The sequence below is a fragment of the Rhinopithecus roxellana genome, chromosome 11 (genome assembly GCF_007565055.1).
Source record: "Rhinopithecus roxellana isolate Shanxi Qingling chromosome 11, ASM756505v1, whole genome shotgun sequence".
NCBI classification, from domain to species: Eukaryota; Metazoa; Chordata; class Mammalia; order Primates; family Cercopithecidae; genus Rhinopithecus; species Rhinopithecus roxellana.
Window position 1 is genome coordinate 30,918,085 of NC_044559.1, and position 272,443 is coordinate 31,190,527.

Below are 272,443 nucleotides of genomic sequence, written 5' to 3' on the forward strand. Positions count from 1 at the left end.
TCACTTTGTGTTTCTGTGTCAGCATTGTTTAGCAATAAAATATTTTTAAATTAAGATATGTGTATTTTTATACATCATACTACATTTAACAGACTACAGTATAGTGTAAACATAACTTTTATATGCACTGGGAAAACAAAAAATTCATGTGACTAGCTTTATTGTAACATTCACTTTATTGTGGTGATCTGGAGCCGAACCTGCAATATATTCAGGGTATGCCTGTACTTGTAACCAAAACATCCTCAGTGATAGAACTAGTAGTAGATCCTCAATAACTATTTGTTGAATTGAACCAACTTGCAAAAACGCATTAATTATACATTGTCCTTCAAGTGATCCAACGCCTTGGTCCCATTAAACTACACACATCTCATTAAGAAGCACTTCGGTGGCAGAGACTTATTTATTTATTTATTTATTTATTTATTTATTTATTTATTATTTTAGAGGTTTAGAGTAATAGTAGGCCTCACGGGGTATCTCAGATCACACTATGGAGGCAGCTAGACATGCTGCCTGCACGTGAGCCCAATTCTCTCTCCATTTCAATTTCCTTGTCTCTAAATCCAGGTGATAAAACCTGCGCTTCCTTCTACCACCCCAGGGTCAAGAAAAAGTTAGGAAACCAAACGTATTACATTTTATAAGGTTTGTTTTCCACTGCAAGAAATGTGGATGCTATCTATATAAAGTGGGACTCCTCACGTTTGGAGGAGCAATTTCTCTCCCGGGAAACTTGTGAGAAGAGCTCCTAGGTTGGCTTCTTACACTGATGAAACCTCTAATCAGGTGTCAAAACCACAAACAAAACTGTAACTCATTATGTCCAAAACAAACTTATTAAATGCTGATAAAATCATTCAGATGAGCAGGTTGAATTGGATCAGAGGTTTTTGACCATATTGTGCTAACACACTGGTGACTCACAGCCCCACGTGCCACATGTGTTATAAGTACTTGCTCACTAATAATTTGCCAAGTTTTTTATCTGCTGTAGTGAACATCTGTTGGTTTTGCCCACTCTGCTTCCATTCTCCCATTTTCTAGTAATGCCCCTCAGTCTTCCTTTGGGGAATATCCCCATAGCCCCTCTTAGTTCATGTGGGTTCAAATGAGGCTGATGCCACCTCCATCCACACTTCCATCCTGGAGAGAAAGGAAGAGAGAGAGGATGTAGTCCTAGGCAGTCTGCATATCCCACTGCCCTAGAAACAGTGGCTGATTGAAGGACAGAGACAGTGACTCCAAGTCAGTCCAATGAGTCTTAATCCTAGAACTTAACACTGAAACTACTGGGAGAAGAAAGCTGTCTTTTCACAGGGGTGCTAAGCTTTGAGGATACAAACCGAAGCCTGCCAACAGCCATTTATCACTCATGAAAAGACTCTGTCTGACAGTGTCGATACAAAGAAAAGCAGAACCTAGAGATGAATAAATAGTCTAAGTTCTGACGAAACCATTTGATCCCCTGGATCTAGCCAGGACTAAAGCATCTACTGCTGGATATTCTTTTATTTCACAAGTCAATAAATACCAACTCTTGCTTAAGTCGGTTTGGGTCAGGGTTTTGTTCCATGTAAGAATCCTGAGTTTGCATTTTTGAAAAATAAATTAGAGTGAAATCAAGGTTACTCTTATAATAACCTCTTTCACTAGCATTCTGGTATGCTTTCTTGAGCGAGTGAGAGAGAGGGGTGGAGAAGGGGCCAATGCCAGCAATGGCATTTTGCTTACAGTTTAGGTGCCTCTTAAAGCGAGAGACCAAAAATCTGAGCCACCAAAGTAATGTGTTCTGCTCCTGCCCATGCTTCATCTGTGCATCTTCACGAGATAAAATACTGAAACCTCTTTACTATTATTTCTGAAGTTCCTTCCAGCTCTACGACTTCCAGAGTGTCTAAATGACTTTTATCATCACAGTGCATTTCTGTCTATGGCTTTTTGTATTGCTTTAAGCATTCGCCGCCCAACCCACAGCAGCATTTGCACTTACACAACCCTAAGCAGTCAACAGCCCTTATAATACCACTTCACAGATGGAGAAACTGAACCTGAGAATGGTGAAGTGACTTGCTTGGCCACAGAGCACGGAAAACTGAAGTTTGCTTCCTAACCAGCTCTCTTTCTTCCTCCTGCAAGGGCAAAATGAGATCATAAATAGGAAAGCACTTTGAAAAGAAAGAATCTCTATTGATGCCAGATGTATTATTATAAAGCCAAACCAAAGTATAGGGTGACCTTGTTATCACCCCCAGAGGTGGAGATGCTTACAGATCTGGCCGGCTGAATCTCCAGGTACCCTGGGGAGAGTATCTAGGGCTTTCTCCAGCAGGGTTAAATTTTGCATGTTCCTGACATCACTTTCTCCAGAGGGGACCCATCAGAAAGAAAAGAGTGACATCCCCTAATTCCTTAAAAACATCATCCCCTCAGTTTTGCACAACTCAGGACAATCCACACGTCAAAGGGTAATAGTGTTGATGTCAGGATTCAAAATTTATAGACAGTGTGGACATATGTGATGGTTTGTTTGGGGAAATGGATTTGTCATGTGCAGGATATATGGCACCAGATAAAACATCCTGACAATACTACACGATCGGGGGGGGGGGGGGCACAAGGATATTATTTTGAAAGTACACTGTTATGACATTTAAAACATTCCAGAGTGAATGCTGAGAAGATCCAGAGGTTAATGTGATGCTGGGACATGCAGCTGTGCAGGACCATAAAGAATCATCCATTTTGTATCACAAAGTACATTTTTCATCTTCTTCTCCCTCAAATCATGGAATTGGGGGCAGCGGCATTTTAAGCAAATTTGATTTAAGTACATTTAAAAGAGACTAATACACAAGTAATAATAAAGGTTCATCGTTTTGAAATTTTGAAAATAATCCAAACCGGGAGTGGTGGCTCACGCCTGTAATCCCAGCACTTTGGGAGGCTGAGACGGGCGGATCACGAGGTCAGGAGATCGAGACCATCCTGGCTAACAGGGTGAAACCCCCTCTCTACTAAAAATACAAAAAAAAAAAAAAATTAAATGGGCAAGGTGGTGGGCACCTGTAGTTCTAGCTACTGGGAGGCTGAGGCAGGAGAGGCGTAAACCCGGGAGGCGGAGCTTGCAATGAGCCGAGATAGTGCCACTGCACTCTAGCCTGGGTGACAGAGCGAGACTCTATCTCAAAAAAGGAAAAAAAGAAAAGAAAAGAAAAGAATCCAATCCAAATAATCTAAAAATGAAAATTTGTCCAAAATTGCAAGATTTTTGACCTGCAATCCCAGCGAACTATAAACACTATAAACTCTGTTTCTTCTCTTGCCAGCTGGCCAACATAAATGGTTGCCCTCCTTTGCCAAGAGGAATCTTATATCATAAGATTTGTTTGTTTGTTTGTTTGTTTGTTTGTTTTGAGACAGAGTCTTGCTCTGTCGCCCAGGCTGATTTTCTACTCATCTGAGGTCTCATAAAGTGCAACCCTAACAAAATGCAGCTTCCTTATACTTAGATGCAGTAAAGTTTTTCACAGGGCTTATTATATATAGGCTTTCACACGTCTGCTTTTTTAAACCTCACAATAGCGTAGATAATGCCATTCTCATTTCACAGAGGAGAAAATGGAGGCTTAAAGGATTTGAGTAGCTTGCCCATGGTTATGTAGCGAGGAAGCTGCAGAGCCAGAACTCACATTCAGAGCTTCTGTCTCCTCTCCACCACAACCACTCAAGCCAAAAGAGATGAATTTGACTGCATTTGTGCATGTAGTCATTGTTCTCCAGGCATGTGTCAGACACTGTGCTAGGCACTAGGTCAGTGAGGACAGGAAGATTCCAGAACCAAGATTTCATAGGGGCAGGCAGTGCTACAAGGCCTAGGGTCGGAAGTTCCAGGTCAGTTCCAGCAGGTATCAGTATCTGGAGATTTGCATGGCAGTGAGAGCTGGACAGAGGTGGGGTGGGTCCCCTTCACCTGGATAGTGTGTTGAACAGCACAAACAGAGCTAAGAGTGCTTCCCTTCTAGGTCAGGTTAACTTCACACCAGAAATTATGGAGATTCATTTTAAGGATAGAAATAGAAATGAGAAAGGTCAGTCAAGTTGGTAGGACTCTTGTGTGAACCAAGCTAAATCACTGGACTGCACAGAAAGAAAAAGAACCATGGCCCAGCCTAGGGAGTTTGGAAGTCTTAGGGAGTTTTGTTCTTGGTTTGGAGTCTGGAAGCTGGGAGTCTAATCAGCAGGTTATCTCATGGACTTTCAGATCTGGTGCTCACTGGTCCCTGGCATCCTACCATCACCATGCTTCCGCTGTTTCCTTTCTCTCTCCTTCTACTTCAGCTGCTCCTGTTGCAACTGACCAAGTCCTTTCCACCCTTCTTCCCTCCCCATAGAGCTGCTTGTTCAGCACTTCTACAACTTCATGAATTCTATTTACTGTTTTATTCTCTCTATGTGTCTTTTGGCTTTTGTTCTTCCTACCAACTGATTCTCTCACTCTTTCTTACTAATTATTCTCTTACTCTCTTACTCCTGACAGAGAACCATTCACTTAAACACTATTTCCCTTTGGTGCAAAGGTCTTGCACCAGGCTACTTTTTAGACTGTGGGCCAACCTATGCACTAGCTGACCTTGGGTCAAGTACTCACTCCTGATCCAATTAGCTATGATGTTGGGTATGGGGTACGGGTGGGGTCCTATGGGACACAGCGTGACCACCTACCTGTGCATAAAGAGCTTAAGGCCATTTCCTCAGCAAGGAACTGTAGGTGTAGGGTTGCGAGATAAATGCCATCTATGGGACATGCTTCTATTAGGAAATTATTCACTGTTTATCTGAAATTCAGATTTAATTGTGTATCCTGTTTTTTATCTGGCAACCAGGATACACAATTAAATCTGAATTTCAGATAAACAGTGAATAATTTCCTAACAGAAGTATGTCCCATAGATGGCATGGGACATGCAAATATTATTTCTTGCTAAGCTGAAATGTAAATTTGTTGCTAAGCTGAAATGTAAATTTAACAAGGTGTCCTGCATTCTTTTTTTTTTTTTTTTTTTTTTTTGAGACGGAGTCTCACTCTGTCGCCCAGGCTGGAGTGCAGTGGCGTGATCTCAGCTCACTAAAAGCTCCGCCTCCCAGGTTTACGCCATTCTCCTGCCTCAGCCTCTCCCGCAGCTGGGACTACAGGTGCCCGCCACCTTGCCCAGCTAGTTTTTTTTATGTATTTTTTAGTAGAGACGGGGTTTCACTGTATTAGCCAGGATGGTCTCGATCTCCTGACCTCGTGATCTACCCGTCTTGGCCTCCCAAAGTGCTGGGATTACAGGCTTGAGCCACCGCACCCGGCCTATATTCTTATTTGTTAAATCTAGCAACCCTATATAAGGGGAATTATTAGAAGAACTTGTAGATGTCCCTCGAAGGCTTGGCCAGTTCAAAAGAGAAAGGAGGTAGGAAAGCTAAGGCCATGGATGCAGAGACGGACATCCAAACTAGTCGCCAAAATCAAGGGACAGGAAGCAGGTATAGGAAGCCAGAGACAATAAACCTACAGATCCAGAGAAGGAATCCATGGGTGGGAGAAGTAGGTGGAAGGTGGTCCTATGTACATGCCTGATGCAAAAAACTGTTGTTCCCAGCTAGCTTGTAGGTGATCTCCATGGGCAACATGTGGGAGGGAGTCCTGGAAGACAGGCAGGCAGCAGGATTCTACTCATGGGTTCATCCAGACAAGGGACATAACCTGTGCCTATCAATTGGAAGAGGGAGATGTTAACGACATTGTCCAGTCTCCAGGACAACTTGGCTTACAAAACCATAGCACAGAGAATACAGAGCAGAAAATTTAAGCAAAACTCAATTGTTTCAATTAGGCAAAGGTAGCCACAGGCTGTAGTTCAGGAAGCAAGCAAGTCTCTGGGACATACCCCATGCCACTGGGATACTGGGCTCAAATGAGTACAACTAAATTGAGGTCCTACTTCTGCAGGCTGGAGACTCCAACCAACCATCTGCCAAGATAAGGGTGGGCTCAGGAACCAAAGAAGGGTTTGATTTCCTAGCAAGGAAATAAGGCAAGATCACAGGAGTAGTGAGGGAGACAAGGCCTAGAAAGATCCTCTCAGATAAATGTCCCTAGGGCGCCTGCATCAAACCTGTGGGCAGGCAGAGAGGAGTGAAATGGTTTGGGCTTTGGTTTGGTTTTTGATCATGTTGCACAACAATCCACACTTTATATACTAGTTTAACTTTACTAGGTGGGTTGCATGCTAATATTTCCTAATCTCTAATCTCCTTTATTTCATTTCTATGTTGTTTAGAAATTGATTCACTACATTGATATCATAGCCCATTAATGGGTCATACCTCATAGTTTGAAAAACATCAGCTTAGATTATATTCGACATACCTCTGGACTATTCATTTTTCTTATCATTGGCCCTTGGTAATGCCATGTTTTGAGATGTCTGCACTTCTCATACAACCCCTTCTCTGAGAACAGTTTCCCACTTCCCCCAGATGGACTCCCCAAAGGCATTGAGGCTCTGGACCTCTGTGCCTACAACATGATGTTTCCAATCTGAGCATATCTGATTGGAGAAGAGTGGACAGCTGGCCCAAAATGGACCACCAAATGTTTTCTTCCAGAAATCTGGAATTCGGCCATTGAGTTTAATAGTTAGTTGGATGGTGGGTGGTCCTTGGGACAGGACTATACAAGATACAGTTGTACAGGTTGTGGACCACACAACTCTAGAAATTACCAGTAACATAGACTATAGGTAAAAGGTGCTCCCTACGGAGGCTTAGTGTACAACCTGTACGACTGTACATGACAACCCTGCTGGAGTTGAAAGTTAATTTAGTTCCAGGGCTAAAATGACTGAATTCTATCAAGTACATATGAAACAAGGTTTAAAAAAAAAGCTTTTATGATATTACCAGCTAGAACCTAAATTTATTTTAGGGAAAGAATCATCTTTGTATGGGAAAGTAACATGATAAGCTGCTCAGGAAATCCTTCAATAACAAACAGAAGTTGGTACCAAGACATCAGAGAAGGACAAAAGACACTCCACTGGACATAAAGAAGAAATCTTCTTGGTTTTTCTCCTAAAATGTAGAGAAAGAGTTGAGCAATCCTATATTAGGAGGAAGCTGGCAGACCTATCAGCAGTAGTGAAACCTCACTAGGATAATTTAAATGTCAATAAAAATGCAAAGAAAATTGCCAATTTTTTTTTTTTTTTTGAGACGGAGTCTCGGCTCTATCCCCCAGGCTGGAGTGAGTGGTGCGATCTCGGCTCACTGCAAGCTCTGCCTCCCGGGTTCCCGCCCGCCATTCTCTTGCCTCAACCTCCGGAGTAGCTGGGACTACAGGTGCCCGCCACCTCGCCCAGCTAGTTTTTTGTATTTTTAGTAAAGACGGAGTTTCACCGTGTTAGCCAGGATGGTCTCAATCTCCTGACCTCGTGGTCTCGGCCTCCCAAAGTGCTGGGATTACAGGCTTGAGCCACCACGCCCGGCCAGAAAATTGACAAATTTAGGCTAACAAAACTCAGAAAGAGAAAGATACATTTTTAATGAACACTTTGATAAGCCACATGGGGTTGGGGTGAGTCTCCAGGGACACGATTGTATAAAAACAGACAGTTGTCTTTTTAAAAATAATAATAATAATAATAACACTTCTAAAAAGGATGGGTTGAGCAAAATCCATTTATTCTATTTTATTCTATACATTTCTTCTATTTTAGTAAGTTGTGCATATTGGGGCAGAGCTGAATTGCTCAGGATGACAGAGTAGAGGCTGAGTGTGGTCCTCCTACTTTGCTTTGTACCCCAGGCACGATTCTGCCTCCCCTCCAAGTAGCGATTTGAAAAATCATCCAATTGTTAGATTTCCCATCTACCAATTTCTTCGTCTTTCCAGAGCATCCAAGGGCTTTTTGTCTGGCTCTTGGTACAAGTAAAGGGAAAAAAGACAAATAGAGGGAGAGAGAAGAACGAAAACATAGAGACAAGTTGGGGCCAGGTAACGTGAAGGGCCAGGGATACTCACCAGTGGTGGGTGACTTAAGGGTGGTGACATGTCTGTTTCATTTGAGGTTTGCACCCCTGTGTGTGTAAGCCCTTCCTCTACTTATTCGTCACCAATTTCTCACTACAACCTCTTACACTCATAAATAATTTGTGTGAGTGAGAAGTATATATGTATGTGTATGTAACTCAAAAAAAAAAAAAAAAGGATAAAGGGTGGAACGGAACAGAGACCAGCCAGCTATGGTGGCTTACACCTGTAATCCCAGCATTTTGAGAGGCCAAGGCAGGAGGATTGCTTGAGTCCAGGAGTTCCAGGCTGCAGTGAGCTATAATTGTGCCACTGCACTCCAACCCAGGCAATAAAGAATAACTCTGTCTCTAAAAAAAGAACGAAAGAAAAAAAGGGAGAGAGCGAGAGAGACCATTTGAGCTAAAGACTTCAAAAGGGGGCCGGGCGCGGTGGCTCAAGCCTGTAATCCCAGCACTTTGGGAGGCCGAGACGGGCGGATCACGAGGTCAGGAGATCGAGACCATCCTGGCTAACACGGTGAAACCCCGTCTCTACTAAAAAATACAAAAAACTAGCCGGGCGACGAGGCGGGCGCCTGTAGTCCCAACTACTCGGGAGGCTGAGACAGGAGAATGGCGTGAACCCGGCAGGCGGAGCTTGCAGTGAGCTGAGAGCCGGCCACTGCACTCCAGCCTTGGTGGCAGAGCAAGACTCCGTCTCAAAAAAAAAAAAAAAAAAAAAAAAATACAAAAAAAAAAAAAAAAAAAACTAGCCGGGCGAGGTGGCGGGCGCCTGTAGTCCCAGCTACTCGGGAGGCTGAGGCAGGAGAATGGCGTAAACCTGGGAGGCGGAGCTTGCAGTGAGCCGAGATCCAGCCACTGCACTCCAGCCAGGGCGACAGAGCGAGACTCCGTCTCAAAAAAAAAAAAAAAAAAAAAAAAAGAAGACTTCAAAAGGGAAAGGAATCTTTAAAAACAGAAAACAGAAGCTCCACTGGGAATTCAGAAATATCTTGGGAAAGCTTTAGATACCCATATGATAAGGCGATCTTTCCAATTTGCTCCAGCTAACAACTGAGTTACATGCAGAATTGCAACAAAAGCCAGTCTGCAGAGAGAGAATGTGTCAAGCACACACAGAGAAAAAGAGATCATGTTGCTTCTTATATTAATTAAATAAACTAAGTTGTGGTAATGAGCATACAAAATCTTGTAATTGCTCAAAAACAATAGGAGTTTATTTTTCACTCACCCAGTATCCAACTGAAGACAGCTCTCCCAGTTGAAGACAGCTCCCCTCCATGTGATGATTCAGAAACCCAGGCTCCTTCCAACTCCTGGCTGCACTGTTCCTTAGGGTCTTGGGCCTCATCCCTGTCTGTATTCAACCAGCAGGAAGGAAATGAGAGCAAGGAGAGGGCACACCGGCTTCTTGGCCTGGAAACGACCCACACCACTTCCACTCATATTCTGTTGGCTAGAACTCAATCATGTAGCCACACCTAACTGCTTGTACAGCCAGGAACATGTGGTGTAGCTGTGTTCAGGATGAAAAGAAAATGGATTTTTAGTAAACAGTTATCAGTCTATCACAGTCCACCCTCCTGTAGGCCAACTGTCCATTTGCATCCTTCTTCCCTCATGGAGACTACACCCATGCCCTCCTCAAGAAAGAAAACTCAAAGTCCCATTCAGCCACTACATCCACCTCAAAGTCCAGGATGATTGAGGACACAATGTCTCCTTAATCAGGTCTATATGCGGTTCCTCCTGGTCCAGCAACTGATGAACTCAAAGACCAGTTACCTGTCCCTCTAACACATGTCTACTATATTGTGGTGGACCCAAGACCTGATAACTGCAAAAAGACTCCCATTCAAAAAAAAAAAAAGAAAAATGAGAACACAGTACTTAGCTGATAGCATGATGGAATTCTGCTGGACCACCAGTGTAAAGACCCTCTGCCTGGCAGGGGAGATAAATTCCTTGCTTAGTCCTTAATCTGCTCTCTGGGAAGAATTTTTTGTCTATTTTTGTTTAGGGCCCCTTACTCTACCTTGGGTATCCTTCCATGTCCATTATTATTTTTAGCCACTTCTAGAGTGCCCTCCTTGAAAACTGTACCCTCTTTATGGAGCTGTCAAAATACAAAATAACCATCAATTTAATGTAAAGGTGTTAATTGGCTTTATTTGCAATTCTAGAATCGGGCAACACTTGAACCCATAAAATAGAGTGAGTATTCTGATGAGCCAACAGAGGAGGTTGGTTTTATAGACAGAAAAGGGCCAAGGAAAACAGACACAGGAAACAAAATGTGGATTGGTTGTATCAAACTTACATTTCTGGTAAAGGGTAAAGATAAAAGCAAAGGAGGCTTTGTTTTTCTTTTTCTTCTCTTTTCTTTTCTTTTTTCTCTTTTTTTGAGACAGGGTTTTACTCCATTGCCCAAGCTGGAGTGCTTTGGCGCGATCACAGCTCACTGCAACCTCCAACTCCTGGGCACAGGCGATCCACCCACCTCAGCCTCACAAGTAGCTGGGACTGCAAATGTGCACCACCATGCCTGGCTAATTTTTTATTTTTTCTAGAGACAGGGTCCTCACTTTGTTGCCCAGGCTGGTGCAGAGGGGACTTTCTTACATTGGCTAAAACTGGCCTGCTTGGGGATTTAACTGTTATCCCTTTCTCACTCCTGGTTTTTTGGAAGTTCACATAAACAACTTAATTTCAGTTTGGTGATGTGGAACTTTAGCATGAGTGACTCCATTTAGATTTAATCTGCTGGGCCCAGTGCAGGAGCTCAGTCCAAGTCAACAGCCTCCTGTAAATTTTTTTTTTTTTTTTTTTTTTTTTTTTTGAGACGGAGTCTTGCTCTGCTGCCCAGGCTGGAGTGCAGTGGCCGGCTCTCAGCTCACTGCAAGCTCCACCTCCCGGGTTTACGCCATTCTCCTGTCTCAGCCTCCCGAGTAGCTGGGACTACAGGCGCCCGCCTCGTCGCCCGGCTAGTTTTTTGTATTTTTTAGTAGAGACGGGGTTTCACCGTATTAGCCAGGATGGTCTCGATCTCCTGACCTCATGATCCGCCCGTCTCGGCCTCCCAAAGTGCTGGGATTACAGGCTTGAGCCACCGCGCCCGGCGCCTCCTGTAAATTTTATTTAACACAGCTCACTTTCTGCTCATACAAATTTAGGACGGAAGGGTAAAGCTTAACCAATCAAAGATTATTTCATCCAAGCTTGTGATTTTTTTTTTTTTTTTTTTTTGGTAATACAATTCCCTCAGAAATAGAAAGTTTCTCATTTATTTGTTTCCAGTAAATTCCAAGTGCCAGTAACCACACCCAAAGTTCTTTCCTAGACCTAGTTCTGAAGCTCAAATTATTTTCTTCCTTGTCTCCATAGATTTCTCTCAATTTAATGGCAGCCACTTTGAGACCATCTGAACAATAGGTTTGGGTGGAAAGGAGCCCTTTGCTGCACAATTGAGTTGTTATATTTAACTGAGATTTCTTAATGGGCTTTTCTCCCCTCAAATTTTCTTTTTTTTTTTTTTTTTTTTTTTTTTTTTTTTTTTTTTTAGAGGAGGGCAATTGGGTTTGTGTTTTACGGTTATGGTGGGGTTTTTTTGTCTTTTTTGTTTTGTTTTGTTTTCTGATTCAGTCTTATCTCCAGTTGGGTGTCCAGAATCAATAGGCTTTTCCAAATTTGGGGACACTTTATTCTCTTTTGTTTCTGCTTATGAACTGGCCAATTAATGCCAGGGAATGTATTTTTCTACTAATAACGTGCAATAAGCAGCAAATAACTCAACTGTAACACACACTAATGTTCTATCTCTTTACAATGACTTTCCCTAGAGTTACAGGGACAGCATATATTTGCTTGGTCTTCCAAATAGTTTTAAGAACTATTTTGCCACGGCATAACACAAGTCACCATTTTTGCAGCCTATTCTGTTTTCTTGCTTCCCATAGCACAACTACTGAGTGCCACATATTATGATTATTTCATACATCAGCACTCTTTCTGACACTGACTTCTTTACTACTTAAGGCAAGTAAAATGCTGTTGAAAATAAATAAAAAATGTATAATGACTCAAACACAATAGAAATGTATTTCCTTCCCACGTAACAGTCTGAGGCAGTTGTTCTTGGTCATTAAATGGATCCACTCCACACAGTGATTCAGGAACCAGACTCCCTTATCTTGTGGCTCTGCCACTCTGAAAATTTCTTCATCATCTGCATTCAGCTGCAGAAGGTAAATAATGCAATGGGCATACCTGTTTATTACAAGTTTTGACCTAGAAAGGGTCCACATAACTTCCACCTAGGTTCTTTCAGCAAGAACTCAGTCATATGGCCATACCCAATTACAGGAGAAGCCAGAAGGTACATCCCCAGCTGAGCAGCCATTTTCCAACAACAACTCTGCATAGTTAACAGGGGTAGGCAAGCTACAGTTGGCAGACTGAATCCTGCCCACTGTCTGTTTTTGTAAATAAAGTTTTATTGAAACACAGCCATGCTCATTCATTTATGTATTATCTATGGCTGTTTTCACACTATAATAGCAGAGCTGAGCAGCTGCAACAGAAACCACATAGTCCACAAAGCCTAAAATCTTTCCTATCTGGCAGCCTTGATGGAAAAAAATGTGTTTTTTTTTGAGAGGGAGTTTCGCTGTGTCGCCCAGGCTGGAGTGCAGTGGTGCGATGTCGGCTCACTGCAAGCTCCGCCTCCCGGGTTCCGGCCATTCTCCCGCCTCAGCCTCCGAGTAGCTGGGACTACAGGCGCCCGCCACCTCGCGCCCGGCTAGTTTTTTGTATTTTTAGTAGAGACGGGGTTTCACCGTGTTAGCCAGGAGGGTCTCGATCTCCTGACCTCGTGAGTCCACCCGCCTCGGCCTCCCAAAGTGCTGGGATTACAGGCTTGAGCCACCGCGCCCGGCGAAAAAAATGTGTTGACCCCTGCTTTCTACTACAGAGGCTGGAACTGTTGCTGCCATCTTGCCACCACAAGGGGGAGTTTGGAACTACTGAAGCCCACCACATGGAGGCTTAAAATGAAGCCAATCAAACAGAAGGCAGAGCCTAGAGATGGAGAGAGACCAAGGCCTGATGACCTCATTTGAGCCTTGAAGCCAGCCACTCCTGAAACGAGCTAGACCTGGGCTTTTTCGTTGATTGATTCAATACAGTTCATTCTCCAACTAAACCAATTTGAATTGGGTTTCCTGTCCCAACAGAAAGGGCCCTAATTGATAACCTCTCCTACTCTAGCAATAGCAGGCAATGTGAGAGGGAGTGATATTTGTCTTATACTCAAAGCATAGTGATGAAACTTCAGTCTGATTTAGTACACCGATGGGTCGGACACGGACCATGCGCAAGTGCTACTGAGGCGTAAAACCAACATGTGACATTTCCCCAGTTTAGCCCTGCAAGCTCTTGAGACACTACTCACTGGGAACTTCTTATGAATATTTCATGTTTCTGTCTGAGTCGATCAAATTTCTGAAAGCAGGTGAGGTGAGAGTGAAAGGCAGGGGTTCAATGAGGCAGCTGCTTAATGATCCCCTAAGTCTTGGGAGACCCTGGATAAAATTTGGCCAAGAAACAAAGGCAGAGATGTTTTGAGTCCAGCCTGTCTTGGAAAGGCACTGTGTCATCTCATGCAATGAAACATAATAACTAGTCTCTCTTCCAGGCCGAGCTCTCGGAGCTCTCTGCAGGTGCACTGGCAGAGCCTGGAGAGGTTGGCAAAGGCCAGGTGGCTTTGTTCCCCCTGCTGCCTCCTCCTTAGAAGTTGCTCATTACAGGGTGGGACGGTGGTGTTATATAACACAAGCTCAGCCTGATTCCACTAGAGTACAAGGGAGAGGAAAATGTCTAAATGTCTTAAACACACTGCAGACTGAGACCATATATAGGACTCTTTAGACATTGACAGACAGGCAATGCACTGAAGTCATAATACACCCTAGACTTCCTGTACAGTGCCCCTTATAAATGCAAGCACTTGTTTATGATAAGAGTCTTCTAGAGTAGAGCCAACAACAGCAAAGTCTGCATTTCTAATAATTCTTGGGGTTGGCCAAGCAACCTCTTTCCATGGATCGTCAAGAGCTTTGCGAACATTTGCTGTGAAGAAACCTCACACACACACACACACACACACACCCCTGTATTTTTAAAAATCACCCTTGTGAATAAGGGTGATTATACACACTCCCATTTAATTAACAAACATGTCCTTTTGTAACCACATGTCTCCTGTGACATGAATAAGAAATTCAACACCCAGGAGGTAGAAATGAGTCCTGCTGTTTTTTAACCCTTTGTAAAAGTATAGGAACGCTGTATAGAGGAAGTGGTTTCTGAGCAGAGGTATATAGGACAAGAATGTTGTAAGCCATGGAAGCACCGAAACGCAGAAGCCCTGGAGGCTGTGAGCATGTAAACAGTCATGCCCGCACCAAGCTGAGCTCAATCATACTCAGTCATACCTATCCAGGTCCCTCTGGGTCGACCTGTGAAGTCTCGGAGTTGGAGGAAGATCAGAGGAAGTTTTATTCAGGGAAATAAATGGTAGCCAAGGCCAAAAAGAAAGTTTAAATAATGGTCATCTAGGTGAAAACCACAAGGTTGAAGCTAGAAATATAGAGCTGAGGGGTGAGGCAAACACAGAAAATTAAGCCAGAACATGAGAAAGTCAGGTAGGGAGGTCAAGTGCAAGGTGATCAGGGCAAATGGCTGTAGCAGAGAGAAAAAGAGATTTATTTTATTTTATTTTGAGATGGAGTCTCGCTCTGTCGCCTAGGCTGGAGTGCAGTGGCCGGATCTCAGCTCACTGCAAGCTCCACCTCCCGGGTTTATGCCATTCTCCTGCCTCAGCCTCCCGAGTAGCAGGGACTACAGGCGCCCGCCACCTCGCCCGGCTAGTTTTTTGTATTTTTTTTTAGTAGAGACGGGGTTTCACGGGGCTTAGCCAGGATGATCTTGATCTCCTGACCTTGTGATCCGCCGTCTTGGCCTCCCAAAGTGCTGGGATTACAGGCTTGAGCCACTGCACCCGGCCGATGTATTTTTTTTTAAATTGGCTCCTACAATTGTGGAGGCTGGCAAGTCTGAAATCCATAAAGCATGCTAGCAGACTGGAAATTCAAATGAGAGTGGTATTGCAGGCTTCTGCCTAAAATTTTAGAGCATGCCAACAGAATTTCAACACAGGCAGGATTTCTATGTTGCAGCCTAGAGGCAGAATTTCTTCTTCCCCAGGATCCCTCAGTTGTTACTCTGAAAGCCTTCAACTGGATTGGGTGAGGCTCACCTGCATTATGGAAGGTCATCCACTTTACTTTACTTACAGTCAACTGATTATGAATGTTAACCACATCTACAAAACACCTTTACAGCAATATCTAGAGTAGCAATAGCTGACCAAACAACTGAGACCATAGCCTAGACAGCTGAAACATAAAATTAACCATTGTGGGGTGTTTAAAGATGCCCAACAGACCGAAGTGTTTACAAAATTCCTTACTCATAGAGATGTAGGGCTAGGAGATACTCTATAGGTAAGGAATCTAAGAACTGGTCCTTAGATTCCTTATCTATAGAGTATAGATGAAAAGAGTATGGTGAAAAGTGATACCCGAATCACCCAAAAGACGGCAAGGACTTAGGCCTCCTAAACCCAGTCCTGTGCTTTTTCAAACTCTGGATCTAGATATCCTAAGCCCCAGTGTGCCAACTCCCACGCAGTTTCTTTTTTGATCAAACTTGGTTGGGTGCAAAAACAGCCATGTGTCTTTAAATCTGTGCCAGCTAGATCACATTCTAGTCATCCAAATATCTATTTCTTCAATAACCTTGGGAGGAAGTTAGGGATAGCAGGAGGCTCAGGACAACAACAAAATGCAAAAGTTTCCAAGAGACTGGAAAACATATGTGGAGTTGGAGCCTTGCCCTTGTGGGTTTTATTTCGGAGCCATCTACATCTAGCCAGCAGTTACTTTGGGAATTCTCATTTGCACCTATGTTCATCTATTTGCAAAACTGAGTTACATCAAGATGGGCCTGCCTATCAAGAAAGGGCTGTTCACTTTTCCGTTCGTTAGGCCTAAAATGGTGAAATCAGCTTGTTTTTGACTTTTTTGTGAATGAAATAACAGTGTTTGCTGTGTGGAACCATCTGGCCCATGCACAGCATGGATTGTTTGCATCAAACCCCGCCTGGCATCCCCCTCTGAGGTCAGAATCCTCCTATGGCTGGGGTGGCTCCAGGAAGTGCTTAGAGCAACAAAAAACTTGGCAAAAATAATCCACAAGAGCATCATGAATGCAAAAACTCTTCCCATAACAGAACAATCACCAGAGGAGCCAGACGCTGTTCTGTGGGAACCAGGGTGTACTTGAGAAACTCACCCAGAGACCAAGGCAGAGAGGAACGATCTGTTACCATCCTACCAATTTGGCCTGCTTTTATTTCTCTAAAATCATGGTTTGCAATATGTGGGTGTTACTGTGCTGTTTTTTTCCTCTAGTAGAATGACAACCAGGAAAACCTCCACACTTCAACTGAGCAAGTATTTGTCGATTTGAGTGGGATATAGTGAATCATAACAATAGCTAATTAAGCACTTACTATGTTCCAAGGAATGTTCTGAGCATTTTACATGAACTGACTCTTGAATCCTCACAACAACCCTGAGGTAGGTACATTATTGTTCCCTTTTTTGTTTTTTGGTTTTTTTTTGAGACCGAGTCTTGCTCTGTGGCCCAGGCTGGAGTGCAGTGGTGCCATCTTGGCTCACTGCAAGCTCCGCCTCCCGGGTTCACGCCATTCTCCTGCCTCAGCCTCCTGAGTAGCTGAGACTACAGGCGCCAGCCACAACGCCCAGCTAATTTTTTGTATTTTTAGTAGAAACGGGGTTTCACCGTGTTAGCCAGGATGGTCTCGATCTCCTGACCTTGTGACCTGCCCGCCTTGGCCTCCCAAAGTGCTGGGATTACAGGCGTGAGCCACCACATCCTGTGCTTATTATTCCTATGTTTTAAATGAAAAGATGAAATAGAGAGATGTTAAGTTAGGGAAAGATTAAATTTCCTAAACAAATACCATAGTGCATCAATTCTAAAATAATTTTTGTCACATTTTAACATCATTGAAACTAGAATGTGTCCTACAATTGATGGCATGTTAGCATTGTGTCATAATTTAATTAACCACATTTTTTCTTTTTTGATGATGCTTAAAATAATATTTCATCTTACAGCAACAGTATCTTAAATTGATGAGAAATGGCAGGGAGAGAGAGCCAGGGTAAAACCTAGGCAGTTTGACTGTGGAGTCTGTATTCTCAGGCCATGCAATGAGAGATTCCCAGCTGCCCAGGGAGAAGGCGAGGGGAAAAAAAAATAGACTTTGATTTCAAGTAGGAGTTCAGAAAATGCTATAAGTAGGATTTCTGAGAAGACCTCACCATTCACCTAGTTCTTAAATTAGTCATCAAAAAACAAAACAAAACAAAACAAAAACTGTAGTTGGTTTTGAAAGGATAAAAGCTAAGGCAGCCTAAGAGTTTCCCAGTCTTTTAAAAAAGAAATCTTAATTGCTTTTTGATCAACAAAGACCTCATACTGGCCCCCTCCCTATGACACCCCCAGGAATTCTGATACTATATGCTGACCCTACCACCACCCCACTCTGTGAGAATATTTGGCCTAAAAAATATTCAAAAACTGTCTTGTTCTGTGTACAATTCTGCATGGGATTTGATCCACCTTTCTCTTTTCTTATCTTCTCAAGCATGATAGTATTTAGATAGGAATAAACTTAATTTTTTTTTTTAAAGAGTGAGGGTGAGTGAAAGGGTAAAGAGGGAAGGAGTGTGTGTGTGTGTGTGCTTGTGTGTTTGTGTGTTGGAATTGTTTTGTTTTGTTCTATATTTGGGTTGGTAAGGAAGAAGTCTGTATTTTTTTTTTTTAAAAAAAACGAAATCTGTAATTTTAACCAATTTATTATTCCCAGTTTTTCTAGCAACAACACATTGATTTTGTTGCCCAGGAAACTGGTGGGAGTTTCTGGAGAATTAATTACCTCATTCCAAACCAGGAGGTCACCAACCACTCTCTTTTCAACTCTGTTTTTATACGAAACAAAGGCCTTTCCTTGTAGCTCACCTGAGTCTCTCTAGAGTCTGAAACCTGAGTCTCTACTCATTCCTGGGATTTCACACTTCCTGCTGCAAACCATATGTCAGGTTATGACGGGAAAACCCTATAGTTACATTTGGGGAGGGTGGGGGAGGAAGGATGAGGTCACAAATCCCTGCAGGAGGCAATCACAGCTCCAACTCAAAGCTGCTAGAAAAACATGTTCCGATAAATTAGATAGATTGTTTTCATAGCCCTTTAACAACATTTTGCTTTTTATAGTTTTAAGTGTCTTTCCCTCTACTCTGTGCCATAAGTGGGCTCCTTCTAGACTTTTGCAAAAGCTAGTGGGTAGCCTGCCCTGAGCAGTAATCTGCCTGGATTTTGTTCCCTCCACCTGGAAAGTTATTTTAATTAGATGGGTTTTTTATTCCCTTCCTTTCTTTGGTGGAGACACCAAACACAGAGGGCCTGGGGGAAAATGGGGCCTCTCAAGTCACGAAGAGACTGCAGTGACTTAGGGGGCTTTGGTGGTACTGAGGACTCACCTAGCAGTCCAGTAAAAGATGCCTAGGGATCTAGGAGGCATGCCTTAGGGGAGAATTTGCCCTCCTAAGGACAAGAGGATGAAAAAGAAGGCTTGCTGACATGCCCCGCTATTGATAGGAAACCCTGAGTACCCAGGAGTAATCTGGTTACCAATCTGAACCACAAGAAATCTGTCACTGGGGGTGAGAACATAGTCCTTGTCCCTTAAGCGGAGGACAAGAAGAATGTTTCTTTAAAGGTGACTGGCAGAAAACTGGCTCATGTCAGGGTGGTGAAGGAGAGAAGGAACAGGATCTGAAATCTGGCAGACCTAAATTTGAATCCTGGCTCTGCCACTTGCTAGCTGGGTGACCAACAGTGAACGAACCGCTCTCTGAGCCTCTGTTTCCATTTTTACAAAGTAAGGATAACAATACAAAATATGAGTACTATGAGAATTAAATTATATCAAGTATTTACAGTGCCTAACACATAAAGGCATGGAATGGCTGCTCTATCCATGCAATGCATTATGCAGATCTCTCTGACTTCACATCTCCACGTGAGACAATTAGGGCAGCACCTTGACAGCAGGTATGTCCCATTTTATTTTCTCTAACAAAGCTCTGACTTATCCTATTCCTCAGCACACCTCAACTGCTTCTCCCTGGGGCCTGGTGGGTTTCAGAAGTTAAATCTGTGCTTATTCCACTTCTGCTAACAAGAGACCAGGAATGATGAAGCCTCTAGCCTTGTAGCAACTGTGTTGCTTGGGCCAATTTAGGTTAATGTCACGGACAACTCATCGTCTTATGCACTCTTTTTTTTTCTTTGAGATGGATTTTCTTTTGAGACAGAGTTTCGCTCTTGTTTCCCAGGCTGGAGTGCAATGGCATGATCTCGGCTCACTGCAATCTGCGCCTCCTGGGTTCAAGTGATTCTCCTGCCTCAGCCTCCCGAGTAGCTAGAATTACAGGCAGGCATCACCACGCCAGGCTAATTTTGTATTTTTAGTAGAGATGGGGTTTCTCCATTTTGGTCAGACTGGTCTTGAACTCCCGACCTCAGGTAATCCGCTTGTCTTGGCCTCCCAAAGTTCTGAGATTACAGGCGTGTGCCACTGCACGCAGCCAAGATGGATTTTCAATCTTGTTGCCTAGGCTGGAGTGCAATGGCACGATCTCGGCTCACTGCAATCTCTGCCTCCCGGGTTCAAGCAATTCTTCTGCCTCAGCCTCCCAAGTAGCTGAGATTACAGGCATGCACCACCATGACCAGCTAATTATTTTTTTCTTTTTCCCGTAGAGATGAGGCTTCACCACGTTGGTCAGGCTGCTCTCGAACTTCTGACCTCAGGTGATCCACCCTCCTCGAACTCCCAAAGTGCTAGGATTACAGGCCTGGCCTTATGTACTTTCAATACCAACTTACATCAAAGCAAGACCCAGATGTTAAAACAAAACAAAACAAAACAAAACAAAAAACCGGCCGGGCGCGGTGGCTCAAGCCTGTAATCCCAGCACTTTGGGAGGCCGAGACGGGTGGATCACGAGGTCAGGAGATCGAGACCATCCTGGCTAACACGGTGAAACCCCGTCTCTACTAAAAATACAAAGAAAAAAAAAACAAAAAACTAGCCGGGCGAGGTGGCGGGCGCCTGTAGTCCCAGCTACTTGGAGGCTGAGGCAGGAGAATGGCGTAAACCCGGGAGGCGGAGCTTGCAGTGAGCTGAGATCCGGCCACTGCACTCTAGCCCGGGCAACAGAGCAAAACTCCGTCTCAAAAAAAAAAAACCACTTATGGGGTATCATCCCTTTCTTTCAGCTTTGTTCCTATGAATTTATTTCCATAATAAGCACATTTTAAAAATCACTTAGTCTGGCCGGGCGCGGTGGCTCAAGCCTGTAATCCCAGCACTTTGGGAGGCCGAGACGGGTGGATCACGAGGTCAGGAGATCGAGACCATCCTGGCTAAAATGGTGAAACTCCGTCTCTACTAAAAATACAAAAAACTAGCCGGGCGAGGTGGCGGGCGCCTGTAGTCCCAGCTACTCGGGAGGCTGAGGCAGGAGAATGGTGTGAACCCGGGAGGCGGAGCTTGCAGTGAGCCGAGATTGAGCCACTGCACTCCAGTCTGGGCGACAGAGCGAGACTCCGTCTCAAAAAAAAAAAAAAAAATCACTCAGTCTATTGCTGTTTCCACTAACCCTTTCTATAGCCCAGAAACCTTTAAAATCCCACTCTACTAGACTGGGAATCCCACCTCCTTTATGAAGCCTTCTCTGGTTGCCCAGTTCGCATTGTGCCCTCCCTTCTCAGAAATCCTGCAACACTGCTAATCAGCACCATATGGCTTAGCAGGGAACGTTGTTCTTGCTCCATAGTGCTGTGCTCATCTCTCTTGATTGCTATTAAGATTCTCGACGATGGTTGCCAGATAAAATACAGGATGCCCAGTTAACACTGAATTTCAGATAAACAACAAAAAAAATTAGTATAAGTACATCTCAAGTATTGCATCCTATATTTTTATTTGCCAAATCTGGCAGCAGTAAGGCCAGATTCTTATGCTTCTGCAACTGCAACAGTATTGTGGAGGTGAGACTGTCCTGGGCCACACCACAAATAATTACTGATATCAACAACAACAACAACAATGGCCAACATTTATCAAGCACCAAGCACTTACTGCCAGACACTAGGCTAAATACCTTATGTCTACCATGTCAAAGAGAGGGTCCAAAAACATGTACATAAATATGTCACCGACGATGCAAGGTCGAATATTTTTTTTTTTTTTTTTTTTTTTTGAGACGGAGTCTTGCTCTGTCGCCCGAACTGGAGTGCAGTGGCCGGATCTCAGCTCACTGCAAGCTCCCCCTCCCGGGTTCACGCCATTCTCCTGCCTCAGCCTCCGGAGTAGCTGGGACTACAGGCGCCCGCCACCTCGCCCGGCTAGTTTTTTGTATTTTTTTAGTAGAGACGGGGTTTCACCGTGTTAGCCAGGATGGTCTCGATCTCCTGACCTCGTGATCCGCCTGTCTCGGCCTCCCAAAGTGCTGGGATTACAGGCTTGAGCCACCGCGCCCGGCCGGTCGAATATTTTTTTAAGGCAATGTAGCTTCAAGATTGAGGGGAGACACTCTAAGCCACATAGCCCAGCACTGTCATTTACTGTCCTTACCACCCTGGGTGTTTACCTAATCTCTCCTTATTCTCCTCATTTATAAAATAATGGTGCTAGTAGCGCTTTCCTCCCGGAACTGTGGTAAGGATTAAAGTAGGTAATACACGGCTGGGCGTGGTGGCTCATGCCTATAATTCCAGCACTTTGGGAGACTGAGGCAGCTGGATCTCTTGAGCTCAGGAGTTCGAAACCAGCCTGGGCAACATGGTGAAACCCCATCTCAACAACAACAACAACAACAAAAATACAAAAATTAGCCAGGCACGGTGGGATGCGCGTGTAGTCCCAGCTGCTTGGGAGATGGATGTGGGAGGATCACTTGAGCCCAGGAGGTCAAGGCTGCAGTGAGCTGAAATCACACCACTGCATTCCAGCCTGGGCAACAGAGTGAAACCTGTCGCCAAAAATTAAAAAAAAAAGTAGGTTATATGTTAAGGGAGTGGCAAGGTGCCCAGCACATGGTAAGTTCTCAGGAAATGGTAGACATTGTTGTGGTGGTAGTGGAGGTTGTATCGTTCTGATGGAACTTAGAGGGGGAGCTCTTTGGCCTGAGTGTTCAGTAGGCCTTCAAGGACTGATAAATGTGACCAGTCAGGGAAGATTCCCAGGACAGCAAGAAAGTGGAAGGCCTTTTTGGGATGTGGTAGGTAGACTTACCTAGCTGCTTCAGTTTGCTTGCGATTAATGCAAAACGTTGGTTACAATAAAAATGCTCTGTTAATCTAAATTAACTTGTCATCCTCATAGCTTAAACATTTGGTCTTGTGGCTAGAGCAACTGACAGGTCTTGGGATACAAGTTGAATATTTGGTGACATGATTCTTTTTTTTTAATTTATTTTATTTTGTGTGTGTGTGTGTGTGTGTGTGAGACGGAGCCTCGCTCTGTCGCCAGGCTGGAGTGCAGCGGCGCGATCTCAGCTCACTGCAACCTCTGCCTCCCAGGTTCAAGTGATTCTCCTGCCTCAGCCTCCGGAGCAGCTGGGACTACAAGCACCCGCCACCACGCCGGCTAATTTTTGTATTTTTAGTAGAGTCGGGGTTTCACCATGTTGTCCAGGATAGTCTTGATCTCTTGACCTCATGATCCACCTGCCTCGGCCTCCCAAAGTGCTGGGATTACAGGCATGAGCCACCGCGCCCGGCCTGACATGATTCTTTTTTAAGGGAAACAGCAGGGATAGTTCTGACAATTGATATCCATCATTGCACCTCATTTCTAAGCTTATCACAACGAGATAACATTCACCAAGTCACTAAGATATTTATTGACTATGTATCGATCGGCAATAAAGAGAGTTGTACTCTCTTGATAATGAACCTTGAGGATCCCCTCCAAAAGTTCCCTTTGCCCCTTCTCTCCTGCAGGAGGACTTGGGCACAGAAGCCTGGACCCAGCGCTCAGGACCTTTTGCTGGATCTGTTTCTGCTGAGGCTTCTGCTCGGAGCTGAGGCTGTGGGAATGAAACCAGAGAGGGTGCCAGATGGCAGGGTGTGGGAAGTCTCAGGCTGGAAAGGGATGGCCAAAATAAACAAGCGACTGGAGGTCTGAAAAATGAATGGATAAACATCCAGACCAAAGTCAACAGTGCTGGAGAGTCCAACCCAGTCTCCGCAGCCGGGGAGGTTTCGACACGTGAGTTCAGTCTCAAGTCCTTGAAAGAACTTTTGTGCATCTGATTCTTAAGCATCCCTGCCTTGGTGGGGGTTGTGGGGGAGAGATCACACAGTTCCTGTAGCAATTCAGGAATCCTTAGATTTTCATCAACATGCTTTTCTGTAAGGTTTCTGCTTAAAAATCAGTAGATGACTGGATACTTGTTGATATTAAAGAAGTAATGTTACTTTTTTTAGTATAAGAATAGTATTGTGTATATATTTTTTAAATAATTTTTTTTGAGATGGAGTCTTGCTCTTTTGCCCAGGCTAGAGTGCAGTGGCACCATCTCAGCTCACTGCAACCTCCGCCTCCTGGATTCAAGCGATTCTCCTGCATCAGCCTCCCAAGTGGCTGGGATTACAGGCATGCACCACCACGCCCAGCTAATTTTTTTTATTTTTAGTAGAGAAGAGGTTTCACCATGTTAGCCAGGCTGGTCTGAAACTCCTGGCCTCAAGTGATCCACCCACTTCAGCCTCCCAAAGTGCTGGGATGACAGGCTTGAGCCACCGCAGCCAGCCTTTAAAAGAATCTTTATCGGCCAGGCGCGGTGGCTCAAGCCTGTCATCCCAGCACTTTGGGAGACCGAGACGGGCGGATCACGAGGTCAGGAGATCGAGACCATCCTGGCTAACACGGTGAAACCCCGTCTCTACTAAAAATACAAAAACTAGCCGGGCGAGGTGGCAGGCACCTGTAGTCCCAGCTACTCGGGAGGCTGAGGCAGGAGAATGGCGTAAACCTGGGAGGCGGAGCTTGCAGTGAGCTGAGATCTGGCCACTGCACTGCACTCCAGTCCGGGCGACAGAGCGAGACTCTGCCTCAAAAAAAAAAAAAAAAAAAAAAAAAAAAAAAAAAAAAGAATCTTTATCTTTTAGAGCTACATATTGAACATTTACAGATGAAGTGATACGATACTGTGCATTTTCTTAAAAATAATCTGGGAATGGAGGCTGGGGATTGGCCAAAAAATTGGCAACTTTGAGCTTGGAGAGCATTATAATATTTCCTGTACTTTCATATATGATGCTTAAAATTTTTCATAGTACAAAGGCTTAAATAAAAGTTGTCAAAGATGTATTTATTTTTATCTCATAGAAAGAACCAAAGTCGGATCTAACCGAATATTAAGGCGTTTTTTTAAAGTATAAAAGATCCCTGTTTTAGGTCTACATAAAATACAATGAAATGGAAAAGAAGCAGAATTAAGCCATTTGGAGATAAAGCATAAATAAGCGTTTTACACATGTGAATATTTTATGACAGAATATCTGTGCTTTCCTATAAAGTCACAGATAATATGTGTATAGCACATTTGGTATTCTTACTTCTCCAGATAACTGGATTGTGTTCACCTCATTTTGGAAACAGTAAATTCAGAGAGTTGAATTTATGATGTACGTCTAAGAGATGGTTCAGAGTAGCAGTTATTACTTTGCTGGTTGGGGGCCCATTTGCAGTTCAGTGGGGTCTTGACTTAGACTGGGGCAAAAAGAGGAAACAACTCCATGAAAGAAAGGAGTCTAGCACGCTGACCAAAAAGTCCCTGCTGGAATTCTTCTCTGACTCAATTCATTTCCTCCCAGCCTTCTGGTATGATGGGTTTTTTGTTTATTTGGTTTGTCTGTTCAATCCCTGATAAATTTGAATTACAGTCACTCTATGATGTGTGCTACGGAGAAGAGCAAAAAAGCAAACTGTTTAGAATCCTTGTTTACACTGGAATCACTGATTCAGCTTTGAAATTAATACATGATCATTTCCTGGCCAGCAAAAGACCCCAAATCCTGTGTGACCAGTATGTATTTATGCAACTAAAATGTCTCCAGTTTGTTTGCTGTTGTTGGGGGCTGGGTAGAAATGTCCTGCTGTTTCTCTAAAGTATGGTTGGCACAGGCATTGACTCTATAATCTTACTGAGTTTGCAAATGTTGTTAGGAGACCAGCACATGTCATATCACATTGTTTTTAATGCAGTAAAGAGTCAGATGACACCGCACAGCCTGCTCAGTGCGGGAAGGTGCCTGGCTGCTCTGCTAGCGGAGTCCAAATCAATTATGCTCTAATCAGGACTGTTTCCGGAACTGCTCAGAGTGAGACTCAGAGTGAAAAGGAAAAATTGCTATTTCTCTCCAGATCCTGTTTGCATCAGCGGACTCCATCTGAGACACATCCTGTTTGACCTCTGGTGTGGCGGGGGGAGGGGAAATGGTCTGTTTGACTTTTGACTGTCACTGATCTGAGGGCCTCTTTTTCTCCAGGAAATTCTAAGATTAGTATTAAAACTTAGTCATCATCCTCAGTCTAACAGGATATACAGCCCGAGCTATTCAGGTTTCTCAGAATAGTCTGTGGGACACTTGTTCAAAATGCAGAGTTTGACACAGTCTCTAGGAAGATGCTATTTAAACAAACTACCAGGTGATTCTGAAGCACAGCCAAGCTCAAGAACTTGCATTGGGATGAGAACTGCTCAAATCCAGGCCACTGACTCCAGCCAGGCCCAAGTCTTCTATTTATACTCTAATACTGGGAAACTTGTTTAGTGTTTTGGGTACCTAGAAGGGACCACAAAAAGAGATGCCTCTGTTTATGCGCACAGGAATGCTTTAGGACACCACCTTCATATATTCTTAGGGGGCAGATAGTGAGAACCTGGCCTAACGCAGGGTCAGCCTGCAGGCTACAGTCAGGCCCTGACCAGCTTCCCACCAAAGCATGTCAAATGGGAAAAACAAGGATAAAGTTAATTCACTCAAATGATTTTGTGATTATTTTAGCCATATATTCCTTGAGGTCCTAAAATAGCTCTTCTTTTAGAGATTTATTCCCAATTTATGTGTTTATTTTTTGAATTGTTAGTACCTGATACCCCTTGCACAAAATTTAGAATGTTCAAAAGCCTCCTACCTTGACTATGTGGGAAGCCTTCTTCCCATCCCAAAACAGTTACTGATTTCTTTTTCTTCAAAAAATGCTTATTCAAGGAGATAAATCTGTAGAACTCATTTCTAATTAAGCAGGTAGCATCTTCCTTAACAATATATTGTGGAGGTACTTCTATATCAGTCCATTTGGGGAATTTTATAAAATTAAATGACAGTGATTATATATTATAGTTGAGTATTTTTTTAAATGCCTTAACGACTGCACACACACACACCGCCCCCACAAAATCACACACATACACGCATATTTGGCAGCCCCAAACCAGAGCCCCAAAAATGTTTTTACTTTTTTTTCTAGTCCATGAAATCTGAAAGCTAAAGCCAGTGTCATAATACCAATGAATAATTTTAAAATTATATTATTGTAATATAATGTAGTATCATAATAATACATAATTACTTATAAAAAATAGTAAAAGGGTTTCGGACTCAAGTGGGTTTGAACTTAAGTTCTAGTTCTGTTATTTTCTAGTTCCAAGAATTCAGATAAGTTGCTGGTTTCTCTGAGCCAGTTTCCTCATTTAGCAAAACTGAAGGTGGCGTGAGAAATAAAATCTCCTTCCTGAAGTTGTGAGGAGCGAATAAATAATGAATAGAAAGCACCTGGAACCTTGAACTTGATGGATTATCAGTACGTGGGGCGCGGCTAAGATAGCTGGCAACAGAAAAGAGCTGCAGAGAGGTGAGTTTAGATAAGGACTGGAAGTGCTCATTGACTTTGGCAGTAGGAAGATTCAGCCACAGAGCTCAGCGGAGTGTTATGGGCAGAGATCAGAGCTGAACACGTGCATCCTTGTTGAACCTCTGCACTGTGTGCTTCAGTCTCGGAGCTGGCAGGCGTTCTTAGTCAAAGAAATACTGTCTGGCAAGCAAAAAGAAGATCTTTCTGTTCCTTTATCTGCATTTTCTGAACACCATGAAGGGATTCTACCGGGAAGAGGGATATTTCTTTAAGCCTCACTTCTTTCTCAAGGACTCCACTCATATTCTGCGGCTGTTCTTGTGCTTCTCTCACGAAAGCAGCCGCCCACCAATCTTCTCCAAAGACTCTTTCTCACTAGTTCGTTCACGTCTTCCTCCTCTCCCCACTTCCTCTCTGATTCTATCCCAAGAAAGCCCAAAGAACCATTGGTCTAGAAGACAGAATCCTTCTCAGAGGGCAGAAACAATTCACAAATACACAATCCTCTTTGGCTGTCAACAGCGGGGTGGAAAGGGTGGGAACCCTGCTGGGTAATAATTTTTGTCCCTTTACAAATGAATGAATAATGAGTTAAAGTGAGCCAAACCCCAGGTGGGCTGCAGAGACACATGGAATGTGCTAAGGGTGTATCTGAGCAAAACTTTGAGGAACTTTGAATCCAGACTGTGTGCCCGTGACAAACGGTGTGCTGCATTTAACACAAATTAGGTGATCACAGGAGCCTTGCTGCACCAGCAGGATAGAGAGCGTTCCAGGACCTCTTCAATCAAGGGATCCAGCTCTCTTTCTGCATAAAGAATTGGCTGTCTTGACCCTGAACCACGCACTGTGCTGTAGCATGCTACCTTTTTCCATTTCTGAGTAAGCCATCTACGGCCAAAGCCCAACTGGAAAGTTCTGGGAGAATCCTGGGCATCAGGCCCAGCATCCCAACACATGATGGGCAAAATAAGAGAAGCCAAGGGGAAAGGGCCAGTTGCTTAGCTCTGAGAGCATTCCTTGGAAGAGAGGTCTCTCCCCGCCCCCTCCTTCTGGAGAACTGAGGCCCAATTTAACAAAGCAGAAATGTGAGGGATTTGCCCTTCTATTACGCTTCATTATTTCAAAATAATGCTGCGGTTTACTTAAAGGTATAGTGCAAACAATTGGGTTCACATGTTTCACCAATTCAGAAGAAAGATGAGAGCCAATCTGCATAAGTGATGACTCTTTCTTACAGAGAAACTCAAGCTAGAAGAGGCAAGACAGTGTAGCTGTGGAACTGCTGAGAGCCCAGGCTTTAGGGTTAGACAGGCCTTGTCACATCCTAACTCTATCGATTAATTAGTATCTGTGTGTCTTTGGGCACTTTATCGCTGTGAGCTATAGTTTCCTTATCTGCAAATTGAAGATAATAACCTTCCCGGCCAGGAGCGGTGGCTCACGTCTGTAATCCCAGCACTTTGGGAGGCCGAGGCGGGAGAATCACTTGAGGTCAGGAGTTTGAGACCAGCCTGGCCAACATGGTGAAACCCCGTCTCTACTAAAAATACAAAAATTAGCTGGGCGTGGTGGCGCATGCCTTTAATTCCAGCTACTCACGAGGCTGAGGAAGGAAAATTGCTTGAACCTGGATGGCGGAGGTTGCGGTGACCTGAGATTGCGCCACTGCACTCCAGCCTGGGCAAAGAACCAGACTCCATCTCAAAAAAAAACCATACATACCTACTTCATAATGTTGTTGTGAACAAATGTATAAGGCACTTGGCATTGTGCCAAGTAGGGTATCTTTCACTAAATAGTTTCTATTGTTGTTAGTAGGGATTGTTGGAGATTCACATTTTATGAATGTGTAAGAATTTTTAATAAACTTTTAAATTTTGGAATAATTTTTAATAAACTTTTAAATTTTGGAATAATTTTACAGCTACAGAAAATTTGCATAGCTAGCCCAGAGAGTTAGCATATACTTTTCACCCAGATTTTTTTTTTAATGTTAGCATCTTAATATTACCATGGTACGTTTGCCAAAACTCAGAAGCCAACTTTGGTACATTACTACAGACTAAACTCCACATTTTATTTTTATCCATATTTCAGTTTCCTGTTCCAGGATGCAATCTGGAATATCACATTACATTTAGAAGAATGTTTTTTAATTAGCGCAACAATCAATATTATTAATCAATCAACTAGTGTCTCTGTTCTCAAAACCTAAATGTGGGGCCAAATACGGTGGCTCATTCCTGTAATCTCAGAATGGGGGTCATGCTTTGTTGCCCAGGTTGGTCTTGAACTAGCCTCAAGGAAACCTCCTGCCTCAGCCTCCCAAGGGCCAGGATTAAAAAACAAAAATAACAAAAAACCCTAAATGTACCTTTCAAGACCACTTGAGAGGTCTTGAAAATCATTTATTCTCTTAAGTAGTTTTTTTTTTTTTTTTTTTGAGACAGAGTCTCGCTCGTTGCCCAGGCTGGAGTGCAGTGGTGCGATCGTGGCTCATTGCAAGCTCCGCCTCCCGGGTTCACACCATTCTCCTGCCTCAGCCTCCCAAGTAGCTGGGACTACAGGCGCCCACCACCACACCCGGCTAATTCTTTGTATCTTTATAGAGACGGGGTTTCACAGTGTTAGCTAGGATGGTCTCAATCTCCTGACCTCGTGATCCAACCGCCTTGGCCTCCCAGAGTGCTGGGATTACAGGCATGAGCCACCGCGCTCAGTTCTCTTAAGTAGTTTTTTGCAACTTGTTGACCTATTGATTGGCATGGTAAATCTTTTTTGCATGATTAGTGAAATAGTCAAATACAGGTCAGCATCTGCCTGAATTATCACAATATTCAGTTTATTTACATTTGAAATTAATAACATTTTACTTTTTACATAATCATGTCCTACAAAGAGATGTAGTATCTGGCACTTAGTTTGTGTTCAAAAATCGTATGTTGGTCAGCTAAACGTAAAAGGGAATTCAGATCTCCCGACAGCTTGATTTGCTTACAAGCACAGGTAGGTGGAGTTTGCCATGAACTGGGTCTTATTTTGAATGATCCCTTGGAGTTTAACTTTGCCTTTGCACATAGAGCCTGTTTGTACAAGACTATACAGAATCTGAGCAAATACAGCTTACTATTTGGCAAGCCATGAATTTCTCTCCCGCCTTTCACTCAGCAAGGATTGTCCCTCAGGGGCAATCGATTCTGATGTTGAAAATAATCAGTTTTGCTTTCACCTCTGAAGAAAAAAATACCTGTGTGTGTGAATTCAATTCTAGGAAGTTAGATATGGTAGTTGCTGTTTTTAATAAACAGTATTAACTGAAAATGATGAGAATCACCAGGGTGGCTGTGCCAATGAGAAAAGCAAAGATACAGGTGTCCAAGCAGCTGTGAACTTTATGGTGTGACCAGGTGGGTCTGCTGCAGCCTTGTTGTGGACCTCAGGGGTAAGTTATTACAAGATAGGTGTGGCATGAAGGTGTGGCTTCCTTGAATGCAGCATTGCATCGAAGGCATTCATTTAGCCATTCTTTAATTCAACTTAAAACACCTGTCCAGTGACAACTAGAGACCATCTACTAGATCACTGTTACCAAAAGTGTGACCTATGGAGCATCCATTAACCTGGGAGCTTGTTAGAAATGTAGAATTTCAGATCCCACCCCAGTCCTCTGAATAAGAATCTGGATATTAACAAGATCTGTAAGTGATTCTCATGTCCATTAATATTTGAGAAGCACTTGGCCAGATGACAAGTGTTAAAAGCCAGGATCCTGTCAGGAGACAAATGATACATTTATTGAAGAGACTATTAATAAAAGTTCAGGCCGGGCGCGGTGGCTCAAGCCTGTAATCCCAGCACTTTGGGAGGCCGAGACAGGCGGATCACGAGGTCAGGAGATCGAGACCATCCTGGCTAACATGGTGAAACCCCGTCTCTACTAAAAAATACAAAAAACTAGCCGGGCGTGGTGGCGGGCGCCTGTAGTCCCAGCTACTTGGGAGGCTGAGGCAGGAGAATGGCGTAAACCCGGGAGGCGGAGCTTGCAGTGAGCTGAGATCTGGCCACTGCACTCCAGGCTGGGTGACAGAGCGAGACTCCGTCTCAAAAAAATAAAATAAAATAAAATAAAAGTTCAGTTAGACTTACAGGAGGACACCAATAAGGAATAGTGAAGTGCCCTGGAACTAGTACCAGCAGGAAGTTGTTTCCATACCAGCAAGAGCTATAGCTGTAGGAGAGGGCTATGCAGTAGAACCAATGGTCTTAGGTAGAAGAAAGCATTACCAAACTGTGCCTTGGCAAAGAGTGAGCTCCAGGAATAAATAGTCCAACCTTTCTCTCATTCTCCAGCCAGTGCCTCCCAACCCAATGCAAAGCCAGAAAGCAAGAAAGTCCAGTTGATGCAGTTGGTAAAGGTCAGGTGCCCAGGGCAGAGGGCATAGTGGGGAAGGGTGGAAAGTGTCTCTGGGTTGGGACGGGGTAGGGGATGCCAACAGAAAATACCCATCACACCACCAAACATGGCCTTTAACATCAATGAATTTGTTCCATAGAAGAACTTATATATGTGTGGTTTAGAGGTGAAGATAGCCCCTTTCATTCCAACTTATACAAAACTAGATTTTTAAAAGTGGCCTTGAATTTGGTATTCTAGGATTCTCCCAGATCACTCTTTCACAAGCTGAGCATATTTCTAAGCAACTGTTATGTGAAACATACTCAAGTAGGTACTAAGAGAGAGATGGAAGTATTAAAGATGGTCTCTGCCTTCAAGAAATTTGCAATTTTAGGTAATCAATGCTTCCTGCATAAAACTTTGCAGACAGGTTCACACAATCAGCCAGAATCCAGTAAAGCAGTATTCTGAGTTGAGACTCTAGAACTAGGCTGCAGGGTTTGAAACTCAGTCCTTACTTATACTAGCTGTGGGACTGTGGATATGCTGCCTAACTTCTCTGTATCTTTGTTTCCTCCTCTGTGAAGCTGTGATGATAAAAATAATTACCTGCTTCGAAGGTTTGCTGTGATGTTTGTGAAGATTAAACGAGTTAGTACACAAAAAGTATTTTTAGTGGTCATCAGCTAGCATACTGACAACCCTATACGTGTTAATTATTGAAAACTAAGAGAGAACTATGCCCCTAGAGGCAGAGGGTCTAAAAAGCAGAGTATCAGACCAATGATATAAAGTTCCCTCTCTAAATGTATTAAAACATGTCAATTAAAGGAGAAAAACAATGAGCAAATAATCACAGAGTTGGCACAAGGATAGGCAGGCATTGAAACACACAAGCTTGAGAAACCCTGAGCCCAGGTTACTTCCAGCCCCTAGACACCATGCAATCCCTGTTTGAATCTCCTTAGAAGATTAAGAGTCTTTCAAAGGGGACAGGTTCTTATAGAGCTTTCTGGTTTAGAGGAAAATGAAATGTAAATATAAAAATAGGAATGCTGTTTTTGTTTTTTTTTTTTTTTGAGACGGAGTCTTGCTCTGTCTCCCGGGCTGGAGTGCAGTGGCCGGATCTCAGCTCACTGCAAGCTCCGCCTCCCGGGTTCACGCCATTCTCCTGCCTCAGCCTCCGGAGTAGCTGGGACTACAGGTGCCCGCCACCTCGCCGGGCTAGTTTTTTTTTTTTTTTTTTTTTTTTTTGTATTTTTAGTAGAGATGGGGTTTCACCGTGTTAGCCAGGATGGTCTCGATCTCCTGACCTCGTGATCCGCCCGTCTCGGCCTCCCAAAGTGCTGGGATTACACGCTTGAGCCATCGCGCCCGGCCAAAAAATAGGAATGCTTTTAAGAAATAGAAGTTGGTTGTGTATTCAAAACTAAAGGAGTTCTAAATATGTACGGGGGAACAGCTACTCTGAGTATCAAATGTGCTATGCACAGGTGTCAATGGAAGTCATGTGCATAAATCTGAGGGCAGAAGTCAGCTCTTGAGGCTTCGTTTAGTTACCTCTTTGTCAGGATTTCCAAATTTTCAGGCTTCTTTTGTAAGATCCAGCACTGGTTCTCTTTGCTTTTTGATGAACTTTTGACCTATATTGCATTTCCAATCTCCAGTCTTTTCGTGGAAGGCCATTAGTGACTGGTTAAACACAGCGTGCACACACACACACGCGCACGTTTATATATTACATTTCCAGACCAATTGAATTACAGAAGGAACCAATTTGAAAAGTTATTGAATTAAAACCCTAGAAGACAGAGATGGGTTTTATTGTTAGGGGTTGGCATGACAACTTGATATGCTAGAGAGTAGTATGTGCTGAGTTCACGTCGTTGGAGACTCTGACAAGTTCAAGGCCAGGGCTTTGCCTCTAAATCTTGTTGCCAAGGTAATGCAGCATAAGGCCACAGTCCACTGAAATGAATACTTCTGACGGCTCATGCCAGCAGGAGCTATCTGATTAAAAGGGATTTTTTTTTCTTTTAAAGAAGAAGAAGAAAAGAAAAAGAAAGAAACAGTATTTTAACAAGAGCAGGAGGAGAATGCAAAGGCAGGATATTGAAATATGGGCAACAGAAAGTCTGAAAGGGAAGCAGCCAGTGGATGCCAAGAAGTAACTAAATAATGGGGTCTGTTTTATTAGCAAGAAGTTGGTGATGTGTGAAGGTCTGCAGGCAGGGATTCCAGCCTGCTGGGCCATCTTGCATGCAAAATGATACTGCCCCAATTTGGTTCCCTGGCTCAAGTTCAGCAGAATGATTTCACTTGATTGGTGGCCACCCTCCTCCCCACGACAGACTTTAACAGATTTTCTTCTCTGATGATACATTAAGGAAAATGGCTTCTGAGGGACTTCATAGGTTGCACATATTTCCCAAGATGAGAAGGGAATCCACAAAAATCTCAACCCAGTGTAGAGGCCACCAAAATGCCACTGCCTTCAGCCACTAGAATGGCTTTTTTGATATTCGTGTGATTCATGCCCCAGTCATTTATGAGTCAGTAATTTATAAGATAATATTCTTAGATTCATGATCTTATGCAATCCTCATTTTCCTGGATTTATGTACTAATTTATCTCAGATTTGATCATGATGAAGCTGTGGTCCTTATGCTACAAGAATGGGGAAGAACAATCCTTAAGCACATGATCTTGTTTCCCACAGGAATTTGATCCAAGCACTGCATGAGCCATCTCTCCTTTACACTTCCAGGGATTTAATGGAGATAATCAGTAAATGGGGATATGTGGCTAAGAGGGTAAGAGGTAGAATCTGAAAGGAATTCAGAATCCCAGATCAGCAGTTCTGAAGTTTCTACATACTCAGATCAGAATATTATTTCATAAGCAAATGAGGGAGTAAAAATTTACTATGCTTAACCTACCCTATACAAAGAGCTTATACTGTATAAGCCATAACGGAAAGTACTAATATAGTGGCCCCTGGAATTACTGACAAAAATCCAACTCCTGCCGCTGCAAATGATGTGCTGAATGACATTGGGGCAAAGTATTTAACATGTTTTGTCTCTGTTTCTTCCGTTTTCAAGCAAGGTACATTATCCCAGCTTTCACCTGTAATGGTAGTTCTCTACCTGGAATGTACAGTCAAATCATGGAGAGAGCTTTTTAGAAATTCACATTCCCTAGGCCCCACCCCAGTCTCTACTGAGTCAAAATTTGTTCTTTCCAAAAGCTCTACACACGATTCTGATTTGCATCTTTCAGAAGCACCCAATATTATGGATAACTTATAAAGATGAGCAAGCTGAGATATGTGAGTTGTCATAAGCTCCTTAATCAAAGAAAAGGGGTACTGCTAAGTTCAGCTTGCATATTTGTTCAGCTTATATTTTTAATATGTAAAACAGGGCAAAGAAATGTGGAATGTAGGAAACTTGGCGTACATAAAGTGGCTACGTTTCCCTCTACCATTTGAAGTATTTAGAGATGTCCAAGCTTTCAATGAAAAGCCCTTTGAAGTATCTTTCTTTGTTCATGGTTTGCAATATTCTCTTCAGTCTTTATTGATCTGGACAGAATAATAATGATGTTTATCTAATGCTTACCGGCAGTTACTCTGAGTGCTTTGTAAGTGTTAGCTCATTTGATCCTACTTCCTCTTACATACATGCTGTGAAGAGATTAAGTAACCTGTCTAAAGCCTCATGGATAATAAAAGGTATATGTGGACTTTGAACTCAGGAACCCCACTCCAGAGCCCCACTGTTAATCACTGTGTTACTCAACCACTTGATAGGTCAGATGTTTCCAATGAATTAATTTTTCAACTATTTCAAGTGAAAACAAAAGCCTAGATGGTATATGAATTTTTCCAGGCCTCAGATCATCATATTTTAAAGTATGAGCCTTAGACCTCCTGCATCAGAATCACCGGAGGTGCTTTTCTAAAATGGAATTTCCAGAAACTTCTCCCAGGCTTATTACACTAGAATCTCAGAGTGCAAGTGAAGACTGGGAACTGACATTTAGAAAATACACTCCTTAGGTGATTCCTGAACCCAGTGAAGTTTAAGAACCACCAGCCTGTATCAACATTTGTAGGCTACCATCATAGGGAATGAGGGTAGGTAGAACATCTTGGGAGCTGTGGGAACCAAAGCTGTTTTCCAGAATCAGATATTGGGCACTGCCTGGGGCAGAACATTCAGTCAAGTGGTTAATAAATGATCTGTGCAAAGCACAGCTTCTGCCCAGGAACCGTGGTTGTTGTCCTTCACGGAGGAGAGCCAGCAAACTGACAGTAGGAATTTGCCTTCAGGGCCCAGATCTCATTTCTCCTCAAGGGGCTTGTGCTTGTTGGTGGCAGGGCTAGCACTGGCCTGGAACTTTGATATTTTCCTTTTCAGTATCCAAACGCTACAGAGACTGTGTCACTGCATAAGCCCGTCTCTGGTATAATGGCAGAGGCGGGGAGCAGACTGTTTGGAATGCAGTCTGGCCCCATTGGGACTTTGAATTGGGCTGGAACTTGCAGATTCTAAGAGTTCAATCGTGGCGTCTTTTTCAGATAGGCAAAGAAAAGGAAGCCAGCCCAGAGGGGTTGGTGTTTAGCACTCTGGAAGAAATCTATGACAATTTTTTAAGGAATTGAAAGTTTTTATGAGGCTTACTGAGGTATCATTTACATACAGTGAATTTTACCCTTTTTCAGTGCACAATTCAATGAGTTTTGGAAAGCAGCTATATTCATCATCATACCACTATTGCCAGTTTGATAAGTTCTGACTAATGTATGTAGTCACCAACATCAAGTAAGATAAAGAACATTTCCATCTCCCCGAAAAGTTTCCTAATACCCCTTTGCAACCAATCCCCCCATATTTTCCCCGCCCTGTGGCTGCTGCTGATCTGATATCTATCTGATTCCAAAATGTCACATAAGTAGAACCTTATGATTTACAACCTTTTGTTGCTGCATATCAGTTAGTTCTTTCCCTTTTATTACTAAGTAGTATTCTATTGTATGGATGTGCCACAATTTGTTCATTGATTCCCCAGTGGGGTACCTGGGCTATTTTCACTTTTTGGGAGAAATTGACATTTAAATGAGCTCAAATTCAGCAAGCATTTATCAAGCATGCACAGAAACAGACTGTGGAAAATGAGAGAGTTTATGTTTACAGCTTCTAATAAAAAATTATAATCACACTGGAGATTCAAACTAACACCGAAAGAAGAAAGAAGTCTATTTGTGACCCTAGAAACAAACTTGGAGGAAAAGGACTCCGTTCAATAGCATTGGTCTAATGATTAGAAGAGTGTCTCTTGCGCTTGGAAAGCCCTAAAATGACACTACCATGCTGAGACACATGAGGGCGCTGTAACCAACCAGCATTACCAAACACTTAATTCTAACAAAAGTTGTTTGTGTTTTTAATTTATTGGAATGCTTTGTTGAAAACGCTAGTGAATTCTGACTCCCACCTTTGGTCTCCTTGGCCACTCTTGAATGATAGAAAAAAACATTGGCATCGAGTGAATCTGTCTTTGACTAGTCATCGGGGGATTACTGTACCCGACCACAACTGTATGGTGAGGCTCCCGTCGGCTTTCCTACTTAAACTCACAAAGAAAGGCTCTCAAAGGAACTCTAGATTAGAATACCTCATGATCACAACGAAAGCTGGGATTGTCCCTACAGTTCCACTTTTATTATTGTTTTCAGGCCTTCCCGGAACATAACACACAAATATTAAAACATAATTGCTGGATAACATTTTAGAAAGACTTGTAAAGTACTCCTTTCACATCTCAGCAATTTGGCTGGTTGAAAGTTGTTCATTCTTCAATGAGAACACGTGGACACAGGGAGGGGAACAACACACACTGGGGCCTGTAGCAGGAGAGCATCAGGATAAATAGCTAACACATGCAGGGCTTAATACCTAGGTGATGGGCTGATAGGTACAGCAAACCACCATGGCACACGTTTACCTATGTAACAAACCTGCATGTACTGCACGTGTATCCTGGAACTTAAAATAAAATATAATAAAATTTTTTAAAATAAGAAAGTGGTTCGTTCTTCTCAAAGCAACCACTACGATCAATTCAGAGGAAAGCTATCTTTACAGCAAAGCAGCTAGAAGAACTTAGGGTTACTGGTTTTGGCTTCTGAATGGCTGTTCAAAACAAAAACGGGAAAAAAAAACCCTCTGGATACGTTTAAAATTTTTTGAAAATCAATGACTCATTTGTTACAGAGTAAGCAAGTACAAAATAAAAGACACTTCATAAAAATTGCATTAGAATGTTCTGGTGGGATTCTAAATGAATTTAGCTGTGGGATGGTATATGATTTTTGTGCAAGATCCAGTAAGGCTTAGGGATTCTAGAGAAAGGGTTTGATTCTGTTATTTGAAAGGATGTCTTTCCAAGCCCTTTCTATAATTAATAAAATGCTCACTTGAAGAAAGATTTACTCAGTCAAACCTATCCAACCTAAAATATGACTAATTGTTTCAAGCAGAAAATTGTCTCTGGCTGTCATAACCGACTTATATAACAACATGGCCTTAAAATTGGGTGGAAAATAGTGAAGAGATGATTCCAAAGGCAGGGTGTGGCTCTGGTCCGGATTCTTTAAGCAGTTTCACCCCATCTCTCACCCAAAGGGACCAACCTGATGTTTTCTTTCTTCCTATTTGAGTCAAACTCTGAACCACGCGATCAAACCTGGGCCCTTCACACAATCCCACTGTGGCCCTTTCAATTATCCCCTTCAAAAGGCATTTTCCCATTCTCTCCTCACCTTATTCCTTGCATCCAAAGCTCACTGGTTCTGTGAGTGTGCTGGTAAAAGCATGGACCAATGAGTTGTTGCTGGCTACGTGATCTTGACCTGGCTACGTGATTTAACCTCTATAAGCCTCAGTTACTTCCACTGTAAAATAGAGATTATAATAATATCTACTTCAGGTATTATTATTCGATCTAAAGTTGCTAAGAAGACTAAATAAGATAATGAATATAAAGTAATATAATCCAGCATCTGACACACAGTAAGCCTTCAGTAGAGACTGATATTATTATCATCATCCACAACATTATTATTATTAATTTCCAGTATGGTCCCTCTCTCTATGATCTGACCTCCCCATCCTGGTAATCCATCCTCAGAGCTCCCTGGAAAGAACTCTCTTAGTCAAACAAGCCCTTTACCACTCCTATCTCTGCATCTCCCCTGAGGGTTTTCCTCCCCTCCCACCAGGGTTCACAAACAAAATGCAGTCAATGCTAACAATCTTGTCCCATCACATATTAAGTTGTGCTAAGACTACCAGGAATGGCCATCCCTTTAGGTAACCATCAATTCGTGTGGCTTTACCTTGAAGGTGGCACACACCTCATCCTATTATAAATCTCTGCCCTATTCATGTTTCTCTCCCACGGGGAGAAACGTCACTTCAGTAGCATATTCTGCCTATCAACAATCTTCTTCTTATAAATGAGATGCAGAAAGAGTATGATGGGAGTGGACAGGTGTTCTGTTTAAGGAGGGGAAATGCTGTTTTACATCATTTCAATTATGTCCCCAGCAAGCAATAGAGACAAGGCACAAGTTGACAATTATAGCTTCAAATTTTGCAAAAGAAATGGAACAGAGGAAAAGGAAATCCAAAGAGACTATCATCCCAGTTTTTTGAAACTGTCTCTGGTGATAATGTCCTGTAAATATGGATGAAGAGAAACAAAGTGCCTCAAAATAGATTTGTTAATATTTCCTTTGAATAATGGGGGAGAGGTGTCCTACAGACAATTCAGAATAACTTAAAGACAAGTTGTATTTTAAATCAGTTTTCTTGATTAGCTTCTGTGGTGTTTAGGAGTGTGGATTCTGGATCTGTCTGGTTAGTTTGATATTCTGCTTCTTTAGCCTCCTTAAGCCTCAGTTTCTCCATATGTAAAATGGGGATGACAGCATTGTCTACATTGTCTACTCCAGTGTTGTCATTAGAATTAAATAAGATAGTCCATTTATACCACAAGCACAGCACCTGGAAGTGGGAAAGGGGATGGGAGATGAAGGAGAAGAAAATAATATAGTAAAATTAGGCCAGGTCCGGTGTAAAATTAGGCCAGGTCAGCACTTTGGGAGGCCAAGGTGGATGGATCATGAGGTCAGGAGTTGGAGACAAGCCTGGCCAATAGAGTGAAACCCCATCTCTACTAAAAATACAAAAATTAGCTGGGCATGGTAGCGCACACCCATAATCTCATCTACTCAGGAGGCTGAGGCAGGAGAATTGCTTGAACCCAGGAGGCAGAGGTTGCAATGAGCTGAGATTGTGCCATTGCACTCCAGCCTGGGCAACATAGTGAGACTCTGTTCCCCCCGCAAAAGAAAAAGAAAAGAAAAGAAAAGAATATAGTAAAATTAAACAGAGAGAGGCCTTAATCCAGCCTAATGATGAAAGGATGCATGAACCCACAAGTATGATTTACTCAACCCCATGCTCCTGAGGTCGAATAAAAGCAATAAGGAGAAGGAGCTTTAGCACGTGGACTTTGCTATTGTGTTTGTCCATTAGCACATCTTGGCTTATTTCCTCCTCCACTGTGTCTGATGTGGTGATTTTGCTCAGTAGCCAAGTTCTAGAGAAAATGAGTAATAAACAAAAAGGAGCCAAAACAATTATATACCCATAGAAGTAAACCCACATACTAATGAGACTTTAGAGGCTCTTTTTTTTTTTTTTTTTTTTTTTTTTTTGAGACGGAGTCTCGCTGTGTCGCCCAGGCTGGAGTGCAGTGGCGCGATCTCGGCTCACTGCAAGCTCCGCCTCCCGGGTTCCCGCCATTCTCCTGCCTCAGGCTCCGAGTAGCTGGGACTACAGGCGCCCGCCACCGCGCCCGGCTAGTTTTTTGTATTTTTAGTAGAGACGGGGTTTCACCGTGTTAGCCAGGAGGGTCTCGATCTCCTGACCTCGTGATCCACCCGCCTCGGCCTCCCAAAGTGCTGGGATTACAGGCTTGAGCCACCGCGCCCGGCCTTAGAGGCTCTTTAGATCAATCCTCTGAGACTGCAGAGGTTGAGTGGCCTGTCAAAGTCATGTAGCTAAGGAGTAGTCAAGTCAGGACCAGGCTCTAAAGGTGTCCTAGGGTCCCCCTCAGTCCATCAGGCAGCAGGAGGAATGGAGATAATAATAATAATGTTACCTTATATCATATTTTACGTCCAATGCAACATGAAAGAGAAACTTTTATACAAGTATCTTTTAAAGTTCAACTCACAATAGGCTTTATACTTTAATTGGGTCACTCTTCATCACCATGGTGATTCTTCCAAGTTTTCCTGGAATTATCAGCTGTTTTCTAACAAGGACACTCCCCAGAACTTGCAACTGCATCAAACAGATAAATATTTCCCAGTAGAAAATACTTAGCTCCTCACTCAGCTTAGTCAGCAATTGCTTTTTCTTCTCCACTTCCCAGGAAAACAGCCTAAAGCATGCTCCTACATTTGCTTTAGATATCAGAGTTCTTTAAAAATCTCTTGATTCTACTGATGACAAGCTTACTTCCTTGGGTTTTATGTGATTTATATATTGAGAAACAGCCACCTTCTTGCTTTCTATCTTTCTAACTGAGCAATGAGTAGATCGCAATTTAAAAACATTGGAATAGTATGGCAGCTCTTCAAAAAATTAAAAAAGAATTACCATATGATTCAGCAATCCTGTTTTTGGGTATTTATCCAAAAGAATTGAAAGCAGGATCTTGACGATATATTTGTACAGCAATGTTCATAGCAGCATTATTCACAACAGCAACCCAAATGTCCTTTGACAGATGAATGGATAAACAAAATGTGCATATTATTCAGCTTGAAAAAGAAAGGAAATTCTGACACGTTATAACATGGATGAACCTTGAGGACATTAAGCTGAGTGAAATAAACCAGTTACAAAAAGAGAGAAATATTGTATTACCATACTCACATGAGGTATCTAGACAAGCCAAATTCATAGAAATAGAAAGTACAATGGTTGTTGCCAGGGGTTGGAGGGAGAGGGAAATGGCGAGTTGGTGTTTAAGGAGAGTAGAATTTCAGGTTTGCAAGATAATAAAGCTCTGGAGATTGGTTGCACAACAGTGTGAATATCCTTAGTAATATTGAACTCTACACTTAAAAAATAGGGTAAGATGATAAATTTTATGTTATGTCTATTTTACCACAGTTAAACATTTAAACTTTTTTTTTTTTTTTTTTGAGACGGAGTCTCGCTCTGTGGCCCGGGCTGGAGTGCAGTGGCCCGATCTCAGCTCACTGCAAGCTCCGCCTCCCGGGTTCACGCCATTCTCCTGCCTCAGCCTCCTGAGTAACTGGGACTACAGGCGCCCGCCACCTCGCCCGGCTAGTTTTTTGTATTTTTTAGTAGAGACGGGGTTTCACCGTGTTAGCCAGGATGGTCTCGATCTCCTGACCTCGTGATCCGCCCGCCTCGGCCTCCCAAAGTGCTGGGATTACAGGCTTGAGCCACCGCGCCCGGCTATTCCCCCAATTTTTTTTTAACCTACCTTTATGAGTTAAACTGTGTTCCTCTCCTAAAAAAAATTTACATGTTGAAGCCCTAATCCCCATAACTCAGAATGTGACCTTATTTGAAAACAGAGTAATTGCAGATTTAAGTTACGATGAAGTCATAGTGGAGTAGGGTGAGCCTCCAGTTCCCCTGTCCTTACAAACAGGGGAAATTTGGACACAGTCACATACACAGAGAGAATGCCATGAAGGCAGAGATCTACAAGCCAAGGAATACCAAAGATGGGCAGCAATCCCGCAGAAGCTAGGGGAGAAGCATAGAACAGATTCTTCCCTACAGCCCTGAGAAGAAACCAACCCTGCCCACACCTTGATCTCAGATTTCCAGCTTTCAGAACTGTGAAACAATACATTTCTATTGTTTAAGCCAAAAATAAATAAAAATCATTGCCTTGATATGAGCTTCATTAACACCACCATTTCCCTTTCTCGATTCCTTTGCCTCTTAGCGCTTTCTGCTTTTTTTCAACTTAGAAGTAGGCAGCTCTCTTCCCTCCAAACTTTCCCTGCCCCTCTAGGCTCCCACCCCATGCACCATGGTGGATTTTTTGTTTGTTTGTTTGTTTGTTTGTTTGTTTGAGACAGAATTTTGCTCTGTTGCCCAGGCTGGAGTGCAGTGGCGCCATCTTGGCTCACTGCTACCTCCACCTGCTGGGGTCAAGTGATTCTCCTACCTCAGCCCCCTGAGTAGCTGGGATTACAGGTATGCACCACCATGCCTGGCTAATTTTTGTGTTTTTAGCAGAGACGCGGTTTCGCTGGGTTGGTGAGGCTGGACTTGTACTCCTGATCTTGAGTGATCTGCCTGCCTCAGCCTCCCAAAATGCTGGAATTACAGGCATAAGCCACCGTGCCTGGCCCCATGGTGTGTTAAAATATGTGCAAGCTTTATTTTCTTTCTTTCTTTTTTAAATTTTTTATTTCCAAAGATTTTGGGAACAGGTGATATTTGGTTACACGAGTAAGTTCTTTAGTGGTGATTTGTGAGATTTTGGTGCGCCCATCACCCAAGCAGTATACACCGAACTCGATTCATAGTATTTTATCCCTCAGTCCCTTCCCAGCCTTTCCCCCTGAGTCCCCAAAGTCTACTGTGTCATTCTTATGCTTTTGCAGCCTCATAGTTTAGCTCCCACTTATGAGTGAGAACATACGATGTTCGGTTTTTCATTCCTGAGTCACTTCACTTAGAAAAATAGTCTCAGATCCCATCCAGGTTGCTTTGAAAGTCATTCATTCCTTTTTATGGCTGACTAGTATTCCATCATATATCTATGATATTGATATATGATATGTATGTGATATATGATATATAGGATATATGTGATATATGATATATAGGAGATGTAGGATACATATTATATATGATATATAGGATATATATCATATATCATATATATGATATATATATCACAATTTATATATCTTTGATATATATACCAAAGTTCTTTATCCACTCATTGATTGATGGGTATTTGAATTGGTTCCATGATTTTGCAATTGTGAATTGTGCTGCTATAAACATGCATGTGCAAGTATCTTTTTCGTATAATGACTTCTTTTCTCTGTTAGATATCCAGTAGTGGGATTGCTGGATCAAATGGTAGTTCTACTTTTAGTTTTTTAAGGAATCTCCACTGTTTTTCATAGTGGTTATTCTAGTTTACATTCCCACTAGCAGTGTAGAAGTGTAGATTTTTTTATTATGGCCATTCTTGCAGAAGTAAGGTAGTATCACGTTGTGGTTTTGATTTGCATTTCCCTGATCATGAGTGATGTTGAGCATTTTTTCAAATGCTTGTTGGTCATTTGTATATCTTCTTTTGTGAATTGTCTATTCATGTCCTTAGCCCACATTTTGATGGGATTGTTTTTCTTTTTTTCTCTTGTTAATTTGTTTGAGTTCATCATAGATTCCGGATATTTGTTCTTTGTCAGATGTATAGATTGCAAAGATTTTCTCCCACTCGGTGGGTTGTCTGTTTACTCTGTTGACTGCTCCTTTTGCCATGCAAAGCTCCTTAGTTTAATTAAGTCCCAGCTATTTATCTTTGTTTTTATTGCATTTGCTTTTGGGTTCTTGGTCATGAAATCCTTGCCTAAGCCAATGTCTAGAAAGTTTTTTCTGATGTTATCTTCTAGAATTTGTATAGTTTCAGGCAACAGCAACCAAGCTGAGAAATCAAGATCTCACCTCCTTTTACAATAGCTGCAAAAAATTAAATACTTAGGAATATACCTAACCAAGGAGGTGAAAGACCTATACAAGGAAAACTACAAAATACTGCTGAAAGAAATCATAGATGACACAAACAAATGGATCAACATCTCATGCTCATGGATGGGTAAAATCAATATTGTGATAATGACCATACTGCCAAAAGCAATCTACAAATTCAGTGCAATTCTCATCAAAATACCACTATCATTCTTCACAGAACTAGAAAAAAAGAATCTCAAAATTAATATGGAACCAAAAAAGAGCCCGCATAGCCAAAGCAAAACTAAGCAAAAAGAACAATCTGGAGGCATCACATTACCTGATTTCAAACTATATGATAAGGCCATAGTCACCAAAAACAGCATGGTACTGGTATAAAAATAAGCACATAGACCAATGGAACAGAATAGAGAACCAAGAAATAAAGTCAAATACCTACAGCCAACTGATCTTTGACAAAGCAAACAAAAACATAAAGTGGGGAAAGGACACGCTATTCAACAAATGATGCTGGGATAATTGGCAAGCCACCTGTAGGAGAATGAAACTGGATCCTTATCTCTTACCTTATATAAAAATCAACTCAAGATAGATCAAAGACTTAAATCTAAGTGCAGGCTTCATTTTCATTTAATTTTAGTAACTTGTTTGCTTTTTATTATAAAGGTAATACATACTCACGTTTAAGTTTACTTTGGCTGGGAGTGGTGGCTCACCCCTGTAATCCCAGCACTTTGGGAGGCCAAATTGGGTGGATCACTTGAGGTCAGGCATTCGAGACAAGGCTGGTCAACATGGTGAAACCCGTCACTACTAAGAACACAAAAATTAGCTGGGCGTGGTGGCACAATTAGCAATTAGCACCAAAATGAGCATCCTTGTGTTTGTATCTTTAACCCTTATTTGATTGTATTTAGAGGATAAAGTCCTAGAACTACTGGGTCAAAAGAGACATGCATTTGACATTTCTATAGATATTCTCCATGGACCTGAGTACCAGAAAAGCTGGGATTGAATCTGTACTCTGATACTAGTTGTGTTGCTTCAAATATGTTACTTTATTCATTCTCAACCTGAGTTTCCTTGGCTGTAAAATGGATATAAATTATATCTCAGAGTTGTTCAAGGATTAAACAATATGTTTAGTTCATAATAGTTGGCAGTTCACGTATATTCATATCTTTCTCTCCTCTTTATTGACACTCTCCTAATTCCTCTCTGAGTTTTTGCAAAGATTTGGCAAATATCCCATTTCATTTTATGTCAACAAATATTTATAAAACATTTCACATGTGCAAGTTTTGACAAATGTTGTAGGGATTCTAAATGTTTTCTTTTAAGGCAGAGTCCTTTCTGGAGCTTACAGTATTGTACAGGAGAAAACTGTCTCCCAGGTCCTACAATAGGGCAGGCCCTTACTTAACATGTTTGGAATGAGTGAGTAAAGAAAGGAAGGAATGTTGCTAAATGAGTAACATGACAGTCTGGAAAAGAGCTCAGTGTAGGTCCTAGCAGCATAGAGTGGAGCATGGAGTCAAAAGTGACAGAGAGGAGATTTTGCAAAAGTTTTCTTCTGGATTTTACCTAATCGCAAGGGAGGCATTGCGGCTGAAGGCCAAAAAAAGCATTTGCTAGAAATATACTTAAAGTCTTATGTTTTATCTTAAAACTTCACATGAAGTTTGCAATCTACTCCATAACATATTGTTTGTTTCCGTATAAATGGAATCTTTCTCCTTAGTCTTAGGATGAAATGAACATTCCAACAAAATGTACTATATTATTGGGTGGCTCTAGTTCCTCCTGACACGCTTTCAGAGATATGTACACTCAAGTTTGAGAAGTGTGAGATTAAGATAGATGCAGAATGAATTCTCACTTCATGCTTCACCAGCCATCTCCCCTCTGTCTGTACTGCGCACCCACTCACAGCTTCATCCCTCTCAACTCTCTGCTAAAACTCTTCCCTACCCCTGTTTTCTCTTCAATCCTGGTTTTGTTTTCCTTACTAATCTAAAATTTTTTTTTTTGAGACGGAGTCTCGCTCTGTCGCCCAGGCTGGAGCGCAGTGGCCGGATCTCAGCTCACTGCAAGCTCCGCCTCCCGGGTTTACGCCATTCTCCTGCCTCAGCCTCCCGAGTAGCTGGGACTACAGGCGCCCACCACCTTGCCCAGCTAGTTTTCTTGTATTTTTTTAGTAGAGACGGGGTTTCACCGTGTTAGCCAGGATGGTCTCGATCTCCTGACCTCGTGATCCGCCCGTCTCGGCCTCCCAAAGTGCTAGGATTACAGGCTTGAGCCACGGCGCCCGGCTACTAATCTAAATTTTATGTTGAAACTCTGCTACTCAAAATATATGTAAGAAAAAGAAATCAGCTGCAAAACTCTTCCAACAACATTTGAGGTCATTAAAGTCTCAAGGGACACCATCATTCATCCACATTGTGTTAGCTTCTTCTGTCACATCCCTGTCATCTATGACAATAGACTCTCAGAAGGATGTAGCTTGTTTCATTTAAATCTTGAAAAGCACCCAAACTAATGCCATGGTCAATTAATGTTGCTTGGGTTCTGAGCATTCAGCTGAGTGTTCTCCTCTGTGTCTGAAGGACACTGTAAATGGAACACATGTTTTGAATTGCTTCTCCAGAGCTCTGATCTGTCCACCCCTTCTCTACTCCTACTGCTTGGGCTCTGGTTCAGTCCTCATCATCTCTTGTGTGGATTATTTCTCTAACTCCTTCCATGGGTCTTCTTGTCTTTCTATTCTACCCTCCTCAAAGCTGCTAAAGGGGCTTTTCTAACCCAGAGGTCAGCCCATGCTACTCCCTTGCTTAAAACTTAGGTGGTAACAATCTATAACCACAGGCAAGGACATTACATTTCACTTATAAATATGAGTAAAAGAAGCCAGACACAAAAAAAAGTACACACATTAAAGCTGTAAAATGGATATAAATTCCATCTCAGAGTTGTTCAAGGATTAAACAGTATGTTTAGTTCCTAATGGTTAGAAAAGCAGTCTATGGGGTTAGAAATCAGGATACTGATTCCACTTGGCAGGGATGTGGAGCAGTAGTGATTGGCGGGGAGCACGAAAGGGGTTTCTGATAGGTTGTTAATGTCCCATTTTATGATCTGAGTACTAGAAAAATAGATAGGTTCAGTTTATGCAAATCCATCCAGCTGTACTCTTATGTTTGGGTCACTCTTCTGTATACCTATGTCAATAAAAAAGTATAGACAAACAAAAAGCAATGGCCAATTTCCCTTAGCATAATGCACAGTTATTCTCATATCTCCCACCCATTCCCCCCAGCAATTATCTGCCCTATGAACCAGCCACACCGGATCACCTGATGTTCTCCAAACACAGCATGCTTCCCATTTTCTCCTAATGCTGCTCACTTTGCCAGCAAGCTCTTCAACTGAAAGTTGACTTATTCTTTGAGGCTCCACTCAAATATCACCTACTCCACAAGATTTCTTCCTGACTCCTCTTACTTTGTATTTCCTTTCCTATTTTTCCTACATATATAACAAGATGCATGCTCTGAAAAGTATGAGTTATATTTAATGGGGCAATAGGATTAGAATACAGGGATCAGGAATGGCCTGGAAAATCCAGGCTGTGTAAAACACATTGTATTATAGTAATTTCTCTGGATTTATCTCTCTATCTGGATCAGAAGTTCTTAATCATTTCCGTGCCATGAACCCCTTTGGCAGACTCGGGAAGTCTATAGATCTCCTTTTTTTTTTTTTTTTTGACACAGAGTTTCACTCTTGTTACCCCGGCTGGAGTGCAGTGGCCCGGTCTTGGCTCACTGCAACCTCCTCCTCCTGGGTTCAAGTGATTCTCCTGTCTCAGCCTCCCAAGTAGCTGGGAATACAGGCGCCCGCCACCACACCCAGCTAATTTTTGTATTTTTGGTAGAGACAGGGTTTCACCATGTTGGCCAGGCTAGTATCAAGCTCCTGACCTCAGGCAGTCAGCCTGCTTCGGCCTCCCAAAGTGCTGGGATTACAGGCGGGAGCCAATGCACCCGGCTTGGATCTCCTTTTAAAAGTAAGTTATTTGTTTGTTTGTTATTGTTGTTTTGAGATGGAGTCTCACTCTCTCCCCAGGCTGGAGTGCAGTGGCGCAATCTCGGCTCACTGAAACCGTTTTCTCCCAGGTTCAAGTGATTCTCCTGCCCCAGCCTCCCAAGTCGCTGGGACTACAGGCACCTGCAACCACGCCCAGCTAATTTTTTTTTAGTAGAGACGGGGTTTCACCATGTTGGCCAGGATAGTCTCGATCTCTTGACCTCGTGATTCACCCGCCTCAGCCTCCCAAAGTGCTGGGATTACAGGCATGAGCCACCGTGCCTGATTTATTTGTTGCTTTTTGAGATAGAGTCTCACTCTGTCACCCAGGCTGGAGTGCAGTGTTACAATCTTGGCTCACTGCAACCTCCACCTCCCAGGTTCAAGTGATTCTCTAAAGTAAGTTTTTACAACTGTAAGTACATAAATCATGTACAGCTCAGTGAACTTATACAAACTGAATATATTTATATTACTGGCATTTGAATCAATAATTAGCTAACCCCAAAGCTCCCTTCTCCCAGCCACCACCCCACAAAAAAGTAAACTATTTTGAAATTAGTCTGTTTTCAAACTTTATGTAAATGGAAAAATATAGTATGTTCTCTTCTGTGTCTAGTTTCTTTTGCTTAAGCCTATGTTTGTGAGATTCATCCATGTTGCTGAATGTAGCAATTGTTTATTCATTCTCATCTCTGGGTGGTATTTCATTGCATGATTATACCACTGGTGATTTATTCATTCTTCTATTGATGGACATTTACTTTGTTTTCAGTTTTTTATCTAATGAATAGTGCTATTATAAACATCCTCATACATGTAATACAGTACATATATGTACTTATTTCAGAACACTTTAAAATAAATACATAGGAGCACAAAAGAAATATACAGCTTTCAAAATACAAAAATATTACAGATATAATTACATACGTGCTTCATTAACACAATTTCTACATCTAGCAGTGAGTCTAATAACTACTATAATTTCAAAGTTATGATGTGCATAAATGACATTTTAAAATTTCTGCCAAACTACCATATGCTATGAAAATATCTATGATTTCACGGGCCAGGCGCAGTGGCTCACGCCTGTAATCCTAGCACTTTGGGAGGCCGAAGTCGGCGGATCACAAGGTCAGGAGTTTGAGACCAGCCTGGCGAATATGGTGAAACCCTGTCTCTACTAAAAATATAAAAAATTAGCCAGGTGTGGTGGCACGTGCCTATAATCCTAGCTACTCAGGAGGCTGAGGCAGGAGAATCACTTGAACTCAGGAGGTGGAGGTTGCAGTGAGCCGAGATCACGCCCCTGCACTCCAGCCTGGGTGACAGAGTGAGACTCCACCTCAAAAAAAAAAAAAAAAGAAAATGTCTATAATTTCTCTTGGTAACAAAGTCACACATATTGTGAGTACTTCTGTGCTTTGGTGAATACATTTACAATAGAAGGAAATGTAAAATTTTAGTTAGAGGTTAGTGGAAATAGACATGTGATTTTTTTCCCCATCCAAATTCAAGAAGCCTCTGAATTCTATTAGGTTAATAACCTCTCACCTAGACTTAACCCCCTTAAAAGCAAGGATCATGTCTTAACTATATTAAAAATTTAGAATTTGGCACAAAACTTGGCACAGAGTAGGTGCTCAAATATTTTTTGAATGACAAACTCATGAATGACAATAGCTAACTTTTACCGAGCATGTAGTATGTTCCAGGTTCTATGCTAGGTACGTTAAATGTTCTTAAATCCTCATGACAGCCTTTTGATTACTGCCTCCATTTTATTGATGAGAAAATAAAGACTCGGATAGGTTACATAGATTGCCATGATTTTATAGCCAGTAAGTGTCAGGGCAGAAATTTAAACTCAAATGTTTCTGACCCCTAAGCCCCCAGCTGACTGCTAACTTCTATTTTTACTGCTGACAATTGAATGAAGAGATAAATGAATAAATGAATGAACAAATGGATAAACTTAACCAACTACACGCTCTACTCCACTAATTTTTACAACTAGTGGAACAATTTCAAGAAGCAACTGACTGGAATTAGCGATGCAGGGAGGTTGTTGAATATTTCTTTGCATGAGGCAATCTGGCTCCTTGAAAAAAATTAAGCTCAAGTGCTCATTAACACTGTTCTTTAATCAAATTAACTGGCATCTGGCAAATGTTAGATGATAGATGTTTGCAGTGCCCAGCTTTAGCAGGCAAGCTCCTGGGCCACAGAGCTTTATTCACTGTAACCAGTACTAACCTCCAACTGCACACATCAGGTTTTTTGTGGGAAAGTATGCGATGACCAAGTCTCACTTCCTTTCAAGAAAAACACTCACAATGGTCATATGCCAGTTAGGGCATTTTGCCCTATCTGAGATCCAAAGGAAGATGTGGAGGGATATAAAGGAACCCTAGATGTCAGGGATTCCAGATTCCTTCCTTGTCTTGAGGGCTTAGATAGGTGAGGGTCTTTCTAGGGTATAAAACCAGATGGTCTTTCAGTTCTGACTTTTATCCAAAGGAAACATATTAACTTATTTATTTCCTTTAAAAAGGTATTCTCCAAGTGAGGACTCCTGAACTTTGTGAAAAAAGGTAACCACGTGCTTAAACACATGTTTGTGAATTTAACTATTCTTATTTTACTGTTTTTTGAAATTATAAAAATAATATTTGCACATGTAAAAGCACTCAAATATCCAAACATTTAAAGCAAAAAATGAAAATCTCTCTTTCTCCTAATCCCACCCCTCAGAATTAACTACTGTTAACAGTTTTACGCATAGATTTCCAAACTTTTTTCTAAATACATACACCATATATTTATATCTATATGCTCACATAAATGTATGCACATGCCCATGCATACATAGATACATGGTTACAAATATAGCTCATCGTATAGTGGTCTACAACCTACTTTTTTCCTCAACAATATATCATGGACATCATACCAGGTTAACATCATGTTTCATCAAGGCTGTATAGTATTCCATTTTATGGATCCATTATCATTGTTTTTACTATTCTCCTATTGAAAGCTTTAGATTGTTGTTGTCAGTGTTGTTTTGTTTGTTTGACATTGGAAACCACCCGGCAGTGAACATCCTTGTAACTATCTTGTTTAAATGTTCATACAAAAATTTCTGCACAGTAATTTCATTACCATGGAATTTTTTAGTCAAAGTGTCACACGTTTTAATTTTTGATACTTACGGCCAAGTTCAAAAAGAGATGTTTGAAGCTTCTGTTCCTACGGAAACTTTCTGTGAAGTTTCAAATGACTGTGAGGTCCGCAGCTCTGGGTTATCTCACTCCTAAACTCATGGAATTCCTTTCACTTTAGTAAAGTTAGCATGTTTCCCGCATTACGACAATCTCTTATCCCAGAGCACATCTGAACTCCTTTCCAAACTATCCTTTATTTCAGAAGCCTCTCATGCTGCAAAGTAAAGATTAAATTCTACCTCAACTATGGATTTTTTTCTGACTAGTTAGCATATACTTGCATACACCTTCATTAAGTCCCTGTTTAAGCTTCCTTCTCAAAAGAACAGGTGGTTTTATTGAGAAGGAAAATCCAAGGCAATATACAGAAAGTAGTTATTTATTTGAAACAGGAACAAGGGAAAAGTTGAGAACATTTCACAACAAATCATCATAACAGGAACCTGAAATCATGCCATAAACACCTCAGGCCCCAAGAAATACTGACTTTAATCTATTCTAAGAAAAGAATTCTTTTTTTTTTTTTTTTTTTTTTTTTGTGACGGAGTTTCGCTCTGTCACCTAGGCTGGAGTGCAGTGGTGCAATTTCGGCGTGTTCACGCCATTCTCTTGCCTCAGCCTCCCCAGTAGCTGGGACTACAGGCATGCGCCACCATGCTTGGCTAATTTTTTTGTATTTTTAATAGAGATGGGGTTTCACTGTGTTAGCCAGGATGGTCTTGATCTCCTGACCTCGTGATCTGCCCGCCTTGGCCTCCCAAAGCACTAGGATTACAGGCGTGAGCCACGCCGCCTGGGCAGAAAAGAATTTTTTGTTGTTGTTGTTGTTGTTGAGACGGAGTCTCACTCTGTCGCCCAGGCTGGAGTGCAGTGGCCGGATCTCAGCTCACTGCAAGCTCCGCCTCCCGGGTTTACGCCATTCTCCTGTCTCAGCCTCCCGAGTAGCTGGGACTACAGGCGCCCACCACCTCACCCGGCTAGTTTTTTGTATTTTTTAGTGGAGACGGGGTTTCACCGGGTTAGCCAGGATGGTGTCGATCTCCTGACCTCGTGATCCGCCTGCCTCGGCCTCCCAAAGTGCTGGGATTACAGGCTTGAGCCACCGCGCCCGGCCCAGAAAAGAATTCTTAATTGTAATTTTACCAAGCACTCTCTATGTGAAGGCATTTTATAGACTTTATTTATTTATTTATTTAGAAACAGAGTCTTGCTCTGTCGCCCAGGCTGGAGCGCAGTGGCGCGATCTCGGCTCACTGCAAGCTCCGCCTCCTGGGTTCACGCCATTCTCCTGCCTCAGCCTCCCGAGTAGCTGGTACTACAGGCACCTGCCACCATGCCCGGCTAATGTTTTGTATTTTTTAGTAGAGACGGGGTTTCCCCGTGTTAGCCAGGATGGTCTTGATCTCCTGACGTCGTGATCCGCCCGCCCTGGCCTCTCAAAGTGCTGGAATTACAGGCTGAGCCACCACGCCTGGCCTAGAAATTACTTCTAATCCTCCTAATAAACTTGTTGGGTAAGTTGCAGTATCTCCATCAGATAGATGCCTTACAGAACTGATGCAACTTGGTCAAGATTTCAAATCCAGTAAAGTGCTTAAGATGGGGTCCAGACTCAGATTCACCTGATTTTCTTTCCATTGTATTCTGTTGTTTCTCTTGCCATCCAAGTTGCCAACTCAGAACTTCATGGAAAAGAATCAAGATCAATGAATGGAGGTGCTGAGATGCAGAACTTAGCTCAGCGTAAGGAACATAAGAAGATGAGTCACTTTTCTTTTCTTTTTTTTTTTTTTTTTTTTTTGAGACGGAGTCTCGCTCTGTCGCCCAGGCTGGAGTGCAGTGGCCAGATCTCAGCTCACTGCAAGCTCCGCCTCCCAGGTTTACGCCATTCTCCTGCCTCAGCCTCCCGAGTAGCTGGGACTACAGGCGCCCGCCACCTCGCACGGCTAGTTTTTTGTATTTTTTAGTAGAGACGGGGTTTCACCGTGTTAGCCAGGATGGTCTTGATCTCCTGACCTCGTGATCCGCCCGCCTCGGCCTCCCAAAGTGCTGGGATTACAGGCTTGAGCCACCGCGCCCGGCCAAGAAGATGAGTCACTTTTCGTGGGAGATTGGATAATGGGTTATCTGTCAGGAATAATGTAGATTATATTTCTGCAGTGGATCAGAGGCTAGATCAGTCCTCTTCCAAGTCTACATATGTATACTTTGACTCCTACATCCATTTCACAGATAGGGAAACAGAAGTTTAGAATCATTAAGTAATTTGTTCAAGTCCACAACTAATTAGTGCAGACCCCAAGCTTAGTGGTGACTCTTCTACTGACCTTTCATAAGAAAACACCTACTTCTAAGTTTTTAGACTTTCTTCCATCTTGTCTGTATTATCTTGAATCCCTTTAGTCACTTGTTTGTTCTTGTAGGTTCTGCCTTGATATCTTAAACAAATACAGGATTGGGGCAGAGAGTGTCATGCTTTTATTTTCTCCTCCTATCTCTTCCAAGAACAAAGGCACAAGGAGCAGTCTAGTGCAGGACCATTTGGCGTCACCCTACATCACCCTACATTTTTTAATGCTTTGAATTCCTCATCTAGTAATAAAAGTACTGGTGCTATATAGAAAGAAAGCAATAGCATGGAGAAAGAGCACTAAAATACTCCTCAAAAATACAAAAGCCATCCCAACCACAGGTACGTCCAGTAAAAACTCTGGCAATCTTTTTAAAAGCAGTCAGGGTTACCGGGTGTGGTGGCTCACGCCTGTAATCCCAGCACTTTGGGAGGCCGAGGCAGGCGGATCACGAGGTCAGGGGATCGAGACCATCCTGGCTAACATGGTGAAACCTCGTCTCTACCAAAAATACAAAAAATAATTAGCCAGATGTGGTGGCGGGTGCCTGTGGTCCCAGCTACTTGGGAGGCTGAGGCAGGAGAATGGCGTGAACCCGGGAGGCAGAGCTTGCAGTGACCCGAGATCGTGCCACTGCACTCCAGCCTGGGCGTCAGTGCTAGACTCCATCTCAAAAAAAAAAAAAAAAAAAAAAAAAAAAAGGCAGTCAGGGTTGTATGAATTCTATCGTCCCATTTCATGGAAAAGAAAAAAAATGAAGGGTCTTCCAGAAACTACCTACCACCTTCTGGACTGAAGCACGTTGGGTCATGGCCAGACTTCAGGGAGACTGGCTCAGAAAATTTGAAGAACGCCTGAATGCTGAAGAGTAGGCTGTTTGATATATGTGCCACCCACACTCCATGCCAGGTCGCAGATACAAGTCCTGGTCTGGTTTCTCAGTTACTTCCCTGGCAGAGAAGTGAAACCACCTATCAGAAAAATAACTCACCTTTCTGAGAGAGAATGCCATCCACCTCCTCATCCCAAATTCACTGTAACAAAGTATAAACTGCTTTTGAAAACTGAATGCCTTGCTCATGCATTTAGAGACTTTGATTAGATCCCTAAATCCTTACTATTTAACTTAATGTAAGGTCTAGATAAGTAAATTTTTGTAAAGGCTGTTAGAAAGACTTATCATTGAGTTAACAATTAACATCCAAGCATTTTGACTCCTGGAAAACCTTTTAACTTTGATTACCTGGTTCAGGTAGTTTTCAAAATGTAATTTTTAAACATTCAAAGTGAGGATTAGAAGGGCCTCAAGTACAGGCAGAAGCAAAGACCGGGTGCTGTTTCACTAATTGGCCAAGCAATGTTGGAACGCGGTAAAGAGAAGGGGCTGATAGCCGAGACTCAAGCCGTTTTGTTGCCAGGTGTGCTGAACTACTATAGACTGCAATGGGGATGGCACAATGTTCAAGAGGCCAAAGAAGAGACTCAGAACCAGAACATGAGACATGGGGTTTTACAGAGGAGAGAGGCCAGTGGCAGTGGACTGGGTATGAGAACCGCTTGAAAAAAAAGCATGCAGTTTATATAGCATTTTCGCTTAACTCCCTGCACCTAAAATCTCCACTTGGCAACCTTCATTTAACCGAAAACAAAGGACCTCTATCCCCTGTACAGCCTTCATTCCACTGGACAGGATGGGGGCTCAGATGGTCCTTATAAGGAATAGATCCCTGATTTGGCCACTCTTGGATTTCTTAGCTCAGAATTCTGAACCCACATTCGGGTGCATCTGCCATGTAGGATCATTCTCAGGGTATGCACAAGTCAAGTTATCACTGTCAGGTATGTCTAACATTACCTGGATTCAAAACCCAACCACTGCTATTTACCTGCTCTTTGATCTTGGGCAAATTACTTACCCACTCAGTGCCTTAGTTCCACTGTTTCTAAATAGGTATATTAGGGCAATACCTCATGGAGGTGTATTAAATGAAACAATCTACATTAAAAAGCACTTAACATAGTACCTGGCACATAGTGAGTGTTCAGCAAATGTTAGTAATACTATTATGTTTTAATAAGAAGAATGGTGATTTTTCTCCACCCCCATTGGAAATGAAAATGATTGGCCATGCAGAATCAATATTGTTTTATATCCAAATTTTGTTATGTTTAATTTTCACAAATACCAACCACTATTAAAAATAAAAAATATTAACTAGACTGGTTTTTACAACTTGATCTCTATTTATACTGTATATAATCTGCAAATGATTAGATTTCATTTTTATTACTCTTGTTAAACTATAACATGCTTATTATCTCTCCCTGGGTGTGGCTTACACCCAGAACTCCTGCTGGCTTTGTTCAGTATGCTTTCTGTTGTGACTTTAGTTTCAGTAATCATTGTGAATGAGACTGTGAGAAACTTGTTCAGAAGATATTGTGCATAAGACATGAGGTAAGTCATTAATTTCTTAGTGTTGTAAAGAGTTGTAAGTCTTTTTAAAAATGGGGGAAAGGCCGGGCATGGTGGCTCATGCCTGTAGTCCCAGCACTTTGGGAGGCTGAGGTGGGTGGATCACCTGAGGTTGGGCGTTCAAGACCAGCCAGACCAACATGAAGAAACCCCGTCTCTACTAAAAATACAAAATTAGCTGGTCGTGGTGGCACATGCCTGTAATCCCAGCTACTAGGGAGGCTGAGGCAGGAGATTCACTTGAACCTGGGAGGTGGAGGTTGTGGTGAGCTGAGATCGTGCCGTTGCACTCCAGCCTGGGCAACAAGAGCAAAACTCCATCTCAAAAAAAAAAAAAAAAAAAAAAAAAAAAAAAAAAATGGGGGAAGGAGGAAGGTCAACAAATGGCTAGGATTTAACTCAAATGATTAAAAGGACAGGATGTTCCTCTTTTTCCCCTGGGGCCAGAGAAGGAAATGAGAACTAAATTTAATGTTATGAATTCTCATGTTCATAAATTAATGTCTTAGGTTTATGTGTCCTAGTAATTATGCCCTGCTTTGGAAAGCCTTGCTCTGAAAGTTTAGTCTGAAGGTAGAAATGCAGTTCTGGGAGGGCTTAGTAGAAACTATGAAATAAAAGTGTAGAGAGTTTGCAGCAAGGTATTTAAATCATGTGTAAACTTTCCTTCCTACCTCAGTGGTGGGACTGATGTCAAGCCATGGAACTCTTCACTCTCTTCTGCCTCGATGAATTGTGCTGTTCGGGCTCTGCTATCATACATTTACACTGTAGTGAGAATTTAGGTTAATGTGTTACTACTCCCAGGAAGGATTTGTTTTGAAAGCTTTGCCTCTAATTGTAGATCACAAGGTTTTTATTGCTATGCCATAGATTGTATTTCAAACAACTGAGGTCACTCTAACTTAAGCAAAGCAGGAATTTATTGGAAGAATAAGGCACAGAGCTCACAGAATTGAAGAGAAAGCTGAAGAATCAGGTCTTGTAAAGACGGGAGCTAAGTGGGTTTTATGAGGTCTTTGTAGCAGTATCTAATCTCATTTTCTTCCAGGACCTCCTTTGAGTGGAATTCTGATCTTAAATCTTTGTGTTACTACTCAAGATTCAAATGCTAGGGAGAGATTATCTGTTTGGTTCAGCATGGGGTCAACCCCTATCTCAGAAGAGGGCGGTGTGCCAAGCTGCGGCAATAAGGTGAAAAAAGGCTCCAAAGGAATATTGGGGCACTCTTACTGGAAAAGGGAAGGAGTGCTGTGCAAACAAAAACATACATTGACTATAATCACCAAGTAAAGGAATTTCACAGAACTGTAAATAGGGATACTTTGGAGATATGGTCAGAGAAGGCTGTTGCTGCCCTTGAAATCCCTGCACTTAGGTAGCCATTTTTCTTCAATGGTGAATCCTTCTGAAGGACCCCTTCACAATGACAGTCTATAAGTCAAATGAGACAGAAGGGACTCTAGGATTCTTTCGCTGCTGTTCTCCCAAAAGATTTTAAATCACGCTGTATGATTTGACTATATTTGGGAACTCCATTGAATTCTTAAAGCCATGCTTTGTGGTCTTTTACACAGATGCCACTGAAATGTAGTTTCTAAGGCAAATATTTGAATGAACACTGATACGTCTAAACCACTGCTTTAGCTTGTAGTCCACTGCACACCTACAGTGCTGGCTAAATATGCAGTTTCCAGAGTGCAACACCAGACCTACTACAGAACAGTTTTGATGGGGAGGGGTTAAGATGGGGGCTGATGCTAAACTTTTAACAATCATCTCACCCCAGGTGGTTTTCATGCACACTAAAATTGGAGAACTACTGAACCAGTCTCAACAAATCCCAATATTTATTGGGTATATACTCTGTGACAATCAATGTTCTAGACTCTAGACTGTACTAGGGAATACAACAATGAACAAGATAAAGTTCTTGCTCTTTTGAAGATTCCTATGGGGAGGAAATTAATGATAAATAAGTACAACAAAATTAATTAACAAAATAATTATAGAGTGGAGTTTGTACTCTGAAGAAAGAGGGTAATCTCAAGCTTAGCAGAAGGGCTCACTTTTTTCTCTTATACTACTTCTTCTCAAGTCTTCTCTGTCTCAGATAATGGTACCACCATCCCCCAAGACACTAAGGTCAAAGGCTTTGGAGATCACTCTGGATTGAGTCCTCTCTTTCTCTCCTTTTCTGCACTCACCTCATGTACTCCATCAGCAAGTCTCTAAAATATACGTAAGACCTTTCACTTCTCTTCTCCACAGCTACCCCTGCAACAAGACCCCATTTCCTCTTGTCGGGATGACTTTAATGTCTTCCTAACTAGCTTCCCAGTCCCTAGTCACATCTCTCTAGTGTTCATTCTGCACATAGTAGCCAGGAAATTTCAAAAATGCAAACGAGACTATAGCCTTCCTTTGCTTAAAACCTTCTGAAAGTCAAACTCCTCACTGTGATCTGCCAGACCCACATGATCCGGCTCCCACCCAGCTCTCCTGTCTGGGGCCTCTCTCCTTCAGTCACCGTGTTCGACCACCATGCCTTTCCCTCAATCCCTCAGTCATACCAAACTTGTTCCTGCCTCATGACCTTTGAACTTACCTGTCTCTCCAGCTGCCAACTACAGATCATTCAGGTCTCAGCTCAAATGTCATCTCCTCAAAGACAACTTCTTCATCCATCCTAACTAAAGCAGTAACCCCCTGGCCCCCAGTCATTGTCAATGGTCTATTTTACTTTCTTCTTTGCGTTTAGCATCTGAAATCACCTTATTTATTGATTTGTTTACATGTTAACATCTGTTGTTTTCTCAGTACAATCAAAGCTTCATGAATACAGGGATTTTTGTCCAGTCCATTTTGTTCACTGCTTTGTCTCTACCACCCAGAAGAGTGCCTGGCACATAGCAGGAGTTCAACAAATACTATTGCCTTAATGAGTGAAAATAACTGAGTGAATTAATGGACAGTAACTGGAAGTGGGGCGACTTCAAACAAGCTCTCAGTAAATGAAGGCTGGGTGTTTCAGGGTTTGGAGACTATGTACATTCTAAATTTGCCCTACACAAACTCTCTACTCCAGGCAAACAGATTTGTTTGCTGTTCTACCAACACACTTTATATTTTGCTGTCCGTGTTCAATGAAGAGACCTAAGTTATGCATTCATAATGAGCATGACCCTGAGCAAAGCACTGTGGGACCTGTCTCAGAAAGCTCACATACATACACTTCCTCCTGCCACTGCCATCACCTAAAGGCCTCCTCCTCCTCTTTCCTCTATCAAAGTTCTGCTCTTCCGACTCACAGACATCCTCCCTGTTTTCTCCAGCAGGAATTGACCTCTATCGTCCGTGACTCCTTTTGGATTCTCTTATTCCCTGACTCTGGTGTATTATACTTACAAAATATGTGCCTTGGGCAAATTATTTAACCTCTCTGAGCCTCAGTTTCCTCATTTGAAAAATAGGATGAATGATACTGATTTAGCGGGACTGATATCATGATTAAATGTATCATAAACTTCAAGCATAGTGCTTGGCACATAATCACTCTTTAAATCGTAGCTATAACAAATATTATTTCTCCTCATTATTGATAAAACTATCATTATATCTTGGCCAGGCGCGGTGGCTCAAGCCTGTAATCCCAGCACTTTGGGAGGCCAAGACGGGCGGATCACGAGGTCAGGAGATCGAGACCATCCTGGCTAACACGGTGAAACCCCGTCTCTACTAAAAAGACAAAAAACTAGCCGGGCGAGGTGGCGGCGCCTGTAGTCCCAGCTACTCGGGAGGCTGAGGCAGGAGAATGGCGTGAACCCGGGAGGCGGAGCTTGCAGTGAGCTGAGATCTGGCCACTGCACTCCAGTCTGGGTGACAGAGCGAGACTCCGTCTCAAAAAAAAAAAACAAAAACAAACAAACAAACAAACAAACTATCATTATATCTTAATAATTATTAAAATAAAAATATTGATAAGGCAGTTATTTATTGAACATTTAGCATTTCCTAGGAGCTTTACATTTATTATGTTATATGAAATAATTCTGCAATCTAGTTGTTTCATATATTTGCGTTTCATTTCCCAGCTAGATGTTGAGGCCATGAGCTATGTCCTAAGGTTTTTTTTTTTTTTTTTTTTTTTTTTTGAGACAGAGTCTCACTGTGACACCAGGCTGGAGTACAATGGTGCGATCTCGGCTCACTGCAACCTCTGCCTCCTGGTTTCAAGCGATTCCCCTTCCTCAGTCTCCCGAGTAGCTGGAATTACAGGCATGTACTATCATGCCCAGCTAATTTTTGTATTTTTAGTAGAGACAGGGTTTCACCATGTTGGCCAGGCTGGTCTTGAACTCCTGACCTCAGGTGATCTGCTCGCCTTGGCCTCCCAAAGTGTTGGGATTACAGGCGTGAGTCACTGCACCTGGCATCTTAAGGTTTTTTAAAATAATCCTTCCACTACCAGACTAGTGTGCTGTTCACAACACACGCTCAAGAACTATCTACTGTAAATAATAAGATGATTTATAGCTCTGAGAGTTAGTGATTTGCATTACGTCAGAATATAAGCTGGTCTGAAAAATCAGATCAATTCAGTCTGCAATTTTTGTGTGAAAACTTGGGTTTGGATCTGTCAGCTGCTTAAATAGTGTGCTGATGCAACCTGTCCCTTCCATTCATTCATTCAGCAAGTACTTTTGAGCACCTACTATGTGCCACACTCTGTTATGAGCAACCAGTAAAGGCTTCTAAAATAGGGAAATTATGACATTCATTTGTCAATATTTTAGTTATGTTTATAAACTCCACTTTTGCAGTTGCTTACTCTTCCCAAGAAACTGGCTCATATTTTAGAATCTAAGCACTTAGAGAATGTACATAACATACAGCATGATGAACTGTTAGGCTCTGGAGTCAGAAAGCCTGGGTTTGAACCCCAGCAGTGTTAATTCTATGCTTTGAGATCCTGGGCAAGTTACTTATCCTCGCCAAGGCTCAGTTCCTTAGTCTGTACAATGAAGATAATAATACAGTAGTATCTACCTTTAAGCGTTATTGTAGGTATGAGATGAAATAACACATATAGCCGGGCGCGATGGCTCACGCCTGTAATGCCAGCACTTTGGGAGGCCGAGATGGGCGGATCACGAGGTCAGGAGATCGAGACCATCCTGGCTAACACAGTGAAACTCCGTCTCTACTAAAAATACAAAAAAATTAGCCAGGTGTAGTGGCGGGTGCCTATAGTCCCAGCTACACGGGAGGCTAAGGCAGGAGAATGGCGTGAACCTGGGAGGCGGAGCTTGCAGTGAGCCGAGATTGCACCACTGCACTCCAGCCTGGGCCTGGGCGACAGAGCGAGACTCCGTCTCAAAAAAAAAAAAAAAAAAAAAAAAGGAAATAACACATATAAGACATTCAGTACTGGTATGTTTTAAGAACTCAAAATTTTAGCTATCATTAAATTACTAGTTCACATTACTCTACCAAACATACTAAGAACATTAGACAAGAAGAATGCACCTGGAAACTAATTTTTGAACAAGGAGTGAGAGAATAAACAAATATTTAAATTCCATACAGTGTCAGGCATTAGAAGCTCTCCATATGTTACATCATTTAATCCTCACAACAATGTCAAACAGGTATTATCTTACAGATTAAGATACCAGGGGCTGGGTATGTTGGCTCACACCTGTAGTCCCAGCACTTTGGGAAGCCAAGGTGGGTGGGTCACTTGAGCCCAGTAGTTCAAGACCAGCCTGGGTAACATGGCAAAACCCTGTCTCTACAAAAAACACAAAAGTTAGTCAGGCATAGTGATCCACAACTGTGGTCCCAGCTACCAGGAAGGCTGAGGTGGGAGGATCGCTTGAGCCTGGAAGATTGAAGCTGTGGTGAGCTGAAATCACACCACTGCATTCCAGCCTGGGAGACAGAGTAAGATCCTGTCTCACGAAAAAAAAAGAAAAAAGATACTAGGACTCAGAGAGGTTAAATATTTTGCACACATTTATGCAGCAGAAAAGGTGTAGCCAGTTTTGTCCTTATCTGAATCTCTTTCACATAATGAAAAGGGGGCCATCCACATTTCACTCATGTCTCTGAAATTCTGTCTACACAGTGCATTGTTTCTATAGGATAGCTGTGATCAAACTGGTGGTACATGAGAATCACTTGGGGTGCTTAAAAAGTCCTCAATCCTCTTCTTTATTCAGAGATTAAAAAAAAAAGTCTCAATCCAGGGACTCATCCTAAAATACTTAATGCAGTAAATTTGGAGTAGAGCCTATGAATCAGTATTTTAGGAAACACTCCAAATGGTTCTAGTGGAGGTAGTTCTTGATTACTTTCTAGAAATACTGTCATAAGGAGTAAAACACCTGGTTTTAAGATAATGTAATATACCAGAGATTCGTAGCTGAAGTGTGAAGGCATATGACCGTGTGATGAAAAGATGTATGTGCAACTAATGTATTTTAGGTTTCACATAGCAATTGCATTCTTTGCATTCATTTTAAAGTTTTTCTACATAGAAACCTAGTGATTCTTGGCTGGGTGTGGTGGCTCACCCCTATAATCCCAGCACTTTGGGAGGCTGAGGCAGGCAGATCGCCTGAGGCCAGGAGTTCAAGACCACCCTGGCCAACATGGTGAAACCTCATCGCTACTAAAAATACAAAAATTAGCCAGGCATGGTGGCAGGCACCTGTAATCCCAGCTACTCAGGAGGCTGAGGCAGGAGAAATGCTTGAATCCAGGAGGCGGAGGTCACAGTAAGACTCTGTCTCAAACACAAACAAAAAGAAACTAGTGACTTTTTTTTTTTTTCTGAGACGGAGTCTCGCTCTGTCACCCAGGCTGGAGTGCAGTGGCACAATCTCGGCTCACTGCAAGCTCCGCCTCTGGAGTTCACACCATTCACCTGCCTCAGCCTCCCGAGTAGCTGGGACTACAGGCGCCCGCCACTGCACCCGGCTAATTTTTTGTATTTTTAGTAGAGACGGGGTTTCACCGTGTTAGCCAGGATGGTCTTGATCTCCTGACCTCGTGATCTGCCCACCTTGGCCTCCCAAAGTGCTGGGATTACAGGCGTGAGCCACCGCGCCCGCCAGAAACTAGTGACTCTTAAGTTGAGTTCATGTGAGTTTTTATGTCTTATATATGAGTGGGCCTACCATTAGGAGTTTCTTATTTGTAGCAGTTGTTCACATATTTATTTAGCCATGATGATTTTAAGTTACCAAATAGAAAATGAATAAATGAGAATAAACACTTAAAAAAAAGAGGACTTTAAAGGGTGGTATTTCATTAAAGTTTTAGAAATTTATCAGGCTTGATTACTTAAACAGTTATATAAAGATCTTTCAGATATTTAGCTGAGGTTAATTCCTTTAAAATAAACCATATAGGTCACATAGTACCAACAAAATATGTTGATGAATCCTTGAATATTGCCCTGATTATATCTCCTTGGGGAATGAAGAACTCATTAGCATTAATTCCATGTCAGTCCTCCCTGCCTTGTTCCCCAAGTACTTTCCAGACTGGCTTGGCATAAAAGGGTGATCAAAATGTATGTAGCATGGCCAAGTTTCAAATGAATGGCTCATCTAACTCCACTGATTAAATACATAACATTACGTAGTTTGAAAAGGCTGTTGTGCTTCATTAAGTTTACTTTTCTGTCTGAGAGCTTTAAAAAGGTAAATTTTGAGGGGTGGGATAGGGAGAGGATTCTATAAATTCTTGGCTCTTCATATTCAAATGGCATATGCCTATTTCCCAACCCAAGGGAAAATCCTCAAAGCTGAGAAGTGGTTAAATTGGTAACAGTAAGGGTGTGTGTGTGTGTGTGTGTGTGTGTGTTTAGAAAGAGGAAGAGAGAAAGATAAACCTGTTTGCTTTCTGAAACAAGTAGTAAAACAGGTTGTTTAGGGTAAAGTCCCTTGAACTAGATAATTGATTTTAAATACATTTGCCTATAATACTACTTTATATTTACATAGTGCTTTGAAAAGTTCAAAGCATTTTTACATTTATTATCTCATTTGAACTTCATAACAACCCTATGAAATAGGTACAGCAGGTATTATAATCCACCACCGCCACCACTTAAAAGATAGCTAAACTGAGACACAAGCATGTCGAGAAACTTGTTTAAGGTCACATAACCAGTTGGTGTTACATCTAGAACTGGAACATCAGAATTTTGAAACTGAAGCCTGTGTTTTCTTGGCAGAAAGTGCCTCTGCTACTGCTTGATCTACGCAGAGTTCCTGTTGAGATTTGTGGCTACAATTTAATTGGAGAATACAAATCAGGCATGTCTAAAGAGCTCTACAGAAAAGAGATTGTTTCTTTTAGATCATGACTGTGTTAGGAAAGGGAGGTAGAGAATGGAGTCAGTTGTTTTGGACAATGCAAATTAAAAACAAACAAAAACACTTTGTAATCAGTTTCTGGATACGTTGGGAGCAATTCATTCATTAAATTGTGTATTCATTTTTTAAAGTATCTATTAAGTGCCTTTATATAAGAGACTGCCGAGCACTTTGGGAAGAGGTAAAGAAATGCATTCAATTTGTGGGGAGAGGGTGTGGGGGAATGCTTTGAATTATACAAATAATCACTGTTTTATTCATTGTTCAATACCACCTGGTAGATGAAATAAAAAGCCCTCCTTGCAGAGAAGCAAGGAAAACAAAAACAGATGAAGGAAACTGGGCAACTAATTTCTTTTAATTCTCTCCCTGTCGGAGGCATTAAAAAAAAAAAAAAATTGAGGCTGGGTGCGGTGGTTCACGCCTGTAATCCCAGCACTTTGGGAGGCCGAGGCAGGTGGATCACAAGGTCAGGAGATCGAGACCATCCTGGCTTACACGGTGAAACCCTGCCTCTACTAAAAATACATAAAATTAGCTGGGCGTGGTGGCATGTGCCTGTAGTCCCAGCTACTCGAGAGGCTGAGGCAGGAGAATTGCTTGAACCCAGCAGGCAGAGATTGCAGTGAGCCGACATCATGCCACTGTACTCCAGCCTGGGCAACAGAGTGAGACTAAAAAAAAAAAAAAAAAAAAAACCAAGGTGATAAAGTTCCTGCCAGGTACACAAAAAACCAAGTTTGCTGTGTCATACAACATACTACAGATTTTTTTTTTTTTTTTTGAGACGGAATCTCGCTCTGTCGCCCAAGCTGGAGTGCAGTGGCTGGATCTCAGCTCACTGCAAGCTCTGCCTCCCGGGTTCACGCCATTCTCCTGCCTCAGCCTCCCAAGTAGCTGGGACTACAGGCGCCCGCCACCACGCTCGGGTAGTTTTTTGTATTTTTTAGTAGAGACGGGGTTTCACTGTGTTAGCCAGGATGGTCTCGATCTCCTGACCTCGTGATCCGCCCATCTCGGCCTCCCAAAGTGCTGGGATTACAGGCTTGCGCCACCGCGCCCGGCCCATAATACAGATTTTTAACTCTAATGCTTCCTTGAAACTAGGGAGACTGGGTTTAGGTTAGTACCAGGCTATTTACCAGGCATACTGAGTGAAGATTTAAGGGAAAAACGTTAGTGTCTAGCCCAAAGTTTTCAATATCCAGAAAGCATCTCTAAAGACTAGAAATAAGTCTCTACAATACTTTCCCCTGCCTGACTCCAAAATGAAGCTTTCCTCTTGGCAGGCATGCTTGCAGATGTAGACAACGGAAACAGAGGCACCCATGGTTGCAAGGAAACGACCACCAGAGTAGCTGAAGGCCCTGTCATTTGAATAGAAGACAAGCATGAGTTTGCTAACGGGTTATGGGTTTCCCCAAAGGTCATTTTTTTTTTCTCAACATCCCCCTGGACAGGTTTCTTCACTTTCTAATACAAACATCTCCAAATTTGAAGGCAAAATTCGCTCATACTTACATTATAAGTAGTTGTTTGATATATTCCTTTAGTTTTTACGTACGTAAATAGTATCATTGAACCTACTTGTTGTTTTGTTTTTTGAGACAGAGTCTTGCTCTGTTGCCCAGGCTGGAGTGCAGTGGTACAATCTTGGCTCACTGCAACCTCTGCCTCCCAGGTTGAAGTGATTCTCCTGCCTCAACCTCCCAAGTATCTGGGATTACAGGCACCTACCACTACGCCCAGCTAATTTTTGTATTTTTGGTAGAGATGGGATTTCACCACGTTGGCCAGACTGGTCTCGAACTCCTGACCTCAAGTGATCGGTCTGTGTCAGCCTCCCAAAATGCTGGGATTACAGGTGTGAGCCACCGCGCCTGACCTGAAACTACTTGTTTTTATTGTGACAGGTCCTGCTCAGTCCCCAGAGTGGGTATATGAAACTGTGTATGTTCATGCATAGTTTATTTGCCTTCTGTGTGTGAAGAGTGGAGACTCATAATTAATTCTAGTTCTGTCCCTAACACTGTCCCCATTTTGTTTCTCCAGGTTTCCATGTTTTCTACGTGTAAAATGACAGGGTTGGAGTAGGTAAGCTCTAAAATCTGTTTTACCTCTACCATCCTACAAATGCTACAGTTTTAAAATATGTTTTAGTTATTACTTAACATACATTATAGTACTTCAGTCACTTGGTATCCTTAACAATATATTAGGGTCCTACTTCAGGGAAATTGGTCATAGTTGGACACAAAATCATAATCAGATAAAATTAAGTTGATTTACTTTACAAAATAAATTGCCAAAATATTTCAGAATAGTGGCAAGTAACATACTCTGGTTAAGCATTTAAAATAAAGATTTACTTTTAATCCAAATTTTCAGAAAAAGTAATTTAGAGCGAGACATACATTCATGACAAAAATATAAACATATGAATGTCATAAAATCATACTATTTTGGAATGCTAAAAGACCCTGGGAAATTCTTTTGTATTTTTTTTTTGAGACAGGCTCTTGCTCTGTTGCCAGGCTGGAGTGCAGTGGTATGACCTTGGCTTACTGCAACCTCCACCTCCCGGGTTCAAGCGATTCTCCTGCTTCAGCCTCCCAAGTAGCTGGGACTACAGGCGCACACCACCATGCCCGGCTAATTTTTGTTTTTTTAGTAGAGACAGGGTTTCACTATGTTGCTATCTCTTGACCTCGTGACCCACCTGCCTCAGCCTCCCAAAGTGCTGGGATTACAGGCGTGAGCCACCATGCCTAGCCAGACCCTGGAAAATTTCAATCCAACTTCCTCACTTTACAAAACAGGGAACTAAGAACCAAATAAGGTTATTTACTTGTTCAAGATCACACGAGTACATAATTAACAAAAGCTGTGCAAAGAAAATCAATGGCAGAATATTTTCTGTATTTTTTTCTATTCATATTTTGAGATCACACCTCTTCATTTACTTAGAAAAAACCATAGCTGGTCAGTGCTTAAATCAAGTAATATTATAAAGAAGAAATGTAAGGTTACAATGCAGATTCTCATATGGACACGACACATTTTAATAGTGTAAATAGTAGATTCATATGCGCTTAGAGTCAGTCAATCCACTTGTGTTTCTTAATTTTGCTGACTTTTGAATTGCCACTGAAATAGCACAATACTGTGCTATTATCCAAAAATTATTTTAGATATATTTTGTTTTTTCAATATGTAATATTGTAATTTTTATAACACATGAGCACACATTGAAATCTGTCAATAATATATTTTCTAATACTGGTATTCACTGAAGTTCCAAGTATGCTTATAGGTAGGACTTGAATCCATTGCTTCTAGTCACATAAACGAGTTTTACTTCGTTTTTCTTTTTATTCTTGTATTAAATACTAAATAACTTTCCTTTATATAGTTATTATTTTAGTACAGTTATTGGAAATTAAATATTAGCAGAGATTACTAATCAGTTTCAAGGCATACAACTTTATTTTGCCATTAACCCCAATGTTTGAAATTAGCAGGGCTCTTTAAAACTGGTGCTTCTAACATTTCATTGACTTACACTAAAATCACTGCCTCCATTCCTCAATCACCCAGTTATTTTTAACCTTGACCTCCCACAGCTGTACTGATTTACTCAGTCCACAAAACTCTCTGATTCCACCCTCTCTGCCTCTTATGAAGCAATACTAGACAGGAAAAACAAAACCCATTCCTTTAAGAAAGATTCCGCCTCCTCTCTTATAAGCAAGTGCCTAATGGTAATTGTAGAGTCTACTAAGTCAAACACTTTACTACTCAGCATTGAGAGAAGCTGCTGCTGCTAATGCTGCTGTTGCTGTTGCTGCTGCTGCCGCCGCCGCTGCTGCTGCTGCTGTTGGTCTGAGGCTGCAGTGGGTTTCTGTGCAGCATTGCAGAATCCACACCTAGAGAACAGAAGACACAGACACGTACGTCTACTACCCTGGTTAGAAGGAAGCTTTGGATCTTCGGTGGGTAAGGAGATCTATCTATTTTGTCCAGAAACTGTTAGAAAAGGAATGATCATGGAAAAGACTGTTCATCAGACATGCTTAAAATGGATTATGTTAATTTGTCTTCCTTTGGTGGTGGTGGGGGTGTCTAGATTTGTGACTAGCAAAATATAGTGGGGACTATATTCTGATAGGTACCCTTAGGATACTTTTTTTTGCTATTCGTAAAAAGGCTAACCTTGATGCATGCAAAGCTTTTCATTTTTTTTTTGCTTTTTAAATGCAAGAAAATATCCAGCCACTCCCAATATCTCTCTCAAATACTGCAGATATTTTTAAATGCCAAATAATATGTCAGGCTGAGCATTTTCTAAACAATTTTCTCCCCCAAACTAGGAAGACTTCCCCACGATTCGTTAAGAGTATCTGAAAATAATAAGGCATGGTTGGATTTTTGAGCAAATGGGAGATGGTGGTAGACTAAAATTTCTACAGCCTTAGTCCAGCGGAGAAAACGATAAACACATCACCGTTTGTGCCAAGACAAGATTCATTTTCTACACTTCGTATGTGGGAAGAGGAAACTACATTTTAATTAGCACATTTTTAGGGAGGAGGGAGGGGATGAAGATGAGGGGGATGGCGTGAGGTATTCGAGGGGGACGAGTCTGCAGATGAGGAAAGGAAATGAAGTGGATTGTCGCCAGTGCCTTGGAAACGAAGGGAGATAAGGGTGGGGAATGAAGTTTGCTGTGTGTGTTAGGGTGGGGTTGGCCCAAGGGACCGTGAATCACTAGAATGGCGCTCGGAGGGGTGTGCTTGCAAGTGTACTGGTGCAGGAGGGACGTGGAAGTCGTGGGTGGCAGAGAAAAGTGTGCACCGCTGGGAGGTCTATTTCGAGAATAGGCTGAGGAAAGAAACATGTCTGGGCGACGGGGGTGGGCGGCCCGGTGTCACCTGTGGATGGATCCACAGCCCTGCAATTGCGTGTTGCAAAGTTTGCCCGGCCCCGCATTCATTTTGAAGGTTCTTGGCGATGCCTCGACTTCTCGCTTCAAAGAAGTGAGCTCTCATAAGGTTCAGAGGCCGGGAACCAAAGTGGGAGTGAAGACTCTTGAGGGGTCCAAATGGAGCAGAAGCGAGAGCCCCTGCCCTCCCCCCCGTGTGGAGGTGAAGCAGGGGTTGTGGGGACTAGGCGCCCGCGAAGGCAGCTGTGCTGAGAGCAAAGTCCAGGCCCCACGGGGGGCGTGCGGAGATTGAACCTTTGCAGTGGCCTTCCCCTAAAGCCCCAGCAGCCAGTGTGGGCGGCCGAGGCTGACTCAAAGCGGCGGCTCAGCCTCGGGAGTAGGAGTGGGGGGCTCGCTCATTTAAGGCGGGAGACATTTCCGAGACGCCCCTCCTCCCCTTCGCGGTCGGATTTCTGTCGGGGTCGTTTCCCCCTCTGGCCCTCCGGGGACGCAGTGGATTCGAGCTGCACAGCCGGAGGAGGACGTTGAAGAGGTGCCAGGCAGCCGCCCCGAACCAGGCCCTCCCGACTGCCGGGCCTGCAGGGCCCCACCGCCGCGTCTTCACGGACTTAGCGCTTGAGGGAGCGGAGAGCGCTGCGGGGGCGGGGCCAAGGCTGTCGAGGCGCGCTCGGGGCGGGGCCAGAGAGAGCTCGGGGCTGCCAGAGGAGCAGCCTTGAGGAGGCGGGGCCGGGACGCTACGGCGTCCAAGAGGCGGGGCTAGAGGCGTCGGGGGCTGCGAGGGGCGGGCCTTGGGGGCGTGACCGGGGAGGGTGCTTGGGGAGCTAGAGGCGGGGCGTTAGGGGGCGGGACCAAGGGACGCTCGAGGGGCGCTCGGCTAGTCCCGCCAGAGCGCCAGCCGCCAGCCCGTAACGGTCGCCAGTGTGAGGGGCGGGAGGGAAAGAAGAGGGGTTTAAATTAGATTTTTTTAAAAACACAGAGCAAGAGCTAGAGGCGTCGGCATCCCAGGTGTCGCCGCTTCCTGCTGCACAGGGCTAGGCGTCCAGGTCCCTCCCTCCTCAAGCCCCCTCCCCTTCTCCCGCCCTACCCTTTGGGGCTCTGCGGCGCTTAAGAGGCGGCGGCAGCGGCGGATCCGGCGGCTGCTGCAGCCCGGGCGGCTGCGGAGAAGGAGGGAGGGGAAACACAAAGCCGGCTGCGCGCTGCGAGGTAATCCTGCGGGGAGAGGAGGCGCCGTTGTCCCGCCTCTCCTCCAGGCCGGGACGCGGGCACCCGCGCGGGGGCTGGCAGCGGGGACGCTACGGGGGGTTGCGCGGGGGTGGGTAGCGGCGGCTGGCGGGGCCGAGGGGACCTCTCATTGGCTGTCCCTGCGGCCTCAGGTGAACCCTTTTCCGGGGTGGGAGTGGGGACCTCCGACAGGCCGGCGGGGAGCGTACCTGCGGGGGAGGGTCTGGGGGCGGCGGTGCGCGGCCTGCGGCGCCGCTGGGTGGGCCCGACGCTTTCCGCGTCCTCTGGTTTTTCCTAGGAAGGCGGGAGTGCTAAAATCAGATGCTAGCTGATAGCTTAGGTGACCCCGGGGACCTTAAGCCCTGAAGGTGCACTCCAGGGGAGTGCGAGGTTCCTGCGCTTGGAAAAGGTGGAGGAAAGAGAGAATGTTGGTTTTAGTTTTTTTCTCCTCATTAAAAACAAACACAACTTCTGTTACAAGTTGAAAGTGTTCAGTCACCTTTCTCCTGTAATCCGCTTCCCCACCCCCCGACACCGACATACATACACACGAACACGCCACCCCTACAAACGTATACATGTTAGGTTGAGCTTCCTGCTAGGGGTGACAAGCAAAGTTGGCAGCAGGTCTGGTGTGCCGGTGTTAGGGGCACGTCCAGCCTCTTTGGAGGTATACTATTATAGCTCAGGCAAGACCACAGACAGGTAGCATAATCTGGGCCTCTTTTAAAATGGCAAGAACGGCCTTAGGTGAACTTTTTTGTTGCAGAGATTTAATTGCAAGTAGGTGCCCGTTGAAAATGGGAGCGCAAGGAAAACCACTAATTTCCTTGGCACATGTGCTGTTGCAATTAACCTGGTAGAGTGTTAAGGAATTTAACTTCACCAAGAGGCTTTGAGGGAGGATTATATGCAAGTTTGGGGAAGGAATTGATAAGATTCTGGGGTATGGGACTAGCTACATACACGTGCGTGCACGTTTACGTTGAATTATGTAGCATTTTAGATTTAGCAGTGTTAAATGGTAGCTTTTCTTGGAATGGCTTCTGACTGCATAGTGCCGGGTACGTTCCTAATTTTGGCTTCAGAAGACTCTTAGAGTGTTTTTAAAGATTAAAAAAAATAAGAGTACAGTGCAATTTGGCGTTTTTAAGTTAAATATTTGACTGTTAAAAATATTTGTGTAATTAAGTTATGCGACCAACCCATTAACTTAACCCTATAAATACTTGCTCCCATGGCAGTTTGTTGGTTACCTGCTAGAGGTGGAACTCGAACAATGTAAAATTTATAGGGTTAAGTTACTTAACCCTATAAATAACTGGAACATTATAAATGGAGCATTTGTAGAAAGTTTTTATATCGAAGTCTCCATTATATTGTACTTGCATTATAACTCATTTTCCTTTGCTTAAATGGAGCAGATTAACTTTATGGAAGGAGGACCAGGATAAAATAAAGGCCGCTACATTTAACTCTTCATCTTTCTGAAGAGTTCAGTCTGTGCTAACACTTAAGGTGCTCAGAAGTGCTGGCATGTTGGTAATAGTTTTTAAAGAAGAAATGGGTGTATCTATTTTGAATGTTAAACATAATTTGAAGGAGTTTTTAGTTGGTTATGAGACATTCAATATATTGCTACATTTTACGTATATGATATCAGGAAATGTTTGGTAAACATTTGACATAGTTGATCATATGACACTTGGGAAATAGTTTTCATTGATAGAAGGACTGTATTTTCAGAATGTAAGTTTCAAGCATTGACTGAAAGGGAGAAAATTATACACTTTGCTGTCTCACCCCTTTTTTCAGTATTATGCTGGGATGAATGTGAATTCTGCTCAATTATATTTAAAGTGTAGATCTGGTCTTTGTAAAAGTGGAATGTCTTTTGAGACCAAGAGAACATAACATCAGCAACAGCCCGACTCCTAAACACAATCCTAAAACCTAGATACAGGGTGGTGCCCCACTTCCGAGGTTTTGAGACTTCCTGGAGTAGTCCTATCATGTCTGAGTGTTTTTGTCACATGTAAGCCTACAGGTGGTTAGCTGGTTAATCTCTCCCGTTTCAAAGCAGTTGGTTAGCAGTACTGGGCGGCATGTATGCATGTCATCAGAGTATAAGAAGTGTTTGAGGGAAGAAATCACATAAAAGCATAGAAACCCCGCTCTGAACAAACTGTGTAGTGTGTTGGGGAACAGTCACATCAGAACTTTAGCTTAACTGAGTTGTTATGTGTAAAGTGCTTAGAATAAGGTTTGTACTCAGTGCTTTATGTGTTTATCATTATCAGTATATAAAGTGACATATCTTTTTGAAGGCTGTTATATCATGCTATCCAGCATGTGAAGACTCAGCGGATATTTGTGATAGCCAATATTTGTTTGCCTAACCTCTGTGCCAGGCACTAAGAGTTTTGTATGATTTAATTTACTTAGTCCTTCCAGCAACCCAGTGACTAAACAGAGGGATGGAGAGGTTAAGTATCTTCCCAAGGTGTAGTGATATCAGGTGACACAGGTTGGTTCTGAACCCAGAGTCTGGCCCAAGAGTGAGCCCATGTAACCACTGCCCCTTGTTGCTATTGAGCTCATGGAAATTATTGCAAACCAATGAGAAGTCTTCATAGTATTCACAAGACTGTCAGATGCTCTTGTCTTGTTTAACCACATCCTCTGGTATTAATACCACCAAGTTGTACTTAAATCTAAAGAGTGATGGTTAACCTGCATTAAATACAGTCACCTTTTGACGTTGAAAGAGTATTCTCTTTTGATACATGACATGTGTTTAGGGTGCTAGAGTATGCTATCTTTCCAATTACTAAAGATACTAGTTTTTTTTTTTTTTTAAAGCTTACCAGATATGTAGGGCCCCAGGTGGCCCAGAGGGCACTAATTCCTATTGGAGATTCCAGTTCTGCAGTAAATCAGTAAACCTTATCATCCTTCTGATTACCAACATCATATCAACCTGAGATAAATTTTAACTTAAGTTTGTTCTAAATACCACCTGAGTTGCTTCCTAAAATGAACCGTAAATGGAAAGATTTAACTTGTGGCTTATACTTTCATTCACATTCCTCAAGGAACTGTGTGTTGCTGCTTCACCATTGTAGGTGATGTGTCAAACAAATTAATTATAAACTAAATTAGGAGCTGTTTTAAGTAATGTTTAGAATCATTGTAGATAGATGATATGTCCTTTGACAACTTAGTGCAATGTAATGTTAGGAAAAAAATGCCAGGCGCGGTGGCTCACGCCTGTAATCCCAGCACTTTGGGAGGCCAAGGGGGGCGGATCACGAGGTCAGGAGATCGAGACCATCCTGGCTAACACGGTGAAACCCTGTCTCTACTAAAAATACAAAAAATTAGCTGGGCGTGGTGGCGGGTGCCTGTAGTCCCAACTACTCGGGAGACTGAGGCAGGAGAATGGCGTGAACCCGGGAGGCGGAGCTTGCAGTGAGCTGAGATCGCGCCACTGCACTCCAGCCTGGGTGACAGAGCAAGACTCCGTCTCAAAAAAAAAAAAAAAAAGCAAAACAAAAAACAAGCATGTGTTGAATTGAGAAAGTGCAAGCTTTATTGAAGACACAGGTTACTAATCTGTTTCTCACACTAAACACAGTTTTTGTTATAATTAGTGCTTTTCAGAGTCCTTTGAAAATATTAAATATGTAGAGCTTGAAGTTTTGAAAAAACTTTAAATAACTAATCGAGTGCTGTTCTTCCTTTTAAACAAAGACCTATTTGAAATTATTTAAACCCAATTTAAAATTAGACAGTCAAGGATTGTCATGTCATTGAGATTCAAAATGAGTACCTTAATACATTGTGTCTTTGTTAATACTCTATAGTTTGAACTCAGGGTCCATGCCAGAGTATTTATAGGTGAGATTGTTATGAGGTCTTTCAGGTTCTGCCAGAGATTCAATTCTCTTGGCTAAATGCCAAGATAGTCTCAAATTTTTACTGTAATTTTTTTTATTTTAATGGATTGTATATATCAAGAATCCTCTCTAAAACATACAGGTTAGAAGTCTTTCCTTGGCTGTTGCTTGAAAAAAAAAGGCTGTTATCCCTTAGATGAGTATAATTATTTTTTATTCTAGCAGTAGCTAATTATGGACATGTGTGTATGTATATGTATGTCAAACCATGCTACTTGAGGGATTCTCTTCCTTTTAGGTAAAGTTAGAAATTATTCACCTAGTGTATTAATATTTATTGAGTACCAACAGTATGCATAGAGTAATACCTTTATGTGGGAAAAAAAGTGTTGGAGAAAAACGGTTTGTGGATCTTTTATTTATTTCATGTGTATTTTAATGTTGCTGAATATCTGGACCAGTCTCAAAGTTCAAAATTAATTGCACAGTTGAAAACATGTTAAATATTTAAAAAGTACTGTTCAACTTAAAGTATTAGATGGTAGCACAGATAATGAGAATCAGAGCCCCTTGTTTCCTTAAACAGTTTTTGGTTGAGTATGTTTGAAAAGCTGCATTAAAAATCCCTTTCAGGCTTCTAGGACATTACTTAACTGCACTGAAGGAATAAATTTAGAGTATCCTAGAAACCTTAAAGAATGAATGTGGCTTTCAGAGTTGTCTAGCATAATCCAAATAATAGTAGCATGATTACCAAAAGGTATAAAATGGATGAAACCTATCTTTGATTTTAAAAGGCTTACTGTTCTTGTAAGTTTATTTCTTGAAGATAATATTGCTTAGTTTAACTCTGCTAAAAGCTGAACCATTCTTGTACAAGATGTATAGGCTTTGGCATATGTTTATCTTTTTTTTTTCTTTTTTTGTATTTTTGAGACAGCTCTAACTATGTTGCCCAGGCTGGTCTCGAACTCATGGGCTCAAGCTATCCTCCCACCTCAGCCTCCCAGGTATCTGGGACTACAGGCATGAGCCACAGGCCTTGTTTATATCCTTAAGATAAGGTTAGATCTAAATTGAACCTTTACTTGATGTCAGACTGATCTGCATCAGCACCATATGTTATGTTTACTTTTTTTTTTCTTTCAATGAAAATGGGCCTGAGGAGATAGGTTTGTACGCAGTACATTAACTGTCATTTAAGATGACTGTCTCTTCAAACAAGGCTATGGTTTTTTTTTTTGTTTTGAGATGGAGTCTCTCTCTGTCCTCCAGGCAGGAGGGCAGTGGTGTGATCTCGGCTCACTGCAACCTCTACCTTCTGGGTTCAAGTGATTGTTCTGCCTCAGCCTCCTGAGTAGCTGGGATTACAGGTGCCCGCCACCACGCCCAGCTCATTTTTGTATTTTTAGTAGAGATGGGGTTTCGCCATGTTGGCCAGGCTGGTCTTGAACTCCTGACCCTCAGGTGATCCTCCCCGGTCGGCTACCCAAAGTGCTGGGATTACAGCTGTGAGCCACTGCACCCGGCCAAGGCTATGGTTCTAATCTAGGGTTATGAAACTCATTTTTTCTGCAGTGGGCATATGCGATTTCCCTAACTTTTTATTTTTTTATTTTTTTATTTTATTTATTTATTTTTTTGAGACGGAGTCTCGCTCTGTCTCCCAGGCTGGAGTGCAGTGGCCGGATCTCAGCTCACTACAAGCTCCGCCTCCCGGGTTTACGCCATTCTCCTGCCTCAGCCTCCCAAGCAGCTGGGACCACAGACGCCCGCCACCTCGCCCGGCTAGTTTTTTGTATTTTTTAGTAGAGACGGGGTTTCACCATGTTAGCCCGGATGGTCTCGATCTCCTGACCTCGTGATCCACCCGTCTCGGCCTCCCAAAGTGCTGGGATTACAGGCTTGAGCCACCGCGCCCGGCCGAGACAGAGTTTTTTACTATTGTTGCCCAGGCTGGAGTGCAGTGGCGCGTTTCTCAGCTCACCACAACCTCTGCCTCCCGGGTTCAAGCTATTCTCCTGCCTCAGCCTTCCTATCTGGGATTACAGGCATACGCCCCCACCCCCGATTAATTTTGTATTTGTAGTAGAGATGGGGTTTCTCCATGTTGGTCAGGCTGGTCTCGATCTCCCGACCTTAGGTGATCCACCTGCCTCGGCCTCCCAAAGTGCTGGGATTACAGGCGTGAGCCATCACACGTGGCCTTCTTTTACAGTTTTGTCAGAGTTGAGTTCACTTTCCTAAGGCAAGGTAGAAATTTTTTTTGAGACGGAGACGGAGTCTCGCAGTGTCGCCAGGCTAGAGTGCAGTGGCGTGATCTCTGCTCAGTGCAACCTCCAACTCCCTGGTTCAAGTGATTCTCCTGCCTCAACTTCCCGAGTAGCTGGGATTACAGGCACGCGCCACCATGCCCAGATGATTTTTTGTATTTTTAGTAGAGATGGGGTTTCACCATGTTGGCCAGGATGGGAAGGTAGAATTTTTAAGGTGAATTCTGATTGCTTAAAATTTTAGCTTTCGGCCGGGCGCGGTGGCTCAAGCCTGTAATCCCAGCACTTTGGGAGGCCGAGACGGGCGGATCACAAGGTCAGGAGATCGAGACCATCCTGGCTAATACGGTGAAACCCCGTCTCTACTAAAGAATACAAAAAACTAGCCGGGCGACGAGGCGGGCGCCTGTAGTCCCAGCTACTTAGGAGGCGGAGGCAGGAGAATGGCGTGAACCCGGGAGGCGGAGCTTGCAGTGAGCTGAGATCCGGCCACCGCACTCCAGCTTGGGCCAGACTCCGCCTCAAAAAAATAAATAAATAAATAAAATAAAATAAAATAAAATAATTTTAGCTTTCAACTGGAGGTTGCACTAAAAGGAATTTTCTTTCTTTCTCCACAACTGTCGGCTTGTTACATTTCAAATAAGGATCTTCAAAATAGAAGTGTGACAAACCTTACTCAACATTTAATTATTGGAAGCTATTATTTATTAGAGTAAAGTACACGTTATCAATGAATTAGAAATTCATTGCTTTAAAAATACTTGTTTTTTTGCAAAACTAGATCAGTGGTTTTCGTATTACAATGTTTGATTTTTTTTTTAAGTGGGCATCACATTTTCAGTTAAAAACGCTGAAAGTAATACTTTCAGCATTTCAGAAAGGAATACAGCATTTCAGAAAGTAATACTGAAGTAATCCTTTACTTCATCTGTCATGGTGAAAGTTGATAATGATAAAATCATAGTTCTCTAAGCACTTTGCCATCATTAAATACCTTAGTAAAACATGCGATAGACCGAGGGTCTAGTCACTAGCCACAAAATGGCTGTCATAGCAGAATGTAATAGGGAAGGAACATTTTATGCCTGAATAAGAACAGTGTATTTGCTTGAGATAGTAATAACCTCTGAGAAGCTGATTAATTGGTAATCACTTAAGTTAGATGAGTTTATATTGTTTGATGTCTTATAATCTAAACGTCCCTGTGCTCTTCTAGAGTGTCTGCCTTGACCAATCAGCATTTCAGGAGGGATTGTGACTATCAGTTAAGTGCTTTGAAGAGAGAACCCCTGCTTTGTGTCACACCTGAATGTAACAGAACATACTTCTTGGGGCTGTTTAATTTGGGCTCAAAGGGAAGAGTGCCATCTACTGAATGGCCAGCATTAAGTTGAGCAGCTCCTGTTTTCCTTACAGAACTCTCAGCCAATTCCTGGAGAAACCAGGCCCAGCTTCATTTGGAGGATTTGACAGGATCTTAATACCAAGTGGAATTGTTGCCTGCTTAATTTTAATTATGCTTCCCAGCAGGAGGCCTAAACACATGATGATGAACTAATTCAGTACTTGTTGGAATGCATGGGAAAAGAGAAACCTTAAGAAGTTGTTGGGTCTTATATTAAAAACAGCCGAGTAGTGGTGAAATTAAGTGGTAAAGAAAATTATTTTAATGAGAGAAGTCTTTCAATAGCAGGTCTGGTTGATTATTGATGGCTCCTGCAGACAATAATGATCTTCAAATCTGCTTGGACTTAGAATCAGCAAACAAATCATTTGCCTAACTGGAGGTAAGGGTTTTAAGAATACTTGAATACTTCGATTTTTTTTTCTCCTGCCCTTTTTGTCTCATTTTCTAAGGCAATGATTCCTACTTGAGTAAATTCTCTGTTTCAAAGTAGAGTTTGTTGTTTTGGTGTATGGTAGTGGTTTCCTGGTTTTTGTTTGTTTTTTCTTTCCCTGTTTTCCAAAATCTTTCTGTAGTAGCAGCCATGGGTAGAACTGGAGGTAGTATGGCTGGGCGTGGTGGCTCACGCCTCTAATCCCAGCACTTTGGGAGGCCGAGGCTGGTGGATCACGAGGTCAAGAGATCGAGACCATCCTGGGCAACATGGTGAAACCCTGTCTCTACTAAAAATACAAAAATTAGCTGGGCGTTGTGGCGGACATCTGTAGTCCCAGCTACTTGGGAGGCTGAGGCAGGAGAATCACTTGAACCGCAGAGGTTGTAGTGAGCTGAGATCGTGCCACTGCGCTCCAGCCTGGCGACAGAGCCAGTCTCTGTCTCAAAAACAAAAAAAAAAAAAAAGAAAAAGAACTGGAGGTAGTAGAACTAGTTATAGGTCAGTTGGAGATTTAAGATATCTGGAATAGGCTTGTCAAAGCTAGACAAGAAAGACCTTTGAAAATATGAATTGAAAGAAAGCTTCGAAATTGTTGCTATAAAAATACACTTGATTGTTATATATTTATATCTATTATATATAATTACTTAATTAGTAACTATTTTTATTAGCCTTTAAAACCTGCCAAGGATCATTTTAAGCACTCCACATAAATTATCCAAAGTTTAGTGAAGTAACTTGCCCAAGATCATACTGTTAATAAAGGACAGAGCCAAGATTTGAGGTCAGGGCTAATACCCTTAAGCACTGTGCTATACTGCTGATGTATTTATGTTTGTTTTTGTTGGCGACTGCACAGAAGAGTTGAACCAAGATTAGAATGATATTTCTGCCTTGGCTGGAAAATACTGATGCTGGGGTTCTTGGTTTTTTGTTGTTGTTGTTGTTTTTAAGAGAGTGGTAAAATGGGTAAATAGGATTGAGATTTCACTAGAATCAGGACGTATACATGAGATGAACTTGCAGATGTTTTCTATTTGATTTTGTCTGTGTTAACTTTGGTTCCTTCTGCTATATTTAAAACCACAAGAAAAGTTTATTAGTGAAACATGAAGTGAATTGTTTCACATTGGGGCATGTGCTTAAAATATACCCTTCATGGGAGGAGTTACTGAAGAGTTTTTTGACTGGGTTTATTTTTTGTAGGAGAGTGGGGATTTGTTTTTTATATATATAATATATGTATATTGCTTCCTCCTAAATATTTTTAGGTGGTAGTACTTTTCAATATGGCAGTAATAATCCATGTCCACAGTACAATAAAATTAAACCATGTGCCAGCCTGAGGTCCTGGGGAAACCTCAACTTTTTGTGCATACCAAGTACGTTCTGTATACTGAATAAGTACCATACCTTACATGTACGTACTAAAACTTAATTGAATCCATGTATTCTTTAAGTTAAGGGATATTTAATACCTGACTACTATTATGAGTAATGGTCTAGTTTGTTAACATGTTTTGACCATTAAAGGTATCTTGTTTAAAAAGGTTGGGGATCATTGTTTTGGTATAACCAAAAGCTTCTAAAATTGCAGTTCAGTGATGGTTGTGCTGTGTATTCTTCACCCTTAGGGCTTCCGCCCTTCTCCTTTATCTTAGGAATTATACTTTAATGTGTGTCTTCCAGAAAATCCCCATGGGCTGAGATACATCACTCATTGAGACTCTGACTTTCCAGTCAAACATAGGAATGGTCAGCAATAACTAAGACAATGCAAAAGATGTTGCTTGCCAGTGTGTGATGAATGCCAGATGACAGATACAGAAAACAAATGCTACAGGTCAACTGGTCAAGAAAAGAGATGGAGTGGGCTGGGCGCGGTGGCTCACACCGGTAATCCCAGCACTTTGGGAGGCCGAGGTGGGCAAATCCCTCGAGGGCCAGGAGTTCAAGACTAACATGGCCAACATGGTGAAACCCCGTCTCTACTAAAAATACAAAAATTAGCCAGGCGTGGTGGCAGGTGCCTGTAATCCCAGCTACTTGGGAGGAGGCTGAGGCAGGAGAATTGCTTGAACCTGGGAGTCGGAGGTTGCAGTGAGCTGAGATCGTGCCATTGCACTCCAGCCTGGATGACAAGAGTGAGGCTTCATCTCAAAAAAAAAAAAAAAAGAAAAAGAAAAAAAGAGATGGAGTGGTCAGAAAAGGCCTCACGGGAAAGAACAAGGATGGACCTTGAAGGAGTTAAGATTTCATTAAGTGGAGAAGATGGAAAGGATTTTGGCCAAAAATTACTGTCCATGAAAATGATTCTTTTTTCTGTAGCACAATGGGAGATAGTTTATAATAGTGGTTCACAGTATCTTGCCACTATAAGGCATTTAATTTAATGGCTACGGCGAAGACTTATTTGTAACGGTGCCAAGGACTGGCCTCCCTAGGAAATACATTAGAATATGGCAGGAGTGAGGGGAGGGGATGGAGTGGCGGTAGTGGTCACATGTAGACTTTTAACAGTGCTCCCTCTTAACTCCATATGAAAATTACTGGTTTTATAGGAATATCCGTATACTTCTGTTTTGAAGGCAGTAATGCTTAGGAAAGTTAGTATTAACAGAAAGACTTGAGGAATTCTCATCATTCCCAACACTAGACAAGGAAGGCCTCATTTTGGGGAAGAGGTGTACGTTTTTAAAAATCTGTACTTGTCTATCATTTACTTTGTTTGCCTAATGCTAGAGCATATTCTGTCAATGTCCGTTATATAACTTTTAAATCTAATATGTGGATGATGGATGGATAGAGTTGATATGAGATACGACCATTTTACTTAAAATTTTTGTTAAATAACATTGTCTGTTTTCAGATTTTAGAAGGTTTGTTCTAAAGTGTCTCAGTTCTCTCACTCAGACTTGTCATGTTTATCCCTCACTATTTGAAAAATACATAGTGTAACTCTATTCAAGACGTTTTGAGCAAGTAGCTTTCTGTTTTCTTTAGTTTTCTTTTGTATAAAATACGTGAGCGATTGGGATAAAGCATTTTTTAAAGATTCATCTGTGCTTGAAGGTGCTGTGGTTACGCTTCTGAAGAAGCTGAATTCACCAGTTTGTAGGTTTACTTGGAGAGTGGCCAAGAAACCTGATTGTACTGTGTGAAGATCCTGGGAATGGGGCTAATAGAAGATTGAAGACCATGAAAGTCCTTGGCTCTATGTATATGTGGCACTTAAGAGAAGGACATCATTACCCCAGGAGCTTGTCAACTCCCAGCGTTTGTTTCAGCTGTCCGGAAACTAAGAGGCTTTGGCAAAGGACAGATTCTTTCCAAAATATGTGAAATGAGCAGGAATAGCAACTTTTCCTAAAGCAAACTGTAGAAACATTGTGGTATCTTTTTCTATAAATGCTTTCCACTCTCATCTGGACTTTGTTAGATGTAGTAATACTAGTTCCTCATAAATATTTGTGACCTGTTTAGCCCTTATTTTTTTGAGCAACTCAGTGCATCCTTTATTCATTTATTCATTCAACAAATATTTATTGAGCAATTATTATGTGTCAGGTTCTGTTCTAAGTGCTGGGAATTTGGCAATACGCAAAACAGACAAACCCTCCTGCCCTAATGGAGTTTATATTCTTGGGAGTAAATAGAAATAAAGTATATGTCATGTTAGTGATAAATGTTATGGAGCAATATAGAGCAGGGAAGGAAGACTAAGGGAGTGTTTGGGGGTAATTGCAGACTTAAATAGCAGCCAGGAAAGGTCCTCACAGAGAAGGTGACCTGTGGACAAAACCTTGAAGAAGGTGAGAGACCATGCATGTGGATGTCTGGGGGGAAGAACGTTGCAGGCAGAGGAAGCAAGAAGCCAAAGGCCCCGAGGCCCAAGCATAACTGGCATGGACGAAGCAGAATGAGGTGGGGGTAATGGGAATCCACTGGATAACTTCAAACAGGGGTGTGGCACAATCTGACATATGTTTTAAAGGGTTTCTTTTGGCTGTGTTTTGAGACCAGACCATAGTGAGCAAGTGTAGATACAGGGAGACTACTTAGGAGGCCAATGGAATACTCTTGGTGAGAGATGTATCTGGTAGAGGTGGTGATAATTGATTGGATTCTGGATATATTTTAAAGATAGAATCAATAGGATTTTTTAACTAGAATATGGGGGTATATGTTGAGAGAGGAATCAAACCTGACACCAAGGTTTTGGGCCTAGGCAAAACTCCAAGGAGGAGCAGTTTGGAGAATGGGAGAGAGTAAGAGTTCAATTTGAGTCATTCATTTGAAATGTCTATTAGACATTTGGAAGTTGCTATGAGGAGAGATCAGTGCATAATTATCGGCTGACTATATAAACTTGGGAGTTGTCATTTTCCTTTTTTTTTTTTTTTTCTTGAGACGGAGTCTCGCTCTGTCGCCCAGGCTGAAGTGCAGTGGCGCCATCTCAGCTCACTGCAAGCTCTGCCTCCCAGGTTCACGCCATTCTCCTGCCTCAGCCTCCCAAGTAGCTGCAACTACAGGCACGCGCCGCCACGCCCGGCTAATGTTTTTTTCTTGTATTTTTAGTAGAGACGGGGTTTCACTGTGTTGGCCAGGATGGTCTCGATCTCCTGACCTCGTGATCTGCCCACCTCGGCCTGCCAAAGTGCTGGGATTACAGGTGTGAGCCACTGTGCCCGGCCCCTTCTCCATTTTTTAAATGGATGCATATTTAATCCCTTTGATGACTAGAATAAGCTTTTGCTCTAATACGGGTTTGAGGTATTTCTATGTATCTTTATGCTATGAAGGGATTTAATTTATCTTATAAAACCTTGAATTTTAACTGCTAAGGACACTTAGTCCTAAAGGAAACCGTTTTCTCTAGGGATTGAACAATTTTATTTTAATCAAAATGTGAAAATAAAAATAGTGTTGTTACTGCCCTTTAAAAATGGAACAATCTGGCTGTTCCTCAGAGTTAACGTGGTTAAAAATGGTAACAGTTTATGATCCAGCACTTCTCATAGGTATATACCCAAGAGAATTAGAAACGTGTTCCCACAAAAAACTTGTACACCAGTGACCATATCAACATTATTCATAATAGCCAAAAAATGGAAACAACCCATATGCCTATCAACTGACAAATGCATAGACAAATGCGGTATCCGTACAGCGGGATACTATGCAGTCATAAAAAGGAATGAAATACTGATGCATTTTATATTATAAATGAATGTTGAAAACATGCTAAATAAAAAAGCCAGATACACAAGGCCGCATATTATATGGTTCCACTTACATGAAATGTCTAGAGTAGACATTTACAGAGACAGAAAGGAGATTAGTGGTTGTCAGGAGCTGCAGGAAGGGGGAAATGGGGAGTGGCAGCTTAATGGGTACTAGGTTTCCTTTTGAAAAGGAAAGGTGATGAAAAAGTTCTGGAACTAGATAGTGGTGATGGTTGTGCAACATTGTGAATATACTGAAAACCACTGAAATGTACAATTATTAGTAAATTTTATGGTATGTGAATTATGTCTCAAGTTTTTAAAAATACAAGGAAAAAAATCTGTACGTGCACATTCAGATGTATAGAAGAATAACTAAAATAACTTATGTGGACCTTATTTCTAAAACAGAACTGTTTTCCCGGTAGAAAGTTGGGTGAAACAAGAATTACCGCACTCAACCTAGTTTAGCCTGCTTTGCTTAAAGAGGCCGGGTTAAGATGCTTTTCTTGTCCAGGTAGAAATCAGGAGGTGGTTTGTGATCCTATACTTGATAACTAATGGGTGGGTCTAATTTTTTTTAACACTTGATTTTGTGGAGGATGATCTAGAAAAGCTGAAGAAGCCTCTATGATGATCCTTTCCATGGGTTTCAGAGAGTAGGAACTTTTGAATAAGTTTATTAGGTGTTAAGCAATACAGATGGTCTACTTTTTTCTCCATATCTATAATTTTAAAATATGAAATAATTCCCTATTTTTTTTTTTAGCCAATCCAAAGTTATATTTACCTTCATAAAAAGACAGAACCATTAAAGAGGATGGTACTGGGTTGGCTAAAAGAATTTCTAAATTACCTTTCATATACCACTTACCCTAAAGTTATTTTTTTGAGATATAATTCACATACCATAAAATTCACCTCCTAATTTTATTTTGGATATATATATATATAAATTTTATTAGAATGAAAACTTGTAGAAAAGAGTGGTCCATATTATTTGAATGGCTGCCATATTCATAGCTTGATAAGTTTTTTCAGTATTTTAAGGGAATCATATGTGAACCTGACAAAAACCTTAGTGGTGAAGATAGACATTTTTGTAAGTTAACAGACTCCAACACAAACCTGAGAACTATACTATAGCAACAATTCAAAGGAAGTACAGGTGGGCACAGAGAAGGGAAATACCTCACTGAGGAGAAAACAATTCAGGGAGGAGAGTGGCATTTGACTTGAGCTTTAGAGGATCCAGTAGCGTTTCAGCTGTTGGGGAGGAGGGTAAATTATAGGCCATAATACTAGAATATGCAAAGCCATGTAAGTCTGGGATGGATATGATGGGAGAGGAAGGAGGAATGGTGAGGTTGAGAGGACCAGATCATGCAGGCTCTGGGTGCTACTTTAAGAAATTTAAATTTTATTCTGTGGCACCTCTTTCATTTGATAAGAAGCATAATCAAATGTGTCTGAGATTTAGTGGTGTGAAGAAGGTCACTACGGAGAGAGAGTGTGTTGGCAAAGAGGTTAGGAGGCATTTAGAGATAAGCAAATGAACTAAGGCCATGGCTTTGAGATTAGAAAGAGAATGGTATTTGATGTGTGATGATATTTGGAGGTGAGGCCTTTGGGAAGTGATTATAAGGGATTAGTGCCCTTATAAAAGAGACCCCAGAGAGCTCCCTCACTCCTTCCTCCGTGTGATGACAAGCAAGATGACAACTATCTATGAACAAGGAAACTGGCCTTTACCAGACACTGAGTCTGCCGGTGTCTTGATCTTAGACTTCTCAGGCTTCAGAACTGTGAGAAATAAATGTTTGTTGCTATAGTATAAGCTACCCAGTCTATAGTATTCTATTATAGCAGCCTGAACAGATGAAGACAGGAAGGAATGGGACATTTTGGAGGCAGAAATCTGTGCAACTTGCTGAACAATGGAGAGGCTCAAGAAATATTTAGTCACTGAGGGTTGAAATCTAAATGTGGCATTTGACTCCATTTCCAATGCTCTGATTTATGACAGAGGAAAGATAACACTTGTACTACTTAGAAATGAAGTAGATTCAGCAAGTCTTGAAGGTATATTTTTCTTCCCAAACATAAACATTTTAGAAACTTGACTAGTTCTTAATCTGCTTTACTGCTCAAGTATTATCCAATCGTCCAGTCTTTGAATTTGTTTTCATTTGTGAATTTGGAAGTTGTTGAATAGTCATCATTTTGGCTAAAGAATAGTCTTTTTGTTTCCAAATGAAGGTGCTTCCCCTATGCTGTGTTTTTGCATTTAATTTTAAACTTTTGTGCATTGTATTATCCCAAGCAAATTAACACAGGAACAGAAAACCGAATACCACATGTTCTCACTTAAAGTGAGAGCTAAACATTGGGTACACGTGGACATAAAGACAGAGCAGTCGACACTGGGGACTACTAGAGGCAGAAGAGAGGGAGGGGATAAGGGCTGAAAAACTGTCCGGCACAGGTGCAGTGGCTCACGCCTGTAACCCAAGCATTTTGGGAGGCCGAGGCGGGTGGATCACGAGGTCAGGAGATCGGATCCTGGCTAACGCGGTGAAACCCCGTCTCTACTAAAAATACAAAAAATAGCAGGTTGTGGTGGCAGGCGCCTGTAATCCCAGCTACTCTGGAGACTGAGGCAGGAAAATGGCGTGAACCCGGGAGGTGGAGCTTGCAGTGAGCCGAGATGGCGGCACTGCACTCTAGCCTGGGCAACAGAGCAAGACTCTGTCTCACACACACACACAAAAACTAGCCAGCACAATTCTCACTTCCTGGGTGATAGGATCAATCGTACCCCAAACCTCAGCATCCCACAATATACCCATGTAACAAACCTACACAGAGGTACACCCTGAATCTAAAATAAAAGTTGAAATTGTAAACAGAACTGTTGTGCAATGAAATAACAAAAGAATTGAAGGCATTGGACTTTTCAATATCAAATATTGCATGTTGTCATTACAGGAAGTCATTGTGTCATCTTGGCTTCCACTTAATAACATATGGTGGTTTATCTTGGAACTTCAAAAGTAAATATAGAGTAAGCACCTATAGTAAATTATTACCAAAAAAAAAATCACATGCAGAATTATTTTTGCTATGTGAATTTAGTGGAGAATCCAATCCACTAAGACTTTTTGCACATTTGCATGGTGAACCAAGATGATTTGGCTCCTCCATTAGCTTTGTTACAGGCAAAGTAGACCATTTTTGTTTGTAGCTCCTTGTAATAAGATATTTAACACAGGGCTTTATATTAGGACATAGTGATTTTATAAATGGGTGGGAGAAAATGCTGAATTTGACAGAACTTCTGGATTATTTCAATGTAAAATTTTCATGCTTGAAATTTTTAAGTGTTAGATGTTTCAAATAACTTACTCAAAAGTAATTCTTAGTAAAATGAAAATCAGTGAAAAGCACTGAGTTTTTTAAAAGCAAGAATGATTTTATTAACTTGGTTTCAAAGTTAAACTTACTATTTGAATCAAATTTTTATAAAATCCATTTTATTTTTTAAATACTTGAAATTTTGATTAAGAAATATAAGGACATGGAACAAAATAAGGCACAAAAGAATATACAGTGAAAAGTAAGTTGTCACTCCCAAACCACTCAAGTTTCCTCCTCTTTTCTTTTCTTTGTTTTTTTGGAGACCGAGTCTCACTCCATCACCCAGGCAGGAGTGCAGTGGGTTCAAGGGGATTCTCGTGCCTCAGCCTCCTGAATAGCTGGAGTTACAGGCATGTGCCACCATTCCTGGCTAATTTTTTTGTATTTTTAATAGAGTAGGGATTTCGCCATGTTGGCCAGGCTGCTTTTAAACTCCTGGCCTCAAGTGATCCACCCACCTTGGCCTCCCAAAGTGCTGGGATTACAGGTGTGAGCCACCGCACCCGGCTGTCTTTTCATGTACATTAGTTCAGAAATGTTTTTCATTGTTTATTTTAACATTCCTGAACCAAGACTTGGCCTGCCTACACCTGGCAAATGAATTGCTGCATAAGAAATAGCTTTAGGCTCAGAAAAACCTGGGGAAAGAACCACCTGAATTTTTCTCCTAGATGCGGTTTCTGGATCCATTGTCTGATTTTATTAAAACATTTCCTTTCTTAGCTTCCCTTCCACTAAGGCAGAGGTATAGAAAGTAGGAGGTGGTAGCTGTAATAGTCTTTCACTCATACCATAATATAAATAATACTTTTTTAATTTAAAAAATTGTTTTAAGACTAAGGTTTTGGATAACACAAAATTACTTATTATACCTAATCAAGATTAAATTTTAAACTCTCTGTATAGGTCTGTATTATTCAGCTAAAGTTATCTGTTTGACATTCAAGCCCCTGGAGTTGAGACAGGGGCACAGCTCCCCAAGCTGTGCAAATTCTGTGACTTTGGCGGGGAGGAGAAGTTCGATATGTATGGGAGAGATGGGAATCCTCAGAGTGGTGGTAGCCAACTTCTGCCTCCATGGTTCAATTAAAAGCAAGTCCCCTAGTAATAGAAGGAAGGGGTCTCTAGACTTGCAAGTTTCTTCACATGCTAAAATTATGCCTTTGTGTAAAATCAGACTTTCTGTTATATGAATAGAAGTAGGAATTCTCTGTAAACTTTAAAGGAGAAGCAAATAGGAATAAAGAGGGAGAAGGTGATAAAATCTAGATTCATAGAATTGTGGAAACCTTACCTCATTTTATGAATGAAGAACCCAGTCTGGTTAAAGGAAGTACTGTGTTTAAGGCAACATGTTGCTTGTGGCAGATCTAGACTCACAACTGAGATTCCTGCCTCTGTCCAGTGCTTTTTTACTTCATTACAAGCCATCTTATCTCCATTCATGCAATTCTGGGGTGAGGGGTTTTGTCAGAATTCCACCTGACCTTCCCTAGAGCAGGGTTTAGACACGATGAGAGACCCCAGTCTCTCAGATTTGAGACTTCTTTTCAAGGTACCTGTTTTTTCCTTTTCCTTAAAAAAGAAAAAAAAAATTTATTGAATTTGGGAAACTTTTGTGAAGTTTTTTCCAAAATCTGTGATGTGTCAGGAACTTTCTTGTTTTCGTAATAGAAGCCACACTGATCTTCTGTATATTGTTCCAATTTTAGTGTGCTCACCACCAAAGCAAGTCATGTACATGGTAAATGTTTCTGACATGTTTAGGAACATTATATTGAAAATTCAGACTGGATGTATTTGGCTGCCTTGACATTCCATTTTCTTTTGGAAAGGAATGTATTTAAATGAGAAACAGTTCCACTCCTCCAGTGAAAAGGAATAGTTTTAGGTCATTTGAGTGAAATAGATTATAGAACTTATAACCCCAGTTTTCTTCTTTTGTTTTTGAAATGGAGTTTCACTCTTGTTGCCCAGGCTGGAGTGCAGTGGCATGATCTCGGCTCACCGCAACCTCTACCTCCCAGTTCAAGCGATTCTCCTGCCTCAGCCTCCTGAGTTAGCTGGGATTATATGCACCACCACGCACGGCTAATTTTCTATTTTTAGTAGAGATGGGGTTTCTTCATTTTTGTCAGGCTGGTCTTGAACTCCTGACCTCAGGTGATCCGCCCACCTCGGCCTCCCAAAGTGCTGGGATTACAGATGTGAGCCATCGCACCTGGCCGATTGTACTTTTAAGTCAGTTTTAATAGGACTAGGCACAAGGTCAAGGTACTTGAGAATTTTGGATTTAATGTTTTACATTGATTTAAACTGGTTAGGGTCTGGCTGTGTTTCCTGGTGACAATATTCATATTAAAAATCTTGTGGGTCGGTTTTTATAAAACCATGTAATATTTCTTTTAAGTTAATGATTGATTTTTTTTTTTTAAACTTGTGGTGCATGGCCGGGCGCGGTGGCTCAAGCCTGTAATCCCAGCACTTTGGGAGGCTGAGACGGGCGGATCACGAGGTCAGGAGATCGAGACCATCCTGGCTAACACGGTGAAACCCCGTCTCTACTAAAAAATACAAAAACTAGCCGGGCGACGTGGCGGGCGCCTGTAGTCCCAGCTACTCGGGAGGCTGAGGCAGGAGAATGGCGTAAACCCGGGAGGCGGAGCTTGCAGTGAGCTGAGATCCGGCCACTGCACTCCAGCCTGGGCGACAGAGCGAGACTCCATCTCAAAAAAAAAAAAAAAAAAACTTGTGGTGCCTTTGCCTGAGATTTTGGTTTATAGAGAATAAAGTGTCAGTTAAGCGGAAACTTCAATTACCTGAAAGTTTGGGTTCTTCATTTTAATGAGAACCAAATGATTAAGAATACATTGGATTTCAGTAATGTATTGCAAGTAGTATCTTCTAGATGGGTCCTAAAATCAGCAGATGCTAACTATACCTTTTCTAGTCTTCTGTACTTAAAATCAGTATTTAGAATGAAGATCTTAATATCTTGCATAATTCTTAAACAATAAAGATAAATATATTCATTAAAGTATATGAAACCAAAAATTGGAAAGATGGCTTTTAAGATGGGGGAATGAGGGAGAAGACTACATTAGTTTGGCTTATTACTGTAAGAATTTGTTTGCTATTTCTGATCAGAGTAATAACGTGGGTTCCTCCCAAAGTGTTTTTCTTTTAAGAGAAAATCTAGTGAGCTATCAAGAGTTGTAATCATAAGGATTAGGCTTTCTGTTCAGCAATGCCTTTTGTATAGGTTGAGTAGCTAGAACTACCTGCATGGTATAATTTGAAGTCTCACAGGAAGGCCCTGAAATAGTACTGTTCTCTCCACTCCAAAATATGAGCCACATATGTAATTTAAAATATTCTAATAGCCACATTAAAATTTTTTTAAAGAAACAGGTGTGAAATTAGTTTCAATATATTTGATTTAACCTAATATATTTAAAATATAATTTCAACATGTAATCAGCATAAAATTTTTTTGCTCAATCCTGTCTGTATTTTACACTTAGCACATCTTAATTCAGACTAGCCACATTTCAGGTTCTCAGTAGTCACCTGTGACTAGTGGCTATCAAATTGGATAGCATATCCCTGGAACATCTTTCTCTTTTATCCCCCCTCAGGTGAGAACTCCTCCACTAGCAGTTTTTCTTGGGAGACTAAAGTCTTGCCATTTCTTTGTATACTCCCTCTGTAATTGAATGGAAAATAAGACACTTCGGAAAGGAAAAAACCACATTAAATCAATCTTGGGTGTGTTTTAACCATTTGTGTTTTATGTGATAAGCAAAAGCTAGTACTGAAAAAATGCAGCTGTTACTGAATGAAAACTTCAGAGGGCAGGTTCAGTTGGTTATGCTTAAGTGAGAGGAGAGCTTGGGTAGAAAAGGTTGTGGGGGAAGAAAAGTTGGGACAGGTTTTGACTTGAGATCTTAAAATCCTGCTGGCCTTGAACAAGTTAATTACCTTCTCTGAGCCTTTTTATTTTCTTCGTATATAGAATGGGGGTTAAATACCTCTCAAGTTGCTATGAGGGTTATATGAGATGACATATGTAAAGTGTGTAATATGGATAATATTTGGTACATAGTAGGTGCTCAATAAAGATGTATTGAATAAATGCTTGCTGCTTATTTACATCCCTGACCCCCATCTCCCCTTATGAGACAGGAAAAGAGAGGAGAAAAGCCTAAAATGAATGTAGAAGTATATTAAATAAACAGCTTGGCTGGGCGCAGTGGCTCGCACCTGTAATCGTAGCACTTTGGGAGGCTGATGGATCACCTGAGGTCAGGAGTTCGAGACCAACCTGGCCAACATGGTGAAACCTCGTCTCTACTAAAAATACAAAAATTAGGTGGGTGTGGTGGCAGGCGCCTGTAATCCCAGCTACTCAGGAGGCTGAGGCAGGGAGGATTGCTTGAACCAGGAGGCGGAGGTTGAAGTGAGCTGACATCGCACCGTTGCGCGATTGCATTCCAGCCTGGGCGTCAGAGTGAGATTCCGTCTCAAAACAAAAGAAAAAATAAATAGCCCATTTACAAAATTGGGACTCAGTGTTTGACCTGAGCAAATGAGTCTCTAAGCATTGTGGTTGAGATTTTAATTCAGTACTTTTATCTGCAAAGTTCAGAAATTAATGATGTAGAATCATTCATACTCTGCATTGTTTAAATAGAAAGAAATGAGTTTTACTAATTTTATTTCCATGTGCTTATACCATTAATAACATTAGTAAATGTTTCTGAATTTGTTTCCGTTAAGAGAAAAATCACAATTAACTTTTCATCTTTCCCTACATATGATACAAATTCATCACTTTCCATTTCTTTTTTTTTTTTTTTTGAGGCGGAGTCTCGCTCTGTCACCCGGACTGGAGTGCAGTGGCCGGATCTCAGCTCACTGCAAGCTCCGCCTCCCGGGTTTACGCCATTCTCCTGCCTCAGCCTCCCGAGTAGCTGGGACTACAGGCGCCCGCCACCTCGCCCGGCTAGTTTTTGTATTTTTAGTAGAGACGGGGTTTCACCGTGTTAGCCAGGATGGTCTCGATCTCCTGACCTCGTGATCCGCCCGTCTCGGCCTCCCAAAGTGCTGGGATTACAGGCTTGAGCCACCGCGCCCGGCCTCCATTTCTTTTTTTTTTTTTTTTTTTTGAAACGGGGTTTTGCTCTTGTTTCCCAGGCTGGAGTGCAATGGCATGATCTCGGCTCCCCGCAACCTCCACCTCCCGGGTTCAAGCAATTCTCCTGCCTCAGCCTCCCGAGTAGCTGGGATTACAGGCATGCGCCACCATGCCCAGCTAATTTTGGATTTTTAGTAGATACAGCGTGTCTCCATGTTGGTCAGGCTAGTCTCAAACTCCCGACCTCAGGTGACCTACTCGCCTTGGCCTCCCAAAAGTGCTGGGATTACAGGCATGAGCCGCCGCTCCCAGCTCATTTTCCATTTCTTTAAAAGTTTTGAAGTGCAGTGGTTATTGCAATTTGGAATTTAAACATTTTATGTCTACTTGGCAAGTTTAGTATACAGAGTAATAGATTGTTGTGATGATTATAAACTTGTAGTAATTGGAACTAAGGAAAACGTCTCTAAATGGAAGAAAACAGCCACTTGGCGACTACACTTGTTATAATGCAAATGGCATATTGTTCTTGTTCCGGCGTTAACATTAATTTGTACTTTTTGTGACATTAGCTATGTAACAGTGTGTTCTGAATCTGTTAAGGAGAAGTCCTCCTATATGTGTCATACTTATGATTTGCTATATATTTTGAGATATTTATTTGAAAATTTGAAATATTGAAAAGTGGGAAAGCATGGAGAGTTCTGAATGGATGATTAGACAAGGGCTTTCCAAAGCTTTAAGCTCACCAATGTGTAGGCCTCATCTGTGGTAATGTTCTTGGAAATCAGTCACATTTGAAAAATCCAGTTTTCTTGCCAGTAGCATCTGGTTGCACTTTATGTACTTTGAAAGTATTTTTTGAATTGCAAAAAAGCAAACCATATGACAAGACTTTTCTTACCTGATTTGAAAGTTGCTTACAGTTTAGTTGAGTTTTTAACAAATTTAACTAAAGGTGTGATTGTCCAAATGCATGGAATATCCTGACAAATCAGAGATCAAGAATTTTTAAAGTTATTATTGGCCTTTAAAAATTGCCCAGACTTGTACTTTATTTTAGTAACACTCTTAAGGAGTCTTATTTATTAAAAGTTCTTTCAGGTTTGTGGAATTTTGAAGATTGCTGACCTGATTGGAATATACTCTACTAATAGACAACCAAGAAAGTGTTGATTATTATGTGATTGGCATTGCTCCACCAATTTCTGAAACCTTCTGACGGGTATTACTAGTTATATACTTGTGTATATGTATGTCAAGCTGACAGTGAGCTTTTGATATACAGGTGTTTTATAGTAATTTAAGCAACTAGATTCTCTCGGTAACCTAGAGATTTGAGATGATTTTAAGTGGCATGGATCTAGGCTAACCTGTGAAATGGGTATTAGGGTAGATTCTTTGGAATGGGCCCAGGCTTGGTGCCAGAATTAGAAAGTTCCACTGTCATTATGGTAACCACTAGCTGTGTGTGGCTGTTTATCACTTGAAATGTGGCTAGTCCTAATTGAGATGTGCTATAATTATAAAAATATACAGATTTCGAAGACCTAGTGCAAGAAAAAGAACATGAAATAACTTTTTTTTATATTGATTACATTAGCTACAGCTATTCCAGCTGACTTGGCTGGGCCAATTTGTATTACAGTCCTGTTTTAAGAGCTGTTGCCTACAAGCAACCTCTACTCCTTCTCTAACTCTCCCATTGATGAAGTTTAAAAAACAAAACCAAACCACTTGCTCCACCCACTAGCTTTAATGGTTGCTAACTCCTGACTAGCTTCTTGAAAACAGGTGATAAAAATAAATTTATAAGTCCGGCTGCTGTGGCTCACACCTGTAATCCCAGCACTTTGGGACACCGAGGCAGGCGGATCACCTGAGGTCGGGAGTTCGAGACCAGCTGACCAACCTGCAGAAACACTGTACTAAAAATACAAAATTAGCTGGGCATGGTGGCACATGCCTGTAATCTCAGGTACTCAGGAGACTGAGGCAGGAGAATTGCTTGAACCCGGAGGTGGAGGTTGCAGTGAGCCGAGATCGTGCCATTGCACTCCAGCCTGGGCAACAAGAGCAAAATTCTGTCCCTCAAAAAATAAAAACAAAATAAAAAATAAATGTATGGCTACTATCCATTGGACACCTGCCATGTACGAGGTACTGTGCTAGGTACTTTATGTAAAATCATGAATCCTCACATCAGTTCCACAGGATTTATATTATAAATTATGAAGAAACAGATTCAGATACATTGTGACTTTGCCCTGGGTAAGTGGCAGCTAATAGGTGGCAGCATGGAATTCCAACCCAAGTCAGCCTTGTTCTAGAACCAGTGTTATTTCAGCTGTATTATACTCCCCTATGTTTTCATTTCCTACGTGTGTCCTTGAGTATGAAGCAGAGTACTGTTTATAAAGGAGTTTCTTGGCAAATGGTGTTGACTGATCAATACTTAGGATTCTTAAGTTGTTTTCCTTTGTCTTGGTGGATGACTTTAATGTGCCACCCTTCTACCCTACCTAGTACCTAGTGAGTGGCCTAGATGTTAATGAAGAGATATAAGCTTTTTTTTTAAGTAACTTTTTAAAATTGACAAAAGTTACATGTATGTATTATCTAAAACATGATTTGGAATATGTATACATTTAGAACATAAGGTTTTGGAATGTGATTTATGAGAATGCATAAATCAGTCTGACATATGTATTACCTCAAAACTTATTATTTTTTTTTGTGGCAAGAACATTTAAAGTTTCCCCTCTTAACAACTTCCAAGCGACTTAATCTTATTGGCAGCCAATTGAACAGTATAGATCAAACCTATGAAAGAGCATCTTTCCCACCTGGAAAATCAATTGCAAAAAATGTTTCAGATGCCTTCAGGAAGAGATACAAGAAGAGTCTCCTTTGCTAAATGCCAGGACTATCAAATCTTGGACTTCAGAGACTGGCCATATAAGGAAAGGGATTTTTATAGACAAAGAGGGTTGAAGTAAAATAATGGGATAGAATAAGCATATTAAGCTGGATAAGTGTTATATAATCCTAGGTCATCTCTTAATGGCCATGTCCTTGACATTGTTGCATTAAGAATGAGAGCTCGGGAAAATGTCCATGTGTTGGCATGCTAGTCTCTAAGTTAGAATAGATGTGATCACAACTCATTAAGAGTGCTCTTAAAGGGTGTCTCATCCACTTCTGCCTTCGTTCAGGCTCAAGCAAGTGGTGGTGACTTTGGAAAGATAAGGAGAGAAAAGGAAGGACAAAAAAGGAAAAAGGGAGTAAAACCAGATTGGGGAAGTGGGCAGCAGGGATACTTGGGCAAATTCAGAGTGCAAAGTATTTATACATGTATGTGCATATTTATAATACTAAGAGCTATGTAAACTGTAAAATACTCTTTCAGGAAAGAGAGTATGGTATACCAGAAAGATAATTTCGAACTAGGTGGTGTGGATTCAGCTTTCTCAACTCTACCGTTACCCTAACTGTGTAACCTTAGGGAAGTGTAGAATCTGAAATAATCGCATTCTATTAATACTTCTCAGCCGGGTGCGGTGGCTCAAGCCTGTAATCCCAGCACTTTGGGAGGCCGAGACGGGCAGATCATGAGGTAAGGAGATCGAGACCATCCTGGCTAACACGGTGAAACCCCGTCTCTACTAAAAATACAAAAAACTAGCCGGGCGAGGTGGCGGGCGCCTGTAGTCCCAGCTACTTGGGAGGCTGAGGCAGGAGAATGGCGTGAACCTGGGAGGCAGAGCTTGCAGTGAGCTGAGATCTGGCCACTGCACTCCAGCCTGGGTGACAGAGTGAGACTCTGTCTCAAAAAAAAAAAAAAAAAAAAAAAATACTTCTCTGGCTTTCCTTCCTGATTAAGATCATGTTAAGTTTGAAAACACTTTGTGCGTGCTCATATGCTGTATACATGTTACTGTTTTTATATTGTTAATTATTTCTCTTCATCTAAAGTATTGCCTACCAGCAACTTTATCGAGAGGAAAAAATTTGTACCCAAGAACACACACATTATGATTAAGAGAAGTTAGACTTAAATAGCCAATTTAAATAGGGCCAATTTGGCTCTCATCCCTAGGCTTTATAAAAGAGACAGTGGCAGCCTTGTGGGTGAGGGGAATGTGGACCTAATTACTCATTTAATTTAATCATTCATCCCTTTAACTCCTTTAAAACCTGACTTTCGTAGGTCGATTATATAATGTGTGTGAGCACAGTGTTTCTCTTTGAATGAAAAACCCTGTTGAATGGCTTTACAAAAAGAAGATTTTGATATATTCATAGTAATAAACTTGGTTTGCATTTCTTTGAGGCTTATGGTCTTCAACTTCTGACCAAGTTAGTGAAGGGTTGCTATAACTACCAGATGGCAGTCTTTTCCAATCCAGTGTTAGATGCCAACAGACTAATAACAGAATAGATATAAGCAGAAATCAAGCACAGCATTTGAAGTATTGTTTAAATTGGTCATCTAGCAAATTTAATATAAAGAGGATAAACGGAATATGTTCATGTTGCCATACAATTGTTTGGTTCTCAGGGCAGTCCCAGAATGCATCTTTAGTTTGTGTTCCATGTAAAATGCAGGGTACAGGAATATTTTGCCAAGTGCTGGTTTGAAATTTACTTGGGATCCATCCAGCTGGCAGATCAGCTGTACTAATCAGATGGGCCCGTTTCTGGGGAATGGGATTTCATAGAGGGAGCAGTGTTCTTGAAATATAGTTACTTAAAAACCAGTGAATTTTTAATTTTAAAATTATCATAAGTGCTATGTTAAAATGTATATAGTACAAGTATTATGTATATAATGCAAATACTTTGTGCATTCTTGTAAATAATAAATAGCAGGGACAATAAAGTCATTGTACTATACTCAGCTGCTTTTAATTTCTATTTTGAGTCTCTGGGACCATAATTTGCTAGTTGCCTGCAGTGTTTATTAGGATTAACTCATCTGCATTTCCCACTAATGTAGATCATTAGTTTTAAGAGATTTCTCAGGATAAATAGTGCCAAATATGTTTGGGAAACTACTTTCTGTACCATCTCTTAAAGGTTCATATTGTACCTTAGCAGAGCAAAGACTGAGAAGTACTGCAATTAAGTACAGGGTTTACCTTGTTTTGTTAAAACTCAGTGTGTCTCAAGTATGTCATTAGACCACAGAAATCAGTCTCTCTAGTTACAAATATCTCAGCCTAGGGGATATAATGCTTTTGTTTTAAAAATCAGTATTCATAAGGTCATTTTACATAGAAATGTTAATTTCTATCGAGTATGTTTTTGAATTGATTTTGACATATATCTTGGGGCATTTTGATATTTTGTAAATATAATTTGCCTTTTTCAAAAAGTACATTTTTTGATAAACCAGATAATTTCTTTAGCAAGCTATTTTATAATTTAAAATTATATTTTTTATTAATAAAATAAAATATAATTATTTTAAATTCAACTGTAAGATAAATGTTTTAGTAGCAATTAAACTAGTCTATAATTCTCATTTGAACTAAAGGGAAAACCAAAGATTTCAATAATCCAAGATACTGCCGTGTAATCAGTTATATTAAATGAGGTTTTGAGACTCTCAACCTAGACAATGATACTCTAAAGATAAGCAAATTACTTATGTATACCAGTCTACTATTTATATTCTCTAACCTGAATATATATCAAGGGTTTTAAACATTTCTTTGCTTTCCATGAATTCCTTAAAAATGACATCCGAGAATGTTTTTAAAAAATGTTATATCTAAATGTGGATCCTGAATCATCCCCAGGTTGTAAAACTGGAAAGTTGTGTCATTTTGTGAGTAATAGGAAATACTAAGTATAGACAAGCTTCTAAATGTAAGCCAATGCATAAATTAAGTAAATTAAACCAAAAAAGATTAACCAGCCATGTTTCAGATTTTGGAACATGTAATGTATAAATGTAACCTACCAGAAAAATAGTTCTTTGCCATTAACCCTCAAACCAAATCATCAGACAGTTTTTTCAGTTTCATTTGGGAGACCATTTTGTTAGCTTTGGCTTACCATTTGCTGAATAAATAAAAATGGCATGTTTAATGCTAAGTGGTATTTATAACCAGACCATCAGACACCAAGTGGAATTCTGAGGGAGGGATTCTTTCATATTGAAATATAAAATAAACTTTTTGTCCTTAGGGTTTCGTTAGATGGTGTACAAGATCTGTAAGGCAATTAGCTCATCCATTTCTCATCATCATCTCAGCGCCCCCTTGCTGCTATACCTTCATTGATATTCCCTTTCCACCCTCTCTGCTCTGTCTCCAACCCCACCTATCTGCATCCCATGTTTTAAAAAAATTACAGGTAAAGGGAGTAAACTCACTAGAACAGCCTTTATTCTGAAGGATATTGCTTGCTGAGGAAGCCTAATCATTAGAGTGATAACTGACTCCATCAGGAAGCAACTGCCCAGCAACAGAAGTGCCATTAAAAGCTCTAAATCCAAGCTAGACTTGCTGACTAAACAGAAATTGCACTTGTGGCGCTTTGTTAGCTGCCTGTAGTTTGACCCTCTCTCCAGTCTACTACCAGTAATAGTATGATTCCTTTTAGACTAGTGGTACTCAGACTTTAGCATGCATTGGAGTACCTGGAGGGCTTGTTAAACCATACATTGCTAGGCCACACCCCACACTTGGTCTTTAAGTCTGAAGTAAGGCCCAATAATTTGCATTTTAACAAGTTACCAGGTGATGATATTGGTTTGAGACCAAGTTTGAGACTCAGTGTTTTTTTTTTTTTTTAGACTAAGAAGTCTCTTTGAATTTTCTCTTTTCCTGTCTCTTATGCCACCACTATCCCCATTGAAGCCTATCACCTGCCGGGTGCGGTGGCTCATGCCTGTAATCCCAATGCTTTGGGAGGCCGAGGCAGGCAGATCACCTGAGGTCAGTAGTTTGAGACCAGCCTGGTCAACATGATGAAACTCGTCTCTACTAAAAGAGAAAATGATCCGGTATGGTGGCTGATGCCTGTAATCCCAGCTACTCGGGAGGCTGAGGCAGGAGAATCGCTTGAACCCAGGAGGCAGGGGTTACAATGAGCTGAGGTCATGCCACTGCACTCCAGCCTGGGCAACAGTACGAGACTCCGTCTCAAAAAACAAACAAAAAAACCTGTCATCTGTTGTGGACTGTCCCAAAAGCTCTTTTCTTTTTTTTTTTTTTCTTTTTTTTTTTTATTTATATTTATATTTTTATTTTTATTTTTATTTTTTTTTGAAACGGAGTCTGGCTCTGTGGCCCAGGCTGGAGTGCAGTGGCCGGATCTCAGCTCACTGCAAGCTCCGCCTCCCGGGTTTACGCCATTCTCCTGCCTCAGCCTCCCGAGTAGCTGGGACTACAGGCGCCCGCCACCTCGCCCGGCTAGTTTTTTGTATTTTTTAGTAGAGACGGGGTTTCACCGTGTTAGCCAGGATGGTCTCGATCTCCTGACCTCGTGATCCGCCCGTCTCGGCCTCCCAAAGTGCTGGGATTACAGGCTTGAGCCACCGCGCCCGGCAAAAGCTCTTTTCTTATTAGCTTTTCCTACACTGGTTTCATCTACAGTGAGGCATCATTTTACCATGGAGTCCAGTTTCATTATTATAACGTAGAATATCTTTACCAGTTTTGGAATTGTTCATACCTTCTCCAAGTTGTATTTCTCATGTGATATCCCCTTACATGGTTTAGAAAGTGTCTTTTTTTTGTTTTTGCTTGGGATGGAGTCTTGCTCTGTCGCCCAGGCTGGAGTGCAGTGGCGCGATCTCAAGCTCCGCCTCCCAGGTTCATGCCATTCTCCTGCCTCAGCTTCCCGAGGAGCTGGGACTGCAGGCGCTGACCACCACGCCTGGCTAAGTTTTGTAGTTTTAGTAGAGACGGAGTTTCACCGTGGTAGCCAGGACAGTCTCGATCTCCTGTCCTTGTGATCCTCCCGCCTTGGCCTCCGAAAGTGCTGGGATTGCAGGCATGAGCCACCGCGCCCAGTCGCCTTTTTCTTCTTTTTTTTTTTAATGAACACATTTCAATATTTAAATGGATGCTTTCACTCTCTGAGGTGTTGTCATATAGGTAATCTTCTAAATATATATTGGCTGTTTAAGGCATGGGGATAGCATTTCATAGAGGAGTGTGCAGGTCATTCCCCAGCAGTAGAAAGTAGTGTTATGAGTAGCCTTCTGGAGTTAGATGTTAGGTAAGGAGAAACATCTTTTGCATATTCCTCTTCAAGCAGCCACTGCTTTAGCCACAAAAAAATACAGCCTGTTTTTACCTGGGCCGTGGTTAAGTAGACTAGTGCTTTTTGCTTCCCGTAGTGGTCAGGTTCTAATTTCTGAGGGTAAGAGGTGGGTTTTCTAGGAGATGGAGCATTCTGGGAGCACTGGGTATATCATAAGAAAGAAAGTACTAGTTGGAAAGAATTGACCATAGACCTCACAGGTTTTCTAGTTCAGCTTTCTCATTTTATATGGTAGGAAATGGAACATTTCCTGGACTTGCCTGAAGTCTTACAGCCAGTTAAACACACATCAGTTGACCAGTGTTACAGTCTTACCATGGGTTCCTGCTGTTCTTTAATGTTGGCATGAAATTTTGTGACACAGTCACGTAGTGACTAACCACAGTTCAGCTTCTTAAGTTGTATAGGCCAGGCAGGTGACTCATAGCTATAATCCCAGCACTTAGGGAGGCCGAGGCGGGCAGATCACTTGAAGTCAGGAATTTGAGACCAGCCTGGCCAACATGGCGAAACCCCATCTCTACTGAAAATACAAAAACTAGCCAGGCACGGTAGCATGCACCTGTAGTCACAGCTACTTGGAAAGCTGAGGCAGGAGAATCGCTTGAATCTGGGAGATGGAGGTTGCATTGAGCTGAGATCTCACCACTGCACTCTTGCCTGGGCGACAGAGCGAGACTCAGTCTCAAAAAAAAAAAAAAATTAACTGTATATAATATTTATGTTAACTGTATATAATATTTATTTTAAAAGTCATGTTTTGGTGATTTAAAATTTGTATAAATTTAAAGAAAACACTGCCATATCATAACGTACACTGCATTCAGCACTGTTTTTATGTTTGTTTGTTTCTGATTGTAAAAACAGCATAAACTCATAAAATAGTTGGAAAATACAGGCTGGGTGCTGTGGCTCACACCTGTAATCCCAGCACTTTGGGAGGCTGAGGCAGGTGGATCACTTGAGGTTGGGAGTTGGAGACCAGCCAGATCAACATGCAGAAACCCCGTCTCTACTAAAAAATACAAAATTAGCTGGGCGTGGTGGCGCATGTCTATAATCCCAGCTACTCGGGAGGCTGAGGTAGGAGAATTGCTTGAACCCGGGAGGCAGAGGTTGTGGTGAGCCGAGATGGTGCCATTGCACTCCAGCCTGCCTGCGCAACAAGAGCAAAACTCCATCTCAAAAAAAAAAAAAAAAAAAAAAAAGGGAAAATACAGCAACAAATTGGTAGATAAAAATTAGCAGTAAACCACCACCCAGAGATAGCGTCTTATATTAAGGTAGGTTATCTATGCTTATTAACATCTCCAGAATTCAGTGACTTATTTTCCACTTATATGTAGTTTAGTGTGGACTAGGTGGGGGTAGAAGAGGGTTTGTGGACCCAGGCTAATTCATCTGGTGGCTCCCATGCCTAAGAGCCTTTGAATTCTGCCTTGCATCTTGGATCTTTTGCAGCCAGCCAAAAAAGGAGAGGCCTTGGAAGAATCCATAGTAGGTTTTAAGAACTAGAGCTCAAATCTGGGACAGCAGTGTAAAAACAATTTTCTGTGCTGTTTTATTAAAACATTTGTTTAACATTTGTCCTTAATCATTAAGTATTACTGGAATATTATGCAGCCCTTACAGTCTGTCTTATTATTAACTGTTCTTTTTAAACAGATATGAAAGCCTGTCTACTATAAAAGCACTCTTTTAGCTGCTTTTTAAAAGCACATTGTCTTGATGCACTGTTTCTGAAGGGTCACACATATACATATATGTGTTAAAATGTATTAATTGACTCGATAATTCTATTCCAAAGAATTTACCTACAGAGTCCAAATGTGAAAAGCTATATGCATAAGGATGAAAATTATATTTGTAAACTAGTAAAGATTAGAAAAAAACTGGACATGTTTGAAAGAGGCTGGTCAGGCCGGGCGCGGTGGCTCAAGCCTGTAATCCCAGCACTTTGGGAGGCCGAGACGGGTGGATCGCGAGGTCAGGAGATCGAGACCAACCTAGCTAACACGGCGAAACCCCGTCTCTACTAAAAAATACAAAAAACTAGCCGGGCGAGTTGGCGGGCGCCTGTAGTCCCAGCTACTTGGGAGGCTGAGGCAGGAGAATGGCGTAAACCCGAGAGGCGGAGCTTGCAGTGAGCTGAGATCCGGCCACTGCACTCCAGCCTGGGCAACAGAGCGAGACTCCGTCTCAAAAAAAAAAAAAAAAAAAAAAAAAAGAGGCTGGTCAAATAAGTGTTAATAACTACACACATTATACAACATTAGAATATAACACAGCCATTAACAATGATGTTTATCTGCTTAGAAAGATGTTACAGTAAATGATAGGCTATAATATGTGTAATATGAAAAATTGATTACGTGAATGTACATGTATACGTGGATAGATACCTTTATGTGTGTTTGGAGGATATTACCACAGTGTTTCCTAGCAATTATCTCTGCATTGGCAGATTTGTGGTGATTTTTAACTTTTCAGAAACTCTTCAGAAATGTTTCTGTAGTTTTTAATTGTAACAATGAGTATAAATCATATTTAAGCCCACCCTCACCAGACCCTCTCTCTTACCTTACACATTGCTTCTGACTTTGAGCTTCCTAACTCTTCTCCTTCCAGAGTAATCATGCTGTTGCTTGCCCCACTCAATTACTCCGCTACCACCTCCTCCCATCCTTCAAGACCTTCTGACTTAAAAGTTCTCCTACCCCAATTTAAGCACTCAGGAACTGATTGGAGCAGAGATTGATTTGGTGAAGTGAAAAAAAAAAAGTGTTCAGGGCTGTAATTTAGGTGGAGGGACTAATGAGGAAGGAGGAGTATGGCCCTGACCTTGAGACATGATGCAGTGGCAGAGTCCCAGCCACCTGGATGTAATCTAGGAGAATTGTCTTTTGAAGTTAATGCTAATTATGTATATCAAAGTGAAGCTATTACAAACTGTCGGCTGAAGTTATTTCCAGTAGGAAAGCATACAGTGAGCACCCTGTTTAAAGAAAAAAGCAAAACCATAAAATACTGTATTAGTTATCTATTGCTATATAGCAAATTACCCCCAAACTAAGCAGCTTTAGACAACAAACGTTTATTATCTCACAGTTTCTGTGGATCAGGAATCTAAGAGCAGCTTTGCTGGGTTCTGGCTCAGGATGTTTTATGATGTTGCAGTCAAGCTGCTGGCTTGGGGCTTCAGTCATTTCAAGGCTTGACTGGGGCTGGAGAAGCTGCCTCTTAACTTCGCTCTTGGTTGTTGGCATGCCATAGTTCCTCATGAGCTTATGGTGGAGAGCCTCAGTTCCTTTCTAAGCGAGCCTCATCACAGGGTCATCTGACTGTTAAGATGTGGCAGCAGGCTTCCCTTGGAACGAGTAGAAGGATGGGGAGGACCCAAGATGGGAAGCCAGTTTTTTTTTTTTTTTTTTGAGACGGAGTCTCGTTCTGTCGCCCAGGCTGGAGCACAGTGGCGTGATCTCGGCTCACTGCAAACTCCGCCTACCGGGTTCACGCCATTCTTCTGCCTCAGCCTCCCGAGTAGCTGGGACTACAGGCGCCTGCCACCACGCCTGGCTAATTTTTTGTGTTTTTAGTAGAGACAGGGTTTCACCGTGTTAGCCAGGATGGTCTCCATCTGACCTCGTGATCCGCCCGCCTCGGCCTCCCAAAGTGCTGGGATTACAGGCGTGAGCCACCGCACCCGGCCGGAAGCCAGTTTTAAAAATAATCTCATCTTGTAAATATACTACCACTTCTGCCCCTATTGCTATTGCTCTCTCAGACCAACTGTGATACAACGTGAGAAGGGACTACACATACATGGTTGTGAATACCAGGAAGATGGGATGGTTAGGGACTACTTCTTAGAGGTTGCCTGCTGCAAATACTAATGCTGTTGTTAGGTAAATCATTAAGAAAGTTAGTTTTTTTTTTTCTTCAGATTTTCAATCTTTACATCATAAAGATATGATAAGACATTGCTAGTTTGAATGAGGTTTGGGTGAGAATATACTTAGTGGAACGTGTGATGCAGCTTTCTTATCAACCTAGTGGAGATAGATTATGTAAAACCTTTGCCAATACTGGAAGGTGATTAATAGGCCAGTTTACCTGAAACATGATTGAACAGATTGACACTGGCAGGATCACACAGCACAAATTTAGTTTGGCCAATTAATATATGTACCCCGTAATTTTTGATGATTATCATCCATAATTAGGAGTACTTAATTGCATATTTAAGTACTCATTATTCCATTGCAGTATAAAGCAGATAGTTTTATAGCAGAGATTATACCATGGAGACATTTACATACCATGTTCTGGAATTTGGACTTTTTTCTGTGGGAAATAGGGAGCCAATGAAGGATTTATAAGAAGTGGAATGATGTGGTCAGATCTGAATCCTCCTTTGGCAACAGTATTGAGAGTGGACTGAGAGAAGCAAGGTTGACGGTAAAGAGATTACTAAAGTATTCCAGGAGAGAGAGAGAGAGAATGAGTGCCTGAAATGAATCAGTGGACTCAGGTGGAGAGGAAGAGACTTTTCCTGAAAGGAATAATGGTAAAACAGAAGGAATGATGGAGTTGAAGGTCAGGTTAAAGAACTGCCTAGATTCTGGCACGGGGAAAGAAAACTGGAACAAAGAGCTCGCTCACTTGTGCTCTTTCTCGCTCGTGCTCTTTCTTGCTCGTGCTCCCTTTCTGCCTGTCTCTCTGTCTGTCTCTCTGTCTCGCTCACGCTGTATCTCTTGCTCATGCTGTGTCTCTCGCTGTCTCCCTTGCTGTCTCTCTGTCTTTGGAAGAATACGTGGGTGATAAGAGTTCGATTTTTCAACATGTGAAGGTTGAGACTTGAACAGCAGACCACAGCAGGAGATTTTAAGTAGGCAGTTGGACATAGAGATCTGGAGCACAAGCTAGAAGTTTGATAGGACTGTAAATAACAGATCTGTGAATTAATAACAGGAGAATTGAGAGTTGAAGTTGTGGGAGGCAGGTGAGGTTGTCCAAGGTGAATGTGCAGAGTGAGAGAAGTACCCCAGGGATAGAACTTTGTTGAATACCAGGGTATAAAATCATCCTTTTTATAGCCACAATCCTGACTAAGAAAATGCCAGTGTAGGGATCCATTTCAATCCCAGCCCTGCTTGAGGTTACATTGAATAAAGTACCAGACCCCTTTGTGACTTCAAAGAAATGGTTTAACATCTTTGAGCCTGTTTCCTCATCTCTAAAATGAAAGGGTTGGTTCAAACCAGCAGTTCTCAAACTTTTTTCTTCTAGATTATGTGTGACATAGGATGTTCACAGTCACATTTCCACAGACGTGATTAGAATTATGGGCAATTTCCACTGCTGTGGTTCTCTGTCATACAAGAAATGCCAGAAAGTGAGAACTATGCTATTAACAGTAACCTTGGGCCTGCTCTGTTATATATTTAAAAAGCAACTAGTTCAGAAATTTTTATAATTAATCAACAAGTTACTTGCAATAGATAACGTCACAGCTGATAGGCATGTAGCAACAAAACCAGTACTTAAAACTCCCAGGCTAGTTAGATTACTTTTAAAATTCTTTTGAGATCATAGACCCCCTGTAAGAACTAAGGAAGGCCATGGATTGTCCCCCAAAAAATGTGTGGGTAATTTTTTATATTTGAGAGAATTCAAATAAAATATTCTAAAGTTTGTAGCGTCTCTTGGGATCCATGACCCTGTTGTATTAAGAAATTCCTTTTCCAGATAAAAATCCCCTTCTGGAAGATTTTATGACTTTATCTGTTGTAAAAGGAGAAGCATATTTCTTTAGAAATAAACTTTGTGATTAGGTCTTTGTAGGTAAGTATTTCTATAGTAATTTTACTTTTTAAATAGTGTTATTTGAACTTGCCGTAATTAGAAGACAGCCACCTATTCTGTGGATAAACTGGTGCCACATTAAGAAAGATAAGGTGATTTGGAGCACAATTTTATTAGAATAACTACTAGTTATTTTAAACATTCTATTTTATACTAGTTGGGTGAGGGGAGGGTTTCAGCGAGGGCAGTGGTAGTAAGGCAGCCAGGAGATGACAAAGAGCCCAGGCATTCAGGGGGCTTTCCTAGTGCAAGTAAAGCCTTTATTGTTCATGTTTGTCAGTCAGTCTTGCTCAAGTAACTTAGAGGTGTTTGGAAGTAAATGTTCAGTGAGCTGAGAAATAATCCTAAATCTGTTTACCAAAAAAACCACTCACGATTTTTCAAATAAAATGTATTTCAATTAAAATAATGCTATCTTTAATCAAGAAATAGTCTAATAACATGGAATGTGGATTTTGGTGTTATCTAGAAAAAGTTAGAATTAGCACACTAATAAAATATTAGTAGTCTTATTGATAACTGAGTTTTGTCTGGTACTCTTTTTTTTTTTTGTCTGTTTTTTTTTTTTTTTTTTTTTTTACTTAGGCTTGGGAACCAAATCGAATTCTTCTGGTAAATACAAATAAGTACTGCTTCAATTTCTATTATCCAGTTATTTCATGAGGAAGTTTCCAGTAATGGTAAAGCAATTTGATTTTGTTCTTTGTCTAAAGTATACCCATACCAAGATAATTTAAATTAATTTTTACTCAAAGTAGTTATTAAAACATTGAGGGGAAAACATAGAATGCATATTTTTCTACTTCAGAGTTTCACTGGGTCACATTTAATATTTTTTTTTTTTTGAGACGGAGTCTTGCTCTGCCACCCAGGCTGGAGTGCAGTGGCCGGCTCTCAGCTCACTGCAAGCTCCGCCTCCCGGGTTCACGCCATTCTCCTGTCTCAGCCTCCCGAGTAGCTGGGACTACAGGCGCCCGCCTCGTCGCCCGGCTAGTTTTTTGTATTTTTTAGTAGAGACGGGGTTTCACCGTATTAGCCAGGATGGTCTCGATCTCCTGACCTCATGATCCGCCCGTCTCGGCCTCCCAAAGTGCTGGGATTACAGGCTTGAGCCACCGCGCCCGGCCACATTTAATATTTTTAATTAATGATCATGTATTTCAGCTTTTCAGCAAATGGCATGCACTGGCTTAGTAATGATTAATCTTGGCTCAGTGATCAAGAATATTGACTTTAAAAACTTATTTGCAGGCTGTGGTGGAATAGCCTACGGAGGACATAGTAATTTTGAGGATCAAAAGCTTTGAAAGATATAAAATCTCATCTAAAGTGAAATTTTTATATAATGTACGTAAATGTATAGGTTAAATGGAAAGCAAAGTTACAAGAGCAAGGGTATTCAAATTCTACCTACTGTTGTCACTTTAAGGAAGTTGCTAAACTTTTCTAGGTCTTGTTTTCCTTATCTACAAGATGGAGGTAATAGCTGCCTCACTAAGGTAGTGGTGAGTATTAAATAAAACCACTTAGCATGATGCCTTGTACATAATAAGTGCTTTAAAAATAGTAGCTGCTAATCAAGCACGAAATACTGGTTTGGAAATATTTGGCTTGAAATCGAAAAAGGATAACAAAACTATCCAGGATAGTTTTGTCCCTTTTTTTGGTTTTATGAAGTTTATATTGAAGCAGTGCTGAAGTCCAGTGATTCTCGAGTGATGTCTACTATAAGCCCAAAGGGTCACAAGTGCTGACTACTGAGACATAGTACTTTTCACCCCAAAGACAGCAGAATGGAATTTCCACCAGATCACTCTTTGTGCTAGGTATTTTAAAAGCCATGCTATTCTAATGTGCCCTGAACAATACAGATAGCTGGTTCACAGTAGCTAAATAAATATTATTCATTATCTTTCTATTTACCTTTAGGGGCGGTGTAAAAGTCATGCTATTAGTAGATGATTTATATGTTTAAAACTCAACAATATAGGTAACTTAAAATTTACAAAGTAGATTTACCGAATTAACACACCTTTAGCAACCGTCTGAGTAATATTAGGCTTAGACAGTTTTACATAATGTACTTACAGTTGGAGACTTGGCTTCTAGTATATGACTTTGGGTAAGTTACTTGGCTCTCTCAGCCTCAGATTGCTCATCTGTAAATGCATACTATAACACAGAATTAGTACATAGAATTGTCATGATCAAATGAGTTCTGGTGGTTCTTAAGTGGGGAAATCTATTAAAATCAAGTGCTAGCATTTTCCAAATATATATGTCTGGGTCCCATTCCAGGTCTTCTAAATCAGAACCTCTGTAGGTTGAGGCCTAGATAATTTTTTAATGTATCCCTAAATAAGAACCATTTTATAAATGGAAATTTGTGCAAATACTATCTTGTAATATTATTCTTTGAACCTTAAGTATTTGGGGACTAATACAGAGAGAAACTTGTCATGCTACTTATTGTATGTCTCAGGAAAATAAGACAGTTACAGGAAAAAGTCTCTGTTGCAAAATGAGAAGCGAGATAGTTTCACAGAAGCACAAATTAAAAAAATGTAAATTCTAGAGAATTAACTGTGGGAAAAAGAAATTGTTTAATACGTATCCTCAGAATATCTTGGGAGTGACTTCAGCTGGTAAGGTAAAAATGAGCATGTTTAAAATCCAACTCAATTGATGAGAACCACTATCCCGTTAGAAACAAACATATTACTATACTTTGAAGAGATTTAGCTAAGTAGAATAAGAAATGTGTCCTTTCTCAAGTGATATGGTGTGGCTGTGTCCCCACCCAAATCCCATATTGAATTGTCGCTCCCATAATTCCCATGTGTTGTGGGAGGGTCCCAGTGGGCTATAACTAAATCATGGGGGCAGTTTCCCTCATACTGTTCTTGTGGTAGTGAATAAGTCTCACGAGATCTGATGATTTTGTAAGGGGTTTCCCCTTTTGTTTGACTCTCATTCTCTCATCTGCCACCTTGTAAGACATGCCTTTTCCCTTCCACCATGATTGTGAGGCCTCCCCACCCACGTGGAACTATGAGTCCGTAAATCTTTTTCTTTATGAACTACCCAGCCTTGGGTATGTCTTTATCAGCAACATGAAATGGACTAATACAGTAAATTGTCATTAGGAGTGGGGTGCTACTGTAAAGATACCCAAAAATGTGGAAGCTCCTTTGGAACTGGGTAACAGGCAGAGGTTGGAACCGTTTGGAGGGCTCAGACGAAGACAAGAAAATGTAGGAAAGTTTGGAACTTCCTAAAGACTTGTTGAATGACTTTCACCAAAATGCTGACAATGATATGGACAATGAAATTTAGGCTGAGGTGGTCTTAGATGGAGATTAGGAACTTGGTGGGAACTGGAGTAAAGATGACTCTTGCTGCATTTTAGCAGAGACTGCCAGCATTTTGCTCCTGCCCGAGATCTGTGGAACTTTGAGCTTGAGAAAAGATTTAGGGTATCTGGCAGAAGAAATTTCTAAGCAGAAAAGCATTCAAGAGGTGACTTGGGTGCTGTTAGAAGCATTCAGTTTTAAAAGGGAAACAGCATAAAAGTTTGGAAAACTTGCAGCCTGATGATGTGATAGAAAAGGAAAACCCATTTTCTGAGGGAGAAATTCAAGCTGGCTGCAGAAATTTGCATAAGTGATGAGGAGCCAAATGTTCATGCCAAAACAATGTGGAAAATGTAATCACCAAAACAATGGGGAAAATGTTTCCAGGGCATGTCAGAACACTTTGTGCCAGCCCCTCCCATCACAGGCCTGGAGGCATGGGGGAAAAAATGGTTTCATGGACTGGGCTCAGAGTTCCCCTGCTGTGTGCAACCTTAGGGACCTGGTGCCTTGTTGTCCCAATCACTCTAGCCATGGCTAAAAGGGGCCAAGTTACAGCTCAGGCTATGGCCTCAGAGGGTGCAAACTCCAAGCCTTGGCAGCTACAGCTTCCACATGGTTTTGAGCCTGTGGGTGCACAGAAGTCAAGAATTGAGGTTTGGGAACCTCCACTTAGATTTCAGAGAACGTATGGAAAGAGAAGTTTGCTGCAGGGCTGAGGCCCTCATGGAGAACCTCTGCTAGAGCAGTGCAGAAGGGAAATATGGGGAAATGTGGGGTTGAAGCCCCCACATAGAGTTCCCACTGGGGTGCTGCCTAGTGCAGCTGTGAGAAGAGGGCCACTGTCCTCCAGACCCCAGAATGGTAGATCCACTGACAGCTTGCACTGTGTGCCTGGAAAAGCCGCAGACACTCAATGCCAGCCTGTGAAAGCAGCCAGGATGGTGCTGTACCCTGCAAAGCCACAGGGGCGGAGCTGCTCAAGATCATAGGAACCTGCCTCTTGCATCAGCATGACCTGGTTGTGAGATACGTAGTCAAAGGAGATCATTTTGGAACTTTAAGATTTGACTGCCCTGTTGGATTTTGGACTTACATGAGGTCTGTAGCCCCTTTGTTTTGGTCAGTTTCTCCCATTTGGAACAGCTATGTTTATGCAATGCCTGGACCCCCACTGTATCTAGGAAGTAACTAACTTGCTTTTGATTTTGTAGGCTCATAGGCAGAAGGGACTGGCCTTGTCTCAGATGAGACTTTGGACTGTGGACTTTGAGTTAATGCTGAAATGAGTTAAGACTTTGGGGGACTGTTGGAAAGGCATGATAGGTTTTGAAATATTAGGACATGAGATTTGAAGGGGCCAGGGGTAGAATGATATGGCTTGGCTGTGTCCCCACCCACATCTCATCTTGAATTGTAACTCCCATAATTCCCATGTGCTGTAGGAGGGACCTGCTAGGAGATAATTGAATCATGGGAGCAGTTTCCCCCATACTGTTCTTGTGTAGTGACTTAAGTCTGAGATCTGATGATTTTATAAGGGATTTCAAAACCCCTTTAACTTGGCTCTCATTCTGTCTTGTCTGCCACCATATAAGACATGTCTTTCGCCTTCCACCATGGTTGTGAGACTTCCCCAGCTATGTGGAACTGTGACTCCATTAAACCTCTATTTTTTTTTTTTTTTTCCTGAGGCGGAGTCTTGCTCTGTCACCCAGGCTGGAGTACAGTGGCGCAATCTCAGCTCAATGCAACCTCCGCCTCCTGGGTTCAAGCGATTCTCCTGCCTCAGCCTCCCAAGTAGCTGGGATTACAGGTATGCACCACCACACCAAGCTAATATTCCTATTTTAGTAGAGACAGGGTTTCACCATGTTGGCCAGGCTGGTCTTGAACTCCCAACCTCAAGTGATCCGCCCACCTCAGCCTCCCAAAATGCTGGGGTTACAGGCATGAGCCACCATGCCTTCATAAATTACCCAGTCTCAGGTATGTTTTTATTAGCAGCCTGAAAATGTACTAATACATCAAGCCATATTATATTTCTCTCAAATGTGGTTGGATGATGTGGAAAGTGAACGCTCTCATATATCAGTGGAAGTATAAGTTGGTGTTTGGAGGGCAGTTTGCCATTATCAAAATTAATAATGTCCCAGAAAGTAGCTCTCACATATACAGTCAATTGATTTTTTGACAAGGGTGCCAACACCATTCAAGGGGGAGAAGATGGTCTTTTTCAAGAAATAGTGCTGGGAAAACCGGATGTCCTCATGCAAAAGTATGAAGTAAGACCCTTGTACAACATACAAAAATAAAATGGATCAAAAACCTAAATAAAGAGCTAAAACCATGAGACTCTTGGAAGAAACCAGAGGGAAATCTTCATGACATCAGATTTGGCAATGATTTCTTGGATGTGACACCAAAAAACAGGCAACAACAGGAAAAATAGATAATTGAACTTTACCAAAATTTAAAATGTTAATGAGGATGTGGAGAAATTAGAAATTGCTGCTGGGAATGTAAAATGGTGCAACTGCTATGGAAAAACTATACGGTGGTTCCTCCAAAAGTTAAACATAATACAAAATTTATATAAATATTTGCAAAGAAGTATATACAAGTGCATGATTATAATAGTGAAATATTAGGGAAAAATCTATATGCCTGTTGTAGGGAATTTGCTAAATAGCGATATATCCATACAATGGAATACTGTGCAACCATTTAAAAATAAGTTAGATGGCTCTCTAAGTCCTGAAATAGAACACATTCTAGGGTATACCATTAAGTAAAACAAAGCAAGATATAGAGAAGTGTGCATTCTCCAATTTTTGTAAAAACAGGAAATGCATAGAAACAATCACAAGGTGACAAATGTAGTTCTTTCTAGGAAGGAGTTCAAGGTTGAGAGGAAGACTAACTTAATTGTATAGATTCCTTTTTACAGTTGGCTATTGATTTACTTATTCTTGAGACAGAGTCTTGCTTTGTTGCCCAGGCTGAAGTGTAGTGGCATGAACATGGCTCACTGCCGCCTCAACCTCCTGGGTTCAAGCGATCCTCCAACCCAGCCTCCCAAGTAGCTGGGACCACAGCCCCATGCCGTCATGCCTAAGTTTAAAATTTTTTTTTCTAGAGACAAGGTCTTGCCATGTTGCCCAGGCTAGTCTCAGGCTCCTAGGCTTCCCAAGATGCTGTCTCAGCTTCCCAAGGTGCTGAGATTACAGGTGTGAGCCTTCCTGCCCAGCCCAGTTTGGCTTTTTCTGTACTACTGAATTGTTTACTATGTACAAGTATTACTTATAAGTGAATTGAAAAAAAATTGTACCAATAATGTTCTTTTATAGAGGGATCTTTCATATCACCTCTGTCTACCTGGAAAGTAAAAAGTAGGTATCCCCTCCCCCTTGAGGAAAACACCAAAGAATCACTGCTCATAAGATACCTGCTTCAGCCTAATGGTCCCTGCCAGGGCTTCCCATTCCCTGGGCCCCGGACCAGTACCTGTTAGGAATGGGGCTGTGCAGCAGGCAAGTGAGCGTAACCACCTGAGCTCCATCTCCTGTCAGATTAGTGGTAGCATTAGATTCTCATAGGGGCCTGAACCCTGTTGTGAACTGCACATTCGCGGAATCCAAGTTGCGTACTCCTTATGAGAATGTAGTGCCTGATAATCAGAGCCACAGTTTCATTAGGAAACCATCCCCATTCTCCCCTATCCCCCACCCCCAGTCTGTGGAAAAATTGTCTTCCCTGGTGTCAAAAAAGTTGGGGATCGATGGTCTATGCTAACAAATGTTTAGGGTAAAACATTAGCTTTCTTAAACTACAGGCTCCTTCTGTGCATGAAGATACGTGGTTACTTTGACAAATAGCTTATATCAAAAACGTAAATAAGTGAATAGTTTTATTTTTAAGCCTGAAAACCATTTTAGAGGTTATATTTGATAGTAAGGAAAGTAAGTGAGTGACTCAAATGAAAGGAACTAAGGTCCATTCAAAGACAGGTTTGCAGAAGTTGAAGTAGAAAAGGTGAATTTCCTTAGAGCTTGAAGAAATTGTTCAAACGGAGTGCAGGAACAACCATAAATATAGTATGTTCTGTTAAGATATAAATAATAATGAGGCCTTCAAGAGTTTGTCCTGAGGTGGGCAAAATACCTGCTTTAGAAAATGGAAAAAAACAAACACATGGGAATAACTATGCAAACACAATAGGAAAAATGGAGTTTTACTTTTGTTAGTGAGCAAATACAGCTTCCCAGTAGTACAGTAAATACAAGCCAGATGGCTGAGAGCATAAGATCATAGCAGAATGGGGAAAATCAACTGAACAATTTACCATAGTGATCTTTCTATATTTTCACATTTAGTTCAATAGCAATAAAAAGAATACTCTTGGATTCACTTTCAAGTAGATGAATTTACATAATACCAGTTTCTGCTTGGGTATAATGTGGATTTTGTTGTTGTTGTTGTGGCAAATGATAATGGAATATAAAATAGCTTTTTACTTTTCATTGAACATTTCTCAGTCTATCTTCTTTTTGGTTATAACTGTTAGAAACTGTCTGGATTCCATAAAGGTCACTATGTTTAAATTTTATGTCTGCATTTCTAGTAATAGTCATTAGAAATCTAGTACATATGCTGAAATACCCAAGACTATTATTTTTCTGTGAATAAACTTAAAGTAGCACATTTTCTCTCACAGGTTGTACTTGTGTTACGAATTTTTTATAGCTTGGTTTTGTTCATTTTTTTAACTTTAAAAAAATAGTAATTGGAACCTTTAGTAACCATCAGCAGTCTTAATTTTCACTTTGAAGTTAATATAATGACTGATTAATTTTCCTTGAGGATTATTGTTCTCATCAATAGGTAAAATAAGAGTAGGTAAAATTCCCCTAGAGGGCTGGGCCCAGTGGCTCACTCCTGTAATCCCAGCACTTTGGGAGGCCGAGACGGGCGGATCACGAGGTCAGGAGATCGAGACCATCCTGGCTAACACGGTGAAACCTCATCTCTACTAAAAATACAAAAAAAATTAGCCTGGCACGGTGGCAGGCGCCTGTAGTCCCAGCTACTCGGGAGGCTGAGGCAGGAGAATGGCGTGAACCCTGGAGGCAGAGCTTGCAGTGAGCGGAGATTGTGCCACTGCACTCCAGCCTGGGCGACAGAGCGAGACTCTGTCTCAAAAAAAAAAAAAAAAAAAAAAAAATTCCCCTAGAAAAGAAAACTCCAATCCTCATGTACACATTGGTGATAAAAGTATTAATAAGTGCCGGGCGCGGTGGCTCACGCCTGTAATCCCAGCACTTTGGGAGGCCGAGGCGGGCGGATCACAAGGTCAGGAGATCGAGACCACGGTGAAACCCCGTCTCTACTAAAAATACAAAAGATTAGCCGGGCGCCGTGGCGGGCGCCTGTAGTCCCAGCTACCCGGGAGGCTGAGGCAGGAGAATGGCTTGAACCCAGGAGGCGGAGCTTGCAGTGAGCCGAGATGGCGCCACTGCACTCCAGCCTGGTGGACAGAGTGAGACTCCGTCTCAAAAAAAAAAAAAAAAAAAAGTATTAATAAGTTTAATTTTTATGGAAGGCAGTTTGTCAGAGACTAAATGTACCTTACCCCTTGACTTGTCAGTTATGTTTCTAGAAATTTACATTTTAGTTCCAAAAAATTCAAAGTTCTATGTACGAAGATGTTTAAAGTTCTATGTACGAAGATGTTTATTATATATAGCAGAATTGGTAATGACAAGAAAACAAACCGACCAGAAAACGGGAGATGTGTATGCCATAATCATGCACAGCAACCATTGAAAGAATGAGGTCATTTGATGTGTGCTGACTAATATCCACTATGAATTTCTGAAAACTAAGCTGTAGAACAGAATACGCAATATAATAGATTTTTAAAAGTATGAACAAGAAAGTTTGTTTATATATGCTGAGAAAATGTATGAAAGATGTACCTGACTTTGATTAAAATTTATTTTGGGGGAATGGCATGTAAATATTGAATTTGTGTTACTTTTATAATGCATTTTCAGAAATCAAGAATGTAGTATAAAGATTAAGAGCCATACGGGTAGATCACGAGGTCAGGATATCAAGACCATCCTAGCTAACACGGTGAAACCCCGTCTCTACTAAAAATGCAAAAAATTAGTCGGGCGTGGCGGCGGTAGTCCCAGCTACTTGGGAGGCTGAGGCAGGAGAATGGTGTGAACCCGGGAGGTGGAGCTTGCAGTGAGCCGAGATGGCACCACTGCACTCTAGCCTGGGCAACTGAGTGAGACTCCTTCTCAGAAAAAAAAGAAAAAAAAAAAAAGATTAAGAGCCATAAATCTGAGTCACAAAATATTTTAGTGCTATCAGATAATCAGATAATACTGCTATTATTTGTGTGTAATACAGGGAGTCTTAGGTTTAGAATTAGAAGCCCTAGATTGATAATCTGGGACTCTCACTCGACTAGCTGCAAGCTCTTGGGAGAAAGCCAGTTTTCTCATTCCTGGTTTTTTTTTGTTTTGTTTTGTTTTGTTTTTTTTGAGATGTCTTGCCCCATTGCCCAGGCTGGAGTGCAGTGGCACAATCTCAGCTCACTGCAACCTCCACCTCCCGGGTTCAAGTGATTCTCCTGCCTCAGCCTCCTGAGTAGCTGGGATTACAGGCACGTACCACTATGCCTGGCGAATTTTTTGTTTCTTTACCACAGATGGGTTCTCCATGTTGGCCAGGCAGGTCTCGAACTCCTGATCTCATGATCTGCCTGCCAAAGTGCTGGGATTACAGGTGTGAGCCACCGCACCCAGCAGTTTTCTCATTCTTCAGTGAAATTCATGTGAAGTGTTACCTCTAGTAAGTGCCCAATAATATTAGCTGTTTTAATGCTGCTGAAATCTTTCTTGGTTGACATGTCAATCTGGAAAAATTATCAGACAAGAAACAGGAATAAGTTATGATGATAGAAACATATGGGCAGTTACTCAAAATATTTTATTGAACTGTTGAACTTCTTGCCCAGGTGTTCTGAATTACGGTATTGCATGACCATAGAAAATAGTGGTAAACCAGTCTGTTTACATAAGCCACTCAGCTGCTTATCGCTATTACCCTTAATTTCAGAAATACTACATGTGGTACTTCCTGAACATTAATTTGCTGAGAAATAAGCATGTTTTGGGATAAGTACTGAGTTCAGTGTTCCATATTTGGCAGCTGATAAAAAATATGGGTTGCTGAGTTTCATAGCATAAGTATTTGGTGATGGTATTATCTCAGATTCAGCTTTTAATGAATATTTACAATATTAGTATCTTATTTTTCCTTGATTTTTTTTTCTAAGAAAAGCCCAGATTAAAACAAAAATGGATAAAGTATAAGTGAGTAACTATGGCAGCTCAATTGTCTAACAGAGAGGCAGGCATCAGAGACTTTGATTCCTGTCCTAACTCAGCAACTTAGTAACTCTATGTCCTTGAGTAAATCCCTTAACTTTTCTAAGCCACAAGACGGATCTTAGTCTATGTAATGGAGCTATGATTTTTAAAAGTTGTTTTGAGCATAAAATGAAATAAAGGATGTAAAAGTGCATTATAAACTTGAAGACACTATGCTGATAGAAAGAGATTACACAGCTCCTTCTAATCAAGACTTTCTTCGCATAGTTTATTAAATGACATAAAGCTCATTATACAAATTTTCTCAATGGAGTAAGACAGTAATGGTCAAATTAAACATAAATCCATGCTAACCACTGTTAAATCGTTTGGCTTAGCTAAATGTGCAGACTATTATATAATCCCTGTGGTAGCATAGGTATGAGTTTGTGACCTGAAGGCTGTTGTATTGCAAGCATATTTTTGTAAGTCAGCAAAGACAACTGAAATCACATCACAATTCCAGTGTTCTTAATGAGATAACTAGCTGCATCACTGCTACCCTTCCTAGGCTCTTGGGTTTAGGGAAAGCCTTAATCCTCAAACTAACATAATTCACAACAGGTTCTGATGATGCTCAAATGTATATAATCTTTAGTTCCATGAATAAATTGCATACTAGAGTTACTTTCATTTTGCATTTGCAGACTTTATGTTCTTACATTGAATGGCATGTTTTCTAATCAACTGATTCCTTTAATGATTAATTTTAGGCATAAACATAATATTTACAAAAGCAGGAAAGTGCAATTGAAAACCAGCAAAGAGTAAGAGAATTAGTATCAACCCCCTTTTATATTGGGAATTAAAACTGTTTTGAAGATGACAGCACAGCCGAAGTAAGGGTTTTTTCTCCCTATCACAAATAGTAGTAGGCATTAATAATTTTTAGAAGTAGGAAAATACCTTTCCTTATGCTTGGGAAATAAGTGGAATTTTTTACAAAATAATTACAGGACTTAGAGTAGAAAGTGAAAAATTAATTTTGTGGTTTAGAGTATTAATTTGCTCTAAGAGTTAATAGAAGGAAATGGGAAATGGGCAAATCAGATTTGTCTAGTCAACACTGAATGGATTCCTTAAAGTATTGAATTTGAAACAATTGGCACAAATTTAAATTCTGAGATCTCTATACCAAGTAAAACTTGAAGTTACTTTTTATCTCACCTTCCTCAAAAGTACCCTTAGCATGCACCTGGAGCAAAGGAAAAACCCCTTTCTTTTTATTGGTCTTCTTTAGCCATCACAGGGACTATTTGGGCAGTGGCTATACTAATGGGAAAATGGGATTATAATTAGATTAGTTTTGGTTCTTTCTAGACCCCTGTCTTTATTGGAAAGTTCTTTGGATTCCTGTGGTCAGTGATATAGGGAAACTCTAGGTTCTTAACAGTTTCCAGTTATTTCCTCAAGAGTTCCTTAGGTTGCAAAATATTTTGATGCCTTGTGGATAAGAGCCATTGGGCTGGGGTTAGTGACCCAGTGCATTTTTTCATGCCCCAAATTCTCCCCCTATCAACGCTTTCTCTGCCCCACTCTGCACTTTTCTAATTGGCTATTATATGACAACTAACTCTTCTCTGCATTGAATATATTACATTGTTACTTATCTAAAAATAGTTGTCAGTAATTTTTCCTAGTAGTTCTGGAAAATTCTTCTTTCTTAAAGATGCAGGAAAACAATTTAACTGACCAAGAGGTGTTTTTTCTTTTCTTTTCTTTTTCTTTTTTTTTTTTTTTTTGAGACGGAGTCTTGCTCTGTGGCCCAGGCTGGAGTGCAGTGGCCGGATCTCAGCTCACTGCAAGCTCTGCCTCCCGGGTTTACGCCATTCTCCTGCCTCAGCCACCCGAGTAGCTGGGACTCCAGGCGCCCGCCACCTCGCCCTGCTGGTTTTTTGTATTTTTAGTAGAGACGGGGTTTCACCGTGTTGGCCAGGATGGTCTCGATCTCCTGACCTTGGGATCCGCCCGTCTCGGCCTCCCAAAGTGCTGGGATTACAGGCTTGAGCCACCGCGCCCGGCCAAGATTTTTTGTTGTTGTTGTTGGCTTGCCATAACCATGTTATTTTGCTTTTCCTTTGTACTTTGGGTTTGTGTGGTGTATTTTTTGAGGGGGGCGATTTCTTTTGCAAAGAAAGGCAGCACTCTGCCTCTCCTTTTTTCAGGAAACACCTTTTTTCTGTGTGATGCGGTCAGTTTTTGTCATTTCCACTTTAATGTGAACTAAGAAGTCATCCTTTTCCTGTGAACAGGAAATTTCCCAGCTGTTCATAAATTGTGGAGCTGCCTGTGAAAAAGGGCAAGAGCTCAGAATTCCTTCCTTCGATTCTACATGTTCTTTATTGCTTTCCCTATATTGCTGATCGTTTTCATTTCTAATGTGTACCATCTGATTGACAAGATGGTGACTTCCTGTTTGAGAGTTAGCTCTGTTCTTTGTGTATCATGCCCATGGTGATAGTACTTTTTGAGGACTGTGGCAACACTACTGTGCTCTCCTCTGATGTAAAGGGTAAGCTGGGAAATCAAGACATTGAAAGGAGTATTAATTTGAAAATAATTCTATAGCATTTTCTTGGGGAAAAAAATGCTCACCACCTCCTCTCTTTTCTAAACACACCATTGGAGGATGTCACTATTTCCTTTGTATTGAGCCTTTTATGTATGTTGAACTGTCATTTGGAATATGATCTGCTGATGTACCTGGGCACCTTTAATCAGCATCTAAGTGTCTAGCTCATGATTCTTTTCAGTATCGCAAATCCGTTCTAAAGTGGAACTGCAGGAAGGATCTGCCATATTGCTGTTAAATTATCATTGGTTGCAAAATTTTTCCCAGTGCCTACAATACTGTCTTCCTTCTTTCCTTGACTCTCATCTTTTTAAATTATGGTTTATAAGTGACATTTAATTTATAAATCACTTAAAAATTACATTAGATCCATTGTGAAGTGCTCTCTTTTCACCTCCATTGCCTTGGGCCTGGGTTAGGTGCCTTGTCTGTTAGCTGACATAGTATCCTATGAAAGATAAAGGAAATTCCATTTTTTTAAGTTATATTTTGGTACCATGGAAACACTTTCAGAAATGGAAAACTAAAGATCATCCATACAGGCCGGGTGCAGTGGTTCATGCCTATAATCCCAGCACTTGGGGAGGCTGAGGCAGGTGAATCACTTGAAGTCGGGAGTTTGAGACCAGCCTGGCCAAAATGGTGAAATCCTGTCTAAACTAAAAATACAAAAATTTGCTGGGCATGGTGGCACATGCCTGTAATCTCAGCTACTTGGGAGGCTGAGGCAGGAGAATCGCTTGAACCCAGGAGGTGGAGGTTGCAGTGAGCTAAGTATGCGCCGCTGCTCTCCAGCCTGGGTGACAAAGTGAGCAAGACTCCGTCTCAAAAATAATTAAATTGGCTGGGCGTGGTGGCTCACACCTGTAATCCCAGCACTTTGGGAGGCTGAGGTGGGTGGACCATGAGGTCAGGAGTTCGAGAACAGTCTGGCCTATATGGTGACACCCCGTCTCTATCAAAAATACAAAGTTAGCCGGGCGTGGTAGGTCACACCTGTAGTCCCAGCTACTCAGGAGGCTGAGGCAGAAGAATTGCTTGAACCCAGGAGGCGGAGGTTGCAGTGAGCCAAGATGATGCCACTGCACTCCAGCCTGGGTGACAGAGCGAAACTCTGTCTCAGAAAAAATAAAAAATAAAGATCATTCATACAACTACGAATTTCTTAAAGGCCAAAGCTGCTTTTGTCTTTCTGGATACAACCTGTTTATTCTGAAGAGTACAACCAAACACATTAGTCCCCCATGGCTTTTAATTAGGGACATCATGATTAAAGGTTATTCTGTGGACTCTCAGAGTACTTTTCATCCATAGACTTGCTGACACCTCATCAAGGCTACTTGAATGGATGTATTATACAGGCCTGGTCAAAGGGTGAATGTGTGCTAGAAATGTGAAGTGAAGGGAATAGAGTTGAGGCTTGGGAACATTTTTATTTTTTAGACTGCGACTTCCTGTTCAGCTGAGAGGATAGTCCTGTAGCTTTCCTGTTAGCTAAGGAGACAGTCTTGTAAGCTTGACAGATCACAGCTGTATCCTGTACTTTGTGTGAAAATGTATTTGCTTTCCCTCCTGTTCATTTCATTTTTCTAATTTCCTAATATATTGACGTTTATTCCAGTGTTTGATGGAGTACGAGGTTGGATATATGCCCACATGAGAATGTGAATAATAGCTAAATACTAGGTTGTAGGCAGATAGTGGATTAAATATGGGGTGTGTGCGCTGCGAAAAGTAAATGACAAGGAAAACCCTCCTCTGAATAAATTTTTACAAGAAAGTCCCAAAAGCACTTGGATATTTTAGCCTAGTGTTATAATTGAAGCAGTTGTGTTATTTCTTTGCAAATCACACAATTTCTTTATAAAGAATCCAATGCTTGCTCTGTGTTCTAACCATTCCACCATTTTATTCTCTCTCAAAGCCTGAGGACACCTTCAGGACGTTTCTTTCATCTCACTATCCTAAAAATCTTTGCCACTGGAACAATGTAAACTACTTCCTTCCTTGGGATTTTGCACTCTGCCTGAGCCTAATATACTAGTAGATTGTGTCTATTAGCACAGATTCATTTTTTGACATTTGGACAGACAGAACTTGAAGAAGTTTTTGAGTATCTCATTTGAAGTGGATGTTTCATTGTTGATACAGAGGAATGACAATTACCGTGTTCCATAGGAGGTGGATTCCAATTAAGCATTCTTTCCTGAGAGGCAACTTTAAATTTTATAGAGTAGAAAGAGTACTAGCATGAAGTTAGGATATGTATATTCTGTATGGCCTTAGATAGTGACATTGGGCACCTCTGAATTCTCACAAGTGAAAAGAAAGAATTGTACTAGATGACCTTTAAGGTCCTTTTGGCTGTATTTGACATTCACTGAGCCTGAGCTTTGTGCTGTGACTATGTTGTCCTTCTCATTGTATTAGTGCCTATTACTCTGAAAGACCCACCACTATATAATATGAAAGATGAGAAGGAGGTAAGCCAGCTGAGCTGTTTGATTTAGAAAGATGAAGCCATGGTGTTCCAGATGGTGAGGCTCATCCAGCAGAGCCTTAAATGACAGCCAAAGTAGACACAGGTAATGCTGATGGCTTCCTGACAATGTATGTGCTAGAGAGGGGCTTATGGATTGACTTACTCAATGACACTTTTATTGGTGTAGTGAAGCCTAGAAAAGGGTTGTCAGTCTTTTTTTTTTTTTGGTGGCGGTGGGGGAGGGTGGGGTGGTGGTTTCTGTGTGTGTCCCCTTAATGCTAATTGATGTTGAAAGTCTAAATGAGAGAGGATTGACTGGAGTCAGCTTTCCTTTGGGAAAGCAGAATGATAGCATCTTCAAGAAGTGCTTTTGCAAGGTATAAAGCAAATAGGTACTATACTTCATAAACACTTCTGCAGTGCACATAAGTGCTGAAATAGATAAAATCCAGGTGCTTGTAGAGGAAGGAATGTCCATTTGCACAGAGACCTAAGTTAACAAATGGACTGAATAATTAAGGGTTATTTGCTTTTCTTTTGTATTGCTGTATTATCTTTATCTGGGTACCATAATCATCCTTGTAAATTTCTAGTCTGAGATACATTCTTCACTAGACCCATTATAGGGTATTAGAATTGTATGAAATCTTCAAAGGGCGTCTAATTCAGTCCTCTCATTTTCACTTGAGCAAAGTCAGGCCTAGAAAGACTTGAGTAACTTAACCAAAATCATTGTGTGAGTTAAAATCAGAGCTAGAACTGGCACTAGAACCTAGTTCTGCTGACTACTAGATTTTTACTGTTCATGCAAATTGGCCAGGCATGGTGGCTCACACCTATAATCCCAACACTTTGGGGTTCCAAGGCAGAAGGATCACTTGAGCCCAGGTGTTCGAGGCTAGCCTGGGCAACAGGAGGAGACCCCATCTCTATAAAAAATAAAAAATTGAGGCCGGGTGCAGTGGCTCACGCCTGTAATCCCAGCACTTTGGGAGGCCAAGGTGGGTGGATCACCTGAGGTCGGGAGTTCAAGACCAGCCTGACGAACATGGAGAGACCCTGTCTCTACTAAAAAAAAATACAAAATTAGCTGGGTGTGGTGGCACATGCCTGTAATCCCAGCTACCCGGGAGACTGAGGCAGGAGAATTGCTTGAACCCGGAAGATGGAGGTTGTGGTGAGCTGAGATTGTGCCATTGCACTCCAGCCTAAGCAACAAGAGTGAAACTCTGTCTCCAAAAAAAAAAAAAAAAAAAAAATTAGCTGGTGTGAGGGTGTGTACCTGTGGTCCCAGCTACTTAGGTGGCTGAGATGGGAGGATTGCTTGAGCCCAGGAGGGTCAGGGCTGCAGTGAGCTGTTATCGCACCACTGCACTCCCGCCTGGGCAACAGAGCAAGACCCTGGCTATAAAATAATACAAACCTACCTTTATATATTTGAAAGTATGAAATGTACCCCCAAAATTTTCAAAATGGTAACCAATTTTAATAAGTTAGTGAAGAAGACAAAATTAGTTTTTTCTAGGAATCTTCCAGCCTTTGCTCTTAAATAACATATCAGAAAGTAGCATTCTATCAGCAGAAATGTTTCCATATCACATTCTCTATCAGATTCTTCAACTATGAGATAAAACAGTATTGGCAAAAGTAGCATAACATGGATATAAAATTTCTATTACACTGAGAATTCAGAAAATTCTCTTAGGACAAGATTGGATAGGGCAAGATTGTGTAACCCTGAAATGTGTTAGTCTTGAACAGATATTTCAGGGTCTATTCTGATTATCTCTGCCCAGCAAAAAGATTGTGATTAAGGGAAAAAATACTTCTTAATTATTTGTTGTGGATTAGTGGTTACATGCAGGTTTTTGTTTTCATTTTACATAATACAGTTTTGAACAATGTCTTCATTTTTTTTAATGACTAGAAGGCCTAATTTAGATTTTAAGTGTTTTGTGAATGTGTTGTTAATGTTTCTTATCACTGAAAAATGGCATCAGGAGTTGAAGATGGGAGAAGCTGTTGAATTCAGACAACAGAATGCATTAATACTGTAACACTGCTGTTGGCCATAATGATTGAACATTGTGATAATTTATGCTGCACTATGTATTTAAATCCATTGTATTGTTGAGGTGGAGAAGCAGAGTAAGTAGTATACTGATTTGAGACCTAAATTTTCTTGAATTTCTGTATTATGCCTCCATGCTAAGTAGTTGATATTACATGGATCATTTATATATTGTATAGGAGTATATATACAGCTCATATAGGAGAACTTAGATTACTTCTGATAAGAAATTGGGTATGAAAATGCTTTGGTTTTGTGAGAAAGAGGATTTAACAGTGTCTCCAGAGAGCTAAGCTAACCAACAGAAAAAATGGCATCAAGTTATAAGTTCTTGCTATGGAAAGAGAAGAAGCTTTTCTTTCTTTTAAATCACTTAATTTTTTTGGATAAACTTTTAAATGCAAGTTTAACATATATATAGAAAAGTACAGAAATCATACAGTACATCTTGATGAGTGTGTGTGTATGTATGTGTATATATACACACACACACTATATATAGTGAACACCATGTGTAACCCATCTGAGTCAAGAACTAGAATGCTAGCAACACCCTGCTCTGGGTTCTCAGGCATTTCCCTGCTCTCTGCAAGGTAGCCATAATCCTGACATAATTTAGTTTTGAACATACCATATTCTAAATTCAAAATTTAGTTTTGAATACCGTAGAGTAGTGTTGCCTGTTTCAGGATTTTATATACATGGAATCATTCAATATCTACTCTTTTGTCTCCAGCTTCTTTTGTCCAGCGTTTTTTTTTCTGTGGAATTTGTCTATGTTGTTAAATGTAACAGTAATTCATTCTCTTTATTGTATGTACTATATTCGATTTTATGAACATAAAATAATTCATTTAGATGATGGTCATTCAGATTGTTTCCAGTTTGCATCTATTAAAAATAATTCTACTGTGAACATCCTTGTTGTATGGTTTTGGTGTTCATATCCATGCAACTCTTCTAAGTGTGTATTTCTGGGAGAGGAGTGGCTGGCTTACAGGGCATGTGTGTCTCCCACTTTTGCAGGTAAGGCCAGTTTCCCAAAGTATTTGTACTAATTGACATGACAACTTGAGTTCCAGATGTTCCATATCCTTGCCAATACTTGATATTAACAGTTTTTTGTTTCTGTTTTCATTTTAGCCATACTGGTAGGTAGACAGTGGTATCTCATTATTGCTTTAATTTTTATTTCCCTTATAACTAATGATGATGGGCACTTCCTAATGTACTTGCTGGTTTTTTGGATGTTCTTTTGCAAAGTGCTGTTCACATCTTTTACTAATAGAAAAATTGGGTTATTTTTATTATTGATCTCGGTTTAAAAAGATATATTCTGGATTATCTTAAATGTTAACATCCATTCTTAAAATCTGAAGTTAACAGCTATTTCTTCTCTTCTGCTGAACAATGCAAGGATCTTAAAACACTCTTATTTTCTATTCTTATCTTATATGCTATTATTAACCGGGATATTAGTTCACCTTGTTTTTAACCACTTGCATTTGTTATTGCTATTGTTTTATATAGTATTTTTAAAATTACATGTTTCCCAGCCTGGGCAACATGGCAAAACCTTATCTCTACAAAAATTATAAAAATTGGCCAGGGGTGGTGGCGCACACCTGTAGTCCCAGCTATGCGGGAGACTGAAGTGGGAGAATCGCTTGAACCTGGGAGGCAGAGGTTGCAGTGAGCTGAGATCTTGCCACTGCACCCTAACCTAGGCGGCAGAGTACCTGTTTCAGAAAAAAAAAAAAAAAAAAAAATTACAAATTTCTTCACCCACTGTTGTTTCTTTCATCCCAGCCTGCCCTTCCAGTTTTAATTTCTTTCTTCCTGGAATTTGCCCTTTAAAAGTTCCTTTAGTAAGTTTATAAAATTTTTTAGTGAGACGATGTTGCATTTTACTCTTATTCTCCAAAGATAGTTTTGTTAGATATACAATTCCTAGCAATTGAATATATTTCTTTGTCTCATTACTTTTATTTCGTTTTCTTTTGAAGCCTGTTGCAGGTTTAATTGTCAGTCCTTTGTAGCCAATCTGTCCCTGGACCACTCTACAAAAAGTCTCTAGCCATGATTTCCTTGAATATCTCCCCTGATCTCTCTATTTCCGCTTCAGGAACTTTGGTATGTTGGACTTGACTAAAGTCTCTTAGTGTATGTGTGTCTGTCTGTCTGTCTCTCTTTCTCTCTCTCATTTTTCTTACTCTCTCTCTCTCTTTCTGCCTTTTTGAGAAAGAATCTTACTCTGTTGCCCAGGCTGGAGTGCAGTGGCTCGATCTCAGCTCACTGCACCCTCTGCCTCCCAGGTTCAAGTGATCCTCCTGCCTCAGCCTCCTGAGTAGCTAGAATTACAGGTGTGTGCCACCATGCCTGGCTAATTTTTGTGTTTTTAGTAGAGACGAGGTTTCACCATTTTGGCCAGGCTGGTCTCGAACTCCTGACCTTAAATGATCCACCTGTCTCAGCCTCCCAAAGTGGTGGGATTACAGACGTGAGCCACCATGCCCGACTTCTTTTAGCCTCTCTTCTGTATATTCCGTTTCTTTGTCTTTCTGTGCTTCATTCTGGCTGGTTTTTTCAAGTCTATATTCCAGTTTACTCTTTCCAGTTGGGTCTCATGCACTGTTTAATCCATTAAGTTTTTTCGATTATTTGGTAGTCCTTAAAATCTGCCAGTCTTTATAGCATCTTCCTTTCTCATGCATCTAATTTTATCTTTAAAGGTTTTGAAACATGAAGAGCACTTCATGTTTCTCTCTTGACTTGGGGTTTTCTGGACCATGCTGGTGTATAAACCCAAATCTCAAATCTTTGTGAGTGTAGGCCTGTTATTACAGATTAGCAAGGGAGACTTTTTCCAGTCAGTGTTCTGGAAAAAACAGATAAGGATTTTTGGTTTGGGTGTTTGTTTTTGAGATGGAGTCTCTTTCTGGACTGGAGAGCAATGGCACGATCTTGGCTCACTGCAACCTCCACCTCCGAGGTTCAAGCGATTCTCCTGTCTCAGCCTCCCGAGTAGCTGGGACTACAGGTGTGTGCCACCACACCCAGCTAATTTTTGTATTTTTAGTAGAGACGGGGTTTCACTGTGTTAGCCAGGATGGTCTCGATTTCCTGACCTCGTGATTCACCCTCCTCGGCCTCCCAAAGTGCTGGGATTACAGGTATGAACCTCCGTGCCTGGCCCTTGATTTGGGTTTTTAATTCTGTCTGTTAAGGGATAGTTTTTTTTTTTTCTTTTTGGTCAACCTTGTAACTGAGAATGAACCCTTCAACATTCTGGTTTTTGTGTGTGTGTGTGGTTCTCTGTAACAACTCCCCATCTTATGGAAGTCTGTTACAGACTTCTGTAAGCCTAGTCCACAACTTGTGACTTGAAGAAAACCTGGTTTCTAGTTATTGACTGTGACTTGAAATTCTTTTGTAAATTTTAAGCGGCTTGTATTTCTTTGAGATATAATTGTCTAGAATTTTTTGAAAATTCTAAGAATATTTCCATGAGCATTTCTTACTAATGGTGTGATCTATATAATGACATTATGTTGAGAGAGGTTTGTATATTTAGATCCCTCTTTTGAACTCTAGCTACAAATTTTTGTTTATAAACTGATAAGCCAAAATGTTAAAGCTACACTTGGTTGCTCTGTTCTGATTGTGTTAAGAACACAGGTCTAGGTGCACTGATTGCTTTCTGGTTTAGCAAGCACACCTTGACTTTTGTATTATGGTGAAAGCAAACACTTTTTGAATGTATAGTGCCTTTTAAAAAAATTCCTGTAGGAAGATATTAATGCTTAGAAAATAGATTTGATTAATAAATCATCTATAAAAACACTTGAAATACCTCACTTTTTTTTTCAACTTTCATTTCCTAGAGTGTAGTAAAGGCAGTAGCTGTTAAACGTGAAATCAAACAAAGTAATTTGCATCTGGAAGAAAGCCTTTCTAAAATTCTTTCTGTAGTTTCTAGCCACATGATTGAAAAATATAATAAATGTATATTATGTTATTACTTCTCATTTGCAGTTTTTTAAAACTGTAAAGCAACTTCAAAGGTGCTAATTTGGGCCTTCTTTCTTCCCTCCACCTCCCCTTTTTATTTAAAGCATCATATCATTTATTATATTGGACCAGCAGGAATGAATTTAAAGGGGTTGAGAACTGTTTCAGATTAATAACTTGGAAATAGCCCACAGGAGTCACAGTATTGCTTATCTTGGAGTAAGTTTTAAGAATCCAGCCACTGAGAATTATTTCTATAAGCTGCCAAATTTAAAGTTGGAGTGAGGAAGGACCTTACACTGATCCACGTACCCGAAAATTCCTGTCAGTGTACTTTATGGGGATCTTGTAGTTTGAAGGATGGCGTAGTCCACAGGATAAAAGCTTCATTATGACCGTCAATAAGTAATGTTCTGGGTTTACACAGTTTATATATCTTTCCTCAAGGTTCTCAGTTTTTCATTTTCATGTGTAAGGTATACATTACTTTTCTAAAATACTAACAATGCCAGATGATTTTTGCTTTGATTTGCTTTGTTTTTTCATATTCCTATGAATGATTTAGGTATTACTTCTCTTTGTTTAATATTTTTTAACGTGATAGCTATTTATCCTAAGTTTGTATACTGGAAAAACACCCCTTTTCCTTCCCCCATTTACAAGATTGTGCAACCTTTCAGTTAAACAAAACCAAATTGTTCACTTGCTCAGTTTCCACCCCCTTGAAATAAGCCACATAGCTCTCTCTGGGTGTGGCCCAGCCTCTTCCGGCTGCCACAGTTACTTGATCACCTTATCTCATGTCATCCTTGGCTTCCTATATTGTCTCTTCATCTGCTTTCTTAGCTCCTCCTTTTCCCCCTTCCACCCAGGTTTGGTACTTCTCCTGTCACTTTCCTTTTCAGAGATTCAGAAGCAATTGTCATGGGCTTTTCTACTCCCCTCCTTTTCTCTGAATATTCTGAGGAAGTTACAGTTGGCCCTCCATTTCTGAGATTCTCAGATTCAACCAACCGCAGATTGAAAATATTAGAGTAAAAATACAGAATAACAACTACTTACATAGCATTTACATTGTATTAGGCATTATAAGTAATCTAGAGATGATTTAAAGTATACAGGAGGAAGTACAAAGGTTTTATGCAAATACCACTTCGTTTTATCATCAGAGACTTGAGCACCCTGGATTTTGTTGGCCATGGGAGGTCCTGGAACTAATCCCTGATGGATACCTAGGGATGGGTGTACATATATACTGTCCAAAGAATTCACTGAGGATTTCCTACTCCAGAATTAAACTCCTGAAATGAATGTTCTGAAAGGCAAGAGGGTTTTTTTCTTTTTTGTCAGTTTTGATGTTGTAGGTGTGAATTCATTAGTATAAAGTACATAAATTATAGGCCTTGCTTTATATAAATTATATGCTCCTAGAAAGTTGGCTAGTGGCTGGGCATGGTGGCTCATTCCTATAATCCCAGCACTTTGGGAGGCTGAGGGAGCTGAATGGCTTGAGCGCAGGAGTTTGAGATCAGCCTGGGCAACATGGTGAGACCTTGTCTCTGCAAAAAATAGAAAAATTAGCTGGGTGTGGTCATGTGAGCCTGTGATCCCAGCTACTTAGGAGGCTGAGCTGGGAGGATTATTTGAGCCCGGGGAGGTTGTGGCTGCAGTGAGCCATGATCATGCCACTGTACCCAGCCTGGGCAACAGAGTGGGACCCTGTCTATAAAAAAAAAGTTGCCTGTATCTCAATATAACATGGTTAAATGCAGGCGTGATTACTGTTTAAAAGAACCTGGCAAGGAATCTTTAAATAATTTACATAAATAATCCTACCTTAATTTCTCCGTTTTAAAGGGTTTTTCCTCTCAGTTTGTGATGATTGTATGTGCTATGAATGATCTGCATATTCTTCATAAAAATGGAAGATTTGTTATTTATTTGTACTTCGATGTGGAAGCATCTTAAACATTAACCCTGTGGCATTTTCTCATCAATAATAAGTTGATCAAATGAGTGACCCAGTCTCAGCAATTTAACATATCATCCCTTTCAGCTTTAAGTGTATGTTTAATCACCTTAGCCCATTTTTCAGTCCACAAAAGTAACCTTTCTCATGTATCAACAACTTTCTGGGCCAGTGAACCTTCGAACTTAAGTGTCTTACAAAACATAATGCTTATTAGTTGTGGTGTTTTTTTTTCCCCCCTTCCCATCCTTTCCCGTTAAATCTACCTTGTTTATATTTGATGTCTTTAAGGATTTGAGCCCATAGGGTATAGTATACTATAGTGCCACGTTGACCATGGAATTTGTTTACTGACCTTAGTATTAACCTAGAACATTCTTATGCCTCTTTTCATGGTGACGTGGTGTCAGATTACAGTTTGACTGGCTTTCAGGATAATTAGTCTTAACTATTTCTAAGTCATTGGTTAACTCAGTGTAAGAACAAGCATTGTTTAAAAAAGAATATAAATGGCTTTTGAGTTTCTTTTCTTAGCATGCAAGTCAGAAGAGTAGAGTGAAAGCAAAAGCACATGACACAAAACTGTGGTTGGCCAATAGATTGTAGGCTTCCTGTAGCTTAAATTATACAAATCACTGTAAACTGTACCCAGTGGCAATTTTGATTTCCCTTTTGTGTTATTTGTAATCTGTGATACTTTTATTTAAAGTAAAGCTATGTGTTAAAAGTTTATTAAAACGTATATTGTCTCTCTTTAATCTTTCTCCTCTTCACCCCATATATACTCATTCCTTTTAGACCACGCTCCAGGGTAACTTGCCCTATAACCTTTCAAATAGGCTCCTTTCTCTGAGTCTGTAGTATATCTATTACAAGTAATGACAGAGTGTGCTACAATTGTCTCTCCCTCTCCCCTGCCCCAACCCACTAAATTGCTAGTATTTTAGGGTCAGAGACAGTGTCTTATTCATTTCTTACATTTTCTACCATGCTACCTGTTCAATTGTAGCATGTAATAGTTGGGGAATGAATTGTTAGTAGAATAAATGTATTTAAGAAAAAAGTAGAAAAGAAATACTTGGTGAATTGATTTACCACCCTAGAATTTAAATATAAATTTAAAAAAATCTAAAATCAAAGTAGATCATGTGATCAGTACAGCTGTAGGTTGCAGAGAATAAATTGATACTCTATACTTCAGTAATGTTTGGGAGCAGTATGTATGATTCTATAAACTGAAATCCCTCTAAAATGTACAGAAGAGATACATTTACAGACTAGTTTTGTTTTTGTTTTCATTACACCTATCATGCTACTGAATATATAGCAAATCTATCAACCATGGAGTGGAAAAACACATTAAGATACTTTAAGGCAGGCAGAGTTATGCGGGGGTTGAAGGACAAAGATTTGGGGGAAGGGGTGCAGATATCCTGTCTCTCGGCCTGTCTTGGAAAAAGCTTACTTATCATATCTGAGGAGCCTTAAAGCATTAATTTTTGAGGGTGGGATGTGGCTCTTGTCATATACAGGCAGCACAAGCTCTAGAGCTAGATCTCAGAGAGGCTGAGATTGTTAGTAGGCCTGCCTACACATCATGTGTTTTTTTTTGTTTTGTTTTTAGTTTTTTGTTGATTTTTTCTTTGAGGGGGAGTAGGGGCTGGGAGGAGCCAGCTTTGCCTCCTACCTATCCGACAGCAGTGTTTGAAGCTAAGTGCTTGAATTTGGTTTTGGAGGATAATTTTAGAAACATCATTGATGAATACTTAAATTTCCCAAGTTTAAAAAAAAAATTGGGGGAATGGCTTTTACTGGGTAAAGTATTTGAAACGTAAAACATTTTTCCAAGTAAAGAGATGTCTCATAGTTGGAAAAAGCAATTTAAAAATGCCTACAGAGCCCCGGATCCTTGGATGGAACAGCTCAAAGCAAAAGTAACATTTTTAACAAATTGCAGGGGGGAGGGTTTCAGTCCAACAAAATAAAAAAGCTCTTTAGGTCTGCTGTAGAACATTGTACCTATAATCAACACTAATGTATACTTAAATTTAAGAGGGTAGATCTCATGTTATGTATTCTTACCACAGTTAAAAGTTATACTTCAAAGACTTAGAAAGTAAAAACAAATTGCATATGTCATGAATATTTTGTATATTGTGGCTATATTTCATTTTGTTTTTACTTGTTTTCTATTCCGTTGTAGAACTTTTTCCCAAAACAAATTATTCATGATTGCAGATTTTTTAAATTTAAGGCCCAAATAGATTTATTCTTCACTTTTTATTCTGTGCTTTTTTCTTTTTCATGTAGTCTGTGTCTTCAGGAGGTGTTAATAAAATGCATAGTTTTCAGAAGTATTATGCCATCAATAGAGTCAAAGCCATATTATGTCTTTCTACCTCTAGTTTGGCAACCTTGAAGATATAATACAACCTCACTAGTTTGGTTAATTTTTGTTTTAAATGGGGATCATGCCTAATCTTTAGACCTAATGACTTACTGAATTTCAACCTCAGCTTTAATAAGATGAACTTATCAATCATTGGTTATGTCATGTAGATTTTTATCCAGAAAAGGCCTATTTTGAACATTAACCATATTTCACTTATCCCCAACCTTGCCTTTTCTATAATTCTTCCTTTTTAAGTCTTGGATTACCTGTTTTAACAAATAACCATCTATCAAATATTAAATAGGCAAGGGACATTATTTATTTACCATGTATATTATTTATTTATTTATTTTTATTTTGAGACGGAGTCTCGCTCTGTCGCCAAGGCTGGATTGCAGTGGTGTGGTTTCAGCTCACTACAAGCTCCGCCTCCCAGGTTCACTCCATTCTCCTGCCTCAGCCTGCCGAGTAGCTGGGACTACAGGTGCCCGCCACTATGCCCAGCTAATTTTTTGGTATTTTTTTTAGTAGAGACGAGGTTTCACCGCGTTAGCCAGGATGATCTCGATCTCCTGACCTCGTGATCCGCCTGCCTCGGCCTCCCAAAGTGCTGGGATTACAGGCGTTAGCCACCGCGCCCGGCCCTAGTTTTCTTATCTGTAAAGGAGGCATCATAATAGTACTACCGATAGGGTTGCTGTGGAAGTTCATGGAATAAGTATGTAAAGTGCACTGCGTAGCAGTTTGAATTATTCCAGTGGCACTTTAACTGCTTAGCAGCATTTAGATCTCTGAGGACACAGAAGTTTGCACAGTTGGTTTTTAATCTTTTTAATATTTCATGCATTTTACTCTGATCATCTCCTTGCCCCCTATTTTTCTGTCATTTTGCTTTCCTTTTTGGAGAGTGTTCATCTTAGTTGTTTTGTTTTTAATCATAACTAAATGCCTGTTACTCAGGCATAACCATTCCGCACTTGTGGATGGTTTCAGTGGGCTAAGCTCTAAGCTCTGTGCTATCTGTTGGAATACAAAGGTGATCCCAGCTGGGTAGAGGAACCCATGGAAGCAGCCAGCTTCCCACCCCAGACTAACATGAATTTAAGTAACCTGATTTAAACAGTTTAGACCTTTTTTTTCTTAGCCAGTCTTGTAGTAGGTAGAGAGGTTACTTCACATAGACATTTCAAGCTAGACTGAATGTCCCACAGAGCTGAAGCTTGCCAAGCAAAGCTCATCTCTGTGGCTGTTTTAAGTCACTAATAGTTATACCACGTTTCTAGAAGTTGTTGTCACCATCAGCCAAAAATTAAACTCCTCTCCTCCCTTCTCCTTCTCCCCTCCCCTCCCGTCCCCCAACCCGATACATCCTTGACCAGATGATGTTTGTTCAAAAGGAAAAGCCCTATTTTTGGTTTTGTGCTTTAATTTTAGTCTACCACATGTTTGAGATGCCTAGTAGTTCCTTAACAAATCAAACTTTGTGGCCGGGCGTGGTGGCTCAAGCCTGTAATCCCAGCACTTTGGGAGGCCGAGACGGGCGGATCACGAGGTCAGGAGATCGAGACCATCCTGGCTAACATGGTGAAACCCCGTCTCTACTAAAAATACAAAAAACTAGCCGGGCGACGTGGCGGGCGCCTGTAGTCCCAGCTACTCGGGAGGCTGAGGCAGGAGAATGGCGTGAACCCGGGAGGCGGAGCTTGCAGTGAGCTGAGATCCGGCCACTGCACTCCAGCCTGGGCGGCAGAGCGAGACTCCGTCTCAAAAAAAAAAAAAAAAAAAAAAAAAAAACTTTGTGACTTCAGGATTCATAGCACTTTAGTTGGAGACAGCTTCTCATTGTGCTGGTTTGATTTCTGGCACTTGAAACATCTCCATTTGGAAGCTTATGGAATGTTTCTTTTACTCCCCTATTTGGAGTAGACAGTTTGTCTTCTCTTCATTGATCAAGCCCTAGACCCTAGTGGTGCCCAGAGTGGGTGGCCTATCTATGTTGTATTTGAGAATGTATAGGTATTAGGAGTGCGTGAACTCTTGTTCAGCTGATGTTGATTGGAGGGCAAAAGGGGAAGGGGAAGGCCCTTAGGACAATGAATTCAGTCATGGAGCTACCTCATTTCCTCTTTTTTTTTTCTTAAACAAAGCTAAAATATGTTTTCAATTATTTTGTTTTTAAAATGCCATCTTTTTTCGCTGACTTTCATAACAATAATGGCAAGTCATGTATTGAAAATACAATATGAAAAAATGACGTTTTACACAATTTAAATCAAATATTTGAAATAAAATTGGAATTGGAGGACAGGGAGAGAAGGGGGATAGCACACTTCATGAGTTGCATACAAGCCCATACTTTAGTTGTTAAGCCTCTGGCACTCAGTATAGTATTTTTATTTAAAATCCACAAAACTGAGTTAGGGGGGAGGGAAGGAGAAATTTCATTGCTTGAAAGTTACCCTAGAAGATTGGATCTGTAAATTTACATGAATCCCTGAAACAGGCATGTATGTGAGTGCCAAATAGTATCAGGACTAACCAAGAAAAACTTGCTTTTCTGCGTGACCGTGGTGAAAGCATTGGTTCCCAACAACTTTCACATTTATAAGGATTTTTTAAAGGGACTAACTACACATTGGGCAAGTAGCTGTGTAGTCCAGAGTATTGGCTGGATTTAACATAGAGCATGTGGATTCCTAAGAATGTCACACCTTGTCTGTGCCAATAAATCAGAGTGTCTATTCTTGATACTAAATCTGATATCATTGGCAGATTTTCCCCTTTATTGGAAGGGTAATATTCAGAAGGGACAATATTTTTTGTGTATTTTGCTCTGTGATTGGGGTGTGTGTGTGTGTGTGTGTGTGTGTGTGTGGTTTTTTGTTTTGTTTTGTTTTGTTTTTTGCTATGAAATAATACTGGTAAGTCCCAAGAAAACTAGATCTGGATTTCATTTTGTCTCTTCAACTCTGTGTGATCTTGCGCACATTCCTGACATGTTACAAACAGCTTGTGTCTCTGAATGTGCAGTATCAATTTTCAGTGGTGAAAGCCTCGAAAGGAAACAGACTGATTCTTCCATGCACAAACAGCTGGGCAGTTGTGGATGGAATTAATTGCTGATATATATTGGCTGTGTTTTTCTTCTCTTGTCATTTCCTTTGCAGCTGTGAAAGTGAAGTTTGACTTGAAAACACATTCTGCCATTGCAAATCCAAAAAGTATCAAGACAGGATTCTTCTACTGTAATAACCAACTGGTAACTTTGAATTGTTGGTTTGAGGGGGAGATGAGGAAGAGCCAAGAGATGGCAGCAGGTGATTCATAATTACATTGATGGTTGAAAAAATAAATCAGGCAGTTGGACTATGAGAAGAGTATGTTGGAATGGTTAATTTGTCATGTGGCAAGAGTGACCTCATAATCCAACAAAGGCAAGATCAATCAACAGCTCCTCACTAGTGTCCTGAGAGAGGATGTTCTAAGCCATCTCTCAAAATATTGAAATGTTCAATACTCCAAACTGATTTATTGTTCCAATGTGAGAGAGTAGCTCTTGGCTAGAGTAACGTGACAACATGCATCATTAAAAATAATATTTTCCTGGTGTTCTCTCAAATCCTTTTCCATTGTTCATTTTAAATTCTATGTAAGCAATTATATAGTTTTTTCATGTGCTTCTTTTACTCAAACTTTAATTTTATGATTATAGGAATTCAATTAAAAATAACTCTTGGTTGTGTTTCTGAATATGCATATACAGAAAATAGTATTGGTTAAATCACTTTGAATAATTATCAGATGTTTGATAATAGTTTCAGTAACTGATAAATTATTTTAGATACTGTTGAAGATATTTATACAGTATTTATACATACTGTGGAAAACTTTTTAAAATAAAATTCCTACAAAATTACTGAAAAAGGGGTTGAGTATAAAAAAATATGGTATGCATAATAAATAATTTTCTTTTTTACATGTACATTTCAATATTCTACCAAAGCAACTCCATAAATGACATCTTATTTTGAAGGGACCTATTGCTAGTTGATAATAAAATGTTTTTATTATTTGTGCATTGTTAGGAGAACTAGAGCACTGGTGAGGAGAGAAAGCGGTAATTTGTGTTCATGTTCAGGACCTCTGGAAACTGGCTGAAGTAATGTTTTAGAATGAGCAAAGCTTCTGACACCTTGAGATATGTAAAAGCTGCTGTTGCTAAACTTAGAAGTTGGCATGGTTGGACTTCCTTTATAGTACTCCACTTCCATCTAACATTCTGTTGGTTGAACTGTGTGATCTGTCTTGCATTTTATTTTATCTTTACTTTCTTCACAAACAAGAAATGAGAATATATTTTACTTCAAGGCAGGAAAGCTGATCTTCAAACATGAACTCCCCCCAACTTTTTTAGGAGGACTAATCAATTAATTGTGACTCTGAGGCTCTGAAAATGTGTGACGATATTAATGTGCAGTTTGCTCTCACTGAAGTCGGCCTGGGTGTGTTGTTTCCCCCAGAGTGAGCTCCACCCTTGCTCTAACCACATTGACTGTGGATATCTTGCTCTTTAAAACAAAGTTCATTTTTAGGGCAGTATTGCAACAGAATTGCCCCACAAAAACCAGCTTAAGAAATGTACAGCACTTCAGTTTTTTTGTAAGTAATGGATTGTCTATTGTAATACTGATTGCTCACAGCTTAAGGGGAAACACAGATAGGATAGATGGTTAAGCTTTGTGCCAGCTGCTAGTAACATGCAATATTCTTTGGGAGGAGCTTCTGGCTTTATCATTCAACTAAGGTTTTTTTCTTTTAGTTCACTTGTCTGCTTTTTTCCCCCTCTTAAACAGTTTACTGAATTGTTATTTTTAACGATTTTGGGGATGACATTTACTGTTCAAATGAAGGAAAATAGTATTCTCCCAAATGTGCTAGTTATTTAACTTAAAAATGCTTGAAGTGGTGTTTTATACTGAATTTATTGGACCCATTAATAGCATAATCTGTCAATACTGTGTTTCGAGACATCGTGACATGAACTTTGTGTGTAAGAGTGGGTTCATTGAATTAAAAAAAAGGCAGCATCTAAAGAGCCTTTTATTTGTGTCATAATGATGCTTTGTCCTGTTGCTGTTGGGTATTTGTCAGAAGAGTTGGGGCAGGCTGCAGCCCAAAGTTCTGTTCCATGCCTCATCAGTTCCGTGCCTCTGTGTTCTTTCTAGAGTTTGTGACGTGAATGGTGAGTTGAACTATAGGAGAATTATTGTTGTTCATTGGGGTCCATGTTCAGCAGTTTTTTTCTTTGCAACTGGGGTCTGTCTGACCTTTTTTCCCCCTCACACACTGAATTTCTGTTTGTACCTGAGTTTTAAATGCCTTTGGAGTATTCAATTATTCACTGACTGAAGTGGGCATGTGGAGGGAGAGGCTGTGTTTTGTGTTATCTATATTCTGTGGTGTGTGGTCATGTGTACACTTTGGGTAGACACTCATTTGGTGCAAGCAAATTGAACAACTGCCTCCCTTGAAATCAAAGCTGAATGTTGAAAATGACTAATTTCTGTAAAGCTTGCAGAGGTGACATTGTGTCATACTTTTTGAACTAAGACTTCTTAGCATCTCCTTGCTTCAGCTTCCTCTTTTTTACTTGGTAGTAATCGGATTTAGCTGTCTTCTAATTTCATAAGGATGTAAGAATAAAGCACAGGTATGGTATCATAGCAAAAAGCACTAACCTGGGATTCAAGAGACTGATTTACCTCTTTGGACATTAGTTTCTTCACCTATACAATTAGGAATTTGGGTTAGCCTCTTGTAAGATCTTTTCTAGCTTTGAGTACTCTAATTTTCTTTGTAAAGACACATGACTATTCCAGAAATGCTAAAGGGAATATACTAGAATTGAGAGAAAAATGGTTGGATGTTAACTCAGTCATTCTTATAAATGACGTGAAAACTAAAGCTTTACTGTAAGAAGTTGTGTCTGTCAGAAATTTTGAAATTTACTTTTTCATATCTGAGTAGTAGAACTAGCTATATAAAACATCTCATCAGCATTTTCAAGTTGAAATTAGGCTAACCTCCTGCCACAAGTGTTTTCGTGGACCTTTCCTTGAACATTGGCTATTTAGTGTACAGCTATTAGTTGTGTAGCCTTGGGTAAAAGTGGTTTTCAAACTTTTTTCAGTATATTTTACATCATGACCCAACCATGACACATACGAACCACTTTAAATCTCTGTAATAAATTTCTCTTACAACACAGAAAACAGTGTTTCATTTCAAAAAATATTGGTTACAATGTGTACTGTCCCTTTGAACTCTGGAGGAATACAGTTAAACTTCGACTTTCACAGTTGTGCTGGAGCAAAGCTTGCCAATGAATTTGCTGTTAAATATTGAAATTAGAAGATTTTTAAATAGATTTTTATTTGGAACTGTAATAGAAATCTTAGTTAATATCTCCAGTAATACTCTTATCTTTTCCTAGGTACATAATATAAAGAAAATGGAATTTTTTTTTTTTTTTTTGAGACGGAGTCTCGCTCTGTCGCCCAGGCTGGAGTACAGTGGCTGGATCTCAGCTCACTGCAAGCTCTGCCTCCCGGGTTTACGCCATTCTCCCGCCTCAGCCTCCCGAGTAGCTGGGCCTACAGGCGCCCGCCACCTCGCCCGGCTAGTTTTTTGTATTTTTTAGTAGAGACGGGGTTTCACCATGTTAGCCAGGATGGTCTCGATCTCCTGACCTCGTGATCTGCCCGTCTCGGCCTCCCAAAGTGCTGGGATTACAGGCTTGAGCCACCGCGCCTGGCAAAAAATGGAATATTTTTTACCAAGCCCTGTGCATCTGCCCCCTCAGTCTACCTCTTGTTTACTCCAGTCTGCTATACAAGCTTTGTCTTATTTATGCATACCCTATTAGTGAGAACTAATACACATACCATGACATGAAAAGCATTGAGAAGGCTTTTCTAGAGAACTAGATATAATGTGTCATGTACATTAGATACAGAGTGTCAAATTACCATTGATAAACCCTGTCTTTATCTTCATCACCAGAGTTGTCTCCCAGAGCTCCACGGAATTTCCTTTCTCTGCTTTAATGTACTTTTAAAAGGTAATTTTACTAGAAAATGCATATGGTAAAAAGATGAAATAATATAAGAGGGCATGTGACAAAATGTTTTTCCCACCCTAATCTCAGCCCCACTCCCCAGAGGGGAATTTATTTTTCAAAAAAATGTCGATGGGAGAGAGAGAGAGAGACAGAGAGGAGTGTGTGTGTGTGTGTGTGTGTGTGTGTGTGTGTGAGTGATCTACCTGAACAGCTTTTTAATCCATATAAAATTGTACCATGCATACCATTATGTATTTACTTTTTTCTTTTCTTTTTTTTTTTTTTTTTGAGACAGAGTCTTACTCTGTCGCCTAGGTTGGAGTGTAGTGGCATAATCTTGGCTCACTGCAACCTCTGCCTCCTGGGTTCAAACAATTCTCCTGCCTCAGCCTCCCGAGTAGCTGGGATTACAGCTTGGCTAATTTTTGTACTTTTAGTAGAGATGGGGTTTCACCACGTTGGCCTTGCTGGTCTTGAACTGGTCTCGGGACCTCAAGTGATCCCCCTGCCTCAGCCTCCCAAAGTGCTGGGATTGCAGGCGTGGGTCACTGCACCCAACCTACTTCATTCTTTTTAATGGCTTTACAGTACTTTCTTGTGTGGATGGATGTACTGTAACTCAGTTATTCCTCCTTCGATGGATATCTGGATCGTTTCCAAGTTTGTTCCCATCCCCTCTCCATCAGAGATACTTACGCTATTAGTCTTCTACCCCCGTTTTGGGACAGAACCCAGAACTTGGGTACTATAGAGAAGGTATAATAGTGATGTGTGGAAATGGAAAATTCCCTCACCAACTTCTGTTTATCAGACTAGGTCTCCAAAAGTAGGCCGCACTATCCCAGGAATTCATGGTTGGGGGTGGGTAGGAGCTGCCCTAGGAGGAAGTCATTTCTCAGCAGAATAGTGAAAGAACATTGGGTTCAAAGTCGGGTAACTTGGATGTGGGATTGGAGTGGGTCACCTGACCTCCTTGAATCCTCAGTTTTACCATCTATAAAATGTGAGGTTTGAAGTAGATGAGTTTTAATGTCCCTTCCAACTTCAATATTTATGTAGTATTTTTGTTGGAATATTGATTTAAACTGGATAACCCAAATTATATGAAGTTTCTCGTATTTAAATTAAAAACATCTTATATATGTATTGTGTGGTCTGTAATTTATTTGACCTTCCATATGGTCTAAGCCAGTTTAAAGTTTAAGAATGTAAAAAAGGAAAGTTGAATATCATTCTATATTTTATATAAACTATCCTTTTCTAAAAAGTCAATTTCAAAAGTATCAAACCCATTCCAGAATTAAAAGCAAATCCTTTTTATCAAGCTTGACTACTTGAGGAAGAAGATTGTGAGGTTATGTTTGTTTTTAAAATGGATCCTTATAATTTTCAGTGAGTCCGACCATTCAGAAGTAATCCTAGAGCTTTGAAACTTGGCTTCAGGTTTCTTGTTTAAACTGTTTGCACATTCTAGCCCTTTAATCCATCTCCTTGTTTCGTTAAACGCTAAAACTGACATTACTTAACTAAAGTTTTCAGATTTGATGCTGAGGAAGCTGCTTTAGAGGTGAAATATATCCTGCCAGCAAAGTTACAAAGTTACATGGCGAAGTTACAAAGTAACAAAAGCAGTCATTTTTGCTGCATCACACATGCGATGTTTACCATTGCCTAACATTGCCTTTTTCACAGTTTTAGTCTCATAATTGAATCAAATTATTCAATTTGGATATCTTTAGAACAGCTGTTCTAAAGATAAAATGATGTAAGAACTTCATTTGATTTGTGTAATTACAACTGGAAGATAAAGACATTTTCTTGGCTAGAAGGTAGGAGAGTTTGTATGTTTGTGTGGTGATTACCTTAGCTTCTTGGCAGACGGCTTAATATACCTTGAATATACTTTTCTATAATCTGAGGTTATTATTTATTATTCAAAAAATGCTAGATAATTATTAGTATTCCTTGTTAATTTTCATATACATTTTTTGACATACAGTTCCACTTAGCAAAATGTATCAAAGACCTTCTAGCAGCCAAGCACTGAATTAAATGCTGGGAATACCTGGGTAACTTGGACAGTCTTGCTTAGAATCCACTAAAATGACAACTGTTCCTGTTTCTTGCATTGTTGAAGCTTTCTAATATCCACTGGTGATTGGAACTTGACAAAAAAAAAATATTTAAATTCGAATCTGTGAAAATAGATGAAAAGTATGTTTTCAGTGTTTAAAAAGGAGATCTTAATGTCTTAGTACAGTGTCAGTTACTTTGGAGGCACTTCTCCACTTCTGTATGAGGGTCTGCTGGTGACATCAGTTTCTCACTAATTGAACTCTTAAATAATGCTGTGATGCTTGGACTAATTAATTGAGCCTAAATTTTTGTCGACTAAAACATATCTGATGTGTGAAATGTGAAAATCTGTTGCAATTATTGTGCTTCATATATTATGATTTTTTAACAATTGCTTATATGAAACCACGCTTGAAAATGGTCACATAGTGTTTTGAAGATACATCCTGATGGCTTCTTTGTCAAATTACCCCATCCATTGTGGCATGTATAACTAAGGAAATTCTTCATAGTTAGAAATATACAGGATGCTGCTGTCTACAGGATGTTGAACAAACATTGTCTAAAGCATTTGAAGTCGTTTTAGGAAAACAGTCCTATGGTAGCAAAATCAGTCAGATTGTAGTTTGAGCTGAAACAGACATTTTAAACTAGCGAGGGGGAAGTCTCTACACAGTCCCAGAAGGCACTGCTATTTCTCCTTTGGAGCCCAGCATTTGGCTAGGGTCCTGTGACACACAGTGGGAATTCACTTCCTATCAGGAAATGCTGTTTTTCAATGTATTATCTTGTTGAGACAACCACAGTGAACAATAGGCTATTAACGTTTTAGAACAACAAGTGTCATGACTAAGCCAATATTTGCTTTGTTTTGAGTATCACTCTAAGAAAAAAAAAAAAAAAGCTTTGGCCGAGCTTCAGAATACACTTACATTTGACCATCAGTAACTGTTGGGCATAAAAGTCATGACAGTTAAAAAGATCAGAAAAAAAAATTGCTTTAATAGTGGTGATGACCTTTTGCAGGCTTACTCTACACACTTCCTGTCCTTAGATGAGAATGAATTATTTTAAACGTACCTTTTGGGTATGAAAAATGTCTATTTAAAGGCCTATTTTGAGTTTTGGAAGCCACAAATTCAAGTTCTCCTATAAAACATTAAACTGTCTTACGAGATAGCTTATTTGGTTTACTTCCCTCCACAATTATTAATAAACTAGAAAGTCCTTAAGGGCAGGAATCAGAGCTGTGCCTTATGTAGTCTTTACAACCTTTTCCTAACACCTGAATTAGGGTTTGCTGATTGATTGGATCAGTAGTTTCTTTGGTGTTTGAAGATAACGTTTTTGTATCATTATTTGTACCTGGACTCAAAACATGGCGGTAAATATATATTTTTAGAATTTGCTGTTTTATATATGTATTTACTTATTTTAAATATTTCCAGATACTGATAATGCTCTTCTCATACCTTCACACTTTTTTTGTGTAATTACTTTTCAGTCAGCTTAAGACATTTCATATTCAGGTCACAATATTCATTACCTTAACCATCTTGGATACTTGGCCAGTCTTATCAAACCATGAATAACCCAGTTTTCAAAGTTTGCTCTAGATTCCCTGCCCTGGTTTATTCTAAGACAAGTAGAGAATGGGGGTTTTATGAGTTAAGAGCCTTACTCACCTCACTGAGTTAATAAACCCTTATTGAGTAACTCTAAGTGGACAGTAAAGAAAGGAAAAAATGTTGACCCAGTTATTTGGAGCCGACAGACATACTCAAATAATTAAAAGACAGTACAGACTATGACAAAGTGCTTTGAGCACTAAGGTTGCAGGGAGAGCTAAGATGGAGGAACTTAGGAAAGTCACCATGGAAGGGGTTGGCTTTTGAATAAGAATTCAAAGTATGGACAAATATTGGATGGATGGATGGATGGAGATGAGAGGGGAAAACAGTCCAAATGTGTAAGAAATATGGTGAGCAAAGCAACAATCAGGGGGATGGCTTTTATTAGGAAGAGTCATTTCCCTCTAAACCTAATAGGGATAGACTTTGAGGTCTTTCCTATCCTTTTTTCAGGGCCTGAATTTTAGAAGCCCCAGGCTGATAGCTCAGTATTTTTTTAAAGATGGGACTTCCTGGATGCTCTTTTATTTCCTTGGGGGAGGGTCTGAAGGAATGGTGGTTTTGGAAAACTATAGTAGTTGATTTTATGCTTCTTTGTTGCAACCAAGGATCCCAGAGTTGTAGTACTCTTACTACCTTTCAAAAGTTTAAAACAACACTTTCTAGCACTTTACAACTTGACAGAACCTTTCCTAGACAATAGAGATCAAAAGTAGACACAAAATATTTACCAAACTCTGGAGAGCTACTTAAGTTACTAAGCTCCATTCATAGATAGCTTTTTATTTGACAATAAAGTACTTGATGTGGGCTTTAAGTCCAGCTAAATAGACACTATAGAACTAAGTTGTGAGTCTAGTCTTTGTGAGCCTCAGAAAAACAAGAGTCCTACTTCAAGCTGGAATTTAAAATATAGCAAGCAATTTCAGTGGACCTTTTAGGCATGTGTGAGTGGGCACAAAAAGCTGAGTCATGAAGTTTTACTCTTCCTAGTGAATTACCATGAAAGCTTGAAAGAAAAGCACTTTCATTATTTTAAAATAGTAAAAATTGCTTTAGATTATTATGGAAATAACACCAACAAAATGTTTTTATGTATGAATCATGAGCACATACCTACAAACCCCTTAAAATCAAGAAATTGTAACAGGACATTACCTGGCTTTTAAAAAATAAAAGTTAATAGTTTATATAATGTACAGTAGCACCTGAAATGTGTTTTCTTAACAAAATCTTCAGTTAAATAAATTTCTAAGTGCAGTTCATGTTTTAAATTTTTCTTATATCAACAGACCATAAGGTCTACAGTCTTACGTATCTCATTCTAATCTAGATAAAGTGAAAAATATTGGGTAAGATAAATTGAGGGGCTTGGGACACACCAGTCTCTCTTAGGACCTGTTCTACCTTTCTCCATGTAAGAAATGAGGTAGAATAAGATTTGGTAATATCTTACATCCTTTTAAGCTCTAACACCTTTAGATTCTAAGGATACTCTTCTTCTTGTGGCTCTCATTAGGTAATATCAGGGAAAACAACTCTTGTTGGAAGAGTTCCTATTTGTATTTACAAAGCAGTGTTTTGTTTCTCTACAATCCTAACAAAGGTATGAAAGTTATTCTTCGTTCTTTTAAAATCTGCATTTCTGTTGTTTTTGATAAACTTTCCTCCATAAATTAAATAGTGAATTAATTTAATGTTTTCTCTTTTTCCGAATTTGATATTGGACTTCTCAGGTCTTTTTCCAGATTTTCTCTTTGTATTGAGAGTTCAGTTTCCAGCAGTGGACTGGAGACTTGGGTTGTTGTCTCTTTATCTTCTCGTTATTTCCAGTTTCTTCATGTTAGAAATAATTTTAATTCCCCCCCCTTTTTTGATATGAATTAGTTTGTGTCATAAAATATCAATGTATGCATACATTTTTAGAATTCTTACTCATATCAACTAGGCCTACTTTTCAAAGCTAAATGCTGTTTTATCAGGACAGAGCTGAGACCTCTTTAAATGCACGCACAAGCTTGCATGGCAGTTAATGTCCAACACAGTTCAAAATGAAATAATGGGGCATATATAATTGGATACCAGGATCTAGAGGGGCCCTCCCTTTTTCTAAAGTTCATAATTATAGTTTGGATTACACTTTGTTGAAGATTTAATTTGGTGAATACCAAGGGGATTTTACTGACTATTGATTTAATAAGCAAAATCCTAAGTGCCAGGATTTTTAGGTTTATTGTTTATATATTTATGTTCATATAAACTTCATTTTAAGAAAATTCAATCTGAAAATACATGTTTTGTTAAAGGGTTTGCATTAGAGGTGGGAACTTAGATTTGAGGCTGGGGTTGGGGAGGAGTTAAAAATATTTAGCCAAAGAATCTTAACAGGTGTAAGTTTGAAATGACTCAAAATTTGAAAACATCTTTGGGAGTGAGGGTAGTAGAGTTGTAATAGAGTGTGCTGGTTAAGAACGCAGATTCTGGAACTAGTCTACTTGAATTTATATCTAAGCTCCACAATACAATTCTTGTGTGACCTTGGACGAGTAACCTGTGTGCTTGCTTCCTTGCCTGTAAAATGGAGATATTAACACCTACCTCTTACAGGGTTTTGTGAGGGTGAAATGAATTAAAACATGCTACTTTTTAAAACAATATCAGACAATAGAAGGTGTTCAAGAAATATTGGGTATTTTACTGATTATTTCCACTCTTTCCACATAAAAGTGTGTTTATTCCAATGTAGTTTAATGAAAAAACACACACATTCAAATAGTAAGAAGGAGACCAGGCGGAGTGGTTTACGCTTGTAATGCTAGTGCTTTGGGAAGCTGAGGCGGGTGGACCATCTGAGGTCAGGAGTTCAAGACCAGCCTGTCCAACATGGCAAAACCCTGTCTCTACTAAAAATACAAAAATTAGCTGGGCATGGTGGTGGGCACCTGTAATCCCAGCTACTTGGGAGTTTGAGGCAGGGAGAATCACTTGAAGCTGGGAGGCGGAGGTTGCAGTGAGCTGAGATCACGCCATTGCACTCCAGCCTGGGTGACAGAGTGAGACTCAGTCTCAAAAAAAAAAAAAAAAAAACTAAAAAGGATGGTCTCTATAATGGAGTTGGACTGGCTGAGTACACCTGACAAGGAACTGGAATCCAGGTAAGCAGTCGGGAGCAGATCCCCAGAAATGGGCAATAGGAATGAGTCCAGGTATATCAACAGTCAATATGAATGAGATTTAGTAGGTGTCAAACTGTAGCACATAGGCAGAGTTTAGGGACAGGAAATTTTTGGCAAAGGGCACTGCTTGGTAGAAGTCCAGATCCAATCAGTACCAGGGAGATCTGCATGGCATCAGAGATCTACTGCCATATGCAAAGATGTGAGCTATCAGGTGACCTCAGGGAACAGTGGCAAATGATAGAGGGTCTAAGACTGAGATGTGGGCCCCAGGGTTCAGGCATAGACCTTCAATTGTAAAAGTATTTGAAGTTACCTGGTAGAGAAACAAGAAAGTAAATTAGGCTGCTTGAGAGTGAGTGGAGTAGCTCAGAGTTTAATGATTAAGAAACAGACTTGGGCCGGGCATGGTGGCTCATGCCTGTAATCCCAGCACTTTGGGAGGCCAAAGTGGGTGGATCACCTGAGGTCGGGAGTTAGAGACCAGCCTGACCAACATGGAGAAACCCCTTCTCTACTAAAAATACAAAATTAGCTGGGCGTGGTGGTGCAAGCCTGTAATCCCAGCTACTCGGGAGGCTGAAACACGAGAATCGCTTGAACCTGGGCGGTGGAGGTTGTGGTAAGCCGAGATCACACCATTGCACTCCAGCCTTGGTGACAAAGAGTGAAACTCTGTCCCCCAAAAAAAGAAGCTGGGCGCAGTAGCTCACGTCTGTAATCCTAGCACTTTCGGAGGCCAAGGCAGGTGGATCACAAGGTCAGGAGATCGAGACCATCCTGGCCAACAGCGTGAACCCTCATCTCTACTAAATATACAAAAATTAGCTGGGCATGGTGTCACGTGCCTGTAGTCCCAGCTACTTGGGAGGCAGAGGCAGGAGAATCACTTGAACCCAGAAAGTGGAGATTACAGTGAGCTGAGATCACGCCACTGCACTCCAGCCTGGGGACAGAGTGAGACTCTGTCCCCAAAACAACAACAAAAAACAGGCTTAGCATGGTTTGGCTTTGTGTCTCCATCCAAATCTCATATTGTGATCTCAAGTGTTGGAGGTGGGGTCTGGCAGGAGTTGACTGGATCATGAGGGTGGTTTCTAATAGGTGAGTCCCATCTCCCTAGTGCTGTCTCATGATAGAGTTCTCACAAGATCTTGTTGGTTAAGTGTATATGTAGCACCTCCTCCTTCACTCACTTGCTCTGCTGCCACCATGTGAAGATGTGCTTGCTTCCCCTTTACCCTTCTGCCATGATTGTAAGTTTCCTGAAGCCTCTCCAGCCAAGCTTCCTGTACAGCCTGTGGAACTGTGGTAAATTAAACCGCTTTTCTTTATAGATTACCTAGTCTCAGGTAGGTCTTTACATCAGTGTCAGAACAAACTAATACACAAGACTCAAATGAAAGTCAAACATCAGAGTGGGAACAACAGCAAGACTGACTTGATGCTGAGATGCTAAACTAACTTATTAGGGTTTCTCATAATCCAAGGGTCCCAGAGCCTGGCATGAACCTGCAAGGTGTGGGTTCGGTGGTCTCCAACGTGAGTAGAATAGCAGAAATGCAGCATATATGTACACATGGCAAGAAACCCACTCACCTGAGAAAGTGGCTTTTTTTTTTTTTTTCATTTTTTTCATTTTTTTTCAGACTGAGTCTGGCTCTGTTGCCCAGGCTGGAGTGCAGTGGCACGCCATCTCAGCTCACTGCAACCTCTGCCTCCCAGGTTCCAGCAATTCTCCTGCCTTAGCCTTCCAAGTAGCTGGGATTACAGGCGCCCACCACCACGCCTGGCTAATTTTTGTATTTTTAATACGGATGGGGTTTAGTAGGAATGTTGGCCAGGCTGGTCTTGAACTCCTGACCTCAAGTGATCCACCTGCCTTGGCCTCTCAAATTACTGGGATTACAGGCGTGAGCTACCACACCTGGCCCTGAGCAAGTGGCTTTTAAGTCCACCCTTGCTTAAGTAAAAATATATTCCATAGTATTTTGATTTAGTAACTGCTTTAACAGTGTTTCCGCTATGATGGAAGCAGTAGACCCACTGCATATTTAATTTGTTGTTGTCCTTCATTATGATTCTTCAGTTTTACAAAGAAATTTTTGTTCATCTGATGTGATAAGAATGTTCGTATTTTTCTTGCTTTAGATTTCCTTGGAAACACTGATAGGGTAGTTGGCAAAGGTCCTGCCATTGTGGAAAACCAGAATTTTGCATTGTACTTGTGTATATCAGATGTCTTGTTCAGGTTAGTGTTTTGACGATTTGTTATTTCTGAAGAGCTGACATGAATTCTACAAAGGTGTGCTATCTATTCACGCTGTTGATGGTAAAATGCTTTCAAAAATAGATATTAGGATGGAAATTCCATTGGAACAGTATATGTGTTAGTTTCCTAGAACTCCTGTAACAAAGTACTGCAATTCCAGTGGCTAAAAACAACAGATCTGTTCTCTTACAGTTCTGGAGGCCAGAGGTCCAAAATCAAGGTGTTGGCAGGATTGGTTCTTTCTGAGGGGTCTGAGGGAAAAATCTGTTCCATGCCCCTCCCCGGGCTTCTTGTGGTTCCCAGCTTGCAGCTTGGTCCCTAGGCTTGTGCTGCATCAGTTCAATCTCTACCCTGTCATCACAGGGCTTTTTTCTTCCTGTGTGTCTTCTCTGTTACTCTGTATCCAAATCTCTTTCACTTTCCTCTTATAAAGATACCCGTCATTGGATTTAGTACTCACCCTAATCCAGTATGATCTCATCTTAATTTGATCTACAAACCGTATTTTCAAATAGGCCACATTCTGAGCTTGTGGGGACATGAATTTTTAGGGAAGACACTATTCAACCAGTATAGTATGGTAGTATGGCTGAATGTCAATCTCTAGATCTAAAAGATGATTCATTTGAAAAAGCCAGTTTTCGACAAATCCATTTTGAGAAACAGATATCTGAGATTGATAAAAATCTCTTTTTGTGAACTTCCACTTAAAACCATTAACCAATTGCTGAAGTGGCAGGTTATAACCAAAAAGTATTTTTGAAAGTAATTTTCAGGTACCATTATCTGCGCTTAATAAGATGCATTTTCGTGGCACAATATTAGGCATTTCATAAAGAAAACAGATCAAGTTTTGATGATCTTGAAATATTCCTTAGCAGCCAAAATCTGAAGGCAGAAACACCTCCTTCAAATCAGACTGCTTTGCAGTTACAGTGTGTTGAGTTACCTACAGCTTTTGGATTGACTTTTGCAGCTGTATTTTATAAGTTATGAAAGCCAAAAGTCTTTAGCTTGAATATCTGAAATAGTATATCAAAATGAACTCTTGGTATTTATACCCTATGGTTCTTTAATTTTTTTGTGTGTATTTTCCTCCAATTTTTAAAATAAGGAACTTTGTCTCATTTTTTTGTGCCTTTCCATCCCTTCCTTTCCGCCACCATGGCATGTCACAATGACTATATTAGGAATGGAACCCAGAAATATGGTCCATGGTAATGAATCGATTTCCTAGACTGGAGTTTTCAGTGCATATTTATTTTGCAGACTCAGCTCAATTTTAATAATAAGCTTTGTTGGATTATTTGCATTTCTTCAGTTAAAATCTAATTTCTTTCTTTCTTTTCTTTCTTTTCCTTCCTTCCTTCCTTCCTTCCTTCCTTCCTTCCTTCCTTCCTTCCTTCCTTCCTTCCTTCCTTCCTTCCTTCCTTCCTTCCTTCCTTCTTTCTTTCTTTCTTTCTTTCTTCCTTTCTTTCCTTTCTTTCCTTTCTTTCCTTTCTTTCCTTTCTTTTTTGAGACGGAGTCTTGCTCTGTCGCCCGGGCTGGAGTGCAGTGGCCGGATGCCAGCTCACTGCAAGCTCCGCCTCCCGGGTTCACGCCCTTCTCCTGCCTCAGCCTCTGGAGTAGCTGGGACTACAGGCGCCCGCCACCTCGCCCGGCTAGTTTTTTGTATTTTTTTAGTAGAGACGGGGTTTCACCATGTTAGCCAGGTCTTGATCTCCTGACCTCGTGATCCGCCCACCTCGGCCTCCCAAAGTGCTGGGATTACAGGCTTGAGCCACCGCGCCCGGCCAAAATCTAATTTCATCTTGTGAAATAGGTAGATGTAAGATTGAAATTTGGGGAAGTTAAATTTCCTGTATTATTTGATTTGAATATTCATTTTAGGAAAGATTCACTGAGATTTGTAGAGTTGGGTATGCAGTAAAGTACAAAGTATGTGAGAGTTGATGTTTCTTTTTTTTTTTTTTTTTTTTGAGACGGAGTCTCGCTCTGTCGCCCAGGCTGGAGTGCAGTGGCCGGATCTCAGCTCACTGCAAGCTCCGCCTCCCGGGTTTTACGCCATTCTCCTGCCTCAGCCTCCCAAGTAGCTGGGACTACAGGCACCCGCCAACTCGCCCGGCTAGTTTTTTTTTTGTATTTTTTAGTAGAGACGGGGTTTCGCCGTGTTAGCCAGGATGGTCTCGATCTCCTGACCTCGCGATCCACCCGTCTCGGCCTCCCAAAGTGCTGGGATTACAGGCTTGAGCCACCGCGCCCGGCCTGATGTTTCTTTAAAAAAAAAAAAAAAAAATACTTTTTGCCTGGAAAGACTACCAAGTAAGAGTGAAAGACTTAAGGTATCTCCTGAAATTGAGAGCAATGACTGTTTATTTAAAAATAATAATTTCTGGTGATTCCTCTTTTTAAAACCTCTCATTTATCATGAGCTGTCAAGTTCTGAATAGTTTCCTGGATCTCAATTTTAAAATTTCCTCTAATAGCAGGGAACCCAACAGAAACTAAATGTCTAAGACGCACATCCAAGTAATCAATCCACTAGTCTCTGTCAGCTTTCTCTAAGGAGGGGGTGGGGCTGTGGAGTGGGGAACCCTTCTTTTGTTTTCTCAACCATTTTCCAAAACTCCATATTGAAGACAAATGGTGACTAAGGGAATGTATATAGAATGTTCATCATATTTTGTAGAAAGGGGAGTAAAGGTGCACCAAGGCCATGTGTCTTTGGATTCTGTAAGATACTTGAGGGATTGCCTTTTTGTGGTTGATTGTTTTACTCATTTTATAGGAATATATATATATATATGTACACACATATAATGTATATATGATATATGTTTATAATATATGTGATATATGTATAAAATCAGTTTCATATTTACTTTTCCAAATGGTTTATGTTGGGAACAAGTCAAGTTAATGTTAGATAATGATTAATGATTGAGTTTGGACTTGAAGAAATACTTTCTCTGAACTTCCTATACATGTTTTCAGCTTTGTAACCCTGTCCCTTGTATGGCCATTGTAATTGGTAAATTTGACCTCATTTTAATAAAAATTTTTGTTTCAAGTTACCAATGAATGTTATTTTCACCTCTACCAATGTCTAAGCAAGTAACTCTCTTCCTCTCCCAAACCCCACCATCACCTCAAGTACAGAAATCTGTTTGCCTAGGCTGGGCGTGGTGGCTCACACCTGTAATCCCAGCACTTTGGGAGGCCGAGACGGGCGGATCACGAGGTCAGGAGATCGAGACCATCCTGGCTAACATGGTGAAACCCCGTCTCTACTAAAAATACAAAAAATGAGGTGGTGGCGGGTGCCTGTAGTCCCAGATACTCGGGAGGCTGAGGCAGGAGAATGGCGTAAACCTGGGAAGTGGAGCTTGCAGTGAGCCGAGATGGCGCCACTGCACTCCAGCCTGGGTGACAGTGTGAGACTCTGTCTCAAAAAAAAAAAAAAAAGAAAGCTGTTTGTCTCACTGTTCCTTGTAACAGGTAATGTAGATCAATAAAATATCCTTCATCAAGTATTGGTACTTTAGCGATACAGAGGTTAGATTGATCCTCAGCATTGTCCAATTCTGTCTTTAGTCTTTGAGTCACCCTGTTGAATGATTATGTTGACACAACAAGCACCTACTTGACTTTTTTGGCAGACAGAGTCTCACTCTGTCACCCAGGCTGGAGTGCAGTGGCGTGATCTCAGCTCACGGCACCCTTCGCCTCCTGGGTTCAAGCGATTCTTATGCTTCGGCCTCCGAGTAGCTGGGACTATAAGCATGTACCACCACGCCCTGCTAATGTTTTGTACTTTTAGTAGAGATGGGGTTTCACCATGTTGCCAAGGCTTATCTTGAACTCCTGAGCTCAGGCAGTCCGCCTACTTTGACCTTCCAAAGTGCTGGGATTACAGGCGTGAGCCACTGTGCCCAGCCCCTACTCAACGTTTTTTTACTTACTGTTCTGCACTTACATTATGAACAATGTATGTGTTATGACTACATCTAACTGCTTTGTTTCAATTGTACAGTCACAGGGAAAGTCAAGTTTGTTAAGAGTTTATATTAATTAGTATCATATTTTTATTTATAAAACATTAAATACAGAACATTTAGTACCACAGTGGGTTGCTGTTACTATTTTGTTGTTGTTGTGGGGGTTTTTTCCCTTGGCTTTAAGTTGGATTTTAAACTAAGGCTCAGTCCTAACTTTTACTAAACAACTACAGATTTATTGTTTCCTGGACTTTATGTTGAGGTTTAGAATTTAGTCTCATTTTAAAGATAACAGAAGTCATTTCAAAAGAACTAAAAGGAGGTTCAGAAATTTAAGAATGATATGGATCAATCTGACAATTCCGGGAATAGGCCAGAGAGGTAAGTAGGTTTCCGCATGTGTAGGTTTGATAGCCATGGAAGACTTTGTGCAAATTTTATTGCTACTTTTAGAATATTTACTATTTCCACTTTGTGTTGAATATTGTGATATAATATTTTCAGCCCCCTCCCCCCAAATAAAGGCAGTGATCTAATGGCTAGATATATCTCTAGGATATGATAGTCCTTTGAGCCATCTCATCTTTTTTGGCTAACTCCACCATGCCTGTCAAGATCTATAACCATGAGGAATTTCCTTATTTGTGAAGAACCTTTGGTAATCTGAGACAAATTATTAAACCTCAGTTTTTGTTTTTTTCTTTTTTTTTCTTTTCTTTTCTTTTTTTTTTTTTTTTTTTTTTTGAGACGGAGTCTCGCTCTGTCGCCCAGGCTGGAGTGCAGTGGCCGGATCTCAGCTCACTGCAAGCTCCGCCTCCTGGGTTTACGCCATTCTCCTGCCTCAGTCTCCCGAGTAGCTGGGACTACAGGCGCCTGCCAACTCGCCCGGCTAGTTTTTTGTATTTTTTTTTTAGTAGAGACGGGGTTTCACCTTGTTAGCCAGGATGGTCTCGATCTCCTGACCTCGTGATCCGCCCGTCTCGGCCTTCCAAAGTGCTGGGATTACAGGCTTGAGCCACCGCACCCGGCCTAAACCTCAGTTTTTATACTACAAGACTACAGAAACTAAAACAGCATGGTACTGGTTCAAAAACAGACACATAGACCAATGGAACAGGTTAGAGAACCGAGAAATAAAGCCACACACCTACAACCGTCTGATCTTTGACAGAGTCAACAATAACAAGCAATGGGGAAAGGATTCCCCATTCAATAAATGGTGCTGGGATAATTGACTAGCCATCATATGCAGAAGATTGAAACTGGACCCCTTCCTTTCACCATATACAAAATTCAACTCAAGATGGATCAAAGACTTACATGTGAGACCTAAAACTATAAACTCTAGGAGAAAACCTGGATTTCACGATGAAGTCTCCAAAAGCAATTGCGAACAAACAAAAACTAGTACGTCGTAATTAGACTTCTGCACGGCAAAGTAAACTGTCAACATAGAAAACAGACAACCTGCAGAATGGTAGAAAATATTTACAAACTGTACATCCAAAACTATACATCTGGATATAATATCCAGAGTTTATAAGGAACTTAACCCAACAGGTAAACAACCCCGTAAAAAAAATAGTCAAAGGACATGAACCTCCACTTCTCAGAAGACATACACACAGCCAACACGCATATGGAAAAATACTCAACATTGCTAATCATCAGGGAAGTGCAAATCAAAACCACAGGGAGATACCTTCTCATACCAGTCAGGATGACTGTTACTAAAATGTCAGAAAATAACATGTTGGCGAGGTTGTGGAGAAAAGGGAACACTTATACACTGCTGTGCAGCCAGCGCGAAGGTTTCTCACAGAATTTAAAACAGAACTACCATTCGACCCAGCAATCCCATTACTGGTTATATACCCAAAGGGATATAAATTATTCTACCAAAAAGACACAAGTACATTCATTGCAGCATTATCCACAATAGCAAAGACATGGAATCAACTACCTAGATATCCATAACAGTTGTCTGGATGAAGAAAATTTGGTACATATATACCATGGAATAATATGCAACCGTTAAAAAAAAAATGGAATCTTGTCCTTTGCAGCAACGTTGATGCAGCTGGAGGCCATTACCCTAAGCATTATTAACACAGGAACAGAAAACCAAATACTGCATGTTCTCACCTGTAATGGTAACTAAACATTGAATACACATGGACACAAAGGTGGGAACAATAGACACTGGGCCTACTTGAATGGGGAGGGTAGGAGGAGGGTGAAGGTGAAGGTGGAAAAACTACCTATCGGGTCCTTTGCTCACTTACTTGGCTTATGAAATCATTTGTACACCAAACCCCAATGACATACAATTTACCCATGTAACAGAGCTGCTCATGTACCCCCTGAACCTAACATAAAAGGTGTGGGGAAACAGTATGTTGTATACTTTAAAGAACTACAATTTATTTTTAAAACTAAAAAAAAAAATCCTCAGTTTTCTTATCTATAAAGTTGGGGATACTGGTCACCTTTTCATAGAGATGTGAAGGATTTTTCTTGGAGGTTGGGGGCACAGAGTCTTACTCTGTCACCCATGCTGGTGTGTAGTGGTGCAATCTTGGCTTACTGCAACCTCCACCTCCTGGGTTCAAGCAATTCTCCTGCTCCAGCCTCTGGCTGGGATTGCAGACGCATGCCACCATGCCCGGCTAATTTTTGCATTTTTAGTAGAGATGGGGTTTCACCATATTTGCCAGGCTGGTCTCCCAACTCCTGACCTCAAGTGATCCGCCCACCTTGACCTCCCAAAGTGCTGGAATTACAGGCATGAGCCACCACACCTGGCCAGAGTTGTAAAGGATATTAAATGAGATAACCTGTGTAGAGCATAGTACCTGGAATTCTGTGATTGCTTTAAAATGTTTCATTAAATTACTGATTTTGTAGTTTAGACACGTTTATGTATACATGCATTTCTATTTAGTATCTATCTTAGAACAATTTTAATTACCACTCATTCAGTTGATGTTTTATACTTAACTCTTTAGGTCCCAACAGAGTCTTTTTCTGAGGTTTTCTTTGTTTCATAATAAAGCCCTCAATTCTTTTAATATGATGCTAAATTAGCTTTAGAAACAAAAGTAAAACTTAAATACAATTTATTCTTACCCAGAGCACAATCAATGTAATTTTGTCAATAGCTTCTAATTAAGACATAGCGGTCATCTGTCAGGTAAAGAGTTAGGACTTTCTAGATACTGATCAGTAGCCAACATAGTCTCCTTCTCAGATGGACTTGAGCCAGTTTAACGGTCCTTACCTTGTGTGTAGTTCCTTTTTGTTTGGAACTCAAAAGTTGTGTGGAATGTTCCATGATATTTTATTATACCATTTATCTGCCTGCCTCATCGACTTCTTGGTCTGCCCATCTCTTAATAGTCTTTGTCTTTATGCATCTTATTTATATGTTTTGGCAAAGATACCAAGTGTCTTTATGGCGTGTGGATGTGTGTATGTATGTATGAAAAATATAACGTTATATGAATGTGGTCTTTCCCTCTATCTCAAAATCTTATTGTACTGTACTCGCCTATTTTTGAACAGTGGTTGACCACAGGTAACTGAAACTGCAGTTAAGGAGGGGAATACCACATTGATAAAATGTTAATGGGTACTTTTTAATATTTAATGATGTAGTTACTTAAAACTTGTCCCTTTGGTATTTAGGTCAAATAAACCACCATTATACAACTACCCCACTTGTACATCTATTTTTCTGTGCATGCTAGGCAAATGGACCATTAAGTCTGTTACAAGCACTAGAGTTTTAGCCCTTCTTACATACATAAACATGGTGTGATAGGCCTGTTTTCTTTCTTAAATTTCATTGAAGGAGTAAACTTTGATTATGGGGCAATCTGGATGACATGGTAATGCTAATAAACATCATCATTATGATTTTATAATATGATATTTGAGCAATGTAACTTTAGAAAAGTCACTCAACACCACTGAGTATAGTTTCCTCTCTGTAAAAAGTAATCGTTGAATCTAGTCTGAAATATTTCAAGAGAAGCTCATATAAAATCAATAGCCTTTTAGGAATAAGATCCTAGTGCTTTGTGGGATAATTAAATTTTTCTCCATTTGCGCACTTAGTGCCATCTGTATTACTCAGTGCTGTTCAATGCCATGCCATGTTCATTTGAGTTTTTTTCTCCCATTTTTCTTCATTTTTATCTATGTCTGCTTCAAGTTTTCAGATCTGTCAATTTCCATGTCAGTTGTGTATAAAATTTTGGCTAGCATTTAAAAGTAGCTCATGTCTTCTGAACTTAAAATGAAGAAAATTTCACTAGTTGATCTAAGGATGGTAGCTTGTCATAGTTTGTGTAGGGTCTAAGTTGTTTTCTAGAACTTCAAATAACTTTACAATTTCATAGTAACTTTCATCAAGAAAAACTAAACTAGCATTTGTTGTTTTGTTTTTTAACCAAATATGCTGCTTTGAAGTCTTGGCATATCTTTGATTATTCTTTTAAGTGTGAAACAATAGGTCTGGTACTTGAAAGTACAAGCATCTCTTTGCTTATTCTAGAGAAAGCTGTTCAAACTGCCGAGAATGTTAAGTTTGGAAAGATTTTTTTATAGGTAGTAACTTCTTTTCAAAAGATTGTTTTTACTATTCCCAGCTTAGAAATAATGCAAACCAGATTTATTTGGAAGGAGTTGTGATATAGTAAAGTAACTTAATTCAGCCCCCATTTATGGAGCTCTCTCCCACTGTGAGGACTTACAAGATAGTCCCCATTCCCAAGCTTACAAGGTGGTCAGTGGCTTCTCAGGTTGGATTTTTAAAATAACCATTTTATGGAGATAATTCACATACCATGCAATTTGCCCATATAAAATATATAATTCAGTGGTTTTTAATATAGTCACAGAGTTGTACAGCTATCACCACAATAATTTTAGAACATGTTCATTTTCCCATAGCACTAGACAGCTACTAATCTGTTTTCTACCTCTATAGGTTTGCCTCTTGTAAACATTTCATATAAATGGAATCATACAATATGTGGTCCTTGGTGACTAGCCTCTTTCACTTACAATGTTTCAAGGTTCATACATGTCGAAGCACATGTCAGTATTCCATTTCCTTTTATTGCCGTGTAATATTCCACTTTCTGGATTACCATATGACAAAACGCTTTGTGTTTATCAGTTGATAGATGTTTGGGTTGTTTCTACTTTTTGCTATTAATGAAAAAATATGCTATAATTATATAATAGTCAAATACTGGAAATAACTAACCAGTCATCTTTCGGTGGGCGAATGATTAAACAAATGATACAGCCATACCATAGAATAGCATTCAACAGTGAAAAGGAACAAATTATTGATACGACAGCCTCTGTAAATCTTCAGTAAGTGATGCTGAGTGAAAAAAGCCAATCCCCAAAGGTTTTCTATATTGCATATTTTCATTTGTATAGTATTCTTTTTTTTTTTTTTTTGTGAGACTGTCGTCCAGGCTGGAGTGCAGTGGCGCGATCTCGGCTCACTGCAACCTCCGCCTCCCGGGTCCACACCATTCTCCTGCCTCAGCCTCCCGAATAGCTGGGACTACAGGCTATAATCCCAGTCAGTAATCCCAGCACTTTGGGAGGCCGAGACGGGCGGATCATGAGGTCAGGAGATCGAGACCATCCTGGCTAACACGGTGAAACCCCATCTCTACTAAAAAATAAAACTAGCCGGGCGAGGTGGCGGGCGCCTGTAGTCCCAGCTACTTGGGAGACTGGGGCAGGAGAATGGCATAAACCCGGGCAGCGGAGCTTGCAGTGAGCTGAGATCTGGCCACTGCACTCCAGCCTGGATGACAGAGCGAGACTGCGTCTCAAAAAAAAAAAAAAAAGAAAAAAAAAAAATTCTTTGGTGAGGAAAGAACATGCTGTACTATAAAATTCAGGAGGGCCCTGAAAATTGTATTAATATTTTCCTTTGTGTTGAGATTCGATTTGTTTTATGTTGGATTAATGTTTATGTATATGTTTTGGATTTTTGCTTTGTTTTGAAATGATTTCAGACTTACAAAAGGGTTAGCAAAAATAGTGAAAGAATTCCTGTTTGTCCTTTACCCAGATTCCCTAAATGATAATATCTTCCATAACCACGTTGTAATTATCAGTTTCAGGAAATTAACATTGATGTAAATACTATTATCAAATTTACAGATTCTATTTAAATTTCACCAATTGTCTACTAATGTCCTTTTCCTGGTCTAGGATCTGATCCAAGATTACATGTTGCCTTTAATTGTCACGTCTTAGTCTCTTTTGTCTTTTTTAATCTGGAGCAGTTCCTTAGTCTTTCTTTTTCTTTTCTTTTCTTTTTTTTTGAGACAGAGTCTCGCTCTGCTGGAGTGCAGTGGCACGATCTCGGCTCACTGCAAGCTCCGCCTCCTGGGTTCACGCCTTTCTCCTGCCTCAGCCTGCCGAGTAGCTGGGACTACAGGCGCCCGCCACCACGCCCAGCTAATTTTTTTTGTATTTTTAGTAGAGACGGGGTTTCACTGTGTTAGCCAGGATGGTCTTGATCTCCTGACCTCATGATCCGCCCGCCTTGACCTCCCAAAGTGCTGGGATTACAGGCGTGAGCCACCGCGCCCAGCCTTGACATGATTGAAGAGTACTGGCCAGTTTTGTAGAATGATCCTCAATTTAAGGCACAGTCAATTGATTTGATTCAGAGTAACATAGTCTTCTGCAGTTCTGCTTTGAAATGGTTGAATATACTGAAACATTGCAGAAATATTCTTACCTATGAATAATAATCCTCGGGGTTAGATGGTAGAGGGACTGGATAGAAATGTAATCATTGGCAGTATCTTTAAGTGGCTCTGTGTTTACAGTATCTGTTTTATAGGTGCTTATTTTCAAAAATCCTCCCCAAAAAATGTGCTTTTAGATATATAATTCACAGAGTCATAAACAGTCCTTTGTAATATCCTCAGAGAGCTTGAAAATGTTTTTATCTTTCTGCAGTGCTGACATTGATATGTTTTAAATGGGTAGACATTGTGCTATTTGCAAAGCCTTCTATCTAAACTAAGCAGATAATTGTAACATTTTATGTGTGACTGGCTAAAGTTCTTTTAACACCCATATTTCTTAAAGCAAATTGTAAACTATTTTTGCATGAATACAGATTTTTTTTTTTTTTTTTTGAGATGGAGTCTCACTCTGGAGTGCGATGGCATGATCTCAGCTCACTGCAACCTCCGCCTCCCGGGTTCAAGCGATTCTCCTACCTCGCCTCAGCCTCCCAAGTGGCTGGGATTACAGGCACCTGTCACCACGCCCGACTAATTTTTTTTGTATTTTTAGTAAATGCGGTCTTTCACTATGTTGGCCAGGCTGGTCTCGAACTCCTGACCTCGTGATCTGCCCGCCTTGGCCTCCCACAGTGCTGGGATTATGGGCACGAGCCACTGTGCCCAACCTGAATACAGAAACTTTTTTGCCTCACCCATCGCCCAGACTGGAATGCAGTGGTGTGATCATGGCTCACTGCAGCCTCAACCTCCTGGGCTCAAGGAATCCTCCCACCTCCACCTGCTGAGTAGCTAGGACTATAGGACTACAGGTGCCTGCCAATGCATATGGCTTTTTTTTTTTTTTTTTAATTTGTTTTGTAGAGACAGGGTTTCACTATGTTGCCCAGGCTGATCTGGAACTCCTGGGCTCAAGTGATCCTCCCACCTCAGTCTCCCAAAATGCTGGGACTATAAGCATGAGCCACCATGCCCAGCCTAAACTCTATTTAAAAAAAAAAATTGCAAAAATGTGATTTACTGTAGGAGTACTATTTTTAAAATATTAACACGTAAAGAAATATGTAATAAGCTACCATATTTCTTCAAAAAAATCAGTCTTACTCTCCTCTCTAGCATATATTCATTTCTCAATTAGCATTTCCTACCCCTTCTCCCTTCCGTTTCCTACCTGACCATAACTTCTAGGGCATTGTTTTTCAAGCTGTGGGTCACAACCCATTAGTGGATCATGAATCAATTTGACTAGTGTTTATTAAAATGAAATAGATTAAAATACAAAATATCGGAATGTACCACGTAGTAAGGGGAAGTATGTCATTAATTTATTTCAGTTATGTATCTTATATATTTGTATGTGAATACAATATCAAATGTTTGAAAGCCACCATTCTGGAGTTTTTCATCTATTTGTATCTTGAACCTAATGTTTTTTAAACATGCATGTTGAATAGTTGTTGCATAAATATTTGCATAAAATTTTTAAAACTAGAATTTTGTATATACATGATACTTTCTTTTCTTTTTTTTTAAATCAGTGTTGACCAGGTTGGCTTCAGATGTGTAGCCTCGCCTCCCGGAGTGCCAGGGCAATCGGCCTGGGCCACCGCGGCTCCCAACATGATACTTTGTTTCTAATCTGCATGGCCAAAGGCTACATCAGAGGGAAACCCTTAGTGTTCACAAGTTTTATAACTACTTTTTAAAAATTTGTTCTTTGAAGCATTTTCAAAGAATGTTATTGAAGACCATTTTTTTCCTAATGTAATTCATACTGATTTATACTAGTTCCTATTACTCTGAAATACTTAGAAAGTATGCCTTTGCATATGTGGTATTAAAAATAAGAGTTGAGGGCTAGGCACAAAAGCTCATGTCCTGTAATCTTACCACTTTGGGAGGCCAAGGCAGGAGGATCACTTCAGCCCAGCTGGGCACAGTGGCTCATGCCTGTAATCCCAACACTTTGGGAGGCCGAGGTGGGCAGATCACGAGGTCAGGAATTCGAGAGCAGCATGGTCAATATGGTGAAACCCCCGTCTCTACTAAAAAAAATTCAAAAATTAGCTGGGCATGGTGGCACACACCTATAGCCCCAACTACTCTGGAGGCTAAGGCAGGAGAATCTCTGGAACCCGGGAGGCACAGGTTGCAGTGAGCAGAGATCACATCACTGCACTCCAGCCTGGGTGACAGAGTGAGACTCCATCTCAAAAAAAAAAAAAAAAAAAAACACACACACACACACAGTTGATGACATTAACATGATTGAACCATAAGTTTCTGTTAGCTCTGAAAGTATCAATTTCCAATCAAGTGTTATAATCTAAGATCTTTTTATAAGAATAAAAAATTGTTCTAATATTTTTGAGAAGCTACTTTTTAAAGTTGCACCTGTTACTCTGAGGGCAAAATGTAAAAGTTCTGCTTGACCCATGTAAATTTTGAATTTAATGAATTTATCATGAATGTCCTTCTTTGTGTTTATTAATGCAGATAACAAGAGTAATCCACAGACTTAAAACATGAGCTCAGATGCCAGCCAAGTCGTGATTACCACTCCCCCTCCTCCCAGCATTCCTCACAAAGAGAGATATTTTGACCGCATCAATGAAAATGACCCAGAATACATTAGAGAGAGGAACATGTCTCCTGATCTACGACAAGACTTCAACATGATGGAGCAGAGGAAACGAGTTACTCAGATCCTGCAAAGTCCTGTGAGTTGAATTAGAAGGCTGTAATTTTTCTCCCTCTTTAGAAATATTATATAATAAGGTAGAAGGTTTCTTAAACTACCCTCAGGTTAAAAGAGGGGTGGAGGAGAGTGGCGACCAGTTGCTTCCAGTCTTTCAAAGGAGAAATGGACATCTAATTTGTGTATTTGATTTGCAGAGCCTTAACGACAAACTAGTATTGTGTTTGGTGGTTTAAATTTTGTGTTTTCTGGGTATAGCACTTTATTAAAGGAGGATAAACGATTTTACTTAATTCAGGGACACCCAATTCAGACTGAATATGTAAAGAGAAGAAAGGCATGACTCAAATCATACGAACCAATAACTAAGTTAGGTATATCCCATGCACTATTTTCTTCTTCCTTTGGGTACCTTGACGCTCAGAGCAGCATAAGACTTAAGGTTTTTGAGGAAGTCTGTGATTTGGCAGCCTAATATTACATACGCCTACTGCAGGCACATGTGCATACACACTAAATTAACTAAATTAAAAGTGGATTATAGGCCAGGCTCAGTGGCTCACATGTGTAATCCCAGCACTTTGGGAAGCCAAGGCAGGAGGATCACTTGAGCACAGGAGTTTGAAACCAGCCTAGGCAGTATAGTGAATCCTTCTCTTTACAAAAAAATTTAAAAATTAACTGGGTGTAGTGGTGTGCACATGTAGTCCCAGCTACTCCTGGGAGGCTGAGGCAGGAAGATCACTTGAGCCCAAAAGGTCAAGGCTGCAGTGAGCCGTGATCATGCCACTGCATTCCAGCCTGGGCAACAGAGTGAGACCTTGTCTCAAAAAAAAAAAAAAAAAAAAAAAAAAAAATTCAACTCAAGCCGAAAATCCTCTCTGCACAGCAATACTCAGACTTTGTGAATCATATTCAAGTGATCTGTTTTCTTACAAAACCTTAGTGGAAATGTATTAATACATGATGGAAAATGAGAGAACAGCCTGATTTGAAATGCAAAATGAATTCGTAACTTTATGCATAATGAAGATCATGCACCCCTAAGACAGAGTTCAGCACACAGACACATGATGCCTAGGTTAGGGCTATATTAGGTTTCCAACTTGGGTGTCAAAGTTAGCACCAAGGCATAGAGCTGCCTGAAGTAGCCCTAGTAAATCATTTTTGTTATGTCCTTGTGAATTTAATCATAGAGGTGAGCTCAGAACCAAAGGGGAATTCAACTCTGAGTAATTAATTCTTCCATATCAGTGGTCTTGGTGAAAGCATAGAAGTACAAGTTATAAGAACAATGTAAGCTTTGAGTAATTTTATTTTTTTATAGTACCCACTTTAAAGAAACTCTTCCCAAATGGAAAGATTCATCAGAAAAGTCATGATGAGAGAGTAAATGTTCAGTGCCTTACTTTATGCAAACTTGAGTGTCTAGGTTTATAAAGACTTGAAGAGCACATTAATTATTTAGATAAAAATAGATTTGTTTCCTTCTCTAAAGAAACCCCATTTTTAAGAACTACCTTACTAGACCGGAAACGGTGGCTCATACCTGTTGTAATCCCAGCACTTTAGGATGCCAAGATGAGAGGATTGTTTGAGATGAGCCTGGGCAACGTAGTAAGACCCAGTCTCTGCAAGAAATTAAAAAATTAGTCGATTGTGGTGGTGTGAGTCTGTAGTCTCATACTTAGGAGGTGAAAGGATTACTTGAGCCCAGTAGATCAAGGCTACAATGAGCTGTGATCACACCACGGCACTGCAGCCTGGGTGACAGAGCAAGACTCTGTCTCAAAAAAATTTTTTAAAGAACTTATCAACCAAAGGATTGTAAAATGATTGTAACAGATAGCATATAGTAACTGAAAGAATGAAGTGAAGTTTCAGTTTGGGTTAAGGTTGTTAAATATTGAGATTTCTTTAGGAAGTATCTGAAAGAGGACCACTGAATTCTAACCGTAGAGTTTAAATGAAAAGTACTAAACTCCATTTTTATGCCAGGGTTTTTGTCTTATAGTTTACCCATTAAACTAAAGGTGCATAATGTTAAGTAGATTAATTTTTTATACTTAGTATTTCTATCTGTAAATTGACTTAAAAGTAACAATTTTACTTATGCCTTGGGGAACTTAATGAAATACTGTGAAAGGGCAAACACATAGTTTATCATTTCCTTATTCACTTAACAAGAGTGATCATTTTCTGCCCAGAGAGGAACAAAGAAGGCTGAGATTTAAAAGAATTAAAAGTTGATATTTTTTTTCCTAGATCTTGGCTAATGAATTTAAAATCTTCTTTGTGAAAGACTTAGGAAAGTGTATACATTTTGTCTTCCTGCCATATTTTAGGACAGTGGCTTTTAAGTTTCTTTTAATGCAACAGAAACTTCACCAAGGGAAATGATGCTTGGTGGCTTGTATTAGTTATCTACTGCTAAAATAACAGATTATTCCAGAATTTAGCAGCTTAAAACAAGCATTCATTATCTCACCATTTCTGTGGGTCAGAAGTTCAGGAGCAGTTTAGCTGGCTCAAGCTCTCTGATGAAGTTGCAGTCAATATGTTAGCCAGGGCTGCTGTCATTTGAAGGCTTTACTGGGGCTGGAGTATCCACTCTGAAGATGGATCACTCACATGCTGTTGGCAAAAGGCCACCATTCCTTGCCACGTGGACCTTTTCTAAAGCTGCTTGAGTGTTCTTCCCCAGAGCAAGGATCCAAGAGAGAGCAGCCTGCAGTGCTGCTTTAGAACTAATCTCAGACATCACACTATCAGTTCTACCATATTTATTAGTTAGAAGTGAGTCATTTAATTCTCCCCATGCTCCAGGGGAGAGAAATTAAGCTCCATCTTTTGAGGAGAGAATTGTCTACTCTCTGGTTACTATTTAGAGACAGGGTCTTACTGTGTTGCTCAGGCTAGTGCACAGTGGCTGTTAACAGGCATAATCATAGCACACAAAATCCTGTGCTCAAGCGATCCTCTTGCCTCACTCAGCCTCTTGAGTAGCTGGGACTACAGGTATGTGCCACCATGCCTGGCAGGTCACAATTTATTTTAAAGGAGCCGCAGTCCTTCCGCTACAATTTATTTTTCTTCCTCCTACATGCAAAATACACTCATCTTCTCCTAGCACCTCCTAAAAAGTCTTATACCACTCCAACATTAGCTTGAATCCAGAATCTCATCTAAATGTGGTCCAGCTACAGATGATCCTCCTCAGGGTGTAGAACCTTAAGTACAGGTCCTGTCAATCTATTGATCTGTGAAATAAAGATTCATGTTGTCTGCTCCCCAGTGGCAGGAGAGGATATCTTATATCGATAGCTGCTATAGGCCGGAGCGGTGGCTCAAGCCTGTAATCCCAGCACTTTGGGAGGCCGAGACGGGCGGATCACGAGGTCAGGAGATCGAGACCATCCTGGCTAACACGGTGAAACCCCGTCTCTACTAAAAAATAAAAAAAAACTAGCCGAGCGAGGTGATGGGCGCCTATAGTCCCAGCTACTTAGGAGGCTGAGGCAGGAGAATGGTGTGAACCCGGGAGGCGGAGCTTGCAGTGAGCTGAAATCCGGCCACTGCACTCCAGCCTGGGCGACAGAGCGAGACTGCTTCTCAAAAAAAAAAAAAAAAAAGATAGCTGCTATAGACGTTCCTCTTCAAAAAGGAGAAAATTGGGAGATACAAAGGAGTCACTGGTCCAAAGCAATTGTAAATCCATCTGGACAAATGTTTGGAAGTTTTTTGGTTAGGACTCAGTCCTGCTGTTTACCAGGACTGAACCTCCCTGGTGCTTGGCTCTGCACACTAGGTTCTTGGTTCCACTGTCTAAATCATCCTCCTTTTTCTTGAAAGGTAGCCTGTGTTTGCCACTTTGTGTTTTTCTTAATCTGCTTTCTTCTTACAGAAGTTTTAGGGGTCCAAAGGCTCCTTTTCCTTTTATACTGTCTTTGTTCTTTCAGCCCAAGCTTACAGTGTTTCTGCTGATATAATTCTTTTAAAAATTTTGTGAGTCTCCTGTAAATATTGGGATTCACTCTGTTAGACAAAATCTATAACCAATAAAGATTAAAATCAGATTTTACTAATTCATGTTTGTAAGCGACAAATTTGTACACCTTCTATTTAAAATTCTCGGTTAATTTAGGTAGAAGGGAAATCAGGAGAGAAATTAATAAAAGCAAAGTATAATACTTTTTTATTAAGCACTTACTATGTGCCAAGCACCTATTATGTGTCTTTAATCCTCAAAGCAATTCAGTTAAAGAAGTATTAAGATGCCTAGGTTACAGATGCATAAACTGAAACTTAGAGACATTAAATAACTTGCTGAAGTTTTACAGCTTAAATGATGTGGTCAGAATTTAAACTCTAAAGCTCACACCTGTAATCACTAGGCTGTACAACTTATAGCATTCAATGACAAAGAACAAATTCTGCCTGTATGTTTTTATATTGTCTTACTTATTTTCAAAGCCTGATGCTCAAGTTAATTCAACACAACCTAGAAGAGTTTGTAATCACAAGACATTTTGATGTAAATGTAAATTTGGATGACAAAAATCACCCCTTTTTGCCTTGAGCTGAGAAAATAACAATTTTTCTTATTCTGGCCCTCAGGTATTACTTATTTCTTGGAATGTCACAACCTTTTTATCATATTTAATTTTTTAAATAAAATATTTATCTTAGAAATCAAATACCACTTGGTAAATTAATTTGGCTTAAAATTTTGTTGCAGTAGAGAAAATCCACAAGTTCTCTTTGTCCGCTGTAGTCGTATATAATGTCTGTGGAGACCTTAAGTTGTAATTTACCCCCTTTTCTCAAAACGAAGTGTCCAGGACAAACTCTTGGAATTAAGTGATGCCTTTTCAAAGTTAAAGAAGCATATAAGTTGAAAAACTAAGCAATAGCACATTGAACACAAGAGATAGTTATTAAATTCTGAATGCATGGATAAACGGATAGTGAATAGCTGGGTGGGCTTTGAAACATTAAACATTTGAATATTGTCCAGTAGTCTCCTACTGAACTTGACTGCTTAATAAGGAAAACAGTTGCTGGGCTTCGTAAGCCTTACCACCATGAGAAGCAGTTTAGACTGGTTGACACAAATGTGCAGTGTTATTCTGAAAAATAACAGGAGTGTATGTGGTGGTAGCCTGGGCACATGACATACTAATAGTTTTTAATAACAGGGCAATTCATACTGCTGCAAACTTATTTTGATGCAAGGAGAAACATCAAAGCCATATACATTTTAGGATATCACTGGAAGTAAGGCCTGAATGTTAACAGTGTTCCTTAATTCAAATAATTGGTCAAAAGTCACCATGATCTATGGTCAGTTGAGAAGTTTAAGATGCAAATATTCTTAACTTTATTTACATTTCTGTTGTACACAGCTTCAAGAAAAATATTCTAACCTTTAACTTTATGTTAATTAAGACTTAGATATAGGAGAAAGACCATCCAGAAGAAAATATGGTTTATTTGTTTTTTCTCCTTTCAGCAGGGCCAGTGGTATTCTATTTCCAAATGAGTACATTTCTTAATGGAGAAATTCTAAGTAAGTTTGTTATGCTCCTAATCCTGCTTTAGGACAGATCTAATAACATAATTATAGGGTGCCTTGGGAGCAGCAAATCTGTAAATCTTTTTTTTTTTTTTTTTACTTTTTGCCCCAATCTTCCTCTCTAGTAATTTTGAGGTAAAATATCCAGATGTGGATATTTAAAATTCATCTCTGATGTCTCCAATATTTATCAGTGTTATTATCTGAGTGTAAGTTAGACATTACTGATAAATCAGCCAACATGGAGTTTTTTGGGTTTTTTTAGCATTAATTGAAATAATTTTATCAGGTGAGGTTTTCTTAAAAACTCAAATTGGTTCTCTTTTCTGTGACTTAAATATTTTATCTCCTGCCACTTTCTCCTGAAAGTTCTGACCTCAGATACAGAGCCTTAAAATGTTATACCTCAAGTGAATTCTACTTTTGGATTATAGTATTCCGGAATATATGAGTACTTAAAGTGTATTCTTAGCCTACATGAATCTCAAATCTCTGAATATTTGACATTTTTAGAAGTTCATTTTTGTCCATACTTTATTAATTCAAAGTTTATAGCCTCACTCCCTTGACATTGATAGATGTATAAAATAAAAGGGTGTGAGATTCAGATAAGGCTTTTGAGGCACCATGTCTCTAACTTAAACATTTTGCTTTTCACCTAGTGATTTTTTTCCCATACTTTTTGGACCCATGTTTGAAGAGCTGTTCAAACTATAATGTTCTGGGGGCAAATTAAGTTTTCAAGTAGAATTTTGTTTGAGTTGAAGAATTAAATGGCTTTTTAAAAGTTTATAACCTTCAATGATGATGAATTTCTTATTTAAAGAAAATAAATCTTAACCTAGTAGATTATGGGCAGGCCTAATTACACAGGAGGGATTTCTCATTCAAGTAACAGACTGATAAGACTGTCTTCTAGCTAATAACCTATGAAATGGATCTTTGCTACCTTAACTGAGTCCAGATTGAGATCAAATTCTTCACTTTCTTTGTATCTAGGAAAATGAAAAGAAACTCTAACTTAGTATTAATTGAGCACTGAACTACACACTCAGGGAGAATCTAGAAATGTGAAAGACACAGTTTCAGTCCTCAGATAATATGGTATAGCAGAGTAGGAAAATAGTTAAACAATCACAGTCATACAATAGGTACCCTAAGTATAGTATGGGGAAGCATTCACAGTGAAGTGCAGAAGAGAAGAAATACAGAGATTCCTCCTAACTTGGATGATTAGGTAACTTCAAGGAGAAGGTAGCATTTATGATGTGTTGAATAAAGGAAAGAATTCATTAGGAAGAAGAACAGTGGAAGTCAATACTTCCATTGGACGAAGTAGATCCAACAGGGCTCAAGAAGTGCAAGTTGTGATCAGAGAATGCCGCATTAACCTCATAGGCTAAAGCATGAGGTAGTAATGGCGAAAAAATTACATAGCAGCAGACTATGGAAATTTTGCAGTACCAAGCCATTTTGACCTAGGTTAGGAGTCGGTACATTTTCTCGTCATTGCCCATTTTGTTTACACAATTTTTTAATAAAAGTGTTTGTTTTGGATCTGGGTTCAAATTTTGCTTTGCCTACCACTTACTAGCTTCTAATGTGATATTAGGAAGCTCATTGAACTTCAGCTTCAGTTTCCTTGTTGGTAAAATGGGGAAAATACCTCACACGGTTGTGACAGTTAAAATAAGAGCATGCAGTATAGCATGTAGCACGTAGTAGGCAACTATTGATTTGCTAATTTGAAGTACGTTATGCTTTTGTGGCAACACTTTGAAGATTTTAATTCCTTAGACTATATTTTGGTTTTTGAAGGTCTTGAATCTGTCACCCTGATGGCATTCTGGTTTATTCATCTTCACAAAATTTAACAACTACCACTACCTCCTCTTCTATGCTCTTCTGTATCTGAGAAAGAAGACAGTTTATGCCATGGTTTTGTGTATATGTTGTTTGATCTTCTAACCCAACTCTTCTTTAGTGGAAACTCCAGGGAACTGTTGGCTAATCTGACAAGCACAGTATGTGGCCTTACCACCGTGATTAGAAATTAAGTTTCTCATTATGCTTTGATGAATTCTTAGCTACAAGAGGGCAAGTACTTAACCTGGTATTCCAGGATCACCATAATCTACCACTATATATATATGTATTTTTGCTTTATCTGCCATTGCAATCTAATGCTCTAATCTAGCCTAAGAGGTTTACTCAACATTTCAGATCACAACATGCCTGCTACCTTATTAGTTGTATTTGGTTTCAGAGATACAGCCCAACTCTGATTAAAATTAGGAAAAGATCCTGTGCCCAGTTGAGGGTTCCAGATTTGAATCTTTATTCCATTTACTTATTAGCTTTGTAACCTCGAGCAAGTCATTGCCTATCTCAGGGCTTTGTGGTGAGACTCAAATGAGTCAACTATAAAGGATTACTAACGTTGAACTTTAGTAAAAATATGATTACCAATCTCAAAGATAAATAAAATTTTTATCTTAATATTTTAATGAAAGCTCAATAAATTTACTGATAAATTTTAAAAAATCAGCTGAAATTAGTAATTATATTAGTCATTTTTTATATTAGTCTTATATTAGTAATTTTTACACTTACTGTTTTATGACTTAGGTAATTATCTGAACAATATTTCAGAAACATTTGAAACATGTAAAAATGAGTTATAAATGTTCATGACAACATATTAAACCTTTTTTGCACTGGAAGAATTCTTACCTGTTGAAGCACTGTGAACTGTAGAAAAGGCTGGGGAGATTTCATATACTTTGAAAATTGTTTTTTTTTTTTAACCTATACTGCGTAGAAGCTATTCATCAGCTTTAAAGGAGACATTCGTATTTTCCCTCTTATTTTTAATTTGATTTCAGAAGGGCTTATATGTCCCTCTATGACACCATAGCTATCCCAAAGGTTTTAGAATGGTACTCACATATTGTGGGACATATGGTAATGAAGAAAGCATTTCACTAATGTAAAAAGAGCATTGGACCTGTGTCCTTGCCTCTCTCATTTACTAGCTGTATGTCCATGAACAAGTTTTCAACCTTTCTTTTTTAACTTTTTCATACCACCCAGTAGAAATTTCTCACCAGTTTTATAAATAGTTGTGATTCTCTTGACACTTGGTTGATTTTTTTTTTTTTTTTTTAATCTAAAAACCATTGTGAATCAGTACACTGTGCAGGCTATCTTTTTTTTTTTTTTTTTGAGACGGAGTCTCACTCTGTCGCCCAGGCTGGAGTGCAGTGGCCGGATCTCAGCTCACTGCAAGCTCCGCCTCCTGGGTTTACGCCATTCTCCTGCCTCAACCTCCCGAGTAGCTGGGACTACAGGCGCCCGCCACCTCGCCCGGCTAGTTTTTTGTATTTTTTAGTAGAGACGGGGTTTCACCTTGTTAGCCAGGATGGTCTCGATCTCCTGACCTCGTGATCCGCCCGTCTCGGCCTCCCAAAGTGCTGGGATTACAGGCTTGAGCCACCGTGCCCGGCCCAGGCTATCTTAATTCATGTTGGCTGCCAGAGTTGAGATAAAATTTGTTCCATCTCTAGCAAATGCATACAATTTTATGGCATTCACCTCGTATCTTAACCTCATTCCTGGCTCCATCTACCCTCCTTATGCTTATTTTCTCTTCAGCTTTATTTTTCTTACCTATATGTACTTTTGTAGCATTTTAATCTATGGAAGTTGCCTTAAATTTTTCCTGGAAGGTGCAAGACATTTAATAAAATAGATAATGCCTACTTTTCAAAGCTATTGTAATATATATAATGAGTGATACACATAGTAGGTATCATTAATTTTGGCTTTTTAAAACTGAATCAAAGAATATTGGTTATAACTACTTTGAACTGAGAAAAATTTAAATAGTTTAGTTTTGAAGGGAAGATAGAGTTCCAGAAGAGCACATTGGCCCGTTGCCATGTATCCAGAAGTTTTCTGTATTTTAAAGATAAATGAGGATATCTGGAAGATTTTTTGCCTTTGAGCCTTAAGCATGGTAAAATAGTTATGTTACTTATCTGTATGAAGGTGTCCATCTGTCTTGTATACAGCTCTCAGCCATCTTATCTTCACAGGGTCTTGGATGAACAAGAAAACTCCCTAATGGAGTTTTCTGATAAATGAAGTATGTCTTTGTAGAGGATATTTTACAGGACAGTTTTTCTGATTTAAATTGTATATTTAAATGAACTAGATACAGTCAGTAGAACCAGATGTTTTTCAACTTATATTATGTGAATGATTTAGACTTAACAAGCCTTGAATTTATAAAAAGAAAAGCCATATTTAACTTGCGTAAACTGCTCCGTGAACTTAGGATTCAAATGTGGTCACAATGAGTATTTTTAAAAATTAATCACTCAAATATCCACTTGCCTTATTAGCAGAAAGTACACCATCTTTCTCTTGGAATTTCTGCTTTTCTTTGAATTCTTCCAGAACTTTAGTGACTTACACTGACTAGGTTCATCAGTGGCCTCCGTATCCAAGATGGGTGTGGGTCGTGTATCCATGCATCTGTATATATGTATGTGAGGGAGACACACTAGAGTCTGTTCAGCCCACCACTGCCATTGTACTTCCCTTCCCCATGATAGAATGTTGAAAACCAGTCTTAAACTGTTCAACAGGAGCTATAGGTTCACTGTTGACCCAGATGCTTGTGCAGGCCACCACAGTGCATCAGGGAAGGATCTTCCTGTGCTAAGCTCAGTTAGGATGTTCCATGGTCCCTTATGGTTTAGCACCCAATATTACAACTATTAGCACCCAGCTCTTAGAGTTCACATCATGGAAACCTCTCAATTATTGTTCTAAGTGCACTGCAAACACTGAATCAGAACTGGTCCTAACATCTGCCACCTCATACCTTTAGAACCACATTTCCCCTTACCACCATGAGTTCCTATGCTATTATTTTTTTTAAAAAAAGTTCCTGGCCGAACATGGTGGCTCACACCTGTAATCCCACCACTTTGGGCAGCCAAGACGGGTGGATCACTTGAGGACAGGAGTTTGAGACCAACCTCACCAACATGGTGAAACCCCATCTCTACTAAAAATACAAAAATTAGCTGGGCATGGTGGTGCACACCTATAATCTCAGCTACTTGGGAGGCTGAGATAGAAGAATCACTTGAACCCAGGAGGTGGAGGTTGCAGTGAGCTGGGATTATGCCACTGCACTCCAATCTGGGCAACAGAGCGAGGAAAAAAAAAAGTTTCCTAGACCTCTGGGAAACTCTCCCTCTCAGAAAGGCTCTATCTAAGCAGAGACTCCAGGGGATTTTATTCCTACCCTCATGAGGCAGACCACCGTCAGTGACTCAAAAGAGATTCACTCTTCTAAAGGAGGTTTTTTCAGTTATCTCCCAGGTATTCGTACCTACCCTTCTTGGAGGTAGCGATTCCAGAATAATTTTCTGCCTTCTCCCTCTTAGGCAAAGTGGGGGAAATGGAACTTAATTTCTGGCAGGGCATCCTGCTACATAAGTAGCTGATCTCAAATGGAAGAGCAAGGGTTAAGTGACTTACGTTGCAAGAGCCTTCATCTTTAAAATGAAGTAGACATGAGCAAGAGAACAAATGACAAACTTATTAAAATAAGTGTCAGTTGGGTTTGATGGAAAGTCAGAACCAACTATTTGTGATGCGAAGGACTGGGAGAAGTTTCACATGATGAACCATATTAGTAACTTGAGGATTACTGGAATAGGGGCGTTCTCTTAATGTTCAGGATTTTGATCCATATAAATACTGTTTCTGCCACTACCTCACCCCAACCCACCCCCAAAAAGATACAAAAACTCCAGAATAGGAACATATGGAACCCAAAGTTCCATTAAAAAACTGCCGTATATCACAGTGTTGCAGAAGAGTAATTAGAACTCAACTCTTATTAATTTGTTTTCAGAGTTTATGGAGCTAAGGAATTGCCATGGAAATCATAAAATAGAAATGATGATTTAGTATGTCTCAGTGAAAACTTTTGCCATTGAGTCACTCTGTATTCAAAGTTGTGCCCCATTCACATGGGGACTCTGTCTTTTTTTTTTTTTTTTTTTTTGAGACGGAGTTTCGCTTTCATTGCCCAGGCTGGAGTGCAATGGCACCATCTCGGCTCACTGCATGCCTCCTCCTTCCAAGTTCAAGCTATTCTCCTGCCTCAGCCTCCCGAGTAGCTGGGATTACATGCCTGGCTAATTTTGTATTTTTAGTAGAGACGGGGTTTCTCCATGTTGGTCAGGCTGGTCTCCAACTCCTGACCTCAGGTGATCCACCCGCCTTGGCCTCCCAAAGTGCTGGGATTACAGGCGTGAGCCACCACGCCCGGCTGGGGACTCTGTCTTAGGTAAGCAAGGAGTGGGTCACCTTTTTTTACAGCAGTTTCTTGGTGCTTGAATTGTATATTAATAAGAGCAGTTGTATCTGTCCCTGTCTAGTATAGGTACTACAATATCTCATTTTCTTTGACATTAAGAATGCCTAGTGGTTTCCCCCCCTTAAAGCAAGCTTCTTGCTGCTGCTTCCAATGCTTTGGTTTTATTGTTTTGTGTTTTATATTTGTTTTTAAATAGTACAGGTAAAAGCTATTCAGAAGACGGATGGGGGAAAGATTGATTGTATCAGAGCAAGTTACTTTTGCGCCATTCTGCTGCAAGTGAGATGTGCTTGCTCAGTCATTATTTTTGTGTATTACAGGCCTTTCGGGAAGACTTGGAATGCCTTATTCAAGAACAGATGAAGAAAGGCCACAACCCAACTGGATTACTAGCATTACAACAGATTGCAGATTACATCATGGCCAATTCTTTCTCGGGTTTTTCTTCACCTCCCCTCAGTATGTCAGTTTTGCAGAGTTTTAAACATTATAATTTTACTTCCACTTTGGAACAGTGTACATCTCTAGCAGCATATTCTGCTCAGGTTCAGTTCTTAAGTTTATAACATCTAATACTTAGAGTAACATAGTGTTAGAACCTCCTACCTTTTCATATCAACCAGGCATTTACTACACTTTATACAGATTATAAGATGATATAAGACATGGTCTGCGCTGGGACCTGTGGCATGTGTCAGTAGTCCCAGCCACATGGGAGGCTGAGGTGGGAAAAATGCTTGAGCCCAGGAGTTCGAGACCAGCTTAGCAACAAAGTGAAAACTTTGTCTCTAATTTTGTTTTTGTTGTTCGTGTTTGTTTGTTTGTTTGTTTGTTTTGAGACAAGAGTCTTGCTCTGTCACCTAGGTTGGAATCCAGTGGCCTGATCTCGGCTCACTGCAGCCTTTGCCTCCCAGGCTCAAGTGATTCTCCTGCCTCAGCCTCCTGAATAGCTGGGATTACAGGTGCATGCCACCATGCCTGGCTAATTTTTTGTATTTTTAGTAGAGACGGGGTTTCACCATGTTGGTCAGGCTGGTCTCGAACTCCTGACCTTGTGATCTGCCCACCTCAGCCTCCCAAAGTGCTGGGATTACAGGCATGAGCCACTGCACCAGGCCGACCTTGTCTCTATTTTCTAAAATAATCTGATTTTAATGTGGCTGGATATAAATCATATCACAGTTGGATTTGGAAGTTTGGGTTTTATTCCTAACTTTGATGGGAAGCCATTTTAAGCAGAAGGATGATTTTAAAAGACCACTGTATTTTCTGTGTGAAGAATGAACTGGGAGATTTCATAGTACTATTAACAAAATTAGAATAGTCCAGAGTTGGGGATCTAGTTTGGCTTGGGAAATGGAGGAAGTTCCACTTTGGGCATGCTCCATTTGCATTGCCAAGACATTGCAGCAATTGGAAATGCAGTCAGCTTAGGAGAAACACTTGGTGGATAGACATAGAGAAGTAGTACTCAAAGCGTGGACATTGATTAAATAATCATACAAGAGGGTATGGGCTGACAAAAGATTCCAAAGAGAAAACCTCAAAAGCTCAAAGAGGAAGACTAGTCAGAGAAGACAGAAATAGTAAAAGAAGCTGCCCTGCAAGTGTCCTGGATTCCATGGCGGGGACAAGGAGCTACAGGAGACCTTGGCCTGCTGACTGGAATGTGCAAAGGCATGGCAGGAGGAAAGCCGTGTGCCACTGTTCGGAGGTCAGGAAATAGCAACCAGTTGCCCGAAATACTTAACATTGTGTTGTGAAAAGCGGAAGTTAAAGTTGGAAAGTTACGGGGAGAGTAGGAGACAGGTTAATGACTGACTCTAAAATTTTGTCAGAAATTATACTATTTTGTGTGGCTTATATACTAAAACTATTCAAATTACTTCAAAACATCTCAAAATTAAAAGGTTTTACATTGAAGTATTCTCTTTAAAAGTTCTTGCTCATATTCTCAGGTTAAAAGCAGTGCTTTGGAAAACTCAATGGCTTTATGCATAATGAATTTACAAAGAAAGGGACTACAGTCGAGGACAAGAATGAGGCTTATTGCAGGGCATGAGTTAAGGGCTGAACTCACGTGTGGACAACGAGGGACCTTATGAAGAAAACAGTCGTGGAATGTGGTGGCAAATTATATATGGTAACCCAGGAGAGGTTAAGAGGTAGAGGTTACTTAGAGTTTGAGCCTACAGGAATGGTAATATCAACATTAGAAGCAAAGTAAGGAGAAGAGAGAAGGTAAGAAAAACCAGGAGAGAGAAGATAAAATCACCTTTAGACCCTTTTAATTTTGATGTTGTTGTGTTGTAGGCAGTAAGAAATAGCAGGCTAGGCTGGGCACGGTGGCTCATGCCTATAATCCTAGCACTTTGGGAGGCCAAGGCAGGAGGATCACTGGAGGCCAGGAGTTCAAGACCAGCCTGGGCAACATAGTGAGACCCCCGTCTCCACTAAAAAATTAAAAAATTAGCCAGGTGTGGCAGCGTGCCCTGTAGTCGTAGCTACTCAGGAGGCTGAGGTGGAAGGATTGCTTGAGCCTAGGAGTTCAAGGCTGCAGTGAACCATGATCACACCACTGCACTGCAGCCTGGGTGACAGAGTGAGACCCTGCCTCTTTTTAAAAAAAAAAAAAAAAAGGCTGGGGCCAGGCACAGTGGCCTAGGCCTATAATCCCACCACTTTGGGAGGCCAAGGCGGGTGGATCATCTATCATCTGAGGTCAGGAGTTCGAGACCACCCTGACCAACAAGGAAAAACCCCATCTCTACTAAAACGACTAAATTAGCTGGTCATGGTGACATATGCCTGTAATCCCAGCTACTCAGGAGGCTGAGGCAGGAGAATCACTTTGAACCCGGGAGGCGGAGGTCATGGTGAACTGAGATCGCGCCATTGCACTCCAGCCTGGATAACAAGGGCAAAACTCCATCTCAAAAAAAAAAAAACCAAAAAAACAAAAAACAAAAAAAAAAGAGAAGTAGGCTGGAAAATGGGGGAGGAGGACCTGATCAGAACTAAAGACCAGGGAGTGAGTCGTCCACACAAAAATAACAGTAGGGAGGCTCGAGAGTCTGTAATGTTTTTGCAGGGAAATGTAAAATGAGAAAGAACATAGTGGAGGACTGAGCTTTGGGAAAGAGCCACAGTTGGGCAAAGGGAACAGATGAACTTGGAGAAAAGCAGGTGGACAAGGAACAAGAGATCTGAGATAGTATCATATGGGCCTCGAGAAGAGTTCTAGGAATGAGGCAGTGTAAACTGTGTCAAGCTGTAAAAAGGTCAAGGAGAATGAAGACTGAGCAAAAGTTGAACTTGGTAACAGTTGAACTTGGCAATTAGATCATTAGAGACCTTCAAGATCTTCAGTAGGACAGAAATCATACTACTATTTGCATGCATTATTTTCCATCTCAAATTTTTTTGTGTGTTTGAATAAAAGTCAAGAGAGATAATAGAAAAGTAGCTTTCTGTTGAGGTCTTTTCATCATAAAACTAGCAATAACCTCAGTATTTAACAGTTTTACCCTTGGAGATCTATGTAACCATTTTTCCCCAGTGGTGTGAGCCTTTGATGTAGTCACTCCTTAGCAAGCACTAGATGAAGCAGCTTTTACTAAGCATTCAAAGATAGCTGATACTTATTTTTACTCTCAGTGTACCTCTCTGAAGGAGAATAAGCTAATAAAATATTGTATGGGCTGATAAATTTCAGATTATTATATACAAGGCTGGGATACTCCCAGATGCAGGCTACTTCCTGGCAACTAATTTCCAGGTAAGGGATTGCATGACTTTTATCTCTCTCCACATTTTTTGCTCTTTTAGGTCTTGGCATGGTCACACCTATCAATGACCTTCCTGGTGCAGATACATCCTCATATGTGAAGGGAGAAAAACTTACTCGCTGTAAACTTGCCAGCCTGTACAGACTTGTAGACTTGTTTGGATGGGCACACCTGGCAAATACCTATATCTCAGTGAGTTCTTCAGCTTTCAATTCCTTTCTGAAAAAATTCCAACTAGCAGGCAACTATACTTTTCTTACCTTTACCTGGAAGTCCAGTTTTCAGACTTACTCTCTAAACCTAGTATGCTAGATCGCAGCCAAATACTGATTTAAACCTTATTCCCAAGCGAGAGGCTACAGTTCCCCCACCTTTCTTCTCCCCTTACTGTGTTGTTCCTTTGGTTCAGACCAAGTATAGAATCTATCCAGGAAGAAATCCTTCTGTCAAAATCGTCCCTCTCCATGATAATTATGTCTGAGCATCAGTGGCTTTATAAGCATTTGAGGCAAGGAAGATAGAGGAGGTCGGGGAAATTTCCTCCCTGGTCTTTATTTTTTAAATATATTCTTTCCATTCACCATCATATTTTTATTTTGCCACACTTGGAAAAAGATGCTATTTGGAAGCAAAAGAGTATTAAAATACTGTACAATGGAAATGGTATAGATGCAGTCCACAAAGAACCTTTCTTCCTTTCCACCTTCCATCTTTATTTTAATTCCTTCCTAGGAAGAGATACTGTTCGCTTTCCTTTGCCCATTTTGCCTTAACTTCCAAGTTATAAATTAAGGTTATAATCATTACTATATTGGCTTGAATAATATCAGCGTTTATTTTCCATGAATGTAGCTGACCCTAAATAATCTTAGAGCCCCAAAATAGCACTTTTATAAGTCTAGTAAATAAGAAACTAAAGTCAGAATTTTTTAGCAAGTACTTGAGGGAAACTTAAGGAGTTTCATGTTGTAGACCTTGAATTTTTGCTTTGTTGGGTTTTTTTTTTCCTGATCTCTCAAATTATTCATTGTAAATATATTTGTAGTCATGTTTCCACTGCAAAATATGGACCACTTTATAGTAATTCCCTGTTTTTTGTGTGTTTTTTTTTTGTTTTTTTCCAGGTAAGAATAAGTAAGGAGCAAGACCACATTATAATAATTCCCAGAGGCCTATCTTTTTCTGAAGCTACAGCCTCCAATTTGGTATAATTTTCCATTCCTGTGTTGCTTTTTCTGAGCTTTCTTCTGCTTTTCTGACCGTTTCTAGCTTTTAGTACAGGACAGAATAAGAAGGTATGGATGGAAAAACATTTACTGGTGAACAGTGAAGGGAATTTGAACTATGTTGTTGTTTTAAAGAAAAGTTTTAGAGAGTAGCGTAATTGAAGAGACTAATAAATGAGTTGGTCTTATCAGTTATCTATGTTTTGAAGGGAATCTTGATTTTTTTTTCCACCCTATACACTCAGAAATTTGTCTTAAAAAAAAAAAAAAAAAAAAAACACGGCCAGGCGCGGTGGCTCACGCCTGTAATCCCAGCACTTTGGGAGGCTGAGGCAGGTGGATCACGAGGTCAGGAGTTCAAGACCAGTCTGGCCAACATGGTGAAACCCCATTTTTACTAAAGATAGAAAAAATTAGCTGGGTGTGGTGGCACATGCCTGTAATCCCAGCTACTCGGGAGGCTGAGGCAGGAGAATCGCTTGAACCCATGAGGCAGAGGATGCAGTGTGCCAAGCACTCCAGCCTGGGCGACAGGGTGAGACTCCGTCTTAAAAACACACACACACACACACACACACACACACACACACTGTTCATAGCTAGATTTAAACAAAGTTCAGTTGGTATGAATAGGATCTGACCTTAGTATTTTATCTTTTCCATGACTGTACTCCTAGCCACTGTCATCAGCTTACAGAGTGACAGGAGCTACCTTGGTTCTGGGTGCTTGCTGTAATGTTAGCAAATAGAAGTTTTCTAGCCAATTCTATACATGTCGGACTTGTTCAGACCTCCAATGAAGAGCTTAAGTTTCTCAGTTTCTTGGAAACTACTTCTTGCCAAGTACTAAGTTTTGTTGCACCTGTTTTATAAATAAAGTTTATGGGAACAAAGCTATACCTGCTAACTTACAGATTGTTTATAGCTGCTTTTGTACTGCAGCTGCAGATTTGAATAATTGCAGCAGAGGCCCACGAAGTCCAAAATGTTTACTATCTGGCCTTTTACAAAAAGGTTTGCTACCCCCTGGTTTAGCTTGTGAAACACAAACTTTGATACATATGTACCAGTTAAATATGTTTTTCTGATTTTTTTCCAGGTAAAAGTCAATATAATAGGAGAAGTGGTTGACCAGGGAAGTACCAATTTGAAAATTGACCATACAGGATTCAGTCCCCATGCTGCAATCTATTCAACACGTCCTGATGTTAAGTGTGTGATACACATCCATACCCTTGCAACAGCAGCTGTAAGTCAATGAAAGGCCAAAACTGACAGTGACTCTGGAAGATGTTTTGTTTGTGTGGCTTTCTCAACAGGATGCTTTACTATCTGCTTTTCAAAATCATATTTGATATAATAATCTGCATAACCAGAAAGTGAAAGGCCCTTGGGACCAAATGCTGCCATTCTAGGAAACAACTGGAGAAATAGCATTTGGATTTTACAACTAACCAGTTTGAAAATTGGGTCATTGAGTTTTTTTGGAGCAAAACTTCTTTCATAATATTTGACACAGCATTTAAGTTGAGTTGTATTCCCTAAGTCCTGTGTGTGTGTGTGTGTGTGTGTGTGTGTGTGTGTGTGTGTGTAAAAAACAAAGTGGGAAGTGAATAACGTGGAAAGTGGGCTGCAATGGTGAACACAGTGAATAGGCCAGTGCTTTCCTGACCTGACCAGACAATCAGGTTCCTATGAAAATGTATTTAGTAACCAAATATGTTATCTTGGTATGGGCCAAACCAAATAGGTATCCTCCATGAAATGTGGGATCCTTCCCATTTCTCAAGAGTCTCTTATTCTGGGAGATGTTGCCTATTATGACTACCAAGGGTCACTTGAAGAACAGGAGGAGAGAATTCAACTGCAGAAAGTTCTGGGGCCAAGTTGTAAGGTATGTAGTAGAGTTTGTCTAAAGAGCTATTTTTGTTGCTGCTGCTGTTGATGAAAACAGTGTGAGCTATGCCAGTTATTTCAAGTGATTGCTGTGGGCATTCTATTTTAGGTGCTGGTACTCAGGAATCATGGTGTGGTTGCACTTGGAGAAACAATCGAGGAGGCTTTTCATTATATTTTTAATGTGCAGCTAGCCTGTGAGATTCAGGTAGGAAACATTATTCCCCCTTTTTAATTCTTTGTTGTTTGCTTGTTTAGTTGGATTTTGTGTACTTATTTCCAAATACATATTAGTTAGTGGCTTTTTGTCTTTTAAGAGAAGTTCTGCTCTACTTATGTAGAGAGGGTTGTCAACTCAGTTATCTCTTGAATTGAAAATAGGAGTAAAGGAAATTAAAATTTTCTCACACACAATCTAAGGGCCTCATAAACATCATTATCCCTACAATCCTGCTTTTTAAGTTAGTACAATTGCGTATTTCTCTGTTTTCACCCTCTAGTGATGGTGCTAATTAAGAAACAAAAACAGCTGCAAATCAAGAGTCAAATGTGTTGTGGTCACTTTTGTAAAAAGTTTAACTAGGGCCAGAATTTTTATGAAATTGCAGTTTTCAACAATTCCATAACCTCATTATGATGAAAGGTTGGATATTTATTAACCACTTTTTTCCATCAGAGATGCTGAATGTATTTAAAGGCCCTAATTTTCTCTTTAAATCAAGCAGATTTGGCTGGGCGTGGTGGCTCACACCTGTAATCCCAGCACTTTGGGAGGCTGAGGCGGGTGGATCACCTTAGGTCAGTAGTTCGAGACCAGCCTGACCAACATGGAGAAACCCCATCTCTACTAAAATACAAAATTAGCAGGTGCCTGTAATCCCAGCCACTCGGGAGGCGGAGGTTGCAGTGAGCCGAGATCGCGCCATTGTACTCCAGCCTGGGCAACAAGAGCGAGTCTCCGTCTCAATAAATAAACAAATAAACAAACAAATAAAGCAGATTCTCATGAAGCAAATGGTAATAATCTTAATTTATTGGAAGGGCCACAAGAAACGGAGAAAAAAACAACAAAACCTTTTTTTTTTTTTTGTTTTTTTTGAGACGGAGTCTTGCTCTGTCGCCCGGGCTGTAGTGGAGTGCAGTGGCCGGATCTCAGCTCACTGCAAGCTCCGCCTCCCGGGTTTAGGCCATTCTCCTGCCTCAGCCTCCAGAGTAGCAGGGACTACAGGCGCCCGCCACCTCGCCCGGCTAGTTTTTTGTATTTTTAGTAGAGACGGGGTTTCACCGTGTTAGCCAGGATGGTCTCGATCTCCTGACCTCGTGATCCGCCCGTCCTCGGCCTCCCAAAGTGCTGGGATTACAGGCTTGAGCCACCGCGCCCGGCCAACAAAACCTTTTTTTTTAGCAACATTAACTTGTCCTAACAATCAACTTCTTTTTTGCTTTGATGGCCTCTCCTCCTCTTGTCAAATGGGGCTATGAAAAACTTAATTAAATTAAGATAATGAGCCGATGGCTTCTGCCTAAATATCTTTAAATTCAAAGTACGGTGTTTTTATATTCCCTTAAAATTATAACTTTTAGCAAAAGTATTAACTGGATAACCCTGGGAAAACTTCAAGAAAAGAAATTTAAAATTTGGCAACAGATTTCAGTTGCTTAAAATATATTAAGAGATATGGCTCTAAATGTGTTTTCCATCAGGGAGCATCAGAGTCTTGGAAGGTTTCTTTTTCAGATAGGTGGAAAAGATACTTCAGCTGTCTGCTGGCACATGTCATCTTGTCTTTGTTGTTAGTTGCCTGAGCAAGTATTATAGATAGTTGGCAAATTGAAATTGTGCCTTTTTGAAAGTAAAATACTCATTACAGTCTTTATAGTTTTGTATCTCTGTATATTTTACCATTGATTACAGGTGCAGGCCCTAGCAGGGGCAGGTGGAGTGGACAATCTCCACGTACTGGACTTTCAGAAGTATAAAGCTTTCACTTACACTATAGCAGCGTCTGGTGGAGGAGGTGTGAATATGGTTTCCCATCAAAAATGGAAGGTTGGCGAAATTGAGTTTGAAGGGCTTATGAGGACTCTGGACAACTTGGTAGGTTGCAAAATTGAAATAAAACTTGGATTTAATGTCTTCAAATTCAAGAGCAGATGCTTCCATTTTTGTAGAACATGCTCCATACTCCTCCAGAAGCTGAGTTTGGCCCTAGGAAAGCATTTCAGTGTGATTTAACCACAACTTTGAGAATTAAACAGAACTTACAAATGTCGGTTTTTTTTTTTTTTTTTTGAGAGGGAGTCTTGCTCTGTCACCCAGGCTGGAGTGCAGTGGCCGGATCTCAGCTCACTGCAAGCTCCGCCTCCCGGGTTCACGCCATTCTCCTGCCTCAGCATCCTGGAGTAGCTGGGACTACAGGCGCCCGCCACGTCGACCGGCTAGTTTTTTGTATTTTTTTAGTAGAGACGGGGTTTCACCGTGTTAGCCAGGATGGTCTCGATCTCCTGACCTCGTGATCCACCCGTCTCGGCCTCCCAAAGTGCTGGGATTACAGGCTTGAGCCACCGCGCCCGGCCCGGTTGTTGTTTTTTTTTTTTTCAAGATTACAATATATTGTTATTAACCATAGTCACCATAGTACAATATAACTCTTGAACTTTTTCCTCCTGTCTAACTGAAATTTTGTATCCTTTGATCAACATCTCCCCACCCCCACTTCCTAGGAACCACTATTCTACTCTACTTTTATGAGTTCAACTTTTGTTGTTGTTGTTGTTGTTGTTGTTGTTGTTGGAGGCAGGATCTTGCTTGGAGTGCCGTAACACAATCAGGGCTCACTTGCAGCCTCAACTTGCTGGGCTCAAACCATTCTTCCACCTCAGCCTCCTGTGCTGGGACCCTTGGTGTGTGCCACCATGCCTGGCTAATATTTTTTTAACTTTTTGAGATTCTGTATATAAATGAGATCATGGGGGTATTTGTCTTTCTGTGCCTGGTTTATTTCATTTAATATAATGTCCTCTAGGTTCATCCATGTTGTCACATTTGACAGAATTTCTTTTTTAAAGCTGAATACTATTCCATTGTGTTATATGTACTACATTGATATCCCATCCATCAGTGGACACTTAGGATGATTCCATATCTTGGCTATTGTGAATAATGGTGTACCTAACATGAGAGTGCAGATACCTCTTTGACATACTGCTTACATTTCCTTTGGATATATATCTGGTAGTGAGACTGCTGGGTCATATGGTAGTTTCATTTTTAATTGTATGAGGAACCTCTGTACTGTTTTCCCCAATGGCTGTACTAATTTATATTGCTACTGACAGTGTGCAAAGGGTCCCTTTCTCCCTACATTCTAACGCTTGTTGTCTTTCATCTTTTTTATAGTAGCGATTCTAACAGATAGGACATGATATCTCATGCTTTAATTTGCATTTTCTTGATTAGTGATGTTTTAATATATTTGTTGACCATTTGTATGTCTTCTTTTGAGAAATGTTTATTCAGATCCTTTGCCCAATTTTTAATTGGATTCTTTTCTTGCTATTTTTTGAGTTCCCTATATATTTTGGATAGTAACCCCTTAAAACATGTATGGTTTGGCAAATGTTATCTTAGATTTTACTCTCTTCTGTGTAGGCTCAGAAGGCTGACTGCCTTCAAACCTAGGAACAAAGACTTAAATGAGCACTGAGATTTGCTTCCCAAAAACAGTTTTATAGGTAGAAAAGCACTTCTGGTCAGCAACTTAAAACTGTTCCTTTGTCAGGAACAGTTGTGTGAGTGGAAATTGCAGTATCAGCTGTAATCAGCTTTAACTAGGTCTTGAAATTTGCATAATTTCAACTCTAGTGTTACATGAGAGTTATGTGGTGTTTGGAAGGATGCTTTTTTCTTTGTTTTTCAGCAGAGGAGTCTTTTAAATCATTTGTATAAGGAATTAGGATCCAAATGCTGTTGTTGATACACGTTTGATGCTTCAAATGTGGTTTTTCCCTCCCTTAGGGGTATAGAACAGGCTATGCTTACAGGCATCCTCTCATTCGAGAGAAGCCTAGGCACAAGAGTGATGTGGAAATCCCAGCAACTGTGACTGCCTTTTCCTTTGAAGACGATACGGTGCCACTCTCTCCTCTCAAATACATGGCACAGAGGCAACAGCGTGAAAAAACAAGATGGCTGAACTCACCAAATACTTACATGAAAGTGAATGTGCCTGAGGAGTCTCGGAACGGAGAAACCAGTCCCCGAACCAAAATCACGGTATGCCAGTATTTTACGTAGTTTGCCTTTACTAAATATTTTGCCTAGTTACTCAAGAATTGAATGTTCTATATTGAAAATATTTGGAAAATAAAATAATATTAAAAATATTACTGTCCCTTATCTGGCTTTAACTTTGTGCAAGGCACTCTTCTAAGTGCCATACACAGATCATATCATTTAATTCTCCTAATATGAATGATGCTGTTTTTCTGTCTGTTTTATAGATGAGAAAACCAAGGCAAAAAGGGTTAATTAATCATGTTTTAATGGTAAACTCGGGATTTGCATGAAGACAGTCTGACTCTTGAGCCCAGTTCTTGCCCACTACATGGTACTGCTTTGTAGTTTCTGTTAAACTACACCAGTAGTTTAATTCACCAGTGAATTAAAACTATAAAAGTTATCAACACCTAATTGTACCAAAGCTGCATGAATCACTGCACATATAGCTACCCTTAGGCAAGATCTTGTAGGGTAGAGAAATGGGTTATTTTATCTTTTTCAGAATTTTGCATTAGATTTGGTTTGGTTTGGTTTTGGAGTGCGTATCACCAAACATTCTCTAGGTCAAGCTTGTCCAATCCATGGCCCAGGATGGCTTTGGATGCAGCTCAACACAAATTTGTAAACTTTATTAAAACATGAGATTTTTTTGTGATTCTTTTTTTAAGCTAATCAGCTGTCGTTAGTGTTAGTGTATTTTATATGTGTCCCAAGACAGTTCTTCTTCCAGCGTGGCCCAGGGAAGTCAAAAGATTGGACACCACCGTTCCAGATATTCAGAATTAGTTCATCTTATATAAACTAATGGCATTCAATACGAAAATACCTAGGCATCAGAATGTCTTTTCTGTAGTCTGTAAGATTTCTTGCCTCCCAGTAAAAGAACATAAACTCATTGGTTTCTCAGAATTCATTTTGTTGACAGAGATTGATGGTTAGCTATCATTAATCTTTTTTTTTTTTTTTTTTTTTTTGAGACGGAGTCTCGCTCTGCCGCCCAGGCTGGAGTGCTGTGGCCGGATCTCAGCTCACTGCAAGCTCCGCCTCCTGGGTGTAGGCCATTCTCCTGCCTCAGCCTCCCGAGTAGCTGGGACTACAGGCGCCCACCACCTCGCCCGGCTAGTTTTTTGTATTTTTTTGTAGTAGAGACGGGGTTTCACCGTGTTAGCCAGGATGGTCTCGATCTCCTGACCTCGTGATCCGCCCGTCTCGGCCTCCCAAAGTGCTGGGATTACAGGCTTGAGCCACCGCGCCCGGCGCTATCATTAATCTTGATCGAGATCTGCTTTCTTTAAGGATTATAATACGAGGTAAATGAAAAAAATTATGTAAGCTCCTTCCAACCCCATGGTTCTATTTTGCTATTATATACCAGATTATCCCCATTATAAAATGCTGATTAGGGCTTGGCCTTTTGTGTCAGCCAAAAATAAAAAGTGAAGTCTGACAAACTAAATCTTAAGATGTTTCTTAAGGTTTTTTTTTTTTTTTGACTTCTTGGCCATATTCATCTGACTTCTGTCTCCAATGCAGAAGACAGAACACTGAATGTGAGTGAATGTGAGATCATGCTCTCTGTGCTTGAAGTAGTTTCAGCATCGTGTTTGCACTTGACAAGAGGAGAAAGTTTAATTAGCAGTATAATTGAATATTTGTGTGAATCGTAATGGCATTTATTTTTTAAGTGAATGCTGATTTTTAGCCTTTTGTAACTAGTATAAGATGAAACTAATTCACCACTAAGATATTTCTGAGTGAAATTATTTAAACATTGGCAATGCCCCTCTTGAGACTATAAGCAGTTATCTGGCAGTCTACTAATATTTTCTGAACACAAAGCTTCATTTTAGAAAAATTTTTGATTCTTTAGTGGATGAAAGCGGAAGACTCATCTAAAGTTAGTGGTGGAACACCTATCAAAATTGAAGATCCAAATCAGTTTGTTCCTTTAAACACAAACCCGAACGAGGTACTAGAAAAGAGAAATAAGGTAAGACATGGTCTTCTATAGCCAGGGGAGACATTTTAATTGTTTTATGTTTAAATCACAAGTGATTGAATCTGGTTAATACCAAACTTAGAAGTTTGAATACAGAAGTATTTGTAATTTAATTCAGTATAATTTTAGCTTATATTGAATGCCTCCAGCTCTGTGCTAGTAATTGGTGAACAGGCTACATGGAGAAGATATATTAAACATATTCCTGCCTTAGAGAACCCTGCTATTAGGGGAAAATGCGGTTCTCTAACAACCTAAGACGAAAGGAAATCACTTGCCAGAAGAGTAGAGGAGACTAATACGAGCTGTTAGGATGGTAAAAGAGGTCTTCATGAAGGTGGGAATGGAAGAGACTCTCACTCTGGAAATGTCAAGTAGTAAGCTTTTATGAAAAGATAAAACAAAGGTCATCTGCATAGTTGCCCTCAAGAAATTTATATTTAATTGTTTTTCAATTCAGATTCGGGAACAAAATCGATATGACTTGAAAACAGCAGGACCACAATCTCAATTGCTTGCTGGAATTGTTGTGGATAAGCCACCTCCTGTAAGTTTATGAAGCAATATGATCTTTGTTTTTGATCTACCACATTAATTTCATTGATTTTTAAACATGAATATTTATTTTTACTAAGGGTAATGTAAGCACAAAAAGTCAACCCACAAGATTTAAAATGCCACCCATAATTCCCAGTTTCCAGGTACAGCGACTTTGTTCTTTTCATTGCTTCTAATGTTTACTTTGATGTTTCCAGTAAGTTAGTTGAGATGAGGTTTTACTCTGTTGCCCAGAATAGTCGTGAACACCTGGCCTCAGGTGATCCTCCAGCCTTGACCTCCTGGAGTATCAGGATTACAGGTATAAACCACTGCTCCTGGTCCTACTTTGACGTTTCTAAAGAGCATCTTCTGCTTTTTCTTGATCTATGAGTTTTAGACCTGGACTATTTTTCACCAAATCTGTGTTACCCATTATAAGAAATGCCATTGTTATATATGTCACTAAAAGAGAAGAAACATGGCCAATTATAATTGTAGGAAGCCATAAGATGATTCCCAATTTCACAGATGGAAAAAGTTCATCTTAGAATTAATGAAATATTTTTGAAAGATGGGGATTTATCCTGTTTATATAATGCTTCCCTTTTTCCCTCTCTCCATTCTCCCAGTAAGGACACATCAGTTTTTTTCGTGTGTGTGTGTGTGTGTTAGATCAGCTTTCATTATTTATATTACTACATGTTTGCTGCTGAGCCAGGTAGTATTTCCTTTCTTACATAAGGTACCCCTCCCTCACCTTGCCTTTTTGTCATTGGCTTATTATTTGGGGTACATTGGCTTAGTTCTTCCCAAACTTTTTGACAGAATTATAAAGTCCAAGCTGGACGTGGTGGCTCATGCCTGTAATCCCAGCACTTTGGGAGGCCGAGGCGGGCAGATCACGAGGTCAAGAGATCAAGACCATCCTAGCCAACATGGTGAAACCCTGTCTTTACTGAAAATAAAAAAATTAGCTGAGCGTGGTGGCATGCACCTGTAGTCCCAGATACTCAGGAGGCTGAGGCAAGAGAATCGCTCGAACCCGGGAGGTGGAGGTTGCAGTGAGCCAAGATTGCACCACTGCACTCCAGCCTGGTGACAGAGCGAGACTCCGTCTCAAAAAAAATTAAAAATAACATAAAATCCGTCCTAGTATTATTTTCCATGTGGTGAAAGGCAACAGGTAATCTCTCTGTTCCAGCCCCCCTTCATTCTGATCCAGATCTAAATTGGTTGCTCTCAGGCCAGCTGCACAGGTTCATCTGGAGGATTCCTGTGCTGCTGATCTACGTTGTATTTCGTTTCCTGTACCTTGTGTCTTCTGCTTTCTTGATTTCCTCCTTTACCATAGAACACACCCTCAGCTTTCTGAGAAAAGGATACATAGGCAGTAATAGTCTGAAATGCCTTTATTCTACCTTCAAATGTGCATATAATGGATATAGAATAGTTTAGAAATAATTTTCCCTTGAAATATGAAAAGCATCATTCTGTCCCCTATTTTATTGTTGAAGTAGGTAGGCATTGGAATTCCTGAACTTTTGTTTAGGTGTTTTTTTGTTTTTTGTTTTTTGTTTTTGTTTTTTTTTTGCTTTTAGACCTTTTCTGCATACCTGCTGTTCTGAAATTTTATGATTGTGTGTGTCATAGATCTCTTTTTGGTCTTTTTTTCTAAGTAATTAGTAACCCTTTTCAATCTACAGCGTCATATCCTTCAGTTCTGGGAGTTTTTATGTTTCTTCAAGAGTGTTTTCTTCCCTTTTCTTTTTCTGCCGGTATATTATGTTAGTTTGAATGTTGGGCCTCTTGAGCTTCTGATTTTTTTCTTTTCTCTCCTACTTGCTGTACCTTTATCTTTGTATCCTACTTTCTGGGAGACCTTCCTGATGTTTTCTAACCCTTTTAATTTTTTATTTTGATGTTAACTTTTTTTATTTATTTTATCTTATTTATTTTTATTTATTTATTTTTTTGAGATGGAGCTTCGTACTGTTGCCCAGGCTGGAGCTCAGTGGTGCAGTCTTGGCTCACTGCAAGCTCCACCTCCTGGGTTCACGCCACTCTCCTGCCTCAGCCTCCCGAGCAGCTGGGACTACAGGCGCCTGTCACCACACCCGGCTAATTTTTTTTTATTTTTAGTAGAGACAGGGTTTCACTGTATCAGCCAGGATGGTTTTGATCTCCTGACCTAGTGATCCACCTGCCTTGGCCTCCCAAAGTGCTTGGGTTACAGGCCTGAGCCGCCTCGCCCAGCCAACTTTTTTTATTTTTAGGAGTTAGTATTCCGTGAATGTTCCTTTTTAACAACATCCTAATCTTTACACTTTCTCTTATTGCTCTAAGGGTATCAATTTTAAATTTTCTTTATTTGCCTTTCTTTGTCTATTCTGAGTTGGATATGTCTGTTTATATGGAAGAATGAGACATTAAAGCCTATCGGAAGCTCTGAATATATACAGAGCTCGGGGATTGGTGAGCTTCACTGTAGGGTGATTGGATGTGGACCAGGTTGTTTCTCTGGGGAATCCCCAAACATTATTCTCTGTAATTCTTTTATCTGGGACTATTTCGTTTATCTGGAAAAGAACTACAGTCTCCTGCCAGTTTCCAACCGTCATTCTAGGAGCCTGCAACTGTATTTTGTGTCCCCTAGTTAGTTTTTCTTTCTTAAGCCTCTGATCTTCTGCAGAGATGAGAGAGAGGGAAATGTTTTGCTCTGTGGAATAGGGAAGGGAACCTGGGAATCTGTTTCTTATTCAGACTTTTAACTTGTTTCTCTCTTTTCACCTTTTCCTTACCACCACCTTCTATGGTACCTATTGCCTGTAGTTTCTGGGCCTTACCAGACCTCTTCAGGGCAAATAAGCATGCTTCTCATTTGCATCCTTTTTTTCAGGACTGAGGCTTCAACTTTCCCAGCTCTGCTACCTGCTGTTCCACTTGTATTCCATCTTCCAAAAATATGTTAACATTTCTCATCCTTTGTTGTTTCCTCACACATTCTTTTGTCCTTAAGGGTTTTTTTTTTTTTTTTTTTTTCTTTTTTCTATTCCTTTACTATCATTTTAGTGGGGTTTTGGGAGGGATGAAAAATAAATATATGGGTTCCATATGCCAAGTGCAACTGAAATTCTTATTATTTCCTTTCCTGGAGAAAACACTTACAAGCTTATTTTCGTAACAAATTTAAAGAACTACTTTTGGTACAGTTTCATTTCTGTAAGCCTTTTCTACAAAGGTCTTTCAAATGGAGCAATTCTTTTTTTTCAAGTTTTTTTTATGTGAAGCTTATTAAAACTTGGCATAATGGTTTTTAAAAATTATTATAAAATTTACTTATACAGGCTTATTGAGGAAATATCACTGGCAATTTTAGTCAATTGGATCAATAGTTTAAGAGCATTAATCTTACAAGAACATTTTAAACAAAGCATGTTACCTTGCATTTCTTAGGATTGTTGTGAAATAAGGCTTCACAAGCATCATATGTGAATTTGTGTGTATGTAGATGGATGGATGGATAGATATATAAATAAAACTCACGGTAATGAATCTATTTTTATTTTTTCTCTGTAAGACTATGCAATTTGAAGATGATGATCATGGCCCACCGGCTCCTCCTAACCCATTTAGTCATCTCACAGAAGGAGAACTTGAAGAGTATAAGAAGACAATCGAACGTAAACAACAAGGCTTAGAAGGTTAGTTAATCTTTACATTCAGTGTGGCTGGGCGCCGTGGCTCACGCCTGTAATCCCAGCACTTTGGGAGACCAAGGCAGGCAGATTGCTTGAGGTCAGGAGTTTGAGACCAGTCTGGCCAACATGGTGAAACCCCATCTCTGTTAAAAAATACAAAAAATTAGCCAGGCATAGTAGCGCATGCCTGTAGTCCTAGCTACTCAGGAGGCTGAGGCAGGAGAATCACTTGAACCTGGAAGGCAGAGGTTGCAGTGAGCCGAGATCGCACCACTGCATTCTAGCCTAGGCGGCAGAGAGAGACCCCGTCTCAAAAAAAAAAAAGAAAAAGAAAACAATCTGAATGCTACTGTTTTATAATAAAATCTTCTAGAAAGTGAGATTCCCAGATGAGTAAAGAATTACTAGCCAAAGTAGATGTAGATAAATTAATGGATTTATACATTTCATAAGTATGTGGCTTTTTAACTCTCTTAATTTTAAATAATTATAGAGTGATAAGTATGTAGTTTTGATGCTTTGTAAAATCTCTATTTCTGGTTATCTCAAGGTGCTAACATTGTCACTTCAAAATTTAAAACTAACTGCTAAAATTTTGATGTGACTTTCCTTAAGCACACGGACACTCTAGTAGGTTGAGTTTTCTAGCTTTGGAACCCTTAGTAAGTAGATTGTTAGGATTATGTTTAAGATTTGTTAATGAAAACATCTTAAACAATTGACTACTAGCTCCCTTTTTCTCTGGAATAAGAGATTCTTCCTAGGAGGAGTTCTCTATCTTGAGTCTTTGGATAAACTTCAGGCAGTCCATGAGCCACCTGAAAAATATATGCTTAATTGTTTAAGATACACATTTAGGGAGGGGAGGGTTCAGGGTCAGGAACGAAGCCTGTCACCCAAAAAGAGGGTTAAGAGCCTCTGCTTTAGAGCATTCACAACACGCAGTTGAAATTTTTATGCAAAGCAAAACAAGCCAATAGTTAATGAATTTTTGTCCATGTTAGATATCATGTAGGAAGAACTAATGACATCTTGATCATCCGAGGAACAGTTTTTTGTGCCTTTGTCACAAAAGGGAGTCATCCTGACTCATTAATGTAATTATACTAAATTTTCTAAGGGTGTTATTGAATTTGTTTACTCTAACATAAAGTTGGGAGCTTTCTGTGTTTTTCATATTTTGTAAAATATCCCTCTTTAATCTCTTGTTTTTTGAAAGCCTAAAGATGCCAGGTAACAAATGTTGCACTCTAGAACCATCACCTTTTTTATATAACTTTCTAAGTAGTTTCTTCCACATTTATTATGACTTATGAATTAGCTCAGTAACATTGCTCTGACAAGAATCACAAATTAAATATTGTTCAAAAATTCCATGAAGCATTCTGCCTCATTAATGTAGCATCATTGGTGAGACTTTATAATTCTTTTCATCTGGCTGCACAGTATGCTTTGGTTTTCTAATGCTAGCAAAAGCTACATGCAACATATCATTTGCCTGGGCTGCCAGTAGCTGTGCCTCTTTTGTAACCTGTATATAAAATAACTATTAGCAGCCAGAAATGTTAACACATTAACCTCCTCTTAATGTATAATTATGGATATATGGGATAACTGTTAGCATGCTCAGCTCACTGCTGAAGAATTTATCATCTCTGTGTATCCGGGCATTTGATATATGCACTAACCTCCCTAAAATCATATGCTGCTTTATTTTTGTTTTGCATGGCTTTTAACTAAACTCTTATCCAACAGATGCTGAGCAGGAATTACTCTCAGATGATGCTTCATCTGTTTCACAAATTCAGTCTCAAACTCAGTCACCGCAAAATGTCCCTGAAAAATTAGAAGGTACTCAATGTAATTTCCCTCATAGCATTCACTGAGTTAGTCTTGAGTCTGTGCCTCTGTGTTTTGTTTTCATGTGAGGATGTTGAACACCTCATCACAGTAAGTTTTCCATATTTTACTTAAATCTCCCAATAATTGCATATTTTATATCATTAAAAATGGGGCACTACTTTTGTTCAACATTTATATTGATTTACCTTAATCTGAATTTTGGCAACTCATAGTTCTTAAGAATTTGTGGAATTAAAATAAACATCTCCCAGTCAACAGCATGAAATATTTTTCAGTATTGATTGCCAAATGATCCCAAAACTAAAGAAAAATATGTTGTCTTCCTCATTTATGCTGATTTGATTTACAATGAAACTGTCATTTCATCTAATTGGGATTATCTAGCTTTTGCTCTTTGCTTTAACAACTTTGTTCCTTTCCCCTTTATATCATTAAAGAAAATTAGCTTCTTGCTAATAAATTACAGTTTATTAAAATAATAATCTGTCTTCATTGGAATTAAAGTAATGCCTTATTACATTGCTAAAACATTTCAGTTTTGTAAAGTAAAGCAAAAATGTTAAGTATGTAAAATAACTCCCAAAAACCCTTCCCCTTTCGTAGAAAACCATGAGCTGTTTTCCAAGAGCTTCATCTCCATGGAAGTACCTGTTATGGTAGTAAATGGCAAGGATGATATGCATGATGTTGAAGATGAGCTTGCTAAGCGAGTAAGTAGGTTAACCACAAGTACAACCATAGAAAACATCGAGATTACTATTAAGTCTCCAGAGAAAATCGAAGAAGTCCTGTCACCTGAAGGCTCCCCTTCAAAATCGCCAACCAAGAAAAAGAAGAAATTCCGCACTCCTTCTTTTCTGAAAAAGAACAAAAAAAAGGAGAAAGTTGAGGCCTAAATAAAGTCTTTTTATAATTATTATTATAACAATGTGACATTGCACATTTAAATACCACATTTAAGTTGATCATTAATATGCAATGGTAGATCAGATTTGGGAATGTAGCAAACTGGACTTGAAGAACTGGGAAGAGGTTTTACAAAATAAAAACTTTCAGATTCATCTCTCATTTTATATGTCCAAAAATGGCTTTGAATTTTAAGCAATTACTAGTTTTAATTAGCTCTGCCCTCATGAAGTATTATTATAATTCACCGTAAACAGATATCTGTCTGAATTACTTCAGGCCTTCTCTATAATATCTGTTAGAAAGAAATTGCCAGTGAGCAAGTGAGAATTTTTATTTCTCAATACTTGCTTCACTTGGTTAATCAGATTATAATTTTTTATCATGATTATTGACTATATTTTTGGAGTCCCATTATTTCAATGGGCATTAACAGAATGCTTTAAAAGCTTCTAAGACAAGAATCTATAGCATTAGTATACACTGGCACATAATTTTTTTAAAAGTTTTAAGAAAAGATTCATTTGGAATTTTATTCACAGTATAAAATTTCCTCACCTGAAGTAACTTTGTTTGCCAAAAAAGTTGTTTTAATAAACTATAATTTTTGAAAACTTCCTTTTTTATTAGTTTAGAAAGCCCCTTATTTTTCAACAAAGGGGATTTTGTACACATAACATGGGTTATTTAGTTTACTCTGGCAAAAAAAAAAAAACAATTTTTGTATGTTGATGTTTGTATACCATTCAGTATAAAAGTGTCCTAAGCATATTAGCCAGTCTTTTCACAGTAGAGCATACTTAAGGCTGCTTGGTACTGAGTATACTTAAATATAACTCAAGAATCCAGGGACCTGGTGTCAAAACAGGATTAGAGCATATAAAGGTACATCTAGATTCATATTTGAATCTTATACTGTATTTTTCTCTTAGTATTGCTAATGAGTAAAGAAAAGTCTCATAAGGTAGCCAAATGAAAAAGAATGAAGGGGAAAGTGAAAAATTAAGGGAACAAAAGATGGAATGTGAAAAGAAGAATTCTAGTTTGATAGTGACTCATTCACGATAGGATACAAAGTGTGATTTGTTGGAAACATGTCCCAAATTTCTAAAATTCTGCTTCTCTGCCAAAAGCAATGTCTTTCTTGCTTGGTATTTGAGTTTTAAAAGGATCAAATCTTTCTAACCTTGTGTATTTTTAGAGGGCAACACTAGAAGAAATCAACAGGTCTAATCCCACAAGTAAGAAAACTACCACTTCTTGATTTTTACAGATTTAAAAAAATCTTTTCAGTTAACTTTCTTTTTAATGTAAATACAAATTTAAACCTAGGCTTAATATAGGCTTTTCCCCTTTCACCCAAGTGATGTCAGTTTGATGCAAAATCAATGATCCAGAATGATCAGTGGGTAAAAATAACTCAGTGTTTCTTGAGGGTGAGTTGGCATGCAAAAAATTACATTGATTACAGTGTATTTTGGAGCTGGCTCTGTTTGACTGCGTGCATATGATAATGCGGAGTTGAGCCAGAGCCTGGAAATGTCATTCTAGATCTCAATAACTACTGGAATCAGTGTTTTAATCTCTTGGTGGAAACTTTCAGTTGCTTAACTCTCTATTGGAAGATTTTTTTAATGTTCTACATCATTTATGTTGTATTACGATGTATGTAGAGACAGTAACCTGTGAACTATGCTTTTCCATAACTTTTTGAAAATATATATATCTAAATGAATGCAATGTGCATAAATATTTTTTAAACACAACAGTGAACTATTGCACCTTTTGCTAATGCCTCTATTTACTTGCTTTGGCATAAAGAATGAGCCAATGAACCTCTGTGTCCTGTGGAAAAATGTATAAATGTTATCTGATATTGCTCTTAGATGTAATGCTAATTAATGTTAAATCACAAATAAACAGTATTTTAAATATATAGACTTGTATCATGAGGTTTCCATTCACAGGTAGTTACTTAAAGTTATTGATGCTTCTGAATAAAGAATATCCTGGTAAATATATTTTCAAATTAGTTGAAAATTATATATATACAAAACCTGTCTTGTTTCAGCGTATGTTGGAGGAGATATTCCCTAAAAGACCTATTTTTGGTCTTGATAATAGGGTATGGTGGCCTGTATCAATGTAGAATAGATGTTGCAAGACATGTACCTCTCTCTTTTTTAATATATTTGTTGTACAAATAACAGTGTAACAGAAAAACAGCAGAAAGAGTAAAAAATAGTTTACAATTTCACCACATTCACTTTTTTTTTTTTTATTTTGAGACAGTCTCACTCTTGCCTAGTCTGGTGTGCAGTGGCACAAACTTGGTTCACTGCAGCCTCCTCCGCCTCCCAGGTTCAAGCAATTCTCCTGCCTCGCCTGTCGAGTAGCTGGGATTGCAGGTGTGCGCCAGCATGCCCAGCTGATTTTTGTATTTTTAGTAGAGACAGAGTTTTGTCATGTTGGTCAGGCTGGTCCTGAACTCCTGACTTCAAACAGTCCACCTGCCTCGGCCTCCCAAAGTGCTGGGATTACAGGCGGTAAGCCACTGCGCCCAGCCTTCTTTCCTTTTTGAGATGGTTGCCCAGGCTGGAGAATAGTGGTGTGATCATAGCTCACTGCAACCTCAAACTCCTGGGCTCAAGTGATCTTCCTTCCTTAGCCTCCCAAGTAGCTTGGACTACAGGCATGCACCACCACACCCAGCTATTTGTTTTTTGTTTAGACAGGAACTCACCATGTTGTCCTGGATTCAAGTGATAATCTTGCCTCAGCCTTTCAAATCCATTAGGATTATAGACGTGAGCCACCACGCCTGGCCCATATTCACATTTTTAAAAATTATATTCCCTTCCAGCTGTTACCTAGTTGTGTATATATGTATATATAGATAGATATAGATAGATATATAGTTATATATATACATCATTTATATATAGGTGTTTTTATATATTATGGTGTGAATGTAATTTTTCTGTTTTTTTCCTACTTAGATAACCCATCTAGAAGATTTTCAAACTAAATCTGTCATATGAATGATTTCTTGATTATTTTTCTACTTTGTTCTAAAAATACAGTACAAGAGGAGGATAACATGTTAATTGAGGGCTGTGGTTAATTGAAGTTTTTACTGTAATTACCCATTATAAAAATGAAGGGTTTGGTCAGAGAAAAATAGTCATAGTCTTGGGCATATTTAATTATTACCTTGGCTTGTAAATAACCCTGTGGTAAAAACTTGCTATTTTAGAAAGATGCTCATTTCAAAATTCCCTTTCATAAAGCAACAAAGACGATTATCTTCAGTTCTCACTTGAGAGTCAATATAGCACAAAAGTTAGCATGTACCTTTTCTTCCATTGATTAGTATTTTCATTCAGCAGGGAATAAAAAGAACCAAACTGATAAAATCTGTGACAGCATTGGCTTCTCTTAACATCAGGCCCCCTTTTTCCCCCACATAGGCAGAAAATACAAACTGATTATTTTTTTTCAAACTCAAGCGTGGTACACACACATATCCAAGTTGCAATCTTGGCCAAACTGGGATTTTGAAAAAAAGCAGTCTTGTTTGTGGCCACTAGAGGGAGTAATAGATCTAACAATCCAATGTTTCCAGTCCTTGCACTCAACTTCCCTATTTAGGTCTGTAGGCACCATGTTTGTTGTGAAATACCCAGAACTTGAAAGAGAAGGCATTTCCTTTGTTGCTTCTTCGTCTCAGTAGATTGTTCTCGACTTTGTTTCCTTAGCAGGTCCCATTACAGATACCACCCCAGTGGAGAACACATAGAAAGTTGTTGTGTGCTCTCAGAGGCTGTGATAGGATGTGACACCTCAGAGTTTTCATACCTGTGAGTGGCAAGATAATGCCTTCTTCAATAGTTGACATTTTTTTTTACCAAGGAGTTAACTGATAATATTTTTTGTTGATGCCTTCTGTGTACCAAACGTTAGGCTAAATGCTTTTCATATATTACTTCATTTGGCCTTGCCAGTATCCCAACAAAGTAGATGATAATATCCCCATTTTGTAGATAATGAAACTAAGGCTTGTAGAAGATGAAAAGTAGGTGATAGGATTCCACCCATAGAGATTCAGACTTCTGTAATTATGCCATCTGTGTGCCAGACCCTGTGTGGCTGCAGTACATCTTTGTAGAGGAAGAGGCAGTTATCTTTAGTTTGGACTGTAAGTCAAGCCATGGTGAACTTGTATTTTGATATAAGTAGATTTGGGATCAAACATTGACTTTTGCTTTGGAAGACTTTTTTCCCTAACAAATCACCTGAAGAAGAAATTAGTGGATACCTGAGAAGCAGAAATGACCTGTGGTGGTGAGAGCATCCTTTAGGATAAAGAACCAGCTCTTTAATTTTCACCATGACACCTGGAAGACAAGATATCATACATTTGCTTAAGGTGCAGCAGAGACTTGAGAAGAAGCCCTTTTTCTTTTCTTGATTTCCATTATTGGAAACAGGAGAGGCATTCTAAGGAAAATGTTTTTAAAACCAGAAAAGGTAGCTTAATCTAGTTACAGAAGTCAATTTAAAGATCAGAAATATCCTGTATTTACAATTTTATTTAAATGAATGTAATTGAAGATGGTCTGTCTTGGAGAAAAACCTAATGTACAAGCCTTTTGGGGAAACTTAATAGAAAAAAAACCCTGAATTTGCATACTCTTACTTTCAAAGGGGTTTCATTTCTAAGAGCTGACCATTAGGGGGCAATACTGGATCCAAATTTAGTTTTAGTTCATTGAGGGAACTCCTTTAAGTATCTGGGCTTGATTTAGAACTCTTTTGATTATGCATTGCTAGGTGCAGTCTAAGGTTGAGGAAAGTTTATAGATACCAGATTATTTGTTCCTTACAGCCTGGTTATCTTGTTCTGACTTTCTAAGAATTATCCTTCTGAGAGCTGGTGCTTACCTAATGTCATACATTTCATGGAGGAGGCTAAGCCCGGATGCAGGAAAAGGTCTTCAAGTCTGCATTTCATGCTTTTCATACCACAGTTTTCCTTGGAAACCCATCAGGGAATAATCTAGGAATAGATAAAATAGATAGGTACATTTTCTAAAGTGTACTGCAAATTGTGATGTTTAAAACTTTATTACAGGAACAGTTTAGAGAAACACATTGCAAGACCAAGCCTAATGAATATTTCTCAATATCCTAAAATTTCAAGTTTTTAGATGCTCCATGAGTCTTTACAGTATTGTCTCAAGTTGCTAATTTCTTTACTGTTGGAACCTCTAATTTAAATGCCATTTACACGTAAATTGACAAACGGGCACATTTTGATACTCCTTCTGTAGCAAAAAAAAAAAAAAAAGTTTTTTTATCCAGCAGAAAAATAGATGGATATATATCCAGTCCACAGTTCTTTTTTATTTAACAAAAAGTTTAATATAAAAACACATGACCCAATTTTTACATCATAGTAAAATAGGCCCTTTGGGGAGAGGTTGTGGATTTCTCTGCAAAACAGCCTTGATTTATACTCATCCCAAGGCTTCTAACATGATACAATTTCCTCATATCATCATGAGGAATATCATTTTGTTACCCACTAGTTGCCATCTCCACGCATCCGTCAATCAAAAGATTCATAAAGGGATAAAATCCCTGCAATATTCCTTGGACATGTCTGCCACCAGTGAAATCCAACAATAATTCTTGTTTATAAATTTTTTCGACTCGGGAAGGAGATCCTTGCTCGTGATGTCGACTCCACGGACTCAGAGCTGCCGTGACACACAATTTTCACCCTCCTTCACCCTCCCAAAGTAGGCATGGCCCACAATTATTTTTAAGGCCTGTGTAATTTCTGGTTGGGTAAGTCTTTGTACTGAAGCTATGGTGAAGGGATTTTTCTTGTTGTTGTTTTGTTTGTTTGTTTTCCGAAATGGAGTCTCACTCTGTGCCCGGGCTGGAACGCAGTGGTGCAATCTCGGCTCACTGCAACCTCCGCCTTCTGGGTTCAAGCAATTCTCCCGCCTCAGCCTCCCAAGTAGCTGGGATTACAGGTGCCCACCACCACACCTCGCTAATTTTTGTATTTTTAGTAGAGACGAGGTTTCACCATGTTGTCCAGGCTGGTCTTGAACTCCTGACCTCAGGCGATCCACCTGCCTTGGCCTCCCAAAATGCTGGGATTACAGGCGTGAGCCACCATGCCCAGCCTTTGAAAGTTACTAACTTGCCTTTTTGTTTCTAGATTTTGTTTTTATGCTAACAGTTTTGTCATTCTCCAGAGCCAGTCCTGACCTTGCTTCTGATGGTAAGAAAACCTCTCCAGTGCTGTATGATTGCTGTCACTAGGCAAAATACTTGTTCCTTGCTAACCAACATGCTTTAATAGCATTGATTGTATTCATCTAATTTGAATGTGTATTGAAGAATATTAAATTTCTAAGAAACTCTAGAATTTTTTAAAAAGTCTTTATGAAATGGCAGAATCAATATGTAGTACAAACTTGCAGCACCAGATAAAAGGACTTATGGACAAGATTTTTCTCATTGTCTATTTATATTAGACTCACACTCAAAAAGCTGATAAATATGTGAGCCCAATAGAAAGACCATTGCAGAGTGTTATTTGGACTTCTTAGACCAAACAATGTCCCTTCAGATTGATATTTAGACTTGAAATTTTTTAGAAAACCTTGGATTCCCCAAAGCAATATAACATATCCTAGTAGATGGGGATGGAAATGAGGAAGTAGTACAGTTATAAAATGCAGGCTTTATTATTATTTTTTTCTTTGAGACAGAGTCTCACCGTCGCACCCAGGCTGGAGTGCAGTGGCATGATCTCGGCTCACTGCATCCTCCGCTTCCCGGGTTCAAGCGATTCTCCCACCTCAGTCTCCCAAGTAGCTGGGATTACAGTTGCCCACCACCACACCCGGTTAATGTTTTGTATTTTTAGTAGAGACGAGTTTTCACCATATTGGCCACGCTGGTCTCCAACTCCCAACAGGTGATCCACCTGCCTCGGCCCCCCAAAGTGCTGGAATTACAGGTGTGAGCCACTGCACCCAGCAAAATGCAGGCCTTAAGAGGCAGACTCAGCCAGGTCCAAGTAATTCCAGCACATTGGGAGGCCGAGGCAGGCGGATCACGAGGTCAGGGGATTGAGACCATCTTGGTCACCATGGTGAAACCCCCTCTCTTCTAAAAATACAAAAATTAGCTAGGCATGGTGGTGCATGCCTGTAGTCCCAGCTACTCGGGAGGCTGAGGCATAAGAATCGCTTGAACCCAGGAGGCAGAGGTTGCAGTGAGCCAAGACTGTGCCACTGCACTCCAGCCTGGCAACAGAGCAAGACTCCATCTCAAAACAAACAAAAACAAACAAACAAAAAGGCAGGCTCTTTTGGATTTCCCTGTGGTACTCCTGACTGGGTTTATAGAACAAATATAGTGACAGTCCCTAGCCTGGACCTGGAGCTACAGTGCTGCTAGACTCTTCTCAACGGTTTTCCGGTTGTGTTCTGTCCTTCCTTGACTGTTTTCTTTCATAGACAGTGAAAATCTAAACTAACAGTTTTTTTTTTTTTTTTTTTCCCAAAAGCAATAGCTTCTCAAGATTTTCACCAAGCAGGAGCTAGGGAGGAAGTAGTTGTTGCGTGCTATAACTCACCCCTTTCCTGTTGAGTAATGCTGTAGAGGTTGGATTCAGTGGCAACTGACTTGCTAGACTTTGACTTCAGAGTAGATGAGCTCCTAGTTTTATGAGAGAACATGTAGATACAGCCAGCTTGTTGGCATGCACAGGCGATCTCCTCCAAAGGTGTTTGCTGGACTAAGGAGTTAAAGTTCAACATTTCTTCCTACCTGATTTCTGTTTTGGAAATGTTGGCTCCAATTGTTTCAACTGAAATAAAGGTCATTTGAGGCTATCAGGACAACCAAGACTGTATCCCGAATATTATCTACTGGTCCACATCGCAGGGAGGGGGTAAGACTCCCTGCACCCAGACATTTGGGTATCTTAAGCCTTGTAAATTATTTAGTTTAAAATATACTCTGTGATAATTGAGATGTTTTGGTTTTTAATTATTTTTAAAATAGTGTTTTACTTTAGAACGTACTATGAAATTTTTTGGTATGTAAGTATAGTCGTGTGTCTCCATTTTGACCTTTAAGTTAATATTGAGCAAGGGTATATGCACATGTACTTGCCAAAGCCAAGCTGAGCATGGCTCAATTAACTGCAGAGGAACAGGGCAGGCTGGGTGGGGCAAGCTCGGGAGTTCTACCCACTCACTGAGCAAAATCAGGCACTGGGGGAACAGCTTGAGCTGGAGAGCTAGCAGGAAGCCCAGCCCAGCCAGTGAAACATGGAGCCTGGAGAACACAGCCATCAGCCAAAAGCATAGTCTGGTAAATGATCTGCATCAGGGAAGAGGGAGTCCCAGTCAGGATTCCAGAGTAAAAAAGCAGGGCGGCAAAAGCCCAGTAGCATGTGTAAGAGCCGCAGGCTAAGCTCTAAGAGCAGCGCTTCCTCTACTTCCTGTGGGGTAATGGCAAGATCATGGCAGGACTTCAGGCTTAAGGGGCCTGGGTATAGTTAGCAGTTCTTGGAGACAAGAACTCAGATAGAAGGAAAATGACAGATGGGAATCCTGTTATCAGAACTGAGGTGCACAATACTGCTCAGAATCCCAGGAGCCAGGCAGTGCTCAGAGCCAAGACAAGGTCACGACTGGCCTGGGAACAGGCTTGGCTTGGTGCTGAGTGAGTCCCAGAGCCAGGAGCCAGAGCTACCTCAGTTCTGCTGGCCTCATTAGGACTAGTCCTGGACACCAAAGCCAGGTAAGTCGGTCAAGTGGCCCTAGTCATTGTGGGAGAGGCGCACTGCAGAGACAGGGAAGGGCCCTGATCTGGCTTTTACAATGGAAGCAACCCTGTGTGATCACAAGACAGCCACATAAGAGTGGCTGCAGGAATGAGTTAATATTTCACACCAGAACCTACCTGAGGACTAGCAAAGATGAATAAGCAAAGGCCAAGTGCTACTGAAACGCTGTGAAGATGGCCCCATGTTTCCTGTGAACTAATTTTCTTATCTGGAGGCAGTTTCACTGTAGAAAAATTTATCTCCAGTGATGTGTCTGCCCTTCCCTGCCCCCGACCCCACCATCCTCTTTTCAGGAGTCACTATAAGATGCACCTCAAGAACACTAATTGGATAGAAGAGAATCAAAGACAGTGGTCTTTGTTTCCTCCTATAAAAAATGAGGGTATGATTTTATGCTGGCAAAACACCTTCGATTCCACATGGCATCCTCCATAACCCTGTGGTTGTACCAATAGCCATTTGCCACTGAGTCAGAGGCCTCTGATTTGTCTTGCCACATCTCCCCAAATAATGACCTGTCAGTTCACTCCTCCAACTTGCTTCTGGAGAGAATGGCTTCCTTAGGACCGTACGTGTAGGAACTCCGATCTGTCATCTGGGGGACTCAGGAGCCAGCTGCATGAGTCATCCAGTCATCTACTTCCACAATTGTCCATAGAACACCTAGAGCTGTCACTTGGCAAGCAGGCCCTCTTTCCCTCCCCATCTTCCCCAACCTGGGTACCCGGCAGAAGACATATACCCTCCCAGTGACCGCCTCAGCTCTCCAGGCACCCTTCTCCATCTGGGCACACTGATAAAGGATGTTTCCTTTCATCAAAATGACTTCTATCTTTACCAAACTCCAGTAGCACTTTAGGATCATGCTTAGCCTGTCTTGTAAGCATTATTGATTATGCATCCGTCTCCCCTACAAGATGTAAGCTCTGGGAAAGCAGGGACTGTACATACCTTGTTCATCCTTTTGTCCTTCACCATCCTTGGCCAAAAATAGATTCTGCATTTCTGTTGCTCACAATGGACAACACTGTTCATATTGGTGACATTTTAGTAACATGTACATAGCAGAAGGATATTCTCATATATCTTAAATAGTGAAAGTCAGGAAGTGGCTCAGGGTGAAAATCCTCCTTGGAGCCATTAGTCTGATCTATAAAGCTAATAATAATAATAACTACAGTTTATCAAGTGCCTACCACGTAGGCTTTGTACTACATGTTTTAATTACATTATCTCATTTAATCCTCAATCCTGCACTGTATGGTTATCTCCACCAAAGGAGGAAACAGGTTTAGAGAGAGGCTAAGGAATTTTTCTCATTTCACCACTTAGTAAGTGGATTCAGACTCAAGTCTGTTTCTGTTATGCCAGGTTATTCACTGAGTGCAGCCTTCTCGCCAGCTGGTAGGAAAATCAGGTATTAGAGCTTGTAGCAATGTCACAGAAGCCTTCCCCAACTTGTCTCTCTCATGGCTAAAGTGGCTTCTAGGTGAGAAAGAATTGGCACCCCCACTGGCATTTGCTAATCTAGGGTGCCAAGGGCCTTCCAGAGCACCACAGTGTTGCTTCTTTTAGGTAGCCAAGGATAACTTTGGGAATGTGAAAAAGATAAAAGACTGGGTGCTGGTCTTAGCAAACCCTACTACAAGTATGCTGATAAAATGAATAGTGATCGCACACTTTCACTATTCTGATCAGTAGTGTGGTTTTCTAATTCATGTATTGTCCATTGGATCGTCACTAATTGTTTATTTAACTGAGGGCTGCTGTCATCGATAGAGGTTGTTGGCACATTTTAACTCTGTGAGTAAAATGTAATAGCTTGAATTTACTGAGCACCAGGGTACTTTAAGTTGATGCATTAATTTAATACAACAAACCTCTGAGGTAGATTGTTATCATCTCCATTTTACAGAGAAGAAAACTTAAGCTTAGGGAAGTTGCCCAAGATCACACAGTTAGTGTCAAAGCTGGGGTTCAAACCTAAGCAATCAAACTTGAGAGTTTATACTTCCACTTTCTCTGATTCCCAAAAATACTTGCTATCTTATTTATCATCTTAGTTTACTGTGGATCTCCAGGGACAGCAGGCATCAGTTAAATAAAACATTACATTATACTGGGCTTGTGTTTTCTTTCCCACTCCATTTGATGATAGAATAACTGTGACACATGATATTCACATGTTATCTCATTAAGCAATTATACCAATAATACCCTGAAATTTCCACATTTAAAATTGTTGTAGCACTTTTTTTTCCTTGTCCAATAGTAAAGCATTATTGCTCTAGAGTCATAGAGACCCGAGTTTGATTCCTGCCTCTTCACTTTTCTATGAAATGGGTATAATAATTATGCTAAACTCTTAGGGTTGTAATAAGAATTAAGCAAGATTATAATATACAAAAAAAAAAAAAACTTAGCATGGACCCCAGTATCAGGAAGCCCTCAACTGATGTTGGTATTGTTTGTATTATCACTTTTCTCTATCTCGATCTGCTAGAAGAGAATGCATATTAGGAGACAGATTAAACAATCACTGGCTTATCTCTCACAGTTATCCACTTGAAATATTGTCATTCATATTCTTTATGGAATTCTTTGCTGAATTGTGACCAGTTTTCTAGCCTTTGAAAAAGGACAGAAGATGAGTAATGGACAGATAAATTATGTAATTTACTCTTTTCCAGTGAGAAACCCCATTGTTGGGAAGTATGATTTGTGCCTTGAGAAGGTGATGGATGAAAATATTATGATGACTCCCCCCAGACAAGGATGGTCTAGAGTAGCAGCTTCAACATCAGTGGAAATACCTAGACTGCAAACAGCTTCCTGGAGAATCCTGGAGGAATATGGCAGACAAGTCATGGTTCTAAGATGTGTTCAGTGGAAGCAGCCGCCTTTCAGGCTGTTGTGGAAAGGACATTTTGTAGCTCTCTTTGCCCCTTGAAAGCTGAGGAGGCACAGGGGGCTGGTCATCTGCAGGCTGTGTGACCCTGGCTATTTCATCTTGGAAATCTGGGAAAGTCTTGTATGAACAAGCTTAATGCTTCACAATTTCGGTTTTCTTGGTGTCTTGCAGATACCAAGTTTTCCATCTTGGGGATGCTCTGGTCACAGAGGTTAGACCAAGCTGTTCTCAGCAGTCTGGAGCAGACACAGAAAAGGCAGGTTCATGTTGGTCCTGTGCGCTGGCAGAACATTAAGAAAACCCTGCATATGGCCGGGCATGGTGGCTCACGCCTGTAACCCCAGCACTTTGAGAGGCTGAGGCGGGCGGATCACCTGAGGTCAGGAGTTTGAGACCAGCCTGGCCCACATGGTAAAATCCCATCTCTACTAAAAATACAAAAATTAGTTGGGCATGGTAGCAGGCAACTGTAATCCCAGCTACTCAGGCAGCTAAGGCAGGAGAATCGCTTGTACCTGGGAGGCAAATGTTGCAGTGAGCTGAGATCATGCCACTGCACTCCAGCCTGGGCAACAGAGCAAGACTCTGTCTGAAAAAAACAAAAAACAAACAAAAACTAGTACCTATGTTAAAAGTTATATTTTTTGAATATGTATGTATATATTAATATATTTTTTCTATTTTTATGATGCCAGGAGTTCCTGAAAACTGGCAGAAGGTGCACGATTATACGTGAACTGTATGCACTACTGTATTTACCATTTCAAACATGCAGTCTGATATACAGTAGGCAGAGTGTCTGCACGTTACCACCCACCGGACGGTGTGATGCTATTTACCTGACGGCCTGCATGTCGAATGCACATCCTCGTTCAGAGTCACCACCACCACCACGAAAAGTTTTATTGTGGCCCATCAAGCTTCCATTTTTGCCCTGGCTTGCAAGGAGCCTAGAGCTATGTTTTGTCTTCAGCCAGGTTTTCTAGTACAGCCAGACTCCTCCCTATACCTACCCTATTTATTATTTCTCTGTCTTCTTTTAAATCCTGTTCTAATAGCTTTTCATTTAGTTAAAGCTATGACTTTACCTATATGCAGTTTCAAAACCATTTTGGAAGGCAATAGGATATATGTTAGTTATCTATTGCTATGTAACAAATCACTGCAAAACTTAGAAATTTAAAACAGCAATATACATTTAATATATCTCACAGTCTTGGGAGGTCAGAAATTCAGGAACGTTCTGGCTTGGAGTCTTTCAAGAGGTTGCAGTTAAGATATCAGCCAGAGCCACAGCCGTTTGCAAGCTTGACTGGGACTGGAGGATCTTCTTCCCAGATGGTTGGCAAGTTGGTGCCAGCTGTTGGTGGGACCTTAGATGCTCCCCGTGTGGGCCTCTCCGCAGGCAGCTTGAGTGCCCTCGTGACAGGGCAGCCCCTGCAGCAGACAATCCAAGGCAGAACAAAGCAGAAACCACAGTGACACACACTTGCACTTCAGCCACATTCTAATCATTAGAAGCGAGTCACTAAGTTCAGCTGAATCCAAAGGGAGGGACATTAGTTTCTACCTTTTGAAGAAAGGAATGTCAAAAACATGAACATGTTTTAAAACCACCATGGATTATGATACTCCATTATTCAATATCAGATTAGTCAACTGGAAAATGATGGGAAGGTACTTTCAGCAGGAAGAACAATGAGTACCTTCTGTGTCCTAGGCTGTGTACTTCACACACATTATTGTGTTTATTTATTTATTTATTTTTTGACAGGGTCTCACTCTGTCCCCCAGGCTGGAGTGCAGCAGTGCGATCTCAGCTCACTGCAACCTCTGACTCCCGGGTTCAAGCGATTCTCATGTCTCAGCCTCCTGAGAAGCTGGGGACTACAGGCATGCGCCACCACTCCCAGCTAATTTTTGTATTTTTAGTAGAGTCAGGATTTCACCATGTTGGCCAGGCTGGCCTCCAACTCCTGACCTCAAGTGATCTGCCCACCTTGGCTTCCCAAGGTGCTGGAATTAAACGGTGAGCCACCATGCCTGGCCTGGGTTTAATTTCATGAAAACTTTTTCTCAGTTTTACAGATAAGGAAGGTGAGACTAAGTGGAGATACAGTTTGCCTGAGGTCACATCGCTAGTGTCAGAGTATGTTAAGCACATAGCCTGAAGCCACAGCTGTGCCATCACCTACCTCAGTGGAAAATGGAAAGCGTTCTCAAGTATGTGCTACCTTGACTTATCTAAGCCATGTCCATTTTGCCACCAGGGAGAAATGTGATCGATACCCCCAGTTGAGTGAATTCTAAAAGAGCTGTTTAATTTGTCTCTAAATGCTCTGGATCTTAACTCCCCTTCGACGCACCTCTCCTGCTTTCTGCCATTGCCAGTATTTGCCCAGTCCAGGCAGCACCATGCCTGTCCTCACCCCTGACTTTGAGAGTCAGCCCACTCCTCTTCCCACTACAGCTGGCTGCGGCCTGGAGGCCAGTGGGGTCAACGAAGCAGGGTGGCATGGAGTGCAGGGGTGAGAGGGCAAAGCCCTCCGTCTAGTGGGGACTGAGCCAAGCCCAGCAGGGCGGATATAGGACGGCCCATCTCTCCCAGTGCCATGCTGGACTGCAGAGGCCTGATAAGGCCAGGGAATCACCCACCCAACTATGTCTCCTCTTCCAAATAGAGATTTCTCCCCACACTGCTCTCCCTGCCATCGGTGGCCACATGGATGCTTTCCTCTGAGGGTAGCTGGCTGCCTTTCCTCACTGGGAGATGGAACGTGATCCGGGGCATGACCAGCTCTTTGAGGTGACAGGTGAAGTGGCCAGGGTCTGTGCTGGGAGTTCCCGCCTCTCCTACTCCCCTCCCTTCTCAGCATCGGCCGGTCCTGTCCTTCCAGAAAACAAGCTTTTCTGATGGATTCTCTAGTCAACACTTTCCCTTCTGCTGGAAGCTCATACCTGGAGAACTGCTGGAATTCTGGTCCACTGGTAGTCTCAGCTCCTAAGGCACATTTTCTTGGCAGAAACCGTTCCTTGGGTTGGAGGTTTGAGGAGCCAGTGTTATTGTTGGAACCAGAGCTGGAGTAAGAAGCAGGTCAACAGCTGTTAGCCAGCATGCCAGTCTGTAAGGGACTTAAAATCCATTCTGATAAAGGTGGAAAGGATGGAAAACATCAACTTCCTGGAATTCCTCATAGGAAGTCTACTGTCTGTGGTTGAAAGCATACTATGGTTGGCCACAGTGGCTCATGCCTATTATCCCAGCACTTTGGAAGGCCAAAGCGGGTGGATCACTTGAGGCCAGGATTTCCACCAGCCTGCTCAACATAGCGAGATCTCGTCTCTATTAAAAAAAAATTATTTTCTAAAAAAGAAGACTCTGATGAAACACTCTGAGGTGGAGGAAGGCATTGAGGCCTCTAGCATCCATTGGTTGCCAAAGATGACAATCTGGTTAACAGCAGGGCCTTTCTCTCTGGGTGTGGTTGTGTGTTGGAAGCCCATTGCCGCTCCCACCCCACCCCACTTGGCCCTCCACCCCTCTCTCTGTGCTCAATCCCTCTCTAGAAAAAGAAGTAACAGATATTGAGAGGGTATCAGCAGGCCGGGACACCAAGTTGTTTGTTCAAATAGAAGGACCAGGTCTCGGCCCGACCTGGCTGGAGTAGCACAAGTGTGGGGCAGGCCGCCCTCCGAGTCGGGGCTTTATGGGATGGATCAGAGCCACCACTGACTGGGATAAAGGGAGACTCTGCGGGGACCAAGACTATAAACTAGCTGCCCTGCCAGCTGTCCGCCTTCCCCTCAGACCTGCCTGCTGGCTGTAAGGCCAGCAATTCGACCGGAATTTTTCCTGTCCTCTTAGATGGGGTTTATCCCTCACTTGACCTGGGACATTTGACATTGATGAACAAAGCAGGGGGAGTCCACATCCTGCCCAGAGGGCAGCTGGGAGTCAGTGCCAGTCCGTGTTGTGTGCAGATGAAAAAACTCTTGCCTGGTGTGATGCGTGGGCCCTGGGAGAGGTCAGCCTAGGGGGAGAAAGTACAAAAGTGGTCAATTCCACCAGCACATGTGGGGCACCCTCAAGTCTAAGGCATGGCTCTGGAGGCTTTACCTGGACTATCACCCTCCCAGGACACCCCACAGGGTAGGCACCATTACCACCTAGCCTGCCTTAGGAGGGAGGACCTGCAGGCACGGGGAGGCTAACATCTTGCTCCAACTGGTGGCCAGTAAGTGGGGTTCAGGACTCAAAGGCTGGTGTGTCTGACTCCTGAGCCCTTTGAGCTACTGTGTCTCTCCTGAGAAAAGTCACCTTTCAGAGCTTGTGACCGCCAATCCGTGGCTCTTCTGTTTCTCTGCCACGCTCCACCCCCTCCCTGGGGATGGACGGAGCCTGGGCCCTCTCGCCCTGGGAAGCTGTTAGGGCAGCTCATGTGATCCCTGCAGCAAGACAGGCTTCGCCAGAACAAATCAGGAGCTTGAAATCAGACTGCCTGTGTCCCGCAAGAAGGTGGATTCCCCAGCTGGTGGGGGAGGCACTGGGCTGTGATGGAGGCTGAGGAGGAAGAAGAACCATGGAGCCAGAAGTTGTGCCAAGGACCAGCTGAGTGTTTTCCCTGAGCTCAGTGTTCTCAGCTGCAAGGATGAGCCCCTCCTCTTCTTGGAGCTGAGGCTGGGATGAAGGGAGTGTGGATTGGTGCCTGGGGCTGGAGGGCTCCACGGCAGGCATCCAGATGCTGTCACTGGAGGGCACGGAGGCCCCTCCTGGGACACGTCCTCTGTCCCCAGTCCCCCGCACCACCTCTCTCCCTGTCTCCTTCCTCTTCTACCTTCATTCTTTCTTTCCCTCTTCCTTCTACGTGGATGAAGGTCTCAGAGTGGCCAGAGAGATGTGCTGAGCCTGGCCCTCCCTTGGGGAGGAGCCACTAGACACACCTGTCCATGGCCTGGAACACTTCCAGCTGGAAAGGCAAACCGAGCCAGCCCCGAGGCAGTCAGGAGCGTGCGTCTCATGGCAGCCTCACCCCACACCTCTGCCCCTGCCCACCCCTCACTCACAGGCACCTGCTTGCTGCCGTCTCTCCTCACTCCGACCTCCCCCAACTCCAGCTGTGGCCTGGGAGGGGTCTGCAGTGAGGGAGAAAACACTGACCAGAGAGACCATGCCACGGTCACTTTTAACTGGAGGAGAAACTGCAAACTGCCTTCCTCCTCCTGCCCTCTCCCCCAACCCAGAGAGAAAGAGGCGTGGGGAGGGGGCTGAGGGATTACCACGCTTGGTTGACTGGCTTTCCATGTGTAGGGTATTGAGGCTGCCTAATTGACAGATAGTAAACACGGATAAAGACTTTGGGAGAGAGAAGCAGGGGGTCGTCGGGACAAGGCAGGCTGAGGCATTGGGAGGGTGGGGGGCTGAGAGTCTTGGGAGAAGACCAGATGGCTCCCTGCCATGTCCCCATCTGGGCCTCTGCTAACTTTAAGCCAAGTGAGCAGGGCTTGGTGGACAAAGGCCAATGTGCACATGAAGGGGGCCTTGAGAGGTGTGGCCTGGGGGAGAGGAGAAGCCAGGAGTTCCCCCTTCTGTGTGAGGCCTGGCAGCTTGAGAGTCTGGGCCTGGCGTCCCCTCCCCCAGGCACCAGGAGAGGAATCCAAGCTCCCAACTTGTTCAGAGGGATCTCGCACCCTCTCCACACCAGCTCTCATCTCGCCTGTGCCGGCGGCCCCAGGACAGCTCCTTGCAGTGTGACTGTTGAGTTTTCCTGCAAGGAGCTGTGGTCTCTAACAGCCCTACTGGTGGCAGAGCTCAGGGACAGGCTCAAGGCTGCTTGGGAGAGCCTGGTTGTGGCCACCAGCCCTGTGAACACCCTCCACTCCCTTCCAGCATGGCCCCAAACCCAGAGGATCCAGACTCCCAGCACGGGATGGGGTTCTGAATGGGGAAGGAGGAAGGAAGCTGCCTGCTCTCTGCCTGGGCCCCTGTACCACCCTCAGGCCAGCATGGTCACTCCATTCAACCTACTTCTGTTTCCAAGGCGTCTTACTGTGCCCAGCACCCTGAGGAAGACATCCCAACCTCCTGTTGGACAAATTATCTTACTTCCACATTTCTGCCTTGGCTCCTTAGAGAACTCTTCCAGGTCTCAGCTGGATCCCCTGAGCTCTGACCTGCCAATCACACCAAGGCTGCTCACCATGAAAAATAACTGACTTTGCCTCCTCTCCCTCCCTGTCCAAATCCATCCCAGACTTTCCTGTGCAGCTAAGTCCTTCCCAGAGAGACACCAAGATGAAAGAAAGCAGACAAACCTGGATTCAGACTTCATCCCTGCTCTTTACGACTTTGGGCAAGTTGCTTACTTACTTTGAGCCTCGGTTTATTGATCTGTAACTGGGAAAGTGGGTGCCTCCTTGCCGAGGTGTTGTGAGGATTTAATAAGGTGTGACTTGGAGAGCACCCTGCCCTTCCTCCCTGGCAGGTGTAGAGAGAGCTTGTCAGACCGTAACTCACAGGCCACCTGGCCACCATTGCCCATTGACACCACCTCCGAAACCTCTCTCCCGTTCAGCTCCTCATTCTATTGCCATTGTCACAGCCCCAGTCTAGTCCGCTGGTTTCCCACCTGAATTCATTTAAACAATGAATTCATTGACCCCCTTATTGGTCTTACTGCTCCCTGTCTCAACCCTCAGTCCAGCCTCCCACTGCTGGAGAACGAGCTCTTTAAAATGCAAATCACGGTCTGTCACTCACCGCCTAGTTGCCTATGACTTGTGAGAGATGAGATCCAACTTCCTTTGCAGGGAGAGAGTCCATTGGTGCCCTGGCCTTATCTGCCTCCTGGCTTGGTTGCTACCCTCCCACCAGTCGCCTCATTCTGCCACTTGCTTTCACACTACCAGGCCATTGCACATGCCATGCTCTTTTCTCCGCTTGACAGGTTCTTACCCAGCTCATCTGAAAGCCAACTTCTCATCCTCCGGGGAGGAAGGAGACCTGCTATGTGGCAGTCACTGTGCTAAGCATTTCATTTGCATTATTTCATGAGATGGATACTATTATCCCCACTTAGTAGGTGATAAAACCAAGTCTCAAGTGGTTAAACAGAATTCAATCCTAGGTCAATTATGATCCTAAATCCATGTTTTTCTGTTACATCTATTTCCCAGCTCAAATGCCTCCTCCTTCATGAAACCTTCCCCCACTACGAGTGTGGAGGCTGGATCTGGCTTGGTGTTTTAGGGGACAGAGTAAGTAAATTAATTTCAGAGATGCAAAAAGTTTCTGTTGAGGGGAAGTGCATGATAAATCCAACAAACAGAGATTCAGCAGTTCCTGTATTCAACGAACGTGTCTGGGTGCTGTACAGAATGAAAAATTAATTGGTGGGCAATAACATGTTGGCAAAGATGTGGAGAAACCAGAGTCTTCATACATTGCTAATGGGAATGTAAAATGGTACAACCATATTTGAAAAACAGTTTGGCAGTTCCTCAAAAACTTAAACATAGAGTTACTGTACGACCCAGCAATTCTACTACTCAATATATACCCAAGAGAAATGAAAACATATGTCCGTGTAAAAATTTTCACACAAGTGTTCATAGCATTATTCATAATAGCCAAAATCTGGAAACAACTCACATGTCCATCAACTGATGAATGAATAAACAAAACGTGGCATATGCATGCAAGGAGTATTATTTAGCCATGGAAAGGAATGAAGTACTGATACTGCTACAAAATGGTGAACCGTGAAAACATTGTGCTAAGTGAAGGAAGACCCTATCATAACATTTCACTTATATGTGAATGTCTTGAGATGTCAAGAATAGTAAAAATCAGCCAGGTGCCGTGGCTCATGCCTGTTATCCCAGCAGTTTGGGAGGCTGAGGCAGGTGGATCACTTGAGGTCAGGAGTTTGAGACGAGACAAGCCTGGCCAACAGGGTAAAACACTGTCTCTACTAAAAACACAAAAAATTAGTTGGACGTGGTGGCAGGTGCCCATAATCCCAGCTGCTTGGGAGGCTGAGGCAGGAGAATTACTGGAACCCAGGAGGCAGAGGTTGCAGTGAGCTGAGATCGCGCCACTGCACCTCCAGCCTGGGAGACAGAGCAAGACTCCGTCTCAAAAAAAAAAAAAAAAAAAAAGAAAAGAAAAGAAAAAATAGTAAAAATTCATAAACACAGAAAGAAGATTAAGGAATTAAGGATTCCCATGGCCTCGGGGTGTGGGGTAAATGCAGTGACAGAAATGACTGTGGGGTTTCTTTTGGGTGTGATGAAAATGTTCTAAAATCAGATAATGGTAACGGTTTCAGAACTCTATAAATATAGTAAAAACCTCTGTTCACCCTAAAATGGTGAATTTTATGGTATGCGAATTATATCCCAACAAAGCTATTTTTCAAAAATTGGGCCAGGAATTCAAGACCAGCCTGGGCAACATAGTGAGACTTCCTTTCTACAAAATTAAAAAAAAAAAAAAAAAAAAAAAATTAGCCAGGCGTGGTGGTATATGGCTGTAGCCCCAGTTACTTGGGAGGCTGAGGTGGGAGAATCGCTTGAGCGCCAGAGGTGAAGGCTGCAGTGAGCCATGCTTGTACCACTGTACTCCAGCCTCGGTGAGAGAGATCCTGTCTCAAAAAAATGGCTGTAACCTAAATGTCCAATAGAAGGGGCTTATTGAGAAAACTGTGATACAAGTGATAGACAACTCTGCAGTGATTTTCAATGATGCAAAATGTTGGTATGAAAATGTTTTAAGATCATTGAATAGTTACAAAAGGAGTAATAGACTCAAAATACAGTATTGATTTCCATTTTGTTATGTGTGTGCGTGTGTGTGTGCATGCATGTGTGTGCGTGCATGTGTGTGCGTGTGTGTGCGTGTGTGTGTGCGTGTGTGTATGCATGTGTGTGCGTGCGTGTGTGCATGTGTGTGCGTGTGTGCACGTGTGCATGCGTGTGTGCATTTTGTGTGTGCATGTATGTGTGCATGTGTGCATGCCTGTGTGTGCATCCCTGTGTGTGTGCGTGCGTGTGCATATGTGTGTGTGTGCACGCGTGCGTGTGTGTGCGTGTGCGTGTGTGTGTGTGCGTGTGTGCACGTGTGTGTGTGTCTGCATAAGAAAATGGACAGATCGGCCGGGCCCAGTGGCTCAAGCCTGTAATCCCAGCACTTTGGGAGGCCGAGACGGGCGGATCACGAGGTCAGGAGATTGAGACCATCTTGGCTAACACGGTGAAACCCCGTCTCTACTAAAAAAATACAAAAAAACTAGCGGGGCGAGGTGGTGGGCGCCTGTAGTCCCAACTACTTGGGAGGCTGAGGCAGAAGAATGGCGTAAACCCGGGAGGCGGAGCTTGCAGTGAGCTGAGATCCGGCCACTGCACTCCAGCCTGGGCGACAGAGCGAGACTCTGTCTCAAAAAAAAAAAAAAGTCTCAAAAAAAAAAAAAAAGAAAAAGAAAAAGAAAAAGGACAGATCACCAAAATGTCACAGGTCCCAGCTGGGCATCAGGGATACATTTTGTCCTTTTTCTGGGGAGGTGGTGGGGAAGCCATCTGAATTTTCTAATATTTCCACATAGTAAACACCTATTAGTTGTGAAATTTCTAAAAAGAGTGATTAAGAGATCATTCTTGCCTCCCCCCCCCCAAGGGTTCACAATCTAGCAAGGAAGACGAATACAAACATTGCAGAGGGCAGCCAGGAGACTGGGAGAGGGTGGAGTTCAGTTTTACTGAAGGGCTCCAGGAGCTCTCCTGTGAGGGATGGAGGATGGAGTCTGAAATTATGGCTGAGACCGGCCGTGGTGCCTCACACCTATAATCCCAGGACTTTGGGAGGTCAAGGCGGGCAGATCACCCAAGCCCAGGAGTTCAAGACCAGCCTGGGCAACATGGCAAAACCCCGTCTCTGCCAAAGAAATACAAAAATTAGCCAGGTGTGGTGGCACACGCCTGTAGTCCCAGCTACTAGGGAGGCTGAGGTGGGAGGATCACTTGAACCTGGGAGGTCAAGGCTGCATTGAACTGTGATCACACCACTGCACTTTAGCCTGGGTGACAGAGAGATACTCTGTCTGAAAAAAAAAAAAAAAAAAAAAAAAAGAGATGACTGGAAGAAGCATTTGGGGGCAACACCAGAAAACTGAGCCTATGACCCTCAATGTCCAGGAGACAAATGGGAAGGGGCAAATGGCATTTCTCATCAACTGCTTCCAGAGATTGTGTGTCCTGCGTGGCCCAGTCCTCGCCTCATGTGATTGAATAATTCTGGATAGAGATTGTGCCTTCCATACCCCTACAACCATTGGCGGGAGATTGAGTGCATTTGTCAAAAACCTATGACCAGGCAGTCATCAAACTCGCCTGGCAGCATTTGAATGGGGTCTGGACCAGAGTCCCCTGGGGCAGCCACTGGATGGAGGGTACAAGTGTGGATGCAGAGAGTCAGGACATGGACCCTCAGTCCCCTGCGGCTTCCCACCTCCACCTTCCCCTTTTCTTTCTGGTTAAACACTGTTTCCGCTCATGCTGGGGAGATGCCTAGTGGGCTGTGAGCAGAAGTCAGAGGCTGTGAAATAAAACAACCTGAAAGATCAACAGGAAGCAGGGAGCTAAATCATGAGGAGAACGACCTCGAGAGGGCGTGGGCTGGGTTTGGTCTTATTTTTAGTGGTCATGGTGGTGACAGCGGTGGAGAATTGAGGCCAGAAGCAGGAAGCTGGGTTTCCCAGCCTCAGCTTTTGATGGTTTCCGGGTCCCCGTGGGCCAGCGAAGAAGCAGCCCACCCCTGTGATAAACCAGTATGTTAAGTTGCCTTTGTCTTTGAGAGATTTTCATATGTTTTTTGTGGAACTGCTACTGCCGCGAGGGGTCCCTCAAATCACGAATAAAGCAGAGCATGTTAACCGGTGTGTGAGCACTGCCCTGCGCATGCCCTGTGAGTGAGCCCCACACACGCACAGAGGTGTGCTCACAACACGGGGAAGGGAGCTTTTGACGGGATCCAAAAGGCCCCACAATTTACCCCAAATCAAGAATCACTAATAAGGCCGGGTGCGGCGGCTCACATCTGTAATCCCAGCACTTTGGGAGGCTGAGGTGGAGAATCGCTTGAGCCAGGAGTTTGAGACCAGCCTGGGCAACATAGCAAGAACCCCATCTCTACAAAAAAATACAAAAAACGAGCTGGTCATAATGGTGCATGCCTGTGGTCACAGCTACTTGGGAGGCTGAAGTGGGAGAATCATCTGTGCCCCAGAGGTCAAGGCTGTAGTGAGCCAAGGTTATGCCACTGCACTCCAGCCTGGGTGCTTCCTGGTTAATAGTTTCCATGTCTGGTAGTGACCCATTTCCTGGCTAATAGATGGCCATCTTTTCGCTCTGTCCTCGCATCATGGAAGGGGCAAGGACTCTCTCTCTGGCCTCTTTTATAAGGGTCATAATCCCACCATGAGGCTTCTGCCCTCATGACCCACATCACCTCCCAAAGGCCTCGCCTCCTAATACTACCACATTGGGGATTAGGCTTCAACACAAAAACTGGAGGCAGGAGCACACACTGAAACCATATCAGGTTGTCAAAAATAAAGTTTGAATCTCAGTATTGCAACTGATTTGCTGTGGCATTTTAGGCAAGTGACTTAATGTCTCTGAGCCTTAGTTTCCTCATCTGAAAGTGCATCTAAGTGAGATATGATACCTGAAAGCATCTGAGGGATATTTGCTGTATCTGAGTCTCTCTGGTGAGAGTGGGTGGAAAGGCATTCTGGGGCAAGCGAGGCCAGCGTGCAAATTAGCACCCAGACTGGTGGAAGGCACAGGGGACAGAGGAAGCTCGTGATGCAGCAGGAGCTGGGTCAGCTGGGGGACAATTGGCAACAATTGTCCAAAGGCCCTGCCACAAAGAACCACTTCTTTTTCCTCTGTTTGAGCCCCCACCCCCCCTCCTTCCTGATACTTCACCCGTAACCTGTCTGCACACCCGACCAGGCATCTTGTTCTTACCTGGTTGACCTTTCCAGCTACTGCGTGCTTTAATTTGTGTCCTGACTCCTCCAGAATCCTGGGAGTGCCTCAAGGCTAGTGAAATGGCCAGGAAGGAAAAACAGCAGAGGGGAGTCAGACAGACCTTGCTGCAAGCCTAACTCGACTGAGCTGTGAGACCTTGGGCAACTTCATTCCTCTGAGACTGAGTTTTTTCATCTGCAAAGAAGGAATCGTTAAGAGTACCTTTCTCATAGGGTGGTGTTTTGAAGATTAAAGGAGGTATTGCATGTAGAGACTTAGATGGAAGGAAGGAAGCTCTCAACGAGTCTTACTTGTTATTTTTCTTCTCGCCCCCATCATGTGGAATGCAGCACTGAGCAGGGCCTCTGCTTCCAAAACTCAGCCAGGTGTCATTGCAGTCCTTCCCACAGACTTATTTTTCTGGCAGACACTTACATGACTGGCTTATTGCAAATACAAGAACTGTACTCCAAAATGCCCTTTTTGATGACTGATCCCGAACCTGGTGGCATGTCAGAATCATCTGAGGACACTTTCTTAAAAAAAAAAAAAAAAAAAACAGATTCCCAGACACCACCTTACTACCAAATCAATCTCTGGGAATGGGGCCCGGGAATCTGTACATTTAAAATGCCCCTCAGGTGGCTCAGATCCAGCCAGCAGATCACCATTTTAAAGGAAAACACCCTTCTCTTCTGTTAAAGCTTCTTGTTGGCAAGTTTTGAGCCATCTTGTTCCATTATTCAGAATGCCCCACAACGGACAATGACAAGATGTGTTTATTCTTTCATTCATTCAACACATGTTCATTAAGTGCTTCCGGTCTAGAATAACAGCTGAAAGTTTAAGCTCTTTCATACCCACATGGGCCAGTTCATACCCACGGGGATGGCTATAAACAAAAAGACAATAACAAGTGTTGACAAGGGTGTGGAGAAACTGGAGGCCCATACACTGCTGGTGGGAAGGTAACATAGCGCAGCCACTTTGGAAAACAGTCTAGCAGTTCCTCTAACTATTAAAAACATATGTTCTAGGTTCCCCTATCATCCAGCTGTTCCACTCCCAGGTGTATACCCAAGAGAGATGAAAACGTATGTCCATCCAAAAACTTGCTCATGCTTGGTCATAGCAGCAGTATTCATAATACTGAAAAAGTGAAAACAACCCAGTTCATCAACTGACGAATGGATAAACAAGGTTGATCTATCCATACAATGGACTATTTTTTGACAATGAAAGGTAATGAAAGTGCTGACAGATGCTACAACAGGGACGAACCTTGCACTCATGCTAAATGAAACAAACCAGCCACAAGGGACCACAAATCATATAACCCCATTTATATGAAATGCCCAGAATAGGCGAATCTATAGAGATGGAAGTAGATAGGACTGAGGGCTTGGGGGGAAACGGGGAGTAACTGCTAACGGGTATGGGCTGTCTTTCTGGGATGATGAAATGTTCTAAGACTGATTGTGGTGATGGTTGCAGGACTCTGTTAATGCACTAAAAACTGTCTGATTGTATATTTTAAATGGGTGAATTGTATGGTATGTCAATTAGATCTCCATAAATTTATTAAAAGTAGAAAGTTCAGGCTCTGAAGTCTGACTTCCCAGGTTGGAATCCTAGCTCTGCTATTTCATTAGTTGGGCAATTTTAGGCAAGTAATATAACCTCTCCATGCCTTAGCTTCCTCATTGTAAGATTAATTTAGTTAATACGTGGAAAAGTTTAAAAGAGTCCCTAGCCCATGAGAAGTGTTCAGTAAACATTAACTTTTCTTGTTTTGAGCCAGCCATGTTCTAGATCTGTGCTGTCTAATACAGTAGAGAATAGCATTTAAGGCCGGGCGCGGTGGCTCAAGCCTGTAATCCCAGCACTTTGGGAGGCTGAGACGGGCGGATCACGAGGTCAGGAGATCGAGACCATCCTGGCTAACACGGTGAAACCCCGTCTCTATTAAAAAATACAAAAAAAAAAAAAAAAAAAAAACTAGCCGGGCGAGGTGGCCGGCGTCTGTAGTCCCAGCTACTCAGGAGGCTGAGACAGGAGAATGGCGTGAACCCAGGAGGTGGAGCTTGCAGTGAGCTGAGATCCGGCCACTGCACTCCAGCCTGGGCGACAGAGCAAGACTCCGTCTCAAAAAAAAAAAAAAAAAAAAGAGAGAGAATAGCATTTAAAATGTAGCTACTCCCCACTACTCCCCCTCCAAAAAGGTAGCTACTCTGAATTAAGATATGCTAAAAGGACCAGGCACAGTGGCTTAGCACTTTGAGAGGCTGAGGTGGGTGGATCAGTTGAGGTCAGGAGTTCGAGATATGCTGAAAGTATAAAACACACATCAGATTTCAAAGGCTTAGTATGCAAAGTAGAATATCTCATTAATATTTTTATAATAATTACATGTTAAAATATTTTTGATATATTGGGTTAAATACAATTTATCTGTAAAATTAATTTTACCATTTACTCTTATGTTTTAAAATTGTGAACACTAGAAAACTTAAAATTGGCCGGGCGCGGTGGCTCAAGCCTGTAATCCCAGCACTTTGGGAGGCCGAGACGGGCGGATCACGAGGTCAGGAGATCAAGACCATCCTGGCTAATACGGTGAAACCCTGTCTCTACTTAAAAATACAAAAAACTAGCCGGGCGACGAGGCGGGCGCCTGTAGTCCCAGCTACTCGGGAGGCTGAGGCAGGAGAATGGCGTAAACCCGGGAGGCGGAGCTTGCAGTTAGCTGAGATCCGGCCACTGCACTCCAGCCTGGGTGGCAGAGCAAGACTCCGTCTCAAAAAAAAAAAAAAAAAAAAAAAAAAGAAAACTTAAAATTGCATAGTTAACAACTAATATCATAATTAATGGTAAAAGACTGAACGCTTTCCCCTAAGATCGTGAAAAAGACAAGGGTATCTGCTCGTGTCACTTCTATTCAACGTTGTGCTGGAGGGTTAGCCAGGGAAATCAGGCAAGAAAGTGAAATAAAAGGCCAGTTTGGAAAAGAAATAAAACTATCTCTGTTGACAAATAATATTTTATGTAGAAAACACTAAGATATCTACCCGCAAACACCAGGTTATTAGAGCTAATAAACAAGTTCAGAAAGATTTCAAAATATAAGACCTGCATATAAAAATTAATTGTATATCCATACACTAGCAAGTAAAGATTCAAAAATAGAGTTTAGAAAACAATTTCACATCTAGTAGTATCAAAAGGAATAAAGTACATAAGCATAAATTTAACAGAAGTACAAGATGTGTACATTCAAAACTGTAAAATATTGTTGAAGGAAATGGAAAAAGACCTAAATAAATGGAACAACATCCCATAGTTGTGAACTGGAAGGCTTAATATTGCTAAGATGGCAATATTCCCCAAATTGATATAGCAGATTCAATGCAATCCCTATCAAAATTCCAACTGACTTCTTTGCAGAAGTTGATAAGCTGATCAAATGAATGTAGAATGCTTGTAAAATGCATGTGGAAATGCAAGGAACCCAGAATAGCCAAAACAATTTTGAATAGAAAAATAGAGGATTCATACTTCTCAATTTTAAAACTTACTACAAAGCTATAGTAATTAAGACAGTGTGGTACTTGTCTAAAGACAAAGACATAGAGATCAATGGAATAGAAATGAGGGACCAGAAATAACTCTCACAGTTATGGTCAATTGATTTTCTTTTTTTTTCTTAAAAATAAAAACAGGGTCTCACTATGTTGTTCAGGCTGGTCTTGATCTCCTGGGGTCAAGCAATCCTCCCACCTCGACCTCCCAAAGTGCTGGGATTTATAGGCGTGAGCCACCATGCTCAGCTGTCAATCAATTATCAACCAGGATGCCAGGACCATTCAATGGTAAAAATAAGAGTCTTTTCAACAAATGGTGCTGGTGCAAATGGAGATCCACACGCAAGACAGGGCAGGACTAAACCTCATGTTTCCTGTGTCCAGTATCAATGTGTGAAACTGGCTGGGATTAAACATCCAACGAGAGAGGAAAAACCCTCGTCTCTTCCCGGGATCCCAGCCACCACAGCAGGGACACCAGGCAGTACACAGCACCACCTAAAGAAGTGCCTGTGCTTTGACCCAGCAATTCCACTTCTAGAACTTTACATACACACGCACACATGTGCACCTCGACTTAGGTGTGTGGTTATCTGCCGCAGCATTGTTCATAACAAAAAGCCCTGGAGGTAATCTGTGTTCATCAGTGGGGGCCTAGTTATGCTGCATTCATAAAGGGCCATAATTTATATAACAGTAAAAAAAAAAAAAAAAAAAAAAAGATGAGAAAGCTCTGTATGTACTAAGGAGGAATGATCTCTAAGATCCATCATTAAGTTAAAAAATAAGGTGCAGAGGCCAGGCACAGTGGCTCACACCTGTAATCCCAGCACTTTGGGAGGCCGAGATGGGTGGATCATGAGGTCAGGAGTTCGAGACCAGCCTGGCCAATATGGTGAAACCCCGTCTCTACTAAAAAATACAAAAATTAGCTGGGTGTGGTGGTGGGCACCTGTAGTCCAGCTGCTCAGGAGGCTGAGGAAGGAGAATCGCTGGAACCCAGGAGGCAGAGCTTGCAGTGAGTCAACATAGGGCCACTGCACTCCAGCCTGGGCAACAGAGTGAGACTCCGTCTCAAAAAAATAAATAAATAAAAATAAGGTGCAGACAGTTCAAAGTATGTTAATTTGTTTATCGTGTGTGTGTGTGTGTGTGTGTGTGTGTGTGTAGGGAAAAGGAGTGTTTGCATAGATACTAGATACTAGTGCATTTGGTTGACTCCAGGGAGAAACTGGGTGATTTGGCAAGGGATAGGAGAGAAATGTTTATCGTACATCCCCGTGTCTCTTTTGTATCCAGAAAAATAAATGCATATTCCAAAAATTAATAAAAGAAACCAGCAGAGGCCGGGCACGGTGGCTCACAGCTATAATCCCAGCACTTTGGGAGGCCGAGGTGGGCGGATCACCTGAGGTTGGCAGTTCGAGACCAGCCTGACCAACATAGAGAAACCCCGTCTCCACTAAAAATTCAAAATTAGCTGGATGTGGTGGCGCATGCCTATAATCCCAGCTACTCGGGAGGCTGAGGCAGGAGAATTGCTTGAACCCGGGAGGCAGAGGTTACAGTGAGCTGAGATCATGCCATTGCAACATGATCTTGTTGCCTGGGCAGTAAGAGTGAAACTCCATCTCAAAAAAAAAAAAAAAAAAAAAAGAAGCCGGGCGCGGTGGCTCATGCCTGTAATCCCAACACTTTGGGAGGCTGAGGCGGGTGGATCACGAGGTCAGGAGATCAAGACCATCCTGGCTAACACGGTGAAACCCCGTCTCTACTAAAAATACAAAAAATTAGCAGGGCGTGGTGGCAGGTGCCTGTAATCCCAGCTACTCAGGAGGCTGAGGCAGGAGAATGGCGTGAATCCAGGAGGCAAAGCTTGCAGTGAGCTGAGATGGCGCCACTGCACTGCAGCCTGGGCAACAGAGTGAGACTCCGCCTCAAAAAAAAAAAAAAGAAAAGAAAGAAGAAAGGAAGAAAGGAAGAAAGAGAGAAAGAGAGAAAGAAAGAAAGACGAAAGAAAGAAAGAAAGAAAGAAAGAAAGAAAGAAAGAAAGAAAGAAAGAAAGAAAGAGAAAGAAGGAAGGAAGGAAGGAAGGAAAGAAAGAAAGAAAGAAAGAAAGAAAGAAAGAAAGAAAGAAAGAAAGAAAGAAAGAAAGAAAGAAAGAAAGAGAAAGAAAAAGAAATCAGATACCTTCATTGCAGACCTTCTCAGAGCCTTAAATATGCTAAAAGCACTGGGACATGCCAGATGTGGCTATCCCATGCATCCTTTCCCAAACTTGTTTGACCTCAGAAGCACTTTGGAGGAAAACACCTATTAAACTCTCCTGGAATAAAGGCAACCCATGGAGTGCAGTTTGAGAAGCGCTTATTAGGTGAAAGTAGGGTAAACACAAAACACTATTCAAAGGCACAATGGTAGAGATAATGACTGCAATATAAATTCCTGTCATTCTAACCTCCTATTCAGTTTCCCTGGCCATGCTCACAATGCTAGGTGTTTTTAAAACTACAGACTATAAACCATTTGTGGGTAATGAAATCAATGTAGTAGCTTACAACTAGCTTTAAAACAAATGAATTGGGATAGAACAGAAAATAACAGAGGGTATTGCATTTAACACGGGTAAGTTTTGCTTTGTGAAGCACACATGCACACATGTATGCCCTGGTTTGTGATGAAAAATGTATTTCTTACTGTGGATTATAGTCAAATGTATTTCTTACTGTGGATTATAGTCAAAACATTCAAAAAGACATTGCTCTACAGCTCCTCTTTCAGTACTAGGGAAATTACCATGTGAAGGCTTCCCTACCTTCCCAGCTGAACCTGTGGGACCGTCTTCTGAGGGCTTTGGGGACAGGGGCCTCTCTCTGGCTGTGTGATTGCAGGACAGATTTTAGGATTAGCAGTGTCACCTCACTGGACCCAGAGAATGACAGAGGCCCCCTTTGTTACCCAATGTGCCCCAGAAATGCAACTGATCTTTCATTCTTTTTTCAAATGCTGCTCAGCCTTCCCGACCAGAAGCACCTTTCTCCCTGGGAAAAACAGGATTGTTTTGGGGGCTTAAGCTTCTAGGTTCAACTTAGACATCCAGAATGCAACTCCCATGCCTTCCCTTCTGAAAACTCATTTTGACTTTGACTCTTGGACATTTCTCTTTAGCTGCTGTGTTTTTCTTTCTTAAAACATTGTGCCTGGGTATAAGTCCTTTCCTTGCCCTGATTCTCATTCTCCGTGATGGGTGAGTATTGGCCGGGCGCGGTGGCTCAAGCCTGTAATCCCAGCACTTTGGGAGGCCAAGACGGGCGGATCACGAGGTCAGGAGATCGAGACCATCCCAGCTAATACGGTGAAACCCCGTCTCTACTAAAAAAATACAAAAAACTAGCCGGGCGCGGTGGCGGGTGCCTGTAGTCCCAGCTACTTGGGAGGCTGAGGCAGGAGAATGGCGTAAACCCAGGAGGCGGAGCTTGCAGTGAGCTGAGATCCGGCCACTGCACTCCAGCCTGGGCGACAGAGCGAGACTCCGTCTCAAAAAAAAAAAAAAAAAAAAAAAAAACTTCAGGGAGTGGCTGGGCACATGGCTCACTTCTGTAATCCCAGCACTTGAGGAGGTTGAGGTGGGAGGATCACTTGAGCCCAGGAGTTTGAGACCAGCCTGGACAACAGGGTGGGACCCATCTCTACAAAGAAATGTAAAAATGAATAGGTGTAATATCATGCATCTGTGGTCCCAGCTACCTGGGAGGCCAAGGTGGGAAGATCACTTGAACCTGGGACTTCAAGGTTGCAGTGAGCTCTGACCACACCACTGCACTCCAGCCTAGACAGTACAGCAAGACCCTGTCTCTAAATAAGTAAATAAATAACTTTGGGGGGTTTCACATTGACCAGTTGGAGCAAATATCCTGTGAAGCTTTATTTATTTATTCTCTATTAGTGATTGATTGATTCTCTATTAAGGGGTGCTTTGTCAAAGTTCCAGCACAGCCACTGCCAGCTGTATGACTCTGGGCAAGTGGGCTTCTCCCTCTGTGCCTCTGTTTTCTCATCTGTTCAGTGGGGGTAATAAAATCTGCCTCCCAGGGAGGTTATGAGGATTAAATAACACAGTTTCTCCAAGACATTTACCACAGTCCTGGCACATAGTAAGGGCTCAATTAAGAATTTTTTTTTTTTCAAGGCAGGGTTTTGCTCTGTCATCCAGGCTGGAGTGCAGTGGTACACAATCACGGCTCACTGCAGCCTTGACCTTCTGGGCTCGAGCAATCCTCCCACCTCAGCCTCCTGAGTAACCGGGACTCCAGGTGCGTGCCACCATGCCTGGCTAATGAGAACTAATTTAGTCACTGCTCCTGGCACTACTTCTTTGTAGTGTAACTCATCCGTTTCCTTGAAGCTTGAAGTGATCTGATGCAGCCTTCTGCGTCTTTCAACGGACCCATCAAGGTTTGTAAAATAGCTTTGAGCGTTTGGAAGCAGTCCCCAAACCTGCAGAGGTCTCTGCCCAGACTCCCAAGCTTCCTGTCATCTCCTCCTTCGGTAGAAAGAGAGAGTCTAGTGTCATGAAGAGTTCAGGGAGGCTCTTCTGTGCCTTGGGAGAGCACACAGGGCCCTCTGAAGGGACCTCACCTTACCTTCCCTGTAGGTTTTGCTTAAGATTTTCTCCTGATTTTTGCACCGAATGGCCCCGATTCCAGGAAACTCCTCCATCCCGGGCAAACCAGGTCGGTTAGTCACCCTACTTCCCAGGCCCCCCTCTGGTGGCCTTTATCCCCCACCCAGGACTCCCTGCAGCCTCTCACTTGGAATCCCCCACCCCTCTCGCACATGCACGCTCTCTGCTTTCCTGCTCCCTGGGCCCTGGTTCCCTCATTCACTGTCTCCAAAGGCCCCAGCTTCACTGGCATTTCTCAGTTGACTCATCCACCTTCGCAACTAATCTCTGTGTCCCTTGAGGCCAGGGACTCTGTCTTGTCATAAATCCAGCCTTGCGCCCCTCAGCAGCTCCCACCACTTGAAGGGGGGGACTGGCGCCTGACTGAGCACTGGGCAGTTGGCTCAAAATCAGGAGAGAGCAGCTCCAGGGATCATCTCCTCCTCTCCTCCCTGTTCATTTCACAAACCCAGGATGTCCCCCGCCCCTCTGGAATTCTACATGGATGCCATGGCCCCAGACATGAGTAGAATTAACTGAGAGTCCTTTTGACTAGAACCATCAACAGAGATGACAATGTGGACTCTGAGCCTGTCTTGCTCAATGGGCCACGTTATCAGGAACGATAGTGACTTTTATTGAAAGCACTAATTCTGGCTGGGCGTGGTGGCTCACGCCTGTAATCCCAGCACTTTGGGAGGCTGAGGCAGGTGGATCACCGGAGGTCAGGAGTCCGAGACCTGCCTGGCCAACATGGTGAAACCCCGTCTCTACTAAAAGTACAAAAATTAGCTGGGCGTGGTGGTGCGCGCCTGTAATCCCAGCTACTTGGGAGGCTGAGGCACGAGAATCCCTTGAACCTGGGAGGCAGAGGTTGCAGTCAGCTGAGATCGCACCACTGCACTCCAGCCTGGGTGACAGAGTGAGACTCCATCTCATAAAATAAAATAAAATAAAATAAAATAAAATAAAATAAGTCATCAATTCCTGAATTCCACCTTGGATGTAATCAATCAGAATCCTTCAGGATGGGGCCCAGGAATCTGCCTTTGAACAGGTAATTCTGACGTCAACTAAAATCTAGAAACCATGCTGTAGTTGTAGAACTTCTTTCACCTGCTCCACTCCCAGGTACCTTTCCTGGACTCAATCCCTGGCTCACACTCTACTGGAGGAGCAAATGTCGGCCCACCCAGTAATTTCAGAGCAGGGGGTCCGGTGGGGGGCGAGTGGCCCAACAGCACGGTCATTCCGAACGGATGATGTGGACAGGCCAGCCCCTTCCCCAACCTGGGACAGACCCTAGAATCTGGAATTGGTGAAGGGGAGAAGTTGGCTCCAGGGCAGCCTGGCCAAAGACCCCCCTGGCCTGGGGCTTCCCTCTTCCAGCACGTGGTCTTTGCAGAAGTGTAAACCCCAATATTAGTCTTGGGTTTTTATTTTATTTTTTCATTTTTATTGTGAGACAGGTCCTTGCTCTGTTGCCCAGGCTGAAGTGCAGTGGCACAATCTCGGCTCACTGTAGCTTTGACTTCCCGGACTCAAGAGACCCTCCTACCTCAGCCGCCTGAATAACTGGGACTACAGGTGCATGCCACCACGTGAAGCTAATTTTTAAATTTTTGGTAGAGATGGGGTCTTGCTGTGTTGCCCAGGCTGTTCTTGAACTCCTGGGCTCAAGCAATACTCCCACCTCAACCTCCCAAAGTCCTGGGATTACAGGTGTGATCTACTATACCTGGCCTGTTTTGAGTTTGTTTTTTTTTTTTTTCTGAAGTGTTGCTCACCTGGAACTGGACCCCAAAAAAGGATTTTAGGAGAGTCACACAACCCTTGAAATTGACTACACAGTTGTGCCTCTGTGTGTGTAAATGCACATGTACGCTCATGTGGTTAATAATGGTTAATGGCGTGGACTGTGGAGTCACACTCACCACGTTTGAAACCTGGCTATACCAGTTTACAACCAGTGACACAAGTAACTCAGCCTCTCTGAGGCTCTGCTCTCTCATCTGCAAAATGGGGATAATGAGAATATTTACCATATGGGTTGTTGCTAGGGTTAAATGAATCAGTACATGTAAAGCACCTAGAACAGCACTTGGCCTGCGGTAGATATTACTGATCATTAGCTGACAAAATAATAGCTTTTGGGCCAGGCGCAGTGGCTCAAACCTGTAATCCTAGCACTTTGGGAGGCCGAGATGGGCGGATCACAAGGTCAGGAGATCGAGACCATCCTGGCTAACACGGTGAAACCCCGTCTCTACTAAAAAATACAAAAAACTAGCCGGGCGAGGTGGCGGGCGCCTGTAGTCCCAGCTACTCAAGAGGCTGAGGCAGGAGAATGGCGTAAACCCGGGAGGCGGAGCTTGCAGTGAGCTGAGATCTGGCCACTGCACTCCAGCCTGGGCAACAGAGCGAGACTCCGTCTCAAAAAATAATAATAATAATAATAATAATAATAATAGCTTTTGGCACATCTTCAAAAGTCAATGTTCCAAAAGGAGGTTAAGAAACACTGACGTTCTCTTGGAGCCCAAGAGGCAGTATCGTGGGGTGGTTAAGAGTCTAGTAGTTCCATCCACGAGCTCTGAAAGCTCTGTCAGTTTCAGCGGCGCTGGGGACAAGTAACTAACTGTACCCCTCTAAGCCTATTAACACATCCTTAAACTGACAGCAACCATGGCACTCATTTCATGAGACTTCTGTGAGGGTTAACTAGGGGGCTGGATTTAGGGTGCTCAGCACAGCGTCCTGCAAGCATCAGTGAAGGCTCAGCAGCCATCACCATCATTTTGCTGCTGCAGGGGTTCCCAAAAGACAAGACTTCTCTATAATATCTCCTTTGCCAGCTTCCCAAAACACCATCCACCAAAGCAGTCGGGAGAATGGTCCACGAAAGCCTCTCTCCATCCATCCATACTGTCTCCGAAGGGATAACTTCTCCTCTGCAAGGGAGAGTTTTTTTTTTTTTTTTTTTTTTTTTTTTTTTTGAGACGGAGTCTTGCTCTGCCGCCCAGGCTGGAGTGCAGTGGCCGGCTCTCAGCTCACTGCAAGCTCCGCCTCCCGGGTTGACGCCATTCTCCTGTCTCAGCCTCCCGAGTAGCTGGGACTACAGGCGCCCGCCTCGTCGCCCGGCTGGTTTTTTGTATTTTTTAGTAGAGACGGGGTTTCACCGTATTAGCCAGGATGGTCTCGATCTCCTGACCTCGTGATCCGCCCGTCTCGGCCTCCCAAAGTGCTGGGATTACAGGCTTGAGCCACCGCGCCCGGCCCAAGGGAGAGTTTTAACCAGGACAGGCTCCCTCCTCTCAGCCTCAGGGTGGAGAGAATCACTGAATACCCTCTGAGCTAGAAATGAAAAGCCTCCCCCTTCACCTCCTCCCCTTCATCTGGCAAATGTGGCTTTCCTCTGCTTTTTCCTGGCTCCCAGGGCTCCTCCCAGCCCTGCTCTAGGTATCTCTGGGGCATCAGGGCGGCTCTGAAGACAGCTCAGGTGCCCTGGAGCCGTCAGAAGGTGCCAGAAAGTCTGACACAGTGGCTCAGGAAGGACCTGCCTAAAAATAGAATCTCCAAATCTCAGGCCACACAGGAGTCGGAAGCCCTGATAGAGTATCGGGTGCAGCTTCCTCTCAGTGGGGGCTCCCTAAGGCCATGCCTCCCACACCTACTTAGCGCTTGCTAAAAGCAAACTCTGGGGACCACCCCGCCTGCTCGCCCCTGGAGGTTCAGCTGTGGTTCTGGAGGGGGAGGCCTGGAATCTGGAGGTGGAGAAGCATCTAAGCAATTCATGTGTCAAATAAGTTATAGCATCTCTTGAATACCTCTGGGAATGAGGAACTCACCTTTGGCTGCCCAAGGTTGTGAGGAGGATGGAGTTAATGGTTAAGAGTGTGGACTTTGGAACCAGCAGCGGGTAGGGACCTCCGCTCTCCCAGGTGCTAGCTCAGCCACATTCAACCAGTTACTTAACTTCACTGAACTTAATTTCTCATCTGTGATCTAGGGACAGTAATTAAGTGCAGGCATCTACTTCCCAGGTGGTCAAGAGGTTTACTTAAGCCAGTGTAGATAAAAGTGCTTAGCATACAACTTGACATTGTCCTCCAGATATGGCTGTTGCTAGAATAACAATGACAACAACAACAACAGCGAGAAAGTAGTTCTTTCTTATGTTAAAACAACATCTCCTTCTCTAAGATGTATATCCAAGGGGATTCTCTCTGCCCTCTGAAGCCCCACTTCCTAATCTCTTTTTTGTGGCAGCCCTGCAGGTATCTGAAGGCAGGCGCCACATCCCACTTACTCTCCTCTCCCCAATATTTTTTTTCTTCCCTTTGAATATGAGGATTCTTAAGGCTGGGTGGCAACCTCCCAGGTACAATTTGAGGAAGCAGTAGAACTCTCCCCCTCAGACCCTCCAGGCACCACAAATCACCCAAAGTGTCACATCTTTATTTCTAGAAGGCCCCCAGTAAAAATGTTTGTGATGGTGACTTAACGGCAGTCAGTAGCCACTAGCACAAAACAGCTTTTGGAATGTGTTAGAAAAGGGGAGCAAGATACTCAGGAAGAGGGTCCCAGGGCAGCCAAGGTGGCTGGATCCCAAGCATCCTCCTTGCACTGAACATGTGCTTCTCTCACCCACCCCCTCCTCAGCTCCCTTCTCTCTCCTGGTGTTGAACCTGTGCCCCAAGGCCTCTGGAATAACTGCCCCCACTCCACATTTTTCAGAAGGAAGGGAGAGAGAGAGGGCTGAAAACTTCCCATTGGATGGCCTTCAGGGGATGGAGGACATTGTGCATTTTTTGCAGCTCTGAGAGGAGCCCAGTATCTTCCCGTGATGCAGAGGTTAAGTGCTCAGGCTTTGCAGAGACTGCCTTGGCACTGATCTCCCATCTACCACTTAACCTCTCTAAGCCTCCGTTTGTTCATCTGTGAAAGAAAGAAAGAAAGAAAGAAAGAAGAAAGAAAGAAGAGAGAGAGAGAGAGAGAGAGAGAGAGAGAGAGAGAAAGAAAGAAAGAAAGAAAGAAAGAAAGAAAGAAAGAAAGAAAGAAAGAAAGAAAGAACCACAAATATCCACTTCACATGGTTACATTGAGAAACAAATAAGATAATCCATATGAAAGTATCCTGCAAGCCTTTGCTACTGTGATCTCCTGCGCTACAAATGGGAAGGTTTCACCAGCCCCAGCGGGTCTCCACAGCCGTGACAGATTTGGTTTAATGTCCTGGGCGTCAGACCTTCGCACGATGTCCCCTAGAGCCTAAAGCCTGGTGGGGGGACTGGAGCAGCTGTTTGTCAATGAGGAGAGATCAATGTTTCTGGACCAAGGGCTGGGCTCTGCCACATCCCCAACCCGGAGCAGCTGCTCACATGGTACAGTTGAAGTGACGACCCTGTAGCTGCCCTTGAGCCCTTTATGACTCTGGGTTCGGCCATGGCGGCTGCCCCCCCGGGAAGGAGATGGTCAGTTTCCTCGTCCTTTTCTCTCAACTTGTAGCAGGAGGACACCCTGGAGGCAGGAATGGGTGTGGCTTTGCAGAAGAAGAAGTTTTCCGGCTTCTGGGGGTTGCAGGAGGGGATCCTTCCTCTCCCTAACAGCCTTGAACCAGGGACTTTAAACAACCCAGGGTGGATTTTCTTTCTGTTTGCATTTGGGCTCCGGGAAATTAAGCCTGATGTGTGGTCCTCCCAGGCTTTCCTGGAGAGGATCCCCGCCTTTCTTTCTTCCTCCCCAGCCCATTTATTGTGCAGCCCTTGTGGGCTGCTGGGTCCATCAGTGGCCAAAAACATTTTTTTAAATCTGCTAACAAAGAATACTTCCTCTATCTCACACTGCACTGAGGAACTATAAACTTTCTAACAGAAATGGGAGATCAGGAGTCAAAATATGAAACCAGAAAAAAAACCATTAAAAACCCAGACTGTTTTCCTGGAGGGCTTGCTGTAATTTGCACAAAGGACTGAGCTCTGTCTCACGATGACTCCTTGTTGGAAGGCAGCTGCCCCTGGCAGGGGGCAGACCATCCTTTTCTTTCAGGTCCAGCGACTCCCTGAGGCTCTGAGCTGAGGAGAACCCCAGTCGTCCGCTGGGAGCCCAACCTTGCCTTTATAGATGCAGTATCTGAAGGGAAATGACTCACCTAAGATCACGGCTGCGTGAACCTTACCTTTCCTCTCCCAGGAGGAGGATGTCACACCTCATGTTTCAGAGTTAGAACTGTGCGCAAATCACCACTATGTGATGTTGGAAGCAACAACAGATCTATATGTATGTATTAGACACTACAAAATAAAAGGAAAGAATGAAGATGAGTGTGCATCCAGTTTGCTTCATAGAAGCCATTTTATTATCAGAAAGGTCAACGTAGGATGTTTTGGGAATCAAAGGGAAGCCAGCACATCCATCCTCTCGACAAACCATCTTTACCCTAAACCGCACAGCCTGAAACTCAACTCATCTAATAAATCCACTTTTAGTCTGAGAGTACACACACACACATTCATGCACGCACACACACACACACACACATATATATATATACACACACACACACTTTTTTTTTTTTTGAGATGGAGTCTTGCTCTGTCGCCCAGGCTGGAGTACAGTGGCACAATCTTGGCTCACTGCAACCTCTTCCTCCTGAGTTCAAGCAATTCTCCCTGCTCAGCCTCCCAAGTAGCTGGAATTACAGACACCCACCATCATGCCTGGCTAATTTTTGTATTTTTGTAGAGAGGGGGGGGTTTCACCATATTGGCCAGGCTGGTCTTGAACTCCTGACCTCAAGTGATCCCCCCCCCTTGGCCTCCCAAAGTGCTGGGATTACAGGAGTGAGCCACCATGCCTGGCCTTGTTTATATTTTTTTAAACATCGCAGAATGACTTGACCACAGTTTAAGGACCTGTCTTTCATGTGATTAATGGGCATCCAAGTTCCTGATGTGATTTGAAGGACATGGAAGAGGCTGCCCTGCACCCTAAAACTCTCCCCCAGCGTGCTGACTCTGTGCCTGAAGTTCTATCATAGGTTCTGCTGCACATTCTTTGGTTTGACTTTGTATTTCTGGGGTCCCCAGAAATAGTTCCAGGGTGCCAGCTGAGCATTTGTCTACCATGAAGTCATTCAAGTTCCAACTCTAATGACCACAACTTTTTCTGATTTTCCCCATTACCATGCACTTGTTTTCTTCCAATCTGCACGGTTGCTGTTTTGAAGTGCTCTGACAGCCAGATGTCACATGTCTCTCTCTTGCTACCTTCAAGATTTCTCATGCATATTAAGCAAACATGACTAAAAATGACAGTAATGCCCATTTACGTTAAAACAACTGTTATTTTTAAGTTATGATGCCCCCCTACTGTCATTATCACTATGCTTATACGATTTTACACAGGTGTAATCAAGGCTTGGAAACTGTTTTGTATTCTTTATTTACCTGAAATTGTTTCATATGTACTTTTCCACAGATCTACTTACACTTCCGTATTATCTTTCCTTTTTATTTAATATTATTTTACCTCTTTTATTTTTCTTTGGAGAAGGCATCATAACTCAGAAACTTCCTTATTTTCTCTTTCTTTCTTTCTTTCCTTTCTTTCTCTCTCTCTTTCTTCTCTCTCTCTCTCTCTCTCTTTCTTTTCAGATGGAGTCTTCGCTCTGTCGTTTAGGCTGGAGTGCAGTGGCACAATCTTGGCTCACTGCAACCTCCGCCTCCTGGGTTCAAGTGATTCTCCTGCCTCAGCCTCCCAAGTAGCTGGGATTACAGGCACCCGCCACTACTCCCAGCTAATTTTTGTAGTTTTAGTAGAGACGGGGTTTCACTGTGTTGGCCAGGCTGGTCTCAAACTCCTGACCTCATGATCTACCAGCCCCAGCCTCCCAAAGTGCTGAGATTACAAGCGTGAGTCACTGCACCTGGCCCCTTATTATCTTTCATAACAGCAATGTGCTATTCCATCAATTTAATAAAACAAGTGTACTTAACTATTTTCTTTTGTTGGACATTTGGGCAATTTCCAAGTTTTTATCACTGTGGATCTTGCTGTTATATCTTTATATAAACAGCTTTTTAACTTTTGACCAACATCCTGGGGATGGCTTCCCCAAAACCCCTTTGGATTTTGAGTTCATGAGAGAAAGGGACTGCACTTGCTGTTTCTTTGACATTGCATACTTTTTTTCTTTCTTTCTTTTCTTTTCTTTTTTTTTAATTCCAGGCAGAGTCTCCTCCCTGTGTTGCCCAGGCTGGTCTTAAACTCCTGAATTCAAGTGATCCTCCTGCCTCAGCCTCCTAAAGTACTGGGATTACAAGTGTGAGCCACTGTGGCCGGCCATGACATGTCATACTTCTTATGCCCACCTCTCAACCCTTGACCTCACCCAGGAAAGAAATCTGCTCATCCCGAGGGCTCTATGCTTTTGCTGACTGATATTACAGAGGGATAGCCCTGTCTTTCTTACTGTCCTTAAAGAAAGAGATAGACGATCTTTCTTTAGGAAATACACTAATCCTTAACAGATTTGGCTGCCAGGACACATTGTCCAATGGTGGCTGGAGAAAGACCCTCCCAGGAATTGTGGAAAGAAGGACTGCCCAGTACACCAGGCCGGCTGCCCACACATCAGCTGCAGAGTTTCACGTGAATAGCGCTCCTTTAGAACTGAGCGGGTCCTGTTATTTCTGACCTGTGAGTGATGAAGACAAAGAGTGGTTCTTCACCCCAGCAAAAAGGGTCTTGGACTGAAAAAGTTAAAGGCCTCGGTGCTGAGCCAAGGTCAAGTCTGATTGTGTTTCCAGGAGATCAAGAACATTTCATGTTAAGCTATATGTATTCAATAAAGAGAAAAAGAGAGATTATGTCCCATTAGTGGGACTCCTCACAGGCCCTCAACACTGTAACAACTGGTCTATGGGGGCAGGATGGGCTCTTAGAGTCTCTGCCCTGCCACTTACCAGCTGTGCATCAATGGGCAAACCACTTGACCCCAGTGATTTCCTTGGAGGCTACACAATTGAGACAATGCTGATGCTAAGGGACTCCACAGAGTTATTGTGAAATTAAACAATGTAATATATGAAAAGTGCTTTGTAAATACGAAGCAAATGCCAAGGATTTTTGTTACTGGTATTTGGATGATCATCGTTGGCTAATTGGAGAACACGTCCATTGTGCTTTTGAATGGAGGCTGTGACCTATGGCTTCTCTTTTGAATATCAGGTAACTGAGCTTAACAGCTCAACCTAGTCATAAAACAATATGATTTCAATCATCATGATTGAATGTCAGTTTTTTTGTTTTTTTTTCTTTTTGAAACAGAGTCTTGCTCTGTCACCCAGGCTGGAGTATGGTGGCATGATCTCTGCTCACTGCAACCCCTGCCTCCCAGGTTCAAGCAATTCTCTTGCCTCAGCCCCCTGAGTAGCTGGGACTACAGGCGCCTGCCACCACGTCCGGCTAATTTTTTTATTTTTTAGTAAAGACCGGGTTTCACCATGTTGACCTGGCTGGTCTCAAACTCCTGACCTCAAGTGGTCCGCCCACCTTGGCCTCTCAACAGGCGTGTGCCACTATCCCTGGCCAATTGAATGCTATTTTATGTGTAAGACACTGAGCTTCTGTGGAAAGAGAAGAAAGAGTTACTCACTGTGTGGGAGACTCTTCCCCGTCCATTATGTTATTCAATCCTTACCACGACTTTGCCTGATAGATACTATTATTCCCCTATAATGGAACAGAAATTACTTGGGAAAAGTCACATCTCTGTACATGCCACAGCCTGGGACCTGAACTCTGTCTGACTCCAGGGCCTATGTTTTCGCCTTGATATTTTGCTACCTCTTTGTCCCTGGGACTTCAGTGTAGATGGGCAGTAGGTCAAGAGACATAGACAGGAGGTACTAGAGGAGGGAGAAAGGACAATAATGGCTTCCTAGATGCATCAGTCAGCTATCGTGCATAACAAACCACCGCAAAATGTAGTGGCTTAAAATAATTCACTTGTCTTTAGCTCTTGAGTCTGTGGGTTGATGTGGTGGTTCTTCTGGTCTAGAACAACTTCATGTGTGCACCTGTGTTCAGCTGTTGGTCATCTGTAGGTTGATTTGTTGACCTTGGCTGTGCTTTCTCACATATCTAGGGCCTCAGCTGGGACAATGAGGCTGATTCAGTTCTGCCTCACTTAGTCTCTTATCATCCAGCAGGCTAGCCTGGGCATGTTCCCAAGGCAGAGACAGAGTTCCAAGAGAGAGCAGAGTGGGTAAGACCTCTTGGGGCCTAAGCTCAGAACTGGCCCACCTGTCACTGCTGGCTGAAGGCGAGGGGCAAGGGTCACGGGAGCAGGGGAGGCAATGTTTCCTGCTGGCCAAAGGGGAAAAAAACTAATATTTATGTTTAACATAAATTAAAATATTTAATCCTAATAATAACGTTTTTGAGATGGAAACTGCTAGTAGTCCCACTTTACAGATGGGTTTATTGAGTTACGAAGGGACAAAGCAGATTTTCCCTAAGAAGCACTCTCTGTTAAGTGGCAGAAAGTTGAGATTACAACCCAGAAGTCACTCTCTTAGCCACTTGTGCCTACAGTGTTTGCAACATGACGCTGCCCTGGGGAGGGGCAGAAACCAAGGCTGCTGAGGGAGATGGGGTAGGTTACACAGCACTGAATGCCTGCCTGTGCCACCCTGATAGGCACCCAAGTTACCCAGCTTCTGTGACCTCCTTCTCCTGAGAAGGTGCCGAGGGAAGAGAGGGAAGGGGCCCTGGAGGATGGCATAGCCCAGCTCGGGCCACTGGCCCTTATATCACTGGAAATGCTTGTTTTGGTGCATTTAATTTTTTAAAAACGTCCCCTGGCTGGGACTTTCCATGTCTGGCTCAGTCAGAGAGCTGTTTGTCTGGGACGAGCTGGGAAGCCCTTGGACCTCGGAGGCCCCGATTGCCGCGTCAGCTCAGCATTGTAACAAAAATAGCCCTTCTCGGGGAAGGCAGGTACTTCCTCTGGCTGCGTTTCCCCTCTCAGCCCCGCCTGGCCCTCAGAAGAAAAGAGACACAGAAGCCACTGCACACAGGACTGGGACGTGGCTGGGGAGAGGGCTTTATGGGGACTCAACAGTAACAAAGGGAGGAAATGAATATGCAGTATTAGTAATTATACTGTACGCGTCCCAATTTGTATTTCAATATGTCATTTCCATAATAAAACTGCTGAAGCGAGTAACTAATGACACGGACTCATGTCAGGGAGTTGGGAGAGGAAAGGGGTGACAGGGGCTTTTTTTTTTTGTTCTTAATAACAAAATTGCCTTCAGTGAGAAACTCTTTCATGGCAGACTGGCTGTTCACAAGGCAGATGTATTTCAGGAGATGAAGCTGCAGCCCAAACCCTTTATGGAAAAGGAGTCAAGGTTGACTGGCCAACTGTTGGAGCTCCCTGGCTCCCGCTACTGTGTGGAGTTATGCTCCGGGGCAGGGACACAGACTATAGGACCTTGAGGCTGGATAAGAACAAACTGAGATGTAATCTGAGCTTTGAGAAGCCCAAAAGCTAAAAGTACGAGCTGGCCGGTCTTGCGAATTTCGCTGTCCCATTTAAGGTCCCAAACCTATTATATTTCTTTTCTTTTCTTTTTTTTCTGTGAGACAGAGTTTCGCTCTTCTTGCCCATGCTGGAGTTTCTATGGCGTGATTGCAGCTCACTGCAACCTCCACCTCCCAGGTTCAAGGGATTCTCCTGCCTCAGCCTCCTGCGTAGCTGGGATTACAGGCATGTGCCACCATGCCTGGCTGATTTTGTATTTTTAGTAGAGACAGGGTTTCTCTACATTGGTCAGGCTGTTCTCAAACTCTCTACCTCAGGTGATCGGCCCGCCTCGGCCTTGCAAAGTGCTGGGATTACAGGCGTGAGCCACCGCGCCCAGCCCCGAACCTATTGTATGTCTAAAAACCTCCTTGCCTTTGCATTTGCTGTTCCTTCCGCTTGGAGTGCCCTTTCTCCTTTCTTTTTCTTTTTACTTGTTCATTTGTTTGAACTCAGCATTATGGTCACCTTCCTAAAATCCACCCCTGGCCACCAGTCCCCAGATTCGGATTCCTTGTGTCGGAGAAATGTGCTCTGTGCAGGCCCTGGGCTGACATCTGCAACACTAACCGCATCACATGGTAACTGTCATTTCACTTCTCCCCTCCCACACTGGGGCAGAGAACCCAGCACAGTAGGTCAGAAACTCCAGGCCAGGGCCCTTCTGAGGAAGGGGAGGAGGAGCAATTGCCAGAACCTTCTCCACCTCCCGATGATCGGGTCAGATTTACCTGGCTTTGCCCAAAGCACCTTTCTCCACTTACAGATGGAAGAGAGTACAGGAAAACTCACAGAGTAAGTGTCTGGTTATGAAAAAATAATAATAACACCCCCATAATTGTATGGTGCTCTACCAATTACACAGCCCTTTGGGAACCCTGTTCCAACGGATTCTCTCTTAACAACACTGCAAGGTAAGCAAACAGGAATTATAGTTATTTTCATGTCACAGAGAAGAAAGCCAAGACTCCAAGAGTAAGTAACCTGCTCAAGGTCACATAGTGCAGATGTGTGTTTGGAGCTGAGACTTGAACTCTGGTCTCCAATTCCAACTCCGGGGCTTTTTCTACTGACATGGAAGGTGTCGTGATGGTTTCATAAAGCGTATCAGTCATCAGGTTGAGATGTTATTTTTTTTTTAATTATTTTTATTTTTATTTTGAGACAGAGTCTTGCTTTATCACCAAGGCTGGAGCGCAGTGGTGTGACCTCGGTTCACTGCAACTTCTGCCTCCCAGGTTCAAGTGATTCTCGTGCCTCAGCCTCCCAAGTAGCTGGGACTACAGGCGTGCATCACTGCACCTGGCTAATTTTTGTATTTTTAGTAGAGATGGGGTTTCACCATATTGGCCATGCTGCTCTCAAACTCCTGACCTTGTGATCTGCCTGCCTTGGCCTCCCAAAGTGCTGGGATTACAGGCGTGAGCCACCGTGCCTGGCCAGGCTGAGATGTTATTGTGGCTCTGCAACTAGCGGGCTTGGGTTACCTTTAGCTCAGATTTTTGTTTTTTCTTGTTTTTTTTTTTTTTTTTCTGAGATGGTGTCTTGCTCTGTTGCCCAGGTTGGAGTGCAGTGGCCTGATCTCGGCTCACAGCGTCCCCCACCTCCTGGGCTCAAGCAACTCTCCTGCCTCAGCCTCCCATGTAGCTGGGATTACAGGTGCTCACCACCTTGCCCAGCTATTTTTTTTGTATTTTTAGTAGAGACTGGGTTTCACCATGTTGACCAGGCTGGTCTCGAACTCCTGGCTTCAAGTGATCTGCGTGCCTCAGCCTCCCAAAGTGCTAGTATTACAGGCTTGAACCACGGCACCTGGCCCTTTAGCTCAGATTTTTGAAGAAGCCAATAAAAAAGATTACGAATTATATATATTTGTACATACACAGACATATATATACACACACACATCTATATACAATATATAAACTTGCCTTTCCTGAAACTGATATCAGATGAATATTCTTTAGAATTATACTCCAGTGAATTTTAATCTTAGAACAGGAAGTTTTGGGCAAAATGAAAGAAAATGAGGATATTCTCTAGCTGAGGGACCCTGGAAACACAAGCCTTTTGAGTTGAAGAATTGCATAACGTAGTTTGACCTTTTATTTCCTCAAAATCTCCTTTTTCGTCCACTGTCTTGTTCCCTCAGCCAAAAATTGCGCTTACACTTCACCATCCAAAGAAATAAAACAAGATCAACCAACAAGCAAATAAGAAAACTCTTGGCCAGGTGTGGTGGTTTGTATCTGTAATCCCAACACTTTGGGAGGCCGAAGTGGGAGGATTGCTTGAGTTCAGGAGTTTGAGACTAGGCTGGGCAACATAGCACGATATCTTCTCTATTTAAAAAAAAAAATAGCCAGGTGTGGTGTGCACTTGTAGTTACAGCTATATGGGAGGCTGAGTGGGAGGATTACTTGACCCCAGGAGTTCAGGGCTAGAGTGAGCTATGATTGCCCCTCCACTCCAGCCTGGATAACAGGGTGCGACCCTGGCTCAAAACAAACAAATCAACAAACAAACAACAACAAACTCTTCCCTCAGCTCCGTCTTTTCTTCTGTTCTGCATTAGGTTTTTAGAAAGAGCATTCTCAACGTCTCCACATCTTCTTACAAAACAACTTGCCTGCTCCATCTCCAAAACCACCAGCTTTATTGGGACCCTCCTTTTCTTGCCCCTGAACAGTTACATCAGCCTTCTGAAGGGTTTCCCATCTATCTTCTGGCTGGGCCCATCCTCTTTGCAGCTCACCAAGAGGAGCTCTCCAAAGACCCCAGGTCCCCATTCCTGACTCAGCCAGGATTCTTCAGACTTGATTCTACTGCTTGTGGGATGACCAGCAGAGGAGTTCCTGAGTGGGCTGTTGTCTCCCACTCTCAAAGCGTGGTCAGGCCGGGCGAGGTGGCTCAAGCCTGTAATCCCAGCACTTTGGGAGGCCGAGACGGGCAGATCACGAGGTCAGAAGATCGAGACCATCCTGGCTAACACGGTGAAACCCCGTCTCTACTAAAAACTACAAAAAACTAGCCGGGCGACGTGGTGGCACCTGTAGTCCCAGCTACCCAGGAGGCTGAGACAGGAGAATGGCGTGAACCCGGGAGGCGGAGCTTGCAGTGAGCTGAGATCCGGCCACAGCACTCCAGCCTGGGTGACAGAGTGAGACTCCGTCTCAAAAAAAAAAAAAAAAGCTGTATCTAAATCACAGACGGTACTGGAGATATGCTTGTGCGTGCGGAGAATATCTCTGGAAGGATACCCAGGAAACCAGGTGGCGGGGTGGCGGGAGTCCAGGAGTGAGAGAGAGACATCTTTTGTTCATTGAGTCAATAAACAAAAGGTGTTCAGGTGTCTCATTGTTATTGAGCCACAGTTTGTCAGGTACTGTTTTAGGCACCCCTCTGCACAGCTCACATCTTCCTATGTGTGCATTGTCTTTACAAAAAATAAATAATAGCCTTATCAACATGGTGAAACCCCGTCTCTGCTAAAAATAAAAAAATTAGGCCAGGCACGGTGGCTCACGCCTGTAATCCCAGAACTTTGGGAGGCTGAGGTGGGTGGATCAGAAGGTCAGGAGTTCAAGACCAGCCTGACCAATATGGTGAAACCCCGTCTCTACTAAAGATACAAAAATTAGCTGAGTGTGGTGGCACACGCCTGTAATCCCAGCTACTGGGGAGGCTGAGGCAGGAGAACCATTTGAAACCTGGAGGCAGAGGTTGCGGTGATCTGAGATTGCACCAATGCATTCCAGCCTGGGTGACAGGGAGAGACTCCATCTCAAAAAAAAAAAAAAAAAAAAAAATTAGCCGGATGTGGTGGCACACGCCTGTAATTCCAGCTACTTAGGAGGCTGAGGCAGGAGAATTGCTTGAACCCAGGAGGCAGAGCTTGCAGTGAGCCAAGATCATGCCACTGCACTCTAGCCCAGGCGACAGAGCGAGACTCCATCTCAAAATAAATAAATAAATAAATAAATAAATAAATAAATAAATAATGATTTTAGGCTGAGCATGGTGGCTCACGCCTGTAATCCCAGCACTTCGGGATGCCGAGGTGGGCGGATCACTTGAGGTCAGGAGTTAGAGACCAGCGTGGCCAACATGGCGAAATCCCGTATCTACTAAAAATACAAAAATTAGCTGGGCGTGGTAGTGCATGCCTATAATCCCAGTTACCAGGGAGGCTGAGGCAGGAGAATTCCTTGAACCTAGGGGGCAGAGGTTGCTGTGAGCTAAGATCACGCCACTGCCCTCCAGCCTGGGCAACAGAGCAAGAATCCGTTTAAAAAAAAAAAAAGAAAGAAACTGAAAAAGTAAATAGAAGAGAGAGGGGAAAAGTCACATCCACACTATTGAACACTATGTGCCTATTCAAAAGAATGGGAAGAACACAAAGATATACACATATATAAACGTATTGGAAAATGTATTTTTATGTAGGGAAACAAATCATAATGTATACTGCATTATTTTCTGCGTGTAAAAAAGTGTACATCTATAAAATCCCATATGTCTATGTTTGCGTAGATGAAAACATTAATTAATTAATTAAGGTTAAAATGATTAAAATCCCAGAGATGGTGGTGAGTGCCTGTAATCCCAGCTACCCAAAAGGCTGAGGCAGGAAGATTGTTTGAGCCCAGGAGTTTGAGGCTCGCCTGAGCAACATAGTGAGACCCTATCTCTAAAAAAAAATTTTTAAAAAATGTTTGCATAGCTAAATGCAAACATAGAAGGAAAAATTTGGAAGGACTGTAGTGCGTGTATGGGGGTATAACAGAATGAATGAGAATTACACTTTTTACACTATCTTATATATTTCTGTGTTATTTCAAATGTTTTTATGTGTAAAAATTAACTTTAATCTTGAAAAAGAAGCCAGAGACCATGGCTGGTCTCAGAGACCCTCTGCCGGAAGGGTGAAATTCCAAGGCCTTTGAAGGCTACTTCTGGCCCTGGTTAGGACAGACATTCCAAATCTAGTCAGGGCCTAAAAGCTTCTCTTCTGTGGAAATAAAGCAAGCCTGTCGGCTTTGAAAACTGATAACACTGTACCTGAAGATAAGTCCAAAGCCCCCAGGAAGGCTGCAGTGAGTGGGAGGGCTGGGGGCGCTGCAAGAAACCACATTGTTGATGGTGTCGCCCGGGTCCTGGCTCCAGGAAGCAACAATGAAAAGATATTGGCAACTTTGACATGGGGGAAATTGCTCTCTTCTGTAGGAAAGAGGATTCTGTTTTGAGGACAAAAAGCCACTTGCCCTGACAAAATGCTTAATTAGGAGATAAGCCAGGGAACAGTGGGAGGGGTGTCGTTTGCCAGGGGTCCTGGGGAGAGTGTACACAGATGCTGTCCTCCGTGTCCTGTGGTCAGGGCTCATCAGGGCTTCACAGGCTGCTGGAGAAGCAGCGTATAAGCTATTACCGCCAGGGCTCTCCTGGCCCCTGGACAAGCCATCACATCTGTCAGGACCTTGGTTTACTCATCTGTAAACTGGCGACGGTAATCCCCACCTCACCAGGGGTGGAGAGGATTAAGCGAGACTCTGCATTTCAAGTTCTCAGCACAGTGCCAGGCACCTAGTCCCTGCTCAGTGACTACTGGCCGATGTCACTGTGATTATTACAAAGGCAATTCCACACATTGGTAAGGACATGGGCTCTAGGCTCAGACCACCCTGGTAAGATTCTCAGCTCCCTCACTGACTAGCTATGGAATTCGGGCAATCTCTTGACCTCTACATGCCTTAGTTTACTTATCAGTAAAATGGGGATAATGCTAGTACTTACCTGGTAGAGATGTTGCTAAGATTAAATGAGCTAACGTTTGTTAAGTGATATCTGTCTGGCCCAAAGCGGTCAGGGCTTGGTACATGTTAGCTGCTACTATTGATAACAATGGTGGTAACCACAAGGTAAGTATGTCCTGAGGATCTGAAGTCTTCTTTCCCAACACGCATTCTCTCACTCTCCAGTCCTGTTAGGTTGAAAGAGATATGCAACAGGATTCCCTTCTTACTCCTGCCCAGACAGATAAAATAAAGAGGGAAGAGGTTTCATTCCATGTCCCAGATGCCCCTGCTGGAAAGTTGAGGCCCAAGATTCTCATCTCCCTTGTTTCAAGACCCATGCTGTTTTCTCTCAATGTGGCTCCAGGCACTGGCCTGATAGTGATGTGGACTGAGTGCCACTTGCCTGCAGCTTTGGATAAGTCCCACAAGAGGGAAGGTGGCAAGTGCAGGGATTCCTAATTGGAATTTGAAACCTGAGATGGTCTAGTGGGCACCACCACCACTGAAGGTGGTGAACCTGGAAGTCTGAGAAGAGATGACCTGGGTCTGTCCCTAGGGGTTGGCACTGCTCAGATTTGGGCTCAGCAGTTTTTAGTGGAATCATTTCTTCCCAAAAGGGTCAGGGAGTAAAGTACTCCCTTCATATCATCTACTGAGGCAGTGGTAGTTGAGGGACACCCAGTCTCTTAGTGCCAGATGCAGATGTTACAGAGGGGTGGTCCACTAAAGAGGCCACATGACCCTTCTCAGACACCCATGTTTAAAGTGCCAATTGCTGGCCAGGCATGGTGGCTCACGCCTATAATCCCAACACTTTGGGAGGCCAAGGTGGGTGGATCATTTGAGGTCAGGAGTTTGAGACCAGCCTGGCCAACATGGTGAAACTCCATCTCTGCTAAAAATACAAAAATTGGCCAGTTATGGTGGTGGGCACCTGTAATCCCAGCTCCTCAGAAGGCTGAGGCACGAGAATTGCTTGAACCCAGGAGGCAGAGATTGCAGTGAGCCAAGATCATGCCACTGCACTCCAGCCTGGACAATAGAGAGAGACTCAGTCTCAAAAAATAAAAAATAAAACAATTAAAAATAAAGTGCCAGTTGCCATGGGAGAGTCATCAGCATAAACCTTTATGCATATGTTAAGAGCAAATCACAAATTAATTGGCAGCTTCTTGAAAATTAGAATGACACTGAAGTGATGAAGACACTGTGTGTGTTGGGGAGAAGGGATAGGAAGTAGACATCTTCATACACAGCTGATGGGAGCAAATAAACTCCAGGACAATTGGATAAAACCTTTCTCTAACCTCAACAATGTACAAATGTCTATCCAGCTATTCTCTTTCAGGGAGGATTCCTAAGGAAATAATTAAGGATGAGGGCAAAGATTTTGCTATAGAATATTTATTGGACCATTGTTTACAGCACCAAAAAATATCTGGAAACAATTTAATTGTCCATCATTGGGAGACTAGTTAAATAGTTAAATTAATTATGGTGCAGCCATACAATGGAATATTGTACAGCCATTAAGATATCATAAAAGCATACTTATTGACCTGGAAAGATGTTCATGATTCATTATTGAGTGAAAAAAAAGAGATTACAAAACTGTCTCTATGGTATATAATTTTCAAGAAAAAAATATACATACATGCACACTTTGCAGGTAGGGAGAGCATTTTTTACAGAGGACTTTGGTAGGAGAACATGTAATACCGGGCCTTATAAGGAATGTTTCTGCATTATGGCAACACAGCTTTTTCACATAAACATGTTTTTACTTTACCCAGAAGGTTCGGGGAGGTACAAACCAAGGAGTCTAAGTGGGAAAATAGGTGTTTGTGTGTATATATCCACCAAAAATGTTATCACTAGCAACTGGGATTTTGATAATTTTTATCATCTTCTTTTTTCTTTTCTTTTCTTTTTTTTTTGTTTTTTGAGATGGAGTCTTAACTTATTGCCCAGGCTGGAGTGCAGTGGCGCCATCTCGGCTCACTGCAACCTCTGCCTCCCGGGTTCAAGTGATTCTCCCGCCTCAGCCTCCTGAGTAGCTGGGATTACAGGCGTCTGCCACCACGCCTGGCTAATTTTTTCTATTTTTAGTAGAAACAGGATTTCGCCATGTTGGCCAGGCTGGTCTTGAACTCCTGACCCCAGGTGATCCACCCACCTCCGCCTCCCAAAGTGCTGAGATTACAAGTGTAAGCCACCACGCCCGGCCTATATCTAATTTTTTCATCTTTGTATTTCTGTAATGATTATTTACTTATTTTGAAATTTTTTAAGACTTTTTTTTTTTTTTTTTCTTTAAAGACTAATGGAAATCTAGATGGCCAGAGTTCTACAAGACTTGAAAGGGAGGGGAGGGGAGTGGAGAGAGCAATAAACTCCAGTTGCCTCAGAATCTCATCTGCAGCCGCTCAGGGACCGATGCCCCTGACATTTCCAGAGACTCTCTTAGACACATGCCACCAATTGCCAGGCCTTCATTTTCCGTGGTCACATCTCCTTGGGGTGATGGTGCAGACAAGTACCATGTACTAGATTCTGTTTCTGGGCAGACACTGGGTCTCTGCCACGTGGCCACCTCATTTTTGATTAGGCTTGGAAAAGAGAAAAAAACAAGGGCAACCAAAACCACTGCTGCACCAGAAAAACATGAATGAGAACCGGGGGGGATAGCTCCAGGCCCTAGTACACATGAAAAAGAGAACTTCAACCCAAGACAACAGTGCGCAGAAAAGAGAGCTCCTGCCTTGTGTGTGTGTGCGTGTGTGTGTGTGTGTTTTAGCTGCAGCCAATATTTTATGAAAATGCCATTAAAGTGAATATAAGCATATATAAAAATAAGTAAATAAAACATACAGTGATAACTCTTAGAATATAAGAAAGTTATGCTGAATAAGTATATTATACCAAACATTTGTGTTAGAGGAACTCTATGCAACACTAATGAATTTTTTTTCTTTTTAAAATTTTATATCACAGTAAGATAACTGTAGTTTGTTTCTGGGCAAGAGGCTACCCATGTTGAAGTGGAATAAGGTATATTTTGACAAATATATATATATTCAGCACCTATGAGTGGAGGACATAGTTATATCTTCCAAGGGTAATTCTGATTCCTTCTTTCTATTTATTTCTTGCCCTATTTTTAATTAATCTTTTTATTTTGATATAATTATAGATCTTGTCTACCCTTCACCCAGTTCTCTAATCCTGCAAAGCTATCATACAATACCACAACCAGGATATTGACACTTCGTATAGTTAAGATACAGAATATTTCCATCACAAAGATTCCTCATGTTGACCTTTTATAGCCACACCTACTTCTTCTCTTCTGCATCCATCCCCTCTTTAATCCCTGGCAGCCACTAATCTGTTCTTAATTTCTTTAATTTTATCATGTCTTTTTTTTTTTTATTTTAAGTTCTGAGATACATGTGCAGAGCGTGCAGGTTTGTTACATAGGTGTACATATGCCATGGTGATTTGCTGCACCTATCAACCCATCATCTAGGTTTTAAACCCCGCATGCATTAGGTATTTGTCCTAATGCTCTCCCTCCCCTTGCCCCCCACCCCTGACAGGCCCCAATATATGTTGTTCCCCTCCCTGTGTCCATATGTTCGCATTGTTCAACTCCCACTTATGCGTGAGAACATACGGTGTTTGGTTTTCTGTTCCTGTGTTCGTTTGCTGAGAATGCTGGCTTCCAGCTTCACCCATGCCCCTGCAAAGGACATGAACTCATTCTGTTTTATGGCTGCGTAGTATTACAGGGTGTGTATGTGCCACATTTTCTTGAGCCAGTCTATCATTGATGGGCATTTGGGTGGGTTCCAAGTCTTTGGAATTGTAAATAGTGCTGCAATAAACATACGTCTGCATGTGTCTTTATAGTAGAATGATTCATAGTGCTTTGGGTATATACCCTGTAATGGGATTGCTGGGTCAGATGGTATTTCTGATGATATAGAAATGGAATCATGTAGTGTGTAATCTTTTGGGATTAGCTTTTTCTTTTCAGTGCAATTCCTTTGAGATTCATCCAGAAGGTTGTTTGTTTCAGTATTTCATTCCTTTTCAGTACTGACTAGTATCTCATGCTATGGATGTACCAGTTTGTTTAACCACTCACCTGTTGAAGGACATCTGGGTTGTTTCCAGTTTTTGGCGATTACAGATAAAGCCACTGTAAACGTTCATTTACAGATTTTTGTATGAACACAAGTTTTTCTTCCTCTTGGTTAAATGGCCAAAACTACAATTGCCAGGTCATATGATTGTTGGATATTTAGTTTTGAAAGAAACTGCTGGCGGGGCGCGGTGGCTCACTCCTGTAATCCCAGCACTTTGGGAGGTCGAGGCGGGTGGATCACGAGGTCAGGAGATCGAGACTATTCTGGCTAACATGGTGAAACCCCCTCTCTACTAAAAATACAAAACAACCCAAAAATTAGTGGGAGGCTGAGGCAGGAAAATGGCGTGAACCTGGGAGGCGGAGCTTGCAGTGAGCTGAGACCACACCACCGCACTCTGGCCTGGGCGACCCAGCCACACTCCGCCACTCCGCCTCAAAAAAAAAAAAAAAAAAAAGAAACGGCCAAACTGTTTTACCATGTGACTGTACCATTTTACATTCCTACCAGCAGTGTGTGAAGGACTCCATTTCCCCACATCCTCATCAGCATTTGATGTCACTTTGTTTTATTTTCGCTATTTTGACAGGCGTATGATGACTATCTCATTGTGGTTTTAATTTGTGTTGAACATCTTTCCATGTGTTTATTTGCCATCTGTATACCTTCTTTTGTGAAATGTTTCTTCACATCTTTTGCCTATATGCTAGTTGGATTGTTTGCTTTTTTTTTTTTCTTTTTTTTTTTTTTTTTTTTTTGAGACGGAGTCTCACTCTGTCGCCCAGGCTGGAGTGCAGTGGCCGGATCTCAGCTCACTGCAAGCTCTGCCTCCCGGGTTTACGCCATTCTCCTGCCTCAGCCTCCCGAGTAGCTGGGACTACAGGCGCCCGCCACCTCGCCCGGCTAGTTTTTTGTATTTTTTAGTAGAGACGGGGTTTCGCCGTGTTAGCCAGGATGGTCTCGATCTCCTGACCTCGCGATCCACCCGTCTCGGCCTCCCAAAGTGCTGGGATTACAGGCTTGAGCCACCGCGCCCGGCCTGTTTGCTTTTTTTTAACCGTTGAGGTTAGAGAGATTTTTATACATTCCAGATACTAGTCCTTTGTCAGATATGTGGTTTGCGAATATTTTCTCCGTCTGTAGCTGGTCTTTTCATCCTCTTAACAGGGTCTTTCATACAGGAAATACTTTTAATTTTGACGGAACTCAATTTATCAGTTTTTCCTTTTAGGAATCATGCTTTTTATGTCGTTTATGAACTCTTTGCCTAGCCCTAGACCCTAAAAGTTTTCTCCTATGTTTGTTTCCAGAAGTTTCATATTTTTATGTTTTACCTATAAGTCAGTGATCCATTTGAGTTAATTTTTTTTTTTTTTTTTTTTTTTTTTTTTTTTTTGAGGTGGAGTCTGGCTCTGTTGCCCGGACTGGAGTGCAGTGGCCGGATCTCAGCTCACTGCAAGCTCCGCCTCCTGGGTTTACGCCATTCTCCTGCCTCAGCCTCGCTAGTAGCTGGGACTACAGGCGCCCGCCACCTCGCCCGGCTAGTTTTTGTATTTTTAGTAGAGACGGGGTTTCACCGTGTTAGCCAGGATGGTCTCGATCTCCTGACCTTGTGATCCGCCCGTCTTGGCCTCCCAAAGTGCTGGGATTACAGGCTTGAGCCACCGCGCCCGGCCCATTTGAGTTAATTTTTATAAAAAGTATGAGACTTAAGATTCTCTCTCTCTCTTTTTTTTTTTTCCTATAATGCCCAATTGCTCCAGCACCATTTATTGAAAAAGCTATCTTGGGAGGGTCAGTTTCACTTTAATAAGTTTTTTTTTTTTTTTTTTTTTTTGAGACGGAGTCTCGCTCTGTGGCCCAGGCTGGAGTGCAGTGGCGCGATCTCGGCTCACTGCAAGCTCTGCCTCCCGGGTTCACTCCATTCTCCTGCCTCAGCCTCCCGAGTAGCTGGGACTACAGGCGCCCGCCACCTCGCACGGCTAGTTTTTTGTATTTTTTAGTAGAGACGGGGTTTCACCGTGTTAGCCAGGATGGTCTCGATCTCCTGACCTTGTGATCCGCCCGTCTCGGCCTCCCAAAGTGCTGGGATTACAGGCTTGAGCCACCGCGCCCGGCCTTTAATAAGTATTTTTATACTTTTGGAGAACGACTAGAATTTCTGTATATACGCAGAAGTTTAAAAGAAAAGTCTATCTTTCCTCCGTTGAATTGCATTTGCACCTTTGTCAAAAATCAGCTGAGCATATTTGTGTTGGTCTATTTCTAGATTCTTTACTGTCTTATTAATCTACATGTCTATTCATATGCCACTACCACACAGTTTTGATTACTCTGTGTGTGTGCATAAATCTACTTGATTTTCTTTCTCTCTCTCTCTCTCTCTCTCTCTCTCTCTCTCTCTCTCTCCCTCCCTCCCTCCCTCCCTCCCTCCCTCCCTCCCTCCCTCCCTCTCTCTCTCTCTCTCTCTCTCTCTCTCTCTCTCTCTCTCTCTCTCTCTCTCTCTCTTTCTTTCTTTCGAGACAGAGTCTCATTCTGTTGCCCAGGCTGGAGTGAAGTGGCGCAAAGTGGCGCAATCTCGGCTCATTGCAACCTCTGCCTCCCGGGTTCAAGCGATTCTCCTGCCTCCGCCTCCTAAGAAGCTGGGACTACAGGCACGTACCATCACCTTGGGCTATTTTTGTATTTTTAGTAGGGACAAGATTTCACCCTTTTGGCTAGGCTGGTCTGCAACTCCTGAGGTCAAGTGATCTGCCTAGCTCAGCCTCCCAAAGTGCTGGGATTACAGGCATGAGCTGCCGAGCCCGGCCAATTTTCAAGATTTTCTTTTCTTTTCATTTTTTTTTTTTTTTTTGTTTGTTTTTTTGAGATGGAGTCCCTCTCTGTCGCCCAGGCTGGAGTGCAGTGGCGCGACCTTGGCTCACTGCAAGCTTCGCCTGCCGGGTTCACGCCATTCTCTTGCCTCAGCCTCCGGAGCAGCTGGGACTACAGGCACCCGCCACCACGCCTGGCTAATTTTTCGTATTTTTAGTAGAGACGGGGTTTCACCGTGTTAGCCAGGATGGTCTCGATTTCCTGACCTTGTGATCCACCCGCCTCGGCCTCCCAAAGTGCTGGAATTACAGGCTTGTGCCACCTAGCCCAGCTAAGATTTTCTAGATTTACTATACATAACAAAGGAAACCAAAACTGTTGCTGTGCAGGAGAGCTGTAGCTGCGAAACATAGGTGGTGGCTACTGGCTCCAGTATGCATGTGTATATGTGTATCTATATACATACATAAATAAATGTGCATATTCATGTACCATATAACATTTTGGTCAACCATGGACTGCATATATGATGGTGGCGCCCTAAGATTATAATACTGTGTTTTTACAGTAACTTTTCTATGTTTAGATACACAAATATTTACTATTATGTTACAAATACCTATAATATTGGGAGGCCGAGACGGGCGGATCACGAGGTCAGGAGATCGAGACCATCCTGGCTAACACGGTGAAACCCCGTCTCTACTAAAAATACAAAAAAACTAGCCGGGCGAGGTGGCGGGCGCCTGTAGTCCCAGCTACTCGGGAGGCTGAGGCAGGAGAATGGCATGAACCCGGGAGGCGGAGCTTGCAGTGAGCTGAGATCTGGCCACTGCACTCCAGCCTGGGCGACAGAGCGAGACTCCGTCTCAAAAAAAAAAAAAAAAAAAAAAAAAAAAAAAAAACAAATACCTATAATATTCAGTACAGTAACAGTCTGTACAGGTTTGTAGCCCAGGAGCAATAGGCTGTACCAGATAGCCTAGGTGTGTCGTAGGCTATAATATCCAGGATTGTGTACGTGCACTCTATGATGTTCACACAGTTATGAAATTGCCCTATGACTCATTTCTCAGAAAGTATTTCTGTCATTAAGTGACACATGACTATATATATTATATATACACAAAGTCTTAAAATCTGGTTTGAAATCAAGTAGATTGATACCTACCACTTTATACTTTTTAATTCAAAATTGTTTTAGCTATTCTAACTCATTTACCTTTCCATATAAATTTTAGAAGAATTTTGTTCATATCTACAAAAAGTCTTTCCAGGATTTTGATAGAAAGTGTATTAAATCTGTGTCTCATTTTAGGAAGAATTGACATTTTTACTATGTTGAGTCTTCCAATCCATTAACATGGTATGTTTCTCATTTATTTTGCTTATCTTTGATATCTTTCATCAGCATTGTGTCATATTCACCATACTAGTCCAGAGCTATTTGTTGTTTTGTACCTAAGCATTTCTCTAAAGAAAAAATTTGTCAATTTTACTGATTTTTTTCGAAGAAACAACTCTTTATTTTGTAGATTTTCTCTATATTTTGTATTCTAAATTTTGTTTATTTCTACCCTTTATTATTTTCTTCCTACTACTTGCTTTGGGATATTTTGTTCTTCTTTTCCTAGGTTTGTGAGGTGAGAGCTTGTTGATCTCAGACTTTCCTCTTTCCTGATGTATTCATTCAGAGCTATAAACGTCCTTCAGTACTGTTTTTAGCTTCTCCTCACAAATTGTGATATATTGCATTTGAATTTTCATTCAGTTCAATGTATTTTTACATTTCCCTTGTGTCTTCCTCTTTGATTCATGGATTATATGGAAATGTGTTGTTTAGTTTGCAAGTATTTGAAGATTTTCTTGTTATCTTTCTATTATTAATTTCTAGTTCGATTCTATGATAGTTGAAGAACACACTTTGTAGGATTTTATGATTTTATATTTGTTGAACTTTTTTTGCAGCCCAGAATATGATCTAGCTTGGTATCTCTCATGGCCACTTGAAAAGAATGTGTGGCAGGGCGCGGTGGCTCACGCCTGTAATCCCAGCACTTTGGGAGGCCGAGACGGGCGGATCATGAGGTCAGGAGATCGAGACCACCCTGGCCACCAAGGTGAAACTCTGTCTCTACTAAAAATACAAAAAAAAAAAAAAAAAAAAAAAAGAAAAAAAAGAGAGAGAAATTAGTTGGGCATAGTGGTGGAGTGGCGGGCGTCTGTAGTCCCAACTACTCGGGAGGCTGAGGCAGGAGAATGGCGTGAACCCGGGAGGTGGAGCTTGCAGTGAGGCGAGATCGCCCTACTGCACTCCAGCCTGGGCAACTGAGCAAGACTCTGTCTCAAAAAAAAAAAAAAATGAAAGAAAAGAATGTGTATCCTGCTAGAGTTGGGTCGAGTGTTGAGTAAATGTTGATTAAATCATATTTGTTGAAGATGCAACTGAAATCTTCTATATATCCTGATTTTCTGCCTAGCTGTTCCATCAATTATTGAGATAAGATTACTGAGATCTACAAGTTTAATATTGAATTTATCTATATCTCTTTTCAGTTTTAGCTTTATGTATTTTGCAGCTCTGTTGTTTGGTGCATGTGCATTTAGGACTGATATATCTTCCTTATGTATTGACTCCTTTATTATTATATTCTGTTCTGTCTCTTGTGTTTTTTATCCTCTGAGGTATACTTTATCTGATATTCAAATAGCCGTATCTGCTTTTCTTTGATTAATACTTGCATGATATATCTTTTTTCATCTTTTTACTGCCAACCTGCTTATAGTGTTACAGTTGAAGTGAGGTGGTTTGTTTTTTGTTTTATGTTTTTTTTTTTTTTTTTTTTTTTTTTTTTTTTTTTTTTTTTTTTTGAGACGGAGTCTCGCTCTGTTGCCCAGGCTGGAGTGCAGTGGCCAGATCTCAGCTCACTTTAAGCTCTGCCTCCCGGGTTCACGCCATTCTCCTGCCTCAGCCTCCCCAGTAGCTGGGACTACAGGCGCCCGCCACCTCGCCCGGCTAGTTTTTTGTATTTTTTTAGTAGAGACGGGGTTTCACCGTGTTAGCCAGGATGGTCTCGATCTCCTGACCTCGTGATCCGCCCGTCTCGGCCTCCCAAAGTGCTGGGATTACAGGCTTGAGCCACCGCGCCCGGCCTGTTTTATGTTTTTTTTGAGACAGTATTTCACTCTATCACTGAGGCTGGAGTGCAGCGGCATGATCTCAGCTCACTGCAGCCTCTACCATCTAGGTTCAAGCAATTCTTCCACCTCAGTCTCCCAAGTAGCTGGGACTACAGGCGTGCACCACCATACCTGTCTAATTTTTGTATTTTTTGTAGAGACTGGGTTTCACCATGTTGCCCAGGCTGGTCTCAAACTTCTGAGCTCAAGCAATTGGCCTGCTTAGGTCTCTTAAAGTGCTGGGATTACAGGCATGAGCCACCACGCCGAGCCTGAAGTGTTTCTTGTAGACAGCAAGTTTGGTCATGTTTTTAAATTCATTCTGTCAATCTCTATCTTTTAATTAGTGTATTTTACAATTTATATCTAATGTAATTCATGATATGTTAGACTTAATTCTGCCATTTTATTTTTTGTTTTTTGTTTGCTCCGTTTTCTGTTTTTCATTTTTTAGAATTTTATTTTGATTTCTCTACAGTATTTTTGAGAATATCTCTTTGTGTAGCTTTTTATGGAGTTTTATTACAGTCTACTTATATCATCACTTTACCAGTTCATATGAAGCACAGTACCCTTACCTCTCTTTACTTATCTTTATCCTCCTCCATTCTTTGCCATCTTCCATATATACCATATAGTTAAGAGAATTATATATCCTGTGATATAATTATCTTAACTATTTCCTCTACATGCATTTAGAGCAATGTCAGACAGCTGTATTTTCTTTCATCAACATATAATTTTAAAAATTCAAGAGGAGAAGGAAAGCCTAGTATATCTACATATATTTTCACTTACATGTTCTTTCTTCCTGATGTTTCAAAGTTCCTTTTTTTTTTATTTTTTTAAAAATCATTTACTTTCTTGTTTAGAGAACTTTTTAAGCCATTCGTTTAGGGTATGTCTGCTGGTGACAAATTCTCTTAGCTTTCCTCATCTGAGATAGTCTGATACTCTCTTCATTTCTGAAGGATATTTTCAGTAGGCATAGGATTTTCAAGTGACAGCTGTTTCAGCACTTGAAAAAGATTGTGCCACTTCCTTATGGCTTCCATGGTTTTTGATGAGAAACATACTCTCACTTGAATTGTTTTTCCCTACAGATAAAGTATAATTTTTCTCTAGTTACTTTCAAGAGTTTGTTATTAGTTTTCAGAAGCTTAGTTTATGGTGTATCTTGGAATCAGAAGCTTACTTTAATTATGGTGTATCTTGGAATTAATTTATTTGGATTAACTCTGTTTGGGGTTCACTAGGCTACTTGAATCTGTAGGTTTACGTCTCTTGACAAATTTGGGAAGTTCTCAATCATTATTTCTTCAAATACTTTTCCAGCCTTGCTGTCTTTCTCCTCTCATTCTGGAACTCCAATGATATGAATGTTAAATCATTTGTTATAGTCCCATAAGGCTCTGCTCATTTTTTTCAGTCTATTTTTGTCTCAATTATTCAGTTGAGTAATTTCATTGTTCCATCTTCCAGCTCCATTTTTCTTTCTTCTGCCTCCTCCATTCTGCTGTTGAACCTATCTACTGAGCTTTTTACTTTTGTTATAGTACTTTTTAGTTCTATAGTTTCCATTTGGTTCTTTTTTGTATCTTCTTTTTTTGCTGAGACTTTCTATTTATTCATATATATATATATATATATATATATTTTTTTTTTTTTTTTTTTTTTTTTGAGACGGAGTCTCGCTTTGTCGCCCAGGCTGGAGTGCAGTAGTGCGATCTCGGCTCACTGCAAGCTCCACCTCCCGGGTTCACGCCATTCTCCTGCCTCAGCCTCCGAGTAGCTGAGACTACAGGCATGCACCACCACGTCCAGCTAATTTTTTTGTGCTTTTAGTAGAGACGGGGTTTCACCGTGTTAGCCAGGATGGTCTCGATCTCCTGACCTCCTGATCCGCCCACCTCGGCCTCCCAAAGTGCTGGGATTACAGGCGTGAGCCACCGCGCCCGGCCTTATTCATATATTTCAAGTATGCTTGTAATTATTCATTGAAGCATTTTATTGTAGCTATTTCTCTTTCATCTAAGCACTGTCATCTATTTTTAAATTATTTTAAAAATTGACAAACACAAGTTGTATACATTTATAATGTGCAACATGTTCTGTATATATGTATATATACACAATATGTATACATTGTGGAATGACCAAATCAAGTGAACTAACATATTCATTATCTCATATATTTATCATCTTTTGTGGTGAGAACACATAAAATCTACTCTCTTAGCAATTTTCAAGTATGCAGTATGTTGCTATTAACTATAAGCACCATGTTATAAATCGATTTCTTGAATTTATTCTAACTGTCTAACTGGAATTTTTTTTTTTTTTTGAGACAGAGTCGTGCTCTGTTGCCTGGGCTGGAATGCAGTGGCACGATCTTGGCTCATTGCAACTTCCACCTCCCCGGTTCAAGCGATTCTTGTGCCTCAGCTTCCCGAGAAGCTGGGATTACAGGTGTGCACCACCACGCCCTGCTAATTCTTGTATTTTTGGTAGAGACAGCATTTCACCATGTTGTCCAAGCTAGTCTTGAACTCCTAACCTAAGGTGATCTGCCTGCCTTGGCCTCCCAAAATGCTGGGATTACAGAGATGAGCCACTATGCCCAGCCCTAACAGAAGTTTTATCCTTTAGCGTACATCTCCTCAATTCTCCCTCCTGCTCCCATCATCTTTTGAGTGTCTTTTTCATTTGGTTCAAGATCTTGCTGGTTCTTAGAATGATGAATGATTTTTTTTTTATGGAAACCTGGAAATTTTCCTGTTATGTTATAAGGCTCTGCATTTTATTTAGACCTTCTGTTTCATGTGGCTTTCTCTAACACCACCATGGCAGGAGAAGAAAAAGTACTGCCTTGTTACTGCTAGGTAGAGATAGAAATCCAAGTTCCTTTGTTGGTCTCCAAGGACACGTGAGGGGGCACTTTGTTAAACGGTGCAGGAATGGGAGCGCCCCGTGGTCTCCACTAATCACAGGGGGGAGGGCCCTTATTACCAGCTGGTAAGATTGAAGGTCATGGCCCCCTATTCTGCCTTCTCTGACATCATTCTGGTGGAGGAGTGGGGAAGGCATATTACAGCCTGGCTAGGGTGAAAGTTGAGGCTCCCCACTTGGCCTTTTCTGGTGAGAGAGTGGATGGGGTCACAATTTCTCTGTGGTACTTGGCTGGAGTAGAGTGGTTATTATCTAAAAGTTTTTGTCTTGCTAGGCTGTCCCTTTCCTGGTCCTTTGGCTAGAGAGCATAGGCTTTTGTTGGGACTGTTTTCACCTTTGCACTTTTTGGAGTGTCCAGGTTACTGACTTCTTCAGCTCTAAGCCTGGAACACATGAGGCAAAAATAAAATCCAGAGAATTAATCACTGTGTTGTTCCTAGGCTTCTGAGATCTCTGGGCAGTCTTCCTTTCTCTCTCCACCTTTTAGAGTTGTCTTATGTTTGTTTTATATATAATGTCTAAGGTTTGGGGTTGTGCTTAGGAGGAATAGAGAAAAGTATGTCTACTCCTTCTTTTTGAAAGTAGAAATTTTTTCTGCCCCGTTTTTATTTACACCTCTTAACCGAAGCAAAAGCCCACTAAAATTTCGGTATCATTCCAACTTTCAGCATAACTCATCAACATTTTCAAGCGATCAAAATCGTTTGCTAATAGAACGTCTCCATGAGATATTTTGGGCCCATCTTTCCAGAGAGCTAATCAGGCCTGAGTTATTCAAGTATCCTCTCTGGGTAAATCTGTTATCACAGTAAAATTAACCCCATCAAAGGTTGTTAAATCTCCATAGTTCAAAGAGGGAAGATAGTTTTACACTCCGAGTGGCTGTCCTAAAAACACCAAAATGCCCAGCTGTTGGGTCTTGCTTTACCGTGACAAAACTCCGACTGGTGGCTGGTGATGTCCCCAAATTAAGTATCTGCAGCCCACATCCCACTTTTTAGATTTGATCTCCTGGAGATGTGGCCTAAATTCCTATTATGTTTCTTTCAGCAAAGCAAGTGACCAAAGTCAAATCAGAAACAAATCTCTGAATATTATGAATAAAGAAGTTTCCTTTGAACTGAGTCTTTTTAACTGTGTTTCCCAGAGATTTCCTGTGCAGCTTCAAAAGGAGTTCACGATCACTTTGATTAAGACTTTATCTCAAATCCTAATGGAGACAGGCGTTTTCTCAGAATACCCATAAGTATGAATGTTAGCCAGTTATATAGCCTTGTTAAAAAAAAAAAAAAAAAAGCAACATAACCTCTCCTTGGGTTCCACACTAATAAAATGATTTTCTTCATTAGAGGTGAGAGGCAGCTATTTATCCAGCTCTGAACCCTGTGGCAGGAAAACTTCTGGAAACCCAGAGAACTTTTCTGTTGGTACCATATTTGCTCTTAGGTTCGTCCTGATATTGATCAAACATGGACAAAATGCTGTGTGTTGCAACCAGATAATATATTGTCTTTTATTTCACTATTATTTTAGTTATTTGGGGATTTGGAGAAAGAGGATGGGGTGGGGGATGGTTAATGGAGACAGATGGCCAATGCAATTATCACTTGAAAAACAGGGTTGTCCTTCAAAAATGACAACAGTGGACTCTAAATGGCAGGTGAAATTTGAAAAAGGATTAGGAACGGATTACCTAAGAGAAAAAGAACAGGTGCATCCAGGGTGCTCCAGTAAGCAGGGAGGGGCTTCAGCGTTTGAATGACACCCTCAAAATAGTCCTTTTGCATTTCAGTTCTATTTGTTTCTTTTCTTTTCTTTTTTTCTTTTTTTTTTTTTTTGAGATGGAGTCTCACTGTGTCTCCCAGACTGGAGTGCAGTGGCACGATCTCGGCTCACTGCAAGCTCCACCTCACAGGTTCACACCATTCTCCTGCCTCAGCCTCCCCAGTAGCTGGGACTACAGGCGCCCACCACCACGCCAGCTAATTTTTTGTATTTTTAGTAGAGACGGAGTTTCACCGTGTTAGCCAGGATGGTCTCGATCTCCTGACCTCGTGATCCACCCTCCTCAGCCTCCCGAAATGCTGGGATTACAGGCGTGAGCCACCACGCCCAGCCTTTTCAGTTCTATTTGTACTCTAGACTTTGACAATGGTCAGTGCTGGGTGAGTTTGGGCTCATCTTAAAGATGGGCAAGAGACAGAATGAGCTAAGAAGTTTCTCTCCATTCTTTGACGGGAAAACAGAACTTAAAGATCATATGTTGTACTTTTCAGTGAAACAGATATACAGACGTACCTGAAGAAAAGACAGGAAACCCAAAACTCTGCATGAGCCCCAGTTCTCCTCTTCGCAACCCTGGGAATAGGTAGGGAAAGAATATTAATTATCTGGAGAAGGTGGCGGTAAAGTCAAGGCAAGAATTTCCATAAGGGAGCTTATCAAGCAGTATTATGGATGGAAGTGATCATCTGGCTCATACTCATTAAACAGATGAAGAGACTGAACCCTAAGTGATGCAATGACCTGCCTAAGGTCATGACAAGTTATTGGCAAAGTCACAGCTGGAAATCAGGGAGTCAGGTCCCTTTTATCTACCCTAGCCCTTTTCTTTATGCTACGAGTAATGCTATTTTGGCTAGGCACGGTGGCTCAAGCTTATAATCCCACCACTTTAGGAGGATGAGGAAGGAGGATTGCTTGAGCCCAGGAATTTGAGACCAGCCTGGGCAACAACATAGTGAGACCCTGTCTCTACAATCAATAAATAAATATGTGTGTGTGTGTATATATATATATGTATCTCCAGGAAGTGTGGTGGCTGCATCTGTAGTTCCAGCTACTTAGGAGGCTGCAGCAGGAGGATTACTTGAGCCCAGGAGTTTGAGGCTGCAGTGAACTATAATTGTGCCATTGCATTCTAGCCTGGGCAACAGAGTGAGACCCTGTCTCAAAAACAATTTTTTTTTTAAAGAGTGATACTATCTTAACAGGCTTGGCCTATGTGTTTCCCTCAAAAGCTGAAAGATGGGAACAGGGGGTTCTGAGCCTACATTCTTTTCGGCAGAGGGACTTCTTAAAGAGCTCCAGGTTTTATAGTACTGCACTCCCACCTGCATGGACCAATGTCCCCTGCTCTCCTGCTGCTGCCAAACATTGGGAGAGGAGGATCTGTAGGGGACCTCTGGGAAAGATAACAGCAATAAAATAATAACAACTACTTATTGAGCGCTTTGTCCATGCCAGACACTGGGCTAAGTAGGCATTTTATAGGCATTATCTCATTTGATTCTCATGATAATCTTGTGAGGGAAGTATAATTATCATTCCCATTTTGCAGATGAAAAACTGAGGTTCAGACGAATTATGTAATTTGCCCAAGCTTATATATCCCCTAAGTAAATGACAGAAATAGAATTTGCACCCATCTCTGTCTGGCTCCAAACTTCAAGCTTTGGACCCTGTGTTGTGTGACTTGTCAAGACGGACTTCACTCTGAGCTCCCCAAGTCACAGGAGACATTTGGGTGGCTGCTTAACTCACATACACAAAGGAAATTTGACATATACTGGCTTTGCTGTTTCTGGATGGAGGTGGTTAGTGGGAGGGTTGATGTCTTTGGAGGGCACTGAGCTCCCTAGAGATGGTACTGGGCACTCTGGTGTGACCTTGAAAACATGATGGCTGCACAGTCCAGCTCCACTCTGACTGTGGCTGACTTTGTCTCTGGGATGTGGCCCAGCAGAACTCCCTGAAGGCAGAACTTTGGGTAGGTGACATTTGTCGCATATCTCCACTCCCCTCCTACTTAGGGGTTGCCCACTCTGGATCAAACCCCATTTTCCCTCCTATGATCTCCAAGATTTTAGCTCTCTTCTATCAGTGATTCCCAAGCACAGCTGCCCACTAGAATAACCTAGGAAGCCTTTTTAAATTGTTAGTATCTGAACCGCATTTCAAGAGATTCCGATTTAATTATTCTCAGTTGTTTCCCAATTAAGGTTGCCAGATAATATATAGGATGCTCAGTTAAATTTCAATTTCAAATGACAATGAGTACTTTTTAGCATAAATATGTCACAAATATTACATGGGCCATATTTATACTAAACCATGATTTGTTGTTTATTTCAGATTTAAATTAACTGGGCATCCTGTATTTTCACTAGAAAATTTGGCAATCCTATTCCCAAGTGATTCTGATGTACAGGCACAGGCTGAGAATCTGCCATATGTGATCCACAGTCCTTGTAAATGCACTTATGCGTTACTCTTCACTTCACAACCTCTGGCCAGGACAGCAAATGCATGCATTTTTTTAGGGTCTTCTGTGGATAATGGCCTAGTATCTGCCCTCTAACTCAGCAGTGGGGCTGATCATGTGAAAGGGAAGACAGACACCATAAGAGGTCACTGTTGGTGCTCATGGGAGGTTGGTAATGTCTGATAAATAACTGGAGGTGCTACCTATTCCCTGGGCTGGTCCTGTATGGAGTTCCTAGTAATTGAACAATGCTTATTGGGTAGCTACTCTATGCATGATGCTTGCTAGGCCATGCAGGGGATGCCATGGATGCTCTAGAACTCACAAACTGGGAAGGGAGAATCCGAGTTTCCTTTACTAGAAATTTTAATCTACAATCTAATGAGGATTAGATTGGAACCAGTACACCTTTATGCACATAAACCCAAATAGTAAGATTGCATACACTTATACCCAACCAATGGATGCCTGGACAGAACTGAATGAAGATATGTGCGTTGTAAGCAGGAAGAAGGAATGTCTTGCCATTTCAGGCTGGAGACCAAGAGCTCCAGCTCTACCACTTACTAGCTATGCCATCTGGGTCATGGTATTTATTTTTCTTCAGTCTCCATTTCTTCATCTGTAAAATGGGAATGATATAGGCTGGGCGTGGTGGCTCACGCCTGTAATCCCAGCACTTTGGGAGGCCGAGGCGGGTGGATCACGAGGTCAGGAGATTGAGACCATCCTGGCTAACACGGTGAAACCCCGTCTCTACTAAATATACAAAAAAAATTAGCCGGGTGAGGTGGTGGGCGCCTATGGTCCCAGCTACTCAGGAGACTGAGGCAGGAGAATGGCATGAACCTGGGAGGCGGAGCTTGCAGTGAGCCAAGATGGCACCACTGCACTCCAGCCTGGGCAACAGAGTGAGACTCCATCTCAAAAAAAAAAAAAAAAAAAAGGAAATGATGATAATGGGTCATGCAGAGAGTATGACGGTGAAATGAAACTGTGCATGGAGTTTGGGTGCTGGAATACAAACACACCTTAGGGATACTGCAACTTTGGGGTTTTCATTCCAGACCACCTTCATAAAACAAATGTCACAATAAAGCCGCTTACAGGAATTTTTTGGTTTCCCAGTGTATATAGAAGTTATGTTTACATTATACTGTATTTTATTAAGTGTACAATAGCATTATGTCTAAAACATAAATGCACAAACCTTAATTAAAAATACTTTATTGTGGCCAGGCACAGTGGCTCATGCCTCTAATCCCAGCACTTCAGGAGGTCGAGGTGGGTGGGTCACCTGAGGTCAGGAGTTCAAGACCAGCCTGGCCAACATGGCAAAGCCCCGTCTTTCCTGAAAAAAAAAAAAAAAAAAAAAAAAATTAGCCAGGCTTGGTGGTGTACATCTGTAGTCCCAGCTCCTCATGAGACTGAGGCAGGAGAATCACTTAAACCCAGGAGGAGGAGGTTGCAGTGAGCTGAGATCATGACCCTGTATTCCAGCCTGGGCAATAGAATGAGAATTCTGCCTTAAATAAATAAATAAATAAATAAAATAAAAAAGAAAGAAACTTTATTGCTCAAAAATTCTAACAATCATCTAAGCCTTCAGGGAGTCATAATGTTTTTGCTGGTGGAGGGCCTTGCCTTGATGTTGATGGTTGCTGAGTGATCAGGGTGGAGTGACTGTGGGAATTCCTTAAAATAAGACAACAGCAAAGTTTGTTGCATTGATTGACTCTTCCTTTCACAAAAGATTTTTCTGTAGCATGTGCTACTGCTTGATTTCACCTTACCCTCAGTAGAACTTCTTTCAAAATTGGAGTCAATCCTCTTATACCCTGCCATAGCTTTTTGAACTAAGTTTATGTAATATTCTAAATTCTTTGTTGTGATTTCATTAATGTTCACAGCATCTTCACCAGCAATAGGTTCACTCTCAAGAAACCACTTTCTTTGCTCATCCAGAAGAAGCAACTCCTCATCTGTTCAAGTTTGATCATGAGATTGCAGCAGTTCAGTCACATCTTCAGGGTCCACTTCTAATTCTAGTTCCCTTGCTATTTCCACCACATCTACAGTTACTTCTTTCACTGAAGTCTTGAACCCCTTTCATGTAGCCATCTTTATCCATTATTTTAGCTGGATCTTCTCAATAACTTGCTGCAGCTTCTACATGTTATGGAGATGGCTATGTTATTATGGAGAAGACTTCTTTCCTTAAATTCGTGAACCAGTCTCTGCTAGCTTCCAACTTTTCTTCTGCTGCTTTGTCACTCCTGTTAGCCTTTATAGAATCAAATAGAGTTAGGGCTCTGGATTAGGCTTTGGCTTAAGGAAATGTTCTGACTGGTTTGATCTTCTATCCAGACCACTAAAAACTTTCTCCATAGCACCCATAAAGCTGTTTCACTTTCTTATTATTGACATGTTCACTGGAGTAGCACCTTTAATTTCCTTCAATAACTTTTCATTTGCATTTACAACTTGGCTAACTGGTGCAAGAGGCCTAGCTTTCAACCTATCTAGGCTTTGTCACTGAGGTTAATAATTTCTAGCTTTTAATTTAAAATGAGATACATGTGACTCTTCCTTTCACTTGAACACTTTCTGGCCATTGTAGGGTTATTAATTGGTCTAATTTTAATATTGTTGTGTCTCTGGTAATAGGGAGGCCCCAGAAGAAGGAAAGAAATGGGGGACTAGCTAGTCCGTGGAGCAGTCAGAACACACGCAACATTTATTGATTAAGTTTGCCATCTTTTGTGGGTGTGGTTCATGGTGCCCCAAAAATTACAATAGTAAAATCAAAGATCACTGACCACAGATCACCATAACAGATATAATAATTATTTGAAAGTTTGAAATATTTTGAGAATTATCAAAATGTGACACAGAAACACAAAGCAAGCCCCTGCTGTTGGAAAAATGGCGCCAACAGACTTGCTGGATGCAGGACTGGCACACATTTTCAATTTGTGAAAAATGCAGTGTCTTGGGAATGCAATAAAGCAAAGCACGATAAAATGAGAAGTGCCTGTACTAAGCATGCTATAAATATTGGCTCTTATAATGACAACATCTCTAAGACAATATGGGACCATATTTCCCATGTTTATAATGCACTCAAAAGTGTCCATGTCCAGAGAATTTAAGAATAAAGCTACCAAGAGAAGACCTTTCCTTTAACACCAGTTTAGTCTAGGATTTGATACAGCCTAAATCTTTGAAGACTGTGAAACGTGACACAGGAAATGGAGAAGAATTTCCCAATTCTAGTCTCCCTGTTTGGTATTTTCTACTAAATTTTACTTTCACAATGATGCAATAAGTATCCCAAGTCTAGAGCAGGTTCTTGCAACTGTATGCCAACATGTTATTCTCATGTGCCTGCCTGTCTGGGATGGGTGTTTTTAGGGTGTAGTTATATGGAAATAGCCTCTGATTATGTTTCTGACTTTTCCAGGTAGGTTATAATTTCAGACAGTTGTTTTGACGTGACTCTTTGGCGAGGCACACATATCTGTGAGATCTTCAGAACTCTGAATTAGAATGACATGAAAAATTTTAAACTATTCTAATACATGAGGTAGTGTGTCTTGATACTGTTTTGTTTTGTCTGAGATAGAGTTTCACTCTTGTCACCCATGCTGGAGTGCAATGGCACGATCTTGGCTCACTGCAACCTCCGCCTCAGCCTCCTGAGTAGCTGGGATTACAGGCATGCACCACCATGCCTGGCTGATTTTGTATTTTTAGTAGAGATGGGGTTTCACCATGTTGGCCAGACTGGTCTCGAACTCCTGACCTCAGGTGATCCTCCCGCCTCAGCCTCCCAAAGTGCTGGGATTATACGCTTGAGTCACTGTGCCCAGCCTTCGTACTGTTGTAACATGCAAAGGGTCAGCTGTATGCAAACAAAAGTTAATTTCCAGAATAAGCAAGGAGAAAGAAAAGGAAAACATGAAAGCAAACCATTCCTCACTTTTATGACTATTTCTGTGGTGTGTGGAGAGGATATAGTCGTCCTTCTGTATAAATCCTGCTACTCTGGCCCTAATTTTGAGTTTACATTTCCTTGTCTGAAAGACACAGCAGTTAAGGGGCCTGTTTTTATATATGCATCTGCATGTGTATGCCTGGGTATGAAATAACTCCTGTGAGGTTGGAAGGTTTTGGCTGTTTGCTCACTGCTGTGTCCCTGCACCTAGAGCAAACCTGGCACACAGGAGACTCTCAATATCCTCTGATGGAATGAATTAACGTATATGTAGAGTATGTGCTCCTGGATCTGTTATCCCTGATAAACATACTCACTTCAGTGCTCATCAACTTTTTCACCCATGAGAATTGTGCTTTGGATAAGGAAAGGGAGAGGGACAACTTATAGGCTACTGGTAGGAGAGAGAAAAAAGAGAAAGAGAACATAGACTTCAGAGGTGAGGACAGGGTGGGTGGTAGGCAGGTGTCCAGGCAGAAGGTCAGGAACTAGAAGCAGCAGATTTTGTATATCCTCCAAAGCTGGGTGGGGGTCTGTCTTCCAGATTATTCAGTCCAGGTGTCTTGGGCCCCTAGACAAGGAATGAGGCTACTTCAACTTTCCTTTCTTTCTTTTTTTTCTTTCCAAAAAAGAACCAATGGGAAGCAGTCTTTTCCAGAGATAAGGCAGATTTGGTGACCTAAAATGTCGATCTTTTTGCCTTGGGCTAGAATTTTACTAGCTCGGTGTGGTCACAATGGTTCTCCCATGCTGTTCCAAATACTTCTGGGCAGTGACATCCCAGTCTGCGATTCATGAACATAGGAGAGATGAATTAATGAAGCTTTCTGGAGTAGTGGAGAGAGGCAGACTCTGTGGCAATGGAAAACCCTCTTCATCAGCAAGGACACCGAGGCACCAGATGACGAGATTGTTTATTCAAAATTACACAGTAGTTCAGTAGAAGAGTTGGCCCAAAGCCCTGGTCTTCTAATTTCTTCTCCCATCTTCTTGTCATTTTTGGTTTTGTTTTCCCTAAAAATCTTCCAGGACTCTTGTAGCCTGATTCTATCCTGACGTGCACACCATTGTGTTTTTGTTTTTTGTTTTTTGAGACAGAGTCTAGCTCTGTTGCCCAGGCTGGAGTGCAGTGGTGTGATCTCGGCTCACTGCAACCTCTGCCTCCTGGGTTCAAGCAATTCTCCTGCCTCAGCCTCCCGAGTAGCTGCGATTATAGGTGCGTGCCACTATGCCTGGCTAATTTTTTTTGTATTTTTAATAGAGATGGGGTTTCACCATCTTGGCCAAGCTGGTCTCAAACTTCTGACCTTGTGATCCGCCCGCCTCGGCCTCCCAAAATGCTGGGATTACAGGCATGAGCCACCGCGCCCAGCCACCCACACTACTCTTTATAGTTTCAAAAGTTTCTTCATGTATACCCCTTCAGCAAGGCAAGCATTGTTCTTCCCACTTCGTCGATGATAACACGGATTATCTGAGAGGTTAAGTGACTTATACAAGTTCAGCTAACTAATAATCAGGAGGAAAACCCTTTACCACTTGCAAACTACCTTGCCCTTTCATCTCTTGATGCCTAATATTTTACCATTAGAACTTTATTCCTTAAAGCTTAAGGTACTGGTCATCTTTAATTCCAAATGCCTCCAGGGAAAGTCATATTTAAGCTAGTCAGTCACTGATACCTGCCACTTTAATGTACATAAATTTAGAAACTTTTACTGAATTAATTAAAAAATAAGGAGATGTTAAAGGAACCGGGGCCTGAAAGACTGAGAAGACACCCTAGAATGGGGGAGATGTGAGAAAAGCTCCATCTGACTTCTAATTTAGTCTCAGGCCACTGCCTTCACCGCCTGGTGATTTCTGAAAATTCTCCATTAGAGGCATCTTATAACACAGGAGACCCATGTTGTCACCAGATCTGTCACCAGCAGTAAGGACAGGGGAAAGGGCAGCTGAGTCTCTGCACTTTTTTGTAATGGAACCTCAACCATCTGGCTCAATGGGTTTCTGGCTTCTCCACGGAGACAGCATTTAGATATTTAAACTTTAATGTGAGTGACTCAGGAATAGTTTTGCAGACAGCATCAAATGCCTCTTCTCACCACTGGAGCAAGAAGCCATGAACGGCCAGCACTGAGGCTCTGACCAGGCAGGGAAGAGCATTCAAGCCTTTGACTTGTGACCTAAGCCCCAGTATTGTGCCATGCATGTGCTAGGTGCCAGGGCCTGGGGATTCTAGGAGGAGCAAGGCGTGCTTCCTGCCCTTGATGAGCTCATAGTCTAATGAGCCCTCTAAGTACTGGGTGTTGGACAGGAGAAGCCCAGGAGTCTGCTGAACCAGGAAGGGGCTGCCAGACTCACAGTTCTAGGAGAAAGGAGGGCAGAGTCCAAGAGAGCTGAGATAATGCCTCCAGGAGCAGGTGACACCCAGTGAACACCACTGTAGGGTGGAGGCTACTTATTGCCTGCCCATGTCTATACCCACTGGTGAGTGTGTGGGTGGTGGTGGGGGGTATGGGGAGTGGTTAGAGGAGGCCTGGTCCTCACTTTTAGGCCAGTGGGAGAGAGTCTCACAGTTCTCCTTGCTCTTGCCATTCTGCTTGTGTCTTACAGTTCCTAACCCTCTATTCTTGGGCTTTCTACGGGGCCACTCCTTTCTAACGAATGAAGGCAAGAGTCAGGCCGCCAAGGAGAAGGAGCTGTGAGCCAGTTCCTCATCTAACTCCTGGATGATTCCTTTCCAAAGGGGAAAGGTACCCAGGAAAACTGTGGCTGGGAAAGCTGTGAGAATTAGGACTCAAGTGACAAGGGATGGGACAGAAGAGCTCTTCATGGTGTTTGCCAAGTCTGAGTACAAAGACCACAGGGCAGAGAGCAAGAAAGAACCTGACTAGGACATTTTGGCAAGGTCCAAAGGAAAACTAGAGGGTGGAAGAGTGATGGATTTAGGCAGAAAAGGCTGGTGAGTGGGGAATAGATGAGGCAGGAAGAGCAACGCTAGGGAACCCAAGAGAGCCAAAATGGTCCATGACAGAGGGAAGAGCATCCCATCCCAACGCAACGTGGGGAGGTCTCAATGGCAACGCATCCATCACCTTCTCAGTAATTAACCAGCCTCTGTGTACATAAAGACATAATTATAGGCAAAACAACTCCTTTGATGTAAGAGTATAGAATGTCTGGGGGGAAAGGGGCAAATAAAAGAAAGAACAATCTTGCTTTAATATACAAACAAGGTCCATGGAAAGGTATTACCAAACAAGCAAATAAGCCAAACAAACAAATGAACAGAATGTTGGGAAAGGAGGACCCAGGCTGACTGGGCACCCAAGATATCCTGGGCCCTCTGAGAGCATTCTAGCTCACTTCATTGGGCATTTCTGCTTTTCTTTCAAAGAGTTCATGTCTTTTCATTAGAGTGACTGTATTCGCATCCCCTACCTGTTCTATGCAGAAATTATCAGCATTTCCAAAGGGGCCGGTTTCCTTCTGAAATGAAAGCCCCAAAGAAAGGGGGGTTGCAAAGGGTTTGAATGGCTCCTCCTGGGAAGCAAATCTAATCGGGAATGGAGCTGAGCTTGTAACCCAGCATCCTGGATGCCTGTCCTGTGATATAACCCCTGAAACACCACTCTTTCTGTTGTGGCCAACTTTATTAGAGAAATCTGTTAATTGGGGAACGGAGGGGGAGAAGGGAGAGAGCAATGGGATGTTAATATGATTTAACACTTGATGGGCTCTGAAAACAAATAAGGAGGGGGCTTGGCACATTCGTCGTTCCACATATGTGTTACCAAAATGAATATATGCAAGTAAACTATATGCGAGACTCTGGGGGCACAGTAACACAGACTTTATGAAACAAAAAAAGCATTTCTCCTGCTTCCACTGTGTCTCTTGTGGTGCCATTGTCTGATGCTAAGAACTCACATAATAACAAAAAACAATGCCCCTATGATGGGGGGAAAACTTGATTTGGCACCAGCCGTGGTGTTTTCCATGGGAATGATGGTGGGGGCTGTGGCCGACTGTGGGAATAGTGCAAATCAGCACTTTTTTGTAGATTTTCTTCAAGCCATTGTTTATTTTGGCTTTGGTCAGATCCGTGGCCCAGCTTGAAGATTCCCACTGGGCTTTCTGAAACTCGCAGACCTATGAGAGATGGAACAGGCATAAATAAATAATTACAAAACACCCTTCCCCCACCATGGCACTCATGCACGCGTGTGCCTGTCTTGGTGGTGCATATATGTTGCAGTACTATATATCTGACCCATGCCACCACTGGGCAATTAAAGAGAAAGCAAGGTTTTGTCTGGGCTTGGCTGGTTCATTGTCTCAGTACCATCTTTCATTTGGGGCAAGAGAGCTCAGAGCTGTTTCACACAAGGGCCAGTTTTTACAAAATGGCATTGGAGAAAGCTGATTTGAAACTCTGCATACATGAGGTCTTCCTAACATCTTTAGATGTTTATAGGCATTTCAACACAAATAACTCAGGTTGTGGTTCTCACAGAAACAAAAAAGTCAGTAATTGTTCTAATAATGGAAGATAAACTTTTATCTCCAACACTTAGAAGCTTTTACTCTATTGTAGCTAAAGGATGCAGCGATCACCCAGGCAAAATTTGTCACAAGATGGAAAATGAGCAAAGAGTATGTGTGGTATAATTATATTATGGTCCAAAATGAGAATACGTCGGCTTTAAAATGACAATTGCTAATTGTTCCTCTCATATCAGCAACACGTTTTTAAAAGTGTTTTTACTTTTAATTAAAAGTAATTTTAGTTAAATGTTTTTAAAAGTGCACAAAGGCTTTCTTGAAGGCTCTGGGAGAGTGGGTGCATGTAGACATATTCTGTAAGTTTTATACAGAGTATTTCACAAAGAAATGTATTTTCCTTTTTTTTAAAAGAAAAGTTTCCATGACCTGTAAGACTCTTTTTCCTTTTCTTTTCTTTTCTTTTCAGATGGAGTTTCACTCTTGTTGCCCAGGCTGTAGTGCAATGGCGTGATCTTGGCTCACTGCAATCTCCGCCTCCTGGGTTCAAGAGATTCCCCTGCCTCAGCCTCCTGAGTAGCTGGGATTACAGGCATGCGCCACCACGCCCGGCTAATTTTGTATTTTTAGTAGAGACCGAGTTTCTCTATGTTGGTCAGGCTGGTCGCCAACTCCCAACCTCAGGTGATCCGCCCACCTCGGCCTCCCAAAGAGCTGGGATTACAGGCCTGAGCCACTGCGCCTGGCCATCAAGAGTTTTTATGACAATGTGTATGAAGCTGCCTCTGAGTAGGGTGGCTGCATCGCACACCTCCAGGGGGCAGCATTGTCTTTGTCCTCTATATAAATGGTTCCCCTGGAGGAAAACTCCAGGCGACCTTGCAAAGTAACCATATTTAGATGGGCTTGTCATAGAGATATTTTCCAAGGAAGTGCAGAAGAGTCTTGTTCACTACATCTTGTTCCTTTCTTAGATACAAGTTACATCAGAATAGGGGACTCAGGTTCTTGCCTGGGTCTGGATTGGGAAAAAAAAAAGATCTTACCATGGGCCAGCGTGTGCTAAGTCAGATACAATTTAATATACAAGCTTCTTATCAGACATTTCAGTGATGTGGAAACTTAGGCCAAGAGAAGTTAAGGGACTTGTCCAAGCTCACACAGTCTGTATGCAGCAGCGCTGGGATTTGAACCCTTTCCTATGACACTCTAGAGCAGCCTTCAATTATCCCCTGCCGCCTCCAGTACTTCCCAGGGCTGGAAAGCATCCATGATTGCTGACAGCAGCGGCAGTCAAACAATGTCAGCTGGGGAAGGGGTCTTCAGAAGCAAAAGGTGGAATTCAGTTGGGAAGGGGGGTGGTTCCTAAGCTGCCACTTCTGCCTCTCAAATAAAAGGGAGCCCGGTGTGGAGGCATCCTGGTGTGAGCTTTGCACAGCTGAACCACGGCTGGGGAGACGAGTGTGGAGAGGGATGCTGACATCTCCTCCCACTTCTGAAAAATAACTTTGCATTTGAAGGGAGAAAGGAGTGAGTAAATCTGTAACTCGGATTTGGACGGCCTGGGATTTCATTTGGCTGTGTGAAGGCACACACAGGTGCCTGCAAGTGTGTGCGTGATTACGTATGTATGTGTGTCTGTGTGTAGGAGTGTTTGTGTTGGGGGTGGGGGGATTTCCTGGTTACATACTGGTTCCCTTCTTCCCATTTGGATTGGGGGCTTTTATTTAAGTCATAGCAGCCACCATGTATGAAGACCTAACTATGTGC

The 272,443-nt window shown here is 41.6% G+C and overlaps 1 protein-coding gene and 1 long non-coding RNA gene across 9 annotated transcripts; one reads left to right on the forward strand and one right to left on the reverse strand.

The window, feature by feature from the left end:
* Nucleotides 1-1,024: 1,024 nt before the first annotated feature.
* On the reverse strand, nt 1,025-9,453 carry LOC104667764. The gene is made up of 3 exons (XR_004059967.1): nt 9,317-9,453; nt 2,055-2,135; nt 1,025-1,149 (listed from the first exon to the last, which is right to left on the reverse strand). It is a non-coding gene; the product is annotated as an uncharacterized LOC104667764 (long non-coding RNA).
* A 59,138-nt stretch (nt 9,454-68,591) lies between these two features.
* ADD3 (adducin 3) lies at nt 68,592-197,294 on the forward strand. Of its 8 annotated transcripts, none has more exons than XM_010370314.2 (15): nt 68,592-69,009; nt 162,981-163,204; nt 175,481-175,619; nt 178,989-179,140; nt 180,073-180,153; nt 181,274-181,423; nt 181,925-182,068; nt 182,180-182,278; nt 183,986-184,168; nt 186,089-186,346; nt 188,223-188,342; nt 188,812-188,898; nt 192,469-192,592; nt 194,345-194,440; nt 195,056-197,294. In XM_010370314.2, the coding sequence occupies exons 2-15, from the start codon at nt 163,010-163,012 to the stop codon at nt 195,346-195,348; spliced, it is 2,121 nt and encodes a 706-aa protein (XP_010368616.1). In that variant the 5' UTR covers nt 68,592-69,009; nt 162,981-163,009; the 3' UTR covers nt 195,349-197,294. The 8 variants fall into 8 exon arrangements, with proteins under 8 accessions (XP_010368616.1, XP_010368620.1, XP_010368617.1 ...); XM_010370315.2 differs by having other exon boundaries at nt 68,653-69,005; XM_010370313.2 differs by lacking the exon at nt 68,592-69,009 and adding an exon at nt 70,793-71,158.
* The last annotated feature ends 75,149 nt before the right edge of the window (nt 197,295-272,443 follow it).

Excerpts from the sequence above, each read along its gene's own strand:
- ADD3 (XM_010370314.2), top strand. The coding sequence starts at position 163,010 with ATGAGCTCAGATGCCAGCCAAGTCGTGATTACCACTCCCCCTCCTCCC. Across the intron at positions 175,620-178,988 it reads TTTTTCTTCACCTCCCCTCA|GTCTTGGCATGGTCACACCT; the intron begins GTATGTCAGTTT and ends TTGCTCTTTTAG. Across the intron at positions 188,899-192,468 it reads TTGTGGATAAGCCACCTCCT|ACTATGCAATTTGAAGATGA; the intron begins GTAAGTTTATGA and ends TTTCTCTGTAAG.